This window comes from Brachionichthys hirsutus, chromosome 4 (assembly GCF_040956055.1).
Source record: "Brachionichthys hirsutus isolate HB-005 chromosome 4, CSIRO-AGI_Bhir_v1, whole genome shotgun sequence".
Taxonomy (NCBI): domain Eukaryota; kingdom Metazoa; phylum Chordata; class Actinopteri; order Lophiiformes; family Brachionichthyidae; genus Brachionichthys; species Brachionichthys hirsutus.
This window is the reverse complement of record NC_090900.1, coordinates 11,261,015-11,542,292: the sequence shown is the minus strand read 5'-3', so window position 1 is coordinate 11,542,292 and position 281,278 is coordinate 11,261,015. Positions and strand designations below refer to the sequence as shown.

General features: G+C 41.6%; 12 protein-coding genes and 1 long non-coding RNA gene across 13 annotated transcripts in view; 5 read left to right on the top strand and 8 right to left on the bottom strand.

Moving 5' to 3' along the window:
• Positions 1–37,704: 37,704 nt before the first annotated feature.
• On the bottom strand, positions 37,705–40,303 carry ppic (peptidylprolyl isomerase C). The gene is made up of 6 exons (XM_068760714.1): positions 40,199–40,303; positions 39,395–39,508; positions 38,668–38,761; positions 38,519–38,586; positions 38,291–38,407; positions 37,705–37,833 (listed from the first exon to the last, which is right to left on the bottom strand). The coding sequence occupies exons 1-6, from the start codon at positions 40,301–40,303 to the stop codon at positions 37,705–37,707; spliced, it is 627 nt and encodes a 208-aa protein (XP_068616815.1).
• A 9,645-nt stretch (positions 40,304–49,948) lies between these two features.
• On the top strand, positions 49,949–111,162 carry prdm6 (PR domain containing 6). The gene is made up of 9 exons (XM_068738806.1): positions 49,949–50,392; positions 50,534–50,654; positions 57,684–57,832; positions 58,838–58,996; positions 72,513–72,640; positions 83,349–83,473; positions 97,214–97,607; positions 106,362–106,538; positions 111,051–111,162. The coding sequence occupies exons 1-9, from the start codon at positions 49,949–49,951 to the stop codon at positions 111,160–111,162; spliced, it is 1,809 nt and encodes a 602-aa protein (XP_068594907.1).
• LOC137917994 (uncharacterized) lies at positions 74,266–76,862 on the bottom strand. The gene has a single exon (XM_068760737.1). The coding sequence runs from the start codon at positions 76,860–76,862 to the stop codon at positions 74,610–74,612; it is 2,253 nt and encodes a 750-aa protein (XP_068616838.1). The 3' UTR covers positions 74,266–74,609.
• Positions 77,389–80,138, bottom strand: LOC137917889 (uncharacterized). Its single transcript, XR_011106679.1, has 3 exons — positions 80,097–80,138; positions 79,319–79,393; positions 77,389–77,425 (listed from the first exon to the last, which is right to left on the bottom strand). It is a non-coding gene; the product is annotated as an uncharacterized lncRNA (long non-coding RNA).
• Positions 111,163–125,346: 14,184 nt separating the features above from the next.
• Positions 125,347–142,765, bottom strand: cep120 (centrosomal protein 120). The gene is given in 20 exon segments (XM_068760882.1): positions 125,347–125,644; positions 126,320–126,462; positions 134,101–134,199; positions 134,404–134,526; positions 134,609–134,803; positions 135,381–135,473; positions 135,620–135,709; positions 135,994–136,182; positions 136,743–136,833; positions 137,322–137,504; positions 138,218–138,367; positions 138,600–138,789; positions 138,892–139,114; positions 139,286–139,531; positions 139,533–139,787; positions 140,269–140,417; positions 140,993–141,137; positions 141,239–141,353; positions 141,807–141,963; positions 142,717–142,765. Coding segments are annotated over 20 exon segments (3,183 nt in total).
• Positions 142,766–147,630: 4,865 nt separating this feature from the next.
• Positions 147,631–184,345, bottom strand: znf608 (zinc finger protein 608). Its single transcript, XM_068738610.1, has 9 exons — positions 183,458–184,345; positions 162,797–163,058; positions 156,421–156,508; positions 152,001–154,461; positions 150,503–150,974; positions 149,847–150,025; positions 149,457–149,604; positions 148,595–148,651; positions 147,631–147,650 (listed from the first exon to the last, which is right to left on the bottom strand). Exons 1-9 carry the CDS (start codon positions 184,343–184,345, stop codon positions 147,631–147,633), a joined length of 4,575 nt encoding a protein of 1,524 aa, XP_068594711.1.
• Positions 184,346–188,746: 4,401 nt separating this feature from the next.
• Positions 188,747–196,266, top strand: LOC137893258 (GRAM domain-containing protein 2B). The gene is made up of 14 exons (XM_068738713.1): positions 188,747–188,879; positions 189,533–189,649; positions 190,300–190,387; positions 190,809–190,878; positions 191,180–191,283; positions 191,491–191,586; positions 191,779–191,850; positions 192,271–192,360; positions 192,874–192,985; positions 194,105–194,251; positions 194,472–194,535; positions 194,636–194,740; positions 195,126–195,207; positions 195,896–196,266. Exons 1-14 carry the CDS (start codon positions 188,785–188,787, stop codon positions 195,935–195,937), a joined length of 1,284 nt encoding a protein of 427 aa, XP_068594814.1. The 5' UTR covers positions 188,747–188,784; the 3' UTR covers positions 195,938–196,266.
• A 3,256-nt stretch (positions 196,267–199,522) lies between these two features.
• On the top strand, positions 199,523–212,628 carry LOC137918083 (solute carrier family 12 member 2-like). Its single transcript, XM_068760829.1, has 26 exons — positions 199,523–199,957; positions 200,777–200,899; positions 201,300–201,375; positions 201,710–201,805; positions 202,023–202,162; positions 202,252–202,362; positions 203,193–203,301; positions 203,435–203,562; positions 204,169–204,253; positions 204,406–204,554; positions 206,142–206,249; positions 206,955–207,078; positions 207,157–207,258; positions 207,350–207,505; positions 208,418–208,517; positions 208,747–208,858; positions 208,953–209,093; positions 209,243–209,349; positions 209,697–209,776; positions 209,857–209,997; positions 210,800–210,919; positions 211,059–211,170; positions 211,314–211,400; positions 211,715–211,850; positions 211,943–212,010; positions 212,493–212,628. The coding sequence occupies exons 1-26, from the start codon at positions 199,523–199,525 to the stop codon at positions 212,626–212,628; spliced, it is 3,282 nt and encodes a 1,093-aa protein (XP_068616930.1).
• A 2,773-nt stretch (positions 212,629–215,401) lies between these two features.
• On the top strand, positions 215,402–218,955 carry nudt12 (nudix (nucleoside diphosphate linked moiety X)-type motif 12). Its single transcript, XM_068738570.1, has 7 exons — positions 215,402–215,607; positions 215,990–216,293; positions 216,556–216,856; positions 216,978–217,145; positions 217,233–217,346; positions 217,516–217,715; positions 217,887–218,955. The coding sequence occupies exons 1-7, from the start codon at positions 215,402–215,404 to the stop codon at positions 217,995–217,997; spliced, it is 1,404 nt and encodes a 467-aa protein (XP_068594671.1). The 3' UTR covers positions 217,998–218,955.
• A 2,540-nt stretch (positions 218,956–221,495) lies between these two features.
• hira (histone cell cycle regulator a) lies at positions 221,496–234,979 on the bottom strand. Its single transcript, XM_068738412.1, has 25 exons — positions 234,917–234,979; positions 233,204–233,266; positions 232,756–232,866; positions 231,648–231,738; positions 230,820–230,914; positions 230,461–230,556; positions 229,384–229,544; positions 229,100–229,267; positions 228,902–229,015; positions 228,600–228,670; positions 228,243–228,348; positions 227,342–227,563; positions 226,716–226,801; positions 225,714–225,911; positions 225,431–225,574; positions 225,133–225,349; positions 224,746–224,862; positions 224,226–224,374; positions 223,950–224,111; positions 223,535–223,593; positions 223,050–223,155; positions 222,814–222,936; positions 222,566–222,729; positions 222,387–222,475; positions 221,496–221,612 (listed from the first exon to the last, which is right to left on the bottom strand). Exons 1-25 carry the CDS (start codon positions 234,951–234,953, stop codon positions 221,496–221,498), a joined length of 3,066 nt encoding a protein of 1,021 aa, XP_068594513.1. The 5' UTR covers positions 234,954–234,979.
• A 1,168-nt stretch (positions 234,980–236,147) lies between these two features.
• Positions 236,148–245,185, bottom strand: slc2a8 (solute carrier family 2 member 8). The gene is made up of 11 exons (XM_068738355.1): positions 245,110–245,185; positions 244,776–244,941; positions 243,786–243,948; positions 242,719–242,925; positions 242,311–242,410; positions 239,302–239,513; positions 238,956–239,105; positions 238,492–238,600; positions 238,061–238,225; positions 237,583–237,728; positions 236,148–237,294 (listed from the first exon to the last, which is right to left on the bottom strand). The coding sequence occupies exons 2-11, from the start codon at positions 244,868–244,870 to the stop codon at positions 237,148–237,150; spliced, it is 1,494 nt and encodes a 497-aa protein (XP_068594456.1). The 5' UTR covers positions 244,871–244,941; positions 245,110–245,185; the 3' UTR covers positions 236,148–237,147.
• Positions 245,186–250,830: 5,645 nt separating this feature from the next.
• On the bottom strand, positions 250,831–253,350 carry mymk (myomaker, myoblast fusion factor). Its single transcript, XM_068738767.1, has 6 exons — positions 253,216–253,350; positions 252,737–252,851; positions 252,084–252,232; positions 251,545–251,661; positions 251,127–251,267; positions 250,831–251,031 (listed from the first exon to the last, which is right to left on the bottom strand). Exons 1-6 carry the CDS (start codon positions 253,348–253,350, stop codon positions 250,831–250,833), a joined length of 858 nt encoding a protein of 285 aa, XP_068594868.1.
• A 15,577-nt stretch (positions 253,351–268,927) lies between these two features.
• adamtsl2 (ADAMTS-like 2) overlaps positions 268,928–281,278 on the top strand; it is a 13,545-nt gene continuing 1,194 nt past the window's right edge. Inside the window, exons 1-15 of the mRNA XM_068738560.1 lie at positions 268,928–269,032; positions 271,119–271,261; positions 271,714–271,789; positions 271,899–272,001; positions 273,371–273,516; positions 274,014–274,137; positions 274,337–274,417; positions 274,517–274,692; positions 275,860–276,163; positions 277,638–277,998; positions 279,478–279,581; positions 279,712–279,838; positions 279,925–280,138; positions 280,596–280,751; positions 281,054–281,224. Coding sequence (XP_068594661.1) covers positions 268,928–269,032; positions 271,119–271,261; positions 271,714–271,789; positions 271,899–272,001; positions 273,371–273,516; positions 274,014–274,137; positions 274,337–274,417; positions 274,517–274,692; positions 275,860–276,163; positions 277,638–277,998; positions 279,478–279,581; positions 279,712–279,838; positions 279,925–280,138; positions 280,596–280,751; positions 281,054–281,224 — 2,391 coding nt within the window. The remainder of the gene's footprint in view (positions 269,033–271,118; positions 271,262–271,713; positions 271,790–271,898; positions 272,002–273,370; positions 273,517–274,013; positions 274,138–274,336; positions 274,418–274,516; positions 274,693–275,859; positions 276,164–277,637; positions 277,999–279,477; positions 279,582–279,711; positions 279,839–279,924; positions 280,139–280,595; positions 280,752–281,053; positions 281,225–281,278) is intronic.

Here is a 281,278-nt window from a genome sequence, read left to right as displayed (position 1 = left end):
GCATAGTATCGAATTTGGAAATGATTCACACAGACTCTCAGGAGGCGTTACCTCAGCTCTCTTTATAAAGCACACACGCAGCATATAGGCAACGTGCTGTCAGGAAATGGGCCACAATATGCAATATGGCTGTCGCAGGAATCGACTTGCTGTCATAACCGGGCTGCAGGTTTCTGTAGAATGTGAACAAATTTACGACTGACTTTATTAAGAGACTCCAGAAAAATATTTAGTCCATTCACACTGTGTATTACGTACAGCGGGTGAAATAAGTATTGAACACGTCACCATTCTTCTCAGGAACTATTTTTCTAAAGATGCTATTGATATAAAATGTTCACCAGATGTTGGTGGCAACCCATGCTACCCACACACACAAAGAAATCAGACATTAGATGTGCATGAAATGCCTTATGTGTAAATAAAGTGGAATGACACAGGGAAAAAGTATGCATTATTGTACTCGCTGTATATGTGAGTAAAACACATCAGAGCTACACAAACTGAACCACAATCAACTCCGTTCTAAAAGCATTATCCATTAATGGCATAACAAACTTTGCTAAATATGGAGACCTAAAATCTTTGTCAAAAAAGCCCATCACACTTTTATAAAATTCATAGTCACAAATAGATAAAAAAAAAAAATCCACCCTGGTAACCATGGCATCCATCTTTTATTAACTTCCCAGTAACCAATTCAAATTCCGTCTGTGTACTAAATTCATGCTGCATTTTGACATACTTAATGGTGTGAATGGAAATGTTTCAGATTAGTTGCAGCGACAGGACAAAATGACTCGTTTATGCAGAATGCTCTGGGACTGGTTGAATTTCAAATCCGACTTGTGGCCTTTCTGTGAGGAGTTTGCATGTTCTCTCCGTGTGTGCGTGGCTTCTCTCCGGGTTCTCCGGCTTCCTACCACCACCAAAAAAACAGACCGATTGGTTACGCAAAATCGGCCATAGGTGCAAATGTGTGCACGAATGATTGTCTGTCTGCGTGTGGCCATGTGATTAACTGGCGGCTTGTCCAGGGTGTACCCCATTGACTGCTGGGAGAGGTATTTATGTCCTTGTAACAGAATTTGTTGGCTTTCTCACACAAGCGCTCCCTCATCGTGTGGTTTCTCAGCTTGAACATTACGTTAAACGCCTCACACACTGTGGCCTTCGGGCTTCTTTCAGGTTGAGATGAATAATGTAGGTAAAAACCGCATCCTTTAACCTCCCACTATCATTTAAAGTGAAGAGTAATGGTTCATCCACTTTTCTAGCTTCACCTCCACCTCGAAGATGTTACCTCTGACTCCAGAATAATAGATCTGCATCCGTTTTCCTCGTTTGCCCTAACCTCTCGCTCTCATGTGACTGCAGAATAATGTAGATGTATTTATTTTTACACTTTCCGCCCTGACCCCCCCCCCCCCCCCCCCCCCGTTACTATCAATCTGGAGTTAGAATAATGCAAGCACAACTGTTCTGCTCACCCTCCTAACCCCTCAATTTCTCCGCCACTTCAGGATAATGTAGGTGCGTCTATTATCTACACTCACACCAGCGCTGCTGTCTGCAACTCGCGCTTTAGAATAATGTAGCTGCATTTACAGCCAAGCCCCCCCCCCCCCCCCCCCTCTATCAATGCGTGGTCAGGAAGTAAATAAAACTCATCTGATTCAAATTTCTGATTCACGTATCAAAATTGTGCACAGGTATTCATTACTTCATTTACAACAAATCAGCACTCGCGTTCAGGTTAACATATTTTACGAGCACTACTTTAACTTTCTCCTCTTTTGTCTGGAGACACAAACACAGAGGAGGTATAAGGGGTGGGGGGTGGGGGTGGTGCAAGACCAGGATAAAAAGACTCCATAACAGATAACAGTGTTGCAGCAGCGTAAACCTCTGCTTTTATTTATCATATCTCCAAATGGCGGTGTAGCTGTTGTGCTGTGGTCAGGATACAGTGACCTTAGTTGATCAACTACCCCCTCAGCCGCCTGATAAGGGGACTAATATAACAGCAAGGGAAGGCGGATGGCAATACTGTAATTATTTCTGCGCTGTCAGAGGGGAACAGACTGCGGTCCTCCTGCCGATTCAAATCTGATGGGAAGCTAAAAAGAGGAGGAGGAGGAGGAGGAAGGAGCAAAAACAACGCCAATGAGACAAATATCAGCCAGCTGCTGCGACACGCCTGAAATTGGACCAGTTTGTCATGCACAGGGCTGCCACACACACACACACACACACACCTGCATGTCCCTGCACATAAAAAATGTGTAAATGGCTGCAAAGATGTAAATATGGTGGTGACACTTGTGCATTGAGTTTAATGATGCCACTTTTTTACACACTGCTTTACCTCAATTACTGTCAGAAAAAAAAATCATTTTCTATATCAACCTCTCGGCCTTTAAGCGAACAATGCTCGCAGTTGTGAGATTGCACGGTTTTCCCAAATCAATTTATTTTTCCGGTACAAATCTTTTCCATCCTTTTCTGCACGCTTTCACAATGGTATGGATCTGACAGAGCTTTATAATAGGTTTACGAGACACTCTGACCATGCATTCAATCTATGGGAGCATTAGATTCAGCAAAAAAGGGACAGTCACTAGTGGATTGTATTAAACTGTACCGAAAATGAAGTTGGTACTCCTGTAGAAACACAAATAAATAATTTACGACAGCATCACACAAATGTGCAATGAGCAGAAAGCGATGGAGACTGAGCATTTAAACAGACTCCCATTGCATAGTGGGATCACGACCACAGGAATTAAATAGCACTATGGGCGAGCTTACCGCTGTGGACGTGCGACTCTCCTTGGTATTATAGAATGCAGAACGTCAGTGTGCTTGAGCTCCACCACAATGTGCCCTGACGGGTGCATTTCGGTCGGTTCGCTGTGTCCGCTCAGTGTAAACGAGCAAAAGCTGCGGTTGTTCAGGAATTATCAACAGCATTCACCATCGATGGATGGAGCTTTAGGGCTGCAGAGAGCCACTTAACAATAACTGCCCACTACATCACTCCCGAGTGGGAAATGAAAAGTCCGGTCCTGCAAACTCGGCCCATTTATGAGCAGCATATACGAGTCGACGTCTGGCAGAGGAACTAAAAGAGGTGGTATCAGAGTGGAAATTGGAGAGGCGAGGGACAAGTAATGCTGTCGAAAAGGACAAGGCAAAAATATAGTCCGTGCTGTGCGTGAAGCTGGTCTCGGTGCTTTGCAGTCGCTTTCATTTTCACTTATTTATGATTTAACAACCTGTAGCACCGCACCTATCATCGAGTTTGCATTTGAATGAAAGGAATGATCACAATATGAAGGAACAGTCGCTAGTTCCCCAACAGACAGACAGGTATAGTGACAGACAGGTCCCAGGCGATTCATGAGCAGCTCCAGTTTTTTAAAGGCACTAGAGCTCTGGAATGAAGTACCGGTAAGTTTGCTTGACCTTGAAAACAACAAACATGAAAGTCAGAGCCGCTTTATCGCTGCTGCAGCAAATAAATGTAAAGAAACAAAAAAAAAGAAGTGTCAATTGTGGCTCTTATTGTGAAGCCGCGAGGATGTATGGGCCGGTGTCGCCTGATGATAGATGGCACGATACCCGCCTCTCCTGATTTCGCAAATTTCTATGAAATGTGTCCTGAGTTCACGGAGGCGAGGAGATAAGAAGCTGGAAGAGGCTCATCGGCCAATAGGATTAATCCATTTCTGCCGCTTATCTGCTGATAGAGGAGGACCCTCTCTTGTCTCCTTTCTCCTCCTTCCCTCCTCTCCTTTCAACTCATCTCCTTTACTGCTTCATCACCATCCTTCACCTCTTGTCTCCTCCTCCACTCTTATTTCATCTTCTTCTTTTTGTATCCTCTCTTCATCCTCTCTCTTGTCACAAATCTGTTGTTTTTCTCCTCTTTCGTTTCCTTATTAATCCTCCTCATCTCGCCGCCTTTGTTGTCCTTTCTCAGCTTATGCTTCTTGTTACATATTTCCTCCTCCTTTCTCTTCTTTGCCCTTCCTCTTTTTCATCCACTTTCTGCCTCGTTTCTTTCCTGTCTGCACTGAATGTATTTGCTTCTTATCTCCATCTTCTGTTTTATTTTCTAAATCACACAGCATTTAGAGGGATATAACAATTAGAGATCGTAGAGATGAGATGGAACACAGATGTTCAAAAAGAATAACATTTTTAGGTAGCACACAAATAAACAGGTTATGACTTTGGCCATTCAGCTAAATAATCGTGTTTAGTTCATAGCAATTTTTGCGATTTTGCCTCATTTATCCAGGAAATGGTGTAATAATAAGTTAGAAAAGGATGTCTGACATTTTATTGCTGATAATGAAAGATGGAATATAAAGAGGAGCTGACTATGAATCTAAAAGAACCAGAACACACGTATGTGAACTATATGAAGCCCTTTCTCAGTTTCGGCAGAAATCTTCACCGTTTCTGCATCTTAAAAAAAAAAGAAGAAGAAAAAAACAGGTTTGAACTGTTTGTCTTTAAACATCTCAGAGCCTCTCTGCAGTTTCCGGTAAAACTGCCAGCGCTGCCTTTAATCTGGACGAGACACTAGATCTTCTTTAAGACACTTCAGCCCTTTTTTTCTGTCTTTTTGTTTTTTTAAGCTTCCTTAAAACAACATTGATTGTTTCCCAGAATGACTTTCTGTCGCCGTGGTAATGATTATGCAGATGTGGCACAACCTTTTCGCTTGATGGGCGGTTCCCACGGGGGGAGGAAGTGACATGCGGCTGTAACCACGCCGACAGGCGACCGACATGGCCCTTTCCCTCCCCACCATCCGACCCTTCTCCTTGTGCTTAGTCGGGTATCTTTCTGAACGACGGAGGAGGTGATGGAAGAGTGGTTCTCTTTAAATGAACACAGGAATGATTGAACGATTCCATCATAACAAATGCAGCAGCGCATCAAAATGACAAAACTTTAGAATTTAGACATTTTAACCATAAGTGTAATTTGTTTTTATTGTTATAGTAATAATAAATTTGCTTCAAATAACATCAGTGATTATTATGAATTTAAATTTCAGGACTGAGCAAATTAAAATGAAACAAGATAAAACAAAACCCCAAAACTGTTCAGTGCTGTGACAAACAGATCGAGACTTTACATTTATTGTTTCCATGAATTCAATCTCTACAATATATTGTCTATTTTTCAAAAATATAAAAATAAAAATAAGCAAAAATTTAATAATAATAAAAAAAGAAAGTTAATAAAAAATACAATAGTTGAATTTGTTTATTTTATTAATTCCTAATATATATTTTTTTACCAGACTATACAAATTTGTTGAATGTATGTGTCATCATGTCTGAACAAACCTAATAGGCTACATTACTGTAATAATTAACAACAGAAAATACAATGTAACAATATGTGTGTGTGATTTTGCAGACTTTAAATTCATCATGTCCAATTAAGTCACACATTGGAGATAAAATAAGGGTAAACAATTACGTCTTTTTCTATTCCCTATGTGCAGCTGATCCATTTCTAGTTCTTGCAGGAACTTGGCGAAACCATATCTCAAATTTTAAAAAGAAACTATTTTGACATCACTACCTATAAAGTAACTACATGTATTTGCACTGTGATGGAGTAAATCCTCCTCTCGTGGTTCTTGACTTCTCGCTACTCCTCCAGTGACAGCCAAGGACTGATTTATTCCTTCTGATGACTGGCCTTCTGCCGTCTCATTGACAGCAAACCTTCTTCATCATATCTCCACTTTTACTCTCCTCCTCCTCCAAATCATTTTTCCTTTCATATTAAGTTTTTTTTTTTCCCCTCCTTCTGCTCTGCCACTGGATTTTTATTTGACAGGAAATATTCCAGGCGATGTGGTGTGGTTGTAGATCTCAGGCCGTGGCAGACAGTATTGATTGGACTGATTTGCATACATAAATCTATTGGCTATCTGACACTTGCCAATATTCTGGGCAGCAGGGAGTGGCGGTGCTGAGTCGGCCAGGTCACATTATCATTGGTGATGGAGCTTTGATGAAGTGTGACAGCGCTGCACAGCTGCTGACTGACTGGTTGGAAGACTGCACTCTAAAAAATGGTGGGTCAAGTGTGTTGCTTCTTCAGGTTATTTCTATCAGGACATATTTACAAACTGGAAAAGCACTCAGAGAGCGCAGACCTCCACCAAGCAGCTCATTTCCCTTCTTACTAAATCCTACTGACTGTTGTTTGATTGCGGTTGTTATTTTTCTACCAAGATAGCAGAGAGAATATTATTGCAGTCGATGTAATTGATGCATTTCAGTGCCCACAGAACAAACAAGGATGGATTTGACTCATATATTGCATTCTCCTGGCTTTACTTTCTCCTTCTAAATGTATTTTTAAGTGTTGGCCTTTGCTCTTTTCTTGTAGAAAAATAAAAAGCACAAGAACCAACATCATGACAGTGGTCTAGCTTCACATTAAGAGTCCACCAAATGCTTTCATGCTCTTCAGGCAAGCACGAGAGAGCCAATGTCAAGGCCCAGCTGAACACCACTGACAGCGGGAGGATCAACACAGTCCTCGGAGAGATGGTCAGTAGTGAGAAGTGATTTAGTTTGATTGTCACATGTACGGAGAAGATATCTAAACTGAGGAGTTTAGATATAAAACAGGGCAAGAAGTTCTACTCTGTGTGTCTATTTATGCATTTTTTAATATGGTAATATGGTAGTGTGTAGTTTTTAATGGGTGTTCTAATTGTTTAATTTATTAATTAACTAATTAATGTATTAATTTATAAATTCAACAACGAGATAAGCTGGCAGGCGGTCTGCTCTTTTTGGTTAACTTTGTCTGGACCGAGGCAACTGGAAATATTGTTTTTACTTGTGGTCTTTTGAATCAAAGATCAATAAAAGTGGGAATAAAATAAATAACAGCCAGATGCTGTCATCTTGCGCTACCTGGAAATGAGCCTAGTAACAGTCCAGCTTGACTTTTGGACAAATTGGTTGTGCTTTCAAAAGCAAATGCATAAAACTTCACGCTTTTAATGACAAAGATTTAGCAGTTTCCATTAGTTAGTAAAGTTGGTAAATTAGATTTTTAGGACTAATGGGTTCGCATTTGGTTCTGTAAAACTACCACTGTTGAGGATCTTTTAACAGACTACAATATGTGATTTATAATGTCTACCTTCAGAATTCATCTAACATATGATTTGAGACCGGTCTTCTCAAATAGGGTGCTGTGCCATCATGGGGGTATGCCGTCTGGCTTTGTCAGGGTTGCAGACGAAAAAAGACTTTCTGGATGTTAATGACCTCATAGGAGGAATGAAAACAAAAAGAAGCTTAAAAATGCTAATAATTTTGCCAACTCAATCATCACCAACATTTGAGGATTTTGACAAAGCCAGCAGGTTCGGGCGTCAGAGCAGTTTGCTAACTCCAAACAACCAAGAAGCAACATAAAAAACACCTGCAGACTGGCTTAAAAGGAGCAGCAACTTCCTGTGCACCATTGCCATAGCAACAAACAGTATCGTTGACATACAGTCATTGATTTCTTCCCTGTTTTATTCAGGTAATGTTCAGGGAGGTCTAAAAAGGGAAACGACTCTCGCAGGTTGATACACTAAGGCGAAGCAAAAGATTTTACTCTACTCTGTGAATCCGACTATAAGGACAGGACGTTAGTAAACCACATTTACGTTTGAAAACAGCATGTTTGTGCACATTCTAGTTAGAGTGGGTGCATTTCTACATCTGTGTGTGTGTGTGTGTGTGCGTGCTTGTGAATCCGTGCAGACCCCACTTTCTTTGTTTCTGTTGGAAGAAAAGGTCAAAGCAGCAGAGAGAATTAATTGAAGAATGAGAGAGCACAGCCGGCTCTGGCAGACCATCCAGGTCCTGTGTGTGTGTGTGTGTGTGTGTGGGTGTGTGTGTGTGTGTTTACTCATACTTTACCGGTAAGTTGTCTGATTGGCGATAGCCAGCAAAGACAGCCAAATGTTCCGCTCCCAAGTTCATGAAGCTTCGAATAAGTCCTTTGGACACAGAGTTAACTTTAAATGTGGCGAACATATCATCACATTCACTCCTTGACTGAAACCACTGATTGTTAAATTTATTTTTAACATCTTCTACTTAGGTCTGAAGTGTGGAACTCTAAAAGCTCCTAACCTCCGCTGAGACGGAGGTCATGTAATCGCCGGCGTTTGTTTGTCCGTCCGTCCGTCAGCAAGATAACTCAAACTGTTCTGGACGAGGGCGAGGTGATCCCGCCTCAGCAGCCACTTGGAGAAGATAATGTGCGTGCGTTCGCTCCACGTGGAAGTAGAAGGAGTTGAAGACCCTGTACTCAGCTGTCAAATCCACAAACTACACGAAAGTGTACACTTCACACTTCACCTGTAAACATTTGGTATTTAAGCATTGCAATCCAAATATAGAGATCGCTTTACTTCTTCCTCCACTGGGGCACATTCCTTTTTGTACTCGTGTATAATCAGTATGTGTATTTGTTGTTGACTCTGTGTATACCTGAGTGTGTGTGTGTGTGTGTGTGTGCACCCCCCTATTACCAGTGTTCTTGTTGTGTCGTCATGGGAATATACTGTGACAGCCTTCGAGCTGCTTTTGTATGCAGGAGAACAACACAAATGCTGGAGTTAATAGCTCTTTTGTGTCAATGCTCTGATCCTTCAACACCCCCGCCCCACGCACACACACACACACACACACACACACACACACACACGCACCAACCCCCTCGCCACAATGTGATACAAACACCAAGTGGCACAATTTAATGAAGTTCGGTTCTTTAAAAGCAAGTGGTGGTTTGCGGGGATGAAGGGATGGAGGAACGGTATGAGAACCTCTCTGCTCCTTCAGCTCATCTGTTTCTTTGAATAGTTTCCACGTGCCGATCGATGGCGGTTTTCTACTGGCCTTTCAGCACTGTCACCCATCATTGAGGGATGTAAATTCACGTCAGAAACTGGCCTGACACTTTTCCTGTCAGGGCCTGGCGCATGAAAACGCTGCAGCTCAGCAATAAACGAGGTGAAGGCCTCATTTCTTGGAAGGCCTACTGAGAGAACGAGACCTTTTCCATCAAAGTTTTCTCTCACTCGCCTGACAAGATCAGAATGTGAAAGGACACTTGATAAAGTTCATCTCTCATGAAGAAGCTGTAAAGTAAAAAAAAAAGAAAGAAGTTCTTTCATATTTGACTGTTGCGGTGAGAATTGTAATTTAGCCGAGCTAAAACAATAGAAAACAAAAAATATAAACTATAAACACGCATTCAGTTCGAGGAAGATGATGCCAGGACCTCTTCCTCTTCCTCTTAAAGCCAAAAAGAGGAAGAGGTCTTTACTTTTTTCTTATTTATATTCTGAAGGATAAATGTTTCCCTTTTCTCATCCTCAAAGTCTTATAACATGAACTGATGTCCTCACAACTTGCATGTGTATTTCTGGACTCAGTATTACTAGAGGTAATTCTGTTTTTTGTCTTAATGCACAGCATTCTGTCGATGGAAGTTTACAATGCGAGGTAAGAGGTAAAGACGAGGACAATCAGATATTAGTTAGACAGGTAACGATTTCCACCTCCATGCATGCAAGAGGTAACCTTCACTGGATCGTTATTGTCATTAGCACATATTTTTGAAGGTGAGAATTGCAAAAGAAAAGCCTTCGGCCATCAATGAATCGTTGACGGCAACCTGGGTTTTACAAAATTGTCCAAATATTGATATTCTTGTCCGGTGATATGAGGCAAAAGGCAACAACACAGAATGTTTGACAGCTTGGCGTTCATTTGATGATGCGGCCGACACTGACTCTTTGTCAGATTTATCTGCAGGGAAGAAAGAGAGAGAGAGCCAGAGGCGAAAGACAGCGAGGAGGTGAAAGACCTTTTCTGGAACATTTAGTCATGTCGCTCCTGACAGAATGAGGATGTGAAACAGGCCTCTGTAAAGTGAAGCATTTTTACATACTTCTGTGCCTCAGTGTAGTTTTGGGTTTGTTTTCACAGTATCTATGTAATTATCTGCAATTCTAGAGGAATATACTCTATGAAATAGTCTGCCCCAGGGCAGCTGTGGCTACAGTAGCAGCTTCACCACCACCAAGTATGGACTGAATAAATAATGCACAATGTAAAGTGTCTTTTAGTGTCTAGAAAAGTGCTGTATAAAACCAATGCATTATTATTATTTTTATTTTTGTTTGCATGTTTTCTTTTATTACTTTTGTTTTGACTTAGGTTTGTAGAGTCTTTTGCTAATAGACCCTTTTTGGTTGCTTTTCATTAGTTGGCAGCGGACCTCAGACATACCTGTTTGTTTAACTCTGCTTAAATTGTTTTTTTGTGTTTTTAAAGGTCCCATATTCTACCCTTTTTCCACAAGTTAATGCAGTTCCCAAACACTTTTATGAAATATCTGTGCCAGTCTTTGGTCAAAATAGCAAAGAGATGCTGCAGGACAGCGTCCATCGTTTCTGTATCAAACCGCTCTGCCAGAAACGCTCTAAACCCGGAAGCAAAAAATACGTTCATAGCAAGCACGCACAGCTTGTCCACGTTCCCCCTGGCTTGACGTCAAGCCGAGGGGTGATTTCTTCCAGACGCGTTTCAGTACAGACCTACACAAACTACGAAGGATCGACTGGATGGTTTATTTAGCTCTTTTTGGGTTGATAAGGACCCAAACTCACCATAATAGTCACTTAGAAACATGGGAAAAGTGAGTTTTTCATAATATGGGACCTTTTATAGTTCAGTACACTCTAAAATAAAAATGAAAAGATTTTAGGAGGATATTCACATAGTTCATATTGTGTGCCCTTGACAACTTCAAAGTGCAACCAGAAACATTAATTCATTTTTTAATAAGAAATAAATTGGCCCAGTCACCAGAGATTCCTCAACCTGACCTGCATTACTTCCACTAAGAATGGTATCAGAGTTCCTTACCTTCCTTTGTCCCTTCTGGATTGAAAACCATGAGGAATACCTGGCAGAGAAAAATGGATAATGGGAGAACATTTGACTTTGTGCTCTCTCCACTTGTCGACCCACTTTAAAGTTGTTCAGCGATGTAGAGCTTTCTGAAATCCCAGACTGCTGACCCAGACTGATAAAGTTGCCGCCCAGCTCCTGTTTCCGCCGTGCGCGTGTTAAGGTGTCAACTGTAAAGGATAATATCTGTGCATATTAGTTTACCAGCTGAGCCCCCAGTTCTCACAGAATTATATGCATATTTGCTCTCACGCTTTTAGAGTCAATTATATTGCAGCTCAGAAAATAAGCAGCTGTGATTTTTAGCCTGGAAAATGGATAAGTTGTGTCACATTTCATGTAACTCCATTTGTGTCTGAAATAATTTCAGTTTGTGGGCTTCACCTGGGTTGTCCTCTTTCACCCACTCTGGACTTTTTCAAGGACATTAAGTGTAGCAAACACTGCCTGGTATGGTGGCCTGAGGGCTGCGTCTTTAGTCTACTTTTTGCAGATGATGTGATTCTATTTGCTTTGTCAGACCTTGACCTCTGGCACACACAGTGACCAATTTGGTGACAGTGGACTCAATGCCACATTTGATGCAGTTCACATATTTCGTGGTATTTTGTTTGCATTTAAAAAAGCATACACATTATTTTATTTGAGGTGAAGTATGTTTATTTATGCAAAAACAGATTCCAATCAAAGTAAATGTATTGATACACTTTTCTTTTGTTAAGTGAAGGTGAATGGGTTCTACCGCTGAAACGTTCTCCAAATAACAATTTGGCCCATTTAAGGGGTATGGACATGTATTTCAAATATGCAGAGAAAAATACCAACGCATCTCGTTTATTTTTATGGCTATTGTTTTCTGTTGTGATCACCTACTGTACGTCTAACAATTATCTACTCCTAAAATAAGTCCTCAGTTTAAATTATAAGGAGTAGGGAGTACTATGTAGGTACGATGACGTGGCTATGTGTAAAAACAGTCACAGAGGTTGACGAGCCCGACTCTATACTGACATCGATCTGGACCTCTTTAGGTTTTGAGCTAGAAGGAAAACTTCTGTCATCTCAAACAAAAGGCCTTTTCATCTTCTCCTTTCTTCTCTTCTCTCCTCATAACTGCCTCTCTTGCTGCTCTTTTCCTTACATTGTTTATTTTCCAAATTTTTTGACCTCTTCACCTTCATCTGTCCTCTCTAATCAGCTTTTCTGTGCTTCTCAAATCGTCCTTCTCGCCTTCACAATCTTTTTCTTTTTGGCATCACCTCCTCTTGTCGAGTCCTTGCCTTCTCCTCTCTGTTGTCAGCTCTCCTCTTTTCATCCCTGAATACCCCCCCCCCCCCCTCATTCACACTCACCTCTCCACTTTTCATGATGTCTCAGCTCTACATGTTTTCTTCATAACTTTGTTTTTCTGATCTCCTCGTCTCCCTGCTCTACATCTTGCTTTCTTTCCCCTCTTTCACACCTCACCTGCTTCTCGTGCTCCTCCTGTGCTCCCCCCTCACCTCCCTTCTCTGCCTTTGGCTTGTAAAGATTTCAAAGATACAAATAGTGCCATGCTGATTGCTTTCAGGGCTTCTGCCTTTAATAATTACAGGTGGAGAAGCTCGGGGTGACGTTGGCGGGCCAGAGACTAATGGAAAACTAGATTTTTTTCACTGAATTAGAGCGAGGTGATGGTGAGGATCCATATATTGACAAGACATCAACAGGCCGTAGATCAGGAGAAGTGCTTCGGACTTGTCAGAGAAGGCGGAGGCAAACTGGTTCTGATGCTCTGTGGCATCTCAATATGCTCCCTGCAGCACCTCCGGCTGTGAGGAGGATCAAACTTACCTTCATCTCCAGGACCAAACTGCAGAAGGTGGAAAGCGTGGGGGAGGAGTAGAGTTAAAAGGCTGTAGAGTTAACCTTTTTTCTGATGACTCCCTCCTCCTAAATCAAAATGTAAATGCTGGAGCCTGTGAAGGAGCAGAGCTCTGGGATCTGCTCGTATCGATTATATGAAGAGAGTCGGAGTCGCTCTGTTCAGCAACCAAATACGTTTTCCCTGGATGCTTTGTGACAGGAATTACCCAGAGTTCAGTTGACTTTGGGCTCTGTTGCTAATGACATTTCAGATTTAGAAATATAGAAAATATAAATACAAAAATGAAAGGATTTAAAAAAAATGCAGATACACCTTTACTTCTTTACTAATAGTGAGATTTAAAATTGCAGTTTCTACTAACGGTGTTTGGAGAGCAATGATCATTGTGTTCCCTGTTTTTCAAGCGTTCATCCACAATGGTGAATATAATATAAATCATATACACAGTAGTTGTAGTGAAATAAATCTATATGATTCATTCATGGTATCTAACAACCAGGCTTTTACTTGTTTAGGAAACATCATGAGCTGAAACCGTGACGACGACGTCTGACCTCTGTGTAGGGGGGGGGGGGGCATGACTTCCCTGCAGAGATCAATGAAGGATCATATCGGTAATTAAAACAAGGCTTTATTCAGGTTAGATTTAAAGGTTAGATTCTGAGGTTTCCAATACAAATTAAAAATGTGACAGATGCTTAAGGACGATAAATTCAGGTGTGCAGATAAATCAGAATTGTTAAAGTCAAAGTTATTTTAAGCAAGAATCTATATCCAACAGCAGATGCTGTTTGCTAAGTCGTCCTTGCAAATAGCTAGTAGGAGGAATTTAAGTAAACGTGATTATATACAGCGTTAATAATTAACTTTTAAACTCACACTGTCTAATTGATAAGGAACATTTGTAACTAAATCACTCTTCCTTCACATGAGTGTTTTTCTAAGAACCCAAATCCTTTCCTGTCTCTCAGGCTGCACTTCAGAGGCAGTTGAAAACCCTCAACCTCTATTAGACCTCAGTTTACGGAGCAGCAGGCGGCCTGACCCTCACAGGAGTTTGTGTATTTTACTGTAAACACTGATGATAAAGCTCAACTGTTTTTTTTATTATTTTATTTGTGTCCCCAGAAGGCAGATTAAAATTTCACGCTTCCTGTTGTATGGTAAACACAACATGTACACGATTCAGAGTTTGTGTATTTCAAAATGTCCACGTGAGGTAGTTTTGTCAGTTCCGAGTGCATGTGGGGGGCATTTCCTGCCAAAACACACTTTTGGAGGACTATGATGCGTTGTGTTGTGCGAGCTGTGCACTGTAGCGAGCGATGCAGTTGACCGATCCATCCATCATCGACTAGCAGTTTCTTTCCTGCTTGCTCCTCAAACTCGTTTTTTGTTTGGAAACCATCCATCATGTTGCTGAGCATGCCGCCCTTGCCAAAAGACATGCCAACCGCATAGCGTGTTTGTGTGTGTGTACTGGTATGCAGTCTTGTATTTGTGCCCAAAAACCAAAAACAGACATAGAGTAACTTCTCAGGATATTTTCACACGGCTGAATTTATCAGGGTAAAGTTTAAGGTTCACGGAAAGCTTTTCTATACATTTTGTCTCTGTGATATGTGAAAGTCACCACTTTGCTGGAACGAGCAGGGCATCTACGGCCACAAAGTCATGTTGGTCATCTGGCATTTGTTCAGTTCCACAAAGTTTTAGTTAAGATTTTGACACCAAAAACTATGCCTAAATTATATTATAAATGATTATAAATGATTATAACAATAAATGATTATAATCATTTATTGTGACGAGTGCAGCAACCATTCTAAGTGTGCCTCGGCACATGAAAGTAAACATCATATCTCATGTCCAGCGTCTGTGTCACACGCTGTGTCGCCCTACTGATGCACAGGCGCTTGATTATTCCAAATGTATTAATACAAAGCGTGCTCTCTAACTAACTTGCATGGGACCATGTGATCAGCTGACTGAAGCTACAGATGTCAAGTGTGCCGGGCTGCACTGAATGTGCAGAAGGGAATCTCGTGTAATGTGGGAATGACCCTGTTTTAAACTCAAATATTGGCTCAAATATTAGTGTCTGAGTTTGTAGTTTCACATTCATCAGAAGCTGAGACACTTAAATCTATGATTTACGCGGAGAGAAATGGAGCAGAAATTTAGAAGGTGCAATTTTTTTTCTGCCTTGACAGGCCAGACCTCTTTATGTAGGTCTCTCTCTTTCGCTCTCTCTAATGTTGACCTGCTTCCCGTGCATCTGTAGACGCGAAGCTACAAATGACGTGATTATGATATATCATGTAACAGAGAAAGTCTCTTTGTTTCTGCAGGAAAGGAGAGAAATCAATACGAGGGCGGTGCAAAGCCTTCTGGGTCCGCGGCGTCTCCTCTGGACTGACCAGGTAAGGGTTAGGCCCAGCCGGAGGTTTGGTGGGCTCAGAAATGCTGATTCTACATTTAGCCTGACAGTGATTCATGCCTCAGCCTCGGCGTCCAGTGAGCCCGGTACCTGAGGGTCCGGCCGAGGAGGATCAGCTGCAGACCAGGACGGGGTTAAGGATGGAAGAGCAGAGGGGGGGCAGGATTATTTTTAGAGCAAGTAAATTCTGGGAGGGAAAAAAAGATGGAAGAGATGGAGGGAGTATTTTTATGATGGTGCAAGACGAGGGAGTAGGAGAGAAAGAGGAGAAACATAATTCTATGCTTTTCTTTATTTTGGAGATATAACTATGATAAGCAGAACCAAGCTGCCGCCATGGATCTTAGGCCGCGTGGAAGAAATGCAAGTTTGACCACTGGATGCGCCCTGTCTGCAAGCATGCCTTTACTTTGAAAGTCGAAACTTTGAACTTTACAAAGCCATACTTGGGGGGGGGGGGGGGGTGCTTTGTTCCACCTCTGAGCCAGAACCAACAAACTCGTGTGTGTGTGTTCTTCTGTTGTGTGTTTGGTGGAGCGTTATTTGCTTTCGTGTTGTAACCTGTTGACATGTGTTCGAATACTCTTGTAGATTTTGCTTATTCTTGACCACATCCCTGCATTGCACACACAAACGCTGTCCTTCCTATCAACGATGCGCTGATGCTGACCCTTGACCTCTGACCTCTCAGTGTATGTATTAACGGCCATCATCACACTGGTCTGGAGCCTATGGGAGACATCCAGCACACACCGGCCTGACTGGATGGTCGGCCACGACTGAGGGTCAATGTATTGAATTACCATTTCTGTTTTTTCTGTAAGTCACTCACTGTTTTTGGACGTTTGAAGCTTGACGGCCATATCCCAAAATATCAGTGATGTGTAGCGATAGGATGCTACGCGTAGCTAACACACGACTCACACACTTCCATTTGTTCTTCCTGCACTGACACAGCTGCACCCACCGACAGACACAGGAAGAATAATACGACACATGTTAATATTTAATGTTCTTCTCACGACTAGGTACTCCAAAACAAAGATCAGTGTGTTTCCATATCAAAGGAAGGATAGATGTGGACAAATGAACATTGCTGAAGTGCTGGCAGACCTTGCAGCTGGTCAAAAGTTAAAAAAAATGTAAGGCTGAGGATGTAAGAGAGAGTGTAAATCACAGGATGGATGTAGCTGCTGCTGCTGTTGTTGTTGTTGCTGTTGTTGTGTTCACCATTCCTTAAAGAGACAATGGTGTTAATGAGGCTCACATATCAAAGCAGATCACACGCCATCTATTTGTGTGTGTGTGTGTGTGTGTGTGTGTGTGTGTGTGTGTGAGTCTACACTTGTCAGAGGCTGTAAATCTTAGCACAAGAGGTTTGTAGAAGCACCTGTAACATGAAAAAAAGAGCAAGCAACTCAAAGTCAGGATAAAACGTGATGGTTTATTCGCATTTAAATATGTGGCAAATGTTTGTCGGCTCAAATGAATAGGAAATTATATTTAATGTATTTGAAACATCAGAGACAGACAGATGCTCAGCAGTAAACCTTTTTGAGATCTGGAAGATAAAATAACTGCCATGTTGGAGAGTACCGGTAGTTCTCTTTAACGTTGCTGCATCCTCTCATCATCCGTCCGGCAGGGATGGTGCCGAAGGAGCGGTGAAGGCGTCGCGGTGCATTCACTTTCTATCAGGGGCTTGATTTTCAGTTGGACTCAGGCTCAGGTTTGCCATCTGTCAGCTCTGATGGTCTGGTTATTGATCCAACACCGGGGTCACACTAGGACCCTAACCCCCATATCGCACACAGGGAGGCAGGTTTTAAGTACATGACAGTAATGTGACAGTCATTTTCTCTTTGTGATGGCTGTCAGTGTCAGACTGCTGAGCGGCAGCAGAGCCGTCACTCCTAACCTTTTTAATCCTAAATGTCAACTGTGGATCAAAACCCAACAACCTCTACCACAGACATAGTGGGTGTGTGTGTAGATTGATTCCTGAAATATTCCAAGCATGTATTTTTGTTTTGTTTTTAATAATCACCACTTATGAAAATCAATAATCTGGTATACCAAAATATGAGAATATTTCATAAGATTAGTCAGAAAGGTTCTGAAAGGCGTTTTTGATCTGCATTATGGGGTCTGGTTTCTCACAGGGTCAGATGAGTTGGTCGGCCAATCAAAAGGCTTGTCAGCAGACAGAAGCATGACGTTCTCTACAATCTCCTGGTAGATGTGAAAGTTCAAACAGGAAGACTTTCTCTCTGCACGTGCTCTTTATATCATATTATCCAGCTGTCATCACTCGACTGAAGACCTGCAGTCCCCCTCCACCCCCTCACACCTGGCACCACCAACCAAATCCTCCCTATCAGTCACCTTCATGAAGTCACCCCAACATCGAGCGCCACTCCTCACCAGTGTCTAGGCTCATGTGTTTCACTTGCAGATGACCCCCCCCCCCCCCCCCTTTTTCTTTTTGGGGTTCAATGCAGCGTTTGAAAAGCAGATCAAGCACCCCATCCTGCAGCTGGGACGTTCAGCAGAAGAAACAGCAGACAGTGGCCTATTGAACTGGAATTGATTATACTCCATTAGGAGTAGCTTTAATGAACAGAAAAGCTTTTTCTTTTCTTTTTACTTTCACCTGCAGCTGATTTGTTGCACAATATTGAGAGTTTCAGGGTAGGATAAAAAAACAAACGACATTTTCTGCACTGGTTTGAAAACTAAAACCAACAAACTTTCTCGGTAGACTCCATCTATCCACAATGTCAAGTTGTTGTTGTTCCTTTTTGATCGGCACAATTTAAATGGTTCTTTTAGTTTTTTACGCTTCCTTCAATTTTTGAGTAGTTTTTATGTAATTCTGCCAATAAATAATCAAAACAAACCAATAAATGGTCAAAAGTGACATCATAACCTCCTTGCTGGAGCTACTGTAGTGCCAATGAATCCGTTAGCATCATGACTCATAAAATGGATTATTAGTTGTTATGAAATTCAGCATGGTTCCGAGAAAATCAATGACTTGACTATTGTATACTACTATTACTCGGGAAAATTTTGGATTTTATCTCGTATCTGGTCACGCCTGATTAAGATGAACTGATAATAGGATTATTAATTAATACAATCTTTGGCACTTAGAACTCTGCTCTGCTAAATGTGCAGAACAAACTCGGAGACACACCGTGCGTTTCGCCTGCTGGGGGGCGAGGTAGTAGGAAATGAGGCGGTCTAGTTTTTCTTCTTCATTAGTGTTTGTCCCTGCAGGTGTTAAATAATATTAATGACCTTCAGCGTCACTACTTACCTTTGTGCTTGGCCTCGCTTCAAGTGATTTTATCGACTCCCGACCCCGCAGTCACTGTGTGTGTGTGTGTGTGTGTGTGTGTGTGCGTGAGAGAGAGAGAGAGTGAGTGTGAGAGAGATTATTCTACGGGGATATTATCAGGAACTTTAATAAGTTGATTAGCAGCAAGGTGCTATCTGCTAACTGGATCTAGATGATGATGTTGATTGGACAGAGCACGGCAACATCCATCTTTCTGATTGGCTAATAACTGAAATCCATCACAGTTTCACCCGGTTTCGTCTGGTCCGTGTGTGTGTGTGTGTGTGTGTGTGTGTGTGCGTGTGTGCGTGTGTGTGCGTAGGTGTGTGTGTGTCTCCCTCCACTTAATCTGTTTCATTTTTTTCTTCTTCTCCTTCCTTGTTATTTATTTATTTCACCTTTCTCTCTTGTGCTGTACTTTTCTTACCCAAACATTTTCTTCTTTTGTTCTCTCTCTGTTCCTACTTTTAAATATTTTTCTTCCAGATCTCTCTCTCACATACATAGAATGCTAGTCTGGTTGTTTTATTCAATCAGAAGGCAACTTTGGAGAAATGGATGAATACAAAATGTCAGTAAATGAAAGAAAGACAGAACTCTGCCACTCTTTGTCCAACAGGAAATCATAGGTATTACGTCCATGTATGTGTGTGTGTGTATGTGTGTGAGTGTCTGCATTGATTGGTAGTGCTAGCCACATGTTTGGCCAGTATTGATCACTGGTCACTTAATCCAACAGTTCTTTGTTCAACACACACAATTAAACACTAAATAATTAGTTAATACAGAAAAAGCCTGATACCTGATGATTTTGCATCGTGTCGGCGTAGATGGAAGGAAACAGTTGTTACCGTGTGACCTTATTGACCTGAGGAGTTTAACTCCACAGTGATTTGTATGGGTTCTGTAGTTTTGCTGCATCTTCAGGGATTTCTGAGAATCATCATAATCCAACTCTTTAACCCCATTTTCCCGTTACTGCAAACCAGAGATTAAGATCAAACTAGAGATTTGAGATTTGAAAGCACAATCTTCTTAGTTTAGAAAATAAATTAGAAATCAGAATTCACATTCATGTCCAACTGTATTGTTTTTCTTTCTCCAAAATTCCACAGTGTGTGCTTGCAGATCAGTACATTCAATCTGTAGCAATGCAATATCTATATATTATACTGTCTGTTGACTGGCTAAGTGTAGTGTTTGTGTTTTTGTGTCTAAATGCATGCACATTTGTGTGTGTGTGTGCAGCCATGTCATTTTGAGTAATTAGACTTTGTGTTGAACAGGGAGCTAATACTCTGTTTCTGCAGCAGCCGAAACTCATGAGACACACCACCTCTCTCTCTCTCTTTCTCGCTCTCCCTTGCATGCATGCACGCACGCACACACGCACACACGCACAAATGTAGCCATTGGCGGTTAGATTAATGTGTGTTGTGTTTGTCGTCCCGGAGGAAAGAAGCTCACTTAATAAAGAAAAATAATTCCCTTACTCTTTCTCTAGGTTCCCTTCAATTTATGGGAACTGTGTGTCCCCTTCAAGGGTGTGTGTGTGCATGCGTGCGTGCATGCGTGCGTGTGTGTGTTGGTGTGTGTGTGTGTGTTTGTTTGTGTGTGTGTGATTTGGTTGTTAAAATTTTGGTTCAACATGTTTTATGTTATTTGGGTTTTACTCAACCAGCTATATCTTACTTGCAGGGATGTATGTAATTTTTTAAACCCTCATCTTCTCAGCAGAGCACCAGTTGTATGCTATCCACAATGCTACTGCTAGGTTATAAAAGATTTTACTGGACTGGTTTCCAGAAAAGTTGATGGAGTGGTGGAGCACAGTCCACTAAAGATTCAAGATTCAAGATTCAAGATACTTTATTATCATTATGCAAACATAATAAAATCGTGAGAAGGCCCACGGCTTAAGGCACACATCATAACATAATCAAATCAAAAACTAAATTCTCTCTCTTAAGAAACAATATATATATACACAAAGAGAGTGTGAATCACAGGCAATAGTGCAAAATAGCAGCAGCAGCACAGCAGGGCCGGCATAAAGTGTCCCAGACCACTACAAGGGAACGACTGCTTTCACAGCCAAATGTTGGAGCACATCAGGACAAAGGGGACATTTTGGGGCCACGTTGCCAGATAAGACGTTTTTCAAATAAGATGTTTTACAAATCTCTTTCCAATAAGTGGAAATAAATAATCAGATTTATAGTGATGGAAAATAAACGTAGAATTTAAAATGTTATTCAACTGACAGAACGCAACAACCTTTAGCAGCAGTCAGGAAAAGAATTTCACCACAGAATCACTGTGTGTTCATTTTAGACTATTATTGCAAGGTGCCAAGTATGTAAGTCATTGTCCTCAGGATACCACACTCACACACACACACACACACACACACTTTTATTTCCTCTGTTTCCTCATTGAATGTCACAGATTAAAGCTGCCTGGTCATTGGTCTTCATTTAGACCAAAACACACACTGCTAATGGACTTGAATGTGTGTGTGTGTGTGTTAGGTGACTGGTTGTGCAATTAGTTGGGTCAAGCTAATTGACCTTGTGGTGTGAGTGTGTGTTAGCGGCAGATTGCTAACGTTTGTCGTGCTTGTGACTGTGAGCAGTGATGGATGTGTCTGAGAACTCGTAGCACTAAGCAACAGAAATGCCGGCGACGCCCCCCCAGCCAAAATGCAGGCCTTCACCTGCTGGTGACATCAGTCGCGCCACACACCAAACTCATCCTCTGGTCACAAGCAGTCTGATTGGTTGGTTCTGTCCGGACCATGAAATTGCTTTTTTTTTCACAGGAGATTATAATCATGATTCCGAAATAAATAAATAAATCACTGAGTTATTAATTTCCTTTTAAATTTAATCTTTAAAATAGTTAATAACCCTTCCACCGTGAGAAAGGGTTATGGGAATGGCTTTCATCCCTTCTCTTTCTGAAGCATAATTAATTAACTGTTCAATGTGTTTGCTTTTTGGCCCACATTTCATGGGCATGCCTCCTGTGTATTAGATAATTTGACAGACAGACAAACAATTTAGTGTAACCAATTTGTCTAATTTGCATGTTTTTATTGGTGGGAGGAAGCCGGAGAACCCGGAGCGAATGTGCAAATGCTTCAAACAAAGGCCCCAAAGTCAGATTTGAACCTGTGACCCTCTTGCTGTGAGGCAGCAGTGCTTACCACTTGGTCACCGTGCCACCCCATAATTCCATTATTAATTTATTTATATTTCTCTTTGAAGCAAGATTTTTCTCAGATGATCAATTATTAGAATTGCAAGGGACAACTTAGATATGTTCTCTCAAACTGTCTTTCTTCAATGAAATTCAGAGTGGGGGATCCTGAGTTTCATGCTTATAATATAAAAAATATAATTAGCATGAAACTTAAATGTTTGGATTAGAACTTGGATTGGGGTTTTATTTAATTGAAAAGCACTGCTGGGCCTCGGCTGAGGTGTGTGCTCTCCTGGAGGGGAGCTTCTCATCTGTTCTTGTCACTTTTATTGCATGCTGCTCTATAGTTTTCATTTAAACTTGTGCCATAAAGCTTTAAATTAACATGCAATGCAGTGGGTCTGATCGCTGACTCAGACACTGATGATATCCGAACTGTTTCAGGTCCGATCGTAGAACATAAATTTGGCATCAGAATTTGCCTTTGCCTGCTAACAAGCAGCATAGATTTGTTCCCGAGATCCCATCTTGTCCTGTGATCTGCTTCCTTGTGCTTTACAGATCCACTCTGGGGCGGGATATCGACGCCTCCCGTCCCTTATGATTTATGCCGAGAAGCATCCACTGGGCGGGTGAGTCTTTTTACAAATGATGAAACAATAAAAACAGGAAGTCATATTTCCTAACAAAAGCTTTCTTTAAAAAAAAAATTAAGGCAGAGTGGTGGAGATGGATGAGGCTTTAAAGTGACGGTGGTGGTCTCTGACTGCTATTGAATGGACTGCATCCTTAACAAATGTCCCCATCACTTCTGCCTGTGTAGTGAAGCTCGATCGGCCCCCTCTCTCTCTGTAGAAGATGGATGTGTGTGTGTGTGGCCTATGACAGAGTAATGTGTCCTGGCATGCTAGTTGGGTTTATTAGCAGAAACTAGTTATTTCTCGGCCCCCCTTGTGAGTGAGAGTGTGTATCAGCAGTGATAGATGCAGTGTGGCTGCAGTTGAATTTGTTCATTTGTCAAATGGTTGTAGAAAGGGTTAATCAACTCTCCTTCTATTTTTCTATTTTACATCTCTCCATCTCTTCCTTTATTGCAGCTTGTCTTCTTTCTCATGTTCCTTCATTCTTATTTAGAGGTAGTTGCGTTATTACTATCCTCTCTTTATTTTGTCTCCTGCTCCCATCACTTTATTACTTTTATACTTCACCATTATATTTACTTTGACTATTCTGTCACACATTTCCAGAATATGGCACTTGTTCAGAGTTTATGCTCAAACAGCTGGAACAGTGCATCTGAGAATTTCTGTGATTGTGTTTCCCCAAATGGAACCAAGGCAACATTCTAAGGCTGCTTGTTTTCCATTCGAACCACAAAAATGTGAGTCGATTCAGTCGTAATCAACCAGAACCAGTGGGTTTTTTTTCAATCTGTGATCTGTGATTAATGGTGATTTGACGGCCTGCTATAACAAATGGAACTCAGCTTGTTGTTATCTCTTAAAATCCCTGTCTCTGTAATAATGCGCTGATAAATGCCTTCTCACCAGATTAATAACAATGGCTTATAAACAGATTTATTACTGGAGTTAAATGTAAAATACAAATACATTATTTTGTTCATTATTTGTTCACTTACTTAACTATCTAAATATATTTAGTCACTTACAAGTTGCTAATTTAAAATGTGATCAGTCAACAAATCATAATAAATAAACCTGAGGGGGTGAAAAATGTGAAAAGCCGTAACAAACAATCAGAGCAATGAAGAGGAGGAAAAGGAGGCAAATAATAGAGCGATATATAAGGAAGGTGAATAGGAGGAAGGGACGACACAAGGAAAACAAACTGAAAAAAATTCACTTATAGGTAAATCGCTTTTTATACTGATTGACTGAAAATGGAGAGAGGAAAGGATGGAGGATAAGAAGATAGAAGCACACACACACACACGCTGTTCCCGCTGCTATCCATCCATCTCAGCTTGTGGAGAAATAAGGGCCTCTTCGTAGTCAGCTTGTTATTTTTTCCCCTCCTCCTTTCTTGCTCACTCTCTTTCTGTTCATCCCTGCCTCGCTCGCCCTGCGTCCTGTTGTCTGCCAGCATTCTGTCATGTGTGAAGGTATCGATTTGCCAGCATTTTAACCATCAAACTGCAGCTCCGCTTTTTAAACAATATCTGACGGACTGGGGGAAGAGGGGAGGAGGGAAGGACAGGGAGATGAAAGAGGAAAAGTAGAAGAAAGAAAAGGAGGACAAAACAAGTAGATGATTATGAGATTGAAGAAGAGCGGAGAATGTAGAGAATTGAAGGGGATAAGAGAGGAAGATGAGAAGGAACAGTGGGTGGAAAAAGAAGTGAAAAGTATATGGGAGCAGGAGAGCGAAAAATTATAATATGAGGATGAAAAATGGAAGCGGGAATGAAAAAAGAGAGAGGGATAAGCAGGAAAAGTAAAGAAGAGGATAAAACAATGGGGGGAATGGAGATGGTTGGAAATTATCAAATGGAATCTGACCACTGTGTATGGTCAGGGAAAGGTGGAAAGGAAGAAATGGGAAGAGAAGGAAAGAAAAGGGAACAAATAGAAAGGTAACAAATAGCCAGAGACAGTGAAGTAGAGAAGGAGAGGAAGAAAGGAGGTAGGGAAGAGAAGCAATGAGGACGGTAATGGGAAATTATGTATAAGGAAATGGAGGGAGAGGAAAGGAAGAAGAATGGAAGAAGAGAGGAGTAAAGAGGAGAAGTAATATGAAAGTGCAAGGAAGAAAAAGGGGAGAAAGAAGGAAGGGAAGACAGACAAGAGAAAGAGAAGATCCCCTCGGAGAATGAAGGTAGGAGTGTGATTAAAAGGAAATTAGATAGAGGAGAAACCTCACTTCTTACATAACAGAATCCACGAGGGAAGATAATAAGATGGTTGGGATGTTCTTAGGGAAGATGGAGGAATACGGGGGAGAAAGGAGAAGGAGAACATGAAACCACATCACATTGGTTTCACCTCCGCGGGTAGACAGAGTCATCAAAGCAGAAAATGGACTTAGAGGGAAAGAACAGATGGAGTTTGAAGGTTTGAAGAACAAAAGAAATGGATGGATGGAGGATGAATGAAGCAATTTATAAAGTGATGCTCACACTACAAGAGACAAAGAGTAAGGTTGACTGAAGCATTTAGAGAGAAAGAAAGGAAAAAAGAAGACAAGAAAGCAAGTGAGAGAAAAATATTAAATGAATGGGAAAAAGCAAAGCAAACCAAAAGGATAGAACACATCGTTTCAAAAAAGAAGAAGACAGAAATGAGGAAGCAATCTGGAATAAAGAGTTTTATATTCAAAGCATCTAAACTAAAAGTGAAATGGAAAGAAAAAAAGATGGAAACTTGGAATGAAAAGCAGAGATAAGAGGAGTGATTGAAAGACAACGATCTGAAAAAGAGAAAAACGGAGAGAGGCGGAGTCTTTATGAAGGTTTGCTGAGGCAAACTTTGGCCTCATTGATCTTCCGCCAGCTGCACATAAATCACTGAGTGTGTTTGTGTTCATGATAGTCTGTTTAACAATTACACCGAGAGTGTAAAGAGCATGTGCTTGTTTTTCCATCAACCCACACACAAGTCCAAGGGCTGCTGGGCCATTCAGTGGAGCATCTCATCCTACTGGTGTGTGACGACAATAAGAGAGACAGAGCAGGATGAATAATCCATCCATCCCAGTGAGAGGGCGGAGGAGAGAGGGCTCCATCATCTCAGGAAACCTCCCCTCGCTCTGTGGGTGGTTCCAGTTTTAACAAGCGCGTCGTCTCCGATACAAACAACTGAGACAGCATGAGTTCCATCAAGAAACTAAAATCTTACAGTCAATTGAACTGCGGTGCAGATCAATGGCGCAATAGGGAAAGGAGAGGATTGGGAATAATTCCCATTTATTAAAACCGGAGTCTTATTTTGACTCCGTCAGTGTGTGTGTGCGTAACGGGGCATGACCATCCGCAGCTCAAAACTCACAAGTGCTTCACTTTGTGCACGTCTCCGGAAGCTTATGGAAACAATGCAGTTCTGCCAGAACTTGTTGGTGTTGCCTTAAGATCTATATTTGCAAGTGCTCCAAACATTTGTGGCGGCAGTGGGTTCGGCCTTAGGCTGGGAAGCGGATATAATGACAAAATAAAGGCCTTCTTCTTCTTCTTCTTCTAAATTTGGCTCCAGTGTCAAAGTAGTCTGACCTTAAATAAAGATATGTTTGAATATGACCAATGGAAATAGTCCTGGCATTTTCACCAGACAAAAAAAAAAAGGTTTCATGTGGCCTGCATACCCCGGGTGGAAACCCAGGACAGCAGAAATGCTACAGGAGTATCATGATTTATTTATTTTTTTAAGGGAAGCTTTCCCTTAGAAACAAAACAAATCATGCAGGTTCTTAGATGTGGAGTAAATGCTGACAGCATGTGATGACCTTTTATTTTAAATACAGGTTACACTTCACCTCTCGAGTTGTCGTTGGCAACAAGACTCACAAGTGTAGAACAAAAAGAAACCGATTCTATTCTCTACTGTTGTTGTTTACAGCTCAGGGTTAACCGGGGCTGCAAACATCTAATATGGAGCCCCCCCCCCCCCCCGCCACCAACACACACACACTTTTGGTATCTTTTTTCTCCTCCTCACCTCTTCTGGTTTATCAGCCTTCCTCTCGTTCTTCATGTCTGCTTCCCTCGCTCCTCCCTCTGTTCAGGCCTTCACTGCTAATTAGTTTCAGAGGGAGAGGAAGAATGAGGGAGAAGGGCAGAAAAAGGAGCGATGAGGAGGAGAGAGAGAGAATGAGGAGAGCACGGCAAACTACACACCAACTAGTTCTTTGGTAGTACGCTGTGAAAAAGGTCAGGTGAAACATTACAGACCACTGATTGGTCAGAGAGAGTAGATTCTGAGTCAGTTACCAGTCAAAAGAACATTTGATATACATTTAATTTATTAGCATTCAGGAAGTACAAAAGGTGAATACAAACTGTGTATAAATTAAAAACCTTTCCTAACACAATATTGTCTGTGTTCATCCCATCACTCCTAATATTACTGATATTCCTCATAGCAGCCATGGTTCTGTAAGGACGTCTCAAGAGTGACTTTAAACACATTTAATATTTGAGTGTTTCTTTTTTGTCTCAGATTTGAATATCATCACAGGATTGTGAGCCTGGAAGTGTCACTTAATGCCATGTGTTGATCTCTCTCTATCTCTCTGGCTGTAAGAGAAGCTCTGTGGTCGGCATTGCTACTTTTCATTGGTTAAATAACTCCATAATGAATGAACAGACATTCATCCCCAGAGAATGAAGGCTGAAAAGCGTACTGAAAATATATATTTATTAAATATATTAAATATAGATTAATATAACTTTAGTCCATACATTACATTTCCTCTCAGGTACTAATACTGCTGATTGCTGACTTTTTATGTAATTTTTCCAATATTTCAGTTTTTATTTTTTATTTTTTTACAACCATTATAGCATAGGTAGCAGAACTGCCAGAGTGCCTGCATGATTCTCATGGTCTTGCTTTGTTAATTGTGTGGTCTAAAAATCACAAGCAAATTAACTAATAAGGGAAAGAACATTTTACGCATACAAATAAGAAAATAATATATATATATATTTCAAATCTAAAACAAATAACGACTAAGACAGGAATCGCTTTCCTCTCCTCTCAGTTAGGACTTTAATTGGATGATGAGAGGTGTCCGAGAGGCCCTCTGAGGGCGTTTGCTGTGTGTGTGCGTGTGTGTGTCAGCATTTCGATTTTCTCGCACCATCCCTCTCTCTTTTCTCCCTCGTTTTGAGGAGAAGGAGGTGTCACCGTGGTTATGCTTGCTGGTGGTGACAGGACAGCAGCTGCTCTCTCTCCCTCTCACCTCCCTTTAGTCTCTCTGTCTTTCTCCCTCCTCATCGGTCCGCATGAACGAAACTCAGGGGAAATCATCACTGTGTTTACTCCGACCCCCACCCACGCCACCCACCATCTCTATCCCCCCCCCCCCCCCACCAATCTCCCCACCCCCATATCTCTGTTTTCCACCCTATGATAGTGGTTGTTAGACAGATAGACAGCAACACCCCTGTCCTTCCACTCTCTTGTAAATATGTGGCATCCTCTACCATCCAAAGAAAAGAAGAAGGAAGAGATTGAGGGGAGGAAAACAAACTGGCAATTGGTGCTGATAGGAGGAAGGGGGGGGGGGGGGGGGAGAACAGGCCAGACAATTGGTGGTGAGGGATGCAAGAGAGAGGGATGAAGGGGAGAGCAGGGAAAGGGGCCTTGAGAGGGCGATCAATGGGATGTTCACCTGCCGTCCACCTCCCCAATTTAAAGAGAAGGAGTGCTAACGATTTCCCAGGACGGCTCCTCTGGACTGATGGAGCCAGAGAGGATAGGAGACGCAGAGAAAGTAGAAAAATTAGGCTTCAGCGCAGCAGCGCATATAGATGGGAGATAAACGGGGGGAAATTAGCTTTTAATGATGAAATGCATGTAGTTAAGATGAAAACAAAGGCAGAAAATGGGTTTTTATATGTGTGGGTGAATAAAGGTAAAATGAGGTTCGTAATGCAGGAGTGCATACAGATGGGAGAAAATTGCCAGGCTGTTGGAGAAATGCATACATATTGAGCAATTTGGCTTCATTGGAGGAATATATGTAAGCGAGAAAAGGTAGGACAAAAGCAAGATTGAGTGTGAATAGGACAAGGACGGCTGGGGAATGAATTCAGATAAGAAATGTGGCAATGTGAGTAACTACATCCAAGCGGCACTGGAATCTAGAAAAAAAGTTTGTAATACAAGAATTAATACAGAAGGATGTATTTGAAATTAGATTTTAAGAGTTAAAGGCAAAATAATATTTTTTTAAATTCCAATTGATATGAGCGTTTTTTGGTTGACACGCAAATCCTTACACAACTTGATTCCCATTTTTCCAACTTGATCTGCCTCCGCTGTAGCTGAATACTGGTTGGGTTCGGACAGAAAAGCGGAAGCTGTTTTGAACACAGGACGACAGATGGGCCATCCATCTCACACATTTTGAAACATTCATCCGGTACGACTGTGCATGTGCATGGTATGTATTTCTCAAACAAAATGAATTCGTTTGTTAGGTGTTTTTTTATTTGCATGCATCGCACACACACGCACACACACACACACACACACACACACACACACTCTGCCAGTATCATCCTTAGCGATCCAATACATTTCATATACAATAGTGATGTATAACTCAGTACAGTTAGTCTTTTAGTTTTGGTCTGTGCTGGTCTAGATGTCAATATATCTGTGTAGAAATGTCAGCAGACTAATGCCTGGGCATTTATTGGACCTACTGGCCTCAGTGATTCCGAATTTCAATTGACTGCGTGTCATTGTCATAATATCAAAGCTACAATAATACGCACTGATATATCTGACTGCCCCTCCTCTTTTGTCTTCGACAGATGCGACTATTCATGTTCCTACTCTCCTGCCCCGACCTGTCAGCCCTGTCAATATGATTATTCCTCTCTCTAATTGCAGTCAGAGAGGACGAGGAAGGACGAGGGAGAGGAGGCGAAGGGGGGAAAAAATGGTAATAACTGCTGCTGTAGAGGAGGGAAAGACTCCCACTCATTAAATTGTTGATGTGGTGACAGAGTGGGCAGAAGTGGGGATCTACACAATAATCTGTATCCATAAAGGCAAAATTAGTGACCTCCAGTAGGGTCTCCCAAGACAAACAGTGTTCATCTCAGGTGAAAGGCACAGCTATGGATGATTTGAAGGTTCACAAAACAAAACAGATGTAGCGCCTCGCTTGGAAAAGCAAATCTAAGGCCTTCTGCAGGAGCAAGACCAGAGCGGGTCGACGGGTGATGTCAAGAGAGCGCCTGGTCCTTGATCCATTGGGATCTGTCTTGGCTGGACAATTTTTGTTTTTAAATGCATGGGTCAGCTCCCTTTTAAGCCCTGTAGGCACACCACCCACAGGAATATGCTTTAGCATCATATACATTGTGCACTGTCAGGAAAGGTGGGCACATTTGTTGGAGAGTACTGGAATATTCCGATTCCGGAAGAGCACTGCAGGCTTGCTGGGCAGACATTGGGGTTTGTGTTACATACACAAACATGTGTTGTTCTGTGTACTTGAAGGAACCTACAAATACTACTGTAAAGGGTGCATGATACTACAGTGTCTTGTTGTTCTCAGTGTGATGCCAAACATGTTTTGATTGGTTGATTGGGGAACAGATATTTATGTTATTCATGGGTTGCATCAGAGAGCAGGGTGACAGAGGTGTCTTGTTTGGGGACCTCAGAAATGCCTTTTGCAGATAACACAGCCTTTAAGTCTGAGGCCGCACTTTTCTGTTGTACAATGGTGGATTGCGTTCTCCAGGCTTGGGCAGAATAGTTGCCTCAAGTAAGAAGAATAGAAAGGAAAAGTTAGAAAATGGAATGTGACGTCGGCTCCCTGCTGACATATAGGTGACTGGCGATAATCTAATCTCGATTAGGAGATAACCTCCTAATCTCATTGTGTAGCTACTATGCCTTGACAATAAAGGCTTTCTATTCTATTCTATAAGTTGAAGGCCTCAGATATCTGGAGAGAGCTTGGAGTCATGCTGCTGCTCCTTCATGTCAAAAGAATCCACTTGAAGTTTTTTTTGGGGCATCTGATGATTATCTGAGGTTTTCCAGGCACGTCCAGCCGGGAGGACATGCAGAGTAGACCCAGAATTCACTGGAGAGATTACATATCTTATCTGGCCTGGGAACACCTAGGAATTCCTCAGGAATTGCGATACAATCATGTGGAGTAAACTCCAGTATGACCCGATACCATGCCCGGGACAAGTGTTAATAAAATGATGGATGGATGGACGGATGGATGGACTACATTCACCTCATACCACAACCTCACAAAGTACTTTCAAAGTATTTGTATTAATGTTAACATTAGAGACTCTTTAATTAACAGTATTCAGGCCTGAAACATATGAAGCTTCATTTGAACTTTGTGACTTGACCGTCCCAGAATAGTTGTGAAATCTCATTTTGTACTTTTGTAAAAGTAACAGAGCTGCAGTTCACTTTTTTAGAAAGGACACCTTTTGACTTATAAAAGCTGTGAGTTCTAGGTTAAAAGTTGAGGAGATTGTTTTACCCGAAGACTGGTTTCCATCTGAAGTTCATGAATTGATTTTCTACCTTGCAGGCAGAGAGGGAGAAACTCATCCAATACAAGCACGACAAAGTGACTTTGCTAAGTTTAAGACTGGCAGAATAAGCACTAACAATATATTCCATGCAGAAACCCCAGTCCTCCACTGATGTCCCACTAAGAGGGAATCTGAAATATGAACTCGTTAACTCGTGAAAGTAAGATGGTGAAGAATTCACAGACTGAACAGCGCCGTGTTTCCACAGTAGCTGCGATGTGGTTGGTTCAGTCTGCAGTTGTGTGCAGGCAGATCTCAGGCTGCTCGCTCTGCCTGATCGTGTGTTTGCTGCTGACCTTTAAACAACTCTGTCCCATCATCCTTCACTTACAGAGGTCTGCAGGGAGTAAATACACACACACACATACACGTACACAAAGTAAATAAACAATCCTGCAAACACACTTACTCATGCATGTAAATATAGGCATCTAGTGGCAGGAGAATACACACGGTAAACATGTAAGAACAGGCACACACACATATATAAATATACACTGTAAATGCTTATATATATATAGGCACACACACACACACACACACAAAGAGGCATCACTGTCTGAGGTTTGGTGGTAATGAGGCCTGTCATCCCTCCACGCAGCCTCTATCCCTCCCTATTTCTCGTTCATTCGTTCTCTTTCTTCATTGATCCACTAACAGATCCCCAATATAACAACTAGCATTCTCTGTGGGAGCCTCCTTTTCCTCTTATCCTCCTCCTCCTCGACATGCATCCCTCCGGACCATTTAAAAACCTACCACCACTTTCTCTCTCTTCTCCTCTCTGTCTGTTTCTCTCTGTGTCTCTCTATCGCTTTCTATTTCTCTCTGCTGGTTCGCCGGGTTCAGACAGTCTCGTTATATCGGCTGACAAACAGAGAGGGATTTCTCCATAGCATCCTGAGGAGCGGCGGTGGATGTTTAAGGTGGTAGTTTGTCCGTCTGTGTGTCCTACCCACCTGGTGGTCCAGAGGAAAAATAAAACAAGAGCCAGAGAATATGGGATGCTGAGATGTTTCAAGGTGTGGAGTGGAAAGTGCCGCTGGCATAACACGTGAAAATTAACAGATTTCCTTGGATCTAAATCATTTAATCTATTTTCAAAAGCCTTTCACTGCAGTTTTAACTTTAGCTAAACTTTCATGCTGATATAAAATCATTTAGAGTAAGTAGATAAGTTTATATTTTTCACCAAATTATAGATTGGATTTTAGTTCATTGATTTGTACCTTCACAAAAGTCCCCAAATAATGGTTATTAATTTATTCCATCTATACTAGTTGACTATTGAAGTAAGGTGGACTTTCAAACATTTTCTCTGATTCTAGTTTTAGATTTAGATATCTGGATAATTTGTTTTTTTTTTGTCCTCTGGAAAAAAAAAAAAATTAAACCCAATCAGTACATACATCTAACACAGGGGTTGGCAACCAAAGACATGCGTGTCATGACTGGCACGCGAGGGTATTTATGTTGACACGCGGAGAGTCAAAAAATATTGTATTTTATTGTATTTGTAAGGCGGTAACTAAAACACACCGCTAGGCGTTGCTGTAGCATGCCATATCGTTCTGCTGAGCCAAGTAATTTGAGTTGTTTGTCCTTCGTAGGACACTGTAGGTTACTGCTGTTCTTCGGAGGGGGCCATGTTTAGCTCAGTCTTCTCAAGAGTGAAACAAGTAAAACAATTCACTGACAGAATACATAAAGGAGGCTTTCCTATTGACTACGATAAGTTTTGTGTGTGCCCTACACAACACTGATTTATAGCTGTGCACTATTACATATAACGGGTCAACTAAGCATTTAGTAGTTAAGTGAACATGTTTAAATACTGCAAAAAACTGTCAAAACAGATCATTTACAACTGATTTTATTAAACAAGTAAGTGTTGGCACTCTGGGCTTGAGTATATTGTAAAGTGGCACGCGTCATGAAAAAGGTTGCCGATCCCTGATCGAACAAATCCCTCTTTTTTATTTTATTTTGTTCACTTTGATGTGAACTTTGTAGCTCATGCCTTATTTTCAAGACACTTTCTTTTGAAGGGGTTTCTCTTCAACTTTGATCATTTATATACAGTATTGACTGTAAGGCGAGTAAACAGCTCACTTCACTCCACTGCTTCATTGACCTTTAAATAAAAACTCACATTGCAGCAACTATTTGAAATACAAAACAAGCGACAAAGTACATATCGGCAGAACCAATACAAATCAGTGTAGAAGCTTTCCAGGAACACAAAGACGGAAAATACAAGCAGAATGAAGGAGGCGGACTACAAAACCGCCTTCCTGATGATTTAAAGACTGGACGACGGTGATATATTTCACCGTTTTCTGTTGACTCCCCGTCTTACTCCAGAGATTTCTGCTCCTTTCTGACCTTTGTGTTTGGAGATGTTTTCCTCCTCTGTATGTGTGAAGGTGTGAGTGTCTGTTTATCACTTTGTATCTGTGTGTGTCTGTTGTAGAACAGGGGAAAACAAATCACCCGCTGTAGTTCTCATTAGCAGCAGTTTTGTGTCAGTGCTGAGAGATCAGCTGTCAGCTCTCGGCCTGTCTCTGCAGCTTCACCTTTTACAGACAATAATTACACCGTTTAACGCCAATGCTTCTCAAACAGTGGCCTGGAGGCCCACAACTGTTTCAAATGAGAGGTCAAACAGGGTCTTTATATTCTTCAGGACAAGGAATTAAAAGGCTTTTAGATTGTTTTCACATGCAGCAGGTTTGTAACCGTGAGATGAATGCTTGAATGACTTCGGGATTTGGCTGCTTTACCGCCAGTCACACTACGGTGAAGAATTTCTGACAGCCACTGAATGTTTGATAATCATCTGTTGCAGTTTACAGACATGTTTACATTTCAATATTTTATCCAACTGTCCTCAATAATGTGTATTAGGGTCATCTTTGTTTCCTTCACTATTCAAGTTATTTTATAATGGAGATGGAAAGAGTAATGGAGTAGTGGTTATCTTGAAGGAAAGGTTTGTGCCGAGTGTCGGATAGACTGATGAGTTTGAAGCCGGAGATTGAGAGTGTTGTGTTTAATATGGTTAGTGGGTTTGCTCCACAGGTAGGAGGTGAGTTAGAGGAGAAGGAGAAGTTCTGGAGCGACTTAGATGAAGTGGTCCAGAGCATCCCTAGCAGTGAGAGAGTCGTGATTGGAGCAGACCTCAATGGGCATGTAGGTGAAGGAAATAGAGGAGATGAAGAACTGATGGGCAAGTTCGGTATTCAGGACAGGAACCTAGAAGGACAGATGGTGGTGGACTTTACCAAAAGGACGGAAATGGCAGTAGTTAACACTTGTTTTCATAAGAGACTAGAACATAGGGTGACTTAAAAGAGTGGAGGGAGGAGCACACAGGTGGGCTACATCTAGTGTAGACGGAGCAGTTTAAAGGAGGTAGGAGAGAGTGTAGCCAGCCAGCATAGGCTGGTGGTGTGTAAGATGTCTCTAGTGGTGAAGACGATGAAGAGGACTAAGGCAGAGCAGAGGACAAAGTGGTGGAGAATGAAGAGTATTGTGTGGCTTTCAGGAAGGAGGTGAGACAGGCTTTGAGTGTGGAAGAGAGGCTTCCTGAAGACTGGAATACAACAGCTAAGGTGATCAGGGAGACAGGTAGGATAGTACTGGGTGTGTCTTCTGGAAGGAAAGGCGATAAGCAAACCTGGTGATGGAACCAGGAAGTGCAGAAGTGTATACAGGAAAAGAGGGACATTGAGAGGGACAGTGAAGGTTAGATATTTTGGAGACAAGGTCCGATAGACCAGACTTCGATGGTTTGGACATGTCCAGAGGAGAGACAGGGACTATATCGGTAGAAGCTGAGGATGGAACTGCCAGGGAACAGGGCTAGAGGTCGACCCAGGAGAAGATACATGGACGCAGTGAGGGAGGACACGAGAGTGGCTGGTGTTGGGGAGGACGATGCAAAGGACATGGTGAAGTGGAGAAAGTCGATTTATTGTGGTGACCCCTCACGGGACAAGCCGAAAGTACAGCAGTATAGTAGCAGTAGTATCTTCACAAGAATATATTTGATCTTTATCTTGAAACAAAGCCTTTTGCATGAATGATTTTACACTTGCTGGTCTTCTGTTTTGATACCCATCCTGTTTTTGATCATATACAAATACTCAGATGAGATCATACTTATATCAGTGAAAACTGTGTGTAGTGTTTTTGTGCTGTTTTGCTGTGGTAGCATGCACACATCCAGTTGGTGATTCAGAAAATAATCTCCTTTTTTGTTTTCTGGTGATATTAACACAATGCAACTTTAGAACACTGTTTATTTTTTTTTTATGTTGATTTATTACCGAGGTCATTTAACACAAATAAGATGAATCATAATTCATATTGTAAGAAAAATAAAAGGCCAAAAAAAACCCCACACACTTTTAAGACTCAGAAAGTCTTTAAAGAAATGTATCTGCCATTAAATTGTGTGATCCAGAATCATCCAATGGGAATGCATCATTTGGACATTAGGAGAAAAGGATTAAATCCAAGACTTATATCGTGCTGTTGGTGCAGTGGAATTGTATTCATCTTGACAGTCAGCTAGCGGAAACAGCAGGGCATTCTGTATTCACCTTTATCTGATCATGGTCTGAGCACCAAGTAAATATGTCCTGGTTAAGTGACATTAAACATTTAAGTTCACCTGAAATCAAAACCACAAACACTGAACAATGTCTAAAGCATTCTGTTTATTGTAGAAAAATGAGACTTTTCCTCTGCTACGTTTAAATGCTGATTTAAATGCTACATTAACTTTGGTGACATGATGAATATCAGGCAAACCTTTTCTAGATTAAAATAGTACAGTACTATTTCTGGATGATCAAAAACACCCCAACTTTAAAAAGGAACATTGACAAATGATTAAACATGAGTTCAATAACATGGTGACCACCGGCAACAACACACCTGAGTCCAAGCATGTACAACATTTAAGATTATCATTGAGAGCATAGGTTTAGCGAAGTGTTAACAAAGAACATTTTCCTCATGTGTAATTTGTGCTTCTTCCAAATTAGGTAAGATGCATAATGGAGGAAGATTCATTTATGATCAAAACAAGGAATACCCATTTCCAATGACAAAAATCGTAAATAATAAGGTGCTAGAATGATATTTGACACTTGCTACAAAGTACTTTTTGCATATGTTTGTAAACAGAAATTGATATGAACACATTTCATCATTAATTAGATGCATAGAGGAGATTTGGCAAACATAGAATGATTTGGCAATAAGACATTAATGAGGAGCTCCAAAGTTCTGTAGAGTTTCATGATACGAGTCATCACAGTTTATTATTCAGCTCGATATGACCTTTATGCATGCGGCTAACTGGCACCATTCATTGAATATGCAATAATGCTAATATATAAAACTAGAAATCTGCCAATAGTAAATTAGCTTCACAATGTTACATAATTTAAAATGTGGCATAGAATCCTAGAAAATTAGTCATTTTGGAGATTCAATTATTTCATCTGGTTTTGTGTATTCTGCTGCTATCTACAATAAGATGACACAGAACATTTTTGAAAAGTTCAGATTTACAAGTGTTTGTCACAAAACCCTGAGTTTACTTCCACATAAAATTCATATGATGGAATGAATGTTGGATAACAATGATTACTGTTGCATACAACACAATCATCTTTCTTTTTTCCTAACTGACTATGAACAAAATAACGGATTTTAGTGTCGTTCTTTACTTTTCTTTGCCCATCCCAAGCTCAATTTCTCCACATTTACATCTAGTCACTCTCATGCATTAAACTTTATGTCTGTTAACTTCGATCTTGTCTCCAAATCCGGTTAGAAATTAGAAGTTTCAATCTACCACAAAATAATTTTTGACCTGTATTCTTTATTATTAGAAATAAAACCTTCCCTTCACAGATTATTTGATATCACTTTGATATGTTCTGTTAATAACTTAATTTACTTAAATGTAATAGTGGCTTTTTTCTGCATGCAATAAAGACAGACCTGTCCACATTCACCTCTGCTAGTAGGTTAAATCCCTGCTCAGTGTTCGTTACCATGGTAATCTTCATGTGCTAATATTTACCACTAAGCATCTACCACTTTTACCATGTCGTAGTGGATATGTTAGCATTCAGGATACAACCCAACAGGTTTCTGTCAGCTATGAGTTTGGTTATAAATTATCTTTTGGCACCAATCAACATGCATGCATGCAACTGAATACTCTCTGTCACTGAGAACCAGATTTGAATAATCTGTTATGTTATATTCTCAGTCCGGTTACTCTTTGATCAAATATCTAAAATCATAATTTCTGATCATATATGCCTGCATTTGGTTGAGGCTATTGACAATTGCATTGTATCGGCTTTAATGGGATTGTATCAATTCTGGAATCAAGTAAAAACTACAGCTGCTGTACTTCTGAACAAAATTGTAAATGTGAATTTTGGCAGCGTAGACTTCTAATCTCCAGTACATGAGAAACACACCCTCTTTGTTGTACAGTAAATCTCTTAGCAGTGATGTTTACCAGCCCTCCACCTCCACGATGAAGGGCTCCTTGACAGCAATCCTGCCGCTGTTGACTATCCCACACTCGGTGTATGGCAGATTCCTGTCATTGGTGTCCTGGAGCTCGATCGTGTGAACCACGGACTGCCAGAAGACATAGACAGAAGCAGGGTGAATGCACTCGTATATTATCGGTGGATTTCATACTTATAACAAGCAGTAAATGGTGCAGTATTTTGTCCCAGACTACAGACATTTTTGATAGTACTTTGTGGTACTTTTTTATACTGGAACTATCTGCGTGGTCTCCCTTCTTGTCCTTCCCATTGAGCTAGGGTCGTGACAACCCAGAGAGAAGCCACACAGACACGGGGAGAACATGCAAACTCCTACCAGACAGGCCGCAAGTCGGATTCAAACCTGTGACCTACTTGCTCTGAGGTAAGAGTGCTTACCCCTGCACAACCGTGTTGCCCACAACTTCAGACTAGGTTCTTTAAATTATTTAAATACAGCCCAAAGGTCATTTAAATGTTGAATCACAAACAAATAACATAATCCGCTTTGCAGATGATTGTAAAATGTGTGAGAATCCACCTACCATCCCATCCAGGACTTTGCCAAAAACCACGTGTTTCCCATCAAGCCACGGGGCTCTGGTAGCTAGGATGAAAAACTGTGACCCGTTGGTGTCTGCACCGGCATTCGCCATACTGACCTGGTACACGAGTACATATATAAATACACATAGTGCTAGTCTACTGCATGTATCAGAGTTGGAATTGAATTCTCTGAGAGTTTTATGTCAGTCACAGGTATGTTAACTCACCCAACTTGCCCCTAAATGCCTCAGTTTGAAATTCTCATCCGCAAAAGTTGTTCCATAGATGCTGTGACCTGCATGAAAAAAAAATTGTGTTCAATTTCAGGCAGACTATGACTTTAACCAATATAAAGTGAGTGTTTGATCATTTCCACCTCCAGTTCCGTCTCCAGCAATGAAGTCTCCTCCCTGGATCATGAAGTCCTTGATGACTCGGTGGAACTTTGTCCCTTTGTAGCCGTAACCTTTCTGGAGACACGCAGGGGACACGTTAGCGTCTACACAAGTACAGCAACTAAAGTTTATACAGGAGGACAACACACAGCAAACTCAACAACCAAGATTTTATGCAAAATAACTACGCATATTTTAACATTAATGTTTGTGTGCCACAATGCGCTGGCGACACATCCGGGATGTACCCTGCTTCACGCCTCTAGTCAGCAGGGATAGCCTCTAGCAGACCCATGGCCCACAAGGCAGAAAAAGTTGCTGTAGACAAGACGATTGAGGTCATTTTGTCTAAAAAAAAAAAATGGAGGAATGTTTTTTTGTGTTGATTTCTGTAGTACTTACTATTACTTCAAAATAAGTATGTTTAATGTAATAATATCATATGCAATATTTCATTCATTCATTGTCATTTTAATATTATACAAGCTAATTAATTAAAAGCTATAATATTACATTATGCTGGTAGCCATTAAATATACCTGTAGATGCTGTAAATAATATGCGAATACATCTGAGATGAGCAAGGAGCAACGGAACAAAAGGAAGCACATCATTTGTTGAGACTTGACACATTGCGTTATTGCTGTCTGTTCTCGTGTGTGTGTGTGTGTGTGTGTGTGTGTGTGTTTGTGCACAGCACCAGCCTACCTCTCCAGTTGCCAGGGCAACAAAGTTATTGACAGTGACTGGGACGACCTCCCCAAAAAGGCCGATGACGATCCGACCCACCTCATGACCCCCCACCGTAATGTCAAAAAACACCTGGACACACACACACACACACACACAAACACACACAGTAGGGGGAAAAAAAGAGAGAAGCTGTCAATCAAGAGGACTCTGGGTAGTTTGAGTACTTACATGAAGTAACTCTACACTACGTATATGAGGGATATGATAATTGTTTATCACGTTTTAAAGTAATCAATAATATCCTTATAAAAGTCCAAACACAACAAGAGACAGGTCAATTTAAATGATGAAGGTGAAACAATTCAGTCCTGCTTCCCTGCAGAGAAGAAAAGTTCCGACTTGACATTTCCTGTTCAAATGATCCAGTTAGTTTTAATGTTCGTGCTGCTCGAGTCTAACACGGGCCGAACAAACGGTGTCAGCAAGCGAGGAGGCAAACTGTGTGCGGCTCCTGCTGTGTGTGCGTGATCAGCGCACTGCGCATTAACGCTGATCCGGAAGACCACGTGTGTGTGTGTGTGTGTGTGTGTGTGTGTGTGTGTGCGCGCGTGTTTTCTTTTTACATGTCCTGGTCTTGGCCTCCTGTTGAGGCTCGTCAGACTCGGTTCTTGAAATGATTTACTCGTCATCTCTCAGATTCTCATGTGCGCATCCGTGCGCGTCTTTCACGCCCGTGAATGCTTACGGTACATGCACGCGCAAAACATACCGACGGTGCCCTGAGAAGTATTATGCGAATCCAAATATACATTGACCCACCTTGTCGGTGACTTTCGGTCCGGTCCGGGAAGCCGCCTGCGACACCGACTGCAGACAGGCTGCAGAGAAGAAGAGGGCGGCGGGGAGCGTCGTCCGCAGCTCCATCTTTAACCGGAGACTCGGAGAGAGCAGCGGCAGCGCCAGCTGCGGATTACAGGGGATCTCAGCTGGGAGGCTGGACCGGAAACAGCGCTCCGAAACCCACTCGCGTCAGTCAGGCCACGCCCCCCGGAGGAGAGGAGCGGAGAGGAGAGGAGAGGAGAGGAGATTTTTACCTTTAAACATTAATAATATTTTAAATGTGATATTTACACAATCAATGATTATTGTTTCCCATTATGGCCACAGCTGTCCTCCTCCTCTTCCTCATGGAATGGTACAACCTCACCCATCCCCACAGGTTTCCAGAACATTTGGGTCCATGCTGCTCCAGAACTGACATTATTCTTCTCCTGATACTGGGTGAGACGTCCTCTAAGAATCACATCCTAAAATAAAGACATAATTGAAACGTAATTTTTTTTAAACAAAGTTTCACAACTTGACAAAAAATAATTTGAAAAGTAATATCTCACAGACTAATCTCATCGATTCTTCAGTCAGTGGGATGCGACCCTCCAAAGGGTCCATTCTTGCCGAACAACAGATTTGTCTGTAACAAACTGTTTGTGAGACTTATCTGGACTTTTAGAGACTGAAATTTCTGCAGTTTTACCTATCAGCAAGTTCTTCAGCTGCATGAAGCCCTGTCTAGACACACATCCAGCTCCCAACACAAAGTCACCGTTCAAATTCAGAGATGCGCCCTTATTTTTAGTTTAACCCACTGTTTACATGCAAATAAGCGTCCAAATGAAGTACCAATAATAATTTATTGTGTAACACAATAATTAAAACCACATCCTAATTAGAAGAATGCATTTGTTCATACATTCTTAAAAAAGAAATTCATTGTCAAATTATACAAATATTATATTTGAGAGATAATGAAATCATTTGTAAACCTATCAAAACTAATAGATTTTTGAAAATTTTGTCTGTTTTGTATTTGCTTTGTATCAGGGAAATTTACTTCAATATTAACAAATACATCAGATTTTTTCCCCTATAATACCAGACATTTTCTTTTATTGCCTGGATATTATTATGAGATTTTAGAATAGAATAGAATAGAAAGCCTTTATTGTCTTTGCATAGTGGCTATGCAAGAAGATTAGGAGCGCTGCTCCGTCCGGTGCGTAGTACAACATAATAATAATAATATCAGAAAATGCAGGTAAATGTAACAGAAAATTCAAGTAGGTTCAAGCAGAATAAAAAAACGACACAAATTTAAAGTGATCAGTGCATGCAGTGAGATTGGCCAGTACTTTGCATAAAGAAATAGAGTACATTAGTTATTGCACATTAGTTATTGCACATTTAGTTATTGCACATTTAGTTATTGCACATTTAGTTATTGCACATTAGTTATTGCACATAGTGAGTAGTTGTCCTGTTTAGTCCTGATTGTTGTTCAGGGCACTGATGGCTCTCGGGAAAAAACTGTCCCTGAGTTTGTTGGTCCTGCTCTTGTGCAACCTGTAGCGCCGGCCCGAGGGCAACAGGTTGAACAAGTTGTGTCCAGGGTGTGAGGAGTCTCTGACAATGTTTGTAGCTCTGCTAAGGTAGCGAGAGCTGGCAATACAGTCCAGGGGGGGGCAGAGAGCAGTCGGTGATCTTCTGGGCTGTATTGATCACTCTCTATTTGTGTGTTTTCTGATATTTAATACATTTTTAAACAAGTTTAGTCTCTATGCTTTTAGGAACAGAAATGGGTTGAAGAATTTCCTGACAAAAAAAAGCACAGGTATATATATTTATTCAAGTGTTTCATATTAGTAGAAAGTTATATTTAATATATATTTATATTAAATTTATATTAAATATTAAATATATTTAATTGATAAATAATCAATGTAAAACATGAAATATAAAATATTAAGAAAACGGCTTTGCCGGAAAAAAACAAGATCCAGATGCAGAGCTGCTTTTAAATTCATGGAGAAACAAATTTTCCAGTGTACAGAGATCAATAATCAGCAGCAGAAGTTAGTTTTTACCAATAAACACAGAAATAATGAAGGCCATAAGACTTTTATAAACCACTTTACTGCATTAAAAACACCTCAGCTGAGCTCTGCTTCAGGCGCAGGAAATAAAGCTGAAAAAGAGAATACGGTCCCTGCAGAATACATGTCTATAGAGATGAATTATAATAGTCAGCCTGCCGTGACCTTAACACCACGGCTGGGACACACACACACACACACACACACATGCACACGGTTATCGGTCTCCTGTCAAAGCGGCCGTCCATTCGTCTTTTCTTCCCGCCATCCACCGAATTAATTAAGCAGAAATGTAAACGTTTTAATTGAATGTCAAAGCAGAACCTTAACAACATGCTCCTATGTAAATGAAAGTGACACCACTTTAAATCTGGATATTTATATATTTAAACTCACACCAAGGTTATAAGGGTGTGTGTGTGTGAACAGGGAAGCTTGATTGAATTACCATCACTTATGTGCTAACTAACTCCCAAGGATTTAAACCAACGTGGTCACATTTAGCACAGAGAGGAACTGAGCTTAAAATCTTCTATAAAGGTGTTTAAACCACTAAAATTACAAATGGGAGCTAAACCAAAATTACTGTATGTTTATTCAACTTGTCAATATCTGATCTTATTTTGCAGAGATGCGTTGCTCATTTACTATCTTATTATTTACTATTCTATCAGCTTTTTTTCTATTTACGTATTAGCAGTAAAACTCTGATTGTTCATTAAGAACCATTGACAAAATGACAATTTGGCCATCAGAAGGCCTTAAATTTGCAAGCAAGCCAAAGCAAGATTTAGTAACGCTTCAACATGATCGACTGACTTCCAAAGAGATGCTCGTGTTCTTGTTACCTGCTACCTGTGAACCAAAGCAAGAGAAAGCCGAGGACTGTCCGGGGCAGAAGAAGATTGAGTTCATCTGTCACAAAGCTGATAAAGATGGTCTTGAAATTACGTAATTACGTTAGCTGACGCTAATATTTGGTACGCATTTGAATATAATAATGTTGATTAAATGGAAATAAAAGAAAGGAAAGAACTTAAAGTTATACGTAATATTGAAATGTTCAACTCTGCAACTTTAAATATGGTTGGAATCTGAAGTTTTCTTTAAAGAAATATATTTTTAACCATTTTATTAGGATGAAACTACACAAATCATTGATGGCTCCATGTCTGGATAGTTATTGATCAGTAAAATATGTTGATGATGCTGATGTTTTAAAATAAATATTTTTTTTAGCATGTACCCGTATTTACCAGGATTTAAATTTGACCAGCTGTGTGTGTATTTTCTGTATTTGTATTTATGTGGAATATGGAGCGCCTCTGAGTGCAAACAGCAACTCTGCAGCATTCTTACCTACAGGAATACACGGCTTTGCTAAATGAACTCTTGTTAATATTGTGTTTTTTCTTTTCCTGCAGCCGTCTAAATAATTAGCTTTTGTTGTAGAAAATGATGAATTTGGGCAGTTAATTTATTGATTGGCCGGCTCCTCCGATGTGCTTTGGTTTAGAAAGCCATTAATCAATGGATGAAAACACCTAATTCTCCTCCCGCGCAGACTTTTTTTCTTTGCCTTCTGTATTCTTTCTGTGTCGAACGCAGTATCCCCAGCCCCAATATGGCGAAGAACTGTCATGGACCAATGATGATAATGAGGATGAAGTGGAAAAATAATAGTTTATTTACATTTAGAACATATAGGTTCATACACAAAAAAATTATCCTGTGTAAAAACAATTTGAAAGCAAGAAGCAGCTCAAATAAAAGTATAGAAACCAAGGTTTGAGACGAGGGAGCATAATATTAATAAAGTTAAATGAATCTATAATCATGAAATGTTCCTCCTGTTTGAGTGTGAATAGTTTTAACGTGATTTTAATAATCACATCAAACCCGTTTATTTGTCTCTACATGAGAGCTCAGCTACACACAATGATTATTTTATTCCACCTTAATGAGCAGATGTCAAGTGGCTCCATATTTTAACTTCATCTGGAAATGTAGATGTTTGGAAAAACGGTTTTACCACTGAAGGAGTTACACACTGTAAAATGAAACGCTGGGATTCATTCGAATACTTCGATAACATGAATCATTTCTATAATTTCTTTTACAACAATTGCGCAGTACATACTAAAATACTTTCTGCTTATCTCTTGAGGGGTCGACAGCAAATCAACGTTCTCCACTTCACCCTGTCCTTTGCATCGTCCTCCCCAACACCAGCCACTCGCATGCGTCCATGTATCTTCTCCTGGGTCGACCTCTAGCCTTGTTCCCCGGCAGCTCCATCCTCATATCTACCGATATCGTCCCTGTCTCTTCTCGACATGTCCAAACCATCGAAGTCTGGCCTCTCTGACCTTGTCTCCAAAACGTCAGCGTCAAGAATGGCATCTGGCATAAAAATGTGTCCAAAATTGAACATGCAAATCAATTGAACAGTAGATCATTATTATCATTATTAACACTTTAAACAGATAAATGTTGCCTATTTCTTGCAGGTGCCTCTGAGAGAAGCACATTATCTTGCAGAGCCCACTATTTACAGGAGGGTTCTTATGAGTTTATCAGATAAGTCATACTTTCAAGGTTTGCAAGGACTGAATGTCTTAAAGGTTACAGCATGCACATACAAAAATATCCTTTTATAGCCATGCGATCAAGATGCCGCTTATGGCAATGCCAGCTTTTGGTCGTTCCAACACTTTGCGCCAGAAGGAAAACCTTATTTTTATTATGTCAAACATGACATATGTGCATTTATTCCCACTTGCTTTCTCGCTTTTAAAAATGATCTAATGATCTGACTCAAAGAGTGAAATAAAACAGAAGCATCAGGGCATTTCATTTTTCTCACAGAGGTTTGTATGAAACACTGAAGAATAACAAGTTTCATATATTGTCCTACAAGGTACAGCAGTCCTGCTTCATTGCCAAAAAAGAAGACCTACAAATGACAATGCAAAAAGTGCTTAAATGGACTGAGAGCAAAGCTCTTTTTATTAGCATGATGAACGGACATTTTGCACGAAAGAAAAACTAAAATCAAACTGAGTTATATTATTTTAGAGGGAAAAAAATAATGGCTGAATTATATGTGCAGGAGGCGGGTGGGATTCACACTCACAACCTTGTGGTTCCCCATTGGCTACCGGCGACCCTGAACTTGTACTTAAACCAATCAGATGGAATGTTGTTGCTCCGCATTCCTCTGTGCTGAAAAAGTCGCTTTAAGCCGACAAGAGTTCATTTTCAGACGCTTATGTTTGTGTTTTTGTTCGTTATCAATCCACCAGAGGTTCCGAGGATGACAAATGGGGCCTGTCAGGGCGACGCCAGTCATAACAACACACACACACATTTACGTTTTCAGGCATTTAGCTGATGTTCTTATCCACAAGCAGCTTATAATGACTGATGGACGCACACATACTGTATGCTCCACATGCTTTTTGTGTGTGCATGTGAAGCAGACGGGTGGGAAAGCTGGGGGTCAGGGATAACAAGTCAGACCCAGAAACACAATGAGCTGCAATCTGTTTTACACAACCAAACACACGCACGCACACACACTGAATTAAACAGATAAAGAGGCTGCGGTGAGCTGACAGCAGCACGACCACCTACAATATCAGTAATAATAACAAATGCTGCAATGATAATCTTCGGCCCGACACGGACAGACGAGTTCAAAGTTCTTCAGACGATTAATGCATTGATAGAAGAGAAGCCGTGTAACTCTCACAACCACTAACTGAGACGATCCCACAACTTCTGAGCGTTTTAATTTTCCTGGGAAGAGACTTCTACTGTTTGGGACAGCGGTGACATCGGTGTGATGCTTATCCTTCCGATTACACTTCTTCACATCTTCCTTTAAATAAATCCTATGTTTGTCAGTATCGTCAAACTGAAAGATATCAAGTTTGAGACAATTTTCCAACTTCTTACTTTGTTAATGATTTAAAATCTAAGTGAAATGTCGTAAAAACTTGGCTTGTTTTCTTCCTTTATTTTTTTCCGCTCATGACGAATGGACTTTTTAAGACTGGGGAATAATAGAAGAGAAGTCAGCAGACCCTGTTAAGTCACCTGTCACCATTGAAATTATATGTAGCTCTCTCCTGTCCAAAAGTTATAAATGTTATACAGCAGAGACAATAAAGTGGGTGAAAGAAGCTCATGCAACTTTACATATTTTCCACAGATGTGCTATTTACCGCCGCCCTTTACTTTTTGGTCCCTGATTCATCACAGCAGTGGTCGGACGCTAAAACCCAACTGATGTGTAGCACTTGGGAACCAAATGAATTGAATGTTTATTTGTCTAGTGCATTATCTCAAAATAGAGTAGTAGTCTAACTGCTGCTTCTTGCTTCCAGTCGTCCTGTTTGGGTTGTATTTGTAATAAGTTGGAAACATGTCGGAAGCTCATCCCGTCGTTCCACCACTGAGCTCTTACCACCTCCACTGCCATCATTGAGGTAGGACAACTAGTGTGAAGGTGCACAATTCCCTCCTAATTATGTGTGAATGAAGCTAGCGTTTCTGTAATTTTGGGGTAAAATGCATTCACACTGCTGTGTTATTCCCGCTCTACTCTACTCTAACTCAGACTGATTTGATGCCTGACGTTTTCCATTGGGATGGCACTTCCTCGGATAGATGGATGGGTAGATTGGATGTGAGTACCAGGCATTAGCCAATCAGTGTTATGTAACATTACACATGACCTTGTAGTATCTGCTCAGCTCACTTGAAAGTTCAACAGAGTAAGTACTAAAAAATAGCACCAGGTTGCAGGTACTTTTTAGCCAATGTAAAAAAAACCCCAAAAAAAAACCAAATTTAGCCAAGACTACGCAATAGAAATCCAGGTCGATTCTGCTCACTTTTAATGAACGTTAACTGTCAGGAATGAAAGAAAATGAATGAATGAAAAATCCTGCAACGTGAACACAGACGTAAAACCTGTCTGATATTTCTGGCCAACCAGTGGACGGCGTTGGAACATGTAGTCGTGTTATTAGCACTGCTAGGTGGAAACCTGTTACTAACACCACAACCATCCTCCCGGTTTAAACTGAAGCAGAAAGCTTCAACCTGTTATTCACCGATGCTTAACACTCCTAGTTTCACAAAAAGAAACAAACATAAAAAGGAAGGGATGGAGGCTGAATGAAATTCTAGAGTTTGTTTTCATCCAGCATCCAACAGACATTTTATTTTTTTTGGTTTATTTCTTATATCATCTTTCCACTAAATCAGGTTTTGTGACCTAAGTCTGACTGAACATGAGCTCAGTGTGATGACAAGTTTCCGATGGTTTATCATTCACTTCGAAAACCTTATCATGGCATGTAAACAGTGCTTGATATGACCTTTTCTGTAATAAACTTTAAAATAAATATATAAAGGTTACATTGACCCAGTGGCCATTAAACTACATAAACTACACACACACACACACACACACACACACAGCCACGTTTGGGTAATATTGCTCTGATCATATAAACATTTGTTGTTCCAATAAAGATAATTTGAACTGAACTCATCTGGAGAAAAGGAAGAGACATCGGAGAAATAAAAGCCGATGGTGAAAATAGATGGAATACAGACAAAGAGTGGTATAGTTTGGAGAAGAGGAGGGAATAAACAGAGTGAAGAGCAAGGAAGGAGTGATGAGAGAGAGAGAGCGAGAGAGAGCGAGAGACCTGGCGTGAAATAATATGTGTGAATTAGGAGACCATCGGAGATAAAGCAGAGGGAGGGGAGAGGGCAATTGCGTGGAGGACGAGAGAGAGGGGGAGAGAGAGAGAGAGAGAATCGCGGAGCAATGCTCGGGTAGTTTTGGCTCCGGAGACGCGCAGGACGCAGCGAACTGTCCCGGCTCCCCTCGATGCTTGACCGCAACCCGGACGAGGGACAAACCTGCCGCTGTTCGGAGATCAGCGCTCAGGACCCGTTCACACTCTGACAGCAGTAAGCATCTTCAGCGCTTTAAAAACTTTCACAAAAATAAATAAATGAACAAGAACGCAACATCCAGGGAAACTCGGGGGAAATCCAAAGGACCGTCGACGCGTCGGCTGCCTCTTTTCGACCACGGATGCGCGCCGGAGCGCTGATGACTGGAGTTAACGGGACATATTTATTCACTCAGATTTAACTTTTGCGCGCTGTCTGGTTTACAATCCAACCGAAGTCAACGCATGCCTGAGTGTGCAGTCCCACTTTGTGCATGTGTGCAGCGTTTTTTTTTTTCTTTTTTTTTGCGCTTGGCGTGCGTAAAATCCGCTTCAAAACAACCATCCGACCAAGAGACAGCGGACCAGAGTATATGGCTGAAGCGGAGGGACAGCCAGGCTGTTATCGCTCTATACCTTCTCTATGTTCTACTCTTTTATTGGCTGCTGTTCATCAACATTTTTTTAATTTCTCAGAAATAGCCCCTCACCCCATTTTTTCATTACGTAAATAATAATAAAAAAAATGCTCTTCTTTTTTATAAGATGGAGGAAAAATAGAATTGAAATACGTTTAAAGTTAAATTTAGGTAAGATATAGTTTCAGTTATAGGATTATGATGATAAAGTTCAAATGCAATGTGTTTCATGTTTTAGATTTCAGGTGATGCCTTAAATTTGAACACCTGCAGGAAAGTATCAGGATACTCCGGTGTGTTTACTAATGCAGTACAGAAAGAATCTTCATCTCTTATCCAATCTGAACACTTTATGCAAGAACTGATGGTAAAATCTGTATTTTCTATTCTTTTCTGTGAAGACCACCGGGAATACCAGAAACAGCAGTTTAGTCTGTGAGATTTTTCACCTCTTTTTCTGTAACTGCTACTTTAAATTATCTTATCTATGTGTTAAATTATGAACCGGAAATAGAGGCAAAATGATTGATGGGGAGGATCAGGTGGAAACAGACTCTATTAAGTTTAAATTCACTAAGAAAAAAATATGCAAATCATCATAAAATAATATTTATAAACTGCTTGTGCTTCGTTTGTTGTAGATTTTAAAGGTCTGGTTTGTTTTGATAAAATTAAAACTTGGCATGTTACAAATATGTCTTAGGATATTGATTTGATAACAGAAAGCACTAAGCTCAACATTTTGAGTATTGACATGATCACAATGGAGAAAACGGGGACGTAACAAACAGCATGTTTCAAGATAAAGTAACATCTCTGAGATATTTTCTGTATGTAAAACCAAAAAGTAAAAACCAGGCTCAACTCAGAGCAATGTGTCTCAGCTGTACACAAAAAACACAAAACAAAAAAAAGCCTTTTTTAAGTCATAGTCTGAGTAATAATCATGGAAAATATTTTTTATTTCACGTTTGAGTGCTACAATAGAATTTCTCAAATATTACTTGGCCTCTAGATCCATTTTCTGCCTTCCACGTGTTTTGTTGTGATTCTGACTCTGCTGTTGCGCGTCTTGTGTTTGGGTTAGCTCCTCCAAATATAAATCAAACACACGGTGAACAGATTGGACCCTCTGTGCTCCTTCATCATGTCTTCATCCTGTCTTGACCTCCGTGCATTCTGATGCTGATGACTGACACCTCATCCTCTCTGATCTCTCCTCCAAGCAGCCGGCGGTCAGCCATGCTGAAGCCAGGCGACCCAAGCGGCTCGGCCTTCTTGAAGGTGGACCCGTCCTACCTGCAGCACTGGCAACAGCTCTTCCCTCAGGCGCAGCTGAAGGCTCCTCTGGCGCCACCGGCCCCACCTGACCGCCTCTCCATCCCTGTGGACAGCCTGCGCCCATCCCGCCTGCACAGCCACCTCCTGGCCTCCACACATTGCACATCCTCCTCTTCTTCCTCTACATCTTCCTCCTCAGATGCTTCCTCAGCAGCAGCAGTAGCGGCGGTAGCAGCCCTCACCACGTCCTCCTCCATCTCCATCTCCACCTCAGCAGGGATCTCCCACCTGCCTGTACCCCAGCAGATCGCACTCTTCGGTCAAGCATTGGCCCCAGTATGTGCCGGGCCTGGAGGACCCGGAGCTGGAGGAGGAGGAGGAGGAGGAGGAGGAGGGGGAGACCTGGTGGTGGTTGTGCCCCCTGAGAACCAGCAGCGTCACAACACAGCTGTGGGGCTGCTCCACCAGGCCAAAGAGCAGAGCTCTGGGGGGGTTGGTGTGGTGTCATCCAGCGTGAGGAGCGCCAATATCGGAGGCGTCGAGGAGGGGGGTAAAGGAGTGATGACCAGGTTCAGGCTGACATCTGAGGAGCTGGACTACTATCTGTATGGACAGCAAAGAATGGAGATCATCCCACTGAGCAACCACACCGGAGAGGTCAACAACCGTACGTAGACACACACACACGCACACACACACATACACAGCTTGCATTTTCACTGCTGTCACTTTATACTAACTTGGATGAAGGAGAGATGACCGTAAATTAGAGGAAAATGACCACCGCAAGTAAACCCGATGCTGACTGTGCAGAATCCCTCTGAAACACATGAGGCAACCTGAACAGCAAACTGACCTTGTGCAGTTTTGATTTGCAATATTTCTAATTATCTCAGAATTTTCTGATGATTTTTACTTGGAGTTGATGAGTCTGTCATGTGTATTTCTGCAAAGACATTAAATTATCTGACTTGTAGTAGCTCAAGACTAATTTAATGATTGCAGTTGCATATTTCTATCATAATTTTCTAAATGTATCAGAAACAATTGTGAGCGTTTATTGCTGAGTAAATTTTTTTTTTTTTTTTATAAATTAAAATTAATCTTAAGGAAGGTGTCATGTAGACCTGCTAATTCATCACAATTTATGTGTGTGTGTGTGTGTGTGTGCGTGCGTGCGTTTATTATTATTCTTGCTATCTAAGAAAGTTCTATATAATTACTGCCAGGCCATAAACATTCACTCAGGTGAGAAATAAATTAATGATTTTCTTCCCCATCAACTTAAAATATTAAAAAGAAAAACAAAATTATTGTTTCATGAAATAAAAAAAAATTAAGCAAAAGGTGTTTTTTTGACAATACATTTCTGTGGGCTTGTCAAATGTTGCAGTTTTGACAGCTGTAGTAATGGACAGTCGGAGCTCCATCAGGGAGGGTCAGGGTGGATGGTCACGGGTTAAAGGTCAGCAGTCTGGCCTTGGTTCAAACATTCAGACAGCTACAGCAAGGCTGCTGCTCAGGTTAATATTTAACAGAATTCATTCAGGCTAAAGAGGAAATAGAAATTAAGTTTTACGCTTACCCTGTTGCTAATTAATCGCTCATAAACTCTGATCAAATGGGATTGATCAATGCACATTCGTTTCCCTTCAGCAGTGTTTTCTGCAATTTAAACTAAGCAAATTAAATTGGACAATTATATTGTATAATTTTCTTCTCTTCTCCGGATTTTTTTTTTTTTTAGCGCCACTGTTCTATTTTCAGAATTTTTACGAACAACCCATTAGAGCCTATACATTCTGTGTGTGTGTGTGTGTGTGTGTGTGTGTGTGTGTATGGGGGGGGGGGGGGGATCGACTGAGCATAATCATGCGTAAAAATCACGCGCACTCCCAGATACATGCACGCCACACTGTCAACACTTCTTCGAGAAGGTTCTGCGGTGCGTAACGTCTCGTCGTTACGCAGAAAAAAGGCCTCAAACCATCAGAGCCCAAACTCAGCGCCGGTTAATGGTTGACGTCAAACAGTGTCGCAGTTAGAACAGAAGTTACCGGCAGTTTCTGCACTTCCCGCTGCGCAACGTGGGATCAGAGCAAGTCCGTCCTGTTTCGGGGGGGGGGGGGTTGCTCAAGCTGCAAAACCCACCCCAGACAACTTGGGAAATATTTCTACTTCTTAACACGGATAGGCCAAAATAGTATTTACTTATCTTGTAGTGGTTTTATTTGTTATTTCTTTTTGTTATTTTAATATACCTCAAGCGGTTCCTCAAGCGTCAATAGAAAATTCCAGCAGGTGCAGGATACTGGATTCCTTTATTTTAAAATGTCTTTCTTTTATTTAGTATAATTATCTGTTTATTCAAGATATTTATTTAAACAATGTAGTTTGTCAATTTTCCACATATAATATAATATAATATAATTTATATTATATTATATTATATTATATTTTGTTTGGACATTAAAAAATACATAAATATTGACTCTACTTGTGTGCATTTTTAACGGCCTTATAATAAATGCGGTGACGGTTATTAAAGCTCATATATATCTTCCTAACCAGCGGGTTGTTTGATATGAGTCTGCTCTAATTTGTAATGTTTTATTATTTGCAGACATTGGTCTTTGTATTATTTAGCTCTCTTATGTGATTTTAGTATTTAAATTTTTTTTATTGAAGTATTATCTCCCCCGGTTTATTTTTGGGACCAATAGTATTCCGTAAAGCCGCGAAGGCTGACTGGCTGCATGTTTCTGCTCCGTCTTACTTCTGAGACATTAAATGAAGTTGTTCACTGTGACGTCGTAACTTTGATCATAAAGTGTCTGCCGCTGTTTTTGGTTTCGGCCGTTATGACAGCGATTCTAAACACAAGTGGATTACGCGTGTGTGCGCTCGGGTGTGTGTGTGTGTGTGTGTGTGTGTGTTTGAGCGTTCCTCGCTGCGGTGATAAAACGGACCATCAGCAGTAATCTGCGTCGATACGCGCCGGCAGGGCCGATGAGGGATGGGGGGACACGCAGGAATTAATTGCCGTATATAGTTTTGTGTTTGTGGAAGAGAGAGAGAGAGAGAGAGAGAGAGAGAGAGAGAGAGAAGGGGGATCGATCCACCGGCCACAGGGCCGCTATTTATCATCCCAACACGCCGTATTGAGGTCTCTGGGGTGCGTGTGTGCGCGCGCGCATGTGTGTGTGTGTTGGGGGGTGGTGGTGTCAGGGATATAGAGCAGTCACGCAAACGCTCCCTCATATGTTGCAGTCCGACCTCGATTATTAATTACGCCAATCTCTAATAATAAAATTAATAATAATAATAATAATAGTAAATACACGGAAACCTAAATTGTCAAAACTATCGAAATATAATTATTAGTTGACGGAAATCGATCATAGATTTTGTAATTATTATAAATTATTGTTCAGTTTAATGTTATTATCTTCCACATCTCTGAATGCTTTCATATTTACATTCCAATCAATGTATTCCAATAACATTTGTTGCTAAATTTCTGAGGCTTATTGATGTGAGAATACATTTGTATTCTTGAGTTGCAAATAAACAAATTTTTCAAAGTGATAACCAAATATTTTCACACGAAAACCAAGTTGATTTTATTATTTAATGAAAAACTACAAATTCTAATGTCATCTAATTGAAAGGAGGAGGCTTCAAATAACAATTTAACTATAAGTGTAAGGAGTTAACATAAAGAGTAGAAGTAATGTATGCAAATTCATTTCAAAATGTCTTTATTTGGACCTTTGAAGGTCTTCTTTCGAGGGACGAACTCCAACAACACTGGATTCTAAGGGGTGACGCTTTGATTGTCTCCCTGGTGAACTCCCATCACCTTCACACTCCAAGCCTCCACTTTCTAACATGGACTTCCTGTTTTGAATTTGTGGTCTCCAAGGCCAGGCTTATAGAACCCTGATGATGTCACTATGAAATAATTGGGTGTAATTTTTGTCAGACTTGAAGTTCTTCCAGAATGAAAGACGACATAAGCAGTACTAACTCCATGTCTCAGTAGTGTGATGACAGCACAAGGAGCTTTATACTTTATGTGGAAGAACCCACACATGAAACAACCCTTGGGAAGTGACGTTGTTCTCATTCATCGATGTGCGTGTGTATCTTATACCTGTGTTTGAGACGATGCTTCCTGTCATGTAACACAGAAATGCAAGCTTGGATTAACTTAAAGGGTGAAGACGGAGGGGAACTGATTCAGATCTGTTCTTGGTTCTGTGGCTTCAGCCGACTTACACAGCTTGTCCTGTAAGGACCCGTGGTTTGGGACGTCGTTATGATATATATGTATGTTGAACTTGCTTGCCATGGCCAGGATTTTGTTTTATTAGCATCACAGGAAGTGGTCTCTGAGCATCTCTAGCAGATGAAAGGAAATCCATATTGTGCATCCCTAATGAAAGCTAACTTTAACATGTTACCGTAGCTGATGATCTTCATGCATCTCTAATGTAGTTTGTCTCCTTTCCACGATTGCCCTTTTGCTGCCTGTTGTACAGCTGCATGTGCAGAGTGATGGATAAACAGACTTTTGTGTGTGTGAAAGAGTTTATTTATATAATTATATTGTGCAGATATTAGTTCGTGGCTGTGGATTGGTGGATTAGCACTTACTTGTTTGTGATGGCCTCAAAGAACAATGAGAATAGAGTTAGTTCTTACAATCCATGTATTGCAAAAGTTCAACATATTAGGAATAGGAGCAGCTTTGTGGTTTTAATTATCTATTTATATCATCATATTTATCAAACATAAAAATCAAAAATCTCCAAAGTAGCCTACAAATCATCCACTGTCATTAGATTGTCTCTCCTTTTTTTTCTCTCTCTATTTTTGCAAGACAATAGAAAGTTAACTTGAAACATTTTAAGCCCCAGAGAGGGAAAAGGTTAGAATTAGTCATTCAGTCATTTTCTCGGCCGCTTTATTTGCCTTGCGGGCCACGGGTGTTGCTGGAGCCTATCCCAGCTGACTACAGGTGAGAGGGGCGGGGTACACCCTGGACATGTCGCCAGTGAATCACAGGATTGCATGAAGGACAAACAACCACGAACGAACACACTCACATCTATGGACAATCTGGGGTGATCGATTCACCTAAATTGCATGTTTTTGGGGCGTGGGAGGAAAAATGGAGAACCCGGAGAGAACCCATGCAGACAATGTTCAAACTCAAAAGACATATGACTTGAACCGAGTACCTTCTAGCTGTGAGGCAACAGTGCTTCCCACTACTACAGGGATATAACTTTTGCCACTGACAACACTGTGACCAAACAAAGAAACCAAGACTACAAGCTGAAAGAGGTTAAAATGCTTCGGCCATTGGGAAGCCTCACTGTGTGGTCTGTCCTCATCTGGACTCACAGCTGTTTGGAAACAAATGCAGGTCTTCGTCACAACATCTATTATGTGTGATGGCTTTGTTACGAGGGCCAGGAGTTTGCGGCAAGTCAGGAAGTGACACAAGCTGTATTTTATTGTGAAACTAATTGCTCTGGATTGGAGTCAGTCAGGATCAAATGTAGACATGGAAAGAAGCACTTCCAAGTCTCCATGCTTGAGAATTTAGATTCCTGATATGTTTATCAGGCAGATGATCAAGGTGTGGGGATGAAAATGTTTAAGATCGTGAGAAGGATGCACTTAAAACACAAAATCCCAATTTTGTGTTGATAAAATAGCACAAAGTGCTTGCAGACGTTTTAACTGGAAACGGTGTCCGGCGCTCAGAGATCAGAGGAAGAGTGGAGCTGTCTAAACACTGGCAATGGATGTAACAGAATACTGAGTTTGAATGACGGCCGGCGAGGAGAGCACCCCATAATAAGTTCACAGCCAGTTCATCAGTGGAGGAGAAGAGAGAAGGAAAAAGGAAATAGTTCTGCTGAAGAAAAGACAGCAATTAAGCAGCAGCGCACAACTAACAGTAACATTAGCTTTTACCCTACATCCATCACTGTGCATGGACGATCCCGGCTCATCAGCACAGATGCGTTCCTTGTGTTGAAGAGGAAGATTGAATGATGATGACGTAGAGTGGGAGCATATGGCAGGATCCATTTTTATTCTCTTGATGGACACGCTGATCTGAATGACATGATGGCGTAGTGGTCAGCACTGTTGCCTCCAGAGAGCAGGTACAGGGATCAAGTCCCATAATTCCCAACATGGCCCTTCTGTGTCGATTGTGCATGTTAACTCCGTGTCTGAACGGGCTTTTCTGACGTAACGCTGAAGAACAGAGGTTTTTGTGCAAGTGGAAACTTCATTTAAACGCTTGTTGTAGTGACAAAAAGTACGGTATGCAGTATGGGTAAGTATATGCAACAAATGTACAGAGACTGCACAGAGACTGAATCATGCCACAAGGTATTCCTGACTATGACCCGGTATTTATGTCTTTTTCCAAATGTTACGTGAAAAGAAACATTCTTTCCTGGGTCACATTTATGAATTAAGTTGTGATCAGGGTGTGGTTTGCCTAGCCGAGACGCTAACAGGTGAAAACATTTATATATTCTTTTTTAAATCGCGAACAAATTGCAAAATAAACTAAACTATCTAAACTACAATAAAAAAAAAATAATTACAGCTATTTAAAGTCCCAGATCATGTAGAATTCAACTTGGTGAAAATATCCCATTAACTTACGAACCTGTTTTACATTTTGTGGTTTTATAAATAACCATAACATGGTTTAATTCACTTTTATCAATCATGGCGTAAAAGCAGCCGTCCCTCTCTTAAAAGGCGGATATTGAATTTTGGGAAAAACATGAAATTTTCTTTAAAAAAAAAAAGATAACATCCTGTTCTCTCCTCTCCACTCCATGTGGCTCTGTGGGAGATTTGTGCCCAGATAATAATATCTCATTATGTTGCTACAGTAAATTAACATCCATTACTGTCAGACTGCATCTCTGAGCAAATGTTGGCACTTGCTAATTCCCAGAAATACGCTGCTCGCCACATTTATTCTGGAAAAAACCGAGAGCAGAGAGGACTTTTTCTCATATGCACTTTTTTCAGGAGTACTTAAAATTGACTCCATTATTACTATCTTTCGCTGATTTTCCTTGTTTCTTTAAATTCACCGTTCCATCTCGGCAAAATGTTATTTAATATGTGCTAGGAACAAAAATGGTTCTTCAAATTGTATTAATTGTTTAACTGTCATGTTCCCTCTTCAGGATATCACTCTGCGTAGTGACTGATCATTCTCAGAAAGTACACAACTCTCCAGAAATGATGAAATTTGTTTAATCCCAGCAATCACTCTAACTGTGCTGTATACGGTTTCATATAAAAATGGCAAATCTTTTTTTCTTCTCAAAATATTTTCATGTCAATATATTGGTGACACCTTCTTAAATATAATATTGTCTAAAAGTCAAAGTCATTTCTACTTTTATTGTCTGAAATCATCTTGAATTGAAAGACCTGTATCAGATGCAGGCACATCACAAACAAAGGTCCATAAAACGAATGAAAAAAATAAAACACCAAGAGATTTGACAAAAATCAGAGCGTGATTACAAGGAATCATAAAGTAAATGTAAATGTAAATGTTGTATATACTGTATATATTTTTATATATACACATAGATTTATATTAAAGTCTATAACAAATCTCTTCCTGCACCTCTAGGTTGTGACATGTGTGCAGACAACAGGAACGGCGAGTGTCCAATGCACGGTCCTCTTCACTCCCTGCGTCGACTTGTCGGCACCAGCAGCGCAGCCGCACCTGTTACCTTGCCGGACGTCCCTGATTGGCTCAGAGACCTGCCCAGAGAGGTGAGGCTGCCTGCCGGGATGTCAGCATGAAATGTTTTGGTTGTGCCCATGAGTGAATATTGGAATTGACATTGTTTTTAGGTCATTTTAATCACATAATTAACAATTAATAAGGACAATATTGTTTTTGGGTTTGACTCCAGAGCCTTTCTCCGTAGAGTCTGGATGTTCTCGTGACCTGACGTAGACTAAATGATTTTAGAAATAGAATGGTGGATGGATGGATATTTTCAAAGCAGCTTTCATTATGTCATATAAAAAAAATAACTATTTATATTATGGATGTTTGTCAGGAGCAAAATCTCCTGCAATAATCATCAAACCGGAAAAAAAAAAAGATTTTGTTAAACATTTGTATTTCATTACATCACATTAATGTTTACCATTTAATTATCACTGCAATATCCACATAATATTATCCAGAAATTAGGTATTTAAATCATTTTATCTTATGATAGGAAACTATATTTAAAATGAAAATGAAAGAAAATGAATGAATGAATGAATGATACCATTCATTCATTCATTCGTTTTCTTTTTGTGGGATCTACTGGAGCCTATCACAGCACTGAACGGGCAAGAGGCGGGGTACACCTTGCACAAGCTGCCAGTTCACCGCAGCGCCACCCACAGAAAGACTATCATTCACACACACTCACACCTACGGACAATTTAGTGTAACTTTATTCACCTAACTTGGATGTTTTTGGTGTTGGGAGGAAGCCGGCGAACCCGGAGAGAATTCACACAGACACAAGGGGAGAACATGCAAACTCCTCACAGAAGGTCACAGGTTGGATTTGAACCTGCGACCTTCTTGCTGTGAAGCAGTGCTATCCACTGTGCACCTATTTGTTGGAAATAAGTAGTATTAAAATAAGAAGTAATCAAATACAAGTAATGAATGTATTCTTTCACATATTTTAGCATACATGGTGTAGATATATATAAATGCTGATAGAGAGTTTTACCAAATGCATCATATGCTTTGCGTTGTGTGTGCAGGTGTGTCTCTGCACCAGCACAGTTCCTGGTCTGGGCTATGGGATCTGTGCAGCCCAGAGGATCCCACAGGGAACTTGGATCGGCCCGTTTCAGGGAGTCCCTCTGCTGCTGGACAAACTGCAGTCTGGAGCATTAAGGAACTCCAGACACCTGTGGGAGGTAAAGGGGGCGTGGCTGGTGCAGACTTATGGGTGCTATAGTTCATATTCTGTTGTGTCCAAGGAGCTTAAAGATGTCAGCTGTAGTTGTACATGTTTGAAAGCCATCCGAAATAATAGTAGCTCACCTCCCTCCTTGTGCCTTTAATGTGACACATTATATCATTATAAATATTATCTCCCCTCCCAGAGAAGTCTCTGAAAAACAAGTCTCTCTACACAACAACAATGTGTCAGGGCACATTGTTGTTTTTCTTAGAGAACGCAGAAATGTCTGTTTTGTTGAATTTAAAACATGGAAAAAGCTTTTAAATCATTGTCCTGAAATCAAAGTATTAAGTTGGTATTAATAGCAAATAAGAGCCAGTGCTGATTTATTCATACATCATTGCAGGCTGCAAGGAGACATTTTATGACTCTAGGCAGTTTCAAATAATTTAAGTTGCATTAATTTCAGTAATTATACTGTACTGGCTATTTTTGTGCACATACTATATGTTTCTGCGTGTGCCTGTGTGTGTCTCTGTGCAGCATCATGTCACCTCTCCGTCCATTGATCAGAGCAGATTGTATTTATATACAGTTGCAGGAGAAAGTCAATGTGGCTATAAACAGCTGCATTAGTATTAGAGAGAGAGAGAGGGAGAGGGAGAGAGATGGGGGGGTGGCTACTAAGGGACAGGGGGATAGATGAGTCCTTTGTGACCAGGCTGGTAACGGCCAGTCAGACGTCGGTTGAGGGGACATCACTCTCTCTGTTGGTGACTGCAGCAGGACATCAGGAGGGGAGGGGGTAGAAATGGGTTGGGGGAGGAGGGGGTAGAGATGAGTCGCAGGGAGGAGTGGGTCAAAATAGGCTGAGGGGGGGAAGGGGGTGCTGAAGGGGGTCAGTGGTTGATGGTCCAGCAGAAGCAATTATTTATGCTTCAAACTGAGAACATGAAAGAGTTGAGTTCAATGACGGTAGGATTTTAGTCATCTGTTTTTGATTGTTTTGTCTGATTCAGGCTCTACATTGCACACACATGTAATGTCAGTTTAGATTCTGGCCTGCTGATCACATTCATCAGTGAAACAGCATTTAGTCTTCTCCAATAATTTGAAGATTTAGATTTAGATTTAGATTTAGAAGATTGTAGCAACGTGAAGGAAGTTGATTGGGTGCCTTCGGCCTTTTAAAGTGTTTCAAAATCATTTGTTAAATTCAATGCTGACTCGCAAGCCACATTTAGACTGGTTTCATCAATTTACAATTTATTCCCGAGCAAAACATTAATTAGTGACAAATATTATTCAATGAGGTTCAAGATTTGCGGGGATTACTTCGTCTTCTTCTTATTTTTTCTGTACTTCTTTTGAAATTGATTTTAAATATTGAGAATATTGATATTTGCAGCACTGATAATAATCAACAATAAATCACGAAGCGCAAAAACGAAGAATGTGACCTGGATGACTGAGAACTTACACAGACATAAACAACAATAGTTGAATCATTTAAAGAATAACATATCAGAAAATGCCATGGTCCTGGATTATCATAATCCAATTTTTATTTACCTTAATATTGTTATTGATATATATATATATATATTTTTTACAGTAAACACAACTTTTTCCATTTGAGATTATTTGGTATACAATTTAATATGTCCAAATTGATGGACAGTATTGTCATATACGGCCCTGTTATGATGCCTTAACCAGCTTTTGAAGCCCTGGAGGAACGCCGGTCAGAAAGCCTTCCTAGAACCCTGGGCAGATTATCAGATGGTGGGATAAAACCGGTCATTAGTCGTATTGATGAAGCAGCTTTTCACACCGATTCCATTAAAACTCACTGGACGTTAAACTCTTTTATTGATGGCCCTAAAACAGGAAGAGATATTTGTCCTATATCCAATCAAGGCGCTTGTGTCATGTTGTCTATGGTGTTCAGGAAGGGTCAGTTTTAATTAAGACACTTACCGTTACAGCTCAGTGGAACTGTGGAGACTTTTCCGGTGCTGCAGTATTTTTCTGCTCGACAAATTGATTGCCTCTGAAGTGGAGCTCAGTGTGTGAGTTCATGGAGGAATCATTGTTTTATTAACGGACCTGGAGCTTTTGTCTATTTTACCACGATATAACCTTTTGAACCACATCACTCTGTTTTTATGTTTAATATCTTTGTAGGTTAAATTATTTGTTTTAATTGGCACTCAAAACAAGAATTTTTAAGATTTTATCCTAAATCTGGGGAACTAAATGTTAAATATTGTGTTACATAAAAAAATACAGCCAGTAATAAAAAAAAAAACATTTTCATCACAAAAGCAAAAGATAGGTGAAATATAAATATTTTTTAAAGCATGCTTTCCTGTCCAGTAATTAACGTTTCACTTAGGTTCGGTAATAATTTATAGAATGTCCTCCGGTATCCAAAGTACAGAACAGATTCATGCATTCTTCAGAAATAAAGAAACTGATGGAAGGATGCAAGAATCATTAAAGAAAAGAAAAGAAAGCAGTGAACTACAAGATAGAAAATTGGAAGTATTTAGGGTAAGCAAAAGAAAAAAGCTCTTGTGACAATGCCAGTCAATCTCAAGTAATGTTCCCTAAAGCTGTCCTGGGTCCAAACGTCACACACATCTTGTGATTTAAACAAGTGTCATTGAAAAACCGCAAGGTACACTAAAGAGAGCGAGCCAAAGCAGCTAAGTCCATTCAGACAAGTCCTCGTCACGCAGCTGTATACACAGCTTTGTATTTCTTCAACTGCTTCCAGAAACCATCACTGCACCTGCTGTGCTGACTGGAAAACCGACTCGCTTACCACGAGCTGGGTACAGACATCAAACAGATACCGGTGCGATGATCTAATGGTCAGACAATGGCCTTGAATGTGAAATGCATATTCAAACGAAGCAGTAATATCCGCGTGACGCGTGCCAACAAAAGTCTACCATGGTGGGAATACTGGTCTCCATTAAAGGCCGAGAACTTCTGACTTGTACAATAATGAAGCCACATTATAATAAATATCAACACTCAGCCTAGATTCTCGTTTTCTCCCCGGCTGGGTTTTCCTGATGATTCAAGCCGGTGGCCTCCCTTGTCTGACCCTGTAGGTTGTCCTGATTGAAGAGAATGTGCTGTGAAAACATGAGAAAGGCCCCGAAGTCACAGCTCTGACCTCGTCCTCTGGGGTTTAACAAGAGGTGTTTTTAGTTTTTTTCTTGGACAGATCTGAGACTGGAAGAGCTGTCAGTCCAGAAGCAGTGAAAACAGCCCCAAACATCATAACTTCAGAGCAGCAAAGAAAGGAAAACTTCAGTTGCACAGTTTGAGACAAAATATTTTGTTGGTTTGGGACATTGATGAGACACTTGAGGGTTGAGAAAAAAAAAATCCAAAACACATGTCAGTATCCAAGCTTTCAGTGTCTCAAAACAGATAAACCTATTTTCCTTGTCTGCTCCTTCTAACTGAATCACTGTTGTCCGTCTTGACCCGCCTGTTTCTTTGTCCGTTTGTGTTTGGCCCTCTGTCAATCATCATTTTCCCACCGTATTCCCTGCTGAATTTCCATCGACTTTGTGTTTTCAGCGGTTTCCAGTCTCCGCGGTAATGTTTTCTTGACTGATGTCATTCTTTAAGGCTCGTGAAACAGCCTGCACTCTGGGTTTGATTAAAGCATCCCATCACCAATTTACATCATCAGTTTATACAGTCGTCAATGGTTTAATGCCAGATTACATGTTTAGGTTTCCTTGCTGCGTAGCGATTTGCTGGATCGAAGCAGTGGCCGCCACGCTGATCTGATGCAGCAGTTCGGTGGGTTTGAGTTTATCTGAGGGGTCTTAAGAACTTAAGGCTCGTGGAGACAGTGAGACTTGGTTGTTGATGTGAACAGAGTTCACAGCAGGTCAGCAGGTTCTGGGATGTTGTGCTTGTTTTTGGCGTTTTGGCCAGTTGTCTGTTGCTGGATTATGTAAAAATTTACAAATGCATTTTGAGTAGAGCCAGATCGAGGGCCGGCAAACAATTGAATCAATTTTAAAGTTGCTCTGGACACTGTCGTGAATTCTGGATCACTTACATTGTAAAATCCAACCTGTTACAGCATTTAGTGGCAGTGACCTCACCTGGGACCAACATGGACCAGAGATGCCATTCGGGGGGGGGACCTTCCTAGATCCTAGATCCCAGGAGATCATGTGACTAAAAGGTCAGACTGTGGCTGCTATAAACCACCACTCATCCTGCCGCTGTTTAGTTAAACCCACTCAGTGAGGTGAGTTAACTCAGTTCATTCCTCCTCTCTGTGTGACATCACCCCGCAGGCTTGGTAGCAGCAGGGGCTTCAGAACAAAGACTGGGGTTTTCCATCAGGACCTTGCTGCTAGAATAACACAACGTGCGTGTGTGTGTGTGTGTGTGTGTGTGAGTGTAGTCCCCTCGTAATGCAGCAGAATGTTTGACCAGAGTGTTTTTACACTGCGATAGAGCCAGGTTGTTTCCTCTCCTGCATGCTGTGTTAAGCTGCAGTGCAAACAGTTTGGAGGTTCCTTTGCATCATAGGTTTGAACCCATCTCTGGTTGCCTGTCAGAACTCAGTTTATCGCTATGATTGTTCGAGACCAAGTAGACACTTTCAGACGGGGGGGACAGAAGAACTGAATGTATTCATCGTTTTTTACAACCTTTGTGTCCTGTATAAAAGCACAAGTTTAGCTCCTCTGTCATAACGTACATGGATGAAACCATAAGAATTAGGACATTTATGGCAAATCAACATTTTATGTACCATTTGTTAGCCATTCATGTCTATGACCAAAGCATCTAAATCCTTAATATTTCCAATTTTCATTATTTTCCAGTTTCTTATTCAGTCGTAACAATTGTACAAGTCAATGTACAGGCATGTTTAATGTTAATGCTAATATTGAGTTTACACTGTGACTTCCTGTCCCATATTTCCATTCCAGTCTGAATCAAGATCTGGGTGTGAGTCAGCACCAGTTCTCTTTCTTTACCTGACACTGCATGCATTGAGCCCAAAGCCAACCTCTTTCGACTGTGGGCCCTCAGGGCGATGGGTCATTGAAACTTCCGTTGTATCGATTATTAGAGTCTAAAAGGTGTTTTATTTTGAAAAATGACTGGATTTTCTCCAACGTAACATTTTTCCGATAAAATTAAAGCTCTAAACTAGCAAAAATTAGTACAAAAAACAACAACGTCTTTTAGAGCTTCTTTGCAAAGGGGAAAAGGCCAACTGAGGAGGAAGAAGAGGAGCCGACAACTTTCAACAGACAAACCAGGAGTCAGAGTTAAAATACGGGTTTATCAACAGGTGACTCATGCACCAATTCTGCTCTGCATGATATGTGGAGACAAGCTAGAAAACCAGGCAACGAAGCCTTGAAAACTGCTTCAACACATAGAGACCAAGAACCCTGTATTAAAAGACAAGAACTTTAAAACATGAAGGACAGAAGCAATTATGGTGACTAAATATTAGTGTCATAATTGTTTAATAGATATTTCCAGTGCATAATATAAAGTTTAGTGGTTAGATTCCTCATTTTTTTATTTAATTACCTCTCTGTTCGCAAAAAAATTGCCCGGCCTGAGACAGGAAAAAGGTTGGTGACCGCTGGGTTAAGGTACATCAGCCAGCTGGTTGGTGGCGGCGGTGGTGTATGATCCTGCTCGCAGTGTGAGAAAGTGCTGTTGTAGTTCTGCCTTTAGACAGGAATTGGCTGCCGTTGACCACGAGGTGAATCAGTGTCGGCTATCCAAATATTATCCGTTTCTCTGAACGATTATTACCAGCCTGATTTATGAGTGGGCTGTTGCTAATTGAAAGCTGGTGCAGCAGCTCTTACTGACTGGGTGGAGGCCTAAACTGTTGCTCTTGGGCACGATGGTGGCAGCAGAGTTTATGAGGCTTACTGCTGAAAAATAGAGTCCGCAATGACAAGTTTGTGTTTGAGGGAATGAAAAGATCTAAAAGACTGAATAACAACACATCAGTGAGAGGATGAATGAGAAGGAGTCTGTCTTTATTTTGCTTTTATTTAACCTTCATTTCATTTCGTCTGACAAGTCGACCATGAATCCATTCTGTGGTTACAGAAGATTTAAAATCCTGAGTGACGACAGACAAGAAAATCACATGGGTACAGAGAGTGTTAGCGAAAAAGGCTTTTTTTCCCCCTTGCTCTCTCTCTGTTAGGATATTGGAGGAATGAGGAATCTTAGGAGGGAGGAAGAGTGGTAGGATGAAACTGAAGATTCAAATATAGAAAAGGAAGGACAAGAAAGTACTGAACCGAACTTCAGTTGATCTGAACAGCTCCCGAATGGAAGGTCCATGCGTGAACTGAGTATAGGCCAAAGAATTCACAGTGAACAAGCATCCATCTGGTCAATGACACTGATGATATTGGACAGAGATTAGGAGCTTTATACTCATACAGCTGGTAATCAAAGTCATTATAGCTCAAGGATGCTTCTGGTTAGCATTTATCCCCATACAAACCCAGTATAGTTGATAGCCATTTATTTCAAAGGTAAGTCAGTTTTCTTTTCACATAGTTTGAGCCACCACCTGCAAGAGGAAGACTTTGGTAAGCTGAGGAGGAGGAAGAGACGAAGGTTGATCAACGGAGCAGATAACAGTAGAATGAGTAGAGTTGCATTGATTAGCTGTAGAACAGAAGTGTGCAAGCATTGATTGTCTTTCAGGAGTAGTTTTACAGGATTGAGACTGAAAAAGAAAAGGAAGAAGACAATGTGTTTCGTAGAGAAGTAGAAGATTAAGTTAGAGCAATAGCAGGGCCTTGTTTTTTTTACTCTGATGAGTTGTTATTTAGCATCTAAACATGTTATATATTGAAGAACAAACAAGCTGTTGTGTTGCAATATATTGCTGTGGCAACCAATCAGAAACCACAGAACACAATCCTATATGCTGCGGGAACAGACTGACTTCCTGTTGCCGCTGTGTGCGGCATGACTGATGCTTAATACACATATTGTGTGTCCGCGAGGTGCCTGAATGCGCTGCTTTTTACATTACACTGACCTGTTCTGCAGAGGATTACACAGGCTGCCATGTTCGCAGATCCCCTTGTTTATAATTGATTTCAATTGTGTGAGTTTTGTGTAAACAAAGCGTTCTTAATCTCACACTGCATATATTGACAACAATGTCAATTAATTGAAATATATGTTTTGCATATATACATGTAATTGTTTTTTTTAAACACAGAAAGCATAGCATTTTCTTGGGTTAACATTGTTGTGGGATATCTCTTAAATATATGGATTTGCCTCCTTAAACAGAAAATTGGAAATTCTGAATCTTCACATGCCATCTCACATTTCAAATTGAAATAAATACATAACCTGAGAAAATGTCTGAATGGTCAGCTGAACTCTCTGAAATGTTTTCATATAAAAAGATCTCAAATAAATAAATAATAAATAAATAAAGGCTCCCAGAGGCTCCCAGGTTGAGCGGGTCGCCCTATGATCGAGAGGTCGGTGGTTCGATTACCGGCATCGGCACATGTGTTTGCTGTTGTTGTGTTCTTGGGCAAGACACTTCACCCACTTTGCCTGTGTGAATGTAGTGAGCGAGTGAATGTCAGTAGTGGCGCCAATTGGCAGCCTGCCTTCTGTCAGTCTGCCCGAGGGCAGCTGTGGCTACGATAGTAGCTTCACCACCACCAAGTATGGAGTGAATGAATAATGCACAATGTAAAGCGTCTTTGAGTGTCTAGAAAAGCGGCACATAAATCCAATGCATTATTATTATAGTCTTACTGAACACAAGTTGGATATGTTTCTTGTTGCTCTGCTTTGTAACTCTATATTTATAAATGAATCGCTTTTGTAAAGGTGAAAGCTGCTATTATTTTGTGATTTTCTAAATATCCGGCCGATTCTAGCCTGTAATGCAGGATATTGAGATGATTAATAAACTCATCATGTTTATTTGTGCAGGATATGGCCTGTATATCTGTGAACTGTAAAGTAATGATACTTGTGTGCAGCAGGGAATTTGTGCACATACAGAATTTCACAGAACTTGGCAGGAACAAGTGTCCTCTGCTGTCATTTCCTGCATTTTTATTGTGTTCCTAATGCTGTCTGAATCTAAAATATGTCCCATTGATGACATGCCGTGAGTTGTCTTTTTGGATTTATCCGCGTAAGTATGCACTGATGTGTGTGCTTGGGTGTGTGCTCTTAAATTAAATGTTTGTGTGTCAGAACACCTTTAGAAATGATAAGTTACAGCTGCATTAGTGACTTTCTGGCACGCACACGTCACACCCCAAGTGATAAACACGTTTAACACAGGCTGTCTTCTGATGGTGAGGAATCCATTTGCATGCCAGAGTTGCTTTAGAGATTCAGCTAAGAGTTTTTAACTGATAGCTAAACTGCAGCATCTGTTTTGGTCCAGAAAAAGGTCAAAAGGTCAAAACACTGTCTGCAAATTTCAGACACACTTTGTCTCAGACAAACGCGCACATACACATACACAATCACACACTTGCCAGTTGAAGTTGTGCAGACTGCTCAACACACCTATCATTCAGAAGTAAGCAGAAAGAAAGCAAAGCTACTCCAAGTTGTCCTCAAGTATATCATCTCTGCCTAACGTGCCCACCTTCAGCCATCTTGAAGCAAGAACATTTAACAAATGTATTACATTGGTAATATTTTCTCACATTACGTACCTTGTGTTATTATCCTATATATGATTCAGTGACACAGAAGGGAATGACCAACTAAACAAAATGACTGAATATGGTGTGAATAAAACTTTGAACAATTACATTATCTGTGGTTTAACCTCGAGACCTATACAACTTCTGCCATCTCACCCTGTTATTACATCGACTATGGAGTTTGTTTTCAATCTTCTTTTTCTGCGTTTAAATACAAATTAATTATTAGTTATATTCAAACGAATAACGAATTCTACATTCTGAAAACAAAGTCATGCTCTTGCAGAGGCTTGCATGACAAGCTCTCACATCTGTGCAGTAAATATGAAGCTGTTATATCAATTTAACACAGAAATGAAAACAGGTATAGCTGCCTCAGTCCAAAACGTAAAATGCATTTAACAAGTTCACATATTAGCATACACTTTGCCTGTTGGAGTCAGGAAGGAGAGAAAAATGCACCACAAAGCAGGAAGCTCACAGACAAATATTTCATTGCCAACTACAGGTCTAGCAGCATAGCAGGTGTAGACGAGGCTGCTGACTGTCAGTCAGACACTGTGGACCTGGCAAGGCTGCAAAGAGGATTTACAGGGGAAAGGCAGAGGGTTAGCATCGCCTATGATAAGAAAGGAGGAATCCTCTGGAGGAATTCAAATTAGAATTGAGATTTTCTAAAATGGTCTTTATGCTGTTTATCAGTCCTGGCTAATAATTCATAATATAATTAAATATTTGAAAATTAATTGGTCTTTCAAAGGATGTCATTAATGTCTGCCGAGACAAAAAAATAATTTACATATTATAAATATCAACTTCTCCAGATCAGCTGCCGGGAAGCTGCTTGAAGTCCACATTAAAGGTTTTAATATTTTCTACCCAGTAACATTTGTTTCAAATATTTAATGATTGATTATTTCATAAATTAACTCCCAGATAATAATAATAATTTGCTGCCTTAGATTAACACCAAACAAGCACATTGCTGAAGTTCTTTTTGAGACAGCTCTGAACCCTCATCTCCTCCAGCAGCAGTGCATTTAATGTGTGGTCTCAGAGTGTGAATATAAAGCAGTGCAGTGCTGGAAGGGTCATCTGTCCCGGACAAACCAGAGGTTAAACAAGGGTAATTTATTCAGCTTTAAGAAACTCGAGTTGTACAAAAAAAAACCCCATCAAGTCTTGTCATGATTATTGTGTTCCGAACGAAAAATGACGGCCAGAGCCGTGAACTGAAGTTGACAGCCTGGCAGTGTTTTCAACATTTTCTCGTTGCTGAACTAAACAACACGTTAGATCTGGCCATTTGTCTTGCAGATGGAATTTTGCAGCGATAGATCCGATAAACACAGGCAGCCAAGATGTCTTTGACAGAACAGCATCAAGTTAGAAACCAGCTGCTGCTCGGAGAGGCTCCAGTTCACCGCGGTTTGAGAGATTTTACTGTACAGTCTGCAGAGGATCACGCACAGGCAATGCTGTCGATAAAGTTTAAAACCCAACCTCAGCTTATCGCACAGGGGATTGGAAGAAACATTGGAGTAAAGGGGTCCGATCTTCTGGATCTGATCCAGGATAAGGTCAGGAATTTTTATTTTATTTTATTTTAACATTAAAACCCCATTTGTGAGGGTTGCTATGGTGACTGACTTTTGCTGCAGGTTGATTTCTGCCGCTGCACAGCTGCGGAGGCATCGTTGAACTGAACGAGACGCACCTGTTACACGTCTCACCTAATCAGCTCCTGCCTCTTTGGACCTGCCTCTAGTCTGGACAGTTCTCTGCCAGAGCATCCTCTCTGTTTCATTAGTTTCATTAGTATCCTCCCATTCTATGTGTCTATGTTCCTCTGAGTATTTTCTTTTGGCCCTTTGATATTGTTGTTTTGTTTGGCAGTGATTTTTTATTTGTTTCCATGGACAACCAGCCTGTTCTCCTTTTCGCGTTAGGTCTTTTGTGTAGTCTGTGTTTTTGTGTTAAACATTTTTTTTTTAGGTGCCTAGCTGTCTAATATTATATTTCATTAACGTATATTTGTGGTTTGATTTTTATTAAAATAAAAACTATTCTTGGGTCCAACACCCACTTTCAGATTCTAAAATCTGTTGAAAATACACATCAACTCTGATTCACTTGGTGCATAAAGATACCAAGAACAATTTAGAACATTTTGTTGATGATCCAGATCACCATGTGGATGGTGTAAATCCAATTAGAAGGGGAATGAGCTGCTTGGCGAAGGTTTGCGCTCTCTGAGTGTTTTGCTATTAACATCAGTTCAGAATACATTGAGCAAAACTAACTTCAGCTAAAAATGAAAATTACTGAGCCTTTAAATCTCTTCAACAACTCCGTAAACTAAGTGACCTTTGTGCAGTGCTTCAGATTAAAGAAATGGCTTAACTAGTTGAAAATAACAGAGAGCTCGAACAACTGTTAAAGCCCCCCCCCCCCCCCCAAAACCCATTCTTCTTTACTGTGTCAGGCCCACCCTTGGGCGCTTTCACTATTTTGGAAAGCAAAACCCATGTTAGTGCAGAGGAAAGTGGAACAAAACGATGCGGGAGGCTATTAAACGTGCCGTGATTTGTTTTAAATAGATGTCAGTGACAAACGACTGACAGTAACAAAAGCTTTGAACAACAGCAGAGTGCAGGAGTCTCATTACATGCTGCCGGGTAAAACACACACGTTCATACTGCTTTACTTATAACAACCCAACAAACATAAGCATCTTTTCTCATCCCCTCACCAAACCTAAAATTAATTCTCACATTGGTCCTACAACCGGTCCAAAAAAACAAACCCAAAGTGCTGCAGAGAGATGAACTTTTAATTAATTTACTTTCCTTCATCCTTGAAGAGGACAAATGTTTCAGAGGTAATTTGTACATTTCTGCTTGCACTTGAAAATCTCTTTGCTCCTAAGATCATGTTAAAGTGATACACGCAACAATTAAAGCTACAATCTTCACCCTCATCATTAGTGACTTGAAAGCATGTACAACAGTAGTATGCTTGTGTAACTTTGATAAAGACAATTCAGAGACACAGCAACACTGTATTTAGGATGTAATTTAAAATCTTGACTGGAGCTAAATATATGAAGAAAAAAGACAAGCTTTACACATTTTGGATATAATAAATAAATCTAAATTCCGTTATAAGCTCAATGAGACAACAGTTCAGTGGAAGTCTGCCAGGAGGCTTTCCTTTTATTCTTGCAGTCATTTACTGCATTGATTGTTTGTTGGCTGTATGGACAGCAGATATCACAGCTATTGGCTCAGGTCATCACCTTATAAACCACTCAACACCTCCTCAATACAGTCAGGCTGCACCTCCAGGGATAGATGGAGGGATGGATTAATAGTGAACACGGATACACAGAACACAGATGTGAGTCGGCCTGTTGGGCCTCTGCAGGGTTATGGGCTCCACACAGTGTCATTCTAGGGTTTACTATACCTTGTTACCTCACAGGAAAATTAAAATAAATGGCTCAGTTCAAAAAATCTAAAGTTCACTGATTGGCCAGCTGGATGGGATGTGTTACTGTTTACATCCTGCTAATTTCTTTCTTCTGGTATAAATGTTGTGTTAGAGCCCCCTAACAAACAGCTGCTGTGAGATCATCAAAATAAAAGTCATTCAAGGCAGTCTGACCATTCAGTTTTAATATTACTAAAAATTAAATAAAATAAAATGGGGCCCTACGATGAACCGGCGACTTGCCCAGGTGGGACAGGCTCCAGCGTAACCGTGACCCAGATTTGGATTAAGCGGCAGAAGATGAGATGGATGAATGAATGGATGAATGAATGGATGGATGGAAATAATAGTTTTTGTAATCTTATAAGGGAAAAATAAAAAATTCATGCACTTCGTCTTCAGGAACTCATGATCCGTCAATGTCTCTGCTTTGTTGGGCATTGTCATCTTTATGCGCTGCTACAACAGCAATAGCTAAAAAAGAAATCCTTCCTCCTAGAAGCAGATTTGTTTGGTTTATCTCTCAAATTTATGCCTCATGTGTCATTTGCTTTCTTTCCTCTGTCGCTCTGCACTTTCAAACCTCAGAACCTCTTTTTTTTTTTTTAAATGCTTGAGACGTTGGCAGGAGGCACAGGGAGGCTTTTAAGCAGATGTACCGGTAAATCAGTTTTGTATAACGTTTAACACCCAGCCTGCCTGTAATATTCACTGCTTCTGCTTGACTGTGGATAAGGACTAATTTATTTATTAGCAGGACTTACTTTAAAACATTTCAAATAAACCAGATTTATTTATTTTTATTTGAGCTGCATTTGATGATGATGAATATATTTATTAGATAGAATGTTAGAGTACAAGTACAGTCAAACAGTAGTATGTATTACAGTACAGGTACAGTCAAACACCCTGTCTAAGAGGAGCATTGCAATCTTGTTTCCGTTGAGCAATTCAACTGGTAAATGATGATGGATTTTCCTGACTATACTTTAGCAGTTTGAAAAATGCTAAAATGAAGAAAATTTAATCTCCATCTGATATAATAAATACAGAATTGTTTGACGGGACAAAAAGCTACTGTGGTGTTCTTGCAGAACAAGTCATGGTGTCATCATTCATACCTTTGCCTCTTCCCTCTTAGCATCTTAGCAATAAGCTTCAGAATCGTATCACCTATTATCTCTCTCTCTTTTTTTTTTAAATGTCTGAAATGTTTCCCTGCTCTTTTTGGTCGCGGTTTTAATGCATAAGTAATGCAGTTCTGTTTTCTATTCTACACGTGTGTTCCAGATTTATGACGCAGAGGGGACGTTGCAGCACTTTATTGATGGTAATGATCCCAGTAAGTCCAGCTGGATGAGGTATATTCGCTGCGCCAGACACTGTGGGGAGCAGAACATGATGGTCGTACAGTACAGGTAAGAACGACTCGAATGATTTAATGCATTAGGTTGACATTTGTCATCCAAAACTTCAAGCCATTCTTTGTGTGTGTGTGTTTGTATCTATATAAAATCAGACGTCTGACCAAAAATACGCACCAAAATAATTCAAACATTTTATTTCACTATATGCAGACATTTACATAAGTTACATTGCTCGACATCACTCATCCATCTGACAATCATCATTGTCAATCAACATAACTTCAATTAACATTTCATGGATGGATGACATGAACAACTCATAAAATGGAACAGTTCTTGTCTTCCGTGACTTTCCTCACGTTTCTGTATCCATTCATTCATTTCTTCATGTTTTTTCTTCAGCTTCTTTATTTCTATGTTCGATATATATATCAGTCGCATTGTGAAGATTTCGCTGCTTCAGTGCAATCAGTCCTCGCTCTTGTGCTTTCTCCAGGTTGTCATAGTTTCTTTGGTATGGTTTTATTGCGCATAGTTGTCGTACCGCAGTCTCCCTTTCTTCTCTTTGCATCTCCTTCAGAGGAACAAATTCATTCACGTACTTATCCATCTCAGTTGAAAGATCATTGATGTATACATTTCGGAAGTCATTACATTGCTCAGCTTGTCTTCTGGCGTCCTCTTCATGTTTCGATATTATCTCCTTTAGCTTCTTCTTATAGACATATTTTAGAATAGAATATCACTTTATTGTCATTACACACGGCGATGCAATGAAATTAAGCAGGCTCTGCACAGAGCAAAAACAGTAAAGTTGCAAAAGTACAATACAAAGAAAGGACAGATCAAGTATGAAGTTATTGCGGTAAAACCAGTATTTACCGTCAGCGAACTGGTGGGGATCAAGGGAAGGAGGAAGGATGTCTCTAATGTGCGCCGAGACGAGCCACTCAAAACACTTAATGAATACAGGCGTGAGAGCTACGGGTCTGTAGTCGTTGAGGCTGTCTATGGTGGGTGTTTTGGGGATGGGGATGACGGTGGCAGCCTTCAGACGTGGCGGGACGGTGGCGTGCGCCAGGGAGAGGCTGAACAGCTTGGTGAAGACCCCTGACAGCTGCTCTGCACACGCTTTGACCACCGCTCCCGGGACGCCATCCGGTTCACTGCTCTCAATGTTCTCCTCACCTCATGCTCCTGGAGAGCGAGCTGGGGGTCGCTGGAGTCATAAGGTGGCACTGTGTTCAGGTGAGAGGTGGTCTCAAAGCGGGCGAGGAAGCTGTTTAGCTCCTCTGCCAGCTTGCCGCTGCTGCTGCTGGTCGTTGGGCTCTGGCCTTCGTAGTTGGTGAGGGCTTGGATGCCTGTCCACACCTGTCGGGGGTTATTGTCCGTGAGGAATCCCTCGATCTTCCTCCTGTAGGCCTCCTTGGCACGTTGGATGCCTCTCCTCATGTTGGCTCTGGCAGCGCTGTACAGAGCTGTGTCACCTGACCTGAAGGCAGAGTTCCGAGTTCTTATCAAACCCTGGATTTCGTTTGTCATCCAGGGTTTCCTGTTTGGAAAGACGCGGATGCGTTTGTCCACTGTGACATTTTCTACACAGGTCTTAATGTAAAACATCACAGTCTCAGTGCGAGCCTCCAGGTCCTGTTGTTCAAAGACGCTCCAGTCTGTACAAGCAAAACAGTCCTGTAGCTGAGGGAGGGCATCATCAGGCCAGGTTCTGTTGTTTGTTGTGGTCGGGTAGTTTGTTTTCTGAGGGGGGTGTAGGTCGGAATGAGGAGCAGGGAGAGGTGGTCGGATTGTCCTATGTGGGGGAGGGGGGAGGGTTGCTCTGTAAGATTTTTCAATGGTTGAGGAAACATGGTCAGGTGTGTTTTCCCTCTGGTTGGGCACTTTACATGTTGATAGAATCTGGGGAGCACAGTCTTTAGGCGAGCTTGATTAAAATCCCATGGATGGATGACATGAACAACGTTGCACAGATTTGCATCAAACACTGAGGTGAAAATGGAACATCTCATAAAATGGAACATTGCTTGCTTTCCGTGGCTTTTCTCACATGTTCCCGTATCCATTCATTCATTTCTTCCTCGTGTTTTTTCTTCAGCTTCTTTATTTCTATGTTCTGAGTCGCACTGTCAAGATATCTCCGGTACAGTTTCATCAGTTCTTGCTGTTGTGCTTTCTCCAGTTTGTCATAGTTTCTTTGGTATGGTTTTATTTTGCATAGTTGTCGTACCATAGTTGTCCTTTCTTCTCTTTGCATCTCCTTCAGAGCAACAAATTCATCTGCGTAATTATTCATCTCATTTGAAAGAACATTGATGTATACTTTTTGGAAGTCATTACATTGCTCAGCTTGTCTTCTGGCTTCCTCTTCATGTTTTGATCTTATCTCCTTTAAGTTCTTCTGATAGTCTCTCAACTCTTTTTCCTTCAGTTCTCTCCTGATTCTGGTCTCATCTCGTCTTTTGGTTTCATATAATTGGATTTCCGCCTCGTATTCTTCTCTGAGCTGTCTCAAATGATTTTGCTCTTCCTGTCTTCTCCGCTCCTCTTCGTCATATCTTTCCTGCCACCATTTTTGTCTCTCCTTCTCCCAAGCATCTCGCTTTTGTCCCAAGTCTATTTTATTCCGTTCATCGATCTTTTGGTCATGTCCACATAGTTTTCCGTCTAGATATTTAAGTTTTCTTTCCCACTCAAAATGCGCCACTGAGTCATTCCTTTCTATGTTCTTTGCCTCTTCTTCTCTCCTTTCTCTTTCTCTATTTTGATTTTCTTCCTCAGTCTTTATCTGTGCCTGCTTTTCTTTAATGAGTTTGGCTCCCTGAACTTGATCTTGCTCAAAGTAGCGCATTCGTCGTGCCACACTTTCTCCCATTTCTTCTTGAAGTTTCTCCTCCAGCTCCTTCTGTATTTCTGGCTCCTTTTCCTTCATGATCTTCACCATTTCCTTTTGTATGGCTTCATTTGCCTTTCTGAACATCTCTGTGGTGTAATATTTATCACCATTCTTTTTCACCATTGAGTCAACCTTGTGCAGCAGCTGGCTGACTTGATAGTGATTGTTGCGATCTTTGTTATTGAAGACCTCGTATCGCCACCCAATTTCATTCAACAGCTTTTTGAGAAAACCCTGTTTGTCTTCTTCAATGTAACTGTCTATTGTTTGGTTCCCCAATTCATCTCCTCTTGTGAACACAACAATGATGAAGTCTTTTGACGTTTCACCAAAAAACATCTTGATGAGCTGCACAGCATCTTTTTCCTCTTGTGTTAAACGGCCCAACCGCAGCACTAATAAGAACACATGAGGTCCAGGAGCCAACATCGAGACACATTTCACAAGCTCCTCTTTCACGCCATCATGAGATAGAGTTGTGTCAAACAAGCCGGGGGTGTCGACAATAGTGACAGTCCGTCCAACAGTTTCCCCTGTTTCTTTTTGGCAAACCTCAGTCACTGAATTTTGGGCCATTCTAGAAGAGAAACATTCTTTCCCCAAAATGGTGTTGCCAGTAGCACTCTTTCCAGAACCAGTCTTCCCAATCAGCACCATCCTGAGACATTCTCTACTTTCCATCATCCAATTACAATGTGACTCCTCCCTCACAGATTCTACAGCTGGCAGCATCTGATAACATCTATTAGAAATGGTGCTCTGCATTTTATGCATTTCCTTCTTTGTTAAAAAAGACACACTTCTTTTCATCGGCACAGGGTTGGGAAGCATATATTTTGTGAATCCTCTGTCGCACGCATGTTTCATGTTTTCCACAGCATGCAACACCTCAGACACTTGCTGCTTGTCCATGATGTTGAGGATGTTGTATCTCCGACCACAGAGTGCAAGCAGCTGCTGGATGTCGAGGTTTTGCTTTAGAAACCTTGTAGTTACTGGGAGCTTTGTCTCTGAAGTCAAAAGAATCATTGTGAAGTCCTCAACTCTGCAGCCAAAAACCTTCTGGATGGCCTCTAATTCTTTCTTGTCTTCCTCACCTGCGGGATCTAAAGGTAGAACCTGAATAAAGGCATTGATACCGTCTGGATCACAGAGGGAGAGACACCTGAGTGATTCCGTCATTGCTGCCTCCCGTTGTTTTCCATGCAAGGCAGGTAGTTTCACCACAGTCACCCAATATTGTCCCACTTGTGCCTCCCTCTTAACACACTCAAAGGAGTTGCCAGATGGACCAAACAGTTGATCTCCCAGAATGGCATTGCCTGCTGACGTCTTTCGATCTTCGTGCATCCCATATAATACCATAGTTAAAGACCGTTTTGGGCACGCGGGTTCGACCTCAAGATCAGTCCATTCTGTAAAGTTTAAATATTGTCCCTTGTTTTTGTACACTACGTTTTCAATTTCTTTGACCAACTCCTTGAGATCAGAGGCGGAAACAACATTTTCTTCCAGGTTTAGTCGAAGTTGCCTCTGTCCACAGTCTTTGATGAGTTGATTCAGTGTTGAATTTCCTCCCTTGTTATTTTGAGTGAGGATGATCATCAAGTATTTCAAAGCATCCTTTCCAAAGAATTTCATAATTAAATGAAAAGTTAAACTATCCACGTAAGTGAAATCAGAGGGCTTCACTAAGAGCAGAAGAACATTCGGTCCAGGGTGGCACTGAAGCACACACTCCTTCAACTCATTTTTCAATCTTTCCCCAGGCAGACTAAAGACATCTGCTGCTTTCACGACTTTGAAACATTCCTTTCTGAAATCTCTCTGGAAACTTGGAAATGATGTGCACCTTTTTGTATCAGTGATCATGTCACTTAGGGTCCCATTTTCCTTCTCATTTTTCCCAAACAACACAATCCTGAGAGCTGTAAGACAAAGAGAACACCATTATCATCATCATCATCATCATCATCAACAACTATCAAGGTGCTCATACAGTGACTTTCTTCTAACTTAGAAACAGGTTGTCATGTAGAGAGTAATGTTTACATAGCAAGGGTATGTGACCATGTAAAATATAAAGGCAGCCGCACTAACCACTGAGCCACCATGTTGCCCAATCTAAAATTTATTAATGAAATTAATTGCAATGATCTGGCATTACATATTCGCTTATATTTCTTTATATACAGATTATTCTTCCTCCCACCGCTAAAACATGCAACTTAGGTCCAGCTCATTATGGAAAAAGAGAATTAACTCTCAATTAACTTTCCTGGTTAAATAAATGTTAAATAAATTATGTGCCATTTTTACATTTATGAATATCTATATCTAATAATAGCATTGTCTTTAGTTTCTTCTTCTTTGTCACATTAATACATAAGATTTGTGATAATTACCGGTAATTCATTAGAACATCATTTGTCTTAATATTGTGTCTGTTTTGAAAAATTGATTGATGTATAAATGAAGGGTCGTGGCATCATGATAAGGATTTCAGTTTTATTAATAATAAACAGATGCTGGTAAAGGAAGGAATATAATAATAATAATGATAATAATAATACTAATAATAAAAACTAGAAAAGCAGCATTCCCCTCATAATTAGATTTACACCATCCACATGGGGATCTGGATCATCATCAAAAGTTTTTTTTTAACAGATTTCTGAATCCATAAATGGGGTTTAAATGTTAAAATTCAATATTTTTCCATGGCCTCATTCTGGATCTGGATCCAGTGGTGAGATCAAGCCCCCCACCCTACATGACTGTGTCAATTTCCATAAACATCAGTCAATAATCAACTGAGAAATTGAGGAACACATTTTGAAGCTCCATTGACATTAGCGGAAATTTTATAGTGATCCAGAATCCAGGATCTCTTCTGGATTGTCACCAAAATCATCTATTCCTGGTAACATTCCCAACATTTCATGAAAATTTGATCTAGATCCGTCCAGAGCCTTTTAAGATATCTTGCTAACAGACAGACAGACAAACGCTGGCGATTATATAACCTCCATCATCTGATAATAATGACTATGTACATTCAAAAAGATGATCTTGTCAGAAGAGGTTACATGATTGTACGTGCTTTTAGTTGATTTGGAAAAATCAAGTTCAGCAGGATGGTGGGTTCTTATTCTGACAAAGATTTTTTTTTAATCATGTCAATAATAATGTGGAGGCTTTGCAGTTGGTAGGGAAGTTTCCTGGCAAACAGATTTGGCCCATGGCCCTTGCCAAAGTATGTGACAGGCCTGGAACAACACACATACAGTATGTTGCATACTTAGAATTGTAGAAACATCTTCTGTCTGTGGCTGGAACGCTGACAGTTTTTGAAAAAACAGGTTTTGCATTTTTCAGATTCTCATGCTGAAAGGAGTTCTCTTCCTAGTTTAGTTTAATATATGTGGGACAAGAAAATAGCCCAGTGTTTTGTTGGGGACATTTTCTAGTTACTGATACTCCAAAAAAAAAAAAAAAAAAATTAATTCTCACCTTTTAGACACACTCTGCTCAATTTATATAAAGTGTTGGACATATTCCTTGGTACTGATACTGTAGCTTTCTATGCTAAATAGTAAAATAGTGCTGTTTATTAACCAACAGAACACAAACAGAACAATATTGGAATAATTGTTCTGATAGACCAAACAAAACGTATGTTAACAGAAAGATCAAAAAGACAATATTAGATCATTAAAATCTTGTGTGCAATGACTTTAGGCTTGTCAATATCCTGATTCTTCTCCCTCATAGGTCTGGCCCAATGCCAACATTCAGCATCTATGTCTTATGAGACTTACCAGATGCTGGTGTTGCCATTTTGTGTCAGAGCAATTCCAACTGAAGTCCTTTTGCTCGTCATACAACCGGCTGTCCTGTTGAGTTTAATAAAACAAGGCAAATTACTACTAGAATAAAGAGGCTCCGAGACAGCGCAAACCTCGGCCTGGAATCAGATTTACATGGTGATCTGGATCATTATCAAAATACCAATAACAATAATATTGTTATTGGTATTGGTACACCAATCAGAGTTGATGAGTATTTTTAACTGATTTTTAAAATCGTAAATGGGGCTTTCAATCCGAGAATTTTAGCTTCTTTCCCGACCTCATTCTGGAGCAGATCCAGAAGACATGATTCATGATAGTGCATATCGGACCCATTTACGACTGAGATTTTTGGTGAGTGAATTGAATGCAGATTTTACAAGATATTCTGAAAAAGCCTCCATTTGAAGTAAATGGGAAAATCCGCATTGTGACAATGTCCACAATCTGGATCCAATCCGGATAAAATTCAGTGGTAAAATAAAGGTCCTCACCCTGCATGACTGTGTCAAATTCCATACACATCGGTCAATAATCAACCGATATATTGAGAAACAAATTTTGAAGCTCCGTTGGCTACAATGTTGCCGAAAATGTCACCACTAAAATGTAAACATCTGTTCCTGGTAACATTCCCCACATTTCCTGAAAAGGCAAACAGATAAATGCTGGCAAAAACATAACCTCCTTCTACTTATATTCTGCATGTATATTTTACTTCTCATTTGTTTCTGCTAAATCTACTCACCAGAAAAAGTAATTCACTGCATCACTCTGTCTCATGAAGTCCCAGCTTTAAATAGAAACGCAACACACAGACACAGATTTATACGTAACAACAATGAGTGGGCAGGACCCAAACTGTCAGATAACCAATGGATGCTCTGCATGAACCACAATGATATCATTGCATAACTATGACAAGGTGTCTATGACGGGAATTGTTTTGACTCTGGCCTCAGGTAAACCCCGTGACACAGGGGACATTACATATTCTGCCCAGAACAGTCAGAATTATAAGAAGTCTGGGGTTAACTGTGTCGATTTATGATTAAATATAGAAACAGATCGGCCTTTTTTTATTTTACCCAAATATTTTAACCAAGGTTAGGCATATGGGGCTAAAAAAAATACATAGAAAAGAGCTTTTCTACATGCACAGAACAAACTGAAAAACAGAAATAAAGCTTTCAACTTATACACTTAGGTAATTTGGGTGGACTATTTTCCATCAGCAGGGAGCTTGGAATAAAAATAAATATGTAAAGGAACTGGAAAATTCCGTAGAAGAAGCTCACGTGATTTCTCTTAGAGGCTAACGAAATCTAGAAAAACCTGTTAGTACATGATATAAATAAGCACATTTGAAAATAACTCTGTTTCCTTGTTGTATGCAGGAAATGAAAACACATTGTAGAGACAGCCACAGTTTGCCTTTTGGATTTCAACTGAACCTCACACCCCTTTATCTATGGCAGTTTTCCAGATTAGTGAAGGAATAGCCTAATTTTCTGTCAAAATAATTCTGTGTACAGACGTCATGAACCCACAGAAATGGCCACTGGTCTTGTTGTGCTTAGTCGGCATAACTATTTTGCATTTATGTTTCTAAAACCATAGACACATTATCACACCTCTTAAGTTTGGGTTATTTGATTTATAACCTATAAATATAATTATAAAGTTACTTTTGCTTTGTATGAAAACAGAGCAGAGTGAAGATCAGAAGGCTGGCCATAGCGCAGCCCACTGCTGTTCACGAGGGCGGCTTTTAAACTCAACCACGCTGCTCTGACGCCACGGGTCTTTATTTTTCATACCTGAAAGCCTGTTGAATGTGTTTGATTTATAACACAGACCCGCCTGCACGTAGCAGCATGCAAGTATTAAACACATGCATTTGTTTTAAATACATACAAGCTGCTGCCTGCTTTTGGACCCCCTCTTTCTCTTTTTATCCTGGGAGGTCATTGGGTATGTTTGATTTATAGCCTGGTTCCTCCTGGCTGTGTTTTCAAATGGGTCCAACATCAGCCCAACCCCTGCCCTGGTGTGGAAAGAACTAAAACACAAACATAGCCTCAAACACGGCTCTTCGGCAGACCCAGTTTTACTGGAACTGCGCTCCTCAAATATTTCTTTATCTTTATCAATACAATTATAATAATGTATATAATAACAGTTGTATGAGAAAGTGAAACACGCCCGCCGAATTTGTCCAAATTATATCATTAAATTAAAATTTATTATAATTAAACTTTGTTAATTTGACCTTTTCCCTGTAATGCTACGTGTAAAAGGCCAAATCCTTTCATGTGTTTTTTTTTACATGTCATTTATGTTAGTTCACAGTAACACTCCATTCATCTGTTCCTGGCCCAGCCCCTCTGTCAAATTTTAGAACCCATTGTGTCCCGCAAGTCAAAAGGTTTGCCCACCCCTGGCTTAGAAGGACCGGCTAACTTTATGACAGTAGAACTTACTGCTGAAGCCGTCTTTCGATCGAAGCCTTTTATTTCCTGACTGGCGTTAACTTATCTACTCCACGGAATGGGACTGGAGATGACACACACTTCTATGTCTCCGTTCTGATTGGAGCTGAAAATATTTTTTTCACCCCATATGGGTGACTCCTATTAATTATTCTACCCCAAAGTGTACACACAATGTCTCTCTCCACCTTTATCTGTCTTCTGTCTTTCTTTCATTGCCTCTCTTGCAGTTCTTAGGATGCTTACTTCATTAAATAAGCAGAATCGCTGGCATGTCCCTTCCTCCTCATCTTCCTCCTTCTCCCCCACCTTGGCTTGTGTCCTCTTTGATTACTTTGTCTATTTGTCTTTTGGTCATTTGGTTATTTATGCTCCTTAAAATTATGTTCCTTGCTGTTTATTCTTCGCTCTTCCCTTGAGAGTCACGTTGACAGAAAAAAATAATAAAGTGGTCTATTGGAATGTCTGCCTGCAGTAAGTCTTTAATAGCAGTCAAATAGGAATAATATCTGAAGGAATGCATTGAGAAAGGTAATCAAGCTAAAAAATAACTGACTGTGTAAATGAGGCAATAGCTTCAAATATATTATGTTTAATAAATTGGCCAAAATGTGAAAAGCCACCATTCTGACTGTAATGTAATGGTTTGTTAGCAGTTATTAACCAGGACGCTGAACTCTGGTCTTGGACGTGTTAACGCTCTGGTGTGTAAATGGGACATCTGCTTGCATCAACAGCCGTTTGACGTGAGGTCAAACATCCTTGGATGTGTTTCATATGAGGAAAGGCAACGCTTTGAATTATCTGGACAGCATGAAAGAGTTTCGTTTAGATCAAATACAATGATGTGGCTGTCTGAAACCATTGAAGATTATTACTATTTATATCCTGGCTTAATGGTACTTAAGCAGGCAACCATCATGCGGGAGTTGAACCTGTGACCATTCACTTCATTTAGAGAAGCTCACATTGTTGAAATGATGCTGTTGGGAAAGAAAAGGTTTACTTCTAAGAATTTGGTTCGGGCTTCATTCAGATTTCAACAATCCATATTCCAATTAAATTCAGATTTTTGATCCAAAACAGGCCACAAGTTTATTTCATGGAAGTAAAATTATGTATTTTAGAATTATAAAAGCCACTCTGTATAAAGAGTGTCTTGTATTCATGTCATGTCTCTGCTGTTGATTACTGTGGAACTGAATACCGATACTAGAAATCTGCTGACATTCATCCAGGAAACCGATCCAACCTGTGAGGTGGAAACTACAGTTAGTGGATCAACATTTCTGAATGTTAACATTCCATAATGGGTGTGTGTTGTTGTTGTTTTTGTCATTGACCTAAGCCTGACAAGAATAATTTACACATTGGAGATGCCAACTCCTTCAGATCCTCTGTTTGGATAAATGGATAGATGTTTCCGGAATGCTGCATGTTGAAGTGACATAAATGGCAAAGCTAAAACCTAATGTCTTTTTGGCATCTATGTTTCTGTGTCATTACAGGTCGTGCATTTTCTACAGAGCCTGCATGGATATCCCCAGAGGGACAGAGCTGCTAGTTTGGTACAATGACTCATACACGTCCTTCTTCGGCATTCCGCTGCAGTGCGTCGCTCAGGACGAAAACTGTAAGAGGACACACTTTTAACTTGCACCTTGATAGTTCTCTCTCTGCTTCCCTGTGTTTGATAAACAGTAGTTTTGGAATAAAGTTGATGTTCTGGTCGAGGGCAGCAAAGCATTTTCCATTTCTCAAATTCCAACAGGTCAAAAGTTTGATTTGTTTAGAAGATAAACACATCTTACTTACACGAGCTGAAACCGCTAAGGAAATGAGGTCATCCTCTGAATAAAGGCGACAGGTTGATAGTCTTCTATCTGGTCTGGCTGATAGTCTTCTATCAGGCTGGTAGTCTTCTGAAAAACAACACATTTGATGTCAATACGAATCATCCACTAAATGGTTCAGGAGGAGACAGGACGGTGGCGCAGTAGTAAGCGCTGTTGCCTCACAGCAAAAAGGTCACAGGTTCAAATCCGACTTTCTGTGAGGAGTTTGCATGTTCTCCCCGTGTCTGCGTGGGTTCTCTCTGGGTTCTCTCCGGGTTCTCCGGCTTCCTCCCACCACCAAAAACATCCAAATTAGGTGAATTGGTTACTTTAAATTGTCCATAGGTGTGTGTGTGTGTGACTGGTTGTCGATCTATGTGTGACCCTGTGATGAACTGGCAGCTTGTCCAGGGTGAACCCCCCCGCCTGCCTCTCACCCGTAGACTGCTGGGATAGGCTCCACCGTGACCCCGGTTACAGGTAAAGCGATTGTGAGAATGAATGAATGAATGAATGAATGAATAGTTCAGGAGTAAATGTGCCTGTTATGTTTGCAGAGAATCCCTAAACCCAAGCCGGTGATCATGACTCTGCAAAAAGCTAAATAAAATAGTTGTGGTTTTCTTTGGATGTCTCTGTTGAAAGGGTTTGAAAAAAGCCATGCAGACAACTCACTCTTTTATGCTCCACGGCGTTCATGCACCAACCCTAAACCAGATCGGACCAGTCTAAACCAGATCGGACCAAGCGCTCTGATGGCTGCGCCCGGTGACCTGTCGTCCCGAGGCCCCTCTCCGTTTCTGTCCTTAAATGAACACCAACTAATCCTCCTCTTCTTGCAAATGAGAATGTACACAACTTGAACCCGTCTTTCATCCAGGCTTATCCATCTTTCCAATGTCTGCTGACTCCTAAAAACGTGATCAGTAAAGTTTGGCTAAATTGTCGTTGGCTTTATTCTCAGGTTTCCATTATTTTATTAAATCAAATGATTTCAAAGAATGTATCACCTTTCTGATGTCCAGACGGTTTAAACATTTATTAAAGGAAGCAGTTTGCGTTTTAATTCAACTTGCATCTGTTGATTCTTCTTTTGCAAACACCCGTGTGTTGCTTTTAGTGGAAAAATGTTGAAGTTTTGTATACAACTTGTTTTGGAAATTTGATGTTTTAGAAATATCAAATATCTAGATCGTGGAATTATTTACATTATTTAGATAATGATGTTTCTGAATTTCAAACTTGGAAATAGAAATGCTGATGAAGTTTCTTCTCTCCTTCGGTCTCTCTGTTGATTTCTGTCTTCCTTCCTCTCCCGTCTCTCCTCTTTCCACCCTCGCTGTTGCTCTGCCATTCATTTATTTTATTTACATCTCCTCCAGTTTTCTGCTCCGTCAGCCTGTTTTGGATGTTTCTTTTCCTGTGGACTTGACCAAAATTAACTCCCTGCAGGAGGGAAGGACAACAAACTAAGACTTTTCTTTTTCTTAAACAAATAGAAGAGGAAAAACAACCTCAAAACATAAAGACAGAGTTTTAATCTTTGGAACCTAAACTGAACTGAATTGAATTAGGAGATCGTCTTTCATAGAGTCGTAGCTAAATGAGATCGCGCTGATTGCAAATTAGAGATGTTTGACCACAAACTGGCTTGTTTTACAGACCTGACAACTCTTTTACGTGACATTTTTCAGCATGACAGGAGTATAGTGGCTTCTCCACATGTGCTGTTTGGTCACATGAACCCACACACACACATTTGTATGGCTATGTTCATGTAAAGCTGATTTAACAAACACAAACCTGACTGCATTAGTTTTGTGGTTAAACTGAGGGTCAGGTGAATGTTTGGAAGCCAACAAAATAAACTGATGTTGTTTGCCTCAACCAACAAAAACTTAAAGCACACAGATTTAACCCTTTATTGCCAAATGTATCATAGTTGTTACACATGGCCTTTCAGGATTTTGAGATTTCTTCTTCAGATGTCTGATTTTCTTTTCTCCCTCGAAAAAGCTGATAGATACAAGCCACATTTTCCACAAAAAGAATCCGGATTTTGCAAAAGTTACATAAAGTAGAGCACTTATATAAAAATGTATGTTGTTTGTTGACAAATTTGTCAGAAGGTTGCATTAAGATCTTATTTTCCATAAAATAGAGTGGTTAGAGTGGCTTTAAAGGGTTTTAAGCTAAAGTCAAGAACAACTTTGAACATCTATTCATGCATCCGTGCATGGCATGGATTCCGTGCACGACATGGATTCCATGCCGTGCTCTAAGGTATAAAACTCAGACTCTGGTTTACACGTCATGTTCTGATTCACATGTGCAGAGCAAACTAAGTTTGGGGGATCTGGAGGATGACTTTCATTCCATCTTGAAATGAAAATAGTTTGTTCACATCCATTTGAAGTGAAATTAGATTAGGCTTCTATTGTACAATGTGGAAGACAGCAGCTCTGCTCTAAATTAAGGATATTTATCTTATTTTACTGAATTTGGGTTTTCCATGGCATTGTTATTGCTGATTCTGCCCACAGTGAATGAGAGTAACATCAAAACTCTGCACTTAATCCAACAGGACTGTGAGACTTTATGTCTTCGATGGAACAGACGGTTAATGCTTTGACCTTGATTAATGCAGAAAGCTACCACTGGGCATATTCTGACTTGGATCTGTACAGTGCAGCCGCAACTCCCTTTTGCTTGGAGTTCATTGTGTCTACACAGGTGCTACAAAGTGCAATCCTCCATGTGAAATTTTACCCAAGTGTATCCAGCAGTACATTTTAAAGTTCCCAAAAACTGAAAAACAGTTGACAAAACTGTATAATAAGTATTTAAGCCAAAATAAAGGAATGATTGTCTTATTAGTAAGTAGCAGGAGTCTGAAAAAAATATTCTGTGTACTTGATCATCATTCATTCACGCATCTTCTTAACTGCTTTGTCTGTTACCGGGTCATGGGTTGTGCTGGAGTCTATCCCAGCAGTCTACGGACAAGAGGCTGGGTACACCCTGGACAAGCCGCCAGTTCATTGCACACACACAGACAGACAGAAAAATCATTCACATTAGGGAATACAGGGTGATCCAGGATGACACATAGAACGGGAGAGCCTGAGAATACTGAGGAAACAGAGAGGATGTTCTGGCAGAGAACTGTCCAGAGAGGCAGGAGCTGATTAGGTGAGATGTGTTAAACCTTTCCGGTCCTGGTCTCCGAACCTTGGTTGGGAGACACCGGGGAGACGTCTTCTCCAGGGCCGGGGGGCAGCTTGTCCTCCGGGGTTAACCTCCCGACTTCTTCACGCTGGGGGAGAGGGCTGAATTGCAGCAATACAGGACGCCAGACGTGCTGAATTACTGATGCTCTTTATTCTTAATTGCACTCAAAAACAAGCCTCCCTTTTCCTCTATCTATATATCTCCGTCTCTCTCCTCGTTCTGTCCCTCCCTTCCTAACACGCCCCCTCTCTCTCTCTCTCTCTTCCACTCACTTTCCTTTCGCTCCGGCTGCGCGCGCACACACACACACACGCATCCACATCTCACAACACTACCCCCACCATGGACTGGCAACATGTAATAAAGCCATTCCATCCAACCAACTGGTACACAAGCTCTATACATTTAGGCCTAACACCTGAAGAGCTAGCAGTGTCCAAAGGGACTGTATAGGCCTATACAGATGGGCAGGTCACAATATGGCAACATGTCTTCAAAAATGGAAAGTGCAATCATGTAAAAGCATTGTTGCTTCATCTTTTTTTTCTTTTGAACAATGAACACTGAAAAAAGGTAATTTAGAAAACTAGACTAGAGTATATAAAAAAATATATAAACCGTAAATCTCTAGTGCTGAAACATCTTCGGTAACTCATTCAGTGACCCAGTCTCCGTACCGGTTCGGTGCTCTGCGCTGACGTCTGGGCCGAGACACGTGATGAGTCTGATTGTGTGGCTCTCCCACCACACCCCCACCATGGTCAAGCATCGCATGGGAAGAAGTGGATGGAAGAGACCCGAGCAAAAGGGAGTCGTTGGCAGGTGACGCGGACGGCCGGGCGTCCCTGGAGCTGTCACTGGAGACAGCAGAGAAAAGGTTGTGCAAGCCGAGGTCCTCGTCCGCTGGGTTGTTGTCGACAGCTGGTGGGACGATCTCAGCAGGTGTCCAGCCCTGGGCTTGATCCAGGGCCCAGGCGTTGTCCAGCGGCTCACGGCTGCGGTAGTGTTTCAGTTGATCATGATGGACGACTTTGACTCTGGCTCTGGGGCTCTTTTGAATCCGATAGACAAGATCGTCTAACTGGCCCATGACAAAGAATGGTCCTTCATAGGAGGGAAGGAACTTTTTGACTTTGTTTTTAACATGCCGTGTTCCTTTGATGAGGTACCACACTGCGTCTCCAACGTTGTAATGGGTGTGGCAAGCATTCTTGTCATATTGTCTTTTCGCACGCGTGACTGACTCACCGAGGGCTTCTCTGGTGATGTTATGAGCCAGCTCCAGCCGCTCGCGCATCTGTTGCACAAACTCTGGGGCTGAAGGTGCACGGTCACAGTCCGGGGGCAAACCAGCCACAAGGTCCACTGGCTCACTTATCTCGCGGCCAAACATCATGTAGTTGGGTGTGAAACCGGTAGCACTGTGCTTGGTCGCTCTGTAGGCCATAACTGCATATGAGATCATCAGGTCCCAATCCCAATGACAGCGTTCAGCAGTCGCGGCCAGGATCTTTTGAAGGGTGGCGTTGAAACGTTCGACTTGGCCGTCAGACTGCGGCCTGAAAGGCGTCGTGTGAGTCTTCTCAATGCCGAACAGACGACACATCTCTTGAAATACCCCTGACTCAAAATTGCGCCCTTGGTCGCTGTGCAAAGAGTGAGGCATTCCGAAGCGACACGCCCACTCTGTTGCGACAACCTGCGCCACAGTCACTGCCTTTTCATCTGGAAGTGGAAACGCTTCCGTCCATTTTGTAAAGTAGTCCTGTATTACTAGCACATAACTGTTTTTGCGCTCTGTCTCATTGAGCGGGCCCATAATGTCCAGTGCAATGCGCTCCATGGGGGCCCCGACTCTGACTGTGCCCATGGGTGCTTGTGGAGTTTTGTGGGGTCTGGCTCTGCATGCGCAGTTAGTACAAGTCTGGCACCAGAGGGCGACATCCTCTCTCATGTGGTACCAGTAATATCTGGTCTGAAGCCTAACAACAGTCCTCTCAATACCAAAATGCCCACCTACTGGCCCCTCGTGCATGTGGCGCATAACATCAGGTTGCATTTTGCGAGGCAGAACAATTTGGGGATAGAACTGTGTGCCGTCTAAGCAGTAAAACCGACGAACCAGAACTCCATCTCTAAAATACAGCCTTTTCCATTGACTCCAGTATGTTTTGGTGGCTGGGCTGCATGGGGAGACTGTGGTCCAGGACGGGCGCTCATTGCTGGCCTCAAACCAAGCTCTGATTGGTGCAATGTCTATATCAGTGGCTTGGGCCTGGCGCAACTCCTCCATAGTCCAGCCAGGAAAAAGTGTTGTCTCGTTAGTGTTTGCCACATAAATAGTCTCTGCTTTGGGTTGGTTGTCTGCGCTTACCCCCACCGGACTCACAACCACGCTTGTTTGGGCTGTCTCCACCCCCACCGGACTCACAACCACGCTTGCTTGGTCTGTCTTCACCCCCACCGGACTCAGCAACAGGGAACTGGTAGCGGAGTCCAAATCACACTGGATAGCTTGGTGCCTGGTGGCCCTCGGCGGTGAGACGGGGTCCTGCAGATTACAAGGACAGGACTGGCGGCAGGGCCTGCGGGAGAGACTGTCAGCATTAGTGTGCAAACGACCAGGGCGATGAATGATCTCAAACTCATACTCCGCCAGCTTCTCCAGCCACCGGGCCAATTGTCCTTCCGGCTCCTTCATGCGCGTCAGCCAGCGCAGGCTGCTGTGGTCAGTACGTACTTTGAACGATCGGCCAAGCAGGTACTGTCGAAAATGTGATGTGAAATCAACAATGGCCAGCAGCTCACGTCTCGTAGCGCAATAGTTCTGTTCGGCTTTAGCTAGTTTGCGGCTGCCATATGCCAACACGCGTTCTGCTCCATCCTGCATCTGTGAGAGGACAGCACCAATGCCTGTGTCACTAGCATCTGTGTCCAGGATCAGTTCACCATGGTCCAGTGGATAGCCGAGGACAGGGGCTGCAGTGAGGCGTTGCTTGAGGGCGTCAAAGGCGGTTTGGTGTTCAGCGTGCCACTGGAAGCGTGCGTTCTTCTTTGTCAGGTTGTGTAACGGTTCGGCAATGGAGGCAAAATCTTTCACAAATCTCCTATAGTAGGATGCGAGACCGATAAACCGTCTCACCTCTTGGACTGATGTGGGAGCGGGCCAAGCTTGCACTTTCTCAACTTTCTTGGGATCAGTAGCCACACCGTGCTCGGATACAATGTGACCCAGATAGGAAACTTGGCGGCGAAACAGGCAGCATTTGGCTGGTTTAAGTTTGAGGTTTGCCTGTTTAAGCCTCTGGAAAACTTGGCCCAGTCGTTGCAGCATCTCAGGCCCATCCTTGGCCAGCACGATGATGTCGTCCAAGTAGACGAGGCAGGTCTCCCACTGCATGCCAGCCAGAACGCGGTCCATCAGACGTTGGAACGTTGCCGGCGCATTGCATAAGCCGAACGGCATGACATTCCATTCAAATAGTCCACTTCGCGTGCAAAAGGCAGCTGCACGACGAGCTCGTGGCGTTAGCTCTACTTGCCAATAACCGGAGGCCAGGTCCAAGGTGCTGAACCATTTGGCGTTGGCGAGAGTGTCCAGTGTGTCTTGGATACGGGGCAGCGGGTACGCGTCGGTGATGGTGCGTTTGTTGAGCGCCCTGTAATCAACACAAAGGCGGTAAGTTCCATCTTTCTTACGCACCATCACGATCGGTGAGGCCCAGCTGCTGTGGCTGCGGGTGGCGATGTCGTTTTGCAGGCCCTCGCAGATCTGCTGGTCGGCGTGCTGCTGCTTTTCTCCAGCCATCCGACGCGGGGGCTGCTTCACTGGAGGTCCAGGCCGGGTGATGATGTCGTGCTGCACAAGACTGGTCCGGCCCAGATCACCAGCTCCCTTAGAAAAGACACTTTCATAGGCACATAGCAGGTTAGACAGTTCCATTTTTTCATGGGCACCAAGTTCTGCGGAACTCTGAGCATAGAGCTCCTGGAGGTGCTGGGGAACCGCAGGGGAACCAGCTGTAAAGTCCGCTGCAGCAGGTTCACTGGATGGGAGCAGAACTTCGGCCGGCTGAAGGAGGCCTGCAATGGCGCCTTCTCTTATAGTGACAGCTTTGTTACCAGGGTTGAAAAGGCGTAGCGGGACAATGCCGGAGTCCTGAGCGTTGACCAGAACTCTTGCAATGAGGACTTTGTGCTTCTCCACGAAGCCTTTTGTGGGGCTGAGCATCATATCTCCGTGCGTAGTTTTGGTTTGCACAGTTCCTTTGACTAAGTACTCTTGTCCAGGTTCAACTATGACCGTTCTGGCTAGTCTCACAGCTCGCGACTTTGGGGCAGTCTCTGGGTGAAAGTAAGGCACTTCTTCCCCAAACAGGACGATACGATGCCCGCCAAAATCAAGGCGGGCTTCAGCTTGGGTCAGGAACGGGTGGCCAAGAAGTACTTCATTGCTCGCTATGTCTGCAACAAGGAAGTCCACTTCAAATTGACGGTTGTGAATATTGACAGGTATTTTGACCTCGCCAAGCACCGGCACGTCTCCAGGGCCCACCCCAAGCAAAGTCTCAACCCTGGATGACAGAAGCGGGGGTCTCATGTCCTGATGAACGGCATTATAATAGTGAAGGGGCAGTACACTCCTCCGCGCTCCACTGTCCAAGACTGCGCACACCTCTAGTTCACACATGCTCAGGTGGATGCTCATTTCACGGTTCTGGCCTTTAAGGTGGAGCACAGTGGAACCTCCCGGGGGGGTGCTTGGCACAAAAGTCTTTGCATTTCTCAGAGGGGACAAGCACTGGCTTTGCTTATGACCCCAACGATTACAGTTATGGCAGCGGATATCATCCCTTTTAAAGTTCTTTCGATGCTTTGGCGTCTTTGTAAACGTGGACGGAACGAAGCTGCTGGGTAAGTGGCGGGCTGCAGGTGTAGCACTGGTTACTGTCTCTTTCTCATCACTTTCTCTGACAACAGCTGTGTGGGACCTCTGAGCAGTGAGGTTGCGGGCGGGCTGCATGGCGCTAGTGACGTAGAATGCAGCTCTCTTTGTGGTTTCATGGCGGTGGGCTATCTCATAAGCTCTGGCTAGCGTAGCTGGACGTTTTTCCAACAGTCTTTGGACAAGCTCTGCATCGCCCAGGCCATTCGTGAATACTTCAACAGCTATAGCATCTTGTTCAGCCTCAGACCAATTACCATAAGCCACAGCTACTTTCCCATAAATATCGTCTCTGAACACATGAAGAGCCTCACCCGACTTGCGAACTCTTCGCCTCAGCTCCACCGCCACGACCGCTGCGTGATCTGAAGAGGGGCCGTATGCAGTTTCGAGTTCCTCCAGCAGGCGGCGGTAGTCCCATTTGGATGAGCGAGGGTTTCTGTAGACGATGGCGCCTGCAGCTCCAACAAGGTTAAATTTCAGCTGAATGGCCATTGTCTTTATTGACCAGTGATTCGCCTCGGCGCAGCCCTCAAACCTGTGCAGAAACTCTCTCCATGGCGTGCTGCCGTCATACTGGCCAGGATGGAGAGTGGGAACTCTCTCTCTGGAGTCGTAGTCCTCATCACTGTCTGATGGAGGAGACTGATGGGGCACATAGCGACTTTTATGTGGAGATAAATCATGGGAATGGCTCGATGGGGAATGTCCATGTTTAACCCTCTCTTCTGGGTATATCAGGGGGAGCGTGCTAGCATCTGGCTTGGAGGTAGCTGGTGTGCTATGCACAAAACTTCCCATGTGGGCACTGGCAAAGGGGTTTCTAGGGGAAAACTGAGCGGGACTGACAACGGGAGCGAACAGGTCTTCTCCATCAACACGTGCGTTGGCGTTAGCATTAGCGCTAGCGTTAGCGTTAGCGCAGGTTTCATCACACCGAAATGGGTTATAATGTTCGCATGATCTTCCGTCCGTGCGTCCGTAAGCTTCCAAAGAACGTCGTTCATTGTCTTGAGAAGTGGCTAGCGACATGAACGGGTTTGAATGGTTTGTTTCTTGACCGTAATAATCGGGAGGATAGCGAGAGGCCGCCATTGTCGTGCTAGCTTAGCTACGCTGCTATCACAGTTTATTGCAGTCACTCGGCTTCACTCGTCCTTTTATTTTGCTGCTCACCCCTCGTTTTGCAGCGTGAGGGTCCCTTCGTGGTCGCCAATGTTAAACCTTTCCGGTCCTGGTCTCCGAACCTTGGTTGGGAGACACCGGGGAGACGTCTTCTCCAGGGCCGGGGGGCAGCTTGTCCTCCGGGGTTAACCTCCCGACTTCTTCACGCTGGGGGAGAGGGCTGAATTGCAGCAATACAGGACGCCAGACGTGCTGAATTACTGATGCTCTTTATTCTTAATTGCACTCAAAAACAAGCCTCCCTTTTCCTCTATCTATATATCTCCGTCTCTCTCCTCGTTCTGTCCCTCCCTTCCTAACACGCCCCCTCTCTCTCTCTCTCTCTTCCACTCACTTTCCTTTCGCTCCGGCTGCGCGCGCACACACACACACACGCATCCACATCTCACAACAGATGTGTAACAGGTGCGTAATGTTAATGTGCAAATGTTAATGCTAATTTAATCTTCCTGGTAAGATTCCCAACAATTCCTGAAAATGTAATCAAGATCCTTCCATAACGTTTTGTGGTAAGTTGCTAACAGACAGAAAAACCAACCCCGGAGAAAACAACTTCCTCGGCGGAGGTAATAAGCATCTTCCATAGACTTATACTATTTCAGAGCAAACACACCCTCTGAATGTTTACTGATGCATGTTTCATCCAATCACAGCCTGTCGGCCTGATGCTGTGCAGCCTTACCACCACCTAACAAATAAAACATGTGCAGGGACAGACAAACAATCCCTGCAGTGGGACGCCTCACTGTCTTCCTCCTGTTCTTCTTAGAACACCCTTGTTTTTCCTTGCCTACTTTGTGTTTGGTCTAATTCTCCTTTCTGTCTGTTCTCCAAACTATTCCAGAACGAAAGAACAACACAAAGGAGAAGCCTTTTGTTCATGTAGGAAGTTAAAAAGAGAGAGAGTGAGAGTGAGGACAACAAACACGAGACAACAATGTGAGTAAGAGAGACATAACTAAAAGTAGAGAAGAGTGAAAGGAGGGAGGAGAAAATGGCTCTGTAGACAAGACACGCTAGGAATGAAAAAAAGGCGGAAGAGAAAAGTAAAAATAACAAAAGGTGAAGAGCAAGGAGGAAAAATTAATGGTTGCACTGAACTGTGTAAAGGACGGATTACAGAGATGCAAAGTGAACAGAAAAGGAGGGTTGAAGAGTTCAGAAGAGGACAGAGAGGAGAAGATGAGTGAAAGAAAGACAGAAGACATTCATTCTGCCTCTGCAGTGAGCTCCTCTTTGCTGCCCTGCTCTGAATTCATTCACAACGCTACTTTATTTGACATATTATTATTACCGTCATTATAATTGCCTCCATCGATTTTAGACTTTATTATCTAACTTATCATTATTGATCACTAACACAGCTTTGGCAACACAATCTAAACAATACCTCACTCCAGTTAAGAGACGGAGATGGAGAGACGCTTACTGGAAGCAAGGACACAAAGAGGTCTCTGCAGTCACAGGGTAACTGTGTAAATGTAAAACATCACTGTAAAATAACGGACTTCAACATATGCAAGCGACAGCATTTGGTGTTATCAAGCACACATACTTTTTTCACTTAAAACTAATCAATATTGATTGATTGATACCACTGAAAATAATCCCCAACACATTCACTATTCCATAATGTTTATGCAAGGTTTGTTAAAAACTGCAGTGTTTGCAGAAAATATTGAGACACTTTCAAAAATAAGATTAGATTTCTGTGAGATAAAGAATGCACATCTTTCCAAGGAACTGACCTTCCTTGGAAAGTATCATGAGTCAAAATTCAGATTATGTTGCTGGTTTTGGAGTTATTATGGGAGAAAGAGGCAGCAATACATAATAAGGAAGATAAAATATATAAAATGAGGAAGGAACTGATTGATCAGGTTGACTCTTTCTCTCTTCAGGCTCAAACACTTGACAAGTTACTTCTAAAACTTGCTCTCCCCCTCATCATTAAGGCCGTAGCATGTGACGAGTTCGTATTCATGTCACACCTCTCTGGAGGAGAACACGCCCTTACGAAGAAGGAAAACACAGACGCTGCAATGTTGCAAAATGCATCTGCATAATTCTCCCATTTTGATGATGCATTTCACGTGAAGTCCAAACCATATTGACTTGCATTTTTTTTTCTATGCGATGTTTGTTGCAAAATGAAAGTGTTAGAGAGCAGCAAGTAACGCGGGCGTCAATATTGCTGTCGGGCAACTTACAGATGGTGTAATTATCTTCTCGTAAGGTTATTAGAGGATCAATGGAGCCTGGTGGCCTGATAGCAGAGGTGAAATGATGAAGGATGGAAAACGGTTATGATGTCTGAGCCCAAGAACTGTATATCTGCAGCAGGGCATTTGGAGGAGGAGGGAAAATTGGTAAAAACGCAACATATTTTTCTTGGAAAAGTGTCAGTTTTAGTCAAGTAAAATGTTGCTTTCTAAACCAAACATTCACCAGTTTAATAGTTGATTAAGTTTAGGAAACAGAAAATGACTCATATGTGGTATGCTGAAGAGTAAATCACTTGCTAATCTGCATGTCAAGACTTTCCAAACAAACCAGTTTTACAGAGTGTAAAGTGAAACCGTCCACAGCGAGTTACAGACAGACAAGCCTTCTTAATGTCTCGCCAAACAGAATGAAGAATTATGGGGTCCACATCTGTCATGTAGCCGCCAGGCCACTGAACAGAACACAGCTGATTTCTGGGTCAAGTGAGGACAGCTGGCTCACCCAAAATATAATTTGTACACTTTCACATAATCCTTTATTTTTGCTAATATCATCTTACTTGACTGTTTTATTCACTTAATTCATCAGCAACACTTAGCCTGTATCTGCGTCTATTGTTAATAAAGTTATCCTGCCAGCTTTTTTGGCTCACATATTATTTTTTTGCTATGAAGCACTGATCAAAACAGAACAACTAAGAAACAGAATGTGTCTCACAATAAATAAACATGCCATCATGATTGTTCAAACTGGAATCAATAAATATAGCGTGTGCTCTAGTATATGACGCTGCAAAGGTAAGTCATGAAGTGATTGTGATAGTAACAGTAGTAGTAGCATTTTATTTGGCCAGTACGGTGGCGTAGATTGTAGCGCAGTTGCCTTACAGCAAGAAGGTCCTGGGTTTGATTCCATATCTCTGCAGAGTTTTTATGTTCTCCTCTTGTCTGCAAGGGTTCTCTTCGACCCGTATTTCGTATAAGTGGCTGCAGACGATTAGGATTGTCTCATCTTCAAGAAGATGAATGATGAATGATTTTAATTGTTACATGAAATTTTATACTGTATTGGGGTTAGTCCAAGTAAAACGAAGCTCTCTGGGGCCGCTATCCTGTGGTAAGCCACCGAAAACAGAAAGTTTGGGCCCCGAGCCTGAGCTGCAGTTCACAAAACTTGTGCAGTCAAAGAAAGGAACAGCATGTCACAGTAGCTGAGCTAACAAACAGAATCATTCCATTCACTGGGACTAAGAGCTACTTATTTTCCTGGACTAGCCTGCGAGAACTGGCCTCAGAACATTGTGGTTTCCAACAACATTAAAATGATTGTATTCGTCAGAGCACACAGGCAGCATTTGGCCTGGCAGCAGAAATAACATGGCCACTTCATAATTTGTTTGAATGCATGCTGGCAGAATTGGTCAAAATGTCTCTTCATTTTCATAATTTATATAGAGCTGGTTTGCGGTGGCGACAGGCAGGGGATATCTTTCTTGTATTTAGCACCTATTTGACTTGTGGTTTTGCTCTAAGTCTGATAATTCAGCAGGTCCAGCCAGCCTACTTGTTTTTCTTTTCTCGAAACCATAACCTCTAGCTCTTCATAGAGATAACAAACAAAGGCACAGATACAGTGCAATCGCTCCGGTATGTGGTGAGACCTCCTGCATGATCTCTTCTTGGACATGCCCAGACTGCCATGATGGGGAATTGTTCCGAGCAGATGCAGAACATCATTAATAAATTACATGGCATTACTAAAAATATTTCTGGCTCTACTGAATTTGCTTGCATCTGCACTAACAAGAGTTTATATCTACAGGTAAAGTGTCCTTCACCTCACGATAGTGGAGTTTATTCATTTTCAAAACCCATTCTCTTGAACAAATACTTGCATAACCAAATGATTTCTGTTTTTTCTCTCTTTTTGTTGCTTGCTTGCTTATTTCCAGTAAATGTCCCAGGCACTGTAGTGGAAGCCATGACCAGGCAAGAGTCCCTACAATCCTTCAGCAAGAATGGGAAGCCCTCCTCGTCTTCCTCGTCTTCCTCCTCTTCCTCGTCTTCCACGCCCGCCTCCACCCTCATGCGTTCCATGGTCTTCCCACATTCACCCTGCTCTAAGAATTTTTCCCTGTTGGACAAGGTCGGGGTTGGCCTTCAGTCTGACTCAAGTTTTGCCCAGTTGGCGTCAAAGAACCAGCGAATCCTGGCAAGCCCAACCTCCACCAGCCAGCTGAGCAGTGATTTTAGTGACTGGCATCTATGGAAGTGTGGCCAGTGCTTCAAAACCTTCACCCAGAGGATACTGCTGCAGATGCACGTCTGTCCACAGAATCCAGACAAGTAAGACAGTATTTGATAAGACCATTTGTTCCATATGAATGTTAATGCTCGCTTCGGTCATTGCATCCCGATATGATCATCCCGATCATGCTAAAATGTTCAATAGATTTGGCTGTCTTCTCACAATAATAATGATAATGCTGCCGTCTTTGACTGCAGAATGAACAAAAGACTTAAACATTGGACATTGGACATACCACCTCCACTACCTTAGCTGGCCACAATAAAACAACATATGTGGATGAGGAACTGTAGGGAGAATTAGACACCATTTACAACTGCTGTGAGTCTCACCAGCCATGTCTTTCATGTCCCTTCTGCTTATTCTTGCATCCACAGATCATAGTGAGACAGTGCAGCAGTTAGTAAGGTCCGAGAATCTGATCGTCCCTCCATCAATAGGCCTCTTTTGAGAGAGCAGCGCTTTAGTTCAGCGGTGGTGACTCACATATTGAGAGGTTTCAGCAGTTACTTGGCGTAAAATGAGTCAGTATTGACTTTTGATTACATTGGACATCATTACTCTTTATACAAAGCTCCTCCTTCGTTCCCAGCGTTCCCTTCCTTTCCTGGTAATGCTCCTTGGTACACAAGTAGACACGGGAAAACAAACATTCACATAACAGATTAATCTAATTCATATGTTTTGGGAAGTCAGAGAGATCCTCCACAGACACAAGGAGAGCATAAAAACGTCGGACAGAAAGGAATCAAACCCGGAACCTTCTCGCTCTGAGGAAACAGCGCTGCCCACTGCGCCGCCGTGCCGCCCTACATGAATCTTCATGATCTTAAATCAAATGTGTTGTAAATGTCTACATAAATCATTGCAATATAACGGCCCAACAAAATGCTGTTTAATATTTTTGTCCCACGTTACTAAAAGTACTGGGTGTACTTCAATGTACTTCAGACTTAGCTGTGGGACATTACATTACAATACATTATCTGTTGACAGAGCAGTGAGCGTTAATATAAGTGAAGAGCGTATAAAGTGTTTGAGTGTGGATAACATCTGCCAACTTAATTATACAAAGCATGGATGAAGATGAGATGAAGAAGATGGGTGTTTTCTGTGTGTGTGTGTGTGAGTGTGTGTGTTAGGAGGACAGAGGATGTATTGGATTTTTTTTGCTTAGCTTTATTTTTTGCGGGGAGAGTCAGAACAGCGTATAAATCAGTGCTGTGCGTCAGTGAGAAATACCTCGCCTTGCGGTGACGGGGCCAGGAAAACAGATGCCACTTATTCAATAAACTAATACTCATAGGGAAGAAAAATGTGGGCTGGATTGGGAGGAGAGAAGGGGGGTCGATGTGGAGCTGCCTGTCAATAGGAAGGTTTTATGGGACAGAGGAGCAGATCAAATTCAGCTGAACAAGCCAAACAGATCTGAGTCCCGGCACCAACTGCACCTCACAATTCTATGGACTCAGATGAATCCCCCCCCCCCCCCCCCACACTCTAACCCAAGATCAGATTAGATCATTTATTTTTAGTTAGCAGAAAAGCAGACCTTCACATGCCGTCAGTCAGCGCCTCATACGGTTACACATCACAGAGCATTTAGCAGACCAACCGGCAAATAGTCCAAGAATTGTTCTGAACTGGAAAGTCAGATCAATTTGGAAAGTTAATTTCGAGCCTTGGAATGTTCCCTTTGAATATTTAATATATCAAAACATACTAAAGACGTAGTTAATATAGCATTACAGCATTACATTACATTATAAGTCCATTACGGGGTTCAAGCGCTGGTTTAGGAGGTTCTTGTGGTAACTGGAGAGTGATGCGACGTGATGCGGCGTGATGCGGCGTGATGCGGAGTCCTGCAGGGGGTTGTAGTCCACCGTTAGGATGCTGCCACAGTCATGGGTTCTTGTAACTGTTGTTCAGAGTCTTGGGGTTCTGTTAGAGGCTGGCAGTAACTGGCTATTTTAGGTGTTTCGTGTCATGAAGAAACCTTTGCCATTCTCCTTTCAGGTGGTTCTTATGGAGGTTCTACTGGGCTTTTAGGTTCTCATTTCGACAAACAAAAGGTTTTTGCCACAGTGATCTGTTTCCTCTTTGAACAGATCTTTCTTCTTTCAGTCTTCAGACGCTAAACCGCGTTGACTTGAATGCGCGTGAAGGAGTCCGGCTTTCGTCCCATTGCCCCTCTGTCTTTCCCTTCTTGATTTCTTAACGCTTCTCTCCCCCTCCCTTCCTACATATTTATTGATGTTTACTTGATGGGAATATTTGAAGCTAAAGACTAATGGCTCTTGCTTCCAACACACACACACACACACACACACACACACACACACACACCTCCTCTCAGCTCCATCTCTTTCTGCTGAGTGTTTCTCTTTCTGAACTTTTTCATCTTCTGTTTAATTTTTCGCCCCTGTGTCATTGTGGTAAACATCCATCATCGGAGGAGCCGTCTGTTTATGTCAGTGAGGCATTAGAGGGTCCTTTGATTCAGCTTTAAATGGTGTTGGGGCGCAGGATGCTGTTTTGTGACGGCGATGAGGGATGAAGGAACAAAGGAAGTTCCAACAGAAACGGACTTTGTTTCCACTACTGCAAAAGAAATCCCAAACAAGCCACTACTATGAGCGCAATTAATAACCGCTGATGTCATGATTGCTGCGTTTAGCGCGCTGGTGTTTAAACCGATCAGTAGCGTTTTTTACTGTAGATGGAGTGCTTTTGCTGACACTTTGATCACTGGTCGGGTCTCATTCTGGTGGATGATGTTGTTTATGAATAATTAATGGATGTGTTTATGGATGTAATCGTGCTTTTCAATCAAAGAACAGGAAGTTTACAGCTGTTTGAATATATGCATCATTATGTACTGGATTTCTATCCGAATTAAATCTACATTTTGCGGGGTTTTTTTCAACCATCCAGCAGTTCTGTGGCCCTCGGGGGTACTCGGGGCTCAGCATACATCTGTTCAGTACCTTTAGTGTTAAATGAAAGTATTACATTACTCTTTTACTAATGTAATCTTGTGAATTATGAGAAATATAAACAAGGCTAGTTCATTCCTTACATATATGAACCCCCTAAAAAGGTTTATTAACAAGTTTACCAAAATACAAAAATTAAAACTTCCTTTACTTCTTTGTGAGTTAAGAAAATACACAATAACAATTAATTCAAAGTGAGTGTTAGACCTAAACAAGACTGCTTCTCTGTGTTGCCAGGCCTCTGACATGCAGGAGATTTATCCCTCAACAGTGAGGATATATTTGCATTTAACACTAACACAGATGTGTGTTGTCCCTGCTGGACACACAGATGTTTGGAGAAATGACTTTATTCTCTTTTACATTGTGTAGCCGCAGGAGTAACGAATAACGATCCATCACGATGATGGACGGACTCGAAGAAATTCCTTTAAAGTGTATTTGTCTCTGCCATGTTTCCCACTGCAATAAAGACGCACTTTTGTGTCTGATGTGCATTTACATAGATCAGAAACATGTTTAAAATGAGGTCGAAGAAGCGTTCTTACACACAATGGACTTGAGTGTGCTTTGGTTTAATTTGTGATTATCTTCTTTAATGTAATTTTTTAGACAAACTCTTGTACCTCTTTTTTCTTCTTGTCAAGAACGAGAAACCCGCTGCAAGCTTCTGTTTGATTTTGCTGTTGAGCGCTGGGTCCTGACAAAGATCTCAAACAATAGCCGGTAATTGTTTTCTGTTGCAACACTCTAAGGATGACTTACAGGAAGGGAGCTGCATTCTGCGATGACACCATGTTGGCTGGTAGCTTGCTTTTTTTTTGTTCTGGGTCCATTTCATGACTTCAATTGGTTGATGAGAAGACATTATGCGAGCTTTCTGCTTTAATAGTTTGGTCAATACAGTCAAAGAGAGCGGGGGGGGGGGGGGGAGAAACACAGCGAGACAGGAAGAAAGGCAGAAAAAAACAAAAAAAAAAACAGATAGAGGATGGAGGGAAAGACGGTTTGAAGTGTTTGCATTCAAGTTACCGGTAATTTTACGTTTTTTATTTGTCCTTGGATGTCTGCTTACAGACATGCTGTGTGTGTGTGTGTGTGTGTGTGTAAGGGATTGTGAGAGGTCAGAGAGCCATTGATTGTATATTGACGAGGTGGAAGCAGTGATTTATCGCTGCTCCTCTCTGGGGGATAATGTCTTCATATGAGGCGGTCGGTCGTCCTCACTGCGCAGCTATAACGCTGTATGGATTTAACCGGCTCCACCCGGGTCAGTCAACCCACTACATGCCGCAAACACACACTCACTACAACCAAAAAGTACTTTCTACAGTTCAAAAACAAATACTCCTCCATTTAAGAATAAACGTTCACACTGCAGGTACAATGAGGTGCCAGTCTGATTCTAATTACTGCCTATCTTCCAGTGATCTGACACAACTTTTAGCCTTAGCTTGCCTATTTTTTATTTGTATTTTGTTTCACGTGCAAACAACCGTTTCTAAATTCTGCCAGTCAAACTCTCCCAGCTCACAGCCATCTTCCCGACCTCTGAACTCCCGCTGATGAAATGACAGCATGTTTTTGGGGCCCAGAAAATTCCCATATAGTCTTAATAACTGGAGCAAAGAGGAGCTGGTTGGCATGCAGTTTGGAACTCACGCACACACCGCCTCTTTCATCAGCTCGTGTGTTAAAAGCGGCACGTTGACACCGACGCTGTTGCTGTTACCACATGCCGTGTTGAAAGGCGATGCGAGGTTTATTGTCCCGAACCGCATTTTTGCAGACATGTTGAAAGTGAGTCACTTTATAGATGCTGCAGACACAGAAGCCAGGCTGAGCGGGAACAGCCAAGCAGACGGTCCTGCTCCCATTGGCCATCCAAGCTAAGTATTATTAGTTTGCCTGTGAACCAAATCCAAGCACCTATCTCGTGTTTTTGCTAGTCTGGTGTGATGTTGACTCTGAACAAATGTGGCTGTAACAGTGTCAGACTGAATGACTGCTCGATGCTAACGGGCACCAAGAGATGCTCAGTTGGCAGCACAGTGAAAATACCTGAGAGAATGGAGACTGTGAACATGCAGAGTCGAGAGACATTTACATCATCAGCTGTAAGATCGGAAGTATAAGTGATAGTTACTGACAAATATCCAACGACTTTAATAATAATTTATCTTGTGTATATTTAATATCCCAATAACTGTAAATGTAAAAAAAAAAAAAAAAAAAGCACAGAGTCAAATATGAGTCTCCTTAAGGAAAAGCTGCATTTCATTTGGTCATCTGTTGTCAGGGAATGAAAAAGTGAAAAGAAGTTAAAAGAAAAGAAGTTACATTCTGCATCATGTAAGACAGAGTGTCCTCTCATATTTGGAAATGTGACAGGAAAAACATTGTGAGAATGTTTTTTCCTGTCTTGCTTTTGGTTAACAGAAGGACGGGTCAAAATGTAATTAATACGTTCTAGTCAAACTATTAGGTGGAGGTTGAGGCCTAAATTAAACCCTAACTTATGCGTTAAGTAATTCAGTCGTTTGTGTGATGACATTTTTTTTCTGCACAAAAGCTCATTTGTGGATGGCGATACTTAAGTTTGCATATCCGCACACATCTGTGTGTGTGTACTATGGAGGTGTTTATGCTTCATCGCCTCCTCCTTCCTCTCTCCACTGTAGTAAACAATAACTGGGCATTAATCTCGCGGCTTGCTGCCTTAATAAATAATATCCACACATTCATCAACTTAAACTATTCACAATCAATGCGGCTCTTCATAGAAAACCCACCTAATAAATAGTGGTGCGACCCACTGAGGCGTGAACTTATAGACTCGCCGTTTGATAAATGAGCCGACCCCCAAGACGAGACGTCTTTTATGTGGAAAACTGCAAGTGAGAATTTTTCGATTTTATATTACACTATTATACACTTATTACTTTTCCTCTGTTTTCAAGTGAGTGTGTGTTTTGTGTTCTCCACATCCTCTCAGTGTACAGTAGGTGTTTGTGATTTATAGGATTGGTGAAGATGTTGGTCTATTTGTTTCATTCTTGTTCTGGACTGTTTACCTATTTGTAGCATGCAGTTGTCAGGACTTTTGGTCTTATTGGTCTGAGAATAGTAATCTCATTATTTTCCAACTGCAGGCAGGACACACAATCGGATCACATCTTCATTCAAGTCCTTAAGAGGACCTCTGCAAAACAAATAACACAAAGTATTTTAATTCTTTTCTTTCTTTTTTTTTTATGAGGTTTTTCATCATTAAATGTATTTGCAGGAAGACATACGTGAATCTCGAGTAGTTTTGGATGTGTGACGTCGAAAGAAATTCCTGCAGAGCTCAGACAGAAAGTCGTTTTTTTTCAATGATTGGAAGCATCATTTCTGAGGTGGACTTTTTCAATCCGCTGTCAGGCAGTCGCCTGCCAAAAATCATTCCATGAGCAAGGCAATCATGAGCAGGTCGCGACTCAGAGGAGCTCAGAGGAAGATCTAAAGGTCTACAGTCCTCTCATGCATTGCCTAATGTTAGTATTCATGAGTCTACCATCATTCAAGGCCTTAACAGGAATGGTGTGTGACAGGAAATGAAGGCCATTCTGTAAAATGATCATTTTTATCTGTGGTTGAATTTATCCAAAGTGGAACTTTTCACTTTAGGCGCAAATCAAGGCCCACATTTCAACATCGATCATCATGCCAGCTGTGAAAGGAAATGTGATGGCAGTGTAACGGTTTGGGTCTGCTTTACTTCCTCAGTACCAGAATGAATAATTGCTACAGGACCGTGACGAACTCAAGTTCATGAAAACAAAGACAAGCAAGGGTCGGTCGAGCACCAACAAAAATACGCTCTGCAATATGATGCACAAGTCAGTTTACCAAAGAATGGAAAGCAGAAATGTTCCAAGTCAATGTCAGATTTCTGATCCAATAGAAATGTAGCAGAACCACCTCGTATCAGGAATCCTTGAGCTGAAGAAGTTCTGCAAGAAAAAATTGCAAACTGACGCAAAGATAAAATGAAAATCTTTTGAACAAATATCTGATCACATTTTAAATGTTCATGCATTGAATTATATTGCTACCTACAACATAAATACAAAAATAACATGTAGATGCGGATTCGCACAATACGTACAGTAGATGCATGTACTGTATGTATGTTGCGTATCAGTGACGTGTAGGTCGGAGAAATGCGACCTGGCCGTTCAGATTGAGGTTGCATGGCAAAAGATCGGATACGTATCGGATTTAGGACCACATATCAAAGTGGCCTGGGTTGCATTTGAAAAGATCTGATACAGGTCGCATTGGGGCAAAACAATTGAATTTGGGTCACTTCAGCCCGCAGTGTGAACATAGCGTAATACTCCTGTTGAGTACAAGTATCTGGATCCTCTACCAGTCATGAGAGGTGACACGTCTTCTATCAAACTTGAACAAGTCCAGTTGGTTCTTTGTTTTTGCTCTTTGTAATTTACCTCAAGTCCGATGACTGAGAACCTTCACAGACTGTGGTGATCAGGAGAGGAATTCCTCGTCGGTGGTTCTCCAGAGGTCATTGAGTGTTTGATTGATTACGACTGTGCTGACTAAGAATGAAAACTGTATTTCCCATGAATAAATTGGCTACCTGCAAGGAAATCTCTTTAAATGGGATTGAGTGGGGAAGACAATGAGGTGAGAAGCGGGAACTCCCGCTCTGAGCAGAGAGCGTGATCCCGCTGAAGAGTCCTGGAAGTTAAAGCAATATAAGGAGAAAATGTTAACAGGAGGTTCTCAGTTCTCAGCTCAATAACAGAATCCGTGTAAGATTAGATCAGCTGCTGCATGGAAGCAGGACACAGCCATTGTTTACTTGTTTGTTCCACTCAGATTCACTCCCACTGCAGGCCCCCAGCTGAACACACACACCTACACACACACACACAATCCCTTCATATCTATCTCTATCATCTTGTTCTTTTACTGGTTCTATCTCATTCTCTTTAAATAAACACACATACACACATACACACACAGTGATAGATGGTTCAGTCATGATCTCAGCCTGTATTGTTGATGAGGGTCACACTGCCATGGTTACCAGAGCACCCTCGTGTGTGTAGGTGTGTGTGTGTGTGTGTGTGTAAACTATCTGTGTTTACAGACCGGCTTAGATTATGATCACTTGCCTCTTCCCCCTAGTTTTGTGTCTTAAAACTTCTATGAATGTTTAAAACTGTTTATTTGCTGCAATTTTGCTAGTTTGGAGTAATTAAGTAATTTTAAGGAATTTGACTTTGCTACAGACAAACAACAACATGATTTTAAGGAAGACTCTATATGTCTAATAGCATCACATATGGCCAAATAGGACTTTTGTTATAAGAACACCTGCCTCTTTTGTGTGAGGTTATGGGGTTGAAGGTTATTCAAGAGTTTTGAATCACAGCCTCACATTTTATTTTAAATACATTTCAAATTATTTGTATTCTAAATACAAAAGCTAATTATAGTATGAGAAACATAATAGAGGAATTTAATGACAGGACCTGTGTAGAGTATCTTACTATATTTCCATGATTTTTCTTTACATCTAAGGGCATTCTGTATCGGTTTTGTTAATTATAATATTTGTAATAAAGTACAGACAGTATTTAATGAACAAAAAAAGCAGGACTTCATGTTAAAACAATAGGCAGGATTAATGCACCATTAACTTGTGACAAAATGTGGAACAAGCAAAGTCTGTGTCTTCACAGTTCACACGTGTCTTTAATTCTCCTTTGTCTGTCTCAGACCATACCAGTGTGGCCACTGCTCCCAGTCCTTCTCTCAGCCGTCAGATCTGAGGAACCATGTGGTGACGCACTCGAGCGATCGACCCTTCAAATGTGGCTACTGCGGCCGTGCATTCGCCGGTGCCACAACGCTCAACAACCACATACGCACACACACCGGGGAGAAGCCGTTCAAGTAAGTAACAGTGAGTACCCCCACCATCCAACCCACCCAACCTCCTGCTCCTTCCCTCCTTCTGCAGACTCCAGCTGGCCTGAGCAGACCCACTTACCCATGACTCTTACTTAACACCAGCTGACATTCCCATTACGAGTCTCTGTCGCCATAGCTATCAGGTGCTTGCATCGCAGCTACCAGGGATGTCACTTTTTCTAAAAATCATGTTTTGATGGAGGAAAACATAAATTTTATCATTTAAAATTTCTCTGACTGACTTTTAAGAGGCGTTGGTGTCATAATTAGCCATACGTACAACTCAAATTGCTGAGAAAATGAGAGACTGAAGAAAGACTTTCCACACTAATTTGAATGGAGTTGAAATAAGTAATAGTGATATTTTACCTGGGGAAACTGAACTCTTGTACTAATAAAACATTTAATATTTCGCTTTTTTATTATTGTTACAATGTTTCCAGACAATTTTTACAAGTGTGCACGTCGCATCGTTCTTCCATTATTTGTGGTCTCTCTGTGAGTCTCTTCTGTCATGGCGGCTGTGAATTTAGACCTTTTGTCTACATTCCAATAACTTCACAGAGAAAAATCTTTGCTTGTCTAATCACTGTGGACGAGAGCATCATTCAGTGTAAATACAGAAGCAGCTCAGTCATTGCAGTTAGCAGCCTGGTAATGAATCTCTGCACGCCGAGACATGCACGTTTCCATCTTTTACCCAGCACAGACTGACATAATTAGAAGGCCAACCGCAGTGCAATTAGGATTTTCTGGAAGCTGCTGTTGTCAGGCTGCCATGCTGTCATCCTGTCAGCGTTGAAGGACAATGAATATTCCCTCAGCGGACGGGGAGGGCGGCATTCAGGAAGAGTGAGGCGGGTGACACCAGGGGAAAGGTCAAAAGAGTAAGAGGTATTAAAGAAAGTAAAATAAGAGATTTGCGGTGTCGCAATCCTAGAGGGCACGTGTCGGGGGGGGTGTAAACCGGGTGAAACACATTAATGTTCTTAATCAGCAATCAGAGAAAACTGAACTCAACATTGACGTGGAGAGCAGAAGGGTGAGAACGAGATAGAAAAGGAGAGAGGAAGGCCGTGGAGGAACAAGAGATCATGACGTAAAAAGTGAACAGACAAGCTCCAGGGAGAAATCTGGTAAGAGCAGATCAGCGTTCTTAACAAGCAATCGGAGGAAACTCCAAACCTTTTCATCAGCATTTCAGAGTCTCAGTGGAGGCCGAGCGGGACAAAGACAATCATGGACGGGCGTCAGAAATCTTTAGCAGATCGATGGCCTCTGGGAGTTATCTCCTATTGGACGGTGCAGCAAATAGATTAAAGCTGCCACTGTCACTTTGTCAGAAGGAAAACGTTCAACTTTATTTTCCTGCTGAGGAGATGGAGGCAGGCTTTCTGTGTGATCGGCACCTTTTCAGCGCTGATGCCCACTGGACTGTGTGGAGCCTGTCAAGCTGCTGCTGCTGCTCTATGGTCACAGAACTGCAGAAGAAGTGCTTAAATCCTCCTTGTTGTTGGGAAGGACCCGAAAGGAGAGCAATGAACAGAACAGTCTCTCAGCTGTCACCTCGGCACGAGCAGATTAAATAAATTAACTAAAAGCTTGTGAAAGATGTTTCCTTTCTTTAAATCCATAGCATCATTTATGAACCGCATGAAGACCCTGCTGAATGAAGACACTTTCTTCTTTTGGCAGCAGCATTTGGCTGCAGCCGGAGCGCTGTTGGAAAGGAAGAGTCTGAGGGGATGAGGACTGTTCCTAAGGTCATTGGGTTCTTTGAGAAGCTCATCCCAGCTGTTGAAAGGTTATTTGTTGTGCCTTCCCCCTTTTTTTTTCACCACCTCCTCCTGCTCTTATAAATAAAGTAAATTCAAACAGATTATTACCGCCATTTCTAACGCATGAAAAATTCCCTTCAAATCCTTCCTTTGACCACCAGAATATTGCACGTACAGATCAACACCTCTTTCCTGCCATCATTTAGACTTCTGTTGTGACGCCTGATATAGTCAAGCAAAGTAATGCAAGAAATGAGAAAAGAAAAAATATTCCAAGTTGACTTTGTCCTCCAAAAACAGAGGGCAAGAACTCTTAAGCTTCATGAGTCGCTTGCGTTTTACTGCCTGTTTCTGGTTCCGATCAATCTCTGACGGAACACAGTTTGTATTCTGTATTTATTTATTGCCCATTCTGACTCCGTAGAAAAGACGGCGATAAGAGTAATGCAGGAACGTCACTGAGCTTCAAGGAAATTAAAGCTGTCTTTGTCATTTTGTCACTACAACGTGTTCAACATTATTTTTCCCTGCTGAGAAAGGCAGCAGGCAGTAAACGACTGCAGCCTCCCGGTTCCAGCTTTGCTCTTTTTTTTTCTGCAGGAGAAGCGTCCTTGTGTCTGCGCCGGTGGATAAGTCGATGTGACAGAGAAACTTCAGAGGAGCTTTGAAATCTGTGGCTGTTGTGGTTTTGTCAGTTTGCGCACAAATTAGAGCAGGAAGAATCGACTCGAGGGCAGAGCAGCGTACATCAGTAAGGGGTCTGTTCTGTGTTCTGGTGCTTTGAGAAAATGTACTAAATGAAAAGTCCTCAAATGGATGATCCATCCACTGAAGGTCTCTCCAGAGAGATTATAGAAGACTATAAGATGCCCCATATTTACAAACATAAACCTAAATACTTGGCTTTCGTTTTGTCAAGGAAAATTCTCCCCTTTATGTAATATATTTTTATCAATGCATTCATGCAAGGTTATGCTGTACCATCGACTTTATTGAAACAGTGAACATATTGCACACTGTTTTCGCGTGTATATATTTCTAAGAAAGTCTTTATTTAAATCATTAATATAGACGTATATCTCCAAATTCACCACAATGTGAGCATTTTAATTCAAGTTTTTTTTGTCCCTGAGGGGGCTGGAGAATCCTTTTTTATTCAATTTATTGTGCACAGTTTCCAGTGTGACTTTGCACTTAAGCATATTATTGGCCAAAATCACCCTATTTATAAGCAAATGGTCAAACACACTACTTGGACATGTAAAATATAATTTGTCCTCATCCAAACCAAACCATATGTTAGATTTACAGTTCCTAAATTTTGCATATACTGTAATACAGTTAAAGAAAAATATCTATATAGACTTTACCACTTTTGTTCATGTTGCAAAGTAATCTAGCTAATTTGCACCCTAAAAGGGCAAATTGTATTCTGAACATATAGCACCTAAATAATCCACCATCTAAATAATTCCTCCAGTTTACTTGATCATGCATTTCCTGAGTGGATCTCTAGCTGGGAGGTGTGTCAGCAGAAAGCGGCGCATTTGCAGCCTTCTACAGCTTCTTCAGACTTATTAAAAAATTAATACAAAGCTTTGCTAAATCCCTCAGTCACAAAAACACAAGCAACAGAGCTGTCAGTATCACTGCTGGATGTACTATAGACCAGCAGCCTCAAACTCACCATTATTTATGAAGGTTTAATGTTAATGTGGCTCGCAAGTTTTATTTTATTTTATATTGATTTTGATTTTTTTATTCAATGAATGCTGTCTTAAGAATGTCTTTTGGGTTTTTGATTTTGAAAAATGCTGAAAAGAGGGTCAAATTCTAAATTTTTCTAGAAAAGAACCATTGGATAACCACCAATTGGAGTTTGAGTCCCCTGGACTAGACTGACTAGATGTCATTGGATATTTTTCAAAACAATGATTTACTCGTTTCTGCTGGGGTGTGGAAAGATTGATTTCAAATGTAACTAAAACAGTGATAACACAACTTACCAAACGTAGTCATACTGCAATCATACTGACTGTTGGTTTAGAATGTGCTCCAGAGATATAATGAAGAGAAACGCCAGTAATAGATCTTTTAGTTCAGTCCACAGTGGGCCAAAATAATATGTCTCTGCTTCACTTGCCTTATCTAACCCCCCCCATCCTATCTATCTAACAGCGTGTTCGTCTTGTTTCAGGGCTGTTAGGTTCAATACCTCAACACAGCCTTCTCTTTGAAGCCCTCCGCCCCCGTAGACACACACATACAAATGTATATACATTTAACTGCCCCCTAACCCATCTCCTGCTCAGACTAAAAGCCCCCTCTCTGCTCTTGTTCTATTGAAAGTGACAGTGATGCCGCTTAATCAGACCTGGATATATCTGAGTGTGTGTGTGTGTAGGTGTGTGTGTGTGTGTGTGTGTAGGTGTGTGTGCGCGTACGTGCCTGCGTGCATCTGCACATAATTTGGTGGTCAGGCTGTGAAGATCAGGGCAACAAGCTTTCTGCTCTACTGGGCCTCACACACACACACACACACTTCACACTGTCATTGGATATTAGACTTAACTGGGAGGTGTGTGTGTGTGTGTGTGTGTGTCATGTGCTATCTTCATTCTCTTCAACAGTACTGTGTTTTCTGTAATCCTCTCGATGCAGACTCTTCAACTAATCACTGTCTCATATCTACATTTTGTGTATGTGTGTGTGACAGGTGTGAGCGTTGTGATCGCAGCTTCACACAGGCCACTCAGCTCAGCCGCCACCAGCGACTTCCCAACGAGTGCAAACCAGTGAACGAGAGCGAGTCCATCGAGGTGGATTAACCCCTGAATGAAAAATACTGACTGACACCACGTCCACAGGAAGGCAGCTAAATGTGAAGACTCTCTTAATCTCTTTGTTTCGGGCCTCCACCCACACTGAGACGCCATTTGTGTCACCCAAAAGGGAAGATTGACAAGACAATTCCAAATTGAATGATTCTGGTTTTAATAGGATTTACTTTAAAAATCAGTATTGAAATTAATTTAAAAAACACAGAAAGAAGAAATGAGACCGACGGGGGAACACTATTCACTGTTCAGAAAAATAAACTCAAAATAAAATGTAATAATAATTAACAAATACTTCAATAGTTTTTATTTTAGATGTTTCTTGGTTACTGCAAATTATACTCTAAATACCAGAGTTGATCAGTAATCATAGATAAATTTATTGTATTTAGACTGCAGGCGCTCTGGGTGCTTTAAATGAGTGCCTGAGGATGTAAAACAACAAAAACAACAACAAGAGTAGCAGCAGTTCCTTTGTTTGATTGACTGTGTTTCTAAGAGTGTGATGTCCTTCTGGTGCCCAAGACTTAAAGTATGTCTCTAATTCAATCAGTCAGTGTTTATTTTGGATTCCAGCGGAGCCTGTCTCAGAGCGCTGCTGTTGTCCTTTAGCATTAATTATACTGATGACTCCAAGATCAAGAATTGGCGATCTACGGTAGTCATTGAAGTAGAATGTAGACCGGTAGCATTTGGGAACCAGCATCAACTATGTGTTCCTGATGTCCTGTCCTCTCAGTGTGGATGGAGATATTTTTTGCAAACAAGCTGAAAATAAGTTATTTAAGTGTTTCAGTTTTTCAGATTTAGCTGTTTCAGTGTGAACAAAGTCTGATCCTAGTTCTGGCTTTAATGAATGACTGACTTCTGGACACACAAAAGCCAAATTTCATCCTGCTGGAGAGAATCTTGATTCAACCAAACCAAAGATGCCCCTTTTCCATCGGAGAAGAAGAACTTTCAGACGAATGTGTTGGACTAATGAATTTGACTTTTTGCGGGGGGGGGGGGGGGGGCAAGGCAAGGATATTTATTGGAGACTTTTGGGAATCCGGTCTGGTTTTCCGCCAAAGAAAACTCATTCTTGAAACCGAGCTAAAAACAATGAAATACAAAAAAAGAATCCGACCGATGCTCTGTCTGTAGCTTTACTTCTTTTCTTTTCTTTTTTGCAACAGCGATGCCAAAGGAGGGCGAGACCAAAGCAAACAGACTGAGAATGCACAATGAGCAACAACCCTACGTCTGAGGACGTTTGACAACACAAAATGAACAAAGAGTATGTGTATTGTTACAAAATATAACAAAAGAAACAGAACAGAAGAAAAAAATTATATTTATCTTCCTGCTCGTATCATGCCTCCGGGCACTTTTGTTTAAAAAGAATGCTAATTTAATTTCTGACGCTCTGATGAGAAGATGGTAGATAAAGAAGGGAAATTCAAGGGATAATGGATTGAATTTCTTATGAAATAATTCCACAGTTCATACAGAGATGTGTTAAGTATTGAACTGTTTGAAAAAGTATTTTGGTTAAACTCTTTTTTTTTCTCATGTAAGCATTAAAAATGTTATCAGGGTGAATTTTAGTCGTTGTGTTGCATCCATTTGTATTTTATTTTATTTTTTTCATTTGGTGTTTTTAAGGCACAAACATCCTAAAATCTAAAAAGGGCAAGTGTTTCTGGTTGAAAAATCTTTTGTCATGATTAATGTTGTCTCATATAATATATTTGCTACGCAATGCAAACAATCTCAAATGTGTAAATAGTCCTGTGTCATTATTGTGTCCTAATGATAGACCTTGTATTAAGATAAGTGAGGTTAAAAGCACAGTTATTACAGTATATGAACACTAAAAAGGTTTCGTGCCTGAAAGTTTAAAAAGCTTTAATAATAATAATATTCTGAAAACTGTAACGTCCCAAAAGCCAACACTTGTGAAGCTTGTGGATGTAAGACGGCAGTCCAAACCACCACAGAAAGAAAATGACTTTAATTTGACACATAAATGTCTCTAAGTGTTCCTGAACAAGTTAATTCAAAGACAGAAGAAGAACTGTCACACTTAACCTTAATTATTATAATTATTGCAAGCGGCAGATGTGGAAAATCTGCTCACATCTACCTCTTTCCTACCTACTCCAAGTTGTGACAACAACATGTGCAAGTTGTAATTAATCATAACCTGTACGTAAAACGCCAAAGGGAACCAGGCGGCTGCATTGGCGCAGATTTGGCCTCTGCAAGATCAACATCTAAATCAGAGCCAACCAAATGGTTTGATTTCTAGAAGCCTCTTTGCCTGTAGTTTTGTCTGCTCATGTGATTGGCTTGCTGTGAGTAAATGCTTGATTCCATGGTCCAATCAGCATCAATGTCTTCATTTTCACTTGAGGAGCTGCTCGATGCCGCTTGTTCACCAACTGGACAATGAAGACCTTCTGTTTTTAGTGGCTTTTATGAAGGTTCAATATATATATAAATGAGTCATGTAGCTCTGATAATACTTTTTTATCATTCAGCTTTTATCACACTTTAGAGGTTGACAGATGGAATCTGAAGCTCTCCCACCTTTCAGATGTGAATTTTTTGGTCTGGGATGATTTTTTTTTTTTGCCATAGATGTTAAGGTTCAAAATATCAACACATCACTGTAAATGATCACTTTTGTTGAGGGGGGGGGGGGGGGGGGTCACAAATTTGTAGTCTTCTCCAATAAAAACAAAAATGTTATTTGGAGTAATCAATTTTTATTTATTCACCATGAATGCAATGATAATGAAATGTATCTCCATTGCTCAAATGTGTGGCGTGATATTAAATATAGACGTTTATGTAGTCGTGGACAAGACACAGGATGGACATGTTGGAAGTAAACCCTCACCTCCTCAAACTCTTGTGTTACTAAAACTAAGTATATAGAAAAATACTGTGGGTTTTATATGATGGAGCAGTGAGACTGAGAAAGAATGATTTGACCAGACCAATGTGAACATGGACCAGAGCTTTGAGCAAATTCACTTTCTATTCACTTTCTATTCACATCCATGAAGATCCTGAAGATGAGCTACAAGCCATGTGAATAAAAAAAAACCTTAATCCACTCCTTTCAAGTCCATTTTCTGTGTCACAATATAAATGAAAGGTTTAGAAATTACAATAGTCCTAATAGCATATTAACCTTCGGGTGGTTGTAAATACACATCTTTTTATTTCGGCATCTCGGATATGCTGAACAGAAACTGAATTTTGCTCTGCCCTTCTGATAATGATAATCATTTCCTGTTGAATACAATTTACATAGTCCGATGGGAAAACTCTCATCCCAAACAGAAAGACTTTACAAATCTATTTTTAATCAATGTTATTTGCATGAATTCTTTGACTCCTTTCCCGCATTTTTCTAATGAATGACAAAATAAAATAAAATAAAAAAGAAATACTTTTTATTGATTTGTCCCTCGGAGGGCAATTTGGTTTACAGCAGTTACACGTTCTAACTGTAGTCCGCTGCTGGTCGCAGCGTGCGCACGCGCCCAGGCAACGTGGGTGAAGTGTCTTGCCTAAGGACACAACAACCGTGTACACGTGCGGCAGGAATCGAACCACCAACCTCTCGATCATAGGACTACCCTCTCAACCACCTGCGCCACCATCACCTCAGTCATCGTCCCATAGGAAATTAAGATGAAATCCAGCTTTGATTCTCATTGTTGATGCTTTGTGTGATTGTACTCTTCTGCAGTGTTTTCATATGCATAAAATGTCATACTACTAAAATCAAAAACTACTTTTTGCTTTGAAAACATTTTCAATTGAATCACATTTATATCAGTTGAGATAAAAAAAAAAAAAAGAGATTCAGAAGAAAAATTGGAGGTCATTATCGATTATTACTATTATTAATAATATTAGTATTATTACCTCCGGCCAGACAGAGGTTATGTGATTGTCGTCCGTCAGACCGTCAGAAAGATAACTCAAAAAGTTCTCGATGAATCTTGATTAAATTGTTTAGGAAATTTTGTGAATAAACGCAGGAACAGATTATTAAATTTAGGTGATGATCCAGAAAATATCCTGGATTATGGAGCAGATTTAATTTTTCGGTAACATTGGAGTCAATATTGCTTGAAAATTAGTTCCTCAGTGTCTCGGTTAATTATTGACCAATGTTTATGGAATTCGACACAATCATGTAGGGTGTGGATCTCTATTTCACCCCCAAATTCCATCTGGATCGGATCCAGAATGGAGGTCAGGAAACCATATTTCAATTTTAACATTGAAAACTCTATTTACTTTTCTAGTTATTACTGTTATTATTAGAGCTGTGCCTGGAGGACTGGGCATGGTTTTGTCCTCTCCCACAGAGATCACCTGACTCACTCAACAATTATTTATAAATTACCACACAGGAGATTCAATAATTTATCAACAGCTGCCTCTACTTACTGCTAATAATGTGTAATACACGCACACACACAGCACGACCTTGACCTCAGCTCAGTTGGCCTGCAAACACAAGCTGGACTTTCCACCTTCCTTCTAATTTCAGAGATTATTCCTGTGAGGATTCCACAAATTCACCAAAACAAACACAGTCAAATATTTCAAACATCAATCATGGCTGTTTTTTCACCGTGGGAACCAGATCCAATCCCAAGGCCAACAAATAAAAAATATTTGTGCACTTTTCTTTTCTTTTCTTATCTGAAAGAGTCCAAATCAGATTACATGTAAGGAGATTATGGAAGTAGTAGTTTTAATTAGAAGGATTTAGTGTGATTGAAGAAAGTGCTGACTGAGGGAAAGTGCTGACTGAGAAGGGATGAGGGAGGACATTTAAAAAAAAAAAACTGTTCTTAGTTTGAGTTGTATTTATTTAAAGGTCCCATATTATGAAAAAGTCACTTTTCCCATGTTTCTACAGTATTAATAATGTTAGTAGTAGGTATAGACAAAACCATGCCACTGAAAAATAAGGGCGGGGGGGGGGGGGGGGGGGCTGCTCTCTCTGAGTGCTTTTCTAGTTATTGGTATTATCGTGTCTCGTGACCGGGAGATGGAAAGGAAGATTAAAGAATGAATGAATTTGGAGGGAGAGGCTGCTGCATTGATGAATCTCCTATGCACTTGCTTTGATTCTTTGATCTTAAGTGTTTTGATCACATGCTCTTTGATCTCAAATGTTTGAAGCTTATATATATGACAAAACTGTGCATGACATTGAATATGGTAATGAGAGCCACATCAAGATCACGAAGCCGGACAAGACGTACAAGACGTACAATCAAGCCCAGGAAGACTCTGCGAAAGAAACTGCGGAAGAATCTGCGGAAGAATCTGAAAAGGACCGTGCGGCGCACTGTGAGGAAGACTCCAACTATCCGTCAAAGACGGATGGTGACAAGGAGCATGACAAGGAGGCGCCGATAGAAGACCCAGGGAAGACCTAGGACATGGTGGAGAGACCCCACCGGTGGGTAGGACACCTGGTGGGTGAGACTCCACCATGATACATTCACGCTGAATGTTGGAAAAGGGCGGTGGGTTTGGGATTGAGACACAAGGAGCACAATGAGAAAGAACCAACTCCGGGGGGGGGGGGGGGGGGGAGACCTCAGGGAAGACATAGGACATGCTGGAGAGACCCCACCGGTGGGTAGGACACCTGGTGGGTGAGACTCCGCCATGATACATTCACGCTGAATGTTGGAAAAGGGCGGTGGGTTTGGGATTGAGACACAAGGAGCACAATGAGGAAGAACCCAACTCCGGGGGGGGGGGGGGAGACCTCAGGGAAGACATAGGACATGCTGGAGAGACCCCACCGGTGGCAGGGCACCTGGTGGGTGAGACTCCGCCATGATACATTCACGCTGAATGTTGGAAAAGGGCGGTGGGTTTGGGATTGAGACACAAGGAGCACAATGAGGAAGAACCCAACTCCGGGGGGGGGGGGGAAGACTTCAGGGAAGACATAGGACATGCTGGAGAGACCCCACCGGTGGCAGGGCACCTGGTGGGTGAGACTCCGCCATGATACATTCACGCTGAATGTTGGAAAAGGGCGGTGGGTTTGGGATTGAGACACAAGGAGCACAATGAGGAAGAACCCAACTCCGGGGGGGGGGGGGGGGAAGACCTCAGGGAAGACATAGGACATGCTGGAGAGACCCCACCGGTGGCAGGGCACCTGGTGGGTGAGACTCCGCCATGATACATTCACGCTGAATGTTGGAAAAGGGCGGTGGGTTTGGGATTGAGACACAAGGAACACAATGAGAAAGAACCCAACTCCGGGGGGGGGGGGGGGGGGGAAGACCTCAGGGAAGACATAGGACATGCTGGAGAGACCCCACCGGTGGTAGGGCACCTGGTGGGTGAGACTCCGCCATAATACATTCACGCTGAATGTTGGAAAAGGGCGGTGGGTTTGGGATTGAGACACAAGGAGCACAATGAGAAAGAACCAACTCCGGGGGGGGAAGACCTCAGGGAAGACATAAGACATGCTGGAGAGACCCCACCGGTGGCAGGGCACCTGGTGGGTGATTGAGACAAGGAGCATGATGAGGACTCCAACAAGTACCAGGAATAGATTTAACGAGTTAACAGGCAATGGTGAAGCAGGACCCATGTTCCTGCTTCAGTCATACAGGAAACGGACAGCTCTTAGAAAGGGCCCCACCCCCACAAAAAACAATGTGGGACAGTGGTGGATCGCCTTTACCAAATCCACAGAACACATGTGGGACAGTTTGGGTGAATTCTCATGAACCCTCGAGATTTTGATATAGAGTGGAGAACTGGCCCAGTGTGCTGTGACCAGGCCAAAATCTGGATTGTTCCTTCTGAATCCAAGGTTCCGACTATCAATCTAATCTCCCTTTCCAGTACGCTGATAGACTTTCATCGGGAGGCTGAGAAGTGTGACCCCACTGTAGTTGGAGTACATCTTCCTGCGCCCTTTCCTGAATAAGGATGACAACCACCCCGGACTGACAATCCAGCGGGTACTGTTCCCAACCACAATGCGATATGACAGTGTAAACTGGATGTCTAAGGACGCTTAGACATCCAGTTTACATCTCTCTGTCATATCGCATGGTGGTTGGGAACAGTAACTCTGAATTGTCAGACCAGGGTGGTGGTCCTCCTTTTTCAGGAAAAGGGGCAGGAAGGAAGCTGCACTCCAACTACGTGGGGTCACACTCCTCAGCCTCCCGATGAAAGTCTAATCTGCATACTGAAAAAGGGAGATTAGATCGATAGTCGAACCTTGGATTCAGGAGGAACAATTCCGATTTTGGCCTGGCACAGCACACTGCGCCCAGTTCTACACTCTATATCGGATTATTGAGGGCTAATGGGAATTCACCCAAACTGTCCACGTGTCTTTTGTGGATTTGGTAAAGGCGATCCACTTATGGTTTCTTGTGGGGGAGTGCTTCAGGGACATGGATGCAGGCGCCCTTTGCTAAGGACTGTCTGTTTCCTGTATGACTGAAGCAGGAACATGGTTTACATTGCCTGCAATAAGTTAAATATATTCCTGGTACATGTTGGACTCCAGCAGGGCTGCCCAAATCACACGTTATGTTCATAATCTTTATGGACAGAATTTCTAGGTGCAGCTAGGGGCCCGGGGATGGGGGGGGGGGTGGGTGGATCCCAGTATGGGGCCCAAAGCGGTTCATCTCTGCTTTTTTGCAGACGATGTCCTGTTGGTCTCATTGAGCCTGGACCTTCAGCATGTACTGTGATGGTTTGCAGCTGAGTGCAAAAGCAAATGGGATGAGGATCAGTATCTCCGAATCTGGTTTCATCGTTCTCTACAGTCATTTCGCCTGTAGAGAACGATGGAATCAGATTTGGAGATGCTGATTTGCATCCCATTCACTTTACTCGGCTGCAAACCATCCCGGTACATGCTGAAGGTCCGGGCTTGATGAGGCCGACAGCACAACATCGCATGCAAAAAATCAGAGATGAAACCCTTTGGTCCCCCATACTGGACCCCCCACCCCCAACCCCCGTCCCCTAGGTGTACCTAGAAATTCTGTCCTTAACGTCTATGAACATAACTTGTGATTAAGGACAGCCCTGCGCTGGAGTTCAACATGTATCCTGGCATAGATTTAACAGTGCAGAAAGGTGATCTGCACTCTTCGGATTGGTGGATAGTCTTTGTCCCAAGTACAATGCAGCATCAGAGGTAGCACGGTCAGTGTCTCCCTTGAGCTGGTCCCAAGCCCCCCGGGTAAATGCAGAGGGTTGCAGCAGGAATGGCACCCGGCGTAAAACTGCTAGAATTAAGCTTTCAGTCGACTAGAACAGCCTTTCTCAAACTGTGGTACCTAATGGTACGCAAATGAATCAATTAATAAACTAAATAAAAATAAAATCAATTTCAAGGTGAAACATTATTTAATATATGAGAATGTATGAAAAAACTGTGTCAACCAATGACAAAAAATGAAAGAGAATAATAAATCTGGATCGCCAGAGCCGGTCCAGCCGCTGGAACGGCTGTGTTTACAATTAGCCACGGTGTGGACACTGATCATGTGTGGAGAGGAAGCTGCCAAAAAGTTAAACTCTGTGCCGCTTTCAAACGACACCGTATCAAGAAGAATAACAGACATGGCCAACAACGTTAAAACACACACTAATTGAATGCATTAAAAAAGTCGATATTTTGCCATACAGAATTTAATATTTATTATTTATTAAAAGTATTTGTTATGTTGATTTAATTGATTTATTATTTAAGTACAATGTATTATTTTCCAATTTAAGCACACTTGTTCCATCTGTGTATGATTGTTTCAGTGGGCAACAATATTAAATTAACTTGTTAAATAATTATAAAACTCAACTTGTTTTTTATGAAAACTTTGGCCTCTACTACGCTACTATACTTTAATGTTGGTCATTAGGTGGTGGTACTTGGAGAGCCAAGTATTTTCTCAGGTGGTACTTGCTATAAAACGTTTGGGAACCACTGGAGTGGAAGGGTTGAGTTGCTGTGGCGACACCTGACGGGACAAGCTGAAAGTGGAAGTCGAAGAAGACAAGACCCCATGAAACTTGGACTCCTGTTCACAAGTGAGGCAAGAACAGAATCTGCGATTGCCAGATGGGATGGCTGCAGCGACGCAGTTTTTGTGTGTCTGTCGAGGTGCGGTAGTTGTGGAAGCGAAACGTGAAGCCATCGATTTCACTTCACTTCACTTCACTTCACTTTTATTGGCTTGTCCCTCGGAGGGCAATTTGTTTTACAGCAATCACACACACATTCCCCAACATTTAAGGGACACACACATTCTACAACATTTAAGGGACACACACATTCCCCAACATTTAAGGGACACACACATTCCCCAACATTTAAGGGACACACACATTCTACAACATTTAAGGGACACACACATTCCCCAACATTTAAGGGACACACACATTCTACAACATTTAAGGGACACATACATTCCACAACATTTAAGGGACGTATAGAACACAATGAGTTGAGCAGCATAATTGTAAAGTTATATGTACTACATATTAAAAACAGTGCAAACAGTACAAACCGGTAACTTGTAGACATAAACACAAGCAGGCTCACCTCCTTTCTGTCGCATTCAAGGCCCTGATGGAGAGCGGGACAAAGGAGAATTTAAATCTATTTTTAGTAACCGGGGGGAGTGCCAGTCGAACACCCGATGGAAGCAGCTTATATTCCGGATTCGGGGGATGATTTTTGTCCCTGCGAATCGACTTGGCTTTATTCAGCAGCTGAAGTTGAAAAACTTCATCCAGACTGCTGAAGTTCACCCCGGCTACCTTTGATGCTACACGGACGATGTTCCTCAGGCAGTTTTTGTCCTTGATGGCGAGGTTACCGTACCAACAGATAGCCGAGAAAGTGAGGACGGATTCAATGAAGGCACAGTCGAACATCTTCATCAGGCTCCTGTCCACCTGGAATTTAGCGAGCTTCCTCAGACAGAAGAGTCGCTGCTGGCCTTTCTTGCAGAGCATCTCACAGTTCACATCAAATTTGAGTTTGCTGTCAATTATGGTGCCCAGATATTTGTATTTGGGCACCAGCTCCACTGGATGGTTCTTAATAATGCTGCAAGGAGGAACAGGGGATGGACGCCTGCAGTCAATACACACCTCCTTTGTCTTAGAGGCATTGATCTGGAGGAATGCTTCTGTACACCAGGTTGTAAAATCATCTATAACCTGTCCGTGACTGACTTCGTCATCGCTAAGTAGGCTGACGATGACCGAGTCGTCAGCGTACTTAACGATGAATCGGTCCTTGTGGGGGCTCAAACAGTCGTTGGTGTACAGGATGAATCGGAAAGCAGACAGAACACAGCCTTGAGGTGAGCCTGTGGAAGATGGGAGGAGGCTGGACAGTGTTCCATTCACTCGTACCTGTTGTGATCTGTTAGTCAGAAAGTCAAGAATCCAGCCAACAAGACAAGCGTCCAAACCGAACAAGTGAAGCAGTTTGTCAGCGAAGAGATGCGGCTGGATCGTGTTAAAGGCCGATGAGAAGTCTACAAAAAGCAATCTGGCGTGGTTCCTGTTGCCTTCTAGGTGCCTGTACACAAGGTTGAGCAGTGTAGCAGTGGCATCTTGTACCCCCGTCAGCTCTGTAAGCAAACTGAAGGGGGTCCAGCAAATCCCCAGTTTTAGATAAAAGCTCTGCTTTCACCAGTTTTTCAAATTGCTTCATTACCGTAGACGTCAGAGCCACCGGCCGGAAGTTACTGAGTGTGGTCGGTTTGCTGGTTTTGGCAACAGGCACCACCACAGAGCGTTTCCATGAAGACGGCACCTTCTGCTGGGACAGGGACATGTTAAAAATGTAAGTGAAAATAGGCCCGAGCTGCTCAGCACAAGTTTTTAACAGTTGACCACTGATGTGGTCAGGGCCAGGACTTTTTTTTCTGCTTACATTTTTTTAAACACTGGATGACATTGTTTTCACCAAAGAAAGGGTTATGAGGAGGAACAGACATGAGGCATTCTTTTAACTCTCTATGCTTATCGCTAAAGTCAGAGACGTCAAATATTACATATCTACTCTCACTTATAAGCTTTGTGTTATGACGAAAAGGACAAGATTCTGGATGCAAGTGGCCGGAATGGATGCCTGCTGGACGCCTCCCTGGGGAGGTCTTCTGGAGGCCTCGGGGAAGACCTCGGACACGCTGGAGAGGCTATGCATCTTGCCTGGCCTGCAAACATCTTGGGGATCCCCGGAAGAGCTGGATGTGTTTAGGGGTCAGGGTTTGGACTTAAATTTAAATGCATGACTAATAAATAAATACTCTACTAATATAAAAATACACAACTAACATAGTGGGGGCACGGTGGTGTAGTGGCTAGTGCTGTCGCCTAATGGCTCAACTGTGAGACCTGTGTCTTACTCTAACTGCATGTTGAGGACGACAGGCTGAGATGACCTGAAGCGTTGTATAAACATGACTTCTAGCTCATAACAGAGGAAGATTTCAACAGCACGTTTTGTCTTTTGTCCCGCTTCTCAGTAGATGGGATGAGCTGGGAACACCTGTTCACCTCAGCGTTAAGAATCCTCGTCAACACAAACACACTGATGCAGCCATACTGTATGTGTAAACAAGGGGGTGACAGTGAGCTTAACATGTTGTTCGACATGAGATAACATGTGATTTCTGTCTACAGTTGAACTCCAGCTTCTTCTGCCCCCTTTAAATTCATAAATTCACATCCATACAGTATTTATATTTCCTTTTAAAATATAAGTACATTATACATTAAGTATATGTATGTTATTGTAGGATCCATTTAGCTACGTTCATATATATTTCCAAGTGCAGACTTTAAAGCACATCATCTTATAGAAGACGTAATTGTCGTGGTTTAAAATACCAGCAAGTACATGAAGTACTTTAAATGAGTTGTTCTTATAAGTAATCTTACATGCCAGTAATGTCTGGTCCAGTGAAGCAATATTTCTGCTAATATTTCTGTAATTGCCATATAATAAAGATATTGCAGTTTTATTCAACTGTTTTCTTTTAAATCAGATATGTAAAACAACTCCAACTTGTAAAAGAAAAAGAAAACAAAACACCCAACAACATTAGAAAACATTGTTTATTTATCAGAGTAAACATCTCTCCAGCGACTCTGCTCTTTAATCACCTAAATAAAGCAGAACGATATTAAAAAGAACAGGCAATAAGAATAAACACAACACTGCAATGGATTTCATCCTAAATTAATTTATTGGAGGCAAACACAAAAATCAGTCATATCTGACAGTACAAAAATAAATACATGCGTAAAGACTCTGCAGGTGAGAGGTGCGTGTGTAGGTTTTTCTGAGACTGCAGCTCCACCTGCTGTTAGATAAAAATGTCTCATCAGGAGACATCATCAATACTTTACATGAACTCATCAGCACACCTTCAAATTACTAGGGTTCTGTCACATCGGCCTGACTTCTGTTTGAGCTGTAAATCCCACAATGCTCAAACAGAGATAAGAGGAAGATGCCATTGCTTCTGCATCTTTAATTCATTTAACTTAATTTAGGATGATTTTATTTTATCTTAAGGTTGGATTCAGCTTAGTGCTGTGAAAACTGCAAAATCATGTTCAGCAGTCATATTTCTTTGTTGTTCTATCTTGCAGGTGACAATCCAAAGTGACAGCTGAGTGCACTTTCAAAGCGCTCTGCTGCAAGAAAATCTAATCAAGAAGATGGACAAGAAAATGTGGATTAATCTGCCAAATTTGTAAAATATCAGTAAATATTCATCGCAAGTTCTTAGAGCCCAATATAATGTTTGTTTTTTCTGACCAGCAGCTAAACAGACTGAAATTATTCACCTTAATATCATGAAGTTAAAAGTGGATAATAGTGGAAAGGTCTAGATTTATAATTGAAGAATCACACAAGCCAAACTAGTGGTATGATGCCTTAGAGAACGGTTTACATCGCAGTGATACTCAGAAGTCCACAGTTCTGCTTCATGTTGTTCAAACTGGATGAACAATGGTTGTGTTTTCATAGATTTAGAAAAGGTTTTAAGGATTTGGTCCCATATTGGAATGACATGGAAGAGGAAACAAGAATGGCTACTGACAAGCAGGAAGCATTTAAATCTATCAAAGCCACGCCATTCCAGAAGAAGCTGAGGATTACGTACTGAACTATGAAGGCACGAGAACATACGTGTAAAACACAGATAAAAAATACGTGAGACTAGCAATCACATCCGAAATCTCCATCATCGCCAAACAAATTTAGAACGCCCCCCCCCCACCCATAAAATAGGGTTAAAGTCTTCTAGTTTGCATTCAAAAGAAAAACTGAAGTCTTTTTTTTCCTGTACTGATGGTGGAGTACTGAAACTGACTCAATGTATTCAGATTTACAATGTAGATTCTCACTGAAGACATCAAAACTATGAATAAAGACATATGGAATTACCGTATGTAGTAAAAAAAAAAAGAGTAAAATAACTTAAAATGTGTTTTAGATTGGAGATTCTTTAAAATAGAATGAAAGAGCAGACATGTCCAAACATTTGACTAGTATTGGTCATATGATTGAACTGCTCTGTTATTCATTTGTCAGATTTATAATTACCATCTCAGCTGAATTGTGAACCCGTACACATCCATCCGGTTCACTTCCCGCTGTTGAGCAACGTATCCTTGCACAAAAAACATTGCAAAGTAACAGACGTTTTCTTGGAACTGACTTTGTACCACATAAGTCAAAGAATATCTTGCAGCTATGAGAAAACTTCCCATAATGACACATCTATCTCATTTATGACCAAGTGCTCTCAAAATGCCAATTAACTGCCATTTTGTTTTTAATGTCTTTATTTAAATATTGACAATGAATTATTTCATCTACTCTGGCATCGTCTCCTAATTGTTCCTCAAACCATGAAACCAATTCGTCAGCAGGGTTCACACACATCAGAGAAGGGATTCCTTCACACATGTATGTCTCAGAGTGACACGTAGCATTCAAACATCAGACGACTTGCTTTCCGTCTTTCTAGCTTTATGAATTCTATTTTCGCTGCTGCAATATTTAATCTAGAGCCTAAATCTATATTACAGTTTTGAAAACTACATCAGAGCTCAGATCAGATCCGGTGTCAGGAGCTGGCTCACATGCAGACTCAGGCGCGACTGTCTATGATTGGTCGGTTCCAGCAGCGGTCAGCAAGTCCCTCTCTCCGTCATGGCGTCCTGTATCCGTCTGTTGAGCTCAGCGATGATTCTATCTTCATGAGTGTAAACTCCTGTCCGAAGCAGAGTGTCCCTCTCCTCTAAAAGACGACTCAGGTGTTCATCAGCGCACTCACTGAGTGTCTGAGGAGGGGCGGGGCCACTAGCGGATGGGGCGGGGTCTAATTTATCCTCCTGCTGCTTTAATCTGTAAAATGCAATAATAATAATTTCATTAATTAAATATGATCCTAAATTATGAATTTATTTATTAAGCAAAAATATTATTCCATACAATTACAAACGTTAGCATGCTGCTGCTATTGTGCGTTACATTTTGCCTATATGAATCTATTTTAATGTTAAGACTCAAATTTTATGAAAATGTTTAACCAGAATGTTGACTGATTTTAACATTTCACGCTGACAGGGTGATTCCCTCACACTAATTAGCAATCTAACATGACCAAATTGCAGTATTATATTTTAAATTGGTATGTTAGCAGCTTTGGTCGTGATTAAAACTTTCTGTAAACTGTAACAAGAGAAAACATATCAGACTGTAAAAATGTTAAAAGCTACAAGTGGCGTTTCTTTTCATTTTGTCGGTGATTTATCTTCAGATTATTCCCTTAAATGCTCAAGTAATAATTTATTCTGTACAATGTCCCAAAAATAAATAATGTGAGACAAAAAAAAGTGAACCAGCAATTTTCTTATAAAAAAATTGCGACAGTTTAGCAAATTGTTTTATCTTTAACAATTCGAATATGTTAATTCAAAAGCTCAAAACATCTCTCAGTTATTTATGTGTAATTATTTTGAAAATGGTGAAGCAAAATAAATCATAAAGATCTGACATCATCATCATCATCATCATCACCTGTTGAGTTCGTTCCTGATGTTGTCCAGCTCCTGTCTATCTTGGACTGCCTCCCTCTGCTCTGTTGCTAGGTAACGCTGCCTCATGGACTCCAGCTCTGCTTCCTGCTTCTTCAGACGTACCATTGCATTTTCTTGCTCCCGCTGCAAACACACAAATCACATCAGCTGAGTTGGCTAATTGTTCGCCCCGTCATGTTATCACGTGAGGGTTTGCAGTCACTCCACGACCAGCGCAGTGATTTCAGACATGTTGACTTTGTCTGTTGTCTACAGATCAAATCTGAACTGAGAATATTTAAAAACAAACCTCTGAACCCACTGCTGAAATGTGTGCGGTTAAGATGCCAAGAAGCTGCTTGTCTTCATTACACAGAGTGGCGTTCGGTGATTAATTTGTCTGGTTTTACATTTTCATAAAGCCTCCCTGAAAAAAATGCTGCAGGACTTGGAGAATTCACACAAAGACCAACACTAAGCACGATGAGAACAGAAAGAAAACTTCGTAAAAATGTCTAAAAGCCATATTTCTCTCAGCTGCTCTGACCTTCACTTCAGAGTCAGCCTGGCCAGACTTCTCTCAAAATTACCCATAATACCAACCTGGGCTTTACAAGCTTACAGCTGGATGCTAATAAATCAAGAGTGTCTGAGGAGGGAAAACAAAAACACTAATCTCTGATTATAAATCAAGTGTGATACAGTTTAACGGTTGCAGGTTTATATCCCAAAACCTGGTGGGAAAATGTGCCTTCACAGAGTGACCGTAGGCTCGCACACACCAATGATTTCTGTTGAAACAACAGAAGCATTTGAATGAAACATAATGACTCATTTCAATTAAATCAAAGACGGTTGTCCGGTCACTCTGTTCTGGTCCGACCCAATTCCCATTGATCATTGCAAGGATTACAACATTACAGAGGAGGCGGGTGAAAGAAACGGGGCAGCAGGACTATCCCCTCGTACATTCAGGCCACCAAACCAGGAGAACACTTGCCGGTACTACTATCACTAATTTCTACTGCTGTAATGCAAGAAATGGTCAAAGTCCCGGGGGTGGGACAATATATTAGTCAGAATAGTGCTCTTTTAGCAAATTTACACATCCTTCTCATGCACATAACACACAAATGACATTCTTTCGCTGCTTCGCTAACGGGGTGAGGGGGTGATGTGAGAAGCTGGAATCTGTCTGAGTTCTGGTGATACAGAGCAGAACGACCAGCCAGCTGACTTTGGATGGGAAAGCTAACGGTTTCACATTATTGCGGAAACCTTCCATTTTCACACGCCTGGCCATCTCACATCCTAAGAGAGAGAAAAAAAACACACATTCACAGTCACACATGAAAAAACACAATCTCTCATGAACACATCATTCACACACACAGACACACACACACGGTGTGTTGACACAGACCCAGCTCTCTGTGGACCATTAGCCGTCTGTATTACAGGCCGTTTTAGGGCTAATTACTACAAAAACAAACATGCTAAACATTTTCTCTAGTGCCCGCTGCCAAGGACAATCTGAGACCGGGTCCTGAAACAATTAGAGGATGAGGTGATACTGAGGCCTCGATGGGGGGGAGAGGAGGAAGACGGGGCGAAGGAGAAAAGCTACTAAAACTCATGGCGTTGCAGCAGATCTATTTTACATCATGAAGTTATATTCATGGTTTGTTCGGGAGCCTGGGTAATGCAAACCCTTCGCTGCGGTGAAGGGCTCCCTACACCTGCTGACCTTACTTGCTGCAGCCAATGATAAACTTGATGTATGCTTTACTGTCCCCTCTTTATTTAGCCATTGTTTTCTCTATTTCCAACACTGTAAGGATTTGTTGAATATTAATTAAAAGAGCTGATAGCTGCAGCCCGGTGGGTGCAGAAGACGAGAATGTAACTTTCAGCGCAACATAAAACGTCAGAAGCTGGTTTGTCGCGGCAACCTTTGAGTTCAAATGAACGTGGGTCAGGATGAAGATGTCCAATAATCATCCACTAGGCGACTGGGGCAGCAGAAAGCGCTCTGCGTTTGTTTAAATATTATTAAAGAGTAAAACAATAAATGAAGAGGATGTTATTCTTAACACGCATGAGATCACACAAGAAACTTGATGCCATCCTGTACAAAGCAGCTTGGCAGCAGAAGATGACGTCCAACAGCTCAGGCAGGCCAAATGACGGCGAACTCGAGGAAACCCAGGCGAGCTGCATCCAGATGGAAGACAGTCTGGGTGGGGGGTGGGGGGTGGGGGGGTGGGGGGGTTGGGGGTAAATGACCAGAGTGTAACTTCTCCTCTCCCCCCAATCAATTACTCCCTTCTACTTTCAGAGGTCAACAGTTGGAGCAGATGTGGGAGGACGTCTCATACAAACACTTTCAACCCATCGCTCACATGTGGACACACTTTTCTCAGAGGTAGTTTTCAGAGCAGCTTCGCCACCTGTAGGGGTTCAGTGGGAGTTTATTATCGGTGCTGCATGAGGTTGCATGTGCATGTGATGGGTAAAGCATGGACACAACTGTATTTACCTATCCTGTGGTTATAGCAACAAATCCGCTTAAACATTTTAAACCAATTGTTTCTTTTTAGCGATGACTCACTGACCAATAATTGCAGCTCTATTTTAACATCTGAAATTAAACATAATATCAGGGAAAAACAGATGTGATAATTTTTCGTTTCTGCGACAGACAGTATATTAGATATTGAAAAAACCACGGGAAAATTACTCACTAGCTCCGTTTGTGAATAATTTATCATTGTATAATGTTATGAATATTTTTCAATTGACATTTTTACCAGTACCAATTCCAAATTTGGGGCTAAATCTACACCTAATATGGGCCTACCACTCCAGCTGTAGCTTGTGAACCATTCTGATGAGGAGTGTGAACAAGATCCCGCCAGAAAAAAGAAAGAAAAAAAATAAAATGTTAAGCTTTTATTGTGAAGGTGTCATAATCGTTCTAGAATTCGTGCAAGCAAACAATCAGTGGAGGCCTGCATCTGTGATAAATTACACTGCCTTGTGTATGGTGAAACTATAAATTATGCAGGCTGGGCATGAATGATGGCAAGAATGCAAATGAACACCATAAACGCTGCCTCTGTATTATTATCATCTGTCATTGACATGGCTTGCTGGTCCAGATTTAAGTGAAATGGTACCATAATCACTGAGCAAAGGTCTAAGGAACCCGTCTCACCAATCGTAACTCCAGCTCTGATGAGATTAGATTAACACACAGGGTTACATAACTCTCCGGTTGCTTTATATCAGCTGTGGATTTAGTGTCTGGAAGGGGTTAGATCAGTATTTACAGGCTGCTCTGTTCACTTTTTACAGCGATAAGGAGGAGATAAGAGACACAGGAGCAGAGTTTAAGAATGTGGTGTGTTTGTCTGCGATAGAAGCCGCGGTCGGGTCCGAACACCTCCAAATGTAAAGATAAAAACTGATCTCTCTGTTATTCTTTGACTCCAACCGGGCGTGGTTTGAAATGTATTGATATTCGTGAAAATGCATATCTGAATTTCAATAAAAACAGGAATAAATTAAATGGCAGAATGTATTTCTTAAAAGTTCCGTACATATATTAAATATTTTTGGATTACAAGTACATTAATTGTTTCAGCTGCTTGACACCCAGTTTCTGATACTTTAAAAAAATTTCAGTTTATACTTACAGCATAGGAGCAACTTTATCATTAGAACAACTTATGGCTATCAGCCTGATTTGGTGACATCACTTTTAGTTTGCCATTATTTAAAGCCTCGGAACGAACACAAGGATTTACAAAACTCGGAGTTCTGTTAATGTTTTTTTTGTGTGTTTTACCCCAGCAAGGCTGAAACCATCTAATAAATAGAGCAGCGGTCTACAAACCTGTTATGGTGAATATATGATGAGACCTGTTTTGCTCCTCGCTCCTTAAACACTAGCACCATAATATTCCAGGATGTTAGACGACATGCTGCATCTGCTGTTTGTGAGACAGTTTCATAGAAACAGGCTACCAGCATCCAGATGATGAACTGAAGCAAACCGACTGACTAATCAACAAGGACGTGCATTAAATTTGATACTGAAACATTTCTAAAATGTTTCGCGGTTTTCACACCATAAACTCAATCTGAATGTTTGTTCCTTCCATCATCTATAACCAGGCTTGTTTTTGCAAAGGCGTTTTTCTTTATTAAAACGTAACATCACGTCTCATTTTCCAACTCTTTCTGTTCAGATGTATTTATTCTGGCAAACTTCAGGCTTTTATGGAGCAGAAATAATCACATAATTACTTGATTAATCGACAAGAGATTGTATTTTTATTATCCATAATAATTTTGGAGTATTCTCTTTATGAATACTCTGTTTTTCTTGGTTCTTGTTTGACAGTAAAGGACAGCTGGTCAGAGGAAAGAAGTTGTTCAGAATGTTTTTTTCAGACTGATTAGAACAATTAATCTTTATTAGAGACAGGTTTCTGGACAAATTAAAGTAACTGACGAGCCAGAAGAGAAAAACAAGCATTTATTGTATAAACTATATGATGCACGTGGTGGGTTGTTGTTTCATTCTCCGTCTGTCTGCTTTGGTTTCCTCCCTCTACCAAAAAACATGCATTTAGATTCTTTAAATAAACATTACATCTAATGGTCAGCAGGGGGAGGTTCAATTGGTTTCAGATTGTGTGTTAACCTATGAGAGAATTATTCTCACATCATTCATCATCACAGAACACAGCTGTAGTATTTAGTAAATTATTTTCTCATTAGGAAACTATCTGCTTATTTTTACGTTGGTCAAGGCATACTGTCAAACTCGAAGCTTGAAAACAGTAGCCCAAAAATAATCTGGTAATTTTGCATTTGACAACAACGCACATCTTTGTATTATAATTTCTTACCATACTTCCAATCCCTTTCTTTAATATTTGATGGTTGCTGACCAGCCAATTACAAATGAGAGAGTGGTTTAACTTATTATATTTATGAACAAGTTGTTAAAAAATAATTTTGTAATCTTTAACTCCTGGATCATCTAGAGACTGACTTTACATCCTAACGTGAAAAATGTACCATTTCTCAAAAGTCAACTCCAGGTAATAAAACTGAGACAAAATTCTAATATTAAAACCCTGTATCCAATGAATACCATTTATTCGACATTTTTTCTCTCTCGCTATTTTGCAGTATTATCAGTTACACTTAAGGTTTTCGACTGATCTCCAATCAATTAAATTCACCATCATAATAAAAAAAACCAGATTTGTTCACTTGAGGAGACTGACCGTTGTTTGGACTTTTGTACTGACAGGTCCTGTTACTGTTGGGCTTTATAAATATTTCAACATATTCTGACCTACTTTCTTTTTAATTAGGACCCCCTCGAAAACGAGATGGATGGTCTCAAGGTGTTATTGCGCCCAATAAATGAATGTTAATATACTGGCTGATAAAAAAGAACAAGTTTAGTTACCCCCCATCCAGCTTTTAAAAAGTCAACTTTAGTTGACTGAACTCCAGTCTTCAAAAATACCAAGTTTAGCTCCTCTGCTCAGAACTTTAATCTCTTTGTCCCAATATTTTTGCTTTGAATAGACCAACTTAAGCTCCTTGTCCCAATATTTTGAATTTAAAAAGCTAACTCTCTGATCTAATACCTCAGAGCTGTCTGGATATTAAATCTCGTTCTGCCTCTCTGGCTGCCCGCACCTCCCGGTTTGAAAAGCACATTATTCCTCCAACAAGAATTTTTATGATCCAACTTGAACTAAACAGCACGCCATGCAAGGCGCTGAGAGGAGAGAATAAATAGACGAGGAGAGCCCGGGAAAAGCCAAACAAGCGCCTGCTTTAAAAACCACAGAGCGCCAAGACGGATGGTCGTGTAAACACAGGCCTGATATTTTATAAAAAGCGAGAGTGTGACATCTGAATAGTTAGCGCTGGCTAGCTTATAGCTCAAAGCAGTCCCAAAGATGATTAATAGGTGGGGGGTGACACTCAGCACTGAACCCCCTTAGAGATGCATAAATCATACTATGTTTTCTTTACGATGATGTGGTACTTAGAGGGGGGTGGGGGGGTGGGGGGGAGGATGGGCATGGTAAGAAGGAGAGAGCGAGAAGGAGAGCAAAGAAAGGCAGGAAAAGAAAAATAGTCCTGAAAATGAAGTGTGAGAAAAAAAGAAAATAGGGCGTGAAAAAGTGTGAACTACAGGGACAGGAGAAAGAAAGATTAGACCATCTGACGGTTGTAGAGAGCAGCCAAAAAAAAAATTAGGTTAAGAAAGAAAGAGGGAGTGAAAATAGAGGGGGGGAAGTGATGCAAAAGAAAAGAGAGAAACAGAAAAGAGTAAAACTGTCTATGCAGTTTTCCAGCTGGTTGACGTCAGTAACAGTTATTAGTTTGTCAGATAAGAGCTGTGTATGTGTGTGTGCTTACATTAGACTTAGGATAACTAAAGCCCCACTTAGTGGTGTATGTGTGTGTGTGTGTGTGTGTGTGTGTGTGCGTTGTTAAGAGGTGGCTCTCACACATTGTCTACTTCACCTCAGCTAAATATTTGGCTCTGGTGTAAAAACACACCTCTCTCTCTCTCCCTCCCTTTCTTTTCCCTTCACTCAGGCTAATTTAACCAACGGGATGATGCACTTCCACGGCCGCCCTGCGGCGGGTTCTAGACGCACGCCATGCCGGGTGTCACAGAGGCCCTGTGTGTTATCTCCTTCCCTCTGCAACTGACCAAACGCTGCTTTTATAGAACACCCCTGACGTTTTCCATTTCTGTTCTCAAAAACCTCACGTTTAATTTGTTCACACATCCACGATTGTCACCATAGTGATCAGTCGGGTTGCGAAGTGGGAACAAAGTTGGATGAACAAGACGCTGAAAAGTACATCGAACTATAAGCCTGTGCACGGCGGATGAGGCACTAAATACATGGACTTTTTCATGGATCTGATTGGCCATCAGTGCCGTAAAGCTTGCTAATAATCAAGCATCAATCATTAAATTAAACTTGTAACCTGATTATAGCTCTAGAGGCAAAGTTAAGGAAGCAAAGAAGTGAACAAACTCAAGCTATGATTCTGTCACAACCAGAATGTGAAGTGGCATCTTGACATTTTGCTGCTAATGTTTCCATACTTGTGCTAAACTAATTTTAATCTGAGCCAGTGTGCACATCCTCATCTGTCTTTCCATACATTAACACATGCATTCAGTGCATATACTGTACATGTGTACTCGTGTGTTTGTGGATGCTTCCACAACCGTGATGTAGTGCCAGCTGACGGATGCCGGCTGGGCTGAGCTCAGTTTCCTCTGCTCGCCCCGTGTCTTTAAACAGAGCTGTTAAATGTCCTAACACTGTCAGATCCCCTCCAGCAGCAGATTAAAAACCTCCAGTGTTTGATCTCTCAGATGTCCCAACACAGAAAAACTACTATTATCTGCTGTGAAATATGACTGCTGTCAGGACAGCAGCCCGAGCCTGGCTTTCCATGACGGAAAGCTGAATATGAATCATTTAACCCCTTGTCGTGAGAAAAAAGAAAATAGAAAAAGACATTTGAAGACATCAGCAATCACAATGGGCAATCCTTGAGATATTTTGCTAATGAATCATTAGCAAAATGAATTCATAGGACAATAACTGTGAGGAGCTTTTCTATGATGTTTAAATTTGCTTCAGGTAAAGCGACACCGCTTGATAAGGTACTCTCTGGTGGTAGTTTTCCACACGTGCTCTAGAAGATCAGTACCTGTTTGAACCTGGCCAGCTCTTTTAAGGCCCGCCCCCACTGTTGCTTGTAGTGCAGCTTGGACTTGGTGGTGGTCTCCAGCTTCCTCTCCAGCTCCACCTTCAGAGTAACAGACAGTTAATATTCCCCTTCTGTTGACTGATAAACGATGAGCATGAACCCAAAACATTCATTCATTGTCCCAACCACTTAATCCGTTATTGGGTCGCGGGCCAAGCTGGAGCCAATCCCAGCAGTCTCACCACATATGTTCTTTATTTTTCCCGGTACCCTGATGGTAACCACGGACAACCAGCTGATTACCTTCTCTAGAGTTAGCAGGTTGATCTCTGACTGCAGTCTGAACTCGGGTCTGACATTCTGTTGTTCCCTGTAGAGCTGGAACTCTTTCTCCAGCCGCTTATACCGTGACTCCCAATCTGAAATCTGGAAAACGGAATCCAAGAAAGAAGAATTTGGTTTTATTTAAACTCATTCCTACACAAACAGCAGTTCTCTCTCTCCGAACCTGCTGCAGCAGCCGGGCTCGCTCCTCCTCCATCAGTCGTTCTTTGTTTCTCTCCAGCACCAGTCGGTGGTCACACTCCTCCTGCAGCCTCCTGCTGGTCTCCTCCGTCTCCCTCCGGGCAAGTTCGCGCTCTGCCTGCAGCTTCCTCTGGATCAGGTCGTGCTCCACCCGCAGCTCCCTCTGCAGCCTCTGCGTCTGAACACGATGATAGTCAGACAGAATCGCTACAATAACAGTTTCACACTGTGCTTCCACTCATACAGAAAAGCAAGATATACAGTAATTTGCTATTATTTCCATCATTAATTAATGATAATTAATAAAATGTAACTCCTTTGATGATGTTACTTTGACATTTGTTAGAGGAAATGTTTAATTGGTTTATGTCTATAATTATCATTTTTCTATTGATCTTAGATCAGCTATTGTCAACAATTTATTCTATAATTTAAAATGAAGAAATTACATAATGTATTTCTTACTGTTCTAATTTATTTCATGGAGGTCCCATGACAGAAATATATTCTGATATATATATTTATTCATATAATATAGATTAATAAAATAATATATTAAGATTCAGTCCATTAAATTCAACTATAAATGTAAAAAACACAACATGTTAAAAGCACCTTTATAAGTAATCTAAATAAACAAGCACAAAACATGACACTGAACAGACGCTGTGTCTAATAATCTGTATGAATGTCATTATTTATTAAGTAGAGTGTATTATCTCAACGTAGCACGCAGTGTAAGAGGCGAGTCCGACCTCCAGCTCCGCCTCTGCCAGCTGCTTCTCTCTTTTCTCCAGATCAGACAGCGTCTTATGGAGCTGCTCCTCCAATGCATTATACTCCACCTCCTACAAGCAGACAGAGGTTTCAGGATGAGACATTAAAAGAGTCAGATTTGAGTGCCGCATGGGTCAGTGCCAACAGGACATGTTGCATATATAACGTAATGTCTGAACATTGTGTGTATTTGTGCAAGTCGCTGTGAGCCCTGCACCTTCTTCTTGACCAGAGATTCCCTCTCTCTGTCCCGCTTCTTCCACTCCTCTGCCAGAGCCTGCATGTGGCTCAGCTCCTTCTTCCTCAGCTGAAACCAACAACAAGTTTAAATACTTTATTCTGCATTCATATTTCACTCAGCATTATGTCAAAGAGTTATTATGAGGGTCAAATATCACATTTTCCACGTGGGCCTAATTGATAAATGGACTATTTATTATATTAACTATATCCGCGTGTATTTTAGTCATTTACTGTAGTATAAGGAGCAATAAATACATAATGTCAAACTGTTCATAAAGTAAAATATGATATAAACTTGATTTTATCAGTACGTTTGATGTGTCTCGCTATTTTCAGTCCTGTTTTTACCTGATCATCAAACAGATCTTCCTGCTCCTCCTTCCACAGCTCCAGCTCCAGAGCTGTGCGGTACTCCAGGGTGTCTCTGGGACCGCTTGGAGCCTCGGGGGCCAGTGGGACAGGATTCAGGCAGGGATCAGTGCAGGGTCTGGGTGCTGTGGGGTGGCAAGGTGGCCTTATAGGGACTGCAGGTTCATTCTGTAAATAAAGACCGGGAAAACATGACTGCAAAACTTCATACAGCAATCTGTCAGTTTAGTAGGTACCCCAGTGAAACTTTAGAGCATCTCTGTGAGGCATAAAAAAGAATTGTCTCTGCGACCGGATATTTAAAGCCACTTAATAACACATGAATGCCAGGACACACTAAGAGACTTTTTATGTAACACCAAGCTATGAGGCAAAAGTATAATTTTTAAATAATAAAGTGGTACAAAAACTGCTCCTCAGAGGGATACTGATGTTCAGATGAGCAATCAAAGCTATAGAAAATGTATTATGTATCTTAAATATTAAAATTAAATTACAAATGTATTAATTTAATACATTTTAATATCAGAAAAATAAGGTTATTTGGATATTGTAATGTATGCATTCCTTTATTAATAGATTATGTGATTGGAGTTTTAAATAAGGACCATCCAATAAGCAAAAACATCATTTTGTATATCACAGAATTACACCAGCATGCGTGCTACGACTGAATTCTGGATGTTCACAATAAGAACACACACACACACACACACACACCCTCTTACCTGTGAAGAGTCAGACACAAATATTTCTCTGGCTTTAATTAATCCCAGGTCCTCCAGGGTCGCCACATAACTCAGCTCTGCCACCTTTTCACTGAGAATAACAGAAGAAGTTGTTGAACCCTGGCTGACATGCATCACATGAGGAGTGCTTATTGCTAGGATGAGCATATAGTTTATATATAGCAGCTCTTTAGTCTGTGGTTTGCTCTGCTGCCTATATGTTGAAAATTACTGGATGCTTTTCTCTGCTCCCTCTCTTTGTTTTTGACTCTCCTCCTACCTGTCCTTGTCTCTGTCTCTCCCACGCTGTCTTTCTACCTCTCTCTCTCTTCCTCAACCCAACCGGTCAAGGCAGCCCACTTTGAGTCTTGGGTTCTGTTCAAGGTTTCTGCCTGTTAAAGGGAAGTTTTCCCTTGCCTCCGTCACCAAAGTGCTTGCTCTTGTGGGACAAGTTGGGTTCTATCTTTCCCTGCTACATCTGTAAAGTGCCTTGATATAACGTTCTATTATGATCTGCCGCTATAGAAATAAAAAAAAGAATTGAATTAAATTGAAGTGTCAGTCTGGGATGTTTCTTACTGGTGTGTTTTGGTCACGGGGATCCGTTCTTGATGAGTTTGTTTCCATCTCTGCTCTCCTGTTGATGCCGTGAATCTGCTCCTCTCAGAGCTCAGCAGGGGAGACAGTTGGATGGAGGCTCGTCCGATCAGCTGGTCTCTGCTGGTGGAGTCTCTGTGCCACACCTCAACCACCAGAGGAACTCTACAGCATGCACACATGTAAATGTCATGTAAATTCAAACATAGCATAGCATGAACCAAAAAACAACACTCACTGTTTCTTTGAACAGTGGTTCTGACTGTGATTTTTGGTGAGTGAATTGAATAATCCGGATCAGAAATTTTAATTTGGTGGTATGTTAACAAAAGTTTCAAAGTGATCCAGAATCTGGGATCTCTTCTGGATCATCACCAACATTTAAACATCTGTTCCTGATAACATTACCAACATTTTCTGAAGATTTCATCAAGATCCGTCCATAACTTTTGCTAACAGACGGACGGACAAATAGTAGACGGACAAAAACACTGACAAAAGCATAACATCCTTGGCGGAGTATCAATCTAACAAACAGCAATGAAGCCGGAGCCTGTTTGGCAGTTATAGTCATGTCGACACACAATCCTACTGCACCACCTGCTGGACCAACATTGTTCTGCAGGAAGTATGAAACGTTTTGGAACTAAATTTTCTGAAAGGCTTTCCTTATTCATCATGCACCCAGATAATATAACATAAAGATGCTATATTGTAGTGTAAACTCAGTTGTCAAGGTACTTGTAGTTCCATTCAATACATTCTTAGAGTTTGAATTAGATTAATTAAATTTCGGATTCATGTTGACATATTTTAATATGAAATAGAATACCAACAACAAGGGGAGAGAGTAATAAAAATGGGTCTGACGCCTCTACCTGAGGAAGGTGTCCCGTAGATGATGTGGCAGAGCGGCAAAATCAAAGGCGCAGTAAGACTGAGGCAGAGACACCTCCATGTTCCTCTGTACCTCCACAGGAGGGTTGGTGATGATGGGCGCTGGACTCCCAAAAAATTGGTACGAATATCTAAAATACAGCAAACATCCCACCGTCATTAAATGTTAGAATATAAGAACTGCTGCACTGCTGGTTTGGAAGGCTGGCTGTTTTCAGGGCTAAAATACATAAACTGATAGAAGTACAAAAACACATTTTAACATACACCTATGAATATAATGTTTTTCTTTCCTTTCTGCATTAAGTATTCAGTGGCTGCTTGTAGATGTGACCCAGTCCAAATGCAGATGAAGACTATCACCTGATCGTAGCAGCGATGGGGTGTGTCAGCCTGAGACCTCCCAGGCTGTGGAGGTCCAGAGTGAAGCAATAGTGATGGGCAGAAGATGGGATAGAGACTTTGGGAGCAGAGACACTGACAGATGATGCACCGCCGTCGGCTGCAGCTTCAGTATGGCTCTCCTGTGGCACAAAAACCTGCAAATCTGGAGCTGGACAGAGGGAGAAACACAATTATCATTCTTTGGCTCAGTCCAAACTGCGGATGACTTGCGGATCCCAAACCTCACCTGTCTGTCCGCCTTGCTTTTTACCTTGCTGAAGCTCTTCCAACAGACTCTCTACATCGCTCTCTGTATGAGAGGAAGGCGGCGGAAGAGGTGGAGCAACTGGAGGAGAGTCCAGGAGTTTTGGGACTATAGAGGAGCTTTGAGGTCTCTTGTCAGGAGGAGGAGGAGGAGCACAGTGAGGGAGAGAAAGATGGGGAGAAGGATGGAACTGTGTGTGAGCTTCAGTTCCTTCTTTGATCCTGGCAGACTGGTGAAAGAACAGACAATGCAGAGTGATGCTGAGTGAAGCCAAGTTTCTGTGTTCAAACCATGGGACACTCACTGTCCCAGAGTCAGAAGGTTTTTGGTATCACCATCTAATGCCCTGCCCACACAATTAGATTGAAATGATCCAAGGATGTTTCCTCAGTTTGCAGACCTGTGGTGGGACATCCTCCCTCCTCAGGGTGACAGACACTCCTACAGTTGGCTGCAGGTCGGCAGGCAGAGCCGGCAGCTTCTGTTTGATGCGGTTTGGAGGTCGGAGCACAAATGCTCCCTCCACAACTGCCGCCTTGTTCTCCACATCCACAGAAGCAGCAGACAGAGAAGAGAGAGAAACATCTGTGCTGCCAAGAGAATAATTCCCACAGCACAGGTGGATCTAAGGACAGACAGGGTCATAATAATGAAGGCCAAGAAGACGTGGATGTGCGCGAGCTGCTCAATACACCCTGCGTCACCTGTAAGCTGGGCTGCTGGGACAGGAATGTCTTGAGGATCCGCTGGCTGCTCCGAATGCGAACAGAGGCGCGCTCGGGCTCAAAGTCGGGGCTCAGCAGGTTGTGGAAAGGCTCACTGGTGATGTCGTTTCCCAACATAGAGTAGTAGAAGAAGAATTCTGAGCCCTCTGCGGACAGTTTCATCGTGCTGGGAATCAACTGTGGGAAAAGAGGAAATCACGGTTGTTTGATTTTATTGGCTTTAACAATTCAATACATTGATTAGTTGCAATGATTCAACATATTTGGCTGTTAATTAATTAATCTAAAACATGCTGATAAATAAATGCTGCACGTATAATTTAAGACAACAAATTTGATTAGTCAGCTGTTTATAATCAAATGTCACCTTAAATATTTTTAATCTAACTGATTTTGATTTTTGTTTTGCCAAAAACTATCTGTTTCTGTTTAGCATTATTTATTTAAATTTAGCTAAGTGGATGGAAAAAAAATATCACAAGTTGAGGAGAGCAACAAGGTGAGAATCGCAGTGAGACAGTTTCTGTCGTAACGATGCAGAAATGTCTGAATGTGGCATAATGTTGGCAATATTATTAAATGATCTGCAGAAACCTTTTACAGTCTTGTAAGAGCTCAGGTTAGAATGTATCGCTCAGTGGGAGTGCACCACGCTCACCTGTTCCAGTTTGGTAGCAAAGGCCACAGTGACTGACAGGACAAACATGTCAGAGCAGTGATCTGCAGGGCCGACTTGATGGTAACCCTGATCTGGAATCAGTGTGGCTTCCAGGTTTTCTGGTAGAAGATCAGTCAATGCAGGAGAACCTAAAACATCAGATCAGCAGGAATTCTGAGATTTAAAAAAAGGTCTGATTGTTTGCTGTGAGGCAAACATCTCACATTCACCTTCTTTTCTGGACTTACTGAGGCTAGCCATTAAAAAACATTAAATATATCTAACACCAACCATATTAATTACAATTCTCCTTCTTTTCCAGAGCATGTTAAATATGGCAGCCATTCAAAAGGTTTATCTTGTGATAGAGATTTTAGTATGCACGTGCATGAGGTACGAGTAAGTGTTGGATGCACATTTACTACAGAAAATGCAAAAGAGAGATTGAAGGATTTGAATCACTGCAGACTATTTGACCAAACAAGTAAAATTTTATTTTGGAAAAAATGCAAGTCAGAAAATCAGGTTTGACTTTGCACTGACAGACAGACGGCCAAGAATGAGTTAATCATAAAAGGTGCTTCTCTATTAGAGATTGCTTTTAGTCACATTACGGATTACCGGTAACAAGAAATTGTAGGTTCATTCAGCATCGTACTGGTTACCAGTCCTCCGCGCCTTGCAACGGAGCGCAATAAGAAAGCAGTATAAATAACCAGCAAACCTTGTCGAGGTGGGGCCTTCTTGGCTTTGAACCTATCAGGAGATGGCATGGAGGACTTGCTGTCGCTCTCAAGCATGATGCTGAGGAGGATGGATGGCTTCTGCTTGGTGTATTTACTGCTCAGCAATGGATACCAGCGAGGCTCCTGAAAACAAATGTCACCTTTACTTCAATAGCCCCAGCAGCTGGATTGGACTGATCCAACTATTCCAACATGTCGCCTACACAGACAGAGAAGAGGCTCACCTGTTTGGCCTCCTGCACAGATCGGAGGTCCAGGATGATGTACCCGACGCTCTCTTTCCTCTTACTCACAGGGTCAAAGGTGAAACACTGAAGCTTGATGGGAGTTCTCTGCAGCCTGGAAGGACATTTGTTATTTCTTCATGGAATTCTAAATATGTAGTCGCCTGTATTATAAACTATCCAAGATATAAAGCCAAAACAAACATTAACTACAGTAGCAATTATTTTGAAAACCAATGAATAATATAGATTCAGTTTCTCATTTTGATGTTGTGAAACTTTAAACTGCAGTGGATGGCAGCAGCTCAATCCACAAGGATTTGTTTTGGAAATCGGAGGCTAGCCGGTTTAAGTCAAGCGTGGTGATTGTAGCAGGAGATGTGTCAGTTCACCTGCTGAGCACTGCTGAAGTGCCATTGAGCCAGGCATCAAATCCCAAAACCACTTCCAGGGTGCCACCACATGGCTGAGTCTCACTCGATAATCTCTCTCCATAATTGCCTGTCTGTGTGTGTGTCTTGGGGATTAATAAAGTATCTTAAAATGTAAAAGTGTAAACGCTGCAGACCTGTGTTGGTGAAGCGTCCTGCGATCGAGCTCCCAGGCCAGCTCGGTGCTGAACTGTGGCTGATCTCTGTGCTCTACTGGATCTGTGGCCAACTGCTCACCATCGAAACTCGCCTGGACCAGCAGACTGAGCCGGGAACTCTTCGGGAAGTGACGACCTAAGCATGGAAAGACAGGTTTACACAGTCGGGAGCAATATTACTAATTTTGAACCCCTGAATTGCATCTCTCATAATAGCACACATTAAAAATCAGATGCTAAAGTATGATCACTTCATATACTTTAGCAGTGTCTAAATTTAAGAGCTTTATGTCTGAACACCAAGACATAATAAGAAACAAAAGCGCACGAAAACTCAAATTAAGGTAAGTCACATGTATTTTAGATGCTATTCCGCGTAGAGCATTGACATACATTTCTTTTTTCTATCAGGAATGGGCTAAGATTCGGTAGGAACATTGCCTAAATGTTGATAAAAGCTAATCTCCCAGTTTTGGAGATGCCTGTCATTAAGCGGTAGAATGGTGTTGAAACGACAGCAGTCACTAAGAGTAGCATTTTGTTTCCCATATTGGGAAGAACACTTGTACTATCTGTTGTGTTGTGCTAGTTACACTTTGATTTGTTTATTACATACATCTGATAAATAGTATACTTTGACAACAAACAGATTCTAAAATATAATAGAAATCGAATCACTGTATTGCACATTCCAAATATTTTCTAGATGTGCTAAAATAATTGTGATAGTAAAATACACTTTATGGTTGGATTAACTACATCAGCTAGCAAACAATGTCACAAGCAACAGGCTGCCCTTAGTGCAGGAGTGAAACACTATAGCAACCATTAGAAACTCAACAACAAATGAATGGCAGGTTGGACAGGTTGTAGCACGTCTGCAGCTTACCTTCTAGGATGGATACAACGATAAGAAGTTGATCTGACTTCGAAGCCATAATGACACTTGACAGCTTTCCCAGGAAGCGTTTCAACTCATAATTCCCGAAATTCAAAATTTATTTAACTGCTCAGTTTTACTCGTAACTAAAAAGCTCAGACAAATTGTAAACACAGACTTCACTTTAGTTGACTTGTCCGTTATGGGAAGCTTTGTTGTCAAGCTTTGGCGCCACCCATTTTGTTTTTGAGAGCGGAAGTGACGACAGAGACACGCGAGACTGTAGCGTCCCCTACTGGTCGGAATTAGATCAGCAGCGGTAGGACCAGGTCTTCAGGCTGCATACTGGTCTTCTATGTTAATTTTACAGCCAATTACGGAATACAAGATATCAAATGAATCATGTTATAAATTAAGTAAATATATATGTTAAAATGAATCTCACTTCACTTTTAACTATGTAATATTGGATTGAGTCATTCTAAACAAAGGACAAGCAAATTTATAAATCATTTTACATAAATAAAATGTTGATTGCTCTGTGTTGCTGAATTATACCTGGGTAAAATAATTGTCCAATACTTGACTCTTTAAATGGTTGGCCTTAATGGTGTTGATAATGCATCTCTAGAAAAGCACTCAGAGCGCGCAGACCTCCGCCGAGCAGCTCATTCCCCTCATAATTACAGTTACACCATCCACATGGTGATCTGGATTATCATCAAAAGGTTATAAATTGTTCTTGGTATCTTTATACATCAACCATGAAAAGTAAAATGGAATCGGAGTTGATGTGTATTTTTAATTGATTTTTGAATCCATAAATGGGGTTTTCAATGTTAAAATAATAATGATTTAGTCTCCTCTCTAAATGCTCCACTATTGGCATCCAGTAGTGGAAACGAAAATATGTGATCAGTTTCTAACTCCGTTAGAGCCAGTAGAGAGGCCTACATAATCTATCCATTATACCTCAGTGTGTCTCCTGTCATTCAGCATGACGTATATATAAATTAAATAACTTATTAGAAATGCCCTAGTAAGATATAGACAGTATTACACTATAAAAATATTCAATTGTGTGCAGCACTTAGTTAAAACAAACAAACACATACAAATGAATATATATAAACATCCTTTAATCATGATTGCCAAACATATGAATTAAGGCATATACAGTATAAAAAAAGCAACAGCAGGGTTCATGTTTATACGATTTAGGTGTATTATTAACTGGATATACTGGGTTGAACAAACTGAACATATCAAGCAGCCTTTATCGGACAACACTGTGTCTCCAAAAAGATGACAGCATTTTGTAAACAGAGTTCATAGCACTATATTCAAGTAATATAATTATCACTGATACTATGCAATAAGGTACTGTGTAAAAGGGGCAGAGCGACTGATAGATGAGGGTGGGCCATTTGGATTGGGTCTTTCCATCTTGTAATTTCTTCCATGCTCAATTATGCAACCATTCTCTGCATTATGCCACACTGACATAAAGGAAGGACAAGGTAAACCCTGACTTATTCCAACCATCTTCATCATTCGAAGATGATTACTGTAATGCTAGCTATTTTGCAGTGACAAAAAAAGAAATCAAAAGAAATCAAGCTTTAATTATCACTTAAAATGTGTCATACATTTGCAACTGATTGTTAAAAATCAGGCCACTTTAGTTTTAATATAACATTTTATTTGCAGCCAATTTTGCTCCGCTTTGATGACAGGCTAACTTTACTAACCTGGGTCTCTTGAGCAAGATATCATCCACTGCTGATATCTTTGGCTGAGATCTACAACTATCAGGCAGCCTGTTTGTCCAGTTACGTTAATGAGCAGACCTCCTATAGTGGCAGGACCGGAGTGAGTCGTGCAGATCGTATCAGTGAGATAGCAATTTGTGGAATGTTAATTAGATTAATGATTTTCTCTTACCATCTAGTGTTAGCTTGTGAACTCAGAGGCTGCGTCCCATTCACATTGTCCAGTATACAACACACTGCATTTATATCAGCCACTGCTTACCGCTCACTCTTGACTGATCAATCGATTTCAATTTGGGAAGATATAATTAGTGAGCAATAATCGAACTGGGCAGCGTTCCTGCCTCTGAAGAGCGAGCAGCCACGAGATCAATAAGGGAAACAATGACTATCATAATTGGACATATCAAACAGTCAAACCATTTTGAATCAAAGACATCTTTACATATCACGTTCAATCAGAAACGCTTTGATAGCATTAATTAAACATTGTCCTTAATATTACTGTAACCAGTTACAATGGAGGACGCCCGTAGCGAGCAGGAAGAGGCTCCGGCAAAGTTCTCCCGTGATCCGCAAAAGCGGAAAAGCAGGAGAAAATGGGTGTGTAGTAGCGATGCCAATGGGATTAACGGACATAATTGTAAAGGGGAGGCCATAATGAGCTCATGGAGTTAACATTGTGGCAGAATTTAGTTTTATTCGTTTGGTTTTTGTAGTTTGGCATATATTGAAAACTCTTCCAGTTTCATCTATCAGAGGCTCTGCAGTGGGGGTACTTAGCTTGTTGGGGCATGGAAGGAGGAGCAGGGCAAAGGATTGTGGGGTTTCTGTTGAGGCTGCATCTCCACTGACATTACTAACAGGAATGTGGAAATGTCATGTGACAAACAATTCCAGTGTGATTTACTGAATTACTGCATCACCGTGTTTTCTACTGCTAAACCGTAGAATATAAATAAGCTTTAATCGGGTCAAATTATATGTATTTTCTCTTTCTGATTTCATGATTATTCAAAAGAATTGATCTCATCGAAGAAGGAAACACGTCTATTTTTGACCTTACTCAAAACCCAGATTAGATCAGCATCTTCAAATATGCTTTTAAAACAAGGAACTTTTTCCCCCCACATCTTGAGTCTTAAATAAAGTCATAAATGTAAGAACATTGACGGAACTCAAACAACAAAGCCTGATTTTGTCATGAACTCACCACCGTACCTGAGCAAAACACCACATTCCATTTAGTCTGAGTACTGAGAGACAAATGCTGCAAAAACTCAATGCAAACACTGGAATTATCCTTCAGAGGTACCGTGACTGAAAGTATAACTAACATGTTTATTCCTGTTCAAACATCATAGCATGCCTTGGGCACACACACACACACACACTCACACACTAACACACACACACTCTTGATTAATTATTCATCTAGCCCCAGTTATACCTTCTGATTTCAGCCTTTTTTCATTAAAAATCTGATGATTGTATGCTGATTATATTATTTCATATACTCAGTAGAGTGCTTACATCCACTAAAGCTCAGATCCTCACCATAAGTAAGTTCAGGTGTCTGTTCTGACCCACAGAGTCTAATGGAAATCCCTTCTGAAGTAGTCGCACAAACCTTTGATGGCGGTAAGAACTCGCCGTTTTAGCAACAGACTAAGTCATTTAACAGCTGAAGTGAAATTCCAGATCCTTGCAGACTCTTCCAGATACTTTCCCAGCACTTGACGGCATTTGACAAAAGGTGAGTAATTCCTTCACCTCAACAAAGGAATAATCTGTACATGATCGCTGGCTCCTATTGCAATCTAGCTGCCGTCTTTGTTTGGGGCATAGTTCAAACGTTTAATTGCTCACAATTAGGGTGAAGTAAGCAGCGGCTCATATCTGCTGTTTGGACTGCAAATATCAATGCAATGAAGTCCAAACAAGTAGCTAAGAAATTGTAATTTCAGCACAGCGTCCATTCTGAGAATCAAATTTCAACTTTGATGCAAGTGTGGTCAAGAAGTTCTTCAACTCAAATCTGAATATCCTTAATCCGAGGACAAATTCCATCCACTGAGGATGAAAATCAATGATTGAACGGACTCGATGACACTGATCTGCCAAATGTCGTCAACTATAGTGGACTGTTTGTAGTGCTATAGAGCCGTGTACCTTGTAAAATATACATGCTATACTGTACTGGGTAATCTAAAAACACTGAGAGGCACTAATGGGGCGTAACATTCACCAAAGCACACACACACACACACACACCCTAAGATCTAATCAAATGGAGTATCCATCCAATGGAATATGTGCAACATAAATTACATCAGTGGAGCTTGTGCTTGAGGCACAAACTGCTGCAGGTGAACTTATTTCAGTCAATAAAGACCCAGCGTTTCTTTTTCTGCTGGTTTTTCCGCTCGGCCTGCTGCACCCCTGCGCGGCTGACGGATGTCAACGTGGCGTACGATGGCGCATGTTAGTGCTTTGCCATGAATCTGTACAGAATATATACATCACTGGGTCCCTACATGGCACCAGGTAGGTCAATGTGAAGGTTCACTCTCACATAAAGACAATTACAATCAACATGGTTACGCTCAAGTACAGATCAGCTTTACAAATGTAGGGTCAGCACTATGGAGGAAGGAGGACCACTTCAATATAATAATAGACTTTTTAGCTTCCTAATGCTGTATCCCAATAGGAGTTTAAAAAAAAACACCAACGGTATTGGGATAATGTAAGTCAGTACATTCAGTCATATCATCATCATAATACACTACAATAAATGTGCATTTTATAAAGCCGTGTCTGGGCTGAGTGCACGGTGCTCTGGTTTTATTTTACTTTATACATGCCTTCTGCTATTGTCACAATCCTGCAAAACCAAAAGCTTCAAAAGTCAATGACCTGCATTTGTACAAGCAGATCGTCCTTCAAAAAAAAGTCCCGTCCCACTTCCTGTCGGCTCAGTATGCTCTTCCATGACATGTTGCAAAACAGGTGGCGGCCATTAGTAAGAAATGAATGAGGTTTTTACATTTCTGTTCTCTGCCTCTCAACGAGGCGAAGCTTATTCAACACCACGGAATTGATGTCTGATAAATCTGTCCTTCCTCATGTGAGACGTGGTCACATGATTCTACTTCTTCCCTTCACTGTCTGTGGAGACAAGAGGAGAAAACACAGGTTTCAGTCACACATCGGCCCTCTCGAAGACAAAAACTGTAGGTGTGTTCGGACTGGAAGTGATGTCATCGCTTTCAAAAGCTACAAGATTAGTTAGTTTAAATTGTGACTGTAAAACAAGTTTGTTGACAAGAGTTGGTAAGTGGATAATTGATTACCGCTCCTCAGATATCAGAACTAAATATTAGAAAACACTGCAGCTTTTGGGTTGTGTGGGAAAACTCCAGGTACCATTCCTCCAACGCTATCAGAGTCATGATCCTCGATTTCATACCAATTACCATCCAGAGATAACTGCAGTCCATGCACCAAAAAGGCCTTTGTGACATTTTGCTGTTCGACTCCCCGCCGAGGTTCTCTCTGAATCATTTCATTTCAAACAATGGCAACAATATATGGCTGATGAGAATGTATGGAAAGTGCTGCAAAGCAGATAACGATCACTTTAGGCAGCGATACACCGGCCTCAGAGAAACGATTAAGCGCTGAGCTGTGATTCCCAGAAGAGAAGGCTTATACATTTGATTTATTGACCCACCACACGCCTGAACACGACTCAATTCTCCATCTTACTCTGCTCCCAACTCACGTTTTATCAAACATTTAGCCAGTTCACTTCATAAGTTCCAAAGTTAGAGGACGATTATGTGAGGTAAAAAAAAGATATTCAGTGCCAACTCTTCGAACGCAGCACTGTCTATGTTAGGAGAACAGCATGCTGCATTTAAATGCAAGCCAAATTATTTAGTCTTAAGAAATTGTCATAATCCAGCAGGAACATCAAATGAATGAATTCATGTAAACCAATAAATCAAACACTCCCTGGACCCTCTTAATATACTGAAAAAGGTCTATCAGTTGATATTCATGTTCTCTGGTTGTCATCATGAAGAGCAGCTTTTGTGTTTCAAACGTACCAGTAGAGGAATGCCCTGACACCTGCTGACTGGAGACCAGCGACCTGGAGCTCAACCCTTCAACACAGTGAAAGAAACAGCTGTGAAACAGAAAATAACACAAAAATATCCTGCAATGTTCAATTATTTTTCAGAAAGACAAGTGAAAAATAGAATGGCTATCTCTGCTACACTTCTGTCTATGAGCTGCTCTAATCTGATCTGACATGACTATAATATAATGCTCATTATATTATTATGTTATGCCATGTTATGTTATGATATGATATGATATCATAACATAATGTAACATAACATAATAATATAATGAACATTATTTTATATTTTATTACGTCATGTCAGATCAGATTAGATCAGATCATAGACAGAAGACATTTTATTTTTCACTTGTCTTTCTGAAAAACAGCACATTTGACAGGCTAGAAATAAAACAATGAATGTCTTGTAGGATGAAAACCGGTGTAGTACATCCATTTGAAGTGTTGTTTTTTTTTCTGTCCGTTCACTTTCTACTTCACTGCAGTTCAAATGGAAAGATTTCACTTCACTACATTTATCTGCTACCAAATGAATTTTGTAAATGTATTAACAATTGGATTTGAATATAATAGTTGGAAAAGGACACATTACAACGTCGTTGTGACAATTTTCAAGAGTCACAATTTTCTCGCTGCATAAAATTAGAAAGTCTCAAAATTCAAATACCCACAATGTGTGATTGCATTTAAAGCACATCATGGAAGAATGAAAGAGTATATTTTTATTCATTCATAAATATCACCATTATATTTCTATGAAACGTGATATGTCATTCCAAACACAGCTGTAGTCACTTTCAGCTTGGCTCGGTGTGATGTCATACCTTGGTAGATGTCGTACTGTCCTGACATCAGGTTGTAGCTCATACCCAGGTGTGTGTGATGGTGTGTGTGGAGGTGTCGGCCATATGACACGTGGTTCCTCTCTCGTTCCGTCTCCCTCTCTCCCTCAGGGGAACCCTTCTCACCTGGCTGTATGAACACGCACATCATCATTAAAAACATATCAAAGTTCTCAAAGTTTTTCTAATGATCTTCTCTAATATATTTTGGACTGTTTGAACTGTATATATATTTTTTTTTTATTAAGTTGGCTTCATTACGATGCCACTAAATTTGTGTGGTAAATCTGGCAGCTGAAGTGTTTACAGTCTTTCTTTGGTTGTATGTCACAGTGACAGTGTGAGTGTCTGTAAAATCGGTCGGTCTCTCACAGCAGGTGATTTTCCATGGTACTGATGGCTTTGCTGCTGCAGAAGCTCCATGGCTGAGGAGGAGGAGGAGGAGGAGGAGTCGTTGCTCTGCTTGCTGCTGACAACTCCTCCTCTGCTGGGTGGGGTCACCTCCGACTCCTCCCTGCCCGCTGTGTTACCGTACAGAGGGTAGTGGAAACCTACAGAACAAAAGCATAGATCCAAACATGCAGAAAGCCACAGAAATACAAAAACAGATTGTGAATTCATATAACCATGAAGAAAAAGTTCTACATTTTGAGTCTTAAATTCAAATATAATATTTAAAGATCAAGCACAGTTGTGAAGTTTCTTGTGTTGTAGTGCTACATCTACTGGTGACTGATGTACACGTAAACTACTGATTCTTGTCACTTATCCTTACAGTAATGTTGAAACCTCATTAGAAATCCTTATTTATTACAGCATTCTCTAATTATTAGAGAAATTCACAAATTATGTAAGGTAAAATACAGGGAGAAGATTATCTATGTGGCCACAGGTCATTTTCAGGGTTGGTTCAAAAGAACATGATAAGCTCTATTTTGGTCTCCACCTTTGCACTGGGCAGGTAGAAAGTGCAAGATATGTCAAACTATAATTTTAAAGTTTGCACAATTCGCCACTGAGACTCTTACCTGGGTAGTTGTGAACCAGGGTCGGGGACACCCCTCTGTAAGAGCTCCCGCTGCCCTCACATATTGTTAGGTATGGCGCATAAGAGGTGTGCTGGTACTGGATGTAGGGCTGGTGGGTGGTCATGGGAGGAGACACTGCTGTCCGGACACACTGGGACTCCTCAGATAGCCCTCCCATTGGCTCCTGACCTTGGTCATCTAGCCCCTCCAGCCTATCTGACTCATCTGTGTCGATGCTGGGCAGCAGATCGAGGGATCCGTGTAACCTGATTTTTTTAGCATCTCCGCCTCCACCCCTCTCTGCTCCAACTCCTCCTCCTGAGGTCATCTTGGCTCCAGCAGGCTCCATGGTGGCTCCCCATTCTTTCCCCCTGTCTGCTTCACCCTCCTCGGCCTCCTCTCCATGTTGGCTCTGTAGCTCTGAGTATTTGCTGTGAACCAGGCAGTGAGCCCAGGCCGGGCCGTCTGAGGGCTAGATCGATCAGGACAAGTGTTGGTGCGAGTTGCAGTGTTTCCCCTATAATTCTTTATTAACAGTGGTGGGTTGAAGTCACTAAGAGGTTTGTTCAATTTTAGTCCGTGTCTCTGTCCAAGTTTTTTGTTAATGTGGCCAGTTGCAGCTCTAAAACGAAATACCTACTTTATAAGTCTAAATGTTATCCCTTTCAGCGGCTAACTCTTCCTTGATTTTAGGAGGGAAAGAAAGACAAATGAATAACTTCTATTTGTACAGTTTCTTTTTTAGCTGGAGAATTGCTTGCTGTGGCGGCCCACCTCTGCTGAACGACTATAGAGGAAACACTGTTCACTGGAGTGAACAGAACCATAGACAGACCATCTATCACTGGCTCGATAGGTGTGATGTCGATGAAGGATGATGATGTTTCGACAGCAGGCGGTCATTCACAGGTGGAATGTGTGGAGTGTGACGTCCCTCTAATGACACGAATCGAGACACGTCTCACGCTGCAGAATTTAGGTTCAACTGAAGAAGGAAGCAACCTACCCTTCAAAACAAAGCTTTCATTCAATTCATACAATCTTTTTTTTTTTTTTACATGATCTAGGCTAGAGCTAGCTGCATCATGAGAGGACATTGCTAAAAAAAATCTGGACAAGCTTTCTGAAAAAAGCAGCTCATATCCAAAAACACTTGTAATGTTTCTTTCGTTTGTTTCAGTGTTTATGTGTTACATTTACAGCTAAAGTGAATTATACAATTGGCTCATTATTTGTTTTTACTATAAACATTAAAACATTTCTATCCATCAAATCAAACAACATGACTTCAATTTCAAGCAAAATGACCAAGGCCATATATGTCAAAGTAGAGCTCCAGCACCACAGAAAGCCACATGGTCTCTGCTATTAGCACCTATTGGCTTGGCTGTACACAACGTGTGATTAATCTCTTTGTGACACTCAACAACAGTCGATAAAGCACACCAACAACACCAGCAGCGGCGGCGGCGGGTTATAGACAGAGGGAGAAACTTACACTGGAAAAGGAAACATTTGAGTCCAGATCTGTCTGACTGTTTGGGTTGTGGAGTGATGAAGAAGAGGAAGAGGACGGTGACTTGATGTCATCACAGTCTTTTATGGAGATCAGGTGCTGGTCCATCATTCCACTGTGCACAGCCTTTAAGCCTAGACTTTGTCCCCTCTCCACCCTCTCACTCATCTCCACGTAGGACAGGATGGGACAGCATCCTTTAGCACCATCTGGACCTTTACCTAGCATGGGTCCACCAGTTGAAGCCCCAACCGTATGTTTATCATCCTCACTGTCTCTCATCCCCTGTCCCCTCTCACTCCTCTGCTTGGCACTGTGTGTCTGGTCACAGCATTTGGAGGCCAGTAAGAGTTTCTGATCCATGTACAATCCTCTGGAGTACTGGCCATAGTACAGTGATTGGGCCAAAGCAGTCTGAGTCTGACTCATAGCCAGTTGGAGCTGAGACTGAGGCGGCCCATCACTTTTCTTTGAGTCTGAAAACTCGTGGAAGGTGCTTTTGTCATCCTCATTCACATCTTCCTTTCTGTCCTTCCCTTTTCCATCAAGAGCAGTGCGTTTGTGGAATGCAACACTGCTACTGTTTTGCCTATCAGACTGCATGTACCCCTGCAGATAGTAGGGGTCATAGCTGTGGTAGTATGGGGATTGGGGGTCTTTTGATGATGGAACAGCTGCTGAGGGTGGGGCTTTAGCTGAATTACCATGGTTACTGTTAGAGCTCACCTCTGAAGAGGTTGATGAGCTAGACTTGGATCGGATTCCATCTAAACGACTTTCAGAAGATCCCCCATCATCTCCGGCATCTGAGATGTCGGAGTACGCAGGACTGTTGTTCTTACTATTGCTGTCTGCTGCTGCAAGACAACTACCACTAGAGTCTAGCCTTGATGAACCACCGATGGAGGGACTGGGGGCATTGTCAGTGAAAGTGTAGACCTTGTCAGCCTCAGCTCGAATACTGGCCATCCTGCTTTCCTGGCTCTCTGTGTGCCCGTTGATTACATCCTGTTTACTGAGATGCTCCTTCAGAAGGCTTCCAGAAATTTCTTTGACACCAATTTTAGGACAAACACCATCTTCCATTTTGATTCCACTGTTGTCTCCATTCGGCATCCTAGTTGTCACATCTTTGCTATGCTTGTCCTTCAACCTCCGCTTCTCTTTCTTCCTCGTCTCTTTGCTGCAGGTAACCAGAGTGGCTTTGACAAGGCTTGGTTCAACAACAATGCCCAGCTTTGGTTTGATGGGTTTCAGGGGAAGGTTTTTACTGGTGAGACCTACCGCTGCCACGGGGGAGGGCTGCTGTGAGGGGGCAGTATCTGGTGTGCCATTTGGATATGCTGTGTTGGGTATGGCGATAAGCTTGGGAGGAGCAGGTGCCGGAGCAATTGGTCGGTTGGTCCGTGACTTGGACAACTTCTCTACCTTTCCATTAGTCTTCTTGCCTTTATCACAGGTGCCTCCCTTCTTGTCAATCCATCCTTCTGCTTCCAGCTTAGGCATCTCCACCATAGAGTTCCTGTCTGGCACCATGCAATTCTCCAGAACCACAGTCATATTGGAGATGATGGGAAGATTGCTGAGGTCATCAATCAACCCATCTTTCAGCAGTGAAGTCCTTCTTGTCTTGGTATTGGCTGTAGGTGTGTGGTCAGTGCTGAGGAGTAGTCTTCTGTTCTTGGGAGACCCCACTGTGGTAACCTTATACAGAGGAGTCGCTTTCTTAGTGGAGCTATTGCCATTAGAGCTGTTAGTTGTCTCTGAAAGATCAGAGGTTATGCTGCTGATGGTGTCCTCACAGTCTGATAGTCGTTCCTCACTTTCCCCATCCTTTGTGGGTTCCATCTCAGGCTTCCTCTGCTCCTCAGCCTCCAGGTGTGCATGTGTCTGGTGGTAACGCAGGCCGTTGATGTGCTTGTAGCGTTTAGTGCAGTTGGGGTGGGGGCAGTCAATAAGGATGGGTGGAGGAGGCGGTGAAGAGGCACAACCTCCTGGGTCCATGAAAGAGGGATCGCATTTTCCCTGTGGCGTGGAGGGGGCACTGCGGGATTTGGCTCGGATCCTCTTCCCATTCCCATTTTTAATGTCATCAGCGGAGACCAGGCTGAGATCCAGGTCAGCCGGTAGCTTGTTCTTTCGCTTCCCGGAGGAGAGAGAGGATGTGCTATTGGCAGGTTTCACTTCCTCCACAGTAAAGAAAGGAGGAGGTGTTCGGCAGTTGCTGTTGATGAGGTTCAGGCTTCCCCTCCGTCCCTTGCTGTGGATAGGTGCAGTGGTTCCAGCCACAGCACCTCCACGACTCCTGTGCTGTGACAGACCCCTGACTTTGGCAGCTGGGGCCGGCTCAACGCAGGGTCGTTCAGCCATTGACATCCGCATCCTTTTCCCTCTGCCACGCCCACCTGGAAACTCAGGGTCACTGGAAGGAGACTCGCAAAACCTAGGCCGAGTAAAAGAAATGCAAAAGATTGAAAAGGGAGTTTCTCTTAATATTCAATGGCCACGACAGCGCTGTGGTGTAACGTATTTAGTATTTTGACCAAATAGTCATGATGTTCACATTAAAAGATGCTCACTGAAAATTTAAGGATCTAAAGTAATAAAATAATTAGTTGTGCTAAAGGAAAATGTATTTCTCCATCAAACAAACATGTGAGTATACGGTAAATGGAAAATAGTGACAAAAATATGACATTCCCAATGATTAGGCAAAATGATTAGGTTGACTCAAATCACCGCAATGATGCAGTTATGTGTGACATGCATTTTGATGCTAGACATGCATCATTTCAGTTGGTTTTAGTTCACAAAATTTACACTGCATTGAATTATATTGCCGAGTTTAAATCAAGTTAAGGAAATCTTATTCAATCCTGACAGATTAACAAAAATCACACAATCAATTCAGAATCAGAAAGCCTTATTGTCATTATACACCATGTTCAACGAGATTAAAGGAGCTTCTCCTTCGGTGCCACAACAACATCATCAATAACAACAACAACAACAGCACTGATAGTCTCTTTCCTGTTGATGCTTCTTGAATGGTTTTATCCCAAGAACAACTCGCTCACATTCTCTCGCAACCGTTCAGTTGTAGCATCTGACAAAAACCTTGGAAGAGAGATTATCATTCAGGGCTCATGTTTGGCCACTTTACTGAGACGTCAAGGATGAAAATTGATTTTCTCTGCACAAAGCCTGCTTCTCTTTTGATCAGGTAAAAAAAACTGCACAACTCATGGCTATCTCTGGATTTGATATTGAGGGATTTTGTATTCGCATGCTGTCATCTCTGCTTTGAAGGCTTTTGATGCTGTTTACCAGAATGCTTCTCATCTTAACACTGGAGCTGCTTCTCCACTCGTGTCTGGCAGGATGGAGAAGATGCATTGTTTTGTATGTTTATATACAGAATTACGCTCTACTCTAAAGATTGAGCCTGAACCTTGACATCAGACTGTTTGATGCTAAATACTGAATGAATATGTTTTGACCTTGGAAAGACTATCTTTGGCTGTTAATCACCATATTAATGGAACAGACTTCAGTGCCTGTTGAGACTAGACATTTTTGTTCTCCTTTGTGATTTCAAATCGATGATATCTCCACATTATCCTATGATGTTTGTAATAGCTTTTTACTCCAGTGTGTCTCGACGTGTCACTGAAGCTTCGGGAATGTCTACCTGACATTTTCTCTATTTTATTTGGTATTTCCAGTTTTTTTTTTATTGGGATGATGCCTTCAGCTACCTTTGTTTTTCCAAACTCAGACTTGCTCTAATTATGTTATTTGTTGTATTTATTATTCAATCATTGCATCTTTTATCTTTTGGTCAGCGTTTCATTCAAAGGCTCATCATTTAATTTCATTCAGGTGAATTAACTCCTTATTTTACCCAGTACAAAAACCTATTTAGTTATTTTATGGTTTCTGAGATTAAGATGTAATCACCATGACAACAATTATTCACATTCTTGAGCAATGATTGAGATGTTTCAAGGACTGTCACAATTTTTACTTTACAAAAAACGCACAGATACATTTGTCTAACAGATAAAGTAGAGTGGGCTTTAGTTCATAACCCATCATGAAGCAATAGCAGACAGCCCCTGAGACAATTTAGCTTTTAAGGTCTTAAATCATTTTAATAAAATGAATGTACGTTCAAATCTATATTTTTTCCAGTCAACTAAATATAATAATACATTTTGTACGTTTTTCAGAACTCACCTAAACTGTCTCTGCATGAAGCTGAGAGGAGGGAATTTGTAGATTATTGGGTATGCTACAAAATATCTTATTGTATGTTTTGTTCTTTGTGACTTTCAAGTGCCCTTTCGAGAAGCACAGGGGAAAACAAAGGCAAGTAAAAGAGTGTAGAGTGACGTTTCACCTTGGAGGAGCCCAGTCATGCTTGGTGCAGTCTAATAGAGTTCCCACGTAGGTTCTCTTCCTCCACGTTACATTCACCACCAGCACACCTGACAAACAGCAGAAAGTGGGTTCATGCTGCACTCACTGGAGCAATGACAGTTTCAGCATCAGTTAAATAGGTCACACAGCATCACTGGGTTCAGGACTTGAAGAGACAATATTGTTTGTTTAATTGGTTAAATTAGATTAGACACATTAAGATCGCGTCTGAGAATGCTGAAATAAAGTTTCTGGGGTTTTCATTGCAACAATTCAAATGCATTCAAAAACAATCGAATACAAGAGAAAATAAGATCTTAAAATAAACTTTCAGAATTTCACATGTGATTGGCTTGCAGACACCGGCTAATTTCAAATACATCATATTCTGCCTTTTGACTTTTTTTTTTACCTTTTGAGCAGCACTTATTTATTTGTACATGCATATATTTATATAAGTATATTGATTTAGAATTGAGCTCTTCAATTCTGGGAAAGTAATGAAACACTGATGACCGAAAAATGAACAGCAATCAGAGGCGAAAAGAAATACTGTATCTTGAAGTAAAAAAAAAAAAAAATCAGTTTACCGATTCTGAGAAGAGCAGCAGTTAATGGGTTGGAAATAAAAAGCTGGCAGCCTGATGAATTGAGTTCACAGTTTTAAGAAGCTCAAATTATTTTCAAAATGGCCCAAATTGTTAGACACAATCTGTAAAATTGCTTATTAGTCAATAACGGCTGACGAAGAAAATACAGTCCCACATTCCTGTCATGTTATTGGATCGAAGCGGCGCTTAAAAGTCTTCAAGGTTTAAGCTTGAATAAAAAGGAAAGATGACCCTTTCGCCAGCTGAGATAAATGTCTCTCTCGCTCTTCCTCACACACTGACATTTGAAAACCATTAACCTCCGTTTTGTGATGTGCTTGCGGCAATGTCAAGCAAATCAAATTTTAGCTGCATTATAGCCTTAAAATGAGGTTTGACTGCAACACACGACTTCTTGATCTTCAATTAAGCCTGACAGTTGCCAGCGTCACGAAGCCGTCTCGTAGATAAATGAGAACTGGAAACACTGCCAAGAGTGTCGTTGCTTTCAACAAGGTGGGGGGGGGGGGTGATCAGGCACATCTTTGCTGTTCATCACAAACTCTCAAGTAATGAGCTTGATGGAAGAAACGATGGGAACAAAATGTCCTTTTTAATATTCTCTAAAGCACCAAAAAGAACCGCTGTATTTTAATGGAACTTGTACATTGACTTGGGTTTATTAAGCCTGTGATCTTAGAATGAAATACACATATCCAGATTATGAGTATAAACTGTTTAGCCTGAGACCTCGGCGAAGTTTCTTCAGTGTTTGAGGATGTTTCAATCTAATAACTCAAGGTTGATTTAGAATCATTTCCACAGAGGCCTATTAGATAAACTGCAATCTCGGATGATGAAGCGCAGTCTCACAAAAATAGACGTGTTTCATTGCATTCAAGATGAAACTAATCTTGTAAAATTCATCAAGTTACCGAGGACGTTTCTTGTTTGTAACTGATTCATGTCCCACATTCGTCAATCACTGATGATGCCAGGAGTATTTGTAAACTTTTTAAGGTGTCATTTGGGTCCGGTCCAGTGTCAGCACCAACAGCAGAGGCCTTTGCTGTTTTTTTTTAGGAACTGTGGAGTTGTTTTTATTTTTAGTCATCCCGACTGCTTCCTCTTGGGAAAATGTCCAAACACTACAGCGCTTTATTTTTGCGTCATTGTGTGTGTTTCTATCAATAGCATGATAGCTAACTGGACTTTTATGAGCCTGATGAGACTGTATCTGTAGAGAAATACCGTACCTGAATTAGGCTACAGTCATTTACGCGATGGAGAGCAGAGATCAGAAAGTATTCAAGCATCATTGATTTTCTGACTCCTGTATTCCTGCTCCTTGCCCACTGCACTTAATGTCAAAATAAATCCATGGATTATCTCACATTCATCCCTTCTGCAAGCTGATTTTGTCTACTGTCTGATGTGTTGCTTTTCATTTGATTTTCCTGAACTTGGCTGCTAAAATCAAAGAAAAAAGATGCAACTGCTGAAGAATTAAAAATGAATCTTCTCATCCGAATTGTTTCTTTTTTCATCGATCGTCTGACAGGATGAGAATAACTACGTGATTCCTAAATCAACTGCGTTATTCCTTTAAGGTCAGCGAAAGAAACCAGCTACTTCTAATCATAGTTAAACGGTCTAAACATTAACACAGTTTATACATCATTTCTAATCTCTGTGATTTTCTGGCATCCAATCAGACAGACAGTCAGACAGCCAATCACCACCTGATTAGCGCTCATCAGATCCCTGGTCTCCTGCAGGGAGGAGGAGAGGAGGGGGCTGTGGAGTTGAAATGGTGGTCTCATCGTCTTCTCCTTTCTGTCTTTCCAATTAGTATTCTGCTTAATTAACATGCGTCCACCGTCTTCACCTCGTATCCCTCCTCTCCACAGCAGCAGGGAGGACTCATTAGGATGAAAAAGGAAAACTCCTATCTTGTGTCTCTTTCTGTCTGTCATTCTTTCCATCGCTTTGACTCGTTTGACATTGCCTGTCGAAGTCATCATCTGTTCCCATCTCCGTATTTGCATTCCTCGCCATCGCTCCATCTCCCTGTTGGTTTGGAAATACAGACAAACCCGCCGTTGCCATTCTGTCCATCCCTCACACTTCTCTCTCTCTCCGTCTCATCTGTCCATTTGACCAGCCTGGAATTCTCCTTCAATCCTCCATCTTTCTACATTCTTCACACTCCTCTTGTATAGTCAACATTTCAATGATATAATAATATGCCTCATTGCATTTATGTTAGCTGTAAATCTCTAAGAGCGCAAACAGAAAGCATTACTCCAGGTTTAATTGTAATGTTATTTATATATCCAGTTATTGTGCTTCTCTTCTGCAACTTATTTACATAAACATAAATTATTTTTTTAATGTTTTCTGTTTGCACTTATTTTCTGCACTGAGTGATGCATTCAGTACCGCTGGCTTAATAGAAGGAATCCTCACAGACATGACCAGACTGTAAGTGGAATTTGGGGTGCGGACATGATGAAGTGGTTCTTATTTGTAAGATGCATTAGATTTTTATCAAATACAGGTACTGTGTATTTGTATTTGACTCTTGGTTTATCTGTTCAAATAAGCGTTCTTTTCTTGGAGGTCGTCGGCTCCTCTTCTTCCTCCTCAGTGTGCTTTTTCCCCTTTGCAAAGAAGCTCTCCAAAGATGTGTGTTTTTTACTCATTTTCGCTAGTTTAAGGCTTTATTTTTTTGAGTAACGAATCACGTGACCAAGAAGATTCACAGGCAATTGATACGATGGAGAAAATCAATTTGTTTATCTTAATAAAACGGAAAATATAAATAAAATAAAAAAATCTGTGGGGCCTGGTAACAAATGTCTCACGGACCAGGTTATTAGTAACTGTATTTAAACTATTTCCTCACAAACCTCTCCACTCTCCGAATACTTGTCTTCACTACTTGAATGATAAGGATTTGAATTACAATAATCCACACACAATAAAGATTTGTAAGTACTAATAATGTGAGTGTATAATTTGAAGCATTTAATATATTACCTTCATAAACCTATCATGACTTTTTACAATGGCACTCCATTAAACCCACATCTATATAATTCAAAGGGAGGATTCAGAAGGGGATATTGGCTACAATTGTAATCAAATTGTGAATAATATTATCATCATCATCCTGTCATTCCCACCTCTCATGCATGCTCTGTCTTAATTTTCTGCTCTCATTGTCTGGGACTGTCAGTTGAGATATTGAGTTGTTCTCATCAGCTGGTTAAATCTCCACAATTACACAGTGATGCTCCAGAATGCATTAGACGGAGCATCTTCTTCTCTGAGCCATGCTTTGTTCTTTTTGTTTATTTGTGTGTGTGTGTGAACACAGTAATCGTCACATCAGATTAAAACCTGCTACATTTAATCCAATGATAACGGTCGTAATATGTATCGGTACATAAGTATTTTTGATGGAAACTTATTTGTGGGCCACCTGCAGTTTATGCCAGACATGAATGAATCTTTAAGTACCAAGGTGACATCGTCTTGTTTTTCCGAGCCAGAGTAAAATCCTCACATTGGAGACCTTGAAAATATTTGGCATTTACTTAATGGCTTGAGACATTGAATATTCGTGCACGTTTGTGATCAGAGCTCGCTCGAAGGTCATGTTGGACTCAGGTTTTTCATATTTCTTTTGCTTTGTTTGAATGTTGAATCTTCATCTGAATAATTTCAGTATTTATCATTTTTATTTTCTTCCCACTCATTTAAGGCTGTCGAGGTATGCAAGCAGGCAATTTAAACCTCCTTGCAAGTGTTTCTGCCTTGATAACTGTCTCTGCAACCTGCTTTTACTCTCTTTAGCGTTGGAAGCACAAGATTTATAGCCCAGGCTATCTTTCCTCCTCTGGATTCACCATCTTCCTGGCCTGCTTAGAGCGCTCGCTGCTCAATAGGATAAATCCCCCTGTGTTAGCTTTTCCTTCTTATTCTCCTGTTTTATTTTTACCCTTGCAACTTGAGTAGCTGCAGTTAATTAATACTGTGCGGGAAAGCAAAATCTTCTCTGTCAGGCTAGATGGGCAAAGAGAGATGGGATTTATTCATTAGTAGCCTGCAGTAAGGTATTACACATCCGCTGAGAGGCTGCAGCGCCGAGTGCTGTCCTCATTAGCCGCCTATCAAAGTACAGTGGCGTCTAAATCGGCGGGTGAATCATCAGGCTGTCTGATCCATCGCCCAGTACTCCCACGGTATCGTTTTGTAGTGTTGGACAGGAGTGTTCTACTTTTCGTCTTGTGTCGATCCTGTGCTACTCAATGCCAAAGCTGCTCTTATGCTGTTATGTCTAAAAATGAATTAGTTTTGTGTTATTTTTAGTTTGAAAGCCCAAACTATCCGTAATTACAAAGATCATATATATGGGAGCATACATTTGAGCACGCGAGCTCGCTTCCAGATGCTGACGCTAAATGGCCGAGCGATGCCCGCGCTCCAAGCACGCTTCGCTCGTGCAGTGGTTTTGGCTGTATCTGTGAATATTCTTTATAATGAGTGATGGGTCCAAGGAAAAGTGAGCGGATGGCAGTGAGAAGAAAAAAAATGCATGATGACGATGAAATTATCGATCAACGTGACCGTGGTGTCGTTAGACTGTAAAAGCCACCTCTAAGGAGGTAAATATTTACTACTAGTTTCCCTTAGAACTTTGTGAAATGTGGCTGCTGAACTGCAGCCTATCCTGCAGATGATGCCGTCGTCAATTTTAATGAGAAGGACCAAAACAAACCATTTGCTGTAAACTCAAACCTCAGAATTTACACCTCATTTTCAGACTGGCATGCAACCAGCGTTCTGCTTTCAGTCAGGCTGTGTTCAGTTTCATATGTGATTGTGAGCCTGTCGAGTCTGTTTAAAGACCACGATTAAATAGGCAGGATTATCACCAATGTGCAAATGTGACACCTATGGGGGGGGGGGGCACCCGAGTGCAGTGAAGGGTAAGTCTCTGCTTTAAAACGCATCCAGTATTTGCAAAGACGAGACTAGTTTGAGGACCAGCAAAGCCGCTAATGCATTTCCACCATCTTCATCTCACTGAAGCATCACAAAAGCATTTTACTTAGTGATGCTTGACACTTAAGACTTTCCACATCCTCACATGACCTTGTGCCTGTCTGGAAACACTCAAATTCAGTTACGTCAATCAGAGCTAAATAAGGATATTACCATTGCTTCTTGCATGTATTTTAGCACAGCGGCTGTTCACCGTAACAATGTCCGTCTTTAACTTTGAAGGCAGTCAACGATTGACTGAATTTCTTTTTTGAGATGGGACATAATAACACAGTCATATAGACATGACAACCAAACAATATAAAAATAATACCAATCTCCAGGAAACAGGAAAGACTGAAGACAGAAGCATGGCTGCCTGTCTGCTGCAACGGCCAATCACCACCAAATACAGTCATGTATTGATCCAGTGATGCTCGAGAGTGACACTGGAGGTGAAGTGGGTGAATTGTCTTGCCCAAGGCAGAGAATGACTGGGATTCAAACCCCTGACCCTCTGGTTATTCGACGGCCCACTCTACTTCCCGGGCCAATAGCTCTTTCTGTGTGGCAGCAGACTGAAAGATTTAACAGCAACTTAAATCATTCGACTAACATTGGCCTTCGCTTAAATTTCATTGTCTATTAGTGCTTAAAGGAAGGCAGTATATTCCATTCACCTCCGCTGAACTGCGATCCAGACATACTCCTTACCTTCATCAGTCTCGTGCCAAACGATGCCCTCCAGGTTGACGCTGGTCCCGGGCTGGCAGGGGCCCAGACAGGCCGAATCGCCCTCTAGTGCACCCGAGATGTCCCCGTCCTGGGTGTTCGTGCCTATAGACCTTGTCCTCACCACTAGCTGATTAGGGCTAGAAGTGGGGAGGGCTGGAGAGGAGAAGGAGGGGACGGAGGGTAGAGAGGACCCGGGGTGACCTGGAGCTGGAGGAGCAGGCACCGTGAACATGGGGTCCACCTGCAGAGAAAAGATGAGTGACAAGATGAGTCAATAAAAACACAGGAAAAAAGCTGTGCATGCTAATGTGCAGTTCAATTTCATTTACATTTTGTTTCTGGTATTTATGTCCATGGCTGTGCTCCAATACAATTCATAAAAGCAGTGGAAGAATAGGACAGAGCCATATGATCGAAACTGCAAGCAGGAAGATAATTATTATCATAATATTAATGCCATGAGTCTGAAACCGGAGTATTTGATGTCATATTATTCATTATTCTAACCTCGGCCTGCACTCACCACCCTCCTAAAATTAAGCGCCAACCATCTTGGTTTTTTTTTTTTTACTTTCATCTACATGTATTTATCATGAGTCCACAAGAAGCTGAGAAATCACCCCCGGTCATTAGTTTCTGGGAGGAGAAACTATGATCCTGACTAACACATTCAGTCCATTATACATAAAGAAACATGCAAAGCTGCAATAAAACATTCAATAAGATGTTAAAAGGAACCGATTAACCCAGGTTTTGCTGTGCGGTTTATGTTTGGATCAGTTGCTCAGTGAATATTTTACTAATTTAACTCAGTTTCAAAAATACAGGCAAAATGAACCGATTCAAGATTTGCTTTATTGTCAGTCAGACACCATCCAACGAATACAGTGCCGAGCGCAATTACGTTTTATCGGCTTTCAATAAAAACAAGAAATATAAAAACATCTTAGTAGACAAAAAATATGCAGCAGCAAAGCAATAAGTGAAATAGTAAAACTAAATGCGCAATACATTTAAGACCGCAATATAAATATAACAAAAAATAAATATAGGAGTGGTAAAATAATTGCACATAAACCATAAATTGGATCTCTTACAGATAGCCAGCTGTAGCATGCTCACATTTACACCAGCGGGTCCCCAGTTGCCCCATGGAGGATGATTTTGGACTGTGAGGAAGGCCACCCGACAGAACAGGCAAACGCCACACACAGAAAATCACCTTGCTTTTGCTAACTTCCTCAACACTAAATAGCCGCAACGCTTTAAAATAAAACATGACCTTCCTTTTGAACAAAGGAGCATCGATCAAGCAGAAAAACACGCAGCACTCACATATTGTCTCGCTGCCGTTGCCATGGGTGATATGCTGGAGGCACGTTGTCTTAATTGTTTGTTGTCTTTTCACCATGCCGCTTTAGCCTCTCTGTCTTGTCTTGTGTGCTGTATTTAATAGGGTTGGGAAGCTATGCACAGATGTCTGTGATCAACAGTTAACCTTTGTACATTTGTGGGCGTGGTCTCGGTAAAATCAACATGAGGCTGTCAGACATTAAGAAAGACATTTATGAAGTCATCGGAAGCTGCATTTCAACTATAGATACAGATTCTACTCAGCTCTACTCCTTTTCAGTTTTCAGTTACCTATTTATTTATGATTTCTAGAAATAGAAATAGAAATAGAAATAGAAATAGAAATAGAAATCTTTAATTGTCATTGTACATTGCACAACGAGCATACAATCCCTGGTATCAAACATACACGCATACATCCACAGAAGAGGAAATAAGATAATAAAAGAAAGGAAAAAGACAAGAGAATAGGGATATAAAATCATTTAAAATCTACCCTTTGCTGCATTCAGGGTCCTCACTGCATGCTGTCAGATAGAAGCTGGTTTTAAGTCTGTTTGTCCGAACTTTGATGCTGAGGTCATTAATAAATAAAGCTGCTTTGGTACTTTGAAAAGCACTGATCGGCCAGAGATCATCATCAGTGCAGCACACGTGGAATATCCTGCTTAGCAAAAACCAATGGCTGCAATATTTTTTTACACAACCGAGCAACTTTTCAGAGTACAGGGGGGGAGGAATCTTTTAGGAGAATGTCTCAAGAGGTAAACTAGACATATGTGGAGGTGCTACGCTCGAATGGAAGATGGAAAATGACCTCGGGAAAAATACCTGATACCAAAGCTGAGTCGGGTTCAGTTTCTATACTCAGGACCAAAATCACTGCGTTTGACTTTTCAGAGTGTGAGTGATGCAATCCACTGCCATCTCCACGGTTGCATGTAATGAAATACTAAGTCACTGATGCCTGTAAGAGCCACACTCTTATCTTCATCACTTATTATGGTTCCAATTATAGCAGCTCTGGGAAATAGTTCTGCTGAGAGAGCAACAGCAATCAGCAATGGAGGATTTTTCTCCATGTTATGACTCAATAAAGATTGCAGACTTGAGGGATAACTCTTTGCACAATGTTCTTCAGTAATTTCCTGTTTTGAAAATAGAAATAAAATATATATTTTTTAAACCTTCTGATGAAGCATAATCTGTAAATACTTGAGAAAACCTCACGTCAGATCCAACACAGAGCTCTTGGTGGCTTTTTTGGCGTCCCAAATGAAGCGGTTGAGCTTCTGTTTTTGTTTTTATGAGGATCAATCAGTCGCTCACGCGCCTCCCTCTGCAAATCGAATGAGGAATTGCTATTTTCTTTCTCACTTCTTTTTTTTTCTCACCCAGAAGATGTGTTGTTTTCTTTTCTTCAAAGTCCCTCTGCTGTTTTTTCTTCTACTGCAGCCGAAGCTGCAGAAGCTCCTGCCAAGATTACAAATGAAGTTCCAGCAGAATCTGTGTCCAGTAAAAGCGATCAGGATGTCCCTGATCGACTCGGGTGTTTTCAGCGGCGCTTCAGCGTCATTTCCTCGACGATTAGTTCTTGTTATGTTGCACAGTTGATTCTCAAAATGTTAGTGAATGAAACACGAGATAGTTTATTTATTTACGTGTAAATATTTCCAGTGATGCTAACGGCTGTTTCTAAACTTATCGTGGCTGCGAATTGCAAAGCAGTCGCTCCTGCCGTGCTTTAAGTAGAGGACAGATTTCAATAGCTCAGGGATCAGGTTTAGATTTATACTCTCATGTTCCATTTGCATGGTGTCTGCACTCCAAATAGGGCTTTTTGCTTCAAGTGCTCGTTTCATCGGTTTATGTTAAACCAAGATAAACAATGCAAAATGCATCATGCAAAACCGTAATAAAGCAAAGACAGATGATCCGCTGTGCTTCCTGAAACCTTCTTCTAACTCCCACACAGCTGCTGACAAAGACCACCCCGGACTTGCTCTGTGAAAGCACAAAGCAAATTAACTATACGAGAAGAATCACCATCCCCAGTGTTTCGTGTTCCGCCGTCAACGCCTTCCCCTCCCTCAGACAACCCAGAATAACATCGCTCATAACGTTGTTATCCACAGAGCAGCCAAGGGCACAGAGGAACGTGGCAAAATAACAATAAAAGCACCAGCTAGTTATCATGTGTCTCAAATGCTTCAGACAAATCATCCTTTCTTTCCACTGTTTCTTTTTTTTTGTTGTTATCCAACAATACACTAATAACATAACAGAACCGCAGCCTTAGCGTTGAAGAAAGAAGACATGGAAGCACTGTCTGAGCAGGATGGGTAAAATAATAATAATGATTGGATATATTTCTGGAGAGCTGCACAATTAGCTTTCATTGAACTGGGTGACTATTCCATTTGCATTAGGTTGTTTTCATTTAATCAGTCTTACATTCATCCATTTCATGTTTTGTCTCCTCTCGTTTCTTCCTACTCCTCCTTTGTGCAGGGGTTCCTTCCCTTCTGAGGCAGTTTGTGATGCCCTTGCAGCCAGTCTTTGTTGTTCATGTATGTATGTACGCTTGCTTTGGTTTGACCCTGCCTGTCTTTACGTGCTGCATCTGCCTTTTTTTCGTCTATTGGATGGTTTGTCGTTGTCTTGGATTACCTGCGAGCAACAGACATCATTCAGGAAAAGCCAATGATTTGGATCTCCCTGCATCAGGAGTTGTGCTTTTGGAGTTCTGTTTCCTGCTTGTATTGGTTCTGAGATCACTTCATCATGTTCCTGCCTGCATGACGGGCTGACTGTCTGGCACAGATAAACAGTGATGCGGTATTAAGTGACACTGCAACTTCAATTACAGCTAACTCTTGCACTATAGGAGTCTGTTTATAAAGTCTGCGCTCATGTGATGATTTAATCTATTTACTAATGTCTACATGCAAATATGATCACATTGGCAATACATTCCTGGCTTTATAATGCTTAGTTGTGACTGATCGATGGAAACTATTGTTAATAAGAAGTCAAAAATCTGTAAGGTAGATATAAAGTTGCCATTCTTAAGATTGGAAAGCCAGAGGCAGCAAGCTTGCATGGGGCGTTCCAGGAAGTGGGCTCAATTAATAAACCCTGAGTTTATGAGTTTATCCGTGAGCCCTAATGGTCAACATCACTTTAACTTGATTTATATTTGATATATTAAACCAATCAAATGTCATTTGGTGCCTCTACCAGTCGCTTTAAAGCCAATTGCACCATTTTAATGTGCTCTTGCCTCGTTTCCTGCTGAGTAAAGTAAGGTGAGTTTCATTCAGTCAACACAAAGAAGGCAGCGTCCCACATGGTGGGTCGGGGTCCACCAGTAACACCACCTCCGACTGAGGCAGAGGTTCAAAGCATCTATGGAGCATGCAAGTATATAACTCCATCGCTATGAATTTCTAGCTCTGTCTACCAAACAGAATTCTCCTCTGAATATAAAAACGGTGAGGCATTGCCTGCTGCCACAGAGATACACATCTCATTATTTACGATAAGTACTTTAAGCTTCTGCCGGTTAAATAGTGATGTCCTTTTCAGTCTGTTTTAAAATGCGAGAGAAACACTGAGTGACTGAAAACAACTCTCACGTTCCAGTTCTCTTTAACAAAGCTTGGCAGGGCAACTAGGACGGGTCCTTCAACATCGACAGTGAGGTGTTCAGTAAACGGCAGGTTCATTCTGCATGTGGAGCTGCAGAATATAATGCTGTCCTGTTCTCCCAGTTGCCAGTAAAGGGTCTAAAGGGATGGGTATTAATAAAGATGTCCAAAAGCTGAACAAAAAATGTAGCTGGGGCGGCAAATTAGGTAAAAAAAAGATCTCAACTTTGAATGACTTGAACACCAGTTAGAGGTCGGTGCAACCACAGTGAATCATGGTAATTGTTGGAATAATGTAACATTTGCATTTTTATTTGTGGGAAATAAAAAAGACAAAATGAGATGTGATTGACTTGACTTTATTTCACTACCACTGTGCTGTGCTCTGGGATGATCTTATTTAATTTATAATGTGATTACAGCAAATTATGTCGTCCCCGCTTCTCCATCTCAGAACGTCTTCGGGGTAGGATGCTCTTCAGGGTGTTGCTCTCTGAAGAATAACACAATAATGTGACACTCTATCTGGGATTAGCCTGAGATTATGCTGGAACCAGGTTGTGATTATTACCTCTACCAAAGAGGTTAAGTTTTTTCCGGTGTCTGATTCTTAGCAATATAACTCAAAAAGATACAGAAGGATCTTGATCTTATCAGGAACAGATGATTACAGATGACTCGCTCTTTCCTTACCCTTGCATGACTTTTATCAGTTAAAACCCACTGTTGTTTGGATCTGATGATTTAATCTAGTCGTCCATAAGCAGTCATATTATTCTCTCCTCCTGGGAGCGCAATGATTAAATCTCTGAATCACTAATTTTGCTTCAAGATTTCCAATCAATTATTTTGCTTTTGAGTCTCAGGCACATTTCTTGGTGAAGCTTTTCTAAAAAAGATAAAACTCAAGGAGTACTGCTTTCAGTAAACCACACAGGAAAAAGAAATACACAAAGACCCAAATAACACTAAAATATGCATGGCCCCTGGAGCTGTACACAGACTGAGTCTGTCCTCCTCAGTTGATTTCAGATAAAAATCCCCCCCCCCCCCTTCTCTATCTGCACACAGTAACAGACTCACCAAACACATTTACAAACCTTTGTGTTCCACAAAAAATATGTTTTAGTGGATCTCTTATTTCTAGTTTGCAAGAATCACATACATTATTCTCCATATCAAAAACAATTTAAAAAAGGACAATTGCACTCACACAAGCAAAGAAGACAACAAAAGGTAATTTCAGCAGTTCTCGGTATCTTAAAGAGATATCTTGTATCCTCAAGAATACATTTTTTTTAAACCATAACCTCAAAATAAGGACATAAAAAAATTATATTGAGATAATGACACCATAATTTGCAGCAAATGTAGCTAATTAGTGACCTGCACTATATTCAAGGCCTATATTTTGTGCGTCAGTAGATAATTACAATATTATATGGGTTACAGATTTTATTCCAAATTCCCTGCACTGATTGGAGTTTAGTTTACCATTAGATTATGTTTTACCCAAGATCATCCTCATCATAAAAACTCCCAGACATTATTTTGTTCATGTCTATGAAATCCATAAACTACTCTCTATGATTCTCTGATTCTCTATGAATCTCGAGGAAAATCATTCAGTCGTCTCTTTCCGTTTATTATTAATACAAATACAACACTATCCCTTCAGTAAAGTCCCAATAAATGATGTGAGAAACAGAAATGTGAAGTGAACAACTGATTTCTCTCAAATACAAATACTTGCAAATACTAATGCTGGGATCAGAGTCTGTAATCCTGGTTGCTGACGGTCATTTTAAGCAATGACAGAGCTCATAAAACTCCTGCTGTGGTTTATATGAGACGATACTCTGATCAACTTCAATTGGCCATCTTTCACAACATAATTGACGTCATCAGAATGTAGTGGCGCCAAAGAAGAAGAATGTGACAACCATGTACTACCGGTGTGTGTTACTGGCTGTGCTATTTCATTGTACTATTTGGAAAAGCTGAAAAAATTATGACAAATCTTGCATATAACTGTGACTTTTCCCCCTTTTTCCAGTTTACTCTTGCGGCACCATGGTCATTTCACTCGAAATAAATGCAAGTCAGAAAGAAAATCGTCTGTTGCAGTACATTATACATAATAATGAATCCGTCTTCTGCACTCCGAGGGTTCAGGGTACCGTAATTGTCTTTGAAGGGCATCTGCTCTGAACAACAGCAAGATGAATCCCCAAAAGGTCCTGACACAGGTGGTGGTGGCGGCTGATGAATCTACTGAGACTGATGAAATGATCAGGTTCGTGAATCTGCAAAACGTCGGTGGTGATGAGGAGGTAGAGACCATGCATAAGAACACTACAAAAGAAGAGGTGAAGAGATGATCCGGTATAAAAAGACGACTGATGACGTCGTATCAATGTTCGGTAGGTTGGATGTGACCAACGATGTCTCATCAAGGGTGCAAAGGGACAGCCTTCCTGAGCAAACATGTCCTATAGCGCTTTATTTATTCATCTTTTTCTCTACTACTGTTGATTTATGTTATACCATGAAACCATAAATATACAAAAAAAAAGCTTTGTCTTTAAACGATCACCACCTTAATGCCTCCTCTGTGTTCAAATGCAAAGGGAGCAAGGAGTGGGAAGAAAGCAGATCCAGTGCTGTTCAACCTAAAAGGGACTCACAGTTCCTCCTGCACCCTGGAGCTTCGTGTTGAGGCTGAATCCAAATCAGCTCTAAAAAACTCACATACGGAACTGGATTTACCTAAATTAATCAGGAGAGGGAGTGGGTTGCCGTTAAAATAAAAAATTAAACAGAGACAAATATTCTCTTTTCATGCCCAATACTCAATCACATCTTTATGTGCCTGAGACAACAAGGACTCAAGTGCTACAAAAAAGATTTGGAATCAATCCTATCACCCAATTATACATCTGTCTTTTCCTCTATCCACATAGCCCCTCATCAAGCTCTGTTTATTTATGAAGGTGGGTTCATAAATGAGCATTTTGCAGACTTATTAGAGGAAATGCCGCATGAACTGCATTTATCACTCTCTCCTTCTCTCTCCTGTTTCATCAGCTCTCTTCCTCTCGGTTCTTAGTCTCTCTCTCTCTCTCTTTTTCTTTCACTTTCTCCAAGTCCTAATCTTTCCCTCTTGTCCTTGTTTGCTCCTCTGCAGCTCTTCATGCCCTCCATTTTCCCTCTCTTATCCTCTTTCCTTTCCACTCTTCTCGTTCCCTCCCATTGTGCACCAGTGTCTTAATAATTATCCGCCTCATTTCTTCGCCTCCTCGTGTTATTTCATGTCCATCTTTTGTCTTCCGCATTTTTACATTTCATTTCTTTTCATCCTTTCTCCCCTCTTTATCATTTTACCTTTCCCCCGTCTTGTCCTCCTCTTTCTCTCCTCCTTCCTTCTCCCCTCCTATTAAATCCCCCAGTGAGCAGCCACACTGACAGTTTTTTTTTTCCCAGAAAGAAATCATCCCTGATTTTATTGTCAGGCTGCTGAAAGCGGCGGCTTTGTTTGCCCACGGGTGTGTGTGTGTGTGTGTGTGTGTGTTGCATGTGTGCTGTTTTTTGTGTTCCGTGAACAGTAGCCATCTTTTTTTTTTTTTACAATTTTCTCTCTCCGGTCTCTTATCCCTCTGTTCTCTTCTACATTCCTTACAGTATCGGCATAAGAACACACACACACACACACACACACACCACTTACCTTCCTACTGAATGACAGGCTCTAATAGCATGACATTACTCACTGCCACAATAACTCCAGCTGCTGCAAAGCGTTTCAAACCTAACAACCGCTCGCCTTCCTTCAACAGCACCACTGCTGCACAATCAACCATTAACCATAATTATGTTAGCCCGATTCTGCATAAATTAATCTCCCAGAGTTGCTGTATCTGCATGCAGTGTTTTCATAATGACAGAATTCTAAAGCATCTGAACTAAGTGAGAAACACACCTTCAGCCTGGCAGCTGATGTAACACCAGAGACACGAAGCTACTGATGGGGAATATGGCATCTTTAGAAAAGCAGAGCTGGCTGGCCAAAAGCCTGCCGCACACATTTCTACGTGCGTAGCACACACACATGCAACACATTTCAAGTAAATACCAAACGACTCGGAACAGTCATCTATTCTGAAATTGCATTTTAATTGCACAATAACCAAGCGTGTGGAGCACTAATGTCGACTGCTAATTTTTCACAGCAAATATGGACTGCATGTTGATACTAAACAAATACTCTGTGTATTTCTATATTAGTTGCACTAGCTGAACTAATATATATATCTATACGGGTTTCTATTTTAAATAGAAATTCAAGTACTTCTTCCCAAAAACCTAACATACAGGATCTGTCGGTTGCTGTTGGCAAACCCATTACTCAGCGCTGGCCAAGCTTTCCCAGCTCAGTGGTCAAGATGGAGGGAGAGAGAGCAGTGGGGGGTCAAGCGAGCGAGATATCGAATAAAGGAAGGCGAAGGGGCATAAACAAAGCAGTGAGTCAGATAATAGAGTTGTTTTCTGTATATATTTTACTACGCCTGCTTTCTAAAGGGCAGATAAATACCAGCACACCTCCTCTCATCAGTCCCGTCACGTGTGCAGCTTCATTCTCTCTTTCTCTGCTCTGTGTTTGCAGCCTAGCCTCAGCCCAACCAGCCCAGCCTAACCCAGGCCGTTTCACTTTAAAATGCATTGGCTTGCATGCAGAAGACATCAGGTGAGAAATCAGACCCTGTCGCTGTCATCATCCAGCCAGCAGGATCGAAAACGCTCAAGAGCTGTTTGGAATTCATCACAAAAAAGGCATGTGCCGTCAGAAATACCGAAGCGGCTCATTATTGTTTAGGGCTAATATGCAACATTTTGATTCAGATCACATTTAGCTACAGCCAGCTGTATTTGATGTGGATGGTTTAATTACATGCATAAAACTGCACTGAGACATTAACCAATAGTTGTGAACTGACTGAGGATCAGCACAGATTACTGTGTGCAGCTTAATGTGTTTTTAACAACTGCTAGCAGATGGTTCTAGCTCAGCTGTTACCAGCTGACCATGAACGCAGCATATATTTCTTTAGACTCTTTCAATCTAATTATCAGCAAATCTTAAAGTCATTTTTTATAGAACTGAATAATCATGAATGAATTCATGCATTAAAGCGGCTTTAAATAAAATATTTCATACAATGGGCTTTACGTATTACTCCAACTCATTTGGTATCTTGGAGAGGTCCACATTCATTTCTACCCCACTAAATTCCATCACGCTAACCGAATCGGATGAGAGCATCTTCAGTCTGAGCAGAAATACAAATGTATCGGTGTCAGAAGAAAAAAAACACTTAGATTAAATGTAAAAGGCAAAAGAGGAAGAGGATATGAGGTGATTCGGAGGAAATGACAGATTCAAGGTGGTGATATTTCCTCTATCTCAATGTCTCCTTCAGTAGCAGCGGCTGAGGTGAACGAAGATTGAGGGAAAGCTGCCAGCCGGCAGAGCGCTGGGGAAACCGGTACATCATGAAGCCTTTCCAGGTAGGCATTGATACTTCAGAGTTCCCTCTACTAAATTTAAGGGAACAGCACCCCCCCTACCCCCCTAGTGCCAAATCACAACAGACGTCATTTAAGGTTGTCTTTCCTATAAAGCAGGTTATTTACATCATGTAAATAACAGTATGTTGGTTCTGCTTCTCTGTGGTGGTACTAATCAAAATGCTCTGTAATGTCAATGAATTTTAGTCACTGCTACGCTGATCATGCAGATGATTGCGCACAAATTTACTAGAGTCAACTCAACAAATCAAGCACATCTTTAAGTATCTCCTCACCCGAGCTTTTCTTCTTGGATTTTCTTCCTCTGAATAAACGCTCTTCTACATCCTCTAGAGCACGTGTCAAACCTGTCCAGTGGAGGGCCGAGACACTCCAGGTTTTCTTTCCAACCATCTCTCCAGCAGCTGATCTCACTAATGAGTTCCTTCTCTCAAATCAGAGGTGTTGATAATTACAATCACCTGCTTTATTGGCCGGCTGGAAGGACAACCTGGAGTGTCTCGGCCCTCCACCGGACGGGTTTGACACCCCTGCTCTAGAGAGAATTACTCAGGGAACAAGAAATGTTGTATTTTTTGCAGCTCTATCACTTGAAAGAATCCAAAATTCCCCAATGTTTTAAAGATGCAGAAAACGAAAGCGAGGCGTGGCTGAACAAAGTCGAGCTGTGATAGTTCTACACCAGAAACCAGAGTTACCGCTGTAATATTCATGACAGAGCTTCACCCAAAAGTGAAAAATAATTAGCAGCTTTGTCTCAGGCTTTGAGATTTGTCTCTAACGCCTGGCTTGCATGAAATGGCACTTTAGTCACGTTAAGACACAAAATCTGTTTGAATATAATGAAAAAGAGGAGGCAGACTCTGTCAGTTGGTAAATGTGGGTGATGTGAGCTCGTTTAATAAAACTCACCCAAAGATATTTTACATTTCGTTTTAAACTCTAGAAAACGCCACCACATACTGTAAGCAGGGAGCAGCCCTGCTTACTATGACCAAGGCTGTGTGGTTTGAAAAGCGACGCTAATGTGGAAGTACCTTAAACATTCTCTAATGAGAAACTGAATGTAAGCAGTTTCTTCATGAATTTACGGTCTCTGTTTTCATCCTCTGCATTACAGCATGATGGCCATATCGCACATTGTGTAGCCATTTAGAGTAAATAGAGGACGAAGCAGCGTTTCCTTTAGGCTACCCTGCAATTGAAATGGCACAATCACTGCTTGTGCTCAGATTGTCATCAAGATCCAATCAGAACAGCGATATCTGTCCTCTATTTAATAGTCTGCGAGAGCTTCTGCGACAGACAACTGTCAGAAGAATACCTACCCCCTTATCAGATAGACATTAACATGCATGCCCGTTTTAGAAATGCTGAAAAATGGTGGATCAATGTAGGAAGCATGATGGAAGCATGGCAGGAATTATAGTTTCACGTCTGAATCTGAAGATGGTTTCAGTGTCCTCATCTCCCCACAGACACTCTGACATGTGTCCATCGATCTAATCATATAGGCTGCCTGCGTTGTGTTCATCCTTATTAGTTCTATATCTGTAGTATTCTTTCCTCTGTATATTGTAAATAAATAAACTGTAAAAAATATATATTTATTTACATATTTGTATACGTTAGTATTTAACTGATTTAAGTATTTTAGTGTTTTTCTTTTTTTGTGTTTGTATTTTCTTTCTGAATGTACATTAATATTAAGAAGAAACATAATAGTTACCAATGTGACAAATTCCAATGTTTTTGGGGTTTATCCAAGACCTGATAGAGGAATCCAAGCTCTTCCATTTACTCCTAAAGATTTCCATCACAAAGTTACCCTCAAGATGGCGTGGTGAAGCATACTGATGAAGTTAAATGTTTTAGATAAAAAAGAACTTTCAAGGTCACCTTCTCATTTTAAAAAAAGCTTCTAAAGCTTCTGGTTTTTCACAGATTCACCAGTGGAGGGGGGGGGGGGGGGGGGTTGGGATGGGTGCTACTTTTTTCTTTCTGCATGTCTGATTTCCATGTTTTCAAGCAATAATCTCCTGTCAATCACAACTGAGTGGAGACGACAGACGAGACAAAAGTAAAGCTCCACCAGATCAGCCGGTGCCGAAGCAAAGAGAGGAGAGCTGGATTTTTAGACTGAGCTTTATTTGATCATTTATTTCTTAAGAAAAGGAGCAAAACAATGAAAAGATTATTATTATTCTTCACTAAGCAAAGAATCAGAAAAAAATGTGACCAAAAAGCAATATCATAATATATATTTGATCAGAATCAATATATATATTTAGATTTTTCTTTTTCCTACTTTGGAAATGAACCATCTAGAGACAATATCTGTCAAATAACCTTTGAATTTCATTTCATGTTCCTCGCCTACCCGGCTCCTACCCTTATCTCACATCGCAGCATTTACAGGTCACCGAAACGATAGACATCATTCTAGTGGTTGGATCATGTAGCACAGAGCTGCTATAAAATAACTAAGAGGACATTTCTTATCACTGTGATTCAGGTAAACAGCACAGAATGGACAGCATCAAGATTGTCGTAACACGCAGCATGCTGGTGGCCGTCGTGACGTCACCATAGGAACACAAAGCAAAACAAATGGATTGATCAATTAATTACATATGAGGAATACAAATTCCAACCCGTGGAATGATTTCATTGATTAATAGTAACATAATGATATGAATATTATATTAATAAATGTTCATTTAACTTAATTATAACTTCATTTCAAAATGTCAGCTTGACATTTAACGTTAGTGAATCCTGCTGTACATTCACAAAACATTTTCTTCTTCTTTTCTTGATAAAACAAGCGACCAAGCAAGAGTCCAAGTGTAGATCCCAGCTCAATGCTTTTCGGCATTGAGAATAAGAAGTGAGTACATTAAGAAACAAAAGCCTCAGTTTATTCCATGCAATGTCTTGGTCATAAAGATTTTTCAAATGGAAAAGTAGTCTTACTTCTGGTGGAAAGGAAATGAAGCCGCCTCTTTTAGGACAATATTCACACCAAGTTGAAATGTTCATCTTTCTGACAAGAAATTCAAATTTGAAACCTTGGAATCCGGGCATTCATTTTTTTGTTTTTGTTTGTTTGTTTTTCACATGTAAAGTTGTTGTTTAAACTATAGCTATAAACATACTAAAGCAGACATGATGATGCTGGGAAAAAATTGGCAAAACATTCCGCCAAATAACCCAAATGTCAATTTCAAATCCTAATGAGAAACATGATCATGATAATAGGATACACAATGTTTCCATTCAATTTTATTGATTGCAGATTGCAGTTCCACAAAAATATTAACGGCAAAATCATGTGTGTTTTACCTGGAACAAGGGTTGATGCAATCTGATTGCACAGCGTCACATTAATTCTGTCCTGTGTATAACTCTGAGGAACGAGGCGCTGCATTGCTTTTCTCAGTGGTCTCAGGCTAAATGCAGGTTTGGTCTCTGGATTCTGCTTCACAAAAAGACGGACTGCCTTTTTAAACCAGTGCTCGGCACTTATAAAAGAGTGGTTACGACACCATTAGACAGCTCTAAATGGTTTCAAGTCTTTGTTAGTATCAGAGCGGATGTGAGTCAGAACCCCACTGCTATGAAATCCACATAAACAGTTGGGAGTCAGTCATGTTGTGCCTTTTAGAAAATGTGTTCAGGTTTTTGGAGCTACATCAGACTGTCTGGCTGTTTCTGGGCTTCTGAGCGTGCTGCCTGGCTGACGTCCGTACCAGCCGATGAAAATCAAAGCACGGCAACATCAAAGTGCTGATGATTATCGGACTCGGGTAGCAGACTGGACATGTGATGTGGGTTTGATGCATCTGAGGACAGGTTACATTTGTTTTTGATGATAACACACAGAAAAAGAGCAGTCAGGAAGAGTCCGAGCTTAATACCTAATAACTTCATCCCATACTTTAAACATAAACATGATGATTTGATTAGGTTTTTCTACTTTCCCTGTCATTCAGATGGGCTTGAAGCTACTTAGATGCTAGTAACAACACCTCTCACTCTGTCACGCTGTGAAACTTCATGCATCTTTTAAGCATCATTGACACATTGAAAGTGCAATATATGGTGAATGTGAGCGAGACGCATCTACCCGACAACAACATTTAATATTACTGCTTTTAACTCACTGAAGGCCTTCTGCCTTCTGGTAGGAGATACAGGTTCCTTCGGAGCCGGACAAATAGACTAAGAAACACTTGCAATGAACTTGACATTATTTTCACTGGGGTTGGTTAGCGCCACACAAAGTTTCGCTGGTCAGGTTTTGCACAGTGACAATAAAAGAATATTCAATTCAATTCTATTCTATATTCTATTAAGAATGCATTGGTGTGTCAGATCATGAAGGGTGTTTATCACAAATACAAATCTAACCCATCCAGCTGTGGTTAATCTTTTATGCCATATGTCATCCTTATATTATTCGGTTTACATTACACAATCACACATGTACAAATAGTGGAGCCACTTGTAAATGCGTGCTTCTGATTACCTCCGCCGAGGCGAGGTGGCGGTTATGTAATCGCTGCCGTTTGTCTGTCTTTCTGTTAGCAAGATTTTAAGGAAATGTTGGGAATGTTACCAGGAACAGATGATTTTGGTGACAATCCAGAAGAGATTCTGGATTCTGGATCACTTTGAATGTTTCATTAACATTGGAGACAATAGAGCTTTAATATTTGTTCATCAGTATCTCGGCTGATTATTGACCAATGTTTATGGGATTTGACACAGTCATGTCGGGTGGGGACCTCTATCTCACCACCGAATTTCATCTAGATCGGATGCTGAATTCCTTTGGGAAAAAGTATAACATTCTAACATTACAACCCCATTTATAGATTAATAAATATATTAAAAAAATATACACATCAACACTGATTCACTTGTACTTTTCATGTTTGGTGTATAAAGATACCAATAACAATTTAAAACCTTTTGGTGATGATCCAGATCAACATGTGGACGGTGTAAATGTAATTACGTGGAGAATGATCTGCTTGGCGGAGGTCTGCGCTCTCCAACTGCTTTTCTTGTTCCCTTTGAAATTTTGTCAAATGAAAACCTTTTCTTTGTGATAAATCTGTGGCTACCTGCCAAAACAATGACGTGGCCATTTTTTTATTCCGGACATTTTGAAAGTCAATGCTCATTTCATTGCATCATAATACATTACATAGTGTGATTGGTTTAATTAGGTCATTTTGTGTGAAGTGGGTGCATGATGCACGCAGGGAGCAGCAAGAGAAGAAGTTGCCCATCTGTCAACCTGCCCCACTCTTGAACGTAATAGCTCAGGAGATTTGGCACAAATGTCCACTATGACTGAAATATTAAGTAATTAGATTTTAGTGGCCACGGGTCAAGGACATTCACCTCGCATCAGCCACACTCGTATGAATGTTGCTTTAGTGGACAGCAGTCTCTGATGTGGTCCTACTGGGGAAAAGACACTGTTAGCAAACTCTGATCTGCCGTCAAATGTACGAGACAAAGGGATGTATGAGCTTCATTGGGGAATGTTTCAATGAGACTCAAAACCCTCCCACGAGTTCATCTCTTGCGGCTGCAAGAGCGGTTGCATTAAGTGCAGAAGATGCATGAAGACTGCGCTTCGGTGGTAAGGTCTTTGCTTCTCTCGGGCAGAAGATGTGATTCTACTCTGAGATCTCTCACTTAATCATGCATCGAAATGTCACAGCGGGGTCCACATCTCCTTGTGATGAACAATTTACACAATTTATTCAGAATGGTTCAAATAGTAAGAGCAATTACATCTCCCCTTTTAAATGGCCGATGCAACAAAGTTAATAGCTTCTTCATTCAGGGGACTTTCAAGGTAATTCAGGAAGGAACTAAGCACATTCACATAAAAGCATATTAACAATCAGGGGCTGGAGTAATGAAGGCGCTATCTTTATTTTATTTTAATGTTGTAGTCTCACATTACCGGTATGTTCCATTTTGTTTCATTAATTTATATTTGCCTGACAATGTCAAATATATTTATACTTGAATTTGTATGCGACATTCGTGGAGGTGAAAACATGTTTGGGGTTTACCTGTTCTATATCAGAAACCTTCAGAATCTGTGCTTACTTGATATATTCTTGATGTGCATTCTCCTTCAAAACAAGAAGGATAAATGTTTTTTTTTTACTTTTATAAAGCTATATTGTACATAAATGAGCAATAGTGAAGTATTCATTCCATAAGCATTTTGTTTTTCTGCACTCGTCCCATCCTGGCGCTTGCAAACCTGCAGCATCCAAAGTGATTCCAGTTGGATAAGCCAATAAAATCCCACTGGAGTCGAGTGCATTTGTCGTCTCAGCTTCATCCAGCCTGCGGCAGTCCAGACAGACAGACAGACAGACAGACAGAGAGCGATGCTGCTGCTGCCATTCACAGACAAACTCAAGTGCATCTTATTGTCATGCAGATGACAGTCTGAGCTACAGCAACAGCACGGGGCTTTTACTTATGTCAGCGAAGCTGGATCAGATTGGAAACGGCAGCTTGATTATTTAAGTCTTTATTTAAGATCATGTACATGTGACCCTTAGAGTGTTGAGTGTGTTCATGTATCCAAAAAAATGCTAACTAATCAATTGATATATTATTATTATTATTCAACAGGACATTTAACCTGCGCCTTACCTTAACCTTAGAGTGCTCCTCATAAATCATAATCTAATTCCCAACAAGACATAAGGAACGTTAAAGGAAAAAACACGGCTCCACCTCTCTTTCTGAATCTACTCGAGTCAGAATTCACCGGTGCCTTCGTTAGCACACTCCTCGCTTTTACACCGAGTTCAAAACATCACTATTAGTGGCTGTTATAAGAATAATATCGGAAAGACAGAGCTTTGTGCCATCCTGGTGCAGTCAGTACTGTAGACTCTTCCACCATGTCTTTAAAGGTGCTGTAGTGAAAGCAGCAGCTCCAGTCCTCCGTCTGTCAGCGAAGGTCACCCCCCCCCCCCCATCTTGCCAGCACTCAAGGACCATCCCTCTCTTCCCACAATTTTATTTTAGAAATGGGGGCGGAAAAAAGATAGACTTCAATCGCTGAATGTGAATATTGCACAAGTGTAACAGTCTGTGCAGAAAGCTGTATTGATTAAGTGTATCTGTTCCTGAGATGGGCTGAAAAACAAGGATGAAGCGCCTCCTATGTAGACGAGCTGTAGGGCAGCAGTCTTTAACAGAGGCTTCTGCGGTCTGTCTGAAATACATTTAATGTGTGCAGTAATGTCTGGTAATCTTCTTTAACTACAATGTTATTTCTAAGCCCTGTATGCAGGCTTAATACAGATATTCCACGCATTCCAGTGCTGCTGCGGTTCTTCCTGTCAGCGGGGGGGGTGTGACTGTTTAATCCAATTTGGATTCAATTAAAATGAGACGCATCACAAAATCTTATATTCTGCTTGAGATTTTGAGGTGAGTCATTAAAAATGTTCCGACAGCTCTAAAACTATGAAATGAAAATGCAATTACAGTGTCTGAATCGAGACTAATTAAACGCGCCCAAGCGAAGTGCGAAATGAGGAGCTGCATGCGTTCGCCGCATTGTGCAAGCAGAACTTCAACCTCAGTCGCTGACTCAGGCTGCTGGCCACGTGAGAGAGAATCTGTCAGAGCGCACTGGCGATAGTCCGGGCTTTACAGCAGTAAAGCAGAAGCAATGTTTTAAAATCCAGAGCGAGACGCGTTGATTTTGAGACGTCCAAACTATACCAAGGACATAAATTCTACTTCCAAATATCTACTTCTAAGTCTACTGCAATGTTTCCAACAATATTGACACCAAAATCAATCTGTAAATGCATTCACGGTAATAATAGATTTCGTTCGGCCGCCTCTACCTGTAGCTTCTGGAAGGGAGTCGGATATCGATGAAGAACTTCTGTCTCGTGACTTCTGGAACTTTGGTCAGTCCTGATGTTTGACCTCGACTATCTGGCCGTTTGAGGTTTCCGCCCCTCTTTTTTAGACACATGAGGAATGCCGGTTTTCAAAAGATGCTTGAAATTTGGATTTATAATCAGAATACATCACTATTTGTAAAGCCAGACAACAACAAAACATGAGTGAGTCATCCCAAAGTAGCGAGAGTATATATTATAGGTCATGGTTTTCAATGCGAACAAGTCTCATTCAGACTTCTTTAGCCTTCTGCTTGTGTTATTTCGCACGATGAAGCGTTGTTGCACTGCTCCAATCATCACTTTGTTCTGCTTCCCCTTGAGACGCGATCATCTTAACATATCCAGTTGCATGGATGCTCCGTTATTTTCCAATTTTACACTGTGTGCCGGTTTAACAATGGGCAGATAATAAGTGACTCCTCATGCACGTGATGCAACATGATTCCCAAAATCAGGCAGGTTTGAAAGGTTTGATGAGCTTAAGTGTGACTAAATAGAACATAAACAAACCTCTTTCTCGTCTCAGACATTTAATCTGCAATGTTTCATCAATGAAAACCACAACTCCCATGATCCCACGCTTGTCTTTTGTTTTGATCGTGAACATCAAAATTTATAACATGAAACTACATAATGTGATTTAACTATCACATTAAAAATAGTCAAATAGACAGAAAATGAGACAAACTCAAGGATTCAACTCTTGATGTAGGAAGAGACGCAGACGTCCACAGACTGCTGAGGATAAAACTGCCGACTGCAGCCTCAGGTAAAGGTTCCACGCCCAGTATGAAGCCAAAACACACCTCAGCTAGCCATCCCCTCCTGCCAACATTTAGGCGGCTGTCTTCAAATAAGGATATTTGAGTGTCAAAATCCATCATATTCCAGTGTCTGACGGCGTAAAAAGTGAAAGCTTCTTCACCACAACCATCATAGGACTCTTCATCGGCAGCAACATCTCTGCTGACAGGGAATGAATTACAGTCACCACAGTGTGTGTGTGTGTGTGTGTGTGTGAGAGAGTGTGTGTTTCACCACTGAATGGGAATCCTTCAGATCAACAAATAAACAAAGCAGCCGGGGCAAGCCAGCGTTCCTCCTGTCAGCAGCATCTGCCAGCAGTAGGGAGGACGCTTTGGTTTCTCCTGCCTCGTCTAATCCTGCATCCGCCAGAAACACTGGGGGAAAAAAGAAGGGCTCCTCGTATAGACATCCTCCATCTGTTTGTTTTTTCTGTGCCTGTCAGAGTCTTTCAGTGTCCTCTGCTGTCAGGTCCAATTCTCCCCTCTCTATCAAACGTCTCTTTCACCCTATCGCCTCTCCACCCACCCCTCCATCTTTGTCTCCCCTGTGGATGAATTACCCAAACCTGAAAAGAATGTCAGTGTCAACATCCGTGTTAAACCCTTCCTAAAAATAAATAAAAAAAAGCATGATCCCAGAGAGTCTTGTTAAACCTCCTGCAGTACTTATCTTATTTATATAAGGATCTAGACCCGCACTATCAGCAAACGATGATCAAATCAAATCGTCCTGTCATTGTGGGTATTTCCCCGAGTTCATTGTGCAAACAAAGCCTCCGCAGCTGCAACAGAAAGGAGGATTCCGGACAAGCTGCTCCTTCTCATTCCTCCTCATCTTCAAAACAAGAAGGATAAATGGTTCCAAAAGGAGGAGGAGGAGGAGGAGGATATAGATGGAGAACACACTCCTGCTCACTCATCATCATCATCCTCCTTCTCTCTTCATCTCCCTGCCAAAAAAAAAAAAAGAGGGGAGGGAAAGAATCTTTTCTGTGCATCAGCATGGTAGATACCAGCAGGCAGACTGCCAGTGGAACAATGACCCACGGATAGGAGGCAGGCGGTCAGCCCTCCGTCCACTGCAGGCTCCTTTGTGGCCTCCTCACCTGCGTCCGGCTGCGTGTGCTCCGAATAACAAACACGTTCCATTTCTCTCCTCTAAATGAAACATCACCGCCTGACGTGAAGGCGCTGCGGGTTGTGAAGTGACGGCTGCCGCGTTTTGTTTGTCTGTTGATGCGTTTGGGAGAGACAATAAAAGCCGCTTACCTTCTCCGCTCCTCTGTGCTTCTTGGCCGCCGGCGCGTCGTCATGCTGCCGCCGGACAACAGCAGCGCCGCCGCCGCTTTTTACTCCACAATCCGGCGCGGATCTGCTGCCTGCGCCGCCGCCGCTACTGTTGATGTTGTTGATGTTGTTGTTGTTGTTGTTGTTGTTGTTGTTGTTTACGTGGCTGTTGTCGCCCATGATCCTGGAGTCCGCCGCGGCGCAGCGACAGCGTCCGGGGCCGTCGCGGTGATGCTCGGGTAGCGACGGGAGGAAGACTGAGGGAGGAGGAGGAGGAGGAGGAGGAGGAGACGAGCCATCGCCGGGCTTCTCCTTCCGCGTCCGGGCAGGAGGAGCAGGAGGAGCGGCGGCGGCGTCCCTCTTCCAGCCCCGGATCACGCTCTTACCCTTCCTCTCCTCTTTGCCTTTGGCGCAGCTCGCAGGAGAGGCCGTGGCCACCTCGGAGACGCCGCAGCCGTGCGCGTCCCGGCCGGCCGCTGAAATCATCTCCGGACCGCCGACGCTGCGTCCGTGCGCCTCCCGAAGCTGCTGCCGATGTTTGCCGAGCCCGACGCGCAAGTCGCCACCGCCGCGCACCGCGACGGCAGCCGGTGAACGATGTGCTGCCTCCGGTTCCTCCGGTTCCTCCGGTTCCTCCGGTTCCTCCCGGCCGGCTCGGCTGCGTTTCAGCGCGGATCTCCTCGGCTCCGACCCGCCACTGCCGCCGCCGACAGGTAACCGGGTCTGGAGCGAGGGCAGGGCCGTGTGTCTGTCGGCTAAGCCAGCGGCGCTGGAGGAGGAGGAGGAGGAGGAGGCGGTGTGTTTGGGTGACAGGTCCCTGCAGTCCGTCAGCAGCCCTCCATTCTCCTCCGCTCTCAGAAAACGGTTCATCGCCTCCTTTTCCGTGTGTCCTTTGTCGATCCTCACAATAATCAGCATTCAGGTCATTGTCAAGCCGCCGCAGTGTGGAGGAGAGCGGGTCTATTATGGGCTGCTGGATCAGGCCTGCTCCATCACAAATACTACACAGGATGACTGACAGCCGACTGAGGGGAGGTTGGATATCATGGAAGGTCCCGTTAACTATAATGAAAATAAATATTACCCAAGTCTCATATGACAAAGTCCAATCACGTCCTCAAAACCAGTGCGATTAAGACATTGTCTTTTTAAAGGATGAAAATGTGCCTATAATAAAATAATAAAGTCGACTTTATTGTTGCCTGAGCTCATTGTTTGTTTTCTGTACATTGACAGACTGGTGTGTTTAAGTTCTCTTCCCACATGAATATTTATAGTGACAAATATCTACGAAGCCAATATTAATCAATGTAAAAAAAAACAAAAAAAAAACGCACTTTCAATAAGAAAATGTCACTATTGTTCCACCGGGGGGCGCTGCAGCATTTATTTTATTGCGTAAACATAAAGTCAGGACGTCGATCTCTTACTGAGAAGGGATCTGGAACAGGACAAGTGAGAGTGTAAATCTATATTGCATGACTTTTGCACACTGCTCTGCTGTCAAACTAAACACAGTCACTGCACAGAGAAACATCCTGTTTATTTGGGAAGAGTCACGAAGGAGTGTCATTTGTGACCAGAGCATTTCCTGTAAGAGGTCACGTTGATGAAAGAAGCGGAGTACAGACAAATCAATCCAGAGTAATGTCACATGAGCTCGTCTTCTGATGGAGAACCACAGTCCAGATGGCTTAGTCCTGTCCAAAAAGAAGACTCTAATATCCAAACATCCTTCTGCTCTGTTCAACACAGCCGGACTTTGTTATCAGCAGTAAGTACGTCTTTTGTTGAATTAGTGTCTGTATAATTATATTTCCCTCGTAGAACCTCAGCCATTATTGTGACAGCACTTTTCAGAAAGCTTGTTCTGGCATTTTGCCTCTTTTTATGCCAAATTACAACTGGACAAGGCGAGAGAGATGCCACAGACCTGACTCTTATGGTTCGGACACAGTCTCAGTGTGTAGCCGGGTTAAAATAAACCCTCCTCTCTTTGAAGAAACCAAACAACTTTCTGCTGCTTCCTTTTTCTCCTCTTTTCACATCATTATTTTGCTTGCTATGGCGCAACATCGCATCAGCAAATCATTCCATTTCAATCCCCATTGCAAACTGGGCCCCATTCATTTTGACTGCTCGGATATTATAATTTGGATTATTGTTATAATGATCAAAGAAAAAATAGGTGGAATAGCTAAAAAAAAAAAAAACATCAGGCCACTAAATGAAAACTATAATGATTGAGTGTTTTATTTATTTCATTGACGCAACATAACGTCTCTGCAATGACGCATGTCAACTCCAACTGCAACAATTATCTCTGTGAAAAACAAAACAAATGTATCCTGCATCCAGAACAGGTTGGTGTCATCATTAGACCTTATTACAATAATTACAATGATAATTATTAACTATTATGAACATTCCAAAATGCTGTGAGGGGGCGGCCAGCCAACTGAAGACACTCTGCTGTTGCAATGCCAATTTGCTTTGCTTTGGTTATGGCTCACAATCACTCACAGTGAACACAGGTAACCTGCACTCCCCCCTGTGCAGCTCCCACACACCACAGGTAACCTGCACCGTGCACCCCCATGTGCAGCTCCCACACACACCACCTTGTGACATTTGACACAAGTCTCCTTTTTTCTTACAATTTCTTGGCACTTGGCACTGACTTCTCTTCTCCATCTTCTGCTGCTCCAACCGGGGCTCTCGCACCAACATTGGTCTGGCTTCTGCTGTCATGTGTCTGGAGCAAAGTTCATTTTTGCGAGTTGCAACAATGTTATAATAATATATACACATATTTAGGAAAATTCAGGATCCCATTGGTACATAGTTTTTTTTTTAAACCAAGTTGCAAATTTTGAAAGCAGTCAACATGACTGCCTTGGTAGTTCTAGTGTTAAGGGTAACTGTGCAAGGGGGGTGAGTGGAGGTGGGGAGACAATGAATCAGTAAACTGTCCTACAGGTTGGCCTTTCCGTCTACCTCATTTTTTGAATTTCTGTTTTTTTTGTTTAAGACTTTTCTAAAACTTTGATTGGCCTCCCATCTGAGGACTAGATATCTTGGTATTTGCATCAATACACATTCTCCTTCAGAGCGTATTGAATTATAGTGTTGTTTGAGACCATAAATTGACCTAGTCGCTCAAACATCGGCAGTCGGCCAAGAGCCAAAGTATACAAATCAATATGGTTCAACTATATCACCTCTCACACACACACACACACACACACACACACATACGTGTTCTGAAACAATTGTCAAAATGAAATCTGAGATGACTGCGTTGATATTTTATGTTTTTGGCAGAAATCCCAATGTGCAGTTCAAGTTTGTGCATTCAGAGGGTATCCAGTCTCTGTTTCCGCACCACAATACACAGGACGCGCTGCAATCTGCAGTCCTGATGAGCTTCTCACTGTACATCAAACCACGTTATTAAACAGTCAGTCCACGCAGAAGTATAATTGACTTATCTGCATTTGTGCTCAACAGTGACAACGTACATAACGTCAGTCACTGCTAGAGTTCTATGCACGGGGGTATGGTGGCAGTGAAATGTACCCTCCTCAGTTTATTTATTACTCATCCAGATTTTGATGAAATCATAGTGATGTAAATTCATTAGTTGTCAAAGATTCAGAAGTTTCCACTCTAATCACATTACGTCACGTCATATATATTAAATATATTGTTATGATTTATTCATGTTTTACAAAGCATCCCGACTCTTAAGGGTTATAATTCAAGAAAGTTTCTCCTTTAATTTGTTTTAAAATATATGTGTTAATGCATATAAACACGATCTTATACTTTACAGGTTTTGTTTTTAACACGGAACAGTGTCAGGCTAATTATTCAATACCTCCAGTCTTTATGCTAAGCTATGCTAACCACAATCTGATACATGACACTTTTTAGTTTAATCTGTACACAGTGCATTTGTGCGTTGGTATTTTACTCATCTTTGGATTTGGGTCTGAAAGAGGACAAAAGCCTGGCATTTAAACACTATCAGAAACTACATAACATGTTTGTTGACTGTGACCTGCACCTGATATCAATCTCTCACACACACACACACATGCACATGCACGAAGGCAGGATAATATTCAGATCATGTATCCTCATTGAGAGTGAATTCACACAGACAGTTTAAAGTAGCCATGTTCATATTTAGCAGTATTTAATACCGCTGTCCTGTGACCTGTGTACCGGTACATGAAAATACCAGTAGAATTCCAGTCAATAATCAGAAAGCCATGATAAAGTTTCCCAGAGACACTACCGTGAAACATCAGTGAAAGCTGAGGTGACATAGAGCAGCAGCAGGAAATGTGATCTCAGTTCTACAAGGCCAACCTAAAAACTAGGCAACATTAACCAATGCCTGGTGACGAACACAAATGAAGACAGAACTCCTCGGGGGGGATTTGCTGCAACATTTTATTTGTCTATTTTTGAGCATTTTCTTGACTGGGGTTCAACTGGAACTGGAAGCAACTTGAAAGCAGTGCGTTGTACAGTAGTACTTTGTCAAATTGTGGTTTGATACTAAAGTTTATAGTTGGTCAAAGGGCACATTTTCTGGAATTTGTTGTGTGAATTTAGAAACTATTAAAATTGTTTGGGGTCAGTATTGTTAAAAATAAAATCAGAATATCTGCTTTTACTGAGGCAAAAGGAAATGTGTCCATGTAATAAAAAATAAGGTACATTATATTATATTATATTATATTATATTATATTATATTATATTATATTTAACTAGTGATAAGAAAACACATTCATGCCATTCTCAGACAGCATCAGTTCCCTGAACTGTCACTGTAGAGGACTAGTGAGAGTATGATTGTATGAAGACAAAAAACAAAAACAAAAGACTTCCATTCCTTTGTAAACCGAACCAGGAAGAGTGGGATGGAAAAACACCAAGTGACACCAGATACCTCCACATTTCTTGCCTGTGATAATTTGAAATGAATACAACTAGCATGCAAGTACAGCGACAGAGAAGAGAGCAAAAAAAATAAACATTACTCTCCAAACAAAGCTGGGTAAAAAGTCAGATCACAGGTTTAAATATACTTTCCTAAACACACACACTCAACAGCCTGTTGCGCCACCTGATTGGCTGGAACACGTGAGATCAGGAGGCCCAGAGGACACTCCCACAGACAGGTGGAGGAGCAGAGGATCGGACTACAGGTTTAGTCCAGGTTCCAGGGCTCCCAGCGACAGGCAGACGGGATAGCAGGACTTATTGGTGGTTTTTTGGGTAAAAGCTGTGGTGCATGATGACAGAGGAGTGTGTGAACCTCCAGACGTCGCAGGACGATGCCAGGAGGTGCAACAAAGGACCTGCCAAGCACGAGGAAAGGGATTATTAGTGAGTTTGACTGCAAACAGGGTTAGAACAAAACATCTGTTTCATAGCAATATACTGGACAAGTATTAGAAGAAGTAGTACTAGTATCTGAATACTACTATGGGCATCATGGCCCCAATTTATTCATTTAGTGAAACCTATTGTTGGTATATTTAGACTTCAAACTAAAGCATTCCAAGTGTTGATTTATCAAACTTTTGATCAATAATGAAACTAATCATTAGCTGTAATTAGGATCTAATAAATGGGACAACAGAGTATTAGTTTATCTGGCATGTTTTGATGAGTAAAGAAATGTCAGATGTATAAGGTCACTAAAAAACAGTATTTGTTAAGACGGGTTTGTATCCCAGAATACGAGTATTTTGGTTTGAATTCTTTAAGACTCAAAACTATGTTTTAATAAAAATCTATATTTTATTCTTTTAATTTATTTAAAAATATTCTCTCAACATTTGGCTTTAGATCCTGTGTGGCTTCATTTGAGAACAGGATGTAGAAATCTAAAAAACATCAAGAGAATGCTGGTGAAAATGCTGTTTGAAGCAATTTCGATTTAATCAATTATGCACGAAAGGTCTATTCCGCTGATAAATGAATGAAGTCGTTTGTATTACTTTCTTGTGCGAATTTTGTTTTCTTGCTGCCTGCAGTTCAGATGTAGAAAATGTGGAAGAGCGGCAAAGAAATGACAGGATGGTCAACGAGTCTCTGCAGACTGATGATCTGGAGCAGCAAGAGCCCAGCAGGAGGACGCCAGCATTAGTCAGGTAAATTACAAAGTCACCTGTTGTAACAATTTCACAACAACAACAACAACCACTAACTTTTTATTAATCATTCAATCATCTAAAAAACAAAACAAATCAGCACCTTTTTTTCCTTTAGTGGATTCATCTCGCCTCTGAATAAAAGAATGATCATGAAGTCACGCATGAAAGAGCATCACTTCATTCTACTTCATGAATTATCAGTAAATACATGTGTTAGTGTCTCATGCCTGAATGAATGCAGGAAGGATGAATTCATGCAGTGCTGAAGTAGTTTAGTCGTCATGATTCACTAATAATGTTCATGGCATCATCAATATTTAAGTCCACATACAGTAACTGTCATAATATTGGCAAATTGATAATTTAAAGCCTTTCATAGACATGGTCAAGTAATAAACATTTTTGTAAAAGACATCAGACTCATTGAAATTGCACGCATTGTTCAATCAGCACATTGAAGTATTTCGTATTGTCATTTATGCCATAAAATGATTTCTAGATTTGTTCTTCCATCCTATCACAATCTCTCAGGAGTCCAGACCAAACCAACGGATACAAATATATTTGAGTTCTAAAGTTCTAACATTGCATCAGTGTTATGAGTCAATTATTATCTCTTTGTATTGATTGATTTGTTTTGTCTGTAGGTCAAAGACCTTCGATCACTCCCTGTTGACTCAGGTCCAAAATGACCCAGATCCCAAAAGAGAGAGGAAGAAGTCCCACTACAGCCAGGTTAGCATTTGCTGAGCTAACGTTTAGTGCATCCTTTTTGATACCTGTAAGCAATGTAGCGTGGAATCAGGCAGCCAGGTTACAAATCAGGAACAAACAGTTTTTAATTTAAGAAAAAAATATCTTGTTTTAATTAATGAGTTAAAATTAATAAATTGTTGTTAATTAATCTTGACTTGTGATGACACTTCATTTTTTTAAACACTTATTGTCCAAAATATAATCCTTAACCTATCAAAAGCATATTATGACAAACCTCAATGGCTTCTACAGGTCCACAAACATGATTAATACTCAGTGCATTTACAAAAAAACAATCATGGTTATAATTAATGCAAGTATGAGGACATTACTGCAATCTAACGCTCTCGCTCTCGCTCTCTCTCTCTCTCTCTCTCTCTCTCTCTCTGTGTTGTTTCAGATTTCAAAGAGTAACTGTCAGTACCATAAAATATTTAAGGATATCAGCAAAGAGGAGCAGCTCAGACAGAGTGAGTCCTTAATAATCATCACAATGATCCGCTCCACCTTAAAGAAAAATGCAATATTTAACACTTTAAACACCAGAATAGAATATGCATATGACTTTATGCCTATTGGAAGTGTTTGTTTTTTCATGAAACCCAGAACCTTCTTTCCATTTTTACATTTTTATACATAAAATAGTGAACGTGTTAGATATCCGTGATTTTCAGATCCCAACATTGCATTCAGCACCTTTTGTTTCCACTAAATTAACACTCGTGTGTTACATTCCCCTCTGTCACCTGATGCTTCTTACCTGTTCGTCAGGCTACACCTGTGCTCTGCAGAAAGACATCCTCTACCAGGGACGAATGTTTGTCTCTGACCACTGGATCTGCTTCCATTCCAAGGTCTTTGGCAAAGACACAAAGGTACCATAAACCGGCAAGGCTTACAGCTGGTCGCCCCCCCATATTTGTTAAATCTCCTGACGTGCTTCAGTTTCTTTACATGTTGAGGCTTTGAAGCTTCTATGACAGCGTGACCGCTACTTCCCACCGGATGACTGGTTCGGTACAGGCAGACAGTAAAGCCGTTCCTGCACGGCTGAACTCAATCCTGGTGTTTGTCCATCCCAGGTCGCCATCCCAGTTATATCCGTTACTCACATCAAGAAGACCAAAACGGCCATACTGGTGCCAAACGCTCTGGTGATCGCCACTGCCAATGACAGGGTGAGTGAATGATGACTTTTATACTGAGATATCCTTTAAACTCCAGTGTGTTTCCTGAATTGCACAAATGAGTATCTCTACTGTCCGAGGCTTATGTTTCTGAATGTGATCATTCATATTAGATCTGCTTACACACACAAAAAAAAAAAACATGGGAGCTTGAGGTAAGCCTGTTGTGGTTTTTTATTGCAGTATGTGTTCGTGTCTTTCCTGTCCAGAGACAACACATACAAGATCTTGACGTCCGTCTGTCTCCATCTGGAGGTAAGAAAGACGTCCCACATCCAGCCATGGCTTCACTTTAAAAAGGGCAACCATATGTTTGTCTATATTTATAATGTCTTTGATTTTTAAAGAAAGCCCTTTGACCAAATTCACAAATCCAAAAATGGTTCTGTTCTTAGTCTCTTGAAACGTTTGAATGTTCATGCCAATTTCTTCTCATAAATTATATTAGTTGTTTTCTTTAGGAAATTTCAGCATTGCTTGTCTTGTAATTAGCTTTGTCCCACAAACTCTTGTAGTCAAACAAACACAGAAATGCACATACTTTTTGAAAAGCATTTTCATAAGGGGGAAAAGCACAATAATACGGTGCTGTGAAATGTGACTCGCATTTCTAAAGAAAACTGTTTGGATGTTATTTCAGGTTCATGAAAAATGCTTTTTTGATTCCATGTACAGGAGAAATGTCCATGCAGCAGCCCCATTCCCTCCTCAGCTGACAGTAGCTTCAGAAGTCAGAGGTCACCTCTATCGCCTTGCTTTCCTTTGGTAAATCACAAAAACAGCATAAACTCAAGAATAGTACGCAACACTGGCTGCAGCATGACAGCTATAATAACAAATGTATAAATGGGCCAATCACCAAATTAATCACCAAATCAAAAGCGAAACATTTTGGTCATTTATTTTTTAACAAGATTTGTTGTATTTTCCACTTGACAGAAATGCAGTTGTAAAATTCTACCTTGCAATTTATCGAGAAATGTATCCTGAATTATGAAAGTGCCTTTTGAACCTGGGACGCAGAATTAATAGCATGCCTTAAACTAAAATTAACCCCCCCCTCACAAGGTTTTGTTTTGCCATTTGTTTCATCACAGCAAATGAGATTGTCAACATCGTTCAATTTCCATTTTCCTTCCAGGTTATAACATTAATAGTCCTTTAGCATACCCCTCCTTGTTACGGTTATGTCAAAGGATATATTTTCTGTCGTGCGTTCAGTAAGAATATAATAATAATAATAAAGTGACACACAGGCTGACGTGTGTTTGTGTGAAGAATTTTCCAGGTGAATTCAGCGATCTGGACGGAGCTGTTCGACAGAGGAGGCCGGACCTGGAGGAGAGCAGCAGCTCTGACTCCCAAACACCGGACTATGAGAAGATAGCAGGTACAGCACCAATCACATCAGCGTCAAAATTAGTTCCGCAATATCTCGCTTGATTATTGATCGATATTTATGGAATTTGACACAGTCATGTATCTTACCACCGAATTTCATTTGGATTGGATCCGAAATGCAGATCCTGTTGCCAGCCGGATTTTCCCATTTCATTATAAAGTAGGCATTTTCAAAAAAAATCCTATTGTAAAATATGCATTCAGTTCACTCACTCAAAATCACAGTCATAAAGGGGTCTTGAAAAATGTCTCCTGGATCTGACCCAGAATGTTAACATTTTAACATTAAACTCCATTTCTGAGGGTTGCTATGGTGACCTTTGCTGCAGGTTGATTTCTGCCCCTGCACAGCTGCGGAGGCATCGTTGAACTGAACGAGACGCACCTGTTACACATCTCACCTAATCAGCTCCTGCCTCTCTGTACAGTTCTCTGCCAGAACGCCCTCTCTGTTTTCTCAGTGTTCTCAGGCTCCCCTGTTCTATGTGTCGTCCCGTATTCCCTGGTTCTATCTTTAATACCTGAGGAAACAGATCCAGTTGAAATCGGGGTAAATTTTCACAACAAAAAGTGGGCAAAGTGATTTGTTGTATCTTCAAAAGCTACGGATCTAGATCCAGAAGAATCCATCATTACTGAAAGTATTATTTTTGTTAATAACTTATAATCTAATAATGATGTCAATGTGAATCCAAATGCTAATTGAAATCTAAAAATATAGACCGCTCGTACTGGCGTGCCGAATCACTTATGCGGACACCACGGTCACGTTGATCGCTAATTTCATGCTTCATCTCCATCGTCATCGTGCGTCTTTTCTTGTCACTGCCATTCTGACCACTCGCTTTCTTTGGCCCCACCACTACTCTATCTCAATCCTCTGATTGAGTTGACATAATAGTCGAGGGCACCTCAAGATAAAAGATGAACAGCAGAGATCATGTAGCCTCTTATTGTGAAGTGGAGTTACATTTCCAGTTTCCAGTGCCTTGCTCACAGACCCTCCTGCAGGATGGAACACCGTGCTCAAAGGGAGGTTGAACCCTATTTTCCCAGGTGAACATCTCCCCAATCACCCTGCTTGGTTCATGTCTCTTCAACCCTGCAGAGTTCTCGGTTCCTCCGTTCCTGGATGTCTTGAAGAACACACACAGCACAGCTCCACCCGAGCATCTGGATCGCCAACACAAAGTCAAAAACCAGCATCAGAACCAGAAGAGCCCAGACAGAAAGCTGCACGACGCACACAACACGAGTATGGATATTCTATGTGCTGTATCAGTAGGAGTCTGTGTGTGTGTGATGTTTTGTATTCAGACTGACTCAAAGGCTCCCGTAAACCTACCAACCTACATTTCACCCCTTTGTGATTTCCACCCCAGCGGTTGTTGCTGATTATTATTTTATTTTTTTCACTGTGTTTCAAAATGAAAGGATGAAAAGATGTATTATTGAGTTGTTGTTTTTTCCCCCAGGTCCAGAGCTGGTGATTAAGGGCAGAGCGTCTCTCAAGACTGTGCTGTTTGTCTACCTGTTTCTGTGAGCTTGTGGTCACTCATTCATTCATTCATTCCACTTATCCAATAATCCCTCTTTAACTGATTATATGTGTGTGTGTGTGTGTGTGTGTGTGTGTCAGAGTGTGCGTGCTGGTCTTGTCTTCCTGTTACCTGGCCTTTAAGATCATCTCTTTGGAACAGAAACTGCTGACGCTCAGCTCCATCAGCGAGTTTACGCACCAGCAGTGAGTTGAAAATGAAATGAAAACGCTCTAACGGCTCCACATAGAGCACCCAGAAACACTTCTCACCTTAGTTTGCAAATTATTTTACTGGGTTTTATTCAGGTTGTCACAGCGTTTGCACACATTTGGTCTTGTCATTGCACAATATGAGGTTACAAAAATAAGTGCGTTAAATCTTACATTATATATTCATGCTCTTCTTTCCTAATCACGGTCACATATTTGCAGTTTCCATCGAGTCGGCAGTGTCACATAAAGCACAGCACAATATTAATGTCCTGCTGCTGCCATATGAGATTAGATGATGTTTTATTTATTTTTTGTTCATCGTGATGTTTAAAGACGTATCAGAAACTTTGTGATACTGAACTGTTTGTTTTATTAGGAATAACCTTCTGTGGGACAGTGACATGAACTCAGAGCTTTTCTCTGAACTGCTGACCATCAACCTGTTGAAGCTGGAGAAGGTCTGTCTGTCTGTCTGTCTGAAATAAACCCTGTGATTGCGCTCATTAACATCCCCGCCTTTAGTCGAATGAGTCAGCTGGGCGATGTGTTCAGTTTTAATATCTACTGTTGCTTCAGACTAAATTTTGTGAGCATTTCCTGAAAGATTATGAAAATCAGTATGTAGTCTAAGAGACAGGGAATAAGAGTAACATATCTATGAATTTATCACTATGCCTTAAATTGGGAGCAGATTTAATCTGCAGTGTCCTAAATGTGATTCAGTTAATCCGTTGTCTATGAACAAGGAAATAGTGGCTAGTGTTAACAATAATGCTAATGTTTTGTCATCTGTCTAAATCTTTATTTCATGCATAAAAAAATCCAAAACTTTGAGAATTTTTTTTAATTATGATACTCCAACTATCCAATCCCAACACAGAGGATTAACAAAAAAGCATGTTTGGCCTTTATGCAACATCCGTTCATCAACACAAAAAAGAAAGCTGGAGGTTTCCAGAAGACAAGTCTAACTAGATCCTCACTGCTGTTAATCCAACATTTATAAGTCAACAATCTGCTCACGGAGAAGGGTGGACGCCATCTGAGCTTGTTTCTCATCCTTCAGTCTGCACTCACTGTGTCTGAGCAACATTAACATTTCAGACAGATCATGCAGCCCAGTTAACACAAACTCTGTTCTCCTAGGTACAGAAGAACCTGCAGAGACTGCTGGATGAAACTGCATGATTTCACTGGATGCCACTTCAGTGAAAAGTGACATAACATTAGGCCATGAACCATTGTTTAGCATCCAACTCTGGTGGCCACTTGCCCTGTAACTAAACCCAACATCAATGTCATCGTGTACCGCCACGCCACGGAGTCTAGGTCAGCGCATCCGGTAACAAGCCAGACCATTGGACGGCAGCAAATACGAGCTTTTAAGCTTTTATTAGGCAGATCTGTGATTACAGGCCAACTAACATTTCATCAGAAACCAAATCTCTGGTAAATAGCATCGTAGCCTGTTAGTAGTAGTATATCAGATTGATGCAAATGTAGAAGGAAAACTAGTTTAAGGGCGCTGACATGTCTAGAGTTCAGATGTAAAAGGCAGTGCATGTTGTATTTTGGTATGCTGTACAGATACTGTTGCTGTATTTCATTTCAAAGTAGTAAATATTTGCTCAGTGTTCTCAGTACTGGATTTATCTGCTGACTTTAGCTTGTTCAGCTAATCGCAGTGAAGTACTTGGTCGGCCAAAGAGCAAATAGAAAGAAAAATGTCCACGTTGACCCCCTGGATGGACACAAGGGTCATCCAACTATGGCCGAGTCATCAGAGAACTTCTGAAGACGACAGAACTCTGTGATGTAAAGGGTGAAGAGGAAGGGAGAGAGAACAGTTCCCTGAGGTGCCCCAGTATTACTGATCACCCTGTCTGACACGCAGCTTTGCAGGCATACATGTCTGCCAGTCAGGTAATCAGTAATCCATGACACAAGAAGGGCTTCAACCTGCATCGCCCAGTAGAGCCGGCCTGATGGTGTTAAAAGCACTGGAGAAATCAAAAACATTGTTGCATTTATAATTAGTTGAAAGGTCTGTTTTCACACTGTGATTTCTTCACAAAGCGAACTTTCGGAGGGAAGCGTGGCTGAAGGGTGCGCTCCTCGATTGGACAAAGTAGAAGGGGAAGTCCCTCCCGCTCTCATGTTTGGTTTGGTTTGGAGTGCGCCAGTGGCGCCTGCTGGTCATCCAAGGAGGGGAAGCTCATGTTTTTCTGGCCTACATCATAAATGTTACAGTGTTAAAGTAATCCTACCCTCTACCCATCATGCAATGGGGGGTTTCTAAGGTGACCTGTCAACAAAAATGGCTGCTGCTGCAGGGAACGCTCAACGGCACAAGTGAGTATACTGTTTGAATTTCTACTGAATATATAACTTTCAAATAGATTGCTTTTTTTATTATCATATATAAATATATATATTATTAATTTAATTGCATGTTATTCCATCTTTAGACTTTATGTATCTCAGAAGATTTCGCTTGTTCATCAAGGAAAGATTATGCACAGGGCAAACCTCGAAATATAAATTTATGTGTTGTGGAACAGTTAACAGTGTCGTCTTACAGCAATAAGGTGGCTTTGAATACAGACCTACATCGCTGTAGAGCGGTTTGCATGTTACCCCGGTGTCTGCTTGGCTTTCTCCTCCTCCCACAGTGAAAATACTGGAACTGGTGACCTTAAATTAGATGTAGTGAGCGTTTGCCTCTCCTGTTTTATCCCTGTGGGGGATTTTCAGTGAGATCAATGAATGTATTTTAGTGTAAAAACCTTGGTTCACAGTGTGTGGTTGAACCAACTGTCTCTTCGTCTTTCCTATGAGGCAAGGCTCCCACGTCGCAAAGTTCTCGAGACGACATCCCATGATCCCGAAACTGTATGTGATGCCATGGAAACAGGACATGGTGAACCAGAGGGTCCTCATGAAGGTATACCAGAGAGGGAAACAGGCACACTGTGTGAAGATGTTTAATCACTTTTACCGTGTGTGTGTGTGTGTGTATCTGTGTCTGTGTGTGTGTGTGTGTGTGTGTGTGTGTCAGAATGCAGCTTTGGCAGAGATACCCGTGGTTCCCCATGGGGAGTCTTTGTGGTTTTGTGGTCAGGAGCGTCTCTGCCACAATCAGGACTCTTTAACCTCCTCTTCCTCACCTCTCATCCAGACAGGACTGACAGCTCATCGCTCCTCCCACTTCTCCAGGTTAAAAAAAAAAAAGAAACTCAAACTTTTTTGTCTATTTTAACAAACATTTTTGATAATGTCTTAAATCATATGAGACCAAACAAACCAGTATATTATATTTCCATTCCTCGTCCACTGGTGGGACATGTGTTGATCCTCTGTTTCCCTACAGGTACAACAGCTCAGTGGTGACAACCAGATGCCTCTACCAAGCCTGAAGGCCCAGACAAACACCAGCTAGAAGGCATTTGGCGAAGACATACCCCCCCTCCACAATGATGACATCTTTTCCTGCCTTCCTCTGCCTCTGATGGGCTCAACATGGCAAAAAAAAACAAAAAAACATTTGTAATCGCGCAAAGAACTCTGACTGGCTTGATAAATGTTATCAGAGGGAGCCAAGTTGTTTAGTTGGGGTATCTCATAATGTATCTAAGGTTATGCTACTTTATGATTATTAAATAACACTTATAGTTATCATACTGTGAATTATTTATTACTTGAACTCATGATTATGTAATAAATATAAGCTGATATACCGGTACATATATAAGTAAATATGATGACATAATTATTAGAGGGTTCCTAATAAAATTCCTTGATCTTCCTGATACAAAATAAAACCTGATCCTCAAGTCAAGTTAACAATACTATCATTGTAATACATGCAATCTTAGGGTTGAGATAAGTGGCTACGCATGTTTAACTGGTTCCTGACTGTGCCTGTATTGTATTTATTGCCCAGTGATCCTCTTTGGCATTAGGCAAAAGACAAAGGACACAGTTGTTCTTCTCTATGCTAATTACACACACACACACACACACTTCACCTCCCTGAGTACCAGTCTGGGCCTCTGAGAGAATGCGTGTGACCAGTAGTGATGATAAAATGCTTTGTGTCATGCTACCACACACGGACACGCACGCACGCACACTCACGCGTAATTGTTGAGGTCGATCTATCATAATAAAAAGGTGGATTTGCCACAATATACCTACGACAAACAGATTTAATCCTCCAACCTGATTTCAACCCTCAAATTACGCTTTCTTGTCGCCGGCATGCGCGTCAGGACGCGCTCTAAAGTTTGATGCGTAATGGACACCGAACATTTCGTCTTCCTCCTCCTCCTCCTCCTCTCAGCCGTGCCACCGACATGCTCGGATGTCTCTGGAGTCCAGGGAGAGGAGGAGAGGAGGAGAGGAGGAGAGGGGGGGGGGGGACAACAAGGTGTTTGAGTCATCTGAGGGGACGATACTTGCCAAGTCAGTGATGAACGAACGGATGACGGACTGAGAGAAAGCGACGCGGGGACACAGTGAAAGGGTGTTTGTTGTCTTTTACGCACTCCAGTGCGCCCTGAAGTATTTTACGCACTTCAGTGCTCCCTGAAACATTGAGTTAACAGCCGGACTAAACTTTTAAAAACTTTTTAATTTGGACTTCAGATTTCTGACGCGTGTTTGGAACTAAATGCTGCTGCGCCGTTTCCTGGACCTCGCTCTGGTTTTGGATCCAGTGTTTAACAGCTACTTAAAACTCGTCTTCATTGAACTTGTGACTCTTCAGGCGGCATGTCGGGAAAGAAACCTTCCTTGATGAGCCGCTTTCGGGTGGATCTGGTCACGGAAGCTTCGTCTGCTCCGGGTTCGACTCCTTCCCCGTCCTCCGCCGAAGCATCCAAGCCTCCGGAGGAGTCCAAAAGCCGCTTCAGGATAGTTGGATTCTTGGATCCTGGCGCTCTGGGTAGCGCGACGGACATCGGCCTCCCGCCTGATGTGTTCAACGAGCCGGACGCGGCGAGGAGCGACTCCGTCAGCCTCCATTCAACAGGGACGGGTCACACGCACATCTCCGACTCCCACTCCAACACCTACTACATGAGGACCTTCGGGCACAACACCGTGGAAGCGGTGCCCAACATCGACTTCTACCGGCAGACCGCTGCGCCCTTTGGGGAGAAGCTGTCCAGACCGTCGCTGTCGGAGCTGCACGATGAACTTCATAAAGTAACAAATGAGCTCATCGTGACACCAAATCAAAAATGTTCCATTTAGATGCATTAATAAATTAGTTTGGGACGAAGTTAGACTTTTTACATAAATTATATTTGAGTATACCATGCAGTGTTTGGAGAAGTCAAAGAGGTGGTCCAAAATGCAGTAGATGAGTTCCTGCAGGCCCGAGTAATAATAAAAAGAATCACAATTTATTCCAAGGCGTGCAGACACTATAAATAATAACTTTAATGCATTTTAAAGGCAGCAGAAGCATCATTGAAGTAATTGCTTGGTGTCAGTATTTAGTGCTTCACAGCAGGTCATAAACATAAACCCCCTTATCTAACATCTGACACCCTGAGTGGGCCGTGACATCATGACCCGGCAGGCTTCCCCTGCTACGATCCCACTCCTCTGATACAATAGGTATCTGTGACGACCAGTACGTTGCACATTGATACATTAGTGCTCTCTTTACAATGAAGTCAGTCTGATTTAATTGTAATGAATGTAATGTTTGAAGATTGTGGGGATTTCCTTAAACAGTGTTAAAATGAAAAACTTGTATCAACGCTGTCAACATTTTAAAAAGAGTTGTTGTTTTTACATGGCCATGTTGCTTATTATATTTGTAAGTTTTCCTAAACAAAGCTTCTTTGTGATTTTGCAATTCATTACATTGGATAAAAGCAGTCAATTAGTCTAAACTGATATTCAGTTCTGTGATACGGTTTATTGATTTTTCCATAGATCAAGAACTATTTGTGATTTTCATCATTCTCTCTGATGGATTTTTGACCTCTTCCACCCTTTTCTGCTGGTCATCAGGGGCCACTTGATGATGGTCTGGCCAATGGAGAAGAGCTATCAGCTGCTGAGGAAGCTGCAGCCATGGCAGCAAAGGAGGCAAAAGGAGGAACTATCAAGTTTGGTTGGGTCAAAGGAGTCTTGGTTAGTATTAAAGAAAAATATTAAAGGAGCATTCTGATGCTTTCAACTGTCATTTTAAATTTGATCTGATCAGATAAACATTATTATTCGGAGAGAGGACCACACCTTGTTTTTGAAATTTAAAGTCATTTAACTTTGGTGCTCTTCTCCTACCTTGGGATTCAGTTCAGTTCAGTTCAGTTCAGTTCAGAGCTTTATTGTCCCACAAGGGGAAATTTGCTTTGCAGCAGAGGTCACAACAACAACAATAATACCACAGGACGACATGGAACATGTAAAGTAAAACAACAATAAAAACAACCTTAAAAAAATAAAAAATAAATCTGTCCTATCTCTGGGATGGAGGCCCTAATGAATAAACGCTGGTCCACATGAACTCAACTGGTTGTGTGTGTTGCAGGTCCGCTGCATGCTGAATATTTGGGGTGTGATGCTTTTCATCCGGATGTCCTGGATTGTTGGACAGGCTGGGATAGGTAACTCTAGCAGAAATGTAGGCTCCCTCTTGAGCAGCCAATAAAATGAGAGTTTTTTTCAACTTTTCCAAACCGTTTGTTTGTTTGTTTGTCTGTTAGCATTTTGTGCAACATGTTTAAAATAAAAAAAATATAGAATAATGACAGCTTTATCTTTTGAAACCCAAAGAAAATAATGATCAGTATCTGAGTTAAACCTGGCCGTACAAACATGTGATGCATAAGATTAAACAGAAAGACTGATAGCTATTTTTGCTTTTGCTAGGAAGGTAGCATGGTGAGTGAAAGCAATGTTTCCTTCTTCTTGTTCATTCTAATTGTTTTCACGCAATAGGACTGACCATTGCAATCATCCTGATGGCCACTGTGGTCACCGTCATCACTGGCCTGTCCACCTCCGCTATAGCAACCAACGGCTTCGTACGAGGAGGTGAGACAGAAATCTCCAACTCATGGAGATTTTTCCTGGGCTAACAACCAGCAATCAAAAACAATGCTGTGATTGACACAAAATATAGAATCACTAAGAAAATCAGAAAAAGGATCCTTTGAAAGTCATTCCTAAAATTCTACATTTCATAAACACTCGCGTTAACCAGTAGCACATGAACAAACATTGATTAGCACTGTGTGTCACCGCTGCCCAGGAGGAGCGTACTACCTGATCTCCAGGAGCCTGGGACCGGAGTTCGGGGGATCCATTGGCCTCATCTTTGCCTTTGCCAACGCCGTGGCTGTGGCCATGTACGTCGTTGGCTTTGCAGAGACGGTTGTTGAGATGCTCAATGTGAGAAATGCTTTGGTATAACCGTTCAAAACTGTCTATCTATAGTGAAAAGATTATCATGTCTTCTCTGCTTTGCTTGTCCTTTGCAGGATGTCGATGCTCTGATGACCGATGAACTAAATGACATTCGGATCGTTGGGACTCTGACCATCATTCTCCTGTTGGGAATCTCAGTAGCTGGGATGGAGTGGGAGGCCAAGGTAGGATAATGAGCAAAGCCTACTGTGGTGCTCAGGTGATGTTCCCGTGGCTAACAACACATATGAGCGAATCCCCCCAAAACTGATTTGTACACTTTAAAGTCAAACTACCGTTAAATTCTCCTCCATAATTTACAGTTTACAGTCAGCCTGTCGCAAATATTTTGTACATATGTCATGTATTTTTTAAGCGGTGGTACAACCTATTAGCACGTATTATTCATGAAAAGTAACTTCAAACCGGCTGCATCTCAACCATTTCACACTGGATCAGAATGCAGCCGACTGTGAAGAGGGTGGGATGAGGATCAGCACCATGAAGGTCCCGGTTCTCAACTGGAAAAGGGTAGATTTCATGTGGCACCGCAGTGAGCTGGCGTCTCATGCGGGGTGTACCCTGCCTCTCGCAGTGCTCCCTGCTGGAGCCTATCTCGCCCCCTGCTGAGCTAGGCTCCAGTCTTTCTCCTACGGCAGGTCGACTCATACTGAACCTACTGGGGTAGACTCCGCCTTCGTTTGCGTGTGTTTGGTTCGCCTTGTCTCCATTCGTGGGTTCAAACCCGAAAATATGTCGACTTCCGAGGCATTTTAAATCATATACTGTATAATTCGTGGTTATTATCTGATAATCATTATCATAATAATCATCATCATCATCAAGTTGTTCCGGATATGCCTATACAGTTGGATTGATTGTAATGAAGTTGGTGGAGTCGTTCATTTTCCTCTCAGGCAAAACATTAATACTAATATGGTTTATCAGATAAAAAATTGCCATCAATATCAACATATCACTTCTATATTGATTTCTCCCTGTTTCCTTTCTTTAGGCTCAGATTGTCCTCCTGGTGATCCTGCTGGCAGCTATTGCTAACTATTTCATCGGAAGCTTCATGTCCACCGAGAGCAAGGAGCCCATGGGATTCTTTGGCTACAACAGTCAGTCTGTGCTGCACTGCCGTTGACCACAATTTGGTTTATTCTGTTCCAATCAGTCACACATGTTCCAGTCTAATGTTTGCAGCATTAAATTACATTTGACCTGTGTATGTTTTGTCTTCCCCTCCTACAGCTGCTATCTTTCTAGAGAACATCGGCCCAGATTTCAGAGATGAGGAGACTTTCTTCTCGATATTTGCAGTTTTCTTTCCTGCAGCCACTGGGATCCTGGCCGGAGCAAACATCTCGGGAGATCTCGCTGTAAGATTTATGCTTTGCATATTCAATACAATTTGACTGAGGGTTGAAAATTAAATGTAGAGCAGCAATTAGCCATGCCTTTGCATTAAAACAATTTTCTGAATCTTGTTTTTGCTGCACCCAGCAGCTTCAGCTCTCATGTCGCAGTATTGGGATCTGCGGTGTGTATGTCGAGGTGTAGCAGGTTTTATCAAACTTTGAATTTGTCTCTTAGCAATGGAGACATTTTGGTCTGACATTTGAGGTCAAGACTATTTGGTTTCAGTTTTTAAGTGTTAATCACAATGAGAAAATGCTCAATTTTACAACACATAACTATATTGTGGTACATCCCAAGAATCAGTCCCAAATATCTTTGTTTTTTCTTCACGTATATTCTGACAGTTGCAAATCATTTTTTTCTATTTGTATGCAAAGATAAAGACACCTTTTTCAAACTGCTTTCATGTGTTAATCTCCATTCCTATCAGAATTATATATTTTTTTAATTGTTTGATTAGAGAAATTCTGCTGCATTTAAAACTCAATATACATTTGTTCTATATTCATATAATTATTTTTCATCTGAGCAGAAATAAACTCAATCTCATCATGTCTACATTTTAGGACCCTCAATCAGCAATCCCCAAAGGAACTCTGCTGGCCATCCTCATTACAGGAGTCACCTACGTGTTTGTCGCCATCTCTGCAGGTATTATGCCCCTGAGTACACCTAATGCTCAATAACTAAGAAACTCTGAAACTCAGCTTTGTCATGCAAGACAAAAACATCCATACATAAATACATACAATATATCCAAATGCTGTCGGGGTGTTCAACACGGGGCGGGGTTTCTCCTCCAGGCTCCTGTGTTGTCAGAGATGCCACCGGTGACCTCAATGACACAATAACTGACACGGTGAACTGCACGGATGCCGCCTGCACGCTGGGTTACGATTTCTCCATCTGCAAGGAGGGAGGCTGTCAGTACGGCCTGATGAACGATTTCCAGGTATCACCACAGCGCACAATGAGAACCTTTTTTAAAAAATCTATGATGTGAGTATACACACATCACTCAGACCAATCAGAAAGTAGGGTGCATAAAGGCCAGCACACATTGGTGATGCGTGGGTCAAAAGACCCACAGCCATTGTTTTCCATGGAAGCCCACACACTGGCGACGGTGCTGTGTCAGGATACAACGCTACTGTTTCCCTTCATCGACACACAGCAGCACGAGACAAAAGATGATTTCATCACATTCCCTCCTTGGGTTAACACATTCAGTCAGTTTGTCTTGACAGCATCTTTTGTTCAGATGTGTGCAGCAGCACGTTTAACTTCAGGTGTCACTTGATCCTATTTTGCATTGTCAGCATGTGTTAGCCTAAATATAATTTGCAAGACCAGGATAAGGCCAATTTTATTTTTATTTTTTATAGTTTTTATATTTCTATAACTGTGTGTTGGCACTTAACTATGTTGATTAGTATTATGAAAACACACACCGTATGTTGCTAATAATGTTAATAATAATGTTCTCTGTGAGCATAAGACACTATACACAAAAGTTTACTAAGTGTGATTTTGGTATATTTGTTTAAATATTCTTATATTTCATACCATTTATGAGTATTTCATCTCAATTTCATTTCATGCTGCGTTAAATATGCAGAATGTTTATTTTAAAGCTATTATCTCTCTGTCTTTGTGGAATTTAAATGTTTTTTTTTATTGATTCTAAATTCTCAAAGATGATTTAGTGTTGACACAATATTGAGTTTATATTGATGGGACTTCTCCTCAGTGTAAAAATACCTTGATCATAACAATAGGAATTAAAGGGGAAGCTGTTTAATTTAATCGTCCTGCAGAGACTGCTGCTGTGCTGTGTGTGTGTGTGTGTGTGTGTGTGAGAGAGAGAGAGAGAGAGAGTTGTTCCCAAACAAAGCAGCAGTGATAATAGTGACTGTTGTTTTGAGTCACGAGGTTCTTGCTGTTTGGAGACATAGCTGAATGAGAGCATTGACATGATCATCCTACACACACAGAGGAGCAGCGACACACACAGTCACACACGCACACACACACACACAGGCATCTATGACAACACAGCAGCAGTCTCACACGATTCACACTGCTAGACAATAAAACAGCTTCCCATCTAATTCCTGTTGTCAAGGTCTTCCCGCGGCCAGAAGTTTTGGGACATCCAACGCAGTCCCATAGCTTTTCTAACCAGCGACACTGTTTCTACTCATCCATTAGCCTTCTGACGCAACGAGCAAACACATTGTGCCATTAGAACACTGGAGTGATAGTAGCTGGAAATGGGCCTCTATGTAGATATTGCACCAAAAAGCAGACATTTGTAGCTAGAATAGTCATTTGCCACATTAGCAATGTATAGAAAGTATTTCAGATTATAGTTTAAAGTTATCTTCATTGAAAAAATATGTCAAAACATACAGACATTTCTGAGTGACCTAAAACTTCTGGCCACGGGTGTGCATACAGTGAGCGGAGATGTGTAGAATAAACAAAATTGTGCAAATGCACGAGTGTGTGTGTGTCTGTGTGTGTGTGTGTTATCCAGGTGATGAGTTTAGTGTCGGGCTTCGGACCATTGATCTCGGCAGGGATTTTTTCAGCTACTCTGTCCTCTGCTCTGGCCTCGCTGGTCAGCGCACCCAAAGTCTTCCAGGTCAGAAAATTCATTTTATATTCATTATTAAGTAACTAGCGACAACGTCACTTCACACAAACACGATTATTTTAAGGTTATATATATTCAATAAACCGGTTGCATCCTCAGCAACAAAAATGCTGGCTGGAGGAGGACGAATATGACTTTGTGTGGAAGACACAAGTTTTCATGGCTCAGTGAACACCATAACATTTATGTGAAATTTCTGGAGCTAGCACATTTTATTTTTCTAATTGCAAAGACAATTAGACTTTGCATCAAAAATCGGCAAACATTTTGAGACTTTCAGTTCCACAGCAAGAAGGTGACAGGTTCAAATCTGATTTGGGGCCTTTCTGAGAGGAGTTTGCATGTTCTCCCCCTGTCTGCGTGGGTTCTCTCTGTGTTCTCCGGCTTCCGCCGACCACCAAAAACATGCAAACAAAGTGAATTGGTTATGCTAAATTATCCTTAGGTGTGAATGTGTGTGTTTGTGAATGATTGTCTGTCTTTGTGTGGCTCTGTGATGAACTGGCGGCTTGTCCAAGGTGTGGTTGACTGCTGGGTGATAAAAGACACAGCGGTCAGGAAGATGCTTGAAGGGTTCCAACCGGTCTATTCAGGCCTGAACACACGTTCACACCCAAACTGTTTTCTCCATGAATTATGAATTATGCACGATATGCAAATGAAATGAGTGTATTCACTCTGCTCTGATTCCAGGCTCTGTGTAAAGACAACATCTACCCAGGGTTGGGTGTGTTTGCAAAGGGTTATGGGAGGAACAACGAGCCACTCCGTGGTTACGTCCTGACCTTCTGCATCGGCCTCGCCTTCATCCTTATCGGTGAGGCTACTGCACCCAAACACAAACGTTTTTTTTTTGCATGACTTCTTAACGCTCTTTTCTGTCGCTGTCCGTTAGCTGAGTTGAACATCATCGCCCCCATCATCTCCAACTTCTTCCTGGCTTCATATGCTCTGATAAATTTCTCCGTCTTCCACGCCTCTCTGGCCAATTCTCCAGGTAACGTACGTCACCTTAAATCTGATCTTTGGTGATCTTTTTATAAATCTTTCCGCCATCTGCCTTGTTTCATGCATATGTGTCTCTACAGGATGGCGCCCCAGCTTCAAGTACTACAACATGTGGGTGTCTCTGGCAGGGGCCATCCTGTGCTGTGTGGTGATGTTTGTCATCAACTGGTGGGCAGCGCTGGTCACTCTGCTCATCGTCCTCGCTCTCTACATCTACGTCAGCTACAAGAAACCTGGTAAGAAGCAGCGATCTCACGTTTTATCAGTTAGAAATGTCATCAGGTGAATTTCATGCATTGGTGAAAGAACATAAATTCAATCTAGATTGAAAATAATCCTGCTTCTGTCATTATGGAAAATAAAACATTGATTATATATAAAAACAAAGCCTGATTCCAAATGCTCAGTGTCGGATTCTGCATCAGTAAATTTGGTGGCCTTTCTTTAATCTGACATGAAGCAGATGAGAGTAATCAACATTGCCATGGTAACATGGTAACATCAACATAGTGTTTAATATCCCCTCACAAGATTTTATTTTGCTCTGCTTTCCAATTCTTCCGATTCACAAAAACACAGTTAAGATTTTTAATTTAGGAATTTGTATTAAAAGATTTCTGCAGTTGTGTTTAATCCCCCTAATGACGAGACATCAATGTGCTGACACACACAACTGTATCTCCTGCTCCATGTTATCAAAGCCAGCTGACAGAAAATGCAATCACTTTATTAACATTGCTTAAAGCATTGCATTCAATCATTATAGAAAAGTATATTGAATCATAATAACCTCTGGATTGCAATTTGTAACATCACCAGAGTCTTGTAACATATCACTGAGAAAAAGATATAGATTAGATAGACGAAAGCTAGATCCTAAATATCTTTCAAAAATATTTTCTAACGACATTCACAAAATGTGTACGATATACATCTGCCATGTCAAATGAGCACATTCCTAATATTTTAATGAAGCCGTAACCTCCATTGGCTCTGGCTTCTGTCACTGAACCGTGAGGGTGAAATCTCGCTTCTTCTGTTTCAATCAAAGTGAAGCTGCAACAAATCCAGTGTTTCTTGATAAAATATCACAAACCAGATACTCAAACTTCACACAGCTCTAACCGCTTTGGCTGCTGTTCCTGCAGATGTAAACTGGGGCTCGTCCACTCAGGCTTTGATCTACAACCAGGCTCTGACTCACTGTCTGAACCTCACTGGGGTCGAGGACCACATAAAGAACTTCAGGTCAGCTCCGGGGCTAAATGTAGGCTCTGCAGCACCAATTCCAGGCTCTTCCTGCTATTATCCGATTTACTAATCCTATTTTATGGTACATGAGAGACAAAAAACGTTCATTAGCAATTGACGCAATTTCATAGACAAATGAAATGAGGTTAAAAGAAGCCTTCAAAAATGTCCAATTGAGTTTTGATGCTTAGCGTGGCGTCTCAGTGACTTATCTCCATGGTTACAGGCCTCAGTGTTTGGTGCTGATTGGATATCCAAACTCTCGTCCTGCTCTGCTTCAACTGGTTCACTCTTTCACCAAGAACGTCGGCCTCATGGTCTGCGCTCACATCAGGACTGTACGTACAGATAAATGCTTCACCTGATCGGCATTCATTGGAATCAAAATCCGCTGGAGGTTTAGAGGAATCTTACTCTCTGTGTCTCCCTTAGCTGAGCCGGCGGCCAAATTTTAAAGAGTTGTCTCAGGATCACGCCCGCTGTCAGCGCTGGTTAAGTAAAAAGCGCATCAAGGCATTTTATACTAGTGTTATCGCTGACAACTTGAGGCACGGGACACAGTTTCTCCTGCAGGTAGGAACACCCACAAGCCCAAACCTCTACAATACATCGTTTTATCCGGTTGCTACATCATGCAAATATATCATTATATTCATTATTTAAAATACTGCCATTGGGAGAAGGAGATGACATTTTGTCTTAATTCTGTTCTCGGTCTTCAGGCTGTCGGTTTGGGTCGTCTTAAGCCCAACACTTTGGTAATGGGTTTCAAGAACAACTGGAGCGATGGAGACATAAGAGACGTGGACATTTACATCAACACTATACAGTAGGTCATGATGCATCTTTTTAAAGGGGACTACATATATATATATATATATATATACATACTAGTTATGAGTCTGCAGACGATACTGATCAACCTGCGAAACACAACTAAGGGAAAAAGAACCCCCATATGTACCAGGAAGCAGTAAATAAAACATCTGCCTAACTTCAGTTTATCTAGTCGTGTCTGTGTGTTCAGTCCTTAAAAAAGAAAAGAAAATGTCATGAAAAAAAAAAACATTCCTTGAGCTCATAGAAATTAAAATAGAAGATGCTTTTGGATCCAAAAATTCTTGACAAAGCCGTTTTCTTCAGCAGCGAGACAACACTATTTCTGCTGTGTTGCAGTGATGCCTTTGACCTTCAGTTTGGAGTTGTAATCCTTCGACTGCAGGATGGACTTGACATCTCTCACATTCCTGGACAAGGTACATCAATCTTTTTCTACGCATCCCCCCTCACATATACCGACTGCATAGACGGCAGCTGTCTCTGTCTGTGCTAATAGATGAGCTGCTGTCATCCCAAGAGAAGCCGCCAATTGGCCATACAGAGATGGTGGTTTCTGTCTGTCCCCCTAAAGACTCTGACTCTGACTCCTGTCCTTCAAAAGCCACCAGCAACCAGAGCAGCCCACTCATTTTGAAAGGTAAGCAAGGTCATCATGACGCAGACAAATGTGAACACTGCTCTGGAACAAAAGCAAGACCTGAGAGATAAGGGTGTTTTCAACATTTCAGCATTCTAGGCTTAAATTAGCTGATAGATTTAATTTACACTTCGTAAAATAGTTGAACTGGTGGCGAAGAATAGCCCTACACATACATACATACACACACACACCTACACACACAGTGCATATGTGCTCTCTGGTGTGGTCCTCATGTGAACTTTTGTATTCAAGGGAGATGTCGTGATTGCAGCTGGCGTTGTTTCTGTGCTCTGCACCTTGAGACCTTGAGAAGAAGCTGCCCGTTATCAGTTCACAGCAGTTTCACACACACACACACACACACACACACACCTACACGCCTAGGCTGACCCCTCTCTGGAGTGTATTCCGTCCATTCCAGTTACAGAGACACTATATATGTTTGTGTACTTTGTTATTTGTGTCTCTTTTCGATGAGTGTGGTGCACCCTTAGAATAAAATCTAGTAGTGAAGAGACTCAGATGTATTTCTGTGATTAAAGAATACCTGCAGTGCATATAATTATTTAAAAAAAATTTACCAAACAGATCTCCGAAACACAGAGCCTTCCTTTATTAGATTAGTGTCATCGTTATTTGGTTGGCGCGGCCCGCTTAATTTCATCAGAAGGGGTTGTTTGACCTCTGATCAGCTCCTTTTTTTATCTGACTTAGGGGAGAGAACAAGAGCATTTTTTAAATGTCTAAGTGTGTCTTTAACCTTTCATTTTTTTTGTATTGTGTCATGTAATGCTGTCAGCTGCTGAGACCAAGTCTCCTCTGAGCCTGGCCGACCAGCGTCTGTTGGAGACCAGCCTGCTGTTTAAGAAGAGGCAGGGCAAAGGAACCATAGATGTGTGGTGGTTGTTTGATGACGGAGGTCAGTGTCTACAAAGATGACTCCCACTTGCTCAACACGTTTCTTATTGCGTGAACATGCTGCAGGTTCAACAGTTAAGAGGAGACGCTTTCAGTTAAACGTGAACTAGAATCAATAAGGTGCTTGTTTGTGTTTGCAGGTCTCACTCTGTTGATTCCCTTCCTGCTGACCAACAGAAACAAGTGGGGTGGCTGCAGGATCCGCGTCTTCATTGGCGGGAAGATCAATCGAATCGACCACGACCGACGAGCGTGAGTCACGCAGCCTATGGCCGTCTTCGTTCGACAAATAAGGTGCATGGGAGAAAGCGCCCTGCAATGTTTTTACTCTGCCTGCTCACTGTGGCATGTGTGTGTGTGTGTGTGTGTGTGTGTGTGTGTGTGTATCCCATCAGGATGGCCACGCTGCTCAGCAGGTTCAGAATCGACTTCTCCGACATCAACGTCCTGGGAGACATCAACACCAAACCCAAGAAGCACAAGTACAACCTCTGATGGAATCTGCGGCTCCCGACGTTCATTCAAATGTGTTGCGATTTGATTTTTATTCAGGGAGCCGATGTGACACTCGCCGTGTCAAAACGCGGTGACAGATCTATTGAATCTACCAGAAAAAAGCTGCACTTCACTTTTAAAAATCAAAAGGGAATGATGGTTTCATGGGTTTTAAAACTATTTGGATAATATGATCTGTGAAAAGCATTAGTTGAATTGCAATCGGAGGATGAGAGGGGTTTCAGCTGAGTACTTGGTGATCGTGCTGTAAACACAGCGTTCTCCCTGTGTCGGTTTGCAGTAAGCTCTCCTTCAAGGAGCTGATCGAGCCCTACAGGCTGAAGGAAGACGACATGGAGCAGGAAGCTGCGGAGCGGCTGAAGGCCCAGGAGCCCTGGAGGATCACTGACAATGAGCTGGAACTCTACAAGGCCAAGGTCCGCCCTCGCACCGCAAGCACATCGGCTCGGACCGGTTGCACCGCTCTGTGAGGGAGGCATAATGAGAACTTACTGTGTGTGACTTTCAGAGCAACCGTCAGATCAGACTGAACGAACTGCTGAAGGAACACTCCAGCGCCGCTAAACTCATCGTCATGTAAGAAGTCGAGACCGTCCTTTCAGTTTGCCCTCTTCATCATAAATATCAGATCCTGCTGAATATAATACATATGTTGTCATTTGTTTTGTGTTGCTGCTCATTGATTATTTATCATGATCTTTATCATGACTTCTGGGCCAAACATTAATTTGTTAATAAGAGTATAATATTGAGCCTTTAAACAAAATCAGAATCAATCATGAAGAGCAAAAAACAAAGAATCAGCTGGACTTGCTTAGGTTTGGTGGAAGACGTTTCACCTCTCATGCAAGAGGCTTCTTCAATAGCCTGTACTTGAGTTAATGTACTTAGAGTAAATGTACTACTACTGTATACTGGTTTTAGGGGCACCTGGAATTATTCTGACATAAAAAACAAACAAACAGGAGAAATTATTATAAATTTATACAATATTTATAAATGGTGTATTTTCTGTCCTAATTCTCATTCCGTCTTCATTTCTCTTTGTGTGTCTGTAGGAGTCTGCCTTTGGCCAGGAAGGGTACGGTGTCCAGCGCCCTCTACATGTGCTGGCTGGAAACCCTGTCCAAAGACGTCCCACCTCTGCTGCTGGTCCGAGGAAACCACCAGAGCGTCCTCACTTTCTACTCCTAACCCGCACTCATACAAGTGTTTACTGACAACTCACACACAGAGTGACTTATTACCCATGTTAATGTATCACAGTATTGTACCTTCAGCTGAACAGTGAGACTCACTTTTAATACAATGGTAACCAATGAGTCAAAACCAATCATCATTTTAGACGTTTCTCTCACCTTCACTAACAACAGGATGGATTCTCTTTGGCTTTTATGTGATTGAATAACTGCAAGATGCTTTAACTTATTTTTTTTAATAGTTTTATTTATAAATAATGGCCAAATCATGATGAATCATTTGAAGATGTTCAGCAGACATGTGATTATGAAGAAGCATTTTTTTTCACTGTGTTTCATGCAGCAATGCTTTCTCTAGCGACATTATTTGATATATTATTTTATTAAAAAATAACTAAACCACATATTCATGTTAAGTCATTTTTGGATGTCTTTATATTTTTGACTATATGAATCCTTTTAGCTTCCCTGGACCTTAAGAGTTCTGCCTAGATAAACAACTCCAGTAGTTTTCCAATGCTTTTCACCAGAGGAGCGTTGTGATTTTGCATCATCAGTGAAAGAGTGGAGACAAGACCAAGCAGAAAAGGATTAAATGAAAATAAAATGAAGTGAAGAAGCCTCTTGGATGAGGCTTGAAACATCTATTTCCTTCTGTTTTTTTTCTGCTTTGCGGGACACGGTAGTTGCTGGAGCCTATCTCAGCTTGCTGTGGGCGAGAGACGGTGCACACCCCGAATGCGTCGCCAGCGCATCGCAAAGCCACACAGACAGACAACCATTCACAACTCATACACTACGGACAATTTGGAGTAATCAATTTACCTAAATTGCATGTTTTTGGGGGAAAACGGAGAAAAAAGCAGAAGGAGCACAAGTGGAAGGAGAAGGTGGAGGCCTCCAAATCTCAGCTGGAGGAACTTGAGGTCCAGATCCTAAAAAAGAAAAATCATTAGTGGTACAGGAGGCTGTTCAGCAAGTTCCATATCAAGGGTTAGAAACAGAGAACTGATCTCGATCTGAAGGACTGAATAGGCCTCCATCCACAAAGACTGAAGATTCAACTCTTACCCCCCTTAAATGTATTATTTCTCTGTATTTTTAATCATCGCTGCCAAGGAGGTTTTGTTTTCGGCTGCATTGGTTTGTTTCTCTGCTTATCAGTTAGCAAGATAACTCAATAAGTTACAGATGGATCATAATGAAATGTTGGGAATGTTACCAGGAACAGATGATTACATTTAGGTGATGATCCGCAAGAGATCCTGGATTCTGGATGACTGAAGAAAATAAAAACCTTTATTCCTCAGAAACTAAGAAAAAGAGCATTTTTGTAGTTGTATTATGCTTTGACAATTTATAATTACCCAACACACAAAGAAAATTTTAAATATATAAACCTAAATACTTTTTTTGGACTGGAAATGTAATGCACATGTTTAACATAGTTTGATCTTAAGAAATATTATGTATAATAACAATCACCGGACCAAAATTAGATTATTTAGTCAATTTTGGAAAAGCAGAAGATAAGGAGGAAGAATGGGTGGAATAAATAAAGGGGGAAATGAAGGTGGAGCCTGAATATCTTTGGGCAGAGAATGAAGAAGAGGATGACAAGCCTGCAAAGTAGGAATAGATGAGGGAGGGGGGAAAGTTGCATAGGAAAACCTGTGGAAGAGTAAGGAGCTGTGTGGCAACTGGCAAGGTGGACGAAAGGCTAAAGCAAGGCTGAGAGAAAGAGCCAGATCAAATGTCAGATCATTTATCATCATAGAAGAAAATTACATCGTTTTCCGACAGCATACTGCAAAGCTTTTACCGCTCAAACAAGGTACACGCTCTGCGGGGACAATCACTTTCACCATGTGCAGCTCAGGTATGGATCCTACTACGACAAAGGTATGCCCCCAACTTACCTTGCATGTGATTGGCTGTTATCGAATAGGTTGATTGGATTGGTTGGGTTAAGTAATTAAGCGTGACGATTGGTTCGGAAGGAAAATTCTGGATAAGCCAATCAAAGACAGCGTAGGGCGGGACAACGCAGACCGGAAGCTACGAGTAGCAGAGGGAAAGGTGAGTATTTTACAGTTATTCACCCGAAACTGTTCTGTGTTGTAATTTTACTAGTTAAGTTGTTAATTCCCATAACAACACGGGACGGTCAGACCGCGTTCCCATAACAACAACACGGGACGGTCAGGCCGCGTTCCCATAACAACAACACGGGACGGTCAGACCGCGGTCCCTGCTGTAACACGTGTGAATCCGTGCTGTAACATTGAAGCCATTGAACCTGAGGGGCCCTTTAGAGCCACAGGTGCGTTCACGGACCCCCCATTTTAATACATTTGTATTTCCTATACTTGATTGTGAATACGTTTAGATCGACAGTAATAGAAAAAGTCCTGCACTATTTGTGATAGTTTTATCTTCATAATATGAAAACATGTCTCTCGAATTCTCAATCGCATTGGTTTCAGTATTTCACACAGAGGTTGAGCCGTTCGGAAGAACTTCACTCATGGAGGTTGTCGTCAGGGAGAGCTACATGTTGCACCAACCTGAATCGGCACAGTTTTATTTATATTTAAAGTCTGTATTATTATTTTTTTTGTCTTACGGTCATGATTTCTTTCAGAATTTTATGATCTCTGGCTCACCAGATCCAGACCAGAATTCGATGAGTGGGTAGATGCTGGGTGATGAGTGGGTGGTGCTAATGCTAACGTTATGAAACCCTCCTCCCAAATCAGGCAGCCAGAATGACGAGCTTGCAGCTGAGCGTGAATGAGGAGATGGTGGAGAGGTTCCTGGACGCTGCAGCCACAGGAGATCTGACCAACGTTTCCACGCTGCTGTCCCGTGTCCCGTCGCTCATCAACCAGAAGGGATCCAGAAACTGGACCGCGCTGATGCTCGCCGCCCGGAATGGACACTTTCCAGTGGTGGAGATGCTGCTGGCACATGGGTACAGGGAACTCTGATAAAACTGTACAGCGCCAAGAATTCTAAGTGTGAAAGAGGATTTAAAAAATGACAGAAATCATTACATATTTCATGTAGTGTATGAATTTAAAGCAGCGTTGATGCATATTTCACAGCAGAAGGTGAGAAAACATTTATTAGCCTGTAGATAATAGCATTTATCCTGACAGAATAATGCAGTTTATATGGATTTATATTAATGAAACTGCCTTCTTGCACACTTGTAAGTATTTATTGACCATTTTACTAAAATGTTTTTAAACTAAACGGTAGCCTTTCATTCCCCCCATTTCTTCAACAGATATTTTACCCTCAGACAGACAAATCTGCTGCTTCGCTAATCCCTTCTCTTTTTACTTTCCGAGCTGTGACAAGTTCTCCGTGAACAGCTCGTCACAGACGGCCTACGATATCGCCAAGTTCTGGGGCCACAGACACGTCTCCAACCTCCTGGGCCGGACGGGCGCCGGCTGCCAACGCGTGCTGCCGGGCGCCGACCTCAGCCAGCAGGAGAACTACTTCAGCAGAGAGATGCTGCACCGTCGGAGCGAGAAGAGGACGGACAGCGAGTGGTTGGAGGTGCAGCGGCGTGACCCGGAGACGGTCTACATCTTGTTCTCCGACCTCGGCCCCATGGTCAGCACCATCCAGAAGGACGGCGGCGCGTCGGTATGTCGCTGAGTACAAATGCCATTCTGGATTTGAAGGTGCTGAACCGTCGCCACGGCGCCCAAACCCCCGCATGAAGCTTCCATTGCTTCTTATTCGAATAACTGAAGCATGGAGGCAGATGCACGTGTGATTATCGCCTGTTTTGACATTAAAATCTTTGTTTCATGAAGTATTTGAGTCAAACCTTTGGATTAAATAATAAAATGCCCGGTTATCTCCGTCCTGCAGTTGGTGATGGTTGTGATTCTATCTCCGACAGGCGGAGACAAAGCTGTGTCGGTTCAGATATGAGGCGGTTGAAGACCTTCTGCAGAAACCTGCGACTGCGCTCGTCTTCCTCGGAGTGAAAAAGAGGGAAAAGCCGAGCTCTTCCTCTTCCTCTCCCTCGCCCTCCTCTGCCTCCCGTCGGACGGAGGAGGGCGTCCGTGAGCCTCCTGCTTGGTTCGCCATCGGCGCGGATCACGACGCTGCCGAGCTTCTTAAACGCTGCAGAGAAAAGAACTGCTCCTTCCTGAAGTCGGCCAACAGAGACCTGCTGAACTTCAGCGAGGAAGAGGCTGGTGAGGAAGATACCGTAGCTGGTGCTTTTCCACCGGCGTCTTTCCTTGGACGTGATGAATCCGGTTGATATCATGCAACTCCTGCTGAGTTTTTATTAATGAACTGTTCTTCATCCTCCAGGAGTTGTGGCTCAGGCTCGCTCATTGTTGGCTTGGCACAGCCGCTACAGCTTCTGTCCAACATGTGGGGGCAGCACCGCGATCATGGAGGGAGGCTACAAGAGGAGCTGCATGAATGTGAACTGCCGGAGCCTGATGGGGGTCCACAACACCTGCTACCCACGAGTCGGTACGGCACCTCCAGTGGCTGCTCCGGAGAAGAAGCGTTTGTAGAATACGTGCAGATGGAGGTCTTCTGTCTCGTACCTGTTTTCAGACCCAGTGGTGATCATGCTGGTGATCCACCCCGATGGAAACCAGTGTTTACTGGGAAGGAAGAAGGTCTTTCCAGCTGGCATGTTCTCCTGTCTGGCTGGATTCATAGAGCCTGGTAATTCTAACGCATCGCATTTAGTTAAGCCTTAGCCCCTGTAATAGTTTGACTTTAGAGGGCTAGTTTTTCTCCTGTGATTGTGTGTACATGTTTATTTCCCTACAGTACAAATAACTTTATAAAAAATGAAATCATAAAACCCCCTCTCCTTGTCATATCCCTGCAGGGGAGTCGATCGAGGAGGCAGTGAGGAGGGAGGTGCAGGAGGAGAGCGGTGTTAAAGTCGGACCGGTTCAGTACATCTCCTCTCAGCCCTGGCCCATGCCCTCCAACCTCATGATTGGCTGCCTCACTGTTGCCATATCAACTGACATCAAAGTGGATGAGACCGAGATTGAGGAAGCTCGATGGTTCCCCCGGCAACAGGTACAAATATAAAACATCTCCTATTTCTGCTATTCTGTAACAGATATCACTAAATGATATAATGATGCAAATACTACTACTGCTAACGTGTGTGACAAATACTTTATGAAGGTATTATTCTTTGTTTTGCGTTACGCCTTGGAGTAAAACATTGATTGTTTGTCTGTTTAGGTGATTGAGTCCTTGCAGAAAGGCCCCCGTCCCGCCTTCACTGTCCCTCCCAGACAGACCATCGCCCACCAGCTGATCCGGCACTGGATTGGCATGAACTCTAACCTCTAACCTGAAGCACTTGACAGCCTTTGGGACTGACTTCAGATCAGCTTCATCATCTGCACAGATTTGTCTAGAATGCTGCAGCCTTAAAAACACTCAGTTAAAGGCAAATGAATATGCACCGTTTATGGCCTTTAAATCAGCTACATGTTCAGACAACACCGTTTTCCTTGTGATCCATTAAGTCTCAAACTTCAGTGGATGATAAATAAGGTAGTTCAATAGAGTTAAAAAAAATGTTAGTCATTGTTAATTTAATGGAACCAAAAATATTTCCTGATCAGCCTTTTGCGTAATGATCATAATTACCGGTAATACATAATACTTGAAACGAAGATATATTAGTACATTTCTTAATGCAATTCTCATTGTAGCATTCTTTTTGAAAGTGTACGTACATTATGTATAATATAACAGACGATGGAGCATCACCGGTACGGGTCACAGGCAGACGTCTTCATGCAGCTCCGCTGCCGAGTTCAACGTTGCACCCGCCACCAGCAGAGAATAATTCTATTTAATAAAAAATTGCTTGATAAAATAAAAGTGTTGGTTTTGTCAACACCAGCCTAAAGCTGGGCCGTTCTTATTGTCTTTTATTATCAAAGTATCATATAGGTATTTACTTTATTGCGGCTCAGATTCCAGATGTCAGTTCAGACCTGCAACTATTTTTTTTCTGGAATAAACATTTTGAAGAATTTAAAATTTCAACAGAACATCATGAAACTCCAGTGATGAGCCGGAAGAAAAGCATCATTCTTTGCCTGCATTTAATTAAAAGGGGGTCAAATGTCTAATTAAGAGATCCCCAAATCTGTCACCAACATTGCTGCTTAAATTAAAAAAAGTGACGTTAAAATGTTCAATTAAATCACGTTGACTCATGTAAGGAAAAAGTATTTGACTTGATAAGCTTCATGCTGCATAAACAGCATGTGTTGAATGGATCCCTTCACTTCAAGCCCGCCTTGATGTTCATTCGCGTCTCATTATCCCTGCGTGGAAAATAAATCATTCCGCACAAGGAAGCACAGAGAACCCATTTGTGTACCGTGTCTAACAGACGCTCGGTGAGCTCCGACTGTACAAGCCGAAATGACAATAACACCCACATTTTAAGAAAGAAATCAGACTCTCCTGTCAAAAGCACCCAAAACGTGAATCATCAGTGGTTCTCAACATGACCAGGAACAAAGCGTTGGTACATTTTCTTTTCTCTCGCAGAGTGAAAACAAGAAAGCAAGCTCTTTCTCTGTTTATTTTTCTCATTTCTTCAAAAAAAGCATAATTTCAACTCGTTTTTTTCCCTTCTTATAGAAAATGGAAACAAAAATTGCCATGTACAAACATTTAAAAATGCCTAACAGGAGAAAAAACAAAAAAAGGAAATAAACTGGCAATAAAGGAATCTTGAAACGCTGTACAGGTTAATGCGGAGATAATTCATTGTCTCTGCCTCGGTGCTGCTCATCCTCACTGATCACTCCCCGTTTATTTACACTCTAAACTGGCAGAAGTGTACGTTACTACCGCTGTAGACAAGAAGGCTGAACACCAGTACTTCATTCTGAAGTACGTTGAAGTATTTCTGGATTTCAGGACCTCTGGGCCTGCGCAACCTGTTTAAGGTGCAGCGTGTAGGATTCAGATGATCAGCATGTTAATGCTCAACATTTTCATTTCCTTGCATAGTGAGAATCCCGCTTCCTCCGACAAGAAAAGTAAAAGATGTCTTTGCAGTGGTTTTCGCCCGGCAACATGGGATAAGCAGGATGACAGCAAAGAGAATCTGCTTATTTGCAACAACAAAAAAGATGAGGAGAAACAGAACAAATAACATATATAGCATTATTATACTGGCGCTCTGTGACCACAGCCTGGACTGATGGAAGGTTCACGTGATTTTAAGAATCAGACAATCCTACAATCACACGTTTAGCTGTGAATTCCAAAAATGTTTATGTTGGATTTTAAAAATGGCATCAGATGCCGTGGATGAACCTTCACACGATGATCAGAAACCCCAAAAAAAGCCATTTTATCGTCAGGTTTGATATACATGTTGGTAATACACCTCATGTGAACTTATACTGGAGCCCAGAGGGGCTGACAGCAGAACGTTTCCCCTCCAGGAGCTGGTGACATTTACAATCAGTCTGTTAGGATGCGACTGTGGCTGGCACAAATGTACAAAGTCTCCAAAACACCTACAGAGCAAAGGATTAGTGGTAAATGTTTTTGCAATATTTCTAAGAAAAACATTTTTGCTGGCCTTTCTGCATATTTTCCTCACACCTGCAGACGTGCAGGACACAATCAAGTACAAAGCAAATCCTCTACCATCTGTTAACATCATGATTAAGGTCCAGACCTGCCTGAAACCTGAGTTTGGTACTAAATTCATTAGATATGTGACTTTTTAAGCACATACTATAAAGACATGACATGTTTTAAATATTCCATTATGCAAATTTAACAGACATGATAAAGTTCAGAAAAAAAACAAAAACAAAACCACCATACACTGAAGAACATCTGGCGACAGCTCAAAGAGCTGTCAGAATGGCTTCGAGGATGGACAGCTCGTATTTGTGCAGCAGCTCAAGCTGCGAGTGATCCAGGCTACCGCAGGTCTCGGACGAGCACCAGCTGATTTTCTGCCATTTTATTAAGTCCTAGTTTCATTTCAGTCCAAGTACAAACTTATCTTCTGTGCTTTCTGTTGAACGGCTGAACTTGAATTGCTTTAAGCGTTGCTGGATGCTTCTGAGAGTTAGAATCAGCTCAAGCTCAGCTTCATCGCTTAAATATCTCGGATCTCTTCGGATTCCGTTTCAAAGAGATCAATTCTGTATTTAGTGGGCAAGTTTTTAATGGTGAGGTGAGTTACTCTTTCTTTTAAATATCTTTAACGGTGATCAGATTTTGGTATTAGCATCGTCACTGAATAATGCAGATCAAGTTCTCGCCTAACCTCATCACTCTGGTACGAGGACACACCCCCCCCGTGCATCCACCGAGACTTGAATGTCTTGCGTGAGAGTCTCAGAGTTGCTCTTTCTCTCCTTACAGTAATTCAGAGGAACAAACGGATAATGATGCTGCAGGAGGCACAAATTAGCATCTTTTTTTTTTTTTGGACTGCAGAGGAGGTGCATAAGTCAGGGAGGCGAAAAAGAAAGTAAACAAAAAAAGAAAACTGGTCAAAATGAAATCTGGATTTATAAAACAAAAAACAAATATATATATATATATATATATATGCGCATTGGACACCCACGTCTTCCCAGTGAGTGATAGAAAGAGTCCCAGTGCTCTGGACCAGCTGTGAATGACGTTCTGACAAAACTACCAGGATGTGTTTTGCAGCCAGAACAGTCTTACAAGCTTCCCCAGTTCAGGAACCGCATGGAGCCAGGACAAACCAAACCGGTTTCATGAGGAGTCCCAGAGTGTTGGCTTGACGCTGGATCTGTGTGTGTGTGTGCAGCAGCAATGCGCCTATTTGATGCGCAGCAGCTCCAGCTGGTCCTGATACTCCGTGAACAGTCTCTGGAATCGCAGGTTCTCACCGATGACGGGCAAAACCTCGCGCAGCAGCTCCCGCTTAAGCAGACCCTGGACACAGAAAACATTAACACACACACACATCAGTACAGGGGCACAGCTAGCTGTCGCTAACTTGGTAGGCGTAGAAAGGATATCACATGGAGCAGAAAAGTAAAATCGAATAAAAAGAAGTAGTGAAGATGACGGCTAACACGAGCAAACAAACATTTGATATACTGATCAACAGCATATTAATAAAAATCAATCGTTTAATAGGAAAACATTTTTAAATAACTTCCAACTGCATTCTCTGACTGGCCTCTAAAAAATATTTGCCAATTATTTGTCTCAAATGTTTTGTAAATCCTTTGTCATAATCTCTGTTATTTGTCAAAATAAGAATTCATGGGTTCTATACTGACTTGTGTCGAGGCCAGCGTTTGCTGAATGTGTGATTGTATGATTACCACCTTCACGCCTGTCAGATGTTTAATAAGAGTTGGAATATGCCGCCAACATTTCCTGGCTGATTTCGGCGTTCTACAGTTTGAGTTGCTACATCCTCAGAATGTCACATCCCCGTCCGGCCTGTCCGCCGTGCTGTCACATGGATGCATTCCAGTTTTGTCACAGACCCTACTGCACCTTCGTTGCACGCAAACAGAAGGTTAAGCAGAATAAAGGCGCACCAGACCTGCGTCAAAAAACAATGTGAAGTAGAAACAGGGACATGCGGCTTTTGGCAGGACTGAGAGGACGGTGACTTTTCTGTGTAAAATGCAAACACTGTGAAAACATTTGAATATATAACAAATGCAACCAGCAGAGGGCGCCGCGTCGTACCAGAGTTGCGGGCTCCCAAGCTGTCGCCGCTGATTTGTGGACAGGACCCAGCAGCTCCTTACAGAGTTCTCTGAGACGATACTCTGAGCCTGGTAGGAACACACGATAACGCTTTAGCATTAAACTGCTTCCTGTCGGTAGAAACGTCACGCTAGACGGTGACGGCGCAGGCGCCGTACCTTCGTTGACGAGAAAACGGGTGTAGATGAGCAACCAGTAACGATACTCCTGCGCTGACTGCAGAGTCAGAGCTGATGCCAGCTGATTCTCCAGGAAGGCCATTGTCATGCTCTGCTGCAGGTGGTGAGGGGTGGAAGAGAGGCGGGACGCTAGACGACCGGCGCTGCAAGAACCACAGACAATTATTTTTTGTTTGTTCTTGTCGCATCTACTTTGGGGCAACAGAGAGATTTAAAACGACTCATACTTGAGGTTGCGTCCCTGCACAACAGCCAGTGGCCCCGAGGACACAGGTGCATCATGGACAGGCAGGCAGCTTCTGAAGTCGGCACACTGAACCAGAGAGTCCCCCGTATCGGCTATCAGGGTCCTGAGGGAGGATTAAAACAGGGCCTCATAGTTTAAGAGTCCTCTCACGCAAACTCGTCAGCAGCTTTATAAGTAGCAGCTCCTCCAGCGATGCGATTCTTGCTTATGTCTCACCACGTCTCCAATGCTGAGCTGAAGCAGTAAGACTTCCCATTGGACAGCCCGATGACCGGAACGCCCTGCTGAGTCAGCAGAGACTGAGACACTGTGATGTCAGCACCTAACAGCACAAACAACAACAGAACGACTGGATCATTCACTGATGTAAATGGGAACTTTAGTCTGTACTTTGTGGTTTAAGCCATTTAATCAAAATATCGGTTTTTGATTCAACTATTTAATGGATTACCAGAACTATTTACTTTTGTAAAAATGCAAATAAAACCGACACAAGTACAAATTGTTTCCTTGGTGTCTGTGATTAAAGTACTCTGCTGGTGTCAGGATGCGTTTAGCCGAAAAGAGCGAGCCTAGTCCTATCCCGTTTAAAAACAAAGCTTCTTACAGATCCAATAATTTTATTTAACTCAAAAGGAATACAAACTCAAAAATCCCTCATTTTAGAGGGCGTTATGCTGGAAAATGTTTCAACATCTCACCCGATAAAATGGTCAGCAGGGATTCGTTCTTCACCAGCGCCTTCTGCTTCCGAGCGTCCCTGCAGACAGACAGACAGACAGAAGGACAAGTCAAACCACGTCAGGCTAATCGTTGCTGCTTTTAAAAAGGTTTACAAGAAAACAAGCTTTTTATTAACCAGAATAATAGAAAACAAACTTGGAGCATGTAAACAATACGTAGGGTTGGGCATTAGGAACCGCTTCCATCGGAATCGTAAAGACACACACACACACACAATCACTATTACAAGTGTTATTCATAAATAAGACAAAATGTGAACAGAGACTTGTAAACGCTGTCAAATTATTAACTATTAATATTAATAGTTAATAATTATCATTTAATTTAATAGTCGTATAACATTCTTATCCAACAGAACACGCGAGCACCGACCAGACAGACAGCACCGCCCCTGCAGTCAGAACCATGACAAAGTAGGCGGAGCAGTGCAGCGCTGAAACGGGCGTGGCCAGCTGGATGGATGGGAGGAGCCGCCGCCCACATGACGAGAACACAGACAGCATCCTATCCTGACAGACAACGGCGAGGACATCGCTGTGGCAGAGAGAACACAGTAAAAAAAAAAAAAGATTTGCCGTTTATTTATTTAGAACTTTTAGAACAGAGAGAGCACTCGGCTCTATCTGCTTTCATCATGGAGCGTCCGACCTGCTGCCTGCAGCTGTGACCACGGAGCTGGGTAGCAGGGTGGTCCAGACTCGGCCATCTCTGGCGCATCGCACTTGACTGAGCTTCGAACCTGCAACCACCGACACCTCGTTCTCCACTTCCAAGAATATGGACGGCTCCATGCTTAACTAAACGACACCAAAGTTTATTGGTCAACAGGGAAGAAACTGAAGATGGGAACATCCATCATTACGAGTAGAGTAATGGATAAAGAATAAAAACTCCTGGACACATCGTTTCTATTGTTGCAGCTCATATTCGTCAACAATAGCTGCTCAAATTACATGAACCAAATGTTTTAGGAAGGTTTTTAGAGAGACACTGTGAAGTAGCATCCGTTTCAAGCTGAAACCTGTTAAATTATAAATCTAAAATTATATATACAGTAAATATAACATAACACATTATCACTTGAACTTGATTGTAATGGCACTAATCTTCCAAAGACAACCCCCACCCCCCCCCCACCCCCCACCAAACAAATCAAACTTTGTTCCACCTGCAGATTGAAAGCTTTCTTCATACTTGGAGTTGGAAGTTTGAGCGCCACTGCAGCAGCTGCAGCAGCTGCAGGCGCAGCCACTCTGCTGAGCTCCTGCTCTGCTGGAGGAGATATCTGAGAGGAAGAGGAGGGACAAAACACACTGAAATCTCAGTCGAACTATTTCAGCGCCATCTGCCCCAAAGGGCTTCAATGAGACCCTTTTAATATTACATACTACTTTACTTAAAGATATCTAATATACATACAATACAAGGCTCTATTGGTGTTAATGAGTGAATAAATGAATGAATATTAAATGTGTCGTCCTGTTTTTTTATGGATATCCCTTAATCATGGAGAGGAACACTGATTTAGGTCCATCCATCTGTACAATGGTCTTACCTGTGTGTATGTTTGGATGGTGAGAGCAGTCATCTTGTCTTTTCTGGGTCGTCCCTTCTTTCTCTTCTCCACCACCTCTCCGCCATCCATCAGCATGTCAGGTTTCCGTTTGCTGAATGACAAGTTTTTGTTGATGGCAGCCATCTTGTCCTCGCTGTCGCTGCTGGTGTCGTCTTTGGCTTTTAGGTCTTTCAGGGCAGAGGTGCCGTCTTTCGGCCTGCCAAGCCAACGGAGAAGTCAGAATTGATTTTACTCTTTCGTTTGTTTCACATTTCTTAACTTATACGAGGTCGGTCACCTGTCTAGAGACATGAGTCCAGCAGTGGAAGAGATGGCGGCTGTGACCCCGGGCGTGGCCTTCGACCTTTCTGTGAACCTCGAGTCCAAAGCTTTCATTGGCTCAATCTTGGAGGCGGAAGTGAGCAACAGGCACGGCTTCACACTAGAACACAGAGAAACCAGAAGTTCAGGAGAGAAAATCAAGTCAAAGCAAGTGGTGGATGATGAAGAGTCAGAGATATGTTCAGGAAGTAGACAGACACATAGAACAGCATCAAAAAGAGGAGCGAACACGGAAGTACCAATCCTTGTCCTCCAGGGCCTTTGTGGTGCTGGTGGGTGGAGGTGAGGTGAGCATGGGGTCATGGCTGGGCCTAAGCCCCAGAGAAGAGGCCGGTCCTGGGCTGGAGTCGGAGCTGAGCTGGGAGGTGAGCTGGTTGGACATGGACGAGCCGGAGGGCAGGATGGGAGTGCTGTTGAACAGAGCCGGCGAGAAATCCCTGCAGAGAAAGGGGGGGGGGGGGGGGGGCAATGATTTACTGCTTCTGAGACGATCACTGCTCGTGCTTCTCATCACATGCATCATCATCATCATCATCATCGTCATCGGGAGGAACACGTTGAAGGAGAGAGTCGGTACTGAAGTTCAGGAACAATGATACGTTTTGCTGCTGCTTCCTGTCTCTGTTGTTCTCTCTCTCTGACTGGGTCGGCAGACGTCTACCACATTAGGGCTCTGGATTCCAGAACAGAGAGCTGAGACCTGTTGCATCTCATTGTTTTGGAGGAGACTTGTGTTTCTATAAGTTTTTAGGAGTGCAGACAGGTCTGTCATCTCTTTCTTTTTAACAGGCAGACCGTTTTGTGTATTGCAGTGCAATAAAAGCATCTCGCTCTGTTAGTCGTTCTTATGCACCGCTCTCTGCAAAGTGAACCTCACTGAGGACGAAGCCAGGGTGTTGACTGTTAGAGGAACCGGAAGACATAGGAAACTGTGACAAGTAGCAGGTGATCGTCGGACGGGCCTTTTCTTGAATATTATTCAGTCAATTTGACCTTTGACGGCTCTATCTGAGACATAATAAAAAAAAAATTATATGTTGTTACAGATTAAGCCCCTTTTTGGCTTGTGTTAATTTCACAAAATCAAAGTAAATTTTTTTTTTGAAGCAATAAAGAAAATTCCAGCTGTTGCCTTTGGAATCTAAGCAGAACTTGAAAGATTCCTGTGCCCGTCAGTCACCACGTAAATTAATGTTTAGTCCGCCAGAGAAAATCAGAAGGTGTGTTTCGTGTTTACAAACCCTGTGTCCAGCTGAGCAATGCACAGTGGCGTGATTCGTCTTCTGCCGTCAGCCGTCCTCGTCTCCACTTGCTTCTTCAGAAGATTCTGCAAAGCGACCAAACAGAAGATATTGAAGCACCAAAAATATCTGTGTTTCCACAGCCTTTGAAGTAAAGATCTGGGAAAAGCAAGAAACAAAAACAAAAGCCTGATAAATATTTCAGTACAAACTTTATAAAGGATGCCTGAATGTGTTGTTTTCAAGTTGGCCTTCATAATTTATTTCGGCTTTATCTGACTTGGATTTCTTAAAGAACTTCATCTCCTTTATTTCCTGTAGCTTTGTCTAAATGTGTAAATATAATCAGTTAGCAACAGCGGCGACGTAAATGTTTCCTCGCAGACTGAATCTTCTACTGCAAACCATGCAGTCCGACATTAAACCAAATAAAATTTGTATACTACACAATAATTGGCCTCATCTGTTAAATGCCTGAAAAGAAGGCCATTTCGGAACAGATACCTTTATCTAAAAAAAAAAGAATAAGATCCACTAATGAACAAACTGCGATGATCATTTCTGTCAGAGCTCAGTGCTTCTACTGGCCCAAACCAACAGCATTTGACATTTATCTCAGCTCCCACCTTCCTGATGTCCTCCAGAGACTCTCCATTCATCACACTGTTGAGTTTGGGGGCCGAGGATTCAGGCCCAGCGGCGGCCTGTCCTGAATTAGCCTGTGCCGAGTTCTGTCGCTCCTGCTGGTATTTCAGCATCTCGGGGTTCTCGATGACGGTGGTGGAAAGCTGAGCCTCGGTGCTGGTTATAGCCAGACTCTTGCCGTAGATGTTTTGGTGGATGCTGTTCTGTATGTCAGAGGAAGAGATACGAGAAGTTTGGTTTTGGGTCTTATTGTGTTCTTTGTTTACCGACTGAAGACTGAATCCAAACGCGAACAAACCAAGAAGGAAGAAAAGGCGAGCAATAAGGTCGGGATGTTTTTGGTTTTAGGCAGATGGCATCTTTTCTCCTGGGGTGACACCAACTAACCAAAAGCTAACCACAACCACATAAATCACAAAGTTGAAGTATTCACAGAGAGAAAATAGAAGACAAAGACACTTGTATTATAGCAGTTTGTTTGCTTTTTTTGTCCAAAGTACAACATTTGTTAGCCTAATGAATTCATGTTAAGTCCCAATCCAGACTTCAACTGTATGTTGTGCAACTCCCGTGACCCACAACACGAAAAAGCAGAAAAGAATGAATGAATGAATGAATTGTTCCTGGTGTCTGGTTTAGAAGGTGAAGGACATTATCTTGGTAGAATCCAGAATCAGAAATATTCTGTGTTCTCTCAAAGGATGCCTGATATAAAGGTTGAAATGAAATAAAATAAAAGGCCAATGGATGCACATCCAAACAAGATCTGGTCTCAGTCTGAAATCCATCCATTGTTGTTGTTTACTGGGTTAAACAACAACAATTTGTGGTACTGCAAACATACATCCAGATCATCAGAATGTAATCAGATGCGTGTCGAACCTTCTCTTCCTCATTCAGCGGGTCTCCCAGTTCATCCAATGAGAAGTCCAGGTAGGCCACAGTGCCGTCCATCGAACACACCAGCATCCCCAGACCAGTCACAGTCCTGACATACAAACAGACACACAAACAAGCACACACACAAAGAAAGACAGAAAAAAGTTATTTACATTGCATTTACTTTTTAACTGGCGGGGGGAAAAAAAAGACATCTTGACTTTTGAACCAACAACAAAATGTGCCGAGCAGACAGATGGAACCCATTCTGTCCTTGCTGTGTCAAAAATGTGCGTAAAACAGGTCTGCTAAAACAGCGTGTCTGCACGAGGTACACTTCACAACAACTGTAAATCTCACCATGAAATGTCCATAATCGATTTGTCAAATAGATCATGAATGACCACCAGGGGGCGCTTCAGAGAGGTCAGCTGAGGACAAGAAATAAAACACACAGGCAATGTTGGTACGGTTGAGTATTTGTTTTATCAGGATCCTTATATATGTTGCTATGAGTGAGATTGGTGAGATTTATATTTCATGTTGAAACGCAAACATAATGCACAACCAACAAGAAGAATCAAGTTGCCCAAAGAACCCTACATCCCTGGTAGCGATTGTTCTACCTTTTCGAGTCACTCTTAAGCAAACTGTGAACTGACCCAGACAGAGAGCGATCGGTCTTTGCTGCCGACGGCGCAGCAGCAGTATGGACAGTTTGATTTGGAAGAGCTGCCGTTCTTCTGCTTCTTCTTGAATATCTTTGGGTTGAACTTCTGCAGAGGCCCAAACAGATCCATTGGTAAATAAAGAAATTCCTGGTCAGATACACTTTTAAAACGTGCTGTGAACATCCTTACCACGACAGTGACCGCTTTACGGTGGCCCACAAAGTCCATATTAGTCTTCCAGCCGTCTCGCTCTACAATCTGAGCGGTGGGACCAGAGTTGTTCATGGCGTGAGCCGAAACCAGGTACTGACCGTCTGGAGACCAGGACAGACGTAGGACGTGGGTCGTCCCACCGCACTGAGACACACAAGGAGATAGCAGAGAGAGAAAACGTTCAAAACCTTCATCGGTAAAACTTTCAATATGTTCTGAACGTCAGCATCCAAATCCCACAGCAGACAGCGTTTCTCTACCTCACTGAAGGGTTTGGTGACGTTGGCCTCCATCTGCCAGTCCACGGTTCTCCACACCTTGAGGCTGTGGTCATCAGCCTGGGAAGCAACGTACTTCCCAACCGGATCCCAGGTCAGTCCTTTAACCAGCCCAGTGTGTCCTCGTAAACACATCACCATCTCTGGGAGACACAAAGACGACAGGTGTCAAGCGAGAACTCTCCGCCTGCTCGAGAAGCAGGTTGAACTGGGTGGTGTTTAAAAAGGACCATGATTACTATAGAATAGAAAAAGTAAGGAATCAAACGATACAAGAGCCACAAAGTTTCATCAATAAATTAATAGGTCCAAGGCCCGGCTTCCTAAATAAGTGTCTGCTGCTTGTTATTGTATTATTTAGTAAGCTGGGGGTACATGTTTTACTATTTAAGTCAGGATAAATGGGTGACTTTTGACATCAAACTGGTCTTATAGAAACTTCAGTAATCAATATTTAATAGATCACATGAAAGTGATCACAGGATATTAGATCATGAGATGTGCAGAGTTTGTACATTCTCCCGTGTCCAAGTGGGTTTTCTCCAGTTCCCTTCAAAAACATGCAATTTAGGTGAATTGATTATTCCAAATCCTCTGTAGTGTGTGTGTGCGTGTGCGTGAACGGTTGTCTGTCTCTGTGTGGCCCCGCAGCAAATCCTGTTACCCGCAAAGCGGAAAAAGGGGATGAAACATTAATGACTGAAAGATTGCATTGAGTTGCAGTTACTAAATAAGCTGCAGTACAGTGTACAAAGGAGATCCATCATTTTAATTCTGATTTTCAAATATTTAGAATTTTAGATAAGATTTAAAAAATGCTAGCTGATGATACTGCAGACAGCGATGCTGAGAACAGCTAACCAGTTGACGGCTGTAGCTTCATATTTATCAAACATGTCTCACCTAACTCCTGAAAAGCAAATACAAAAAGGGTATGTCCCAAAATGTTGAAAATTATATATTTTAATGAATTTAAATTCAAGGCAAGTGTGATTGGACAGATTTCAATCTTGTTCAGAAAACAGAAAATCTCTGTTTTCGGTTTTCTTCACCTCCTACCTGGAAATTTGCGAGCGTTCCAGATGACAATGGTGTTGTCGACACTGCAGGAGGCCAACCACACATCATGCGGAGACCACGCCACGTCCATCACATCTACAAACACATAGTGTATTGACATTGGACTGGTGCACGGGTACCCACAGCATATGCAGCAATGAATGCAGGGGTGAAGACGACTGCAAGCTATCAAAACATAAAAGTAGGTAATACTGGATTTAAAACGGGACATGCAAATACACAACTTAAGGGTGATAACATTAAATCAAAACATTACTTGGCTAGATTTTCTTCCTTTTCTTGATTAATTATTTATTCCCAGTGTATAAACATGTTAGCGTGTGGGGGGCGTGTTTTACCTCCGGTGTGGTTCCTCAGGATGGTAACACACCTCCACTGCTCAACGTTGGCCAGCTTGCTGCTCGAGCCGAACACTGTGCTCGGGCCAATGAATCTACCGAAACCCCCCCACAACAAACAATCAAAATGAAAGAGCATCGAGCGACAGCAGGCTGTGCAATGGAGCAAGCTCAACTCATCCAGGGCATTTATTTCCTCTTTTCTTTGGCATCCAGACTTGTCCTTAGCGGCCGCACTAGAGTGGCTCGCGTCACGATAAGTCAACTCAGGACTTCTCAAGCTAACCAATATGTAAGAAATGCTGTCTGCAACTTAAGATTAATCATAAACATGGAACGGTTTACAGATAATCAGTGCGTGTCACCGAATAACTATAATATCAGACAAATATACGACAGCTAAACACATAATGCAGGAGGGACAGAAGAATCTGTGGACTGTGCCAATTTGTACATTAAAAAGTGCTGACAATGTCCGAGTTAAGAATCAGACAGATGATTCCAGAGGATTGATCAGTCAGAATGTGGAGCGCTTGATGAGCTGCTAAACATACTACGCTCTGCAGCTGGTTAAATGTGAAGTACCTAAATAAGTAAACCAATATAAAAATCCTGGAAAGCCCCAGGGCTCACTCTGAAGTTGCTTCAACAGATACAGATCCCCTTACCCCTCTTATTACAGATCTCAGCTACCATCAGTAGCAACACAAACAATACAAACAGCACAGACTGAAACATCTAAATTCAATTTAGGAAACTGTAATTTTTGTAGTTGACTTTGCACGAGTGTGTGTGTGTGTGTGTGTGTGTGTGTGTTTGTGTACATACGCGGCTCTCCTCCACACCATGACCAGTTTGTCGTCTCCGCCTGATGCCAGGTACAACCCGTTGTTGGACCAGCGCACACAGTTCACACATGCTATGGAGAAAAAAACACTCCTGATCACAGTTTTAAATAAAAACGATGAACGCGAATGGACAAGACTATCCACCAGGGTGGGCATCGAACGCACCAGCAGTACAAGGTGCTGACAAACCGACTGCCTATACATTGATTTGGTCCCTTCATACTGCAGCAGCTTGTGCTTTCCTTCCCCCAGAAGGACTGACGAGTTTATTTTGATTGTTTGTGTAGAGAACACCGTAACATTCAAGTGTGGAGAATAAAAATCTGGATAAAAAGGTTCACATTCCCGACACACGTCCGAATATGATTCTACAAAATTTAGGCTGCTGAGATAATTTTTCTGTCTCAGCAAGATAATCAAGTTCATTATTTTCTCGTAAAAATGATCAACATCATCATATTTAGTACCGTAAGTCACTTATCAGTCTTTAACAGAGTTTCAAATACTACATTTTGGAAATATAAAGAATTCAACAAAGGAAATTACTTAAATCCTTTAGTGTCTATTTTCTTCCTTTTTACCTGTTCATCCATAATAATGGATAATAGTGATTAAGATTCAAGGTGTCTTTAGAAGCACATAGAGCTACTGTGGGCAGCAAGAATTAAAGAACAACACTACAGTCACTAAAGAAAGACTATGCCATGACTGCTGTTTTAATGACCTGCTGCATGCGACCACGTTCTGTTCTACAGATGGAACTTTCAGATAAGCTGTGCTGACAGCTTCAGTCAGATAAACCGATCTGCATCGCCAAACTCGCCCACCCATGTGAATATTTTCCATGAGCAGTTTACTACAAGCCTCTGGTTTTCTTGTACTAGAGATTTCATCGCTCACACTAAGATGACTGTGAGTTAGGGTTAGCGTTCTTAAGTTCTACCACCAATCAAAATCGTGTTCTTAGTAATGTTCTACACCAAAACATTTGTGTCCATACTGTTGGTAAAACACAATTTCAAAGGGTAGGTGGACACACATTGCTCTTTTGAATTAACATGAAGAATAATCCAGACAAAGCTGGTTACCTAGGTGATTGTCCATTTGGCAAAGCATTTTGGGAACATTTTCGTTCTTCTCGTCCTCCTCTCTGAGGACTGGCGACATGTTCCAGATCATCACCTTGCCAGAATCCTCCCCTGAAAACAAATCACGCATTTTTAAGATGACAACTCATACAACTTTGTGTTTGATGAATACGAGGAGGATATCTTTAAGCCTGAATTTGAAAACCCCATCTGAGGGGGGCGAGGAAACTTCTATTTGGGCAGTAACATATATTTTGTGTAAATGGAAGCTGAAGAACATTTACTTTGACGCGATACGGATACAGCAGTGGGAGTTTCAAGACAGACGCAACCTCTAAGTTCCCCATCAACACACCATTACATGAAGCAGCCGCGTCCATGTCAGCACGACATCCCAACACTCAAGCAGCTCAGTGCCAGAGGATGCAAACTGCGGCATCAGTCTTACCTTGCCCACCCGTTGCAAATTTCGTTCCATCAGGGTGGATATCAACTGAGAATATGGGTTTGCCTGTAAAACACACATCAGCATTGAATGATAATTATTTTAACAAATCCATACACAGAGATCAACAGGTAACGTAGGCTATTGTTGAGAAGGTACGGAAAACCAATAGCGTGAAGAAAGAGAGCACTCAATGTGTCTTTATCTGGTTAAGTACGGTAAGGTTAGAGGAAAATTTATTATAATTTCTGTGATTTTCCACTGTGTAGTTAATCCAGAATCTGAAAGAGTTTCGTTTTTTTCTATTCCAAGGTTTATCAGTGACTGGATTAACTCAATATGAATCTTAAAAATATTTATTTCCCACAAACACACAGTAAAAATATTCAAAACCTCAACTCTGTGTTTATGTAGTGAAACTATTTCCACATTAACAAACTGCATCAGGACAAAACTATAAATTGTGTCGTACGGATTCAATTTAAGATACTGAACAATGCACGTGAAACAGTTTAGTCACATTCACATGTGTCAGCGTCAGACAGCACAGATAGAACACATATTATTCCAATCAGTGAAATACAGCATGAACAGAAAGCAAACCTAAGACCGAAGAATTGTGTATTCAAACTTATCAGCATGTTCATTTGTTGTACGGTTTGGGACCATTGTTCGCTTATGCCCGTCTCTAAATGTTACCGCTCCATACAATGACTAAGGTGATTGTCTACCGAGCAAAAACACTGGTTCCAGTTTATAAAATGTGACTGTGTGATGTTTTTCTCAGTTTTATGGCATAATAAAGTGAACAAAGTGTCTGTGAGGTAAAAAAGACACATTTCAAGACATCACCTTGTGTTCTGAGACAAAGTGAAAAACATTTCTCAACAATCTAATAGCATGTCATGTTACTATAAAGCAGTATTACTGAAAGATTCATTCCCAACAAAAAAACAAAAACAAAATGGTGGTTTTATTTTTTTAAGCTCTTGTTTCCGTCATCATCTCTGCACATCTTAGCCTGTGAACTGTTGAAACGACACATTATGGCTGGTGCCCACTGGAAGAAAGGTTAGGGCTAGCCTCCTCACAAGAACACACACAGCTGGATTTGCTTTCCATCTCCGTTTCAAACGACAGTACAGTTCATATGAAAACGTCTCTGAACATATCATTTGCCAATTTGCTCTGACATGCGGTGACACTGTATGCAAATGCAGGGGGGGGGCCGAAAGCTAACTCTGTTGACAATGGTTAGCTGCACCCAATATTGATGCTATTAGCAACACGGTTAACTTGGACACTCCAGCAGAAAACAGAACTTAAATCCCACGTCGAGCTTGCCCACTGTCCCTAAAATAGGATACCTGCTACCATTTCGTGTGGAATATCAAAAGCATAAAACATCTCAAGATCAAACAAGATCTCCAACGAGGGTAATCTGGCAGGTGAGTTAACTCACGGGTGGTTGTGTGGGCGAGCTGGGGGTGGGAGGGCTAACTCGCTAGCTAGCTAGCTAAGGTTAGCAATTATAAATAGATTTGCAAGAGTGGGCAGTAATGGTAATGACGCGAGCGCCGACTGTGGGCGTCCAGCTGTTGAATTGAGAGGGTACCTAACCGAGTAAGGGGTGCCCCCCCACCACCACCATGCCTCATCGGTTCACTTGGACAACAAAAGCCCAACTTGGTCCAACTGATTCCTGGGCGAGCTTACCGTTGTGGCTCACCCAGCTCGGCTTCAGCAGCTTCATCTTTGATAATTCCTCCTATCTAAATTTCAACAAGCAATCCATCCAGCGTTCAGTTCACTCCCAGAACTGACGCTAAACCCTCGCCTTTGTTTCAAACTCCAACCCACACTTCGCTGTCCTTGTGATTTAACTCCATCTCCGCAGCTGCATCCCGGCGCCGTGGAGCAGAGCAGCGGCAGACAGGCTGCCCCGGACGACAGGCGAGGTGACACCAGGCAGGTCAGGAAGTGTTTCCGTTCGATTTGACCGCGGACCGGAAATGCACGTCGGGATGCTGTCACCGGGCAGGAGAAGTGCCGGTGTTCTAAGCACATAATTGAGAAAGTATCGACAACAAACTTGAACTTGATTTATGTCCATGTTTACTGAAATTATTTAAAATTAAGAGCACGAAACATAAAATGAATCACGTCGATTTAAAATTTTATTATTAACGATTTTAATTTTGAAAAGTTCCAAATTCTGGTGCGCCGCCTCGGAATAAAAAACAAAACATAAAAACATAAAACATTAAGAGGTACTTAATCCCTTTTGTGGATTCTTTCAGAAAATATTTATTGTTATGTTGGACAGATGTTGAGATTATAGAACATACACGTACAGCATATATTATGCTGAGCGGTGTTAGTTTGTGTTACTGTCTATTTTGTTGTTTACATTTTGTATTCCTCAAAATATATAATTATACACATAAGAAATTATATCATGGATGTGTATCTGAACATTTCTCAAAATTAAATGCTATTAACACCTGAGAGTTTTTCAAGCAATTTGAAAATGTATTTTGTTTTAATAAATCTGTCAATTAGAATTCTGGTAATTCAAACAAATGAAATGGGTTTTTTTCTAATCTGAAAAGTCTGTAATTCTGGTTCCTTACATCTGTGACAGTGCCATATTGCTTGAGTTCTTTCCTATGACGCAGGCCGTAGAACCAGACCATCTGGATTGGTGGTTGTTGTATTTGCTGAAGGATAAACAGGAGCTGAATCACATCATTGAAATTACCATCCAACCCATGAACTGGAAAATAAATTCAAGAACATCTGAACAAATATCTGATCAAAAATTAGCAACTTTTATGATGTTTTGCATGTCTGAGTGTTCACAAAGAAAGCACACATTAGGAAAAGCCCACCTTGAACAGGATAAATAAAATACTAAAATAACCATTGTGTGAGACTTGATTCTATTGAAAGACTTTATTCTCAGTTCGACTTACAAAACAGCCTCAACACCTGAAATACAGCAGCTGTAGCAAGAAAATGGATGAATGCTTCACCAGTGTCAGGTTTAAGTTTTTCCAAAACTGATGGAGGACTATTGACTATTGGTTGGCCTTGAATAAATTCTTCTTCAAGGCCAACCAATAAGCTCCCGCGGAAAGTCTATTCCGCGTGTGGGAGGAGTGCTCGAGAGGAGGATGGTGGAAAAGTAGTAGTACCGGTAGTAGTAGTAGTGGTATATTTAAAAACTTTCAGGATAACAGTTTAAAATTCACAGATTTTTAAAAATAAAGAAACTTTTTAAACTTAAAGAACTGGGGTGGAAACAAAATTAAATTTTGAAAGTGTAAAGATCTTAGTGTTACATGTGACACCCATTACATGTTATTGACATTAAACTCCAAACCATGTGCTGATGTAAACGTATAGAATTAGAGGTAAGTGACAGGACTGAGACTTGTAAGGGGAGGTGCACAGTCATATCACTGTAATCACTTATTGGAGGTAGAGAGACAGAAGATTCCACTTCACCCATTTTCACAAAGGGAACCTGAATGTCCCAGAGGGCAGTTCCCAAAGGAAGCTGTGATTAAATGACTAATTTAGTCCATTTTCAAATAATTATGCGTTGAATTATTATTATTTTATTTTTTTTAGTTGTTACCTATATTTTTTTCCTCAAGACTTGACCTGTAGAGAACCATTTTTATTCATCTGATAAATATATTATTTAAGACTGAGATTCAAGTTGAGTCAGGCCTCATTAATATATACAGATGAATAAAATATCAGAAACACATCTCAGTTCCGTAGCATCATCAACTACACCTTACAAAAGTGTGTGCATTTAAATCACAAAATCAGTAAAATGCACATTGTAACCTTCCTGAAGACAGATTAGATGAGCTTCTAATGACGACACATGTACCAAGAGCCAGTCGGTACAGAAAAGAGAAGCGAGTGTAGCTTCAAGGACCTGATGTCCCTCTGAAAATAGCTTCAATCTGCTCCAATGTCTTGCCCTTTGTTTCTGGGATGAAGACAATGGTGAAGATGACGTTGACGATGCACATAGAGGCAAATAGCCAGAAGGTCCCAGCACTGGTTAGAAGAATCTGGAAAATAAATATATATATATATATAAATGAAAAATAAGTCAGTAAGTAAATCACACTTGGCCTAGAGCTGCAGAAATGCTTGCTCTCCTTAGACTAAGCCCTCTCTCCACCTCATCAAACCTGGTCTATCTTACTTACTTTGTTCATGAACTCCTCAGAGGACTCAAATGATCCTACCTCGTGTCTGACTTTATATGCGGCTCATTACAGGCTCTTTCTTCAGTCAGTCATTTGTTTACACCACTAAAGCTCTAGCGATGCAGTAGTTTAGTGCTGAGCACTCACCATCATGTCTTGGAATGTTTTGGTGACGACAAAGGCCAAGCCCCAGTTGGTGAGGACGCAGGCAGCACTGGCAAACCCCCTCACTTTGACAGGGAAAATCTCTGACATGAGCAACCACGGGATTGGACCCCACCCGAGAGCAAATCCTGAACACAGTGACAAATTAATGGACACGATTCATGTTCTTGGAAACAGCCAGTGTAGCTGCCCCAAATTTTAAAGTTCCTTAGATATTTTGTGCCTGACTCTACATTGACCTTTGTGATGCTACAGCTAACATTATCCAGATACACATTTGTTCAGTGGAGAAACAATCAGTCTAATAGTCTATAATGAAAACTCTGTTGCAAATGTCCCCACTTACTAGTCCTCCATTAGCTTTCTGTCCTCCTCTTTAGAGACCAACATGTAAAACCTTTTTAAAACGTACTGCTGATGAGCACATGTTACTAATTTTGACTGAATTTGAAGAGCTCACCTGTGATGAAGACAGCCATGCTGGCCAGGGCCAGCCAGGACAGATCAGGGTGAGGTCCTTCAGCAACAGCACTTTGGATGTCCAGCGCCACGGTGCTGTGGTGAGGTTTGGACAATAGGTGGAAGTAGACCCCAAATGCTGTTGTGCTCATCGCCATGGCAACACCTTTGTTATGAAAAAAATGTCATGACCTGACATGCTTGTCTGTTGCTAAAAAATTAGATGAACTGAATGAAATTATCAAATAAATAAAAATCTGAACTCTCTGTCTATAATTTTATACATCTATATTCAAATCACATGTCTTTATTAGAGTATTTATTTTTACTTGAGAAATTGTTACTTATTGTCAGTGCTTTAAAATCCGAGGCTGCCAAAGATCTCTTAAAACATTAAAGAAAAGTAGGCATAATTTATTAGTTTGAAAATACCTGAGATGACAAGAAGGATTTTCCTTCCAGCTTTGTCCATGATCAGAGCTGCCACTATTGTAAAGATGACCTGAATCAGACCCACGATCACTGAAGCCAGGTTACTCTCCTGCAAGACAACCACACAGTCACGACTATTCACTCACGATAACACAAATATATTTTCACATAAAATTTACAAAGACTGTTAAACCTTTGTAAATTGCTTGAAGTATAAAAGTGATTTTATTTTTAGATTCTGTGGAAGGCTTAAATCAGGAACGCAAAAGCACACCCATGGCTTTTCAGTTGATCAGAGCAGAAAATAATAAATGGAACTTCCTACACTGAACGGATCATATGTTCCTGTCTGTTTTATTGTCAAAAAGGACAATGACATGACATTATGACATGTCTTTTTTTTCTATTTATGTTTTACACAGCGCTGTTACTTGCCCTTAAATAGATAATCCTAATCCACTCACCTTAAAATGTGCTTGCTCAAATATGGATTCAGCATAGAACATGATATCATTGATTCCTGTCATCTGCTGGAAAAACATCAGCATGATGCCAATCACCAGAGGCTTGTAGACACCAGGATCCTTCAGGTCAGACATCTGGAAGCTAGAACCCTGAGAAAGACAATCCAATCAGTCAGACATTGAGACAGCAAGCAAGATCTGGGTATTTATTTTAGCATTTCCACCCGCGGTAGAGTTACCGTTGTCTTTTTTTTTTTTACGTTTTGTTCTCCTCAACTTGATTATAAGCTACATTCTCATTGGCTGACACTATCCACCACAGCCAAATGAACAACCACAGACTCACTAGCTCATCACCGGTTTCCTCAATGCGGCAACACTCCCATTCAACGGGGGCATCTGGTCCTCGCAGGAAGCGTAGAGCCTCCTCCGCCTCGCGCCTCTTGCCTTTTGACAGCAGGAACCGTGGCGTCTCAGGCACGAAGCACATGCAGACGATCAGCAGCGTAGGTGGGATGGAGCCGCAGATCGCCAGCCAGCGCCAGTCCAGGAAGATACCTGGAGGATGAGTTCACACTGGTGTGAATGAGAAGCTTGAAACGGGAAAACATTACGGTATTTTCTAAATGATATGAATACATTGATAATGGAGTGGATTTACTGGGTCAGCTCTATCCTGGTTGGAAAAAAAGTTGATCCTCAACTTTTCAATTGATTCGTCACCCCCAAAAAATTCAAGTCAAATTCAGATATTATTTCATTTAGATTTTATCTTGATATCATTTTAACAAGACCAACCAGTAGTCACCCCCGATTAAAATAACTGCTCCGTAAATTCCCACTCACTCTGCCACTTGAGGATATTCTGGTCTTTTAATTTCGACACACTGACATTATTTATTATTTATTTAAATGATAAAACTAATTTTTTTGCTTAATTTCAAATACCCATTTCCACACTTACAAATGCCAAAAAAAATGTTACTTACCTTTTGCAATACAACTTGGTTTCTATGTAATATCATTTTTAAGAGAAAGATCTGAGCCTCTTTTTTTTTATCGCAGTGCAGATCTAACAGTTTTATGACGAGACTGAAAAGCAACTGCACAACAATACCACAGTTGTTCAAGAAAATTGTATTCCTTTACTTTAATAGAATAAAACAATTATCTCCTATGTTGCATCCATTTTCTAGTTTTACGCATTCAAAAGATTGAGGGACTGATGGCCCACAAGGATGCTGAAAAAATGTACTTGTGATAATTTTGGTATAAGAGTCTGGTACTGACTGGAACGAGGAGATTTCGACCATTTTAAACACCTGGTAAGTGACCTTCTAATGGAACGATGAACGCTAAGGATGTTCTATCAAGTTTTATCAGATGCATTTGATCTTTTGTCTCAATTTTTTATTTTCATGGGAATGTTTGAGTATTAAGTTGTGTTCTCATTTTTTGCAGGGACTGAACTTCCCATGACAGACTGAATTTTGCAGGACAGAGGAGCTTTATCAGAACCACTTTTCCACTCCACCCACCGCATCTAAAAATATACTCATCTGCTAATCCGATTGTTCCACTGGATTTTTTACATCCATCACACTGTTCACTTTTTTGCTGAACATCAACTAGTTTTGTGGCAAATATGACTTCAGGGAAAACAGATCTTTAGATTGTGGAACATTTGAGATATGATCAAATATATGAGCATGCGTGTCAAATGTCACGGCAAACCTTCTTTCACCAACCTCTGATACAGACCTGCAGAAGTGACACAGCTGGTTCCATAAATATGAATGGCATTTACAGAACAAGATTAGCCAGAAGCAGCACTGTTCACACAGGGAAATCATTGAGGCCTCTGATCATCAGAGGATGAGCACATCCACTGATTTACCGGTAGTCATATCTTCATTGCAACCTTTGCTTAGCCTTAGCCCAATAAAGGTAATTCTAGCAGAATCTGTTGTTTAGGAATCTACAAAATTCAGAAGAGAGATGAGCAATGGCCAGTTGAATAATGTTCAGATAACGTGTTTTGCTTCAAGGTATACAAAACCTTGGAGCAACTTAGGATTCTGACATGCCATTATGGAGCTCAGCTCGTTGGCGCACAAATACGGCAATGTCTGAAAGTTATGTAACTTGGGACCAATTCAAATATTGTGGTGGCTCACAGACATCTTGTTTTGGTACCATTAGCCATGCAGCAAGCTATTTGTTCAATATTTGCATGAGAAGCTCTTCAAAAGAAATCAACAACACCACAAACATACCCCGGAGGTCAAAACACCTGGGTTCATTGAAAATCTACCCTATTCGACCGTTTTCATGTTAGTCTGTCAACATGGTGTTGTTTTTTTTCTTCTTCTGCAAAGTTGGTATTTTATGATGACACTTTAGGGAGTGACGGTTTTGGCAACAGACTGGGACAACAGGTTTCAGTTATTCAGTATCGGCTTCATTTATCAGATTCTGCTCCATAAATCTTTTCGTTTTTTCTGAATTTCAAAGCCAGAATGGAAATTCAATAGATTTCTTCCCCAACTAAAAAAGCACGCCGAGAGCGCACAACTCCGGCAAGCAGCTCATTCCCCTTGTAATTAGATTTAGATCATCCTCATGGTGATCTGGATCATCATCAAACACTTCTAAATTGTTCTTGGTATCTTTATGCACCAACCTTGAAAAGTAAAAGTGAATCAGAGTTGATGGGTATTTTTAACTGATTTTTGAATCTGTAAATTGGGTTTTCAATGTTATAATGTAATACTTTTTCCTGACCTCATTGAACTATTGTAGAATATTTGTAATCATAATTCCATGTTATTATAAATTTGAGTGAAATTAAATCACAATTATTAGAGGAAATGGTCCAAAATATTTTTGATGAATGGATGAAAATATTTTTGTGATGTCAGAGTGAGTCATTTGATGATTTTATTTCAGCCCTTCTCCAGGGGGACGTTTGTGCCAAATACAATAAAGTATTGAAGCATTGACAGGTACATGATGGAAGGACAAACAACCTGAATGATCCCTATGAGCACAACTGCTGGAGGCATGGAGGCCTTCGGTAAGCTCTTTATATAAAACCATGTTGTTTGACAGTAAAGAGAACTAATAAAGATGAATATAGATTTTAAAAAAATAGAAAGGGCAGACATCGAGCTCTGCATTATATAACTGGTGGATGTTGTAAAGTTGTAATGAATGATTGACAGCTTGTGAACCTCTGTGACCTGACCAAGTCACGTCGATGTTATTCTTCTCTTTGTTTAGTTCATCCAGCCAGTTTCAGAAAAAAGGAAGTCACACTTCAGACACCAGACGAGGTCCAGGCGAGCTCACGTACCTATAAGATATGCCATCATGATGCCGAACACTACCATTACTTGCACACAGCAGCCCAGCATCCCACGTACTCGCTCGTGTGCCGTCTCAGAGATATACAGCTGTATGCAAAAAGAAAAGAAGGAAAATGCACACAAGTATTTTAGTTTATCTCTAGAAATAACAATGAATGCGACTTGAAAACGAGTTCTACGATTAAACAATTATTCCTGTTAATAATCATTATTAATTACTTGTATTATGAGTCAATGAACAGTTAATGAACATTTGCTAGGAAATCTATTGCAATCCTAATAACACAGAAACAAACACAAACAGCAGAACCAATTTCTTGGTTGAGGTGAAAGTTCTATTTCATTGTGGTTGTTGTTGTTTTTAAAGCTGAAAAGGACAGACAAACACGTCTTACTGGGACAGTCAGAGATGTGACTCCACTAGCCAGGCCAGTGAGCGCTCTGCCGAGGTAAAGCATCCCCACGTTCTGAGCTGCAATGATGACAGTGAAACCAAGGACGAATGGCAGAGAGCAGAACATCAGGCTGAGCTTCCTGCCGACCTTCTCCACCATCCAACCGCCCAGCAGGCCGCCCAGCGCCGCGCCCAACGTCACTATGGACTGAAAAAAAAGAGATGCATTAAAAAAAAAATCTAAAAGTTAATATGCATTTTATCCCATGACTGACTGACACTCCAAAAAAATGTAGAATCTGCTAGCCAGTATTGTGACTTGGTCGTTAAGAGTTCGATGCTGATTCCATTCATTCTCTTCGCTGCTTTTTCTAAAGTCCGAATCGCGGGTGTTGCTGGAGCCAATCACAGCTGTCTAAGGGTGAGAGGCGGGGCACACCCCGGACAAGCCGCCAGCTCATCGCAGGGTCACACAGAGACCGTTCATGCCGTCAACAAAATGGAATTCCAACAGATTCTGAAAGCTACAGAGTACAACTTTACAATAAACTATAAAAGAACATAGACTTCAAGTAAGTCAGGCTGCGTCATCCCTGCTCACATGCAGTGCATTATAAAGTGGAGGCAGCCGTGTCAGTCTGTGTCGTGGTACCATCCGAGCGGGACAACACAAACAAATTACATGACAACAAATGTCTAAATGTAAGAAATCTAACAAACCTAATTATGGAAAACTTTGTATCACTGTCTTTTAATAGATGAGTTTATAATAATAATTTTATATTTATCACCTATTGAGGGTTTAAAAGCATATAAAGGGAGTAGTCTATGTTCAGCTCTATGAACACTTCATGTTTCACATAAGATATCAAAGTCAACCAAACTGACTTGTGCTACTACAAGGGATCTTTTATGCGTTTGTTTATTTGGGGATTACAGCAGGCTCGGAATTTAAGTAAATCTCATCGGGTGTGTTAGGAAACCATGAGATGACGAGCACGGCTGACAAGTTAAAACTACCAGTCAGTTCAGTCATGTGAGGTCAAATGATCATGACTGCCATAATACCCCAAACCAGGAGGCCTGGTCATCGTTCAGCTGCAGCCGAGGGTCCGAGATCCTTTTGAGTTCTGGGATGGCAGGAGAACTGTAGCCCAACACGAACCCGAAACTCATGGGACCCAGAACCGATGCAAATGTTGCCAGGTACAAATTTCTATTCCTCACTTTACTGTGGAAAGAGTAACAGAGATGGGTGTAAAGGTCAAAGGTCATTGGATAAAACATGAGCACAATCAGTAGCTTCCAAAATAGCACATCTATATGTTTAAAAGTTTCAGTTCAAGAGTTGAATTTTTGTATGTCACTCAGAATTCATTGCAATTATGTTCATGTTCTTTTGACATTGAATGTGATCAACAGAAGTTGAAAGTCCAATGTGACTTTAAGGGGTGGTGACAAACAATAAAGCATGTTTTTAATAGTAGTAGAGAGAAAAATGCATTTTAAAAATATAGCTTGTTTTCAGTAAACATATTGTAGACAGTAAGAATGATAAATCCAGATGTTATGGCTGATGGCTCTGTGATCATGTCTGAGCTTCTGAGGTTATCAGATGAGGCACTGAAGAAGCAGATCAACTTATTGATGTTGTGATAAAACAAATAGATGGGTAGATAACATTTCAAGGAGTTTACCAATGTCTTTGCAAGCTTCCGACTCCGTAACAACATTTTTGCGTGCATCTTTCTATCTTGGCAGAGCAAACCAACTGGATTGTGCGGAAGAGTAACATCAAAATGATGACGTCATATTTTTAAAAATGTAGCCCGACCTGATTGGATCCAACCACTATTTAGTGGGCAAAAATAAAACACACTGATCTTCAGAATAACAAATACATTTCTTTCAAATGCTATAAATACCATAGAATTATTTGCAAAGACATTCAAAAGCATTGGAACACTTCTTAAACAATTCCTCGTTGTATACTGGATCAGATCACTCATGTTTGAGCTGAATATCCAGGGTACCACGATCATTGTCCTGCTGTCTAACCTCAGATAGGCATCCTGCTCCGACATGAGCCCCGCCGGACTCTCATCTTCACCCTCCGAATCCAGCAGCCTTCTCCTCTCGCCCTGGATGGCCATGCCGACAGCAGATCGAGTTTTCTGGGGTACAGTCGTGATCGCTTTTCACATGGATCCCGGGTCAGGCTCGTCTAAATATCAGAATCAAAATGAATCCTGAAATAAACTCACTATTTGCTGTCAGGCGATTATGGAAACAAAAACAAACACGCAAAATCACACACGATCAAAGGCTGTCGCTAAAGAAACATCCTCATTCCTCTCGCTTCAAACACTCAAAAGTCAGAAACCATCTTTACCGTTTAAGTCACAGTCGAGCAGCCACTCATGGTCGAAGCTTTGCGCGGCGCGACTGCTCCTTCCCGCACCGGGCTCCGACTTGCATCGTCAACATGTCAGTCAGCTGATCCGCTGATCATGACCGGGGCGTGTCGTTTCCTGATTTCAAAATAAAAGTCTCCACGCAGGGACAGAAATCGAACGTCACTGTGTCCCGAGGGTCGCATTGTTCGAATCTCTTACAACGTATAGAACCTGCGAATCGATTTTTTAATCAATTTCAAGTCGAATTATTGACAAGCTAACGCTTGTCCCACGAGAGACGGTCATGATAACGAGTAATGTAGTCACTAGTAAAGCAGTGTAAACCAGTCAGCCATTATTAAAGACATTTGATAAGTGAGCAGACTCACAGCTGTCTTCTATGTGTTACATATATTCAAGGTTTGGGTCCGACACAAAACAATATTAGACCTTTGACCTTTGACCTCGAAGGATCTCAACAGTATAACTTGAATCCTGGGGTCACCAACTCTCTAGCGCCCCTGCGACAAATTTGCTTTCCCAGCCTCTCCTTCTCTTCTGGTGGACAGAGAGGCGCAGGAAACGATTCGGACAGAAGTGTCATCTGTTTCAGAGTTTATCCGTTGTAATGTAATATCAGTTCAATCCTGCTGAGCTTGCATTCATCATGTTATCTTTGTTTGTAATTACTCAGTCTCAGTTAAACCTAAGTCCATCAGAGGGATTCTGTATCGGCGCATGAAAGATTTAGATTTCACAGCAGCCATCGACGATCTCATCCAGGCTGCGGAGCTGAGTGAGGAGGAAGAGGAGGTCAGAGGTCAGTTAGAGGCCTCTGTGCAAGCGGAGGCCCATTTACAGCTGGTTCTCACCTACAATGTCTTTGCTGTTCAGTGCTTCAGCAGACTCCTTTTTGCTGTGGCGACTCTGCTTCTCAACAAAGCCATCGAGGAGGAAAAGGGACAGGCAGGGCTCTACTTAAACCGTAGGTGAGGTTAGGTCTGTGTGCGTGTGAGTGTGCATGTGCATGTGCATGTGCGTGTGCATGTGCGTGTGCGTGTGCATGTGCGTGTGCGTGTGTTCTACGGTTTGAAATAAACCGAATAAGTCATTGCAAAGTATCTCAACTCTGAATCAGTCTTCTGCTACTGCAGGCAGAAAATATGTATTTGCAGTAGTGTAGACTGTACTCATCAGCCACAAGAAAGGAACACTACATAACTCCAAGACTGCATTATCCCCTGAATGGATTTTGTATTTATACTTCTGTTTGCTTGATAAAGTTGTCCTCAGCACTGCTGAGTCAGCAGTGGTGATTTTGTTATTACCTATTTCACACTTATAAATCACAACTAGAATGGCACTCAGTAGAGCGCTGACCTCCATTTAGGCCTGACAGTCACCTTTAATTCAATCACGCCGTCCAAAGTCAAACTGCTTTACAGGGCAGATTTAGATAAGCACCAAATTGCAGATCCTGGATCTGGCCCTTCATCTACATCAAACTTTAAAGCGGTCCACTCTGGCCTGAAACCCGTCTCTCCACCAACTAATCCTGTTGACAAGCCAACCACCCAACATTTGCATTATGCATTTGAATGTAGGGCATGTTTCATTGTATTTTAAATTTACAAACTGTCATGCACTAACAAATGACTTATGTTGCCCGGATGTATTCAGTTGTGTGTGCATCCACATGTTTCAGACTGTTTCTTTCAGCAGGACAAGTGATGTTTTGCTCTGGCTGACTACCAGCAGGCTGAGGAGATGATCCAACCTGATGACCCCGACTCGCTGTCCTGCACAATACGCTGGTCTTCCAAACAAATGACACATTTGTGTGCAACTTTTTAAGAAATCATCTTCCCTTTCAGATCATATGTTATTTGTTGATCCTAAAATTCAATTGTTTAACATTTTAACACCCTTATTGTAACACACACGCTTTGATTTGCAACTTGAGAGGAAGACAATAGTCTCCTACTAATGTTGACACATTTCACCAAAAAAAAAATACCGAAACAGAATCACGTGTGTGCCCGGAAAACTCACAGTTATCAGCAACTTATGAGAAACAATCAGTCGCCTATTAAATGTGGGCATTACAACAGATGCAATTCACTGTTTGTGCTAATCCTTGCTGACATTTAAGACCACTTTGTCATGATGGTGGGCTAAAGCTGTTCTCCTGGCAGGTTAAGGAAAAGATTTCGATCATTTCTCCATGAACATCCAACCGTGCATCGCATTGGGCCTCCGGTCATCACACACTTCCAGCCGACACAAAGTGGCACGGGACCAGTTCATCGTGAGGCGTTACTGAAATACAAGGTCGGGGTGGTCCGAGAAGTTTATCTTATTGATGACGATGGAATTAATGTATAATGATTAAAAAAAGAATCAGTGATAAAAGCTTTATCTACATATCTGTTGTGTCTTTATAAACATGCATTTGAATTGTTACTCTACACACTGTTAATGACTTTTAACCGTATCCTTCATATTTAAAAAAGACCAAAACATCTTTAATTCAAACTACTTTGAGCCTAAACAAGAGAGAATATTCAGCTCAGACTCACAAAAACGACAGACTGCAGGGTGTAAATCAGCACTGGCAAAACTTCAATTATGACATTGCTATTTGCTATGCGATAGGTGGCAGCAGAGGCACAATCTTAGCTGAAGGCTGCTCCCAGGACAGTCCAGTGTTGTATCCCGCTGCCTTTAATCAGCCCTTTCTTGCTTTCCATGTCTAATGAGTTCCAAAAAAGCTTGAGGACTGACTAAAAAAACCGTATCTAGATTCTGCAACAATTCTGCTTGGCCTAATTTGATCAATTCAGTTTGATTTTTTTAAGAGCTAAATTAAACATATCCATATGAAGCTATGATCTCTGCTGGATTAAGCTTTAAAAATGTCCGGCATTTCAAACAATAGAGAGATGAGCATGTTAATAACCAGCAATCGTGCATAAATAACATGATGCAAAATGCACAACATAAGTTTAATTTGCATTTAAACAAATCTGGCAGCGTATTCATTAAAGGAAAACATGTTTCCTCAGCAAGCACATCACTACATCAGCAAATTGACGGTTCGGTGGGAGGATGGCGTTTCGCTGCTGGGGAGGTATGAAACTGAAATTTAGAAAGAAGTAAGAGAACATTAAAACCCGAGTATCTACAATTCAACTGAGAATAATATCCCAGACGCCTTGAATTGCAATGACCAGTTTGACAATCCATGTCAGATGAAACAAGACAGAAATAAAGCAGATGTGATTTCGTCCTCTTTTAACGCCAAAGACAAAACAAAAACGACATCATCGTTTCTTTACTCTGACTCTTCTGTTACTGGCTGATAACGGCCGAACCAGTGCATGTAACTGGTGCTTCGCTTGCATCACTGGTTAATCAGTATCAGGAGTGTTTGTGTTTGGGCTGTAGCATTTGTGGCGCTCTCTAAGAGACAGCTGATCTCACAACACGGCCAACAGCTGTGGCAACAGCTGACACAGATAGAGGGCTTGTGGCACAATGGCATAGGAAGAGAACTGCACGCATATACGGAACACACTGCAGTCTCTAATTCATGCTGCGCGCGATAGTGCTTGATTAACTAATGAAATGGAATACTGCATAGTTTCTCTGAATAGGTCATAGCGTGTGGAATACTGGAGAGCGCGTTCTTGTCTGGTATAGAAGCCATATTTTTTTGTATTTGTTCAGATGTATTTCTTCATTATATTTCAATACCCACTGAAATTCCACGCCAGCGTGGAATGTTGGTACAGACGACCACGGACGAGACGACCACGCTCACCTCCCGTGTCAATCAACCCTTATTGTGTTGACACTGTTAATGTCTGCTGAGCGGCGTGACCTGCAGCGGACAGGCCCGGGTTCAGACCCTCAGGTGTGCTTCTGTTCTTCTGAGGACATTATGTGTTAAAAGGTCGGGTAAATATGGAAAGACATTGTGATGCTCCCCACAACAAGCTTAAAGTTTACACTTTTCACTTGGTAGGAGGATCAATTGGTATAGGAATGTCAAATTGTTATGTTGAGTTAAGGACTTACAAATAGCAGAAAGTCTTCACAGGTATAGCAATACAGTCCTAAATGTGTGTGTGTGTGTGTGGGGGGGGGGGGGGGGGGGCTTCAGCACCTTCAACGGAGTGGTTCGGGACAGACAGTGGTCGTAAAGGAGCTGAAAAGTGTTTCACACTTTTGCAATAAAAGGCTCAAGTTACTGTCCTGTCAGGGCCGGGAGGAGCCGCCAGCTTGGGTGGTGCCAGTGCCTTCGTGAGCCAGGTTCCTGAGGCCAGACAAAAACACCTTCTTTTTTTTCTGGGCATGGGAGCTGTCGGGTTGGCCCCAGCTCAAAACGTTCCCTGTTGGAGGAGAGGTTCATTCACGTTTTGGCTGGAGACTGTTTTGTCTAAGACACACGCTTGTAGTTTTTGGGTAGTGATCGGGTCAGATGACATACATCAACGCACATCCCCATGTCGGCAAGTGAAAGTGTAAGGGGATATGCAGGTTGGAAATTGGATTAGTCTTGCTAGACAGCAGTGAACTTTGAGCAATGCTCCTGCCAAGTGTTTTCCTCCGGTTGGCTTCTGAGCTAAGTATTGATCACTGCGTCATAATGGCGGAGATGGTCAAGGCTGTTTAAGTAGCATCTGTTGTCAAAAGCAGGTTCACAACATTTGATTTTATTTCGTAAAAATGTATAAATGGATCAAAAACAAAACGCACACTGTACTGAATATACAGTCTGTACGGCAATAAATAACAAATACAAATGAGCAGATCAATGTTTTCACTGGAATCATCACACAGTCTGACGGAGGTTGTAGACAGAGCAGTTCTGTCAGTGAACCAGAGTTAACCAGAGGGGAGTCGGAGGAGTCCACCTGCTGCTCCACAAACACATTCAGATCCTTCTGAAGAGTCACAGGCTGATGTCTGGGCCTACCACCTCCTCTTACTCCAAAGTCTGAAGCTCCCCATGACACATTTGGGAACTCGTGTATCTATAAAAACAATAAAACTTTGCTTTACAGTCTCGTAAATGATTTCAGCCACGTGGTTTCCCTCACTGAGAGGGACGGAAAAGAGAAAGAGGAGGGTGCACAGACAGACAGAGGCGAGTAGACGAAAGGTCTCCCCTGGGGAACATTTCTAAAGACAATTTATATATTTTGGAGAGATAAAACATCTGCTTGTTTGTTCTGCTCATAAATCTTCCAGTCAGTTTTACTGTCTTGTCTCAGCCACTGTCTCCCTCTTCGTGCTGTGTGTATGTGTGTTCTTTTGTAGGATTCTGTCTGTCCTCAACTTTGGACAAGTGCTTCAGACAGCCTAGTTCCTATTGGGTCTTTGATGGCAACGCAGACCTGATTCCTCATTCGCTCTTGTCCCTTAAATTTTAGGAAAGCATCAGGGCGCTTTTGCTTCTTGACCTTCTGGCTACAGTAGCGTGAATAAACGTAAATATTCTACCAGCCAAAAAAACGTTTGTTTTGGCGTAGAAAGGAGCGTCGACGTGACGGTTGGTTTCCTGCTGAAATACCAGCCACGTGCAAGTTTATCAGCATTTGCATGACAGTTATTTGATGATTTTCCCATTTCCTGCTCTTAGCTGGCCACTATCTCTTCTTGATCTTCAGAATGAAGTCCTCCTACGTTAGGCCAGTTGTGTGTTAGTTCAGTCACTTCCAGCCATTCACCTCTTTAAGCTTGCTGACGCTGGTCCCCTTGGTAGGTGTGGGGGCCGGGGGATTGTAAAGAGGCAGAGTCGGGGTACTGCAGGCTTGTTTCCATAGCTTTTTAGTGGGGATTGTCCACACAGTCTGAGGTGACTTCTTCTTCTGCTTCTCCGTCTTGTCTTTAGACGAAGCAGGGGACATAGACTGGAGAGGGAACAATTAGGAAGCGGGATTAGAAGGATGCATTGATTTGAGCCCGACTGATAATAGTGGTTTATAATATAATAAATGCAACATACACAGCAGCAGAGCGTGAAGCAGCTCAGTTTAGCGGCGTTTTGTCCTGTCCCTGCGTAGCGGTTCTTCTTCGGCAGCAGCAGAATGAAAGACACAGCCAGAGACAGATGGTAGAAGCTGTGGACATAGGCGTAGTCCCATTCCTACAGTGAAGAGGACGCAGACATCCGATTCAAGGTGACTTGATTTATCATTAATTTAAATGTATATTAATGGGGAAAAAAAAGGCATTGAAGTAGGTATATTCTGCCTTTTTACTGTTTATTTTTGGATGTGACAATATAATAAACTTTGCAGAAATTGATCTCCCAGTGAAGTCAGTGAAAATGTAGCCTTGTGGCAAACGATCTTATGGCCTGTTATGGTGGCCTTTTTTTAAATATTTGCGTGTAAGGAATAGTTTAATTTTGATGATGTCACCTCAAAGTAGAAACGTAGCATCAGAGCCAGCGCTCCGAAGCAGCAGCCTGGACCGACCTGTTGCGTGTACACCGTCTTTTCTGGGTACACTGCCTTTAACTGCCTCATCTTCTGCAGCTAAAATTATAACGATATACACAGATTAGACACAGGCCAATTTGAAAAGACTGGTGAAGAGGATTAATGGGTTTAATGGTAAAAAAATAAAATGTGCAAGGGAAGAAGAACAAAAGATGAAGTGAAGGTGGATTAAAAAGGAGTGAATGGAAAGGAAGGCAGAGGAGATGAGAAAGACAAACAAAGGAATTGCTGATGAAGAATAAGACGATAAAACATGTCAGAAATGGAGAGGACATGCCAAAAAGATTGTTAAAAAAAGAAGATGGATATAAAGTAGATGCACAAGAATAAGTAGGAGATTTAAAAAAAAAGGAATGACTATCATGGGCAGGACAGATAAGCATTTGCTGACATGGCATAAAAATGTCCACATACAGTATTTAACACCAACTCAGACCTGCCTATGGACAGTAACTGACCCATTTGACAGTGATGAGGAAGACAGCTGATCCAATTGGTCCAGAGTAGATCCCATAGCCCCAGCGATCCTGGTAAATCCTCACAGCAGTCGTCAACACCCCAAACATGGTAATACTGGAGCGTTGAGGTTCATCAAAGTCTCCCAAAGCTGGAGCCATGGCACGCAACCACATGTTAATCAATCAACTTCAATTTGGTCATAGTGTGTGAATTAAAGCCCACATTATATAAAATGCCAAGGACAAGCATGTGACTTGAAGTCAAAGACAGCATATGCTATCAACAGCTGTTGCAGCCAGATCTGGTAGCTTAATACCCTTCTGCTTGAAAAGTGTCGGTGCTGATAATCAGAATTAATAATCACTATGAGTTTTTCAGAAAGATCAATAATGTAATCGTAATAACTTAGTTGCTTGGTGTTTTACGGGACCAAATTCAATGGTTATAAAAGTTGCAACGCCAACGTTAGAAAGAGTGCCGACCGTAAGAAGGAGTGAAATAAGTCAAACTGAGGAATGACAATGAGTAAAATGATCAAAGGATATAAGAGGTAAGAGGATGCCTTTGTGCAATGACAATAAAGATATATTCTATTCTATTCTACTCTAAAGTTGGGGCCCTAATGTAAAAGGTGCTATACACGAGGACTTACCAATGAGTGTGACCCACATGGAGAGAGCTGTGCCATAAACGCTGAAGTACTCTAGAACGTCGTACCTCATGAAACACAGGATGGAAAGTCCAGGTCCATCACATGCATGGTAGATCTACCGAAAGACATGTCAGACATGTTCAAGTCAGACAGACCAAAATCTAGGATGACATCCAGCTGAGCTCATTAAGTTATACTTGAACAAAGTGTGTGATCACTAGTAGCTATTTAAAAATAGGCAATCTGTGTAGCTAAAAGTAAGAGGTTTTGTTGCCGTGTGGCAATACTGACGTGCACATTATTCATAATATTCACTGCTTACAGTTACTGAAACTTCTACAATCTGCAAAACTACAATCTTTATCATATTAGATTCAGACATTAGTGTTTTCAGCCACCTTCACATTCAGTGACAAAGAATTCCCTCAAACACAAACGGAAATCCCATCAGAAAGAAAAAAACAAAAAAGCCTTCTCACTGCAGTGAAAAACATGGTGAAGAAGTAGACCATCGCCTCCATGTGGAAGCCTCTCTTGGCAGCCACGCTTGCTGTAGGCAGGAACACCAGGCTGCTCACTGTTGGAAGCAGCATCTTGGCGATAAATGCACCCATGGTGAAGAGACTGGAGACACAGCTCACAGAGAAACCATCAAGTGTAGACGAGGTGTGGATGAATTTCCGTCAGAGGAGCCTCAGTCTTAGATGTTAAGTTTAGCCTACTGTATTAAAAGTGATAGCTAGGAAAGTAGGTGTCCTCAAGTCCAGTGGTTCTTATTGTGTGTCCAGTGAGTCTGATAGTGAGTTACATGCACTCCCATGAAGCAGGAAACACACACACACACACACAGCTGTTCAGCTTGGCTCTTTAAAATTTAAATGTCCCCCTGGCTGGCCGGTCCACAGAGTCCTGTACGTGCAGCGTCATGGGATGGACAGCTGTTTGCATACCAGTGCCACATGGGAGGGGCCGCAAGCAGGGCGAGGGCTGACACGTCGTACTGTATGTCGGTTTCAATCCAGGGAGCAAAAAAGGGCTGCAAAATGATTCTCAGTGATTGTTTTCCCTTGTTTGTCAGAAGAGACAGAATAGACAGAAACAGCCGGTTTATCAATACACCCATAACCATAGAGTAAGTGCCATGCTTCAATGTAAGTCTATGGGGTTTAAAATCAATGATGGTAATAAGAGGTAAAGCGTGGATCTAAGTTAGGAAGCCTTTCAGGCCGGGTTCAGATATTTTATATCAACTGAAAGGAAACAAAAAAGTGCTTAAATTTAAAAAAGAGTCCAACTTTCTACAGACGGGTGTTTTTTCTCACTGCGGTTTGAGGACAGTTTGCTTTCATTTGTCATTTCCTTCTTGGGCTACATTTTTCTCTTGAAATTAAAAAACAAAATGGTAAATTTGATTTATATATATAAAAAAGTAAGTAAGTCTGACTTGAGTAGGGCATTAAACATCTGTCATCGTTGCCTGATGTGGCCATATGATGGGATGTTCCTTCAGAAGCTACACCCTTTCGAGACATTCACCCAGCCCTGGGTTGGGGGTTAATACTCACATTGTAAAGAACCCAATCTGCTTCTGAGAGGGTAGTAAAAATATAACAGCAGACATGAGTCAGGTGAAGCAGTCGACTGCTGCTGATGTCTTGCAATTTGGAAAACAGACCCCTGATCATATCAGTGCTGACCTATAAAGGGCATTTCCAGTCATTCATTATACTATAAATGTTATTCTAAATCAAACAATCACCATTGCTACATACAAGAGGATGAAGCCAGGCCAGCAGAACACGAATTCAAACCCAACATATCTAAATGAATAAGAATTGGAAAGTTACCAGTAGCCTGATTTCAAAGATACCCTAGGAGGCAACTAGACCAGAGTGCAGGTTCACAGTGATCCACCAATTACCAAGCAGCTGATCTTAAAAATAGCACAGCAGTACATTTCCCCTTTGTGGCCGTGACCTGATAAGATTCGAAACATGGTGCAGAAATATGCTTTTGATGTACATTGACAGTCCAGAGTGGAACGCATGAACAAATGCTTTGTCATGTACCATCTAAGGCTAATTTCTATTTGCCTCCGCTTATTGTAACCATATTTGACTCTGCACTCGGCTGTTGTCCATCGAGAGGATTTCAGTGCGTCCTAAATGATCCCATGATGGGGGGGTGAGGTGGCAGTTGCCCTCCTCTGCTCTCTTCTCAGCTGCTACACCTGTTCAAAGGCTTGAGGCAGCCGCACAAAGGGTGCAGTATTTCTGAGGGGTTTCAGCCCACAGCTCAGATTCTCAGAGTGTTTCAGAAACCCGAGTGACGTGGCCATGTCTGGAAACAAAACTCCCAGCCGCGATGGTTTTGGAAACCATGCTGTGGCCTAGCCACGCCCTCTGCCGGGAACCTCTCTGCAGATTGAACCCTCCCGTTGGGTTAGAAATGGTTCTGGAACCTTTGCGTTAACCATCCAAAACTGGCAAGTCGCATGTGTTTATTTAACATTTAACAAAGACTTTGTTTATATGGTTGTTTGTATTTAGCAGGTGGATCGCTACTTTCTGTGAGAATAATAATACATCTATGATCCTTCACGAGGTGGATTGAATCTTCATTTGTACCACTGTTATTTGCTGGCTGAGTCAGACAACCTTAGCTGACCCATGGAGACCATTGTGGGGCCCCCTGAGACCTGGTTAAACAAAGTCAAGGTCTGTGTACATTTTGGATTATGAGTTGTGACAGCAGGATAAAGGCTATGGGTATCGGACCTAGCACACTCCAAACAGAGAGCATGGACTGTTGCCGCACACAGTTGTGTTTCTACTTTGTGTGCCCGGGGACATGTTCACACCTGCGTGTTCCTACTCCTTTAATTATTGGCTGTTCGGGATAGGTGATGACATTTGCATCGCCAAGATCCACTGTTACACTGACATGGATGGATGAACTCTATAAGGTCTTGTGTGCGTGGAGTTAAGTTGTGCTCCCTGAATCTGCTCTGCATGGGTTTCTTCCACGGTCAGCGCTCTCTGTTGGACAAAACATGTAATGGTGACTGAACGACTTCAAATCCAGTTAGACCAACCTTTTCGCCAATTTATTACTGCTTTGTTTCTTGCTGGACAACATGGTTGGCTAAATCATCTTTTTACAATACTGCCACCCAAGGGTGGAACTGTTTGACTCCTGCCCTCAAAACATGCACCTCTTTGGCCTCCTTCAAAAAGGCCCTAAATATTCACCTTTCAGGGGGGCAGAAACGGAGATAGTCATCACGACTCTCTCCGGATCAACCCCCCAACCCCTTTTTTGTCCACCTACGTTGTACATATTATGTGTCTTTTTAATTTATTGTTATTTTGCATCTGTGGAGTAATTTATTTTTATTTTATTTGTATTGTTAAATGTCGATGATTTATGTACTAAAGACTTTCAACGGAAACAAGACCGCAAGGGCTTTATTGAAATGCTCCTCTTAGACAGGATGTTTGACTTTACTTGTACTGTAATACATGCTACTGATTGACTGTACTTGTACTCCAACATTCTATATAATAAATATATTCATCATCATCATCACATGAACAATAACTTTTATAGAGAATTTACAGTATTAATGCAGCTTTTTTCTGATATATTACACAGTGATATTTCATGTATGCCTCACATTCTAGCTTTTCACAGGGGAATGTAGAAGAAGGAAATGCTTATGTGCGCATAAGTAATTCTAAGATTGGCTGGCTGTCATATTTAGAAGTTGTTTGTTAACCATCTAAGTCTATATAATATATTCCATTTATTGTTATCAGAATTATTCTTATAACTTTTCCTTAAAAAATAAATCCAAGTGATCTAAAATTCTAATAAATCCAACTAGCAATGCTGGTTGCGCTGAAGTCATCATGCTCTCAGTAAAAAGGTTTACGTGGGTTAAAAAAAGAAAAGGGCTCACTAAAAGAACATGGATATTTTTACTGCAAGAGCTCATCTCGTGCGCCTTTCAGACTCACTACAGAGAGGTTTGTGGCCTGTGGCGACTTTCTCTCTAGGAAGCCTCAGTCTAAACATGGTGGTTTAGTGTGGGAATGTAGAGCAGATTTCCTGCACACATCTGAAAAAACACAAGGGTTCCTTTTGATTCAGTAATAAGTAGCTGCGACCTCTAGCCTTCAGGTCTTCTTTCACAAATAATTGGAGGGCAGTGCTTATATTTCAGCTAGAAATCACACAGGATAAATGGGAACCAGTGGAGTCCTGCACCTTATGGTGTTCTTTTACTTTGCCAGCAAATTTGTCTGACAATTTCTTTTATTTTTTTAATTCACATATTATTTTTATTCTTTGTTTAGAATTCAATCCCCAACCCAGTTGCTCTTTTATTCATACAAAACAACTTAACAAGGAGGAAATCATATGTTTCCTTCACTTTCCCTTACAGGAACCTTTGCTGTGCTCCTCGTTCATCAAACTTTAACTAAGAACTAAGCCTCGCTTTTTTCTGGGTGCCATTGCTTCAAGGGTTGTTTAAAAATCTCTCAGACCATGAATGAGCTGTAGACCATTTAATCTTATGTAGACAAAGCAATGTGATATTACCTTTAATGAGATATTTGCTGTATTGTGCCGTAAAGTATGTCACCTTTAGAGTATAGTTGAGCATTATTTAATTTATAATTCCCCTTAAGTCAGATGACTGTAAATATAACATAATTAAACATTCAATTCAATTAGTTTCTTTGTTCCAAGTTATGATCACGTTTAATGGAGTTTCAATATTTTCAAGAGGGAAAATGTTGTTTTGACAGATTATCATACTCTCACAATCTGCAGTGATTCAGTCTGGCTCCAGTTCAATAATGTCTTCCACTGTCAATGCGCTGGAGATTCTTTCTGTTTTCCAGGAAGCAGAATACACCAAACTTGTCCTAAACAGGTTTAAGGTACCTGTGTGGGACAATACTATCATTGTATTTACAAATGTGAAAAGTAGACAGTTTATGAGGACATTTGTCAGGACACGCCAACTATGTCTGGTTTCCTGGTGTTGGTATTACATACTTACGTGATGCCTGCATTTGTCTGTCCGTCCATTACTAAGATAACTCAAAAAGGTCTGGACGGATCTTAATAAACATTTTAGGAAATATTGGGACTGATACCAGGAACAGATTATTACATTTTGGTGATGATCCAAAGAGATCTTTGATTATGGATCAGTTTGAAATCTTTGGTAACATTGCAGTCAATGGAGCTTCAAAATCTGTTCCTCAATATCTCAGTTGATTATTGACCAGTGTTTATGGAATTTGACACAATAATGTAGGGTGGGGATCTCAATTGTACCACCGAATTTCATCTGGATCGAATCCAGAATGAGTTCAGAAAAAAATGTAAAATTTTAATGTTGAAAACTCCATTTACAGATTCAAAAATCAGTTAAAAATACACACAAAATGTTACTTCTCATGGTTGGTGTGTAACGATACCAAGAACAAGTTACAATTGATGATGATCCAGATCACCATGTGGACGGTATAAATCCAACTACGAAGGGAATGAGCTGCATGGCAGAGGTCTGCGCTCTCTGAATGATTATCTGTCTGTGTGGCCCTTGGATGAACTGGCGGCTTGTCCTGGGTGTACCCCGCCCCTCGCCCGTTGACTGCTGGGATAGGCTCCAGCATGACCCTCGAACCGGTAACAGATAAAGTGGTTCGGAAAATGAATGAATAAAGGAAGGTTTGATGCCCATCTGAGAGAGACAGGGAAACTAATGTCACTGCTTCTATCGAACCTGTTGAGATCTTTACTTAACCTCTCGCCAGTTCTTTTATTGGTTCTTTTATCTCTTTGGAACGATGTGTATGATCAATAAAGAGAACATTGGAAAGATTTAAACCTTTAATAAAACAATTAAAATGCAAGTTGGCGAGGACATCAGCATTGGGTCTGGATGCTGCCTCTTGTGTTTTGATCCAACATCCAGACAAAGAAAATTCCTCAGGGGCTTATGTTTTGTACCCCTGTGGTGCATCCCTCCCTTGGGGGAGGGTGTAATGTGAAACCGACTCTGCCTGTGGATCAGTATCTATGTGTAGTGTGCTCTTATTGTGATTTAACATAATCAGTATAATCAATAAAGATACATGTCATACGATCCCTCTTGTTGTGTAAGCATGTAGCAAATGGAATTTCCATCTAATATGGGAATTCCATACAACTCTTTGGTTTGCTACTTTCTTGACATTGGTTTTCTTAATCCAAGTGCTTTTTGGAAGAAGCATGTTTTGCTTCACACATTTTACAATTGCATTTTTTTTTTCTTTCTGTGCTTCTGCCTTTAATTGCTCTTTTGTCTGCATTCACACACCCTAATGATTTTGCTTGCTGCAAATGGGCATGCACAGAAACAAACCCAAGGGAGTGTTGTAAACTGTTTGTGCTGGGGTTTTTTGTGTGTGTGCACTGTGCATAGCGTAGTGGGCTTTAATTGGTGGTGGGATTTAAGTCCTCTAGCAGCCTCCTTGAACTTTTTAGAAGCCTGGCGAGTAGAGCAGAGTATCGACTAATGCAGCCAGCAGACACACCGGCAGCAAACTTAGAAGAAGCAAAATGAATAGATGAGGATAAGAGGCAATGAAGGTCAGAATGAGAGTGTATAATAGTGTCTAATTTCTGACTGGAGCAGCTGTTCGCATGGTGTTTGCCAAGTACAACTGTCCATACTTACAATTTCCAAAGAAATCTTAGGGCCTGTATTAATAAAAGGGATGAGTAATCCAAGCTTTTCCAAATGATCAAGAGCAAAAATCTAAAGGATTATACACTAAGCAGTAAACTGTACATGCACATGATTCCATGAGCATTTAATTAATAGAAGATATTAATTGAGGGAACAAGTGTAATGCTGGAAAGAGACAGCTGTAGACACAGAAGTGAAGAAATGAGTGTGGCGGAAAGAGGAGAGAAACATACAGAAAGGAGGGGGGAAGAAAAAAAAAGAAGAAAATAGGAGAAAAGAGCAGAAATCTGAATAAAGCCAGAGGGAGACAGACAGACAGATGAAGAAATAAAGGAGAAGAAGACACGGTGGTCCTCAGACGTCTGCTCATCCTCCTCTCATCGTTCACTCTCCTCTCATTCCTCCGTCTAAATTGTTCTCCTCCCATCTGTTTTTTTGGCTCCCTCTGTCTTTCTCAGTGTGTTTCAGACAAAGATCAATCCCAGTTCATTGTCACTTGAAGGAGTATTTTACTTGAAAAGGAAGAACCTCATGATACAAAACATTACCATAACATTCAACAGATACATTTTGAGTATTTCCAAAGTAACCTTGACCTTTTGTAGTGCAGAAAGATCTGGTTCTTAACTCCAAATAAGTCTTCATCAAGAAGCAGGCTTTAAGACTCTACTTTACAAATCCATAAAATGACAAGGGGTATCATAGCGGATGCAGTTGGCTTTTAGGGGTTTTGAGACATCGACATCATTAGTGAGATTTCTTTTTTTTTATACTGAAAAAGCTAGTACATACTGTCAGCCTCATGCATTTGCATTTTGCAAAACTGCAATAACAAATGGCACAATGTGGCAAAAATTATACAGATGAATAAAACTGATATATGCCCAATTATTTAATATTTCTTTTTTGACACCTTTTTTTAGATGGTTCAGGAAACACTCTACGTAAAAAATGAAAATATTTTCAGGCAATCTTTTTTCATGGTTCAGCCTTTACAGGGTCAAATAGCCATTCAAATATAAAACGTTGTCGTTGCACACAACCTAACTTTTTAAGTCCACCTAACGGGTGCAGCATACAAAGCTGTGGCTTGAATAACATTCATTTATTAGGATCCTCATTAGCATTACCCTGAAGCAAAAGATAGTCTTCAGATTATTTCCCAGGCTAATTTCTATTTGGAAATTTGATAGGTGTTGAAACGATCACAATAAAAGGCCTCTCCAATATTTAGAGTTTAATTACATGACACAATGCCACAGATGTTGCATGTGTGGAGGGAGTGCTTTGCTGGCATGCTGAATGTAGGAATGTCCACCAGAGCTGTTTCCCGTTAACTGAATATTCTTTTCTCTAACATGAGCGGTTTCCAACACTGTTTCGAGTAACTTGGCCGTACATCCAACCGGCCCTACAACCACAGGTCACATCCATCCACGGCAGTCTGGAAACAGACACGCGACCTCTCGCCTGGCAAGATTGCCTGAGAGCGGGCCGCCCTGAGAGCTGGGACAACCCTTGATTCACCTAAACAGGGAACTGGAGATGGCTGTCATCGTCGCCAAGTCTTAGTCTGACTGCAGTTTGTGATCGACGCCAACTCTAATGGGCAAATACTTATCTTCCATGACATCACAGGTGAAGAAAAGTTGACACTGTACTGGGCTGATAGCCGCATGTATGGCTTAATGTTGACAAGAGATGCCACTGTTGTGAACAGATACTGAATGATGGTAAAAAAAACCCAACTGTATCAACCCATGTCATGTGAGACCAATACTGCAGTTCTAAATAAATGTCTCCTTTAGTGCACATTGTCTGCAAAGTCTTTTTCCTGACAAGCCATAACCAAACACTACTACTATGTATATATAAAAAGCAAGAACTTCTGCTTTCCTTGTGTGCAATTGGTTTATTCCTTCTCTCAGTGATGATGCATGTAGTGTTAATTCTTTATAACCAATCAGCAGTCAAAAACATCAATTTGAGAAAATGTCATCACAACAACGGATTCACTATAAAAGATGAGGTAGGCAGGAGGATGGTGTAAAATAGTTTCGGGTAATATTAACATGGAAATCAAAATATTTGAATACATTTGACTTTAGATGATGTCTTATTTAGAGAAAGAAATAGTCAGAGAAAATGAAAGCGGAGCAGCCTGCCAGCAGATTTTTTCTTTAACTCCTATGATCCTCCCACCTTCTCCTTCTCCTGCCACTTTGCTGCTCCTGCCGACTGGGGAGGAGGAGGAGGAGGAGGAAGAGGGATGCCGGGAGAGCACACCTTACCTCCCTCCCTTCCTCTCTTTCTTCCTCCCCTGTCTGTCTCTGTTCTTCACTCCACAGCGACAGCAGCACTCACCAAACACACCGCCACACACCACCGCTGTTGCTGGCACGCTAACTCACACACGCACACGCACACGCACACGCACACGCACACGCACGCTCACACACTCACAAACACTGAGCAGCATCCTCATAATAACTCGAGCCGCCCTTGGACTGCTGCAGGCGAGGTGAGTGGGTAAATATTTGAAACCACCTCTGGGTATGTGTGTTATGTGTGTGTATTGTATTTCCATCTGTGTGCATGGTCTTGTCCTTGTGTCTGTTGCTGTGCTGGCTATTTGCATGTGCAATTTTAGAATGCATCTACTCTCTCTCTCTCTCTCTCTCTCTCTGTGTGTGTGTGTGTGTGTGTGTGTGTGTGTGCATGTGAGCCAATGAGACAGACCAAAACAAATCCACAAAGTAATGTCTCTTTCAGGAGTCTTCATATTTTGTGTGTGTGTGTGTATGTGTGTATGTGTGTAGGTGTGTAGGTGTGTAGGTGTGTGTGTGTAGATGTGTGTAGGTGTGTGTGTGTGTGTGTGTATGGAAACCTGTCAGCTTTTGAGAGATCTCTGTATGTGTATTTGTTTGCTAACCAGTAACCGGTAGAAGTGAATATTTGTGCCAGTAGTACTTGTCAAAAAGTGAGTTGTGGTTGTTGTGGCTCTAAACAGTATATAAACTTTATGTATAGAACGCCCCATGACACTGCGCTGGCGACCCGTCCGGGGTGTATGATTGAGATGATTGAGGTCACCTTGTCTATAGGAGAATGGGTGAATATATTTACTGCTATCACTTTGCTCAATAATGTCCATCCACTGTCTGCAGCCATGAACAGACAGTTCATTCAATCGTTCATCTTCTTGTAGACGAGACAATTCGTAACTGTCTTGTCTTCGGACCCGAGGTTAGCTGGAGCCTCGCCCAGCTGACACCGGGTGAGAGGCAGGGTACACCCTGGACATGGAATTCACCACTTCATTGCAGAGCTACACATAGACAAAAACACACTTTCACACCTGTGGTAAATTTTGATTGGGAAATTCACCTAAATTGATTGTCGGAGGAAGCCTGTGAACCCGGCGGGAACCCACACAGACGCAGGGAGAACACACAAACTCCGAACGGAAAGGTCCCCAGGTAGAATTGAACCTGGGACCTCCTTGCTCTGAGGCATCAGCGCTGCGGCCCACTGTGCCACCGTCCTGCCCTGAATAGACATTTGACACACTGAGTTTTCTTGAAGGCAGCAGTTGTTGTGAAGTTTAAAAGCAGGTGCATTTTTTTATTTTATTTTTAAGGATTGGCAGCATTGTGTGATATCCAACACTAAAGACTTGTTCCCAGCAGTGCGGCGGTAAGACAAACCACTAATGGGCTCACTTGCCTTTGGGCTCACTAGTCATTTTGTTTCTGTGTCAATGTGAACGAACATGATATCTGTACTGAGTCTGCGTTTTTTTTCTTTTCTCTTTTGGCAAAGCCAACCCTGAGGATGAGTCAATAAATAGATCAGAGTTCAAGTGGGAGTTAGTTACCCTGGTTCCTGTTTGATCTGCCGACCTCTCAACTTCTCTGACAGCTCTGAGAAGCTGAAGTCTTTCCCTCTTTCTTTTCCCAGCTCTGCATTTATCTTTCCAGTTTCTTACTCTATCTGCTCATTCTCAACACTCCAAACTATATTATAAGGCAGCGAATAATATTATATCATCAAATGTCATTTCACTTTATCATGTCACAACTTCAATTTTTAATTTTTTCATTCTGTGTTTATCAAAACCATAAACGACTAGTTTGGCCACACATGCAATGCTAAATCTCTTATTCTGAAACTATTCCGTATTCAACCACTTGAAATTTGAGATGTTACCCCTGGCTCTGTTTACCTGTATCTCCCGTATGCTGATTATATTATTGTAACGCTATATCGTTGCTCCTTTTGTGGGAACACAATTCGGTTATGCAAAATTCCGAATTAGTTCGGGGCACCTGGGCAGATAAGATTTGCCTTGATTTGCCTTGATTTGCCTTGAGTACTTTAAAGATGGATGTTGGAGAACTGTCCTTTGTTGACATGCCTCAGCAACACTGCATATAAGTTGGGCACAGTGCATAGGTTCGCTTCTCTGGCTCCCTGGGAAGGTGCTGTATGCCAAGGTGCTGGAGAGGAGCGTCTATCCATTAGATTCAAGACGAACATTTTCATCACAGTTTTGCAGACAATGTAGAACTGTAATTATATAATGGAATTTCCCTCTGGGATTATTAAAGTATTTTAACTCTGATTCTAAAGCTACATTATGCTGTGACCTTCATCTGTCATTGGGATGGTTTGCAGCTGAATGGCTGAAATTAGAATCAGGACCTCCAAGTCTGAGGCCACTGTTGTCAGTTGGAAAGGGCTGGGTTGCTCCCTCCAAGTTAAGGGTGCGTTATCGCCCCACGAGAAGAATGGAGCGGGAGGCTGATAGATGGATTGGGTCATCTGTGGTGACGCGGGCCAGGTACCCATCTGTTGTGGTGAAAGAGAGTTTAGCCACAATGCATAGCTGTCAATTTACTGGCTAATCTCCATTCCTACCTTCACTCACTGTCATGACCAAAATAACCTAGGGGTAGACCAAGGACATGATGGGGGCATTATAAAATGAAATAAAATGGGTGAAAAGGAGGGATTAGGTGACTGCACGCACTGATATATATATAATTATTTCACACGTGCCCTGAAGATGTGTGTCTCACAAATGGTGAGACAAATGGCCTTTATTTTTATTTAGTTGTTATTTTCAATCTCTATTGAACTTGGAATCTTCATGTCAGTTCACTCACATTTACTGATTGCATGTAGTTGCAGAACCATCTGTGTCTTTGCCATCAAATTTTGTAGTCCTACATTTACAAAGCGTGAATAATAATTTTGCACATTTCCTGGATAAATGATTGCAACAATAATTCAATCATCAAAGTTGATCATGTGATATTGTGTCTGGCTGACATCCAGTCTTAGATAATAAAGCTCCAGTATTGGTCTGACTCCTCTACTCCAGCCTCCCAGGGGACAGACTACTGTTGTCTGTCTGTCTGTGGAGGCTGCCAGTGTTACAAAAACAAGACGGTGAGGCGAGGGGCCCCACGGGGCTGTCAGGGCGGGGATGGCACAAGGGTGAGGGCGAGGATGAGGGGACTGTGTTTACTTTTGTCCTATGTGCTTGCTTTGCCTGTCTGCCTGGGAAATGACAGCAAAGGGGAGGAGGAAGGAGGAAGACTCTGTCTGGACTAGCAATAAGCAACGGGCCGATTATTATTGTGTGTGTGTATGTGTGTGTGTGAGCGAGAGAGCCATACAGCATATGAGATGAATTTTATTTGTTTTTGGCTGTGGGTGAATGTGTGTGTGTGAGCTCTTCTATATCTTTCTCTCTGAGGACTGGTTTCTGTTGCACGAGATACTTAAGGCCAAGTCAGAATATTTCAGCCAATTGAAAGTCTTCTGGTATCGTAAATTGTTGCGCTATAAATTCAGGACAAAGTGAAGACATTCTGATAAACTCATGGCAAATTGACGATACTGGGACCAAATAAGAATGTCTGACCGAAGACTAATGTGACGACATTTAGTGAAGATGAAGAGTGTCTTCTTATTTATAAGAGTGTACTGCGGTGAATTTAGGAAGTTATTGTAAAGTTTCATAACATAATGTTTTGGAAAACTGAGAACATTGTGTCAAAGATGATTGTAATTATGTTTCAGGCTGGCAGGAAAATAAAATAGCTTGCTGGGTTACGGTTGTCAAAAATGTGAAAAAAATATTTCTATTCTTGTGAGCAGCAGACGCAGAGGCCTCTGCGTGAACGGCACTGAGAGTATGAGAAAGTCTGTGGCTGTGTGTGGTTTCCGTGTGAACAGCATTTGCATACCTGCATGTGCACATGGCTCAAGAGCAGGAACATGCTGTGTGTTTGTGTGGGTATTCAGTCACTACTGGCTGAGTGCATACACATGGGCGGTTGTGTCTGACTGAGTGTCCATCCACGCTCTCTCTCCCTGTGTGTGTGTGTGTTTGGCAGCTGGCTTTACTCCAGCTGTGTCTGGTTGGATAATGAAGTCCAGGTGCTGCTGCGCCTGCTTTAAGACACCTGTCACCAATATTTAGTGCCAGAAAAAGCCAGACTGCAAACAGGGCGAGACGTGCGGCTTGCTTATTTTAACAAGGCTGCCTAGCTGGACCTGTGTACACGAGCTGTACTATGAACTGTTTCCTTAAAGGTCTGTATATAAGATTATGTGAGGGGAGCCTCCAGAAATCATTCAGCTCCCCAAAAATCTTTACTGATGAAGACACTGAAATCAAGAGGTTTCAAAAGGTTTATTTTGTGTTTCCTCTTTTGAATAAACGTGTAACCCGCCTCGCTCCCTAAGCAAGCTGGGATTGGCTCCAGCAACTCCCGTGGAAATGGATGGAAATGGGAACGTCATATATTTGTTTTGCCTTTTGTGGAGGAATATACACAATATTCATTGTCACAACACCACCACATATGTTCAGTCAATGGCGATTGAGTACTTTCTGTAAATGCAGCGTGCATGTGTGCATTCAAATGCATTTATATTGTGTCCATGATAGTGTATTTATGTATGAATGATTGGATGTATTTGAATCCTTTCCACATGTAGTGTTGAAAGGTCCTTAAAAGTTCTTAGATGATCTCTGCAACCTAACTTCTCCAATAATGGTTTGTACACATATTAGTTTCAAAAAACCTTTTCTTTTTGACAAAATACAGAACATGTTGTTGTTTTAGGCTCTTTTCTATTGGAGAGTTTTCTTGTGACCAGTCCTGTTTACAGATGTTGGCCTAAATAAATATAATCAATCAAACATATCAAAGATTATTTTATATACCATATTTTAAAAGACTTTGCATTTCATATAGGTTATGCAATTTTGTACAGTAATCGATGTGAAAATAAAATGTCGACCAGTATGTAGCGGTATTTTAGCTTCCTTAACTAGTTTCAGGAACAAGAACTATGTCCGGTTTACATCCCATTTCTGCATAAATAGTATTTCATTCAAGAGAGACTAGAGGCTGAAGTAAATTACATTATGTATTACATCAAATGACATGTGATAAATAGTCTGGTGTCAGAGAGTCTTTGGAATTTAGACTAGCAGCAAGATAATGCCTGACAGTGCAGGTGTGTTGCGCTGCTTTTGCAGTGATGTGACCGGTTCAGGAGAACAGCTGGAATCACTATTGACACAGACAATGATAGCGTGAAAACAAGACTGACCATGCCAAAGATGTAGTCTTCCTGACTGAATGGCTTGACTGATTCATTTTCTTCCTCTCTCAGTTCTCTCAGACTCACTATCAGCCCTTCAGCTATATCATCCCTCCCTGCTTTCATCATCCAGCATTCATCCTTTCATTTCTCATCCCTTAATTGTCTCATCATGAAAAATCCACAAAGCTGTAAGACAGAAACTTGCATTCCTTTAAATCAAAAACTTCATTGAATCATTAAAGTCATATACGCAGCGCTGCAACAGGAAAAGGAGGGTACTTGGAGTTCCCTATTTTTCCTGTGCCTGTTCATGTAAGCCTTTACATACACACATCTACATTTCCTTGTAGTCTGAAGAGCCAAACAAAGGCCTACCTGTGCAAACCTCTGGAAAACTTAGCATCGTTATTCCAGCACATTTAGGGCTGTTTAGCTTTTGCATGGGCCCCTCCGCTGTCCAACTTCTGTCTCCAACACTTGTGCCTCTCAACAGCCTCTCTGTGTCGCTCTCCACATGCCAGCGCCAGCCTGCCACAGACTGCCAACAAATTCAAATACTCGCAGCTGGCACCGTGATTTAAGCATTAGCATGCATTGTCTCAGAATATTCCTTTCACTTGAAGGTGACGTTGTTAGTTGGAAATCTGACATTGCAAACCGGGTTGCATTCAAAGCAGGGTTCAGATGATGCTTTCATCCAGGACATAGTGTATTTCAGCTAGCAGTTTTAAATGCACTCACAAAAAAACCACTTTAATTCAATTAAGGCAATACGTTGAGTCAGACAGGAGGTTTATAAACACAGTTTATGTAAGTGTATTTGGGAAACTGCTAGACAGCTCAAGAATGTCTTCATTGAGGCTTAGAATAAACAGCTTGAGACATCAGTAGCAATAAAAAGTTTTTCATTTAATTTTGAATTGTAATGGGAATTTTTATTCATATCAATTGCCATTTCTCAAATTATGCACAAGTTATACCTTCTCCAGCAAATTGTACATTTGTATTTCAAAAGGGGTGCAAAAGTAAAACATACAGTGGCATACAGAGTTCAGGTACCCCCCTGTGAAACACCACAGATGCCTCCAGAGGCCAGAAAGTTCGCTGGAGAATCAGAGGAAATGTGCATGGCCAAAATGCTCTCGTGGTGTGAAAAAACATCCAACTTCAGAACCTCCTGTGGGTTTGGAAGCTGAGAAGCTTCAATTTCGAGAGGGAAAATACATGAACGAACACCCACATGTCTCAGCAACATACCGGTACTTCAAACCACAATCATGTAAGTGTGTGGATGCGTGTTCTCTTTTTCAGACTTCGAGAACTCATTAGTGGTCCTGAATTTCCTCTTCATATACTTCAGCCCTTTTTAAAGACTCATCATGGCGTACTTCCATCCAAAAACACAGACAGATTCTTGGCAAAAATTTCCTCCATTAATCATAACCTCGACTTGTGCAGTGTTTGGCAAAAACTATCATGTGTAATATTAGTTGAGCATTTCAGTACTTCCTGGCAGGTGATGCTCTTTTATTATGAAGAGGACATAAGGCAGATGTAGGATGGAACATTAAAACTGTATATATATAACCTAACATTATCCTACTACTTATTCCACTGTCAATAATTTAGGGTGGCATTAGATTATATATTTTTTTGCTTTCCAAAGCTTAGTCACAAAACAATGCCTGATGGAGCTGATCAGGGTTCCATTTTTTTTGGCCACCGGGTATTTGTGTGTGTACGTGTGTGTGTGTGTGTGTGCACATTTTAAGCATCTCTGTCTTTATTTGTAACTTTTCTCTTTCTCCAGAATGAGGTTGTGGTCATGGGAACAATGCAGGGAGATGGGTGTGGTGCTGCTCTATTTCCTGTCTCTGGCAGTGTCCATGGGAAACCTGTCCACCAGGGGGTTGCAGGTAAGCACAGAGAGCGAAGTTACAGAAATCACATTTAATCTAGCATACACATCCTCACACCCAAATCATCAAATAATGCATTTCTGTTTGTCACTGGCCAAAACGATTCTCACCATTAGATTATTATTATTCACTCGAGCTGAAGTTTTGAATGAGCAGCTGTCATCCATCAATTTTGCAAGATCACTCAAAACGTTATGGACGGATCTTGATGAAATGTTCAGGACATTTTGGGAATCTTTCCGGGAACAGTTGATTAAATTCTGGTGATGATCCTGAAGAGATCCTGGATTACGGATCACTTTGAAATCTTCGTTAACGTTGCAGTCAATGGAGCCTCAAAATGTGTCCCATCAACTCAGATTCACTTTTACTTTTTATGGTTGGTGTATAAAGATACCAAGAACAATCTAGAACCTGTTGGTGATGATCCAGATCACTAAGTGGATGGTGTAACTCCAACTACGAGGGGAATGAGCTGCTTGGCGAAGGTCTGCGCTCTATGAATGCTTTTCCTTTCTTGCCATTGAAAATGAAACAGAGTCTACCATAACACGTCTGTTAATGCATTGTTTCATTGCTTTTGTACAATGATGTCAGTAGGAGCTTTAATTTGACTTTTCTTCACTTAATCAGATCAGTATGAGATCAGTGAAATGAAATAACATGCAGCTAGCCTGAGAACACAACAGCAGAGTCGGTCCATCTACTTGTAAACTGAACCACACATTCATGTGGCCTTAGGCAAGACACTTAGGCAAGACGTTTCACCCTTCGCGGCGACCAGCAGCAGACTACAGTTAGACTGTAACTGCTGTAAACCAAATTGCCCTCCGAGGGACAAAATCAATAAAAAAGTATTTAACAGATATATTCATTTTGAAATTATTTTATTTTACCAACAGTTTCATGACTAAAGATGTGCGAGTGCCACATTTTTTTATAAGATGGTCTTTGTGTGGAAAACCACTGAAGAAAAAACATTTAATTAAAAGTCTAACTGATTGAAAAAAATGTAAAGCAACTTGCACTATGTAAATACGGATTTTAAGAAATCAGTAGTTGCTGACAACCTGTTCTGTCTGTCTTTTATCCTTCACTCTCTCTTGGTACCCATCCATCTTTCCCTGTCTCTCCCTCTCTCACTTACGCTCTCTGTCTGGTATTTCCAGTGTCTCTCACCCTCCCTTACAGCTGCTTTATCTCACACCTTTACAAGGAGCTCAGTGCACATTCCAGCGGTCACACAGATAAATCTGTCTGAATGAAGGGACGCAGCCATCGGCCTGAATTAATGCTGCGCCTGCACAGCAGGAATGTGTGAAATGCTGATGCTCTTCACATGTTGGAGCGCAAAACACCCTGACCCTTATTGCCATTGTTTTTATGCCCCTGCTCAAGGGGGCATTTGACTTGATCATCTGTACACAAAGCAGAATAGTTTATCACCCCAAAATAGATGGTTAAATTACATTTTCCATATGATTTAAATATTACTTAAAAAAATTGAATTTATTAAAAACAAACAAAATACATTTTCCCTTTTCTTTTTTCTTTTATTTGGTACAATTGAATTTGAGGGATATTAATGTTACCTCACCTAAATTCAGGGATTTTAATCAGCGGTGCATTCACATCTGTGTGCTTGGGCACAATTTGTATATTTAGTTCTGAAAAACTCTCTCCTGATGAATCAATCAGCAATTGTACTGAGTGGAATCAATGTACCGGTACTAAATATCTTATAAATACTGCATTACTTTGCTGTTATTAATTTTATTAAAAGTACACTTCAACCAATTTTGGACTGCTTTTATTCCCATGATGATTAGCTTTTGATAATTGCACTGCTGTCCTACTCCTATTATTGCTATTATATCAATTAAATACCGCTATATCCCCTGAAACGCCTTTCGCTTTTGATATAATTGTAATCACCTAATGTCTAAAAATGTGGTAAAATTGACCTGACACTAAGTGGTTCATTTGTTACAAACAAGATTTCAGATAAATACCACATTTGCCACACGCCAAAGGAACCACAACGGAATGTTTGCCTCTATGTGTTTGTTTATTTGTGTGTAAGGAGGAAAGTGTGGCATCCAACAGTCTGGAGGAGGAGCTGGAGGTGATTACACACTGGTGGGGGGAGTGGGCCAAATGGACAGCCTGCACTCGCACCTGTGGAGGGGGGGTGATGTCACAGGAGAGACACTGCCTCAAACAGAGGTATGCTACTACTGTATGGCACTTCCATGGTATCTGCATCAGGCCTGCTCCTCTCAGGTTCTAATATAAGTTTAACATTTAGCAATAGAATAAAAATCACTAATTTGAACTCACGATTCCTTTTCATTACAAACTTTAGAACATCTTGGTTTTGACGTTAACGATGAGATTTGCACATCACGAGATGGGATTCATCATTCATCTGTTTGCATGCACGTTTTCTTCTAACATGCGCAAAGCTGGATGGAAATGATTTAAATTAGAAAAGGTAATAATAGTAGTAATAACACTAATAATAATACTAATAAATTATATTTATTGGTATGTTTACAGTTAAATGAAATGTGATTATAAATATCCATATACCAACTATATTATTATAGCATTATTATATTATTATTATTATGATTATTATATTGTTATTTCTCCATTTTATTTAACTTTTTTCAAAGAAAAAAGGTTGCTGCTGGGAAGGACAACATGACATGTACAGGAACTGCTAAGAAATATCACCTCTGCAATGCTAAAGTGAGTCACTGTTTATTTAACATCACTTTCTCAGTAGAGCACTGGTGCATACACAAGTATCTCTTAATAAAGTGTTGAACAGGCCTCCTCTAATGCTGTCTTGCTGAAGGAATGTCCTGCTGCTGGGAGGAGCTTCAGAGAGGAGCAGTGTTGGTCCTTCAACTCTCAGCTTTACAATGGGAGGAACTATCAGTGGAAACCTCTGTATCCTGGTAATAACTTCCAAAAGATGCAATGCATGGACAAAGCGGTCAGCAAGATGAATGAATGAACATGCAATGCCAGCCACTCATTGCTCCATGAAATGGGTCACAGGTGACTTGAGGTCATTGTTGTCTGTGCTGCTGAGCTGCGACATGACCTGCCTGCATCCAAACCAGTAGCATCCCATGTATGTACGTCTCATGACTAATACTGTCCACTGATATATAGATGTACTACTACTACTACTACTACTACTACTATACTCTTGTTTTTTGTTCCGTGTAGGGTTGCCACAACAAATCAACCTTCTCCACTTAACCCTGTCCTTTGTATCTTCATCCTCAACACCAGCCACTTTCATGTCCTCCCTCACTACGTCCATGTATCTTCTCCTAGGCCGACCTCAACATCCTTCTACCGATATAGAGTACATAATCAATATCTCGCCAAAGTCTCTGACCACATCTCATTCACTGTCCCTCTTATTGTCTCATTTCTAATCCTGTCCAACCTGGTCACTTCCAAGGAGAACCTCAGCATCTCTATCTCCTCCACTTCTAGCTCCGCCTCCTGTCTTTTACTCAGAGCCACTGTCTCTAAGCCGTCCATCATGTCTGTCCTCACCACTGTCTCTAAGCCGTCCATCATGGCTGTCCTCACCACTGTCTTGTAGACCTTTCCCTTCATCCTCGCTGATACTCTCATATCACAGATCACACCTGATACCTTCCTCCACCCGTTCCGGATTCTTCACTTCCTTTCCACATGCTCAATCCCTCTGCACTGTTGACTGTTGACCTTCAGGTACCTGAAGTCCTCTACCTTCTTTACGTATATCCCTTGTAACTCCACTGTTCCTCCTGGGACCTTCTCATTTACCCACATATACTCTAGTCTCTTTTGAAAATAACTATTAACTACTGCCATTTCCATCCTTTTGGCAAAGTCCACCACCACCTGTCCTTCTCGGACAGGTTCTGGAAGTTGTTGATTACAATACTCATCCCGCAGACATTTTTCCCATGCTTTGCATCCCAATGTTTTTCAGCTCATAGTTTTGGTGTGACAGCAGACGCACTGCTTCAATCAACAGCAAGCAGCTGTTTTCATCACACAAGCTCTGATAAACCCCCTATACACTTTCTGTTCAAAAGCAGTTTAAAATCCAGATGTATTCCCTTTGAGTTGGACACCAAAGCCAACACTAAAGGCAATATGAGCATCTGCATTTGATATTCAATTTGCAGCAAAAATAGAACGAATAAGAAGTGGTAGCAATAATTCCAGTTGTCCTGGAACATCTGGATAAAGGTAGGAAAGCGCTTGTTTTGCAGTGACAATGATTACCACACAGTGACCTGAGTTCCTTCTCTACAGACGACTATGTTCACATCTCCAGTAACCCCTGTGACCTCCACTGCACTACCACCGATGGCCAGAGGCAGCTGATGGTGACGGCGCGAGACGGCACTTCCTGCAAGTACAGCAGTTACCGTGGCGTCTGCGTGGATGGTAAGTGTGAGGTGAGTCCGCATCTTCTTTACTTTGTCCTTGATTTACAGCCCCTCAAAAGTTCTCACTGAACTTTTACTATGATTGGCGTCAGAGAAGCTGTCATGCCTAGCCGACACTAGCAGCACCACTGGGAGGATGCTGCGGCTGTATTATCTTAACTTTCTAACAAACGATGAGTGTCTGAGGTACAAATCCTTGAAAGCAACTCTTTATCATTGAAGTTACAGATGGTGCACCCGGTGTACCGAGACTTCAGTCCTTCGGCAGTAGCTGAGGGTTCAATTCTGGCTTGCGGCCTTTTGCTGCATGTCTACCCCCCACCACCACCACCACCCACCACCCACTCTTACACCCCATTAATTGTCACGTTGATCTGTTCTCCAGATCAAACTGTAGCCACCAGAACAGAGACTTCTAATAATAACAAGGAAAAGCAATTTTAATTTTACATTTTTACAAAACGTGATTGGTTTTCTTTTCTTCCACTTCCTGTTCTGCCTCCAAGCCCATCGGATGTGACGGCATATTGTTTTCCTCCAACACCTTAGATAAGTGTGGGATTTGTCAGGGGGATGGCAGCAGCTGCAGCAAAGTTAATGGAAACTTCCGCAGAGGGGCCGCGACTCTGGGTGAGCCTCTGGATTCATTTATTATGTGCTGTCGGTAAAAAAAGCAGATAACATGTTTCTGCTGTACACCCAAAGATTTAATGAGGAATTGAGATGATTAAAATCTCAACCAGTTTTTAGTCAAATAAACTGCAAAATGAAATCTTAAAATATTCATGCACGCATTGACTCTTGTGACTTCATGTTCTCTGTCTTCAAGGTTACTCGCTTATCACTCAAATCCCTGAAGGGGCATGGGACATCCAAATCATTGAGAGGAAGAAGTCGGCTGATGTTTTAGGTGACGCGTCCTAAAGACAACCATGCAATGCTGAACTTGATGGGGAAAATGTAGGATGTCTTTTCTGATTCAAAGTTTTTCTTTGATCTTGTTCTTCAGCTGTGACTGACCAGGCGGGCAACTTCTTTTTTAATGGGGCATATAAGGTGGATAGTCCCCAAAACTTCCATGTAGCAGGAACTATTTTCAAATACCGCCGGCCCATGGATGTGTACGAGACCGGAATCGAATATATTGTCGCCAAAGGCCCCATCGACCAGGCCATCAATATTTTGGTACAAATAGTCTTCCTCAGTCCACTTCTCAGCTGTACTATTTGCTCACCTGTAACTATTTAATAATGTGCTTTTATTTTTGACAAGTAAGAAGAAACAGAAATGTCTGTCTACAGTTCTATGTGATCATTAATTCAAACGCTGTTTTAAGGTTACGTGATGATGAAGAGTCTTTTTTTTTCTGAGTGTTAAATATCTGTAATTACAATTTGTAATGTATAATAAGATGTCTTATTGGTGTCCGTGTGGATTCTAGCCCCTCAACTCCATCTGTTTTCCTTGTGAACTCTAACCCCAAACGGAAACTTGTAAAACTTAATTGCACAAGCTAACTAACATTACAGTAAAATGCACGGCCCTCCACTGTTACTCTGTAATATTTAATAAAGTTTCTTTAAAAATCTTTAAGGGATATAAACAAAGGAACCTAATTTAACTTCAGCCCTGCAATGAACTGGCGGCTTGTCCAGGGTGTACCCCGCCTCTCACCTGTAGACTGCTGGGATAGGCTCCAGCACTACCTGCGACCCGGCTACACATAAAGCGGTTAAAGGAAATGAATTGATGGATGGAATGTAATTTTTGGCTACTGTTCTTAACTTTTGAACTCAATTATGGTCTGATTTTTATTTTATTTTTTTCACTGGATCATCAAGGAAGACCTGGCACCAAAATGCTCTTTATGCACTCAGATCTAAGTAACTCAGCCCCTGTTGAGCATCCGGCGTATTTAAGACATGTCGGTCGGCGTTTTAAAAGTGTCATCCAGACGTCTTGGATGTGAATGTAGTGCAGGCATAATATTAATCTGTCTTGAGTTGATTGAGTACTGGCCTTGTGTTCCAAGTGTGTCCATAAATCCCAAACAGTGTCAATGTTACAGTCCAGGTTTGACAGATCTCCTTGAGGATGCTGGAACACAGTTCCTCCTCTGCTGGTTCTTCTCGTCTAACAATGAGTTTCCCTGCTCACTCCGCGTAAAACGTCATTCCTGTTTTTGCTTTGATTTGCTTTATTGTACCTCCAGTTATCTGTAGTTATGTAATAAGTGTGAGTCTTCTTTGGCCGAAAAATAACAGAACCGTTTCGTTAATGGGACTTTTGATGACTGGGCAGAGACTTGTTTAAACTAACTTGACCTTGAATGCCTCTCCCCTCATCTCTCAGGTGTGGAACCAGAATGGACGTGTCCCATACATCACTTACGATTATACTGTTCTTCGAGAATCCCTGCCACCTGTCCCACCTCCTCCTGTCTACACCGGATCGGAAACCTCAGCGGGAGAGGTTTCCTTGGAGGTGGGAGATCGCCTGGCAACTAACAGCAGTGTTTTTGGTCCGGCTGCCCCTGAGGATCAGTTGGAGACAGGAGATGCAGAAGTGCAGAAGGAACAAGAGACCAATGAGGTGTATGAGGAGACAGCGACCATAGATTGTGACCAGGATGACGCAGTTGTCCAAAAACATTCAAGTAAGGACTGTTTGTAACAACTTGTTTGTGATCTGGGAGTATAAACGGTTTTTAATGCAAAAGCAAATTACCCGTTCACAAGACTTGATTTACAAAAGGATCAGAGCAATTATTTCCTTTATCTCCTGAATGCATTTTCCCCATTGTCTAGTAAAATATTTAAAAAATATATTTATTCAAACAGAAAATAAGTAAATTATCCACTTCAAAAGGCTGGAATGCAGAAACTACCGTTTGAAAACCGGCATATTGAATTTATTCTGACAGATACATGTGGCCACTGCCCTGTTGAAACTGATTTTCCTCTGTCCTTGTTAGTAAATAGTTTAATTTCTTTCATTTATCTAATATCAGTCATGTTTTGTAGATTTCTGATAGAGTTGTGATTGGTTGACGGTCTATCCAGTTCTGCAAAATGCTTTCTGGGCATGAACTTCAGCCTGTCAGTTTAGTTGTACCTCGTGAGCAGGCTACCAGATCTTTCCTGCTTGCTGCTGTTAAATGACACGCAGGCGTCAGCGCTCTGATTGGTTGTAAATCTGTCCAGTTTGATCTTTCACTGTTGATATGGCCTCTATAAAAATGAGATATAAAGAGCTAAATTAAGCCTAAAATACACAAAATAGTATTAAACTGAAATTGTACAGGCTGAAGTGATCATCTGATATATTTGTGTTGTCATTGTTAACTAAAATGGCACTCAGTAGTTTTACTTTTACTACATATACTGTATTGTATACACAAATATCAGCTTTATTATTCAATAACAGATTATATCCATTCTATTAAACTGGCTGGGCTTTGATAAAAAAAAGAAACAAAAAGAAAAAGTGAGATCAGAAGGAAAGATGTGAGGATGGGGAAGAGAGCTGAAAGTAAAATAAAGTAAGATGGAAAATAAATCAGACGTTCAGTGGTCCATTGGCAGAGGAGACAAAATAGGTCAAATCTTACAGCTGATCCTCCATCAGTCTCTTTTGCTGTGTGTCTGTGAGATGGCCCTTTGGAGCTTTGCATTATTTATTGTACCGACACATAAAGGAGATCAGTAGTAGATGAAAAATTCAGAGGCCTTTTCTACTTTTAAAAATGACTGCAGCGGTAATGGTCTTCCTTTTGGGCTCTCAGCTTGCTCGTCTAACTGATGATTCCATTTCACTGTGAGCACCACACTGGGCGGAGAGACGCGATAGGAAGGTGGTTGAAAGGCTCGCCACACACTTTCTATCCAGGCTGATAGTACAGACCAGCTGCCGAGCTCTGCTGAATCAGCTTGAACTGAGTTTGTCAGTTTTATAGCTGCTCTAATTATAACAGATACATTTAATAAAGTGGTAGGCAGTGTGTGTGTGTGTCTGTGCTTGGGGGGGGGGGTTATGGAATATTAATATTAATGTCGGGGCTTTGATTTTGACTTCAGCTACAAAGAAAGTTTGGATAATAAGGATTTTTATCTACTTTTGTCCATCACAAGGAAACGGCAGCCATGCAGGCAGCACTGCCAGACCTGCCCCTGCAAGTAGGACCCTGGATACGGCGGCAGACTCACAAAACCTCATCTGGAGAGTCCTGTTGGATGGCAGAATTAGCTCCGATGAGCTGCTTGTCAACATCTCCACCAATCAGCTGCGAACGGATGGAGATGGAGATGGGTTGTCCTCTTCAGAGGTGGCACCACATGAAGTTGGAAGCCTCGAGCAAGATGCGTCCTTTGGTGACAACGAGACGCTGGAGTTTAGCCTGGGTCGCAAAAATAACGACAGCGGAGATGGTTCTTACCCGAACAAAACACTGCAGAGTGCTGGAAGGACATCCAGCCGCTCCAACAGAACCAGGTAATTAGATAGAGGGTGATCAACAGAGTACATGTAAAATAAATAAAAACAATTAAATGAGGTTAAAGAGGATATACAGCTGAGGTTCACTTTTCACCACTTCGGTCAGCTTTGAGATCATGGAAAGCTGTTTCCCCTCAGGATGGATTATGTCTGGATTAAGTGTTTTCAGGTTAGGGTCACACTGAGCCTGAATGTTCAGACATGCTGCATGCCCATGGGTCTGCTGCTGGCTGTGGGAAATATGCTGCAGGTTGAATGAGAAGCAGGCTGGACGCAGGCGGGAACGCTCAGGTCGGAGTATGTGGCAGGTAAAAAGGTGATAACAGGTGATAAGGAATGTCATTTTCTAGGCGTACAGGCAACTAAACAGCACTGACAGGTTGGCAGGTGGACAGACAGGTGGCAGGTTGACAGGGCTGCAGAAAGCTAACAAAAGAGTGACACAGGTAGGATAAAAGGAAGACTGTAGACAGACAGTTAAGGTGGTAAAAATATATATATACAAAAAAATAACAAATCTATATCTGAAATGTACAGAAATATCCTGACGATACACATGCAGGTAGATGTGTAGACAGATTGTCAGGAAAACACATGGGGCAGTACTGAAGTACCTGTACAGGCCGTAATACATAATGAAATGAGGCAGTGAGTGAGACAGGTGGATATACATGCTGAGGGCAGGCAGACATAGCACATTTATTGATATTGGCTTCCAAGCTCTATGTCCAAACATGGCTTACCATTTCTGCAGCCAGCGGCTATAAAACACACAGCGACACGCCCTCCCCTCTGAGAGACAGGGAGAGGAGAGGAAACGAGCAGAGCAGAGGACAGCAGGGTGGGGGGATTGCAAGGAAAATGAAAACTATGATCTAAAGCGGGAAACCTGTGCTGTCAGACTGCAGTCAACTCTGGGGAGACAATAATGTGCAGGAATCAGTCTGGCTTACAAGCCTGAGATTTTCAGATGCATGTCTGGGTGAAAGTGGAGAGAACGACTGGTGTTATGACAAAAAAATATGCACGACTTAAATGTGATATGTGGAAATAACAGAGTGCGTCTGTCGCATTATGATCTGTCTTGGAGTGAGTCTGTGTTTTTACAGGATCACGGCGATCTGGGACAACTCCTTAAATGTCATTAACAGAGTAATTAAGCCACTGAAAATGTGTGGATGCTAAACTTCTCCTGCAGTGTAGTCTACTTCGCCACTGACGACTGACAAGAATGTGACTCGTTGTTTTCATGACACATGGATAAACTGTGATCAGCTTGGAGATACTTTCACGCCACTACCACGCGCAGAACATTAAAGATCATTCGCGATAACCTGTCTAAGTATACCTGCAGCAGACAAGGATTTAAGCTGCCGCAGCTCTTGCTTGAGTTGTACTTTCTTTATACACGTGTGTATGCACTGTACTGTGTGTTTACACGTGTGTGTGTGTGTGTGTGTGTGTGTTGGGAATCAGGGCGAATCAAAGGATCTACCAGAAGAATCTGAAGTTAAGTGCAGCTGACATGTACCGCTGGAAACTTTCCTCTCAGGAGCCCTGCAGCATGACCTGCTCTATAGGTTTGTGAATGTTGCTAATAATAAGAAAAATAAATACTAATGGCGCAAATATTGACTTGAGTAAATATATATATTTGTGTTAAAATGTGTCGAATAAATGATTTTGCCCTGCTTGTTGCTCATTATCCAGGAGTGTCAAAGTCGTTTGTCACATGTATTCGTTATGATGGCATCGAGGTGCATGACATGTACTGTGATGCACTGACCCGACCAGAGCCGGTCCATCATTTCTGTATTGGGAGAGAATGTCAGCCCAGGTAGAGTCCACTGGGAGAAAAAAAAACATTTCTAGGAAAAATAAATATTCCAACTGCTTAACAAGGCAGTGTGTAACTTTTCTCAGATGGGAGGCGAGCAGCTGGAGCGAGTGTTCCAGGACCTGCGGGGAAGGTTTCCAGTTTCGACAAGTTCGCTGTTGGAAGATGCTCTCGCCGGGTCTGGACAGCTCTGTGTACAGCGACATTTGCACCATGGCTGACCTGGAGAGACCTGTGGAGAGGCGGGCCTGCAAGAGCCCTGCCTGCGGCCCACAGTGGGAAGTAGCTGAGTGGAGTGAGGTATTTATGCATTGATTTACCCCTCTGGGAATAAAGTGCATATCTAAAATAAAAGTAAAGGAAAAGAGATGGGTGTGTCACATCTTTACAGGACATATAGCTTTGTCTACTTCCAGATAATCTTTGGTGATCATTTTAGCTGCTCACATTTCTTTGTTTTTCTACCTTGCATATGTAATTTTATCTTTTTGGCAGCAGTTGCAAACTTTACTTTGGCTGTCACTCAGAGGAAAGCTTTTGTTGCAGCACAGACATATCTCTCTCTCTCTCTCTCTCTCTCTCTCGCTCAAGCCTGTGGTTTGATGATAGTCACTGATGGATTCTCCAGAGACACTTGAACATGTTGATGAGATTTTGACGCTGAATGGTGAAGATGAAGGTTCACCTTCAGACATTTAACACTTTGTTCCGTCGGTGACAGTAAATTTGATGCCTCTCTGAATGCTTCTTCATCCAGTGTCCTGCCACATGTGGCCGCAAAGCTCAGGTGACCCGTGACGTCCGTTGCTCTGATGAGACCAGACCATGTGACCCGATGAGCAAACCACCAGACACCAAAAACTGCACCGGCCCGTCCTGTGAACGCCACTGGACAGCGTCTGAGTGGGGGCCTGTGAGTGTCTTTACTCCCCGTACATGATGCATGTCAGCATGCATGAGCTGCTGCTGCTTTCAAAATATTCTTATTTTTGAGCTGTTTATTATTACTATCTGTCCCAGGTGTTTTGGCCACTGTGGAAAAACCTGTTTCAAAGTGGAAATGTAGGATGTGTATTGTGAAAAACATCGTAATATACCCTTGACGTGATTTCATGTGATGCCCTTTTTCAGTAAAGGCAAAAGGAGATGCTTATGAAAATGGTATTGCGTCCTCTTGATCAATCATCCCGCAAACATTAACCCTCCTTGTTGCAGTGCTCTGGGGCTTGCGGGCAGGGCCAGACGGTGCGTCATGTCTACTGTAAAGCTACGGAGGGCCGCGTGGCCCCTGAGAGCCAGTGCCCTGCGGAGAACAAGCCGCTGGCCATCCACCCATGCGGCGAGAAGGACTGTGCGCCGCATTGGCTCAGCCAAGACTGGGAGAGGGTGAGGCCTCAGTACTGTGTTGAGGCTCAACTTGTTTTTTAGGAAACAATTATA

Coding starts and splice junctions, on each gene's coding strand:
- ppic (XM_068760714.1), bottom strand. CDS start 40,303: ATGGAGCTGCGGACGACGCTCCCCGCCGCCCTCTTCTTCTCTGCAGCC. Junction 39,509..40,198: donor GACCGAAAGTCACCGACAAG/GTGGGTCAATGT, acceptor GTGTGTGTCCAG/GTGTTTTTTGACATTACGGT. Junction 37,834..38,290: donor GCAAAGTCCTGGATGGGATG/GTAGGTGGATTC, acceptor GTCTTCTGGCAG/TCCGTGGTTCACACGATCGA.
- prdm6 (XM_068738806.1), top strand. CDS start 49,949: ATGCTGAAGCCAGGCGACCCAAGCGGCTCGGCCTTCTTGAAGGTGGAC. Junction 57,833..58,837: donor TCAGAGACCTGCCCAGAGAG/GTGAGGCTGCCT, acceptor TTGTGTGTGCAG/GTGTGTCTCTGCACCAGCAC. Junction 97,608..106,361: donor TGTCCACAGAATCCAGACAA/GTAAGACAGTAT, acceptor TGTCTGTCTCAG/ACCATACCAGTGTGGCCACT.
- LOC137917994 (XM_068760737.1), bottom strand. CDS start 76,862: ATGGTATTATATGGGATGCACGAAGATCGAAAGACGTCAGCAGGCAAT.
- znf608 (XM_068738610.1), bottom strand. CDS start 184,345: ATGAACCGTTTTCTGAGAGCGGAGGAGAATGGAGGGCTGCTGACGGAC. Junction 163,059..183,457: donor AGCACAGAGGAGCGGAGAAG/GTAAGCGGCTTT, acceptor TTTTCTCTGCAG/GTGGACCCCATGTTCACGGT. Junction 148,652..149,456: donor ACAGTACGACATCTACCAAG/GTATGACATCAC, acceptor ACTGTGTTGAAG/GGTTGAGCTCCAGGTCGCTG.
- LOC137893258 (XM_068738713.1), top strand. CDS start 188,785: ATGATGACAGAGGAGTGTGTGAACCTCCAGACGTCGCAGGACGATGCC. Junction 191,587..191,778: donor TCGCCACTGCCAATGACAGG/GTGAGTGAATGA, acceptor TTTTTATTGCAG/TATGTGTTCGTGTCTTTCCT. Junction 194,536..194,635: donor CTGTTTGTCTACCTGTTTCT/GTGAGCTTGTGG, acceptor TGTGTGTGTCAG/AGTGTGCGTGCTGGTCTTGT.
- LOC137918083 (XM_068760829.1), top strand. CDS start 199,523: ATGTCGGGAAAGAAACCTTCCTTGATGAGCCGCTTTCGGGTGGATCTG. Junction 207,079..207,156: donor CCTCGCCTTCATCCTTATCG/GTGAGGCTACTG, acceptor GCTGTCCGTTAG/CTGAGTTGAACATCATCGCC. Junction 208,859..208,952: donor TCTGCGCTCACATCAGGACT/GTACGTACAGAT, acceptor TGTCTCCCTTAG/CTGAGCCGGCGGCCAAATTT.
- nudt12 (XM_068738570.1), top strand. CDS start 215,402: ATGACGAGCTTGCAGCTGAGCGTGAATGAGGAGATGGTGGAGAGGTTC. Junction 216,294..216,555: donor AGAAGGACGGCGGCGCGTCG/GTATGTCGCTGA, acceptor TATCTCCGACAG/GCGGAGACAAAGCTGTGTCG. Junction 217,146..217,232: donor CACCTGCTACCCACGAGTCG/GTACGGCACCTC, acceptor ACCTGTTTTCAG/ACCCAGTGGTGATCATGCTG.
- hira (XM_068738412.1), bottom strand. CDS start 234,953: ATGAAGCTGCTGAAGCCGAGCTGGGTGAGCCACAACG. Junction 226,802..227,341: donor CTCTGGAGGACATCAGGAAG/GTGGGAGCTGAG, acceptor GTCGCTTTGCAG/AATCTTCTGAAGAAGCAAGT. Junction 223,594..223,949: donor GGGGCGGTGCTGTCTGTCTG/GTCGGTGCTCGC, acceptor GTCTGTCTGCAG/GGACGCTCGGAAGCAGAAGG.
- slc2a8 (XM_068738355.1), bottom strand. CDS start 244,870: ATGGCCATCCAGGGCGAGAGGAGAAGGCTGCTGGATTCGGAGGGTGAA. Junction 237,729..238,060: donor CATGGCTGTCTTCATCACAG/GTGAGCTCTTCA, acceptor CACTGTGTTCAG/GATTTGCTCTCGGGTGGGGT. Junction 237,295..237,582: donor AAACATTCCAAGACATGATG/GTGAGTGCTCAG, acceptor TTTATTTTCCAG/ATTCTTCTAACCAGTGCTGG.
- mymk (XM_068738767.1), bottom strand. CDS start 253,350: ATGGGTGCATTTATCGCCAAGATGCTGCTTCCAACAGTGAGCAGCCTG. Junction 251,662..252,083: donor TCCTCATCACTGTCAAATGG/GTCAGTTACTGT, acceptor TTATAATTTTAG/CTGCAGAAGATGAGGCAGTT. Junction 251,268..251,544: donor TGCTACGTTTCTACTTTGAG/GTGACATCATCA, acceptor TCTTCACTGTAG/GAATGGGACTACGCCTATGT.